Source organism: Gorilla gorilla, chromosome 12 (genome assembly GCF_029281585.2).
Source record: "Gorilla gorilla gorilla isolate KB3781 chromosome 12, NHGRI_mGorGor1-v2.1_pri, whole genome shotgun sequence".
Taxonomy (NCBI): domain Eukaryota; kingdom Metazoa; phylum Chordata; class Mammalia; order Primates; family Hominidae; genus Gorilla; species Gorilla gorilla.
Window position 1 is genome coordinate 22,545,132 of NC_073236.2, and position 288,358 is coordinate 22,833,489.

The window sequence follows — 288,358 nt, forward strand, 5'->3', positions numbered from 1 at the left end:
AAGCAGCCAGTGCTGGCACGGGTGAGCATCTGTGACTCTGGGAATACCCGTGCCAGGCAGGCCACGTTATCCCGAACCAACTTAACTGCCTATCAACAGGAAGCTCGTACATCACCGCGGCCCGTCTCTCCCTGTGATGTGCAGCCTCAGCCTCCTGCGTTCAAGTGATCCTTCCCCCGCAGTTTCCTAAAGTGTTGGGATTACATGCGTAAGCCACCATGCCCGGCCAAAGTAAGTACACTTAGCAACTTAAAAATACACATGGATCAAAGAAGACATCATACTTGAAATGAGAAAATATTTTGAACTGAATGGCAGTGAAAATACTACACATCAAAACTTCGGGAAATGTGGTTAGTGTGGTACGTTGAGGGAAACTTATAACCTCACACGCTTGTTTCACAAAACAACAGCAGACAACAAAGATTTCCAATTCCAGCAACGACAGGCTAGGGTACCTGGACGAACCATCACACTGAAAACACATGCTGCAGTAAATACTGAATTTCTCCTTAAGAGCTGTGGGAATCTGACAAGCCAGGAAGGTAGAAACAAGGGAGAAGTGAGGGACGCAGGGGCCCAGGAAGGTCATGAGCGCCAAGCACCCAGTGCTGCTGCCCCAGGGCGTGGCCAGTCCAGGCTTACGGGGCTCAGGTCCTGGGGGGCTGACCAGCAGGGTGGGGCAGACACCAGGCTCCAGCCCAGCCTCAGGTGAGAGTGAAGGGAGCACCTATCTGCAGCAAGCTGAAGCCCCCAAATCTAGGCCCTCAGGGTGAATCAGTACCAACCCCCTCGCCCTATCCTGAATGTGAGCAGGGAAAGTGCTCACCTGGCAAGATCTGGCCTGCGGCCCTTCAGGGGTCAGCATGACTTGTGTGGGTCAGAAAGCCTCAGCCCCAAACCCGGTCTCAGAGGCTAAGAACCCTCTCCAGGAGGATGATCCATATAACAGCTCTCAAATAGGCCCCCAAATAATTCTTCACAAACACTTAACAGTTCAGGCCGGGCACGGAAGCTCACGCCTGTAATCCCAGCACTTTGGGCAGCCGAGGTGGGCACATCACTTGAGGTCAGGAATTTGAGACCAGCCTGGCCAACATGGTGAAGTCCTGTCTCTACTAAAAATAGAAAAATTAGGCCAAGCATGGTGGCTCATGCCTACAATCCCAGCACTTTGGGAGGCCGAGGTGGGCGGATTGCCTGAGGTCAGGAGTTCGAGACCAGCCTGGCCAACATGGTGAAACCCTGTCTCTACTAAAAATACAAAAATTAGCCCACTGTGGTGGTACGGGCCTGTAATCCCAGCTACTTGCGAGGCTGAGGCAGGAGAATTTCTTGAACCCAGGAGGTGGAGGTTGCAGTGAGCCAAGATTGCGCCATTGCACTGCAGTCTGGGCAATTGAGTGAGATTCCATCTCAAAAAAAAAACAAAAAACAAAACACACACCCACACACACACACACACACACACACACACACACACACAGAAAAATTAGCTGGGTATGGTGGCAGGTGCCCATAGTCCCAGCTACTTGGGAGGCTGAGGCAGGGGAATCGCTTGAACCTGGGAGGCAGAGGTTGCAGTGAGCCGAGATCGCACCAACGCACTCCAGCCTGGGCGACAGAGCAAGACTCCGTCTCAAGAAAAAAAATAAGAAATAACAAAGAACAGAAGACAACATGACCCCACAAGTGAACCAGAGGGAAAGACAGGAACAGACCATTGGAGACTTTAGGGATGGCTAGTGATACCAGAGGCTAAAATAATCATGTGCCCTACCACGCACGCAGCCATGGTGGCCCGGGCCCTGCCACGCGCGCAGCCATAGTGGGCTGGCTAAGCTGCAGGTTGTGCCTGAGCTTACGGACACGAGGAAGAAGGGTGACCGCATCCTGGACAGCCCGGCTCGAGGCTGCTCTTCAGCCCTAGCCCCTGGGGTCCCGCGGCGGCAGCGGGGGCAGTGGTGGGGGAGCAGGCATGGCACCCGGAGCACTGGAGCCCAATGCAGGGTGACCCCTTCCCCCCAGCTCCAAATCCAGCATCCCTCCCCGGTGCCTAGCCCTCGCCAGGCTGCTGGCCCCATCGCTGGGAAGGAGTGGTTTGACCCCTCACCACTGAGAGGAGTAAGGTGTACTTCCTTGTCAAGCACGACTCCGAGCGGCACTTCTTCCACACCGCGCAGCTGCCTATGCCTGGCAGGGGCCTCCTGCGGCCGGAAGGTCCCCTGCATCCCCAACCACACCTGGCACAACACCATGGCTGAGGTGCGCTTCCAGCTGCAGCACCAGCCCACACACCTCCTCGGCACCACTACCAGCCACCCCAAGACCGTCTATACCAGCTACCCCAAGACCGTCTATACCAGCTACCCCAAGCCCGTCTATACCAGCTACCCCAAGCCCGTCTATACCAGCTACCCCAAGCCCGTCTATACCAGCTACCCCAAGACCGTCTATACCAGCTACCCCAAGCCCATCTATACCAGCTACCCCAAGCCCGTCTATACCAGCTACCCCAAGACCGTCTATACCAGCTACCCCAAGACTGTCTATACCAGCTACCCCAAGACCGTCTATACCACCACCCTGGATTACAACTCGGCAAGATGCTGGGGAGGTTTCTGTTAGGGTGGAGCTGGAAGCCACCAAGTTCCTGGGTAGAGATGACCTTTCAGATGGATGCTGACCCAGCAGGCTGGGCTGAGCTGGGACCAGCTCTTCCACTGCCCTGCTCCGAGCCTGCTCTGGTCAAGGTGGGCAATGCTGCCCTTCATGTACTTCCAGCCCCGGAGAAGCTGAACCTAGAGATACCTGGAAACCCAGCTTAGGGAAGTAAAAAAAAAATCACTGCATCTCATAATTATTGAGATATTTTTTAATTTTCAAGCTTTTTTTTTTTGAGACAGAGTCTTGCTCTGTCATCCATGCTGGAGAGCAGTGGCACGATTTTGGCTCACTGCAAACTCTGTCTCCCAGCTTCAAGTGATTCTCGTGCCTTAGGCTCCCGAGTAGCTGGGATTATAGGCAGATGCTGCCACCACTCCTGGTTAATTTTTGTATTTTTAGTAGAGATGGGATTTTGTGATGTTGGCCAGGCTGGTCTCAAACTCCTGGCCTCAAGTGATCTGCCCACCTCAGCCTCCCAAAGTGCTGGGATTCCAGGCGGGAGCCACCCACACTTGGCTCAAGCTGGGGTTTTTTTTTTTTTTTTTTTTGAGGCGAAGTCTTGCTCTTGTCCCCCAGGCTGGAGTGCAATGGCGCAATCTCGGCTCACTGCAACCTCTGCCTCCCAGGTTCAAGCCATTCTCCTGCCTCAGCCTCCCAAGTAGCTGGGATTACAGGTGCCTGCCACCATGCCTGGCTAATTTTTTATTTTTAGTAAAGATGGGGTTTCACCATGTTGGCCAGGCTGGTCTCAAACTCCTGACCTCACGTGATCTGCCCACCTCCACCTCCCAAAGTGCTGGGATTACAGGCGTGAGCCACTGCGCCCGGCCAGCTCGAGCTGTTTTTAAGAGGATATATCCTGGTTTGCTGCTCTGTAGTTTCCCCAAAGTCTCAATTTGATGAGAAAATAGAAAGACCACTAGAACGGAAAAATAAAAAATAAAAATTAGATTTCATCAAACTGGAAACCTTTGCTTTCCAAAAGATAACCATTAAGAAAGTAAAATAGCAAGCCAGAGGATCGGAAATTATTCACAACACATATCTGAGGAAGGACTCACACCTAGACCTGGGAATAACGCTAAGACCAGGCTGGGTGTGGCGGCTCCCGCCACCTGTAATCCTGGCACTCCGCGAGGTGGAGGCAGGTGAATCACTTGAGACCAGGACTCCGAGACCAGCCTGGGCAACACAGCAAGACCCAGTCTCTACAAAAAAAACCTTTTCTTTAAATTAGCAGAGCATAGTGATGCATGCCTGTAGTCCCAGCTACTCAGGAGACCCAGGTGGGAGGCTCGCTTGAGCCCAGGAGTTTGAGGTTGCAGTGAGCTATGATCGCACCACTGCACTCCAAGCCTGTGCAAGAAAGATCCTAACTCAAAAAAAAAGACAAGATTTCCAAGACCCAGTTTTTTAAATAGGCAAAATAATTAAGTAGGCCCTTCCCAAAGACGCCACCCAAATGGCCAAGAGCAGACAAAAAGGTGTCGTGCCTCTGGCACCAGGGAAGTGCAAGTTACTACAAAACAAAAACAAAAAAATCAAATGGATTTAATTGTCTTTTTGTTACTGATTTCCTCCTCAATTGCACTCTGGCCAAAGAATGTGATTTGTATTATTTACCTACATATCATATATTTATACATTACATTATCATCTGCGAATTACTGACATTTGCTTTGGGTCCTAGGACCTCGTCCATTTTTAAAAGATTCCATGCGTGCTTAAGAATGTTTTCTCTAATGGGCATAAGTAGACCAAGTTTTTAACTGTATTATCCCATTCTTTCATATTCTTCATCAATGATCTAAGCCTCTATCAAAAGAACCTAAAACAAGGACAGCAAATTGAACACAAAATAGGTAGAAGAAAGGAAATTCATAAGAAAAGAGCAAAAGTCAATGAAAAAGAAAACAACAGAAAAAAAAAATCAATGGACCCAAAAGTAGGTTTCTTTGGGGAAAATATCTGTAAAAATGATAAACTCTTAGCTAGTCTGATCAGGGGGAAAAGAAAACACAAATGGCCCAGAGCAGGAATGAGAATGGACATCACTGCACAGAGGATACTGTGAATGATTTATGTAAATTGTTTTGATAACTTAGATGAAATTCTGTGACAAACCTATCTTTAAAAAAATGACAAAGGAAGAAACAGAAAATCCAAAAGCCTCATGTCTTTTTTTTTTTGAGACAGAACCTCGCTCTGTTGCCCAGGCTAGAGTGCAGTGGTGTGATCTCAGCTCACTGCAACCTCCACCTCCTGAGTTCAAGTGATTCTCCTGCCTCAGCCTCCAGAGTAGCTGGGATTACAGGCATGCACCACCACACCCTGCTAATTTTTATATTTTTAATGGAGACGGGGTTTCACCATGTTGACTAGGTTGGTCTCAAACTCCTGACCTCAGGTGATCCATCCACCTTGGCCTTCCAAAGTGCTGGGATTACAAGCGTGAGCCACCATGCCAGGCCTCATGTCTATTTTTAAAAATCAAGTTCTTAATGAAAAACCTAAGCAAAAAGAAAATGGCAGGCATAGATGGCTTCACCCATCACATCTCTATGAAACAAATAATGCCAATCCTATACAAACTATGGCAGAACTTGTTTCAGGAGGCCCACTTAATGCAATATCAAACCATGACAGACACATCACATGACAAGACAATGAACATCCGAGCCCAGTGTCCCTCATGAGCATTCCTACACAGGAGGTCCTTAGCCCGGTATGAGCAAATCTCATCTGGCCATGCAGAGAAAAGGCCAATGCACCACGGCCACAGGGACTTACCTGGAAATGCCAGGTCATCTTGGCATATGAAAGTCAGCGTAATTCACTACAGTAATGCGGTAAGGAAGTGACCTCATGAGCATCTCACTAGATGCAGGAAAGGCAGCTGACCACATCCAACACGGATTCAGGAAAAGCCCTCAGCAAATGAGGAAGCTCTTCCGCCTGTAAGTGCACCAGTGCAAACCCAACACTGAGCCGGGAGAGACCGAGCCCATGTTCACCGAGACTGGGAATAAGATAAGCAAGCGCCGGCTCACCTCGCCAGTGCAGTGAGAAGCCGAGGCACAGACTGACAAGGGGAAGCAAAGCCACTGTCAGACAGAGGACACGCGTGTGCACACGGAAACCCCGCGAGTCCACAGAAACACTGCCATGGCCAAGGCGGGAGTTTAGGGCACAGGATTAAAGCACCACGCACAGGTGACAAATGAAATAACAATACACAGTCCTCAATAGCATATCGAACACCTACGACTAGATCTAAAGGAAAACATGCCAGACACATGCACAGAAAACTCCAGGCCATTGTTGGGAGAAGTTGAAGATGAATTCAATACCTGGAGTCACACACGGCAGTCAACGCGTGGACACTGGAGACTGTTGAGACGCCGACTGGAGTCACACACGGCAGTCAACGCGTGGACACTGGAGACTGTTGAGACGCCGACTGGAGTCACACACGGCAGTCAACGCGTGGACACTGGAGACTGTTAAGACGCCGATTCTTCCCAACATGTATTCAAGACATTCAGAAAAGGTATTCAAAAATGCGTTCAAGGGAATTGCTATTGAAATTCCAGAAGGCATGTTTTTTTGGTAGAAATTGAGACACTGATTGTAAAACATATATGGAAACACCAAGGACATAAACAGCCACAAGAATCTTTAAAAAGAAGAGTTGGAAAATGCACATCACCTCGATTCAGGGTTTATTATAAACCCAACTGTAGCCAAGACAGTGTGGCAGCCGGGCACCATGGCTCACACCTACAACCTGTAATCCCAGTAGTTTGGGAGGCTGAGACAGGAGCATCACTTGAGCCCAGATCAAGACCCACCTGGGCAACATAGTAAAACCCCGTCTCTACAAAAAAAAAAAAATAAAAAAAATAAAATCAGCCGGGTGTGGTGACACACGCCTGTGGTCCCAGCTACTACTCAGGAGACTGAGGCGAGAGGATTGCTGGAGTATGGGAGGTCGAGGGTGCAGTGAGCTGAGATCACGCTACTGCACTCCAGCCTGAGGGACAGAGCAAGACCTTGTCTAAAGTGTGGCAACGGCAAGAGCATAAGGACAAACAGAAACAGACCCACACAGGTAGGTCAGTTGATTTCTGACAAAGGCGCCAAATTAGGAGAAAAAAGCCTATGCAGCAAATAATCAGAAAGTTAAGGGAGAAATGGATCCTGACTGCAACCCACACTGGAAACGTACACTCCTGAGTAGGGACTGGATACACACGCGGAACACACCCACACAACAGGCCGCCACGCGGCAATCAGGAGTCTGCCACTGATCCACGCAAAAGCCTGGGTGAATCTCAGATGCTGAGCGAATGTAAGCAGATACACGCAGACATACACAGACGCACGCAAAGACACAGACTGCCCAGAGCCATGCACGTGGAACCCATGGCAGGCGGGAGGTAGGGAGCTGCGGTGGTAGGAGTCAGAATGGGTACCCCTGTGGGACTGGCTCTGCGGAGTGGAGGGCATCACCTACGTCCTTCGTGAGTGCGCACCATGACCAGCCACACCCATGGAACTAACACTGGGTATCTGGGCTTTTTGTGTAACTGCCTCCCCTCAACACCATGGTCTCCCACATACAAAAGAGACCATTATACAGTAAGACACACTACTCCGCAATTAGACACCACAAAACGCCAGCCAGGCTGTCCATAATTAAAAATACCGAGCACCAAGTCTCAGCAATCCACTAGTGTTCTCCTTCCACCTGGCTGGGAGAAAGAAACATAGTCCAACCACTTTGGAATCATCTCTATACTTGGACAACACAGTTCGTAAGATCCATTAGGTGCTCCTAGAGTCGGCCCCCACCCCCACCCCCACCCCCACACGAGTGTTCACCACAGCTATTTCCAAGTGAGTGTTATTACCCCAGAAAGGAAGCAACTCAAATATCCACCCACAATAAAGTGCATTAAAATCAGAGCACAGGACAGTCATGCAATGGAATACTATACAGCAATGAAAAGGAACATGCTTCTGCTAGATGACAGGGCTGAGTCTCACCAACACACTGAGTACCTTAAGGCTCTCAGGATAATGGGAAAAAAAAGAACCAGAATCCACCCCCCGCCCCACCAGCCACACACACACAAGTCCACATAGGAACAGGCAGCCACATGCTGTACCCTGGGGCCCTTCCAACCCTGATGCACCAACTCCCGACATGCTGCCTCTAGCCTTGACCTTTCTCAGAAATGATAGCTTAGCAGATGTTTGGCAGATCTCAACAGTCAAGCCAAGATCCAGCTGCAGTCAAAACACAATACGCCTGGTGGAGCCTCTTCCAGGTTCAAACACGGGAACCACGCTCGGAACCGGACCCGGATCCAAGCCTCTTCCAGGCTCAGACACGGGAAGGGAACCATGCCTGGAGCCGGACCCGAGCCTCTTCCAGGCTCAGACACGGGAAGGGAACCACGCTCGGAGCCGGACCCGAGCCTCTTCCAGGCTCAGACACGGGAACATGCTCGGAGCCGGACCTGAGCAACCGCCAGTCCATCAGCTATGGTCAGAGGAAGGCCTCCATGGCTGTCTCTCCCCCGTGAGATGGGGCATTTACACAGCACACTTAGGGACACGGAGGCCCTGCAGGTTTGGTGAGGTCTCCCGAGGTCCCTGAGCTGCAGAGGTGAGAGTTGAAAGACGCTGCCCCCAGGCCACAGTCTCTGACTGTCCACAGAACCACACGCTCCACATCTTCCCCTCAAACTCAACTCAAGCGCTCTTGGCTTTAAATCAGGCTGGGCCGTCTCACGGGAAAAGGAGGTTGGCTGCAAAGACCCACGGGGCCCAGAGGGGAAGCTGGCTATGACGCGATCCCTTCACGAGCACTGGCTCCGGCCCCAGCCACCAGGACACTTAGTGACCAGCCAACAAGCGGGTGGTTTAAATACTGCACTCTATTTTTTAAGGACTCTGTGCATAGTATTTCCGGTGGCAGATGTGTAAGATTTTTTATGTAAATCGTGTTGTTTTAGCAGAGGACTATCAGACCTGACAGCCGCTGGACATCGAGGTCCTCACTGGCGTGGTGACTGCCACGCTGATGCTGAGTGGAAGCCAAGCCCCTTCAGTCAGAGCTGGGCCGATCTCAGACCCAAATGCTACCACCACCAAGCCCTGTGTCACGACAGCAGCGGCTGCAGTCACCAGAAACAATCCTTCCTGCCTCGACACCCGTGCCAGCCCCAGGCACCCTGACGGCGGGCTGTCCACGGAAATGCCACGGCCAAGAGCCCAGGTCCTTCACGCTGGCCTCTTCCCTGCCGGGCTGGGCTCCCCAATGCCTTCAGAGTTCATTGTGCGGAGCTCTGGAGATCCTGCTGGACAGGTCCTGCAGATGCTTCTTCACCTGTGGACAGAAACGTCTCATCAGCTGGGGACAGCGCGCCTCGAGGCCAGCTCTGTGAGCTCAGCCTCACGTCAGGAGACGCGCGATCCAAAAGGAAAAGGCGCAAGCCCTGCACATCTGACTTTCCAATTCCACACCCATCCAGAAATGCTCAAATCACAAAAGCAGCTCAGTGCTAACTAGAAAATCCCACCAAAGAACGCTAAGAGCCACCAGCCAGGAGCAGTTCATGCTGAAGTGGAAAGCTCAGGGTCTCTGTGATAGGCCCATGGTGTTATTTATTTACTTACTGAAAGGGTCTCGCTCTGTCACCCAGGCTGGAGTGCAGTGGCATGATCTCAGCTCACTGCAACCTCTGCCTCCCAGGCTCAAGTGATCCTCCCACCTCAGCCTCCCATGTACTTAGGACTACAGGTGCCCACCGCCACGCCCGGCTAATTTTTTCTATTTTTGGTAGAGATGGGGTTCTACCACGTTGCCCAGGCTGGTCTCGAACTCCTGAGCTCAGATGATCCACCCACCTCAGCCTCCCAAAGTGCTGGGATTACAGGTGTGAGCCACTGTGCCCAGCCCCACAGTGTTATTTTTAAAAGTAGTGACCAGAGAGACTGGGACAGAGCTCTGGGAAAGGCGCCTTCCTCCTCAGGGCCTGGGAGGGAAGGAGAGGGACCTCCAGCTCCCCACATCACAACAGCCCAGAGCATCCCCACAGATACCACCCCAGTGGCAGCAGGTGCTGCGTCAGCCCAGCCTGGGCCAGGGTCACTGTAGCTCTCCCCGGATTCTCACAAAACCCTGCTCGTGGGCACCACCTCCCTCTCCACATAGGAGCCCGTGGCTCAGGGTGAATAACTCACCGAAGGTCCCTTCTCTCAGCGGCCCTGACCTCTGCCCCAACGGTGCGGGTGCCTCAGGTAGTGCCACACGGCTTTCTTAACCAACACCGAGCTTTGCCGTGGTCAGGTGAAGCTAGGTGCACGCTAGCATTCCATCCCCGCGTCTCGCGGGAGCGCCCTGCAAACCCCACATGGTGGTGCTCACCCTGGACCTGAGCTCCTGCCCACGGGCAAGGGCCGCAGGCTGCTCTCCTGCACATTCTGCCAGGCAGACCCGCACCACCCTCTCCTATCAGAACTTCTACCTTCATTTATTTTTTAGGCCTTTCCTATTTTTGAATCGGTAACACATGCCTGCAGTTCAAAGTTTAAAGGGCACAGATGGGGCTCCTGAGCCCCAGCTCCCTCCAGAAAGAACTTGGCATGAGCTTCCAAGGTTTTCTGTGCCTCTGTGGCAAGGCCGTGTGCTGGCTTCGGCTTCTCCTGGGCTCTGCCCCTCCTCCCCTCACATCCCAGGGGCTGTGGGGAAGGGGGCTCGCCTGTCTCAAGGGCTGGAGAGTGCCCTGACTCATGGGCTGGCTGTGGGTATCCAGGTCACGCCCCATCCTGGTCACAGGAGGACGAGGCAGTGGCCTGCCGGGGCCTGTGCTCACACCTGAGGGTCGGGGGACTGCACTACAAGCCCGGGGGGCTCCCCTAGCATGGCTGCTGTGGCCTTCAGTGCCCCACACACTTGTGGCCCTGGGGTTCAATTCGGACAGGGAAGACAACAGCGTGGGGCCCACACCCCATCTACAGGAAGCCCTGAGCTGCATGTGGGCGGCCTCATCTTTCCTGCAGGGGAACTGTGGCCTCCCCGGTCCTGGAACCCGTGCGCACCGTGTAGCCCAGCTCCTTGGTCCGCCCCTCCAGCAGGGCGTGCTTCTCGCGGCTGCGGCTCACACGCTCGCCGTCGCCCACGCTCTCTGCGTGCCTCAGCTTCTCGTGCGCAATCTCCAGCTGCTTCTGGTAGTGGTTATGCTTCTCGATTTTGGCTTCGAAGTGCTTGAGCTCCTCCTGGAACAGGGTTTCCATAGGTGAGTGTTCCCTCCCCGTGCTCGCCACGCCATCTTGTGGTCCCGGGTGAACTGCAAGGACGCCAAGGGACGGCGCCATACCCGGGGCAGGACAGGCCTTGCGGTGACATGGGCAATGAGGGGGCGGCAGCTGGGAGGCCATCACACTAGCAACGGGTCCCAGCCCGCGCCTCCTCGGCAGCCCTAAGCCGACCCCTTCCCTGTCTCTGCAAATGGCACCCCCGCCCCCCGAATCTGGGGGGCCTCCAGCTCGTTCCCAGCCAGACCCCATGTCCAGGGGCTGTGCTTCTGTGGTGGCTGCCTCTGCACCCTGCCCCCAGCCTGCCTGGGTTCCACTGCTGCTGGACTGCAGCTCTGTCCCTGCTCCTGTAGGCGCCCTGCCCTGCCTTGACCCCACGCTCCAGACCCAGGGCCCTCCACGTGGCCCCACCTGCCAAGCCCGATGCACATGCCTGCGGCCAGCTAAGGTGCCCCAGCCCCAGAGGGAAGCTCCTGACCCCTTTCTGGGGGAGGTGCTAAGGGCCCTTCCTGGGGCCAGGAAAGTCCCAAGTCCTATGAGGGCAGGACCACACCCACCTCCCTCCCAACAGACACCAGCTATAGGGACCCTGGGTGAACTCACGGCCAGATACCATACCCAAGGCTGCCCACCCAGGACCCCCGCTGGACTCCCCACTCCTCACAGCCCTGCTGGGTGCTCACCGAGCTGATGAATTCTCCACCCTCAGAATGATCTGGCACTCCACACGCCCCAGGAGCCCCTGCCACCTGAGGTGGTCTCCTTCCCTCCCTGGGCCTCCATCTCAGGAAGCGGTGACACCCCTAAACGATCCCGGTAGTGTCCTTGGTCCCCTCCCCCCAGGCTGTGGCTGGGTCCCGACCAACTGTTGACCATCCACAGTACCCGCACCAAGGCCACGCTCAGACGTGGACACGGACAAAAGAACCAAAGCCCCTCCCTCCAGAGCCTGGCCCCGCCCCTGAAACACGAGTTCCCACGCAGATGAGAAGGAAAACGCAAGCAGGTTCACCGAGTGGTTAAGGAAGAAACTGCGAGAATCTTGAGAGAGAGAGCTCGGAGGAGAGGGCTGCATTTCCTTACCCGGAAACTGCAAGAGAATCTTCACCACAGGAGAGAGCTAGAAGGAGAGGGCCGTGTTGCCTTACCCGGAATGCCTCCAGCTCCTTGTCCGTGAGGTTGGCGGACTGCGCCAGGTCCCACAGGTCAATCACCCTGGGCTCCTCGAACTCTGCAGGGGAGGAGCAAGAGTGGCCTCAGCAGCACCCGGGGTGCACACCACAGCCAGCCCCGCGGCAACCACGCTGAGTGTGCGTGGAGCCTATGAGGGTTTGCAGGCTCGACCTGCATGTGTGTGAAACACGGGTGCGTGCACTCAAAGTCTCGTGGGGCACAGAGGGCATCTGCTCAGTGGCTCACATGACCTCGCTGAAATGTGGCTTCTCTGTCCCCTTGGCCAAACAACTGCTTCTCCTTTGTGTCCAGAAACACCTGCCTCCATCAGAGCCTGGGAAGCGCCACAGCCCGCCCTGGCTGCCTCTGAAGCAGGAGGCAGAGGATGGACGTGGCCTGTGTGCAGAGGCTGCTCAGGACCTCGGGTGGGGGCGCCTGCAAGTTCAGCCAGGTCCAGACGCAGGCACAGGCTGTTTCCCTTCGGTCCTGCTCAGGGTCTCCAGCAGGATGTGGTGCTCGTGAAAGTCAAACATTCGGGCTCCTGGGAGGAGCCAAACAAACCAAGACGGCTCCTGGACCCTGGTGCTCACGAAGGGACGCAGTGAGAGACTCCAGGGCCATCACCACTCTCCATCCAGGAGCGAGTAGTCCAGAGCCGCCTGCCCATGGAGCCCCGCAACAGTGGCCTCTGCTGACCACTTCCTGCTCAGGACCCTGAGGACCCTGGGCTGGAGGGGTTTGCTGGAAGGCCCAGGCAGACCCGCAAGAGAACTGCAGGAGCCGCTGGACACAACTGCCTTGGGGACAGCCCGAGGTGGGAAGAGGAGTGTGTGGGGCTGAGTCGCCCTTTCCTGCATGGACTATAGCCAGGCTCATCCGGGTCTCTCCAGCACAGGCACTCAGCAAACTGCATCGCAGGCCTACAAGGTGGTCCAGCCCCCAACACTACGGCCAAAAGCCTACAGCTGACACAGTCACCAGCACCAGGTCAGGCTAAGGGAGCCTGGGTTTGGGGGTGGGTGGTGAGGGGTCTTGCCCAAGGGCACTCAGGTGACAGCAGCACAGCCAACCAAGGGGACCTGGACCCGCGTGGACACATTTGACTGCTGTGCTGGAGGCTGCCTCTGGCCAGACCATCCTGGAGACGAGGCGGTGGCTCTGCCTGGCACCGGGGACAGAGACCAGCCCTGCTGTCTTATCACCATGAGGGCACAGATGCCATCTCCTGGCGGCTGCTGCCTCCTTGAGCCTAGAGCAGTGCCTGGTGTGCAGCTGGCGCTCAGTGTGCACGTGGAGGATGAGGTACAGAATCGGAAGCTGTGTGAGTGAGGCCAGCAGGCTTCTGGTAAACCCTGCACAAGGCTCTGGCCCGGGTCCGGGGCAAGAAGCAGTGGTGCAGAGCCTGGCCACTGAGGGCCTGCAGTGGAGGGAGATGAGCTGCTGAGATGGAGCCACAAGCTCTGTGGCCTCAGCGGGCGTCCTGCCCCTGCTGGGCTGAGGGGGACTGATGGACGGTGTGGGTGGCATGAGATGGAGACAGAGCTGTGTTTGACAAGTGGTCTCTGTTCTTGGCCAACAGCAGCATGGGAGGGGCCGTGCTGCTGAGGCTGGGGAGACGCTGGGAAGGGCTGCTCCCAGGCCCGCTACCGCCACTGCCCTCTGCTAGTCTCCAGGTACAAGGCTGGGGACGGCGAGTGACCTTCATGGAACAGCTCCTGGGAGCGAGGCCTGTGACCACCCCTGGGTAGACTGAGCGCGCCGAGGGTCTCCGCTGCGTCCACAGGCCCAGGTTCCCGTCGCTACAAGCACCTGCCTGCTTGTCCCCAAAACACAACCAGAGACGGCCCCACCCTCGGGAACCAACAGTCCCCGGCGGGCACTCACCGGCCTCAGTGCTGTAGCCCTGGTGGCTGACCCTGCGCAGGCGGTCCAGGCCCTGGTTGATGCTGCGCAGCTTCTCCTTCAGCTCCGTGTGCCTGCTGTGCAGGACGTTGCCCTTGATGTCGCTCAGGTCCGAGGGGCTAATGACGTTCTCGTGGATTTCTGTAAAACCGAAGGCAGGACGCCATGAGGCTGGGAGTCCTCGCCCTGCCTGCCCAGACCACTGTCTATAACGCCCACTGCTGGGGAGCTCAAACTCGCTCTCATTTCTGGGCTGAAAATGTCCCCCTTCCGTGGTCCTGCAGTGCCGCAGAAACGACCGTTGGCACAGCTTCCTTTCCAGGCGAGACAGGCGAGACGCCGGGACACGCGCACCAAGTGGTGCCTGGAGGTGACAGCTGGGGCACCAGGTCCCCTGGGGGCTGACTCTGGACCCCTGCCCTGCCCCCTCTCTGCTGGGTCACCCTCCATTTTACTCCAGCTTTGTGGGGTGGGAAAGTCACACATTTGGGGAGGGTCACGAGTGCAGAATGAAGGACCCATCAGTGAAGTTCAGGTCTGACAAAGGCAGCAGCTGTGCCCATGGTGGGGGCAGGCGCCAGTGGGACTTGGTTCATCCAATGCAGGCGGGCGACTCCCAGAGCCAGCCCTGCCTGCACAGCAACCTCCCCACTCACAAGTCCGGTGGAACCCTGGGAGAGGGCGTCTGGTGCCGCCCCCCTGCCCCTGCCGTGTTCCCGAGGGGAGCCGAGGCTGCCCACTGAGCACAACGAGCCTCAGGTGCAGGAGGGGTGGGGGGCAGGAGGGGGTGGGGGCGGGGGGCACCTTCGGTCCTGCTCAGGGTCTCCAGCAGGACGTTGTACTCGTGAACTTTCTCTTTGTGATGCAGGAACTCCCGCCAGAGCTTGTCCAGTTCTTCGCTGGAGAATTTCCCAGAGGTCTTCGCCTAAGAGGGAAACAAGGCCTGGAGTGAACCCGCCGCGGGCTCGTGTGGCCAGGGCCGCTCTTCAGCCGACCACTCCTCATGGCCAGGCAGGCCCTTGCCTACGTGAGTGCCGGGCCAGGTTCTTGGCCTCACGAAGGGCAGGAAAACAAAAAACAAACCGGAGAAGAGCTGCCGGCAGGCAACCACCCTTCTCCTGGACGTGTCCAGGCTCAACGGGGGACGGCTACCGAGCTGGCTGGGGTGGGGAGCAGAAGATCCCAAGGAGGGGGACAGGGCAGCAGCCCAGTGACCCTGGGCTTGCCTGGCTCTCCCAGCTGCAGGTGGTGAGGACAGCAAGGCCACCTTCCTAGGGGGACCTCTGCCAGCCCCTCATTGTCATCCCACCTGCCTCCCGGTTGTGGGGTGACGTGGCTCACACACATCCAGGGAGGCCACACAGGGCCCTCTCTCCCTCTCAGCCCCCTTCTACCAACTCCATCTCTCCTGGCCAAGGACAATGAGCTGTGACTGGGCTAGTACAAGAAGTCTAACTGTTGACCCCAAATCAATGTGATCCAGAGAAACTGTTCTGGAGCAGGAGCCGCTGGAAATGGGGGAGCTGCGGCAGGTAAACACCCTGCCACGGCCCACCAGGCCCTGCTGGGTCCCAGCGCCTGGCCCCGCACCAGGCCCCCGCACCCTTCCCAGGCACAGGGTGAAAGGCCAGCCCCACACACGAGGGCACCCTTCTAATCACAGAGGCACGTCCACGGCACCACTCACTACACTAAAAATCCGACACGGAGCAAAGAACGCAGCCCATGCTACGTCACCGTCCCTAACCACACGTGACCTGAGCTGAAGGTCTGACAGCTGCAGGCCAAACAGAGCTCCTTTACTCAAAGAGCAAGGAATCTTCTAAACAGGAAAGCTGAAAAGATTCACAGAACGACAGTGGAATGGCTTCCTTAGGAAGCCACCGTCTTCCTGAGACTTTCCCAAACCCCGGCTCCCATGCAGAGCAGAGACTGCCCCTCACAGCCCCCGCCTCAACACTCAGCGTAACGGCACCAATTCTGCAAGGTATGCAAACAATCGAAGAGTACCTTGTGCCACAGCTTTTCCAGCCTGGGGTCATCCAGCCCATCTTCCTGGGTGCCACTGAGGGAGTTGCTGGTCACCTGCCGAGCGTCCTTCTTCCCGTCCAGACCATACTTGGCCAAGATGACTAGGAGAGAGGGGAGGTTCTATTTGATATGGTTTCCTGTGAAAAACAGTCAACAGCCAACACATCTGGGTTGCCACGGTGGGTGAGACAGGTTTGCCTCTCATTTTCCAGTAGTTTCCTTTCACCCGTTTCCTGGATGACCACTGGAGATCTGGGGAGAACAAGAATATAAACAAGTGTGGGGTCTGTGGTCTCCCAGCGCTTAGGAAAGGGTCTGGCAACTCACGGGACACCCCCAGGACCTCCCTCTTTCCTACCAGGGACACACCGGCTGGAGTCCTCCATCAAGCTGTGTCCCCATGAGAGGCAGCTGTCGGAAGCAGCTGGTGGGCTGGGCTGTAAGAGTGGTTACCGATTGGCCCGTCTTTAGCGACCAGCTGCACAGATTTTCAAGAACAAAATTTGCAGCCTCACCTGCTACCATAGGGCAAAAACTCTTAAGGACCACAGGACAGAGGCCACCTGCAGACTGTGCAGGGTGGCAGGGCTTTCTGACAGCACACATCTTATATTTATTGGGAGGAAAAACAGTTTCTAAAGGAAAAACGTCAGTGTCAGCAGCTTCTAACAAAAAGTTACTGGTAGCAGCCAGGAGGAATAATTAGTCTGCAGTGTGCTGTGGCCCAGCCACTCGGGGAGCCCTCTAGAATCTGCCCACGTGGTGCTCCCCTAGCCCCGCTTCCCTAGGGGGGACTTGGCATCTGTGGGCTGTGTCTGTCACCACACGCTTCCACCAACATGATATGAAAGCAGGCGCTCGACGCGGGCCCTGGTGCCGACAGGACTCAGCTGCAGACAAGTCCTGCACTTGGGATGTGAGAGCAGAGCCTGGGGGCTGGCCTCGCCCTCCGGCAGTAGCTCTCCCCAGGCCCCAGTTCCCACTTCCAAGTCCTGTGCTGTGGCTCTGTGTGACAGGCCCTCTACTAAGTCCCCTGGAATCCGGGGCCCATGCAACCCCACCCGCCTCCTTAGCTGGCGGTGGGCTTGCCTGCCGGCCCTTTCCTGGGGGCTGGGGGAATTCTCCCAGGGCCCCGCCTCCCACAGAATGGGGTCCTGCCTTCCCCTCCGGGCCGAGAGGGCCCCGAGTAGGCCTCTCCCAAGATGCTGGGCTCGGAGCCTCCCTTCGCCTCACACTTCCCCTCACCCCGGGACCTCTTCACCCAGATGGTGACTCCTGGACCCCAGCGCCTCCTCTGGGCCTTCACCTTCACCCGTGACCCTACTGGACAGAACTACTCCCAGCGGGGCCTCCACATGCTCTGGGCTCAGCAGGCCCCCCCCCCACACCTCTCCCAAAGGTCCATCCTCTGTCACTGCCAGCCCTGGGGACTGTCCCTGCTCCAGGGACACCCCGAAAGCCTCAGGCCTCCTTTCTCATCGACACCACCCTGGCCTCTGATCCCTCCTGTCTTATTCTGTCTGGAAGCCTGGGCCATGGAGGTTTCAAGGCCACACGCAGCATGTGCTTCTCGTGTTCCAGCCTGGAAGCGCTTGTGATCTTCCTAAGCGTGAGAAAACAGCCTGTGGTCTTGTCCCTGAGGAAAGCCGTCTCTCCTGACAGCAGTCAAGAGCTGCTGGCGCTGGGCACGGGTCCCGTAGATGCACGCTTCAAAGCTCAACCACATGCTGGGCCTGTCTTCCATGGCAGGGAATTTATACCTGAAATAACTATTTTAGGCCGGGCGCGGTGGCTCATGCCTGTGATCCCAGCACTTTGGGAGGCCAAGGCAGGAGGGCCGTCTGAACCCAGGTGTTCAAGACCAGCCAGGGCAGCAAAGTGAGACCCCATCTTTTAAAATAAATAAATAATTAAATAAATAATACCGGCTGTGGGGGATGAGAAAATAAATGAAATAAATACATACAAAAATACACAAACTTTTTAAAAAAGTGGCCTGGATGCCTCCTGGCCTTAGAAAGCCAGTGCCAGGCCTGCCTGTGAAGGCCGTCCTGCCCAGACCCCCAAGTCCAGCCACTGCTCAGCAGCACTGAGGTCACAACCCCAGGCTGTGCACCCCTGAGCCCGAGAGGAGGAGAGGGGGAGACAGGGAGGCTGGGCCATGTCCTGGGGCTCTGAGGCTAGCCTGGCTCGAGCCTTCCTAGTTGGAGCCAAAAGCTCTGAGCCAGAGCCCAAAGTGGCTGGTCAGACCCCATCAAAAGGCAGAGTGCCCAAGGCTGCGATCAGCAGCAGGGACTATGGAAGGTTCTGGATTCTGGAGGTGCTGGGTTCTGCATGGAATGGAGTCACAGAGCACTGAAGCTGGAGGCGGCCTCAGGAGCACCGAGCCCTTAGAGCTCCTGGGGAGGATGAACACGGCCCCACACTCCCTGCCTGGGGAGGACGGACGCCATCCCACACCCCCTGCCTGGGGAGGACGGAGGTGGCCCCACACCCCCTGCCTGGGGAGGACAGACGCCGCCCCACACCCCCTGCCTGGGGAGGACAGATGCCACCCCACACCCCCAGCCTGGGGAGGACGGAGGTGGCCCCACACCCCCTGCCTGGGGAGGACGGATGCCACCCCACACCCCCTGCCTGGGGAGGACGGACGCCGCCCCACACTCCCTGCCTGGGGAGGATGGACGCCGCCCCACACTCCCTGCCTGGGGAGTGAAGTGGCCCTGGGGGCGCAGTGAGGGTGAGGACAGGAGCGAACCCCAGAGCAGAGCAGGGCAGGGCAGAGTGGAGCATGGCCCGTCTGTCTCAGGGTGGACCTCAGCATGGAGGGTGCCAAGGGCAGGCACACTTGGCTATGGCTGGTCCCCCAGGTATGGTATCAGACTTGATAATGGCACGGGGGACCTTGGGGGTCCAGGGGCCACACCCAGAAGATGGCGGGCAACCGGCCAGGACGAGCCTCTCTCCTGAGTGTGGGCACGGTCTGCTTCTGGGACGCCAGCTCCTAGAGTCCCACTAAGTTTTCTGCCAGGTCACTAGGCAATGGCAGAAAACAAGACAGCTCCACTTGGGCCACAGACCTGGACACTCTGCAAGGACACTGCCTGGCGTGCAGGAGGGAGCTGGTTCTTAGCCCACTTCTGTGCCCCCTGCAAGCTGCTCTGTCTCCTCCAGGCCCCAAATGCTGCCCTGCTGCATAGCCAGTCCCTTCTTCCTGGGGGCACCTCCAGGACAGGCTCTTTCTTGGCCCTTGGGAATGGCCCACTAGACATGCTGGTGGGGATGCAACCATCCAGAATTGTTTCAGCCATGTCTCTGTTCCCCAGGCAGTCCCTACCGCCATGTCTTGGCTTATGTCCCCACCCAGACTCTTGAACATGGTGGCATAAACCAGCAAAAATGAAGCCAGCCCTCTGTCTTTAACCCGGGCGCAGCCACATGACATGTCTGCTGATGCCTGCCAATGGGAGAAGAGGGGTGGCTGGGAACAGACCACCTGCTCAGGAGTCAGAAAACCCTGGCTCCAAATCTTTGCTGCACTACTCAGCTCTGCAACGCCAGACAAATCACCCTCTCTGAGCCTGTCAAATGGGACGACAACGAGTTTTGAGGAGTAGGTGTTAGAGCATCAGGCCTAACGAAGGAACTCCGTAGACACCTCCTCTCCTTACCAGAGACAACCCAGGCGCTGCAATGCCTGAGGCCATCAGCACATGTGAAAAGCAGGGCTACAGCAGACTCCAGACATGGCCAGGGCTCTGGGGCCACCCTCACGACAGCAACAAGTGCGATGGCAGCCACCCCCACCCCCACCCCAGTGGGGAGTATCCCACTTGGTTCACACCACTGTCCTGTGAGACAGGAGGAGGAAATGGAGGTGGGGGGCAGGGGACTATGCCGGGGGCCCAGGTCACACAGGGAGCAGCGGGGGAGGGGATTGGGGAAGGGGTGCCTGGGGTCAGGCCCAGGGGCAGCAGTTGGGTGGAGGCGCAGCAGCTTCTAGGGCTGCTACACATAGCTGACAGCAGGCAGCTGAGCACTCGACTCTCCGGAGCAGCCCCAACCCCAGTCCCACGGGCCCACCTGGTGTGCGTCCTCTGCCCGCCAGTGCCCTGCTGACGGGCCCGTGGTGAGGGAGGATGGTGGAGGAGAAGGGTCCAAAAGGAACAGTCACAACTCTGTCATTTAAAACCCTCCTGGCTCTGAGGACACACCTGTCTTCCGTATGCTGGTACCAAGCAGGCGACTGTCCTGCCTCTTCTTGAATACCCACAGGGACGAGGGCTCACTAAGTGCATCACAACCAAGTGTCCATTCTGACAACATCTGGAGTATGTCCCCAAAACTTCAAGATGCTAGGGGAGACTGCTTCCTCCTCTGGGTGACAGAGCCTCCTGCTGTCCTCCGGCCCCTTCCTGCACCCAGTGCCCCTGCCTTGGCCCTCCCTCTGGCGTGCCAATGGCACCTGTGACAGCAAACCGAGACCACGGCCAAGGGCGCATCTGTGCTCAGAGGAGAGCCCCCCGCAGGCTGTGCCCAATGGGCCCCTTGGCCAAGAGCCAAGGAGTCAGAGGCGTAGCCCACAGCACTGAGGCGAGCAGCCACCATCCCTCATGAGGGTTAGCCTCGCCAACCTCTGAAGCCAGTGGCCACCTCCCTCATGAGGGTGAGCCCCCAACCCAAATCCTAAGCTTTCTGGGCACTCAGGATGCTCAGGGGAAAGGCTCATTTTGGATATCCAGATTAAGCATAATGCAAATATTCCCAAATCCAAAAACAAAATCCGACATCCAAAACACTGCCGCTCTCAAGCATTTAAGAAGAGGGATACTCGACCTGCATTAGGAAAGAAACAAATGTACCATTGAGGTTGCGTATGAGTCTCGCTTCCTTCTCCCCATCTTCGTCCAAGCCATCAAGCTTTAGTTTCTTCCAGGCGAGTTCGTCCCTCTCCTGTATCTTCAGATCAGCGTGGAGCTCGGCCAGCCTCACGGGAGGAAGATGCAGCTGCGAACGAAGGGGAGGAGCCTGTGAGCCACGAGCAGGACGGACCAGGACACAGCGGGAAACTGACCTCGGAAGAGGCTGGCCACCGGGAGGTTCTGGGAGACCAGGAAGAGGTGGAGTCAGGGTCACTGTCCGCAGGATTCAAACCCCACAGGTTTAGACAAGAACTCAACATGGACACCATTCTCTAGGCCTGTCTGTATACACGATCTGGAAACCCCAAGTCCATCGGGGGCTCCCCACCAGCAGCGGCTGCTCATTCCTGTCCGGCTGTAACAGGACACCCCACCCTAGCACCTGAGGACAGTCATCGGGCACTCGGATAAACAGAGCAGGAAGAAGATACCCACTGCATTACCATTGCAGATACACATTGCAAGGACACAGACACCTAGAAGCTCTTTTTTAAAAAAAATCACTGTAATCTCAGATCTGCCCCATCTTCATTTCCCAAAGACCCTCAGTCACCACCTCTCAAGTGTACCATGATCCGAACTGTCTTGCTGAGACGGTTCTTACACAGCCCCAGATCCTTCTGGAGCAGGAAACTGTCACCCTCTCACTTACCTGCTGGCGTAGACCACACAGGCAGCGCCCCGGAATGAGCTGCCGCACTGGGGCTGAGGAACTTCCCCGCCCCACCCTCATCCCTCTCCGCAGGGCAGGCCACGCTTCCTTCATCCCACCCCTGCCCTCCCAGCTCTGGGACCCTGGGTGAGAGAAGGGAGAAAGTGAGGTGACCGCTGGGCACACTGCTTTTTGGTTGCAAAGACAGGATTTAGGCCAAGAGTGTCCCCACGTCAGAATGACTGGGCCAGAATGCCAGGCGGCCGAGGCAAGCAGCAGAAGGAAACCCACCGGCCAGCTCTCATCAACTCTGGCCTCGGGGCTGGCCCGGCCGCTAAGAGGCGTGTGCTGGGGCAGGCGAGCCCTTCAGGGAAGCGAAGGCTCTTCCGTGCAGAGCAGAGTGGCCCAGCTGTGTGAACCAGAACGTGTCATGAGGTGGGACCAGGGTTCACGGAGACAGGGTGCTGTCCCTGGCTAACTGGGGAGGCTGCACCGCATGCCTGTCGTGACGCCAGCGCATTAAAGGCTCTGTGGAGTCCTGCAGCAAAGGAAGTGCTCGGCACTGTGCAGTGCAGATCCCCAAACCTCTCAGCTCTCAGGAGGGTCCCCCTCCCTGAGCACCTGCATTCTCACATTCCCCCGGGGCTGGTCCTCACGAGCTGCCCATGGCTCTAGGAGGGAACCCCAGCTCCTGCCTCTGAGCTCCAGGTGCCCATCACCTAACGCCTGCCTCTGATCATGTGTGTTTCAATATGGAGTCTGTTTCCCCTTAGAGATTTGAAATATTAATCTTTTATCTATATTTCATTAGCTATTTTCTAACATAAATACAACACAAGCTAGTATCCAAAGTATGTGTGTTATATTTCAATAAAGTTTATGTAAAACAGTGAACATCCCCAGGAAGCGTCAAGAGCCGGCTGCCTTCCCAGTGTCCCGCAGCCCGCGCCGCCTTGTGGCCCACACTGCCTTGCAGCCCGAGACCTCAGGAGGCCCAGCCCTCAGGTCCGCGCCGCGCAGGGGCACACATTTCTTTCAAGACTCGCGCGAAGCCAATTCTGTGTGTTTGGCACACCCCACACTCCGGAACCTCCTCGCCTCACTCTGCCTGTATCTAGACTGAGCCCATCCTGCTCCCTGCAGCTCAGTCTGTGTTGGGCCTGGGAGGAAGGAGACCCCTGACCACAGGCCCTGTCTCCAGCTGGGTGCTGGGGCTGTCAGCTCCACCCTCTCTCCTCTCAGAAGCCCAGCCTGACTATCCGCGGCTGCCCTAGCCACACAGGCCCCACCCTCCAGGAGTTTAAAATTTAGTTAGGGACGAATTCAGATTACTGAGCCAAGATCCCCAATGGTAAACAGATAGCAAACGGTAGGCACAAAATGAATGGCAGGGCCTAGGGCAGAGGAAAGCTTCTAATTCTCTAGAAGGTTCTCTAACCCTTGGTGGGTGGTCCCAGGGCAGTCTTTTGTCTGGGCCCTCCTGGTAGATGCTCTGTGCCCCCATCTCTGCAGGGGCTGCTTTCCAGGATTGTCCCGACCTGAAAACCCTTTCCCTGGCAGCCTTCGACACACCCCTACCTGCGTGCCTCTTCCCCAGCCAGCCCCATCCACCCAGCCCCTTCTCCCCAGAGCTCCACCCCGTGCCCCTCTGTGCCCTGGACACTCGCCTGCGGCGTCCACTGGAAGGCCCTAGGAGACCTGAGGTCTGATCTGAGCATTCCCAGCAGGAGGACCCAGGACAATGAGGCACCTGAGTGACGCTGAACTCTCAGGAGGGGCAGTCTGTGCCTCAGGAGGAGGGGGAGCCCACACCTGCCTATCTTGTTTGTGACCCAAACTCCTGGAGGAACAGGTCTGCTTCCATCTCTACTTCCCCGTGGCTGCTGCTACCCTGTAGGCGCCTTACTTACCGCGCTGCACTGCCTGGGAGGGTCTGAGATGGGAGGCCCACAGTGATGGTCCGAGCCAGAAGCAGCACCCTGGGGCAGGCAATCCAGGCCCATGCTCTCAACTGTGTGCTGGCCTTGAGGGGCCCCAGGTCTGCCCTCTTTGGCTGCAGGGGAGAGGACGCAGGTGTCCCATGACTGCCCATGGGCTGCCCGCTGGAAAGCGGAGCTGAAGACCCAGGGCTGCTGAAGTCCTGGGCCCGTCTTGGCAGGCTCACAGCCAGGCACCAACCCCTGTAACTTGCAGTCCTCACTGGCTTCCTGTCTGCCTCCCTAGGGTGCTGGGAGAATCAAGGGCAGGTGCTCCGTGGGCTGTAAAATCTGCAACCCACAGGGGAAAGTCATTTTCTCCCTCTGATTCCCCAACTCTCAGGCAACAGGGGGTCTAAATTTCACACCGCATGTCTCACAAAAGCCAGCTCCCTTTCCCCTGATGTGTGGCTGCCAGTGCTCAGCGCGGAAGGGGCCAGCCTGGCAGCACCACCACAGAAAGCAGCCCCAGCTCTGCACAGAGGAAGACCAGCAGGTCACGTGCAGACCCCAGACCCCACGTCTGGATTCTTTCACCTCTCTCAAGTTAAATGTTAACGCATCAAGTTAGAAGTACCCTGTGGAGACCAACTGCAGAAAAGAACCTGTCAAACATGAAGCAGCGAGGCAAATCATCAACAGCCAGGGTATACATGCAGGCAAGAAAGCCGGTTCAGCTGATCAAACGACGCCGGTCCTGTGTCCTCAGACACAAGCAGAGCCGACCGTGTCCTCCTGACCAGACCCAAGGGCCCAGCACTGCTCGGGACCTCAGCAGTGGCCCTTCCCCACACAGCACCACCCGCGTGCCAGCAGAGCTTTCTGGAACTTTCCAATAACCTGCTGCTGCTTCTCAACGCCCCAGGAAACCCAGGCCAGGGTCCACAGCTACACCACTGGTGTCAACCTGCACACACAGCACAGTTCAGGCTGGGCAGGTTCCAATGCCACCAGGACCGCCAATGGACCACCTCTTCAGAGGGCACGTGCCATCCTCCCAGCGCTCACCTGAGTGCCCGCGCCAGACTGCAAGGCACCCACCATGAGGAGCAGGCTGTGGTGGTGACCAAGGCTTCCTGGCACGCTGTACCTGTCTCACCACGGCAGGTGGCATGCACTGTCCCAGCCCAGCCACTGTGCCCCAGCTCCTTCCACCTGAGCTCCATGGACAAGGGCACAGCCATACCCACCTTGAGCTGCTGTGAGGTCATGCATTGGCCTGGCGAGTCCTAGGTGCCCATGGAGGCCACTGGCTGGCCCATCCTCAGAGGCCCTTCTCAAGCCAGGGGGGATGCTTGAGAGCTGGGGTGGGGCTCTGAGGGCTCCTCTCTGCAGATCTCAGTTTCCACTCGTCAGACCTCTGAGAACAAGATGCTTCACACACTCTCATTGCAGTCACCATTCATGTCAGAACTAAGGACCGTCTGCGTGTGGTGCCTCCTGGGATTACACCTGTAATCCCAACACTTTAGGAGGCAGAGGCGGGAGGATCACTTGAGCCCAGGAGTTCGAGACCAGCCTGGCCAACATGGTGAAACCCCGTCTCTACTAAAAATATAAAAATTAGCCGGGCATGGTGGTGCATGCCTGTAATCCCAGCTACTCAGGAGGCTGACGCACGAGAATCACTCGAACCTGGGAGGCGGAGGTTGCAATGAGCCGAGATCACGCCACTGCACCCCAGCCTGGGCGACAGAGTGAGACTCTGTCTCAAAAAAAACAAAAAAACAAAAAAACAAAAAAACTAAGGACCTATGGCCAAGGACTCCGAGCTCATGGCACCGTGCAGCCCAGGCCAAGAGGTACACGAGTGTGTCCCTGAGCGCCGCAGCTGGACCATGCAGACCCTGGAGCTTACCCCTCAGCATCAACACAACACACAGAGCTCTGAAGAGGCAGAGTCCTCAGAAGGCGTCTGTGAGCACAAGGGCTCTGCATGGCCTCCGACCTCCAAAGCTCCAGGGACAGCCTCTGCTCAGGAGTCTTGCAACACAGTGGAGCCCGCCTGTGAAAGAGGAACTGGGAGAGTCACAGAAAGTCAAGATTCAAGTTGCTGGAGAGGATGAAGCAGCACCCCCCGGCCAGGTCTTGCCTGATGAAAGCGGGTCTCAGCATCTTCTTGGCGGCAACCTCAACGCAGGTCTCACAGCCCATCAAAGGCAAAGGTTTCCTGAAACGCTCCCTTCACCCTATGCCTACTGACACACTACGCAATCCTATATGCCAGGATGTGGCTTTACATGCAGAAAACAGGGACACGATGTTTTCATGAAGCAAACCAAAGAAAGGACAAGACCATCCTGGCTGCTGAGCGCAGGTCGCAGGAGGCTGAGAGCAGTGGCTGCAGAGCCGGGCAGGACGTGCTTCTCTGAAAAAGCAGCCCTCACCTCAGTTATCTTCCAGGGGGCGATCCAAGACCCCGTCTCCGTCTGATACCTACCTAGAGCGGCGAGTCAGGTGGGGTAAGAAGCCGACTGGAGTGACTGTTTGCACGAACAATTCTCTGCCCCTACGTTCGAACTGACTGTGGCTCCTCCTGCCTCCTGACCACCCTGGGCCCTGGCACGCTCGGCAGCAAGAGCCACAGCACAAAGACCACCCGGGATGCGCTACTGCCACTGAGAACCTCAAAAAGACCCGGACGGGTCTGACGCCTGCACACTTGGCTCCAGGATAGAACACCCTCACAGCACCGCCACCCTCCAAGCTTCTGTTATCTGGAAGGAAAATCAAGACGAATGGGCTCTGCAGGCCTGCCTGCCATAGTACCAGGCTCTCTGGAAGGGGGGAAGACACACAAAATCCCCCAAAACACTCACCCTCGAAGAATTTCACGTTCTGTTCAGCAAAAAAGACTTGCCCACACAACTAGAACTTCAGGACTTAAAGGGACCAGAAAGATCATCTAGTCCAAGGCTCAGTCCAAAGTGGAGGTGAGCAGCTCGCCCTACCATGGTGCCCAGTGAACCTCAGGGAGGTTCAGGAGACATGACCCGACCCAAGACTGAAACTGGTCAGGCGAGCACCCAGCACCGGGGGACAGTGCAGGGGCAGCCCGAGGGTAGCCGGACCAGTGCAGGGGCAGCCTGAGGGCAGGCGTATTGCTGCAGGGGGCCTGGGCTGACAAAGACAGAGGACCAGCTGGAGGTGGCTGGAGGTAAGGTGGAGCGCACCAGGGCGGCCCTGCAGAGCAGGTGGAAGACTTGGGCCAGCACCCAAAAGTAAAGGGAGCCGCTGGGGTTCCTGGGCCCGAGTGCACTTCCTCAGCGCCACCTCCAATTGGTCAGGGAGTCTATTTCGGGCTCCCCATTCCTCATGGGGAGGGGGGACTCCACCCACTCAACAGATGCCCAGTGCAGTGGGCACGGGGAGGCAGCACTGCATCCCGGCTGCTCCTGGTCACACCTGTTCCCTGCTGCTGGGAGGCCATCAACACATCCAAACCCAGCCGTGTCCCCAGCCCCTCCAGAATCCCTTCCTCCAAGAAGCCGCCCTGCCGCTCCAGCCCAGAGCGTTCTCCCACCTCCGCAGGCTGAACATTACGCATGGGGCTTGACTGCTGGTCCCAGGAGCAGTTCAGGAAGGGCCTGTGGAGCTGATGCCCAGGCGTCAATCCCCATCCCCACGCAGTCTTATAACCGTCTATCTGTCCCCCACCTGTTTCTCCTCTCCCTTTTCGTTCCAAAAGTTCCTTCTTATTCTGCAAATCATTTACTTTCCCTCTCAAAGACTCAGGAATGCTTAAAACTGGACTATTGAGACAGAGATCTAATCTGACTCCTGCATTTGAGATGAGATAATGAGGCCCAGATGGTCGGCATAGTTCGAAAACACCCATTTCAGGTGTTTTCAGGAACACCTAACAAATGAAGCAACCGTATCTTAATGAAGAGAGCAGCTGGCCCAGGGTCACGCACCAATTAGGAAGCTGTTGTCCCGGGGGGCCCCACCGGCCGAGCCACCTTGGGGGTGCCCTTTCCCCTCGGGGCCTCCGTACCCTCATCTCTCAAATGAAGGAGAGGTCAGGTGAGCGCCCTGTTAAGACTGACTTTCAGCATTCCCAAGGTCGCGTTTTATGTGCTCTAAACCGATCCCATCTCCTCACCTCCTCATTTCTCGCTCAAATGAACAAGCACGGGCTTGCTACTGGGATTCCTTCTGTCCCTGGACACGTCTTTCTACCCAACATTTTGTTTTTCTTGTTCCCCCACATAGGGAGATAAGGCTGAGGGAACAGGCAAAGGCTCGGGAGGCAGGAGACCTGTGATCTAGCCTGGTTCTGTCCCTACGCTCGGGTCAGTAGGCCGCCCAGGCTGGGGAGGGCGACACTGACCCTCGGGGTGCCGGCCGCCACCTGCTTCACACGGCGTCGTCGCCGGCACGGGTACCTTTCCTGCTGCAGAAGGGGTCGGGGCGCCCCACCTGACACTTGGGGGAGGCTGTGCCAAGCACAGGGCGCGTGGGGCACAGGTGCCCCGGCTGCGCCCCCCTCCGCCTCCGACCCCTGGGCCCCGCTCCAACGACCCCAACCACGGCCCCCGCCCCCAGGCCCCGCTCCACCGCCCGCGGGCCGCGCTCACCCGCTGGGCCTTCTCCCACAGCTGGTTCAACTTCTCCATGCGGAACTCCTCTCCGGACTCGCGTTTCGGGGACGGCTTGGGCTGGTTCTTCTCCCGCGAGTACTTGCCGCCGTGGCTCGCCGCGGGCCAGGGCCCGAGGAAGAGCAGCAGCAGTAGCAGCGCCGGGAGCCCGCGCAGAAACCACCTGACCCTCCGCGGCGCCATCTTCCTCTGCGACTGGCGCTGCGCGGAGAGAACCTAGCCTGCCGATGCCCCGCCCACTACCCCGCCCCCACCCACCGCGCGGTCTCCTGGGAATTGTAGTTCCTCCGTGAGCGGCCGGCAGCGGCGAGGCCGCCGGCGGACTCCAGCGCCTAGGAAGCCCTGCGCAGGCGCAAGCGTTTCCCAGGCAACCACGCCGCGGCCCGAGGCTGCAGACTCTGGCAGGGGATACAACTGGAGAATGAGGGTGGCCGGGCGGGAGCAGGGATCAGGCCTCACCCAGAGCCCGGAGCCTGGAGCCCGCACGACTCGAGGCCTCTCTCCCTCTCTGCCCCACAGAAAGAGCGGAAGGCCCAAGAACCGGGCCATGTTTGGCTGAGCCTGATAATGCTCCGGCTTCACGCGCACTGACGCCGACTCTTGCATGTCCAGTGCTGTTGCGGGGTTGGCACTGCGGCCCGGGCCTGGCGCTGAGGAGCCTGGCCCAGCCCGCTTCTGCCCTCCGCGGAGCGCCTGGCCGTGGGTGAGCCCAGGCCAGGTTGTCCCGGGGACGCAGGACCGCGCAGACGTCCCCCTACGTCCCGGGGCCCCTGCCCCAACCCGCGTCCCAAGCGCTTGCTCTCGCGCCTGCTGCAAGGCAGGAAGGACTTCGTGCGCTTTTCCCCAACCCATGACACTCTAGGAAATTCACAGAGCCAAAGTTAGCATAGACCGCTCGTTGGGGGCTTGGCCAGTGAGTTGGGAAGTGCCCTGGAGGTAGCGCGGGAAACAAGGGGAAGGAGGGAGACAGATGGCAGCTGGGCCCCTTTGGGCTCAGAGAAGGGACAAGGGGAGCTCATCTGGCAAGAATGATCTGAAAAGGCCTCCAAGGGTGGGCGGGATTTTGCCGGGGGAGGGAGGAATTTCCAACTGGAGAGACAATGACAAAGGGGGTGAATAGAGCCTGGGCATCTTGAGAGGAATTAATGTTAATTCATTTCCTTTTTTTGCGTGGCGGGATAGGGTCTCTGTCATCTAGGCTGGAGTGCAGTGGCATGATCATGGCTCACTGCAGCCTCGACCTCCTGGGTAAAGCGATCCTCCTGCCTCAGCCTCCCAAGTAGCTGGGACTATAGGTATGTGTCACCACGCCCAGCTAATTTTTGAATTTTTTTTGTAGAAATTAGGTCTCCCTATGTTGTCCAGGCTGTTCTCCCACTCCTGGGCTCAAGCAACCCTCCTGTCTTGGTCCCCCAGAGTGCTGGGATTACAGGCGTGGGCCACTGGGCCTACCCTAATTTACATTTAAATTGTATCTTGTGTTGTTCCAGAGAAGATTTCAGGTCCCTGGAATCAAGGTGATCTGCTGCTGTCCTGTGCTGCTTTTCTAGTATTTTCAGAGCCATCGTTTCATTTCTTTTTTTCCAGCTGTTGAGTTGTTTCAGGCAAGAGGGTAAATTCAGTCTGTTACTGCATCTTAGCTGTAAGCACAAGTTCCCAATATGGGATGTATGGGGGAGAGGAGGTAAAGGAATCCCCCAGGAGGGTGGTGGAGGGAGAATGACTTCATGCGAAGTGACTCCAGAGACAGATCAAATGCTGTCATTGCCATCATTGCATGTTTTTAAGCCTCAGGACAGAATGGCCAGGTGAGCCTGGCCTAGATTCTCACCTGTGCCTGCCTTCCCCTTCTGTTCCCTCATTCCTGCTCTTCTCTCCATCTCCTGGTGCCTAGAATCAGAGGTCACCTGTTTTACCCCACATACATGTTTTGCCCTGACCCCACTCCTGAGAGCTACAGGTAGGTCTTGGTGGGCTTAGAAGGGGACAGTCCAAATTGGCCTGTCCCCCCCAAGCATGTCCCTGTTGGTCATCTGGAATGTGGTCCTCACTGCAAATGTTCCAGCTCTGTGAATCCTGCCCCCAGTGTCTCTAGAAAGGCCTGTTATAACCCCACAGGAATTGGAAGCTGGACTGGGAGCAGAGTCTTCTGGGATCCTGCATCTGACAGTGGTGTGGGGTTCTAAGAGCCCTTTTCCTATACAGCCCAGTTTCCCAGATAACTAAGCAATATTTTATTCGTGGCTGCATGCACAGGCAATGAAACTAAAGAAAGTCAGGGGATGGCTAAAGGATGGAGGATACCTGGGCTGGGGGAGGAGGGAGAATGCAATGGGTGAACACAGACAGGCTTCCAAAGTGGTGTCCAGGTTGTATTTCTTCACTAGGTGGTGGGCACACAGGCATGCATTTTTCCTTATCTTTAAATTGTACATATTTCATACACTTCTCCGTATGTATTATACATTTCCAAGTAGTACATCTTCTAAAAAATCACAGTGGTTAATGCAATCAGTACAGGTGCCAGGCACATACCAGAGACTCCAGGTGACAGCATGCTCTCCTCTTGGGCTCCTCACCTAGGGCTGAAAGTTTATTTCTCACCCCTGCCGCCAGCACCCCCTATGCCAGCCCATGTCTGTAAGTGCTGAGGGGAAAGTGTATGAACACAGACAGATACGGCCGTGGAGGAACCCGGAGAGAGGGCCCTCCACTTGGTGAGGACGGATTGTGAGGCTGGTCAGTGCTGAAGCTGAGTATCTTGCTTACTAGAGCAAAGGGGAACTGTGCTTATAGGACCATCTCTCAGAGCAAAACAAATTGAGTCTCTTGGGAAGCCTGGCATTGAGGATTGTCCAGCTTTCAGAAGCGAGAGTGTTCAGCCTGACTTTAGGGGCACAAGGTTCTTGCTGCCTGGTCCTGTTCTGTAGTGTGGGGCTATCCCTGACTGGCCAGCTTTCAGAAGCATGCAGCATTGTCATTGACTTATTGGGGTTTCATGCCACCACAGCCAAAAAGCAGTTTGTTTTTGTCCTTGAGTTTGGACTATAGATTGTTATTCTCTCCAGGCAAAGGCAGGAAGCACACGGGAACAGGTAGCGCCAGGTGGCTGCAGGCAGGTGGTCTGGCTGGAGCTCAGTGCAGAAGCACAAGACGGTGGTGAGGAGTGAGGCAGACCCAGGGGACTGAAACGCCGCTGGAAAGAAGATTCCACCCAGAGCAGTGGGGGCCACAGAGTGATCCTGAGGGGAGATTTACACAGAGATGTGTTTGAGGAAAAGCAGAGACCAGTGGGAATGCTGGTGCTCTCCGCCAGAGGAGAGGCGACGGTGATCGGGATGAGATAGAGACACCGAGGAGGTGAAGATGGAGAGTCCATGTGAAGGTGGAAAGGACAGAATTTGGTGACAAGCGTCCAGACTGACGCCCAGGTTTCCACTTGGGGAGACCAGAAGGTGGTAGGGCGAATTCCAATGCCAGGTCTCCGGGGAGAGCACGCTCAGGAGGAAGATGAGAGTCCAGGTCCCTGTGGGATGGACGTGGAGCCCTCCAGGGGCATTGAACTCTATAGATCTGCCGGTCAGGGGCAGAGGGGTCCAGGGCAGAGGAGACAGAGATCTGGGCACCACCCACGGAGGCACAGTGGGCAGGGGATGGAGCCCTCTGGAGGAAGCCAGCGCAAGGGTGCAAGAAGGAGCTTGCAAAGGAAGCAGAGCGGCAGCCAAGACAAGGGAAGGCACCCGCGAGGAATTTGCCTGCAGACCGCAGGGTTGAGTAGGCTTTAAGGAGGAGTGCATGGGGAGCATTGGGCCGCTCACAGACTGAACGCACAGAGGCTGGTGTGGATGCCTGTGGCTTCTGCCCTTGCAACAACCTCTGTCTTGGATCAGGTTTCCTGGAAGCAAAGCTGAGATGGAATTCCTGTGGAGGTGTTTATGGAGGGGGTGCTCCTAGGAAAGGAGAGTGGGGGTAGAGAGCTGGTGCAGAGAGCTAAGCAAGGCTGTGACTGCTTCAGCCTCGTTGGATGAAGGGGAGCTCGGGAGCACTGCACCTCACGGCTGTCCCTGCCTTGAGGCCAGGACCATTTTGTGTCTCCTCTCCCTCCCCTCATCAATCAGGCACTGGGTTGTTGGGGAGGGTGTGACCTTCTGGGTGAGGCAGTTTTCCCACTTGGCCTAGGGCAATGAGCCTCCGCTATCCTCAGGCAGCCACCATTGCCTGAAGACAAGTGAGACCCCATGTGCTTGGGCAAAACAAACCCCTTCCCAGCTCCCAGCATTCAGGGAGGGTCTTTGAGTAAGACCACCCTCAGCTGCCTCCTCTGCTGGCAAACTCCCTGTCACTGCTTTCCCCACTGTCTGCCACTGTGGACCCCAGGATGAAGCTCATTATGCTGCTTCTCCCTCTGTATGGAAAGTTCGAGTCCCCCCAGGCCACCCCTTGCCCCAGACAGCTCTGTATATCCCCTTCTCAGACCCCTTCCCCCATCCCCAGTTCCCTCAAACCCTTCCACTCTTGAGCTCCTGACCAGCCATGAGCAACATCCCCCATATCCTAAACTTTTTGTAAACCAAAAATAAAATTCTGAGGGCCCCCCAGCCATCTGAATGGACTTCCTCCTCTGCCAGGGCACTCTTAAAATGTAACCTGAAAGACTGGTTCAGGCTGTCATGGGAAGTGGGGATCGGACTTGCATGATTATCGCTCCAGCATTAACATCAACACACTTTAGTCTGATAAGAAATATTTCACAGTCTATTCTCTCTGAAGCCTGCCACCTGAAGGCTTCCTCTGCAAATAAGAACTTTGGTTTCTACAATCCTTTATCTTAACCCAAACATTTTCTTTCTATTGATCCCAGGTCTTTAAATCAACTCAACCAATTGTCACCCAGAAAATTTTTAAATCTGCCTATAGCCTGGAAGTCCCCCCTCACCCACCCCCCGCCTTCTAGTTCTCTTGCTTTTCTGAACCAATTTATTTCTTAAATGTATTAGATTGAGGTCTCATGTCTCCCTAAAATGTGTAAAATGAAGTTGCACCCTGACCACCTTGGACATATGTTCTCAGGACCTCCTGGGGGCTGCATCATGGGCCATGATCACTCAGGTTTGGTTCAGAATAACTCTCTTCAAATATTTTACAGAGTTTGACTCTTTTTTGTCGACACTTTGAGCATCCCCTTGACTGTGCTGTAACTGGAGATGGACACCCGCTCGCCCCTCAAGGACCACATCACTCTCCAGCACTCCTCCTCTTCTTATAACTTTTGGTGATTTCCGTTTCCAGGGGGTGATCCCTGCAAAACCCTGGCCTGCTCTCCTTTCATGGTCTTGACCTCAAAACTACCCTAGCCCTCCTCTCCCATGGCCACACCCTAGATATTGTGGCCCATAACCATAAAGTCTTCTCTCTCCATGAAGACAATTCCGAGTGGCCAATCAGCAGCTGTGACCTCCTTGACAGAGCAGGAGTATTGCCATCTTGGACAAGCACTGCCATTTTAAGTTCACCCTGATCAAAAACTGCCTAAATCCAAAGGGCATCAGCCTAATGGCTAAGGTCAGCATGACCAAAAACCACAAATAACATGTCAGACCAGAAACATTCCAAACCCCTCCCTCACCAGAGGCATGCCATCCCAGAGATAACCTCCCCTCCAGCCAGAGATATGTCAGCCCCAAGGCTGCGTTTTGTGTTTCTTTCCTCTTTCTTTAACACTTACACTCCTGATTGTGTCCATGTGTCCAGCTGACTTCTGCAGTGCCTCACCTAAACATTCCTTCAATGGCTGGGCTTACACTCCACTGATCCCTCCACATTTTCACTGTGGTCACCCCTCTGTCCTCCCTCCCCCCTCCCAGGTATTATGGTGGACACCAAACATTCTCAGCAGCATATGCCAGTTCCTCCAAGTCTTCTCTTCATTAGACCAATGTCCCCAGGCCCCCAGTTTTCCCCAACAGAATATGGACCACAGATCAGCCATGTCCTAGCATCTTCACCTGGTGCTTCTGTCCATGTCTTCTTGTCCCTGGAAAGCATGTTCTCTGAGAGTAGAGATTGTGTTTCCTGCATCTCTGTCTCCTGTTGCCCAGCACAGAATTGGTGCTCAATGAAGATTTGTCCATCCAGATGAAGAATTGATGGGTGGCTGGATGGGTAGGCAGATGGATGATGAGTGGGTAGATGGGTAGGTGGATGGGTGGGGACAGATGGATGGATGGAGATAGATGGATGATGAATGGATGGATGGATGAGTGGGGGGATAGATGGATGGGGATGGATGGATAATGAATGAATTGGTAGGTGGATGGATGGGTGGATGGATGGGTGGGTAGATGGGTGGATGAGTGAGTGGATGGATGGATGGGAATAGATGGATGCTGAATGGGTGGGTGGGTTGATGGATGGATGGGGATAGATGGATGCTGAATGGATGGGTGGGTGGGTGGATAGATGGATAATGAATGAATTGGTAGGTGGATGGGTGGGTGGATGGATGGATGGGAATAGATGGATGCTGAATGGGTGGGTGGGTTGATGGATGGATGGGGATAGATGGATGATGAATGGATGGGTGGGTGGGTGGATAGATGGATAATGAATGAATTGGTAGGTGGATGGGTGGGTGGATGGATGGATGGGTGGATGGATGGATGAGTGGATGGATGGATGGGAATAGATGGATGCTGAATGGATGGGTGGGTTGATGGATGGATGGGGATAGATGGATGCTGAATGGATGGGTGGGTGGGTGGATAGATGGATAATGAATGCATTGGTAGGTGGATGGGTGGATGGATGGATGGGTAGATGGGGTGGATAGATGGATGGGTAGATGGGGTGGACGGCTGGATGGGTAAGTGGATGGATGGATGGGAATAGATGATGAATGGATGGGTGGATGGGTAGATGGATGGGGATGGATTGATAATGAATGAATTGATAGGTGGGTGGGTGGGTGGATGGATGGGTGGATGGATGGATGGGTAGGTGGATGGGTAGATGGGGATAGATGGATGATGAATGGATGGGTGGGTGGGTGGATAGATGGATAATGAATGCATTGGTAGCTGGATGGGTGGATGGATGGATGGGTAGATGGGGTGGATGGATGGATGGGTAGATGGGGTGGATGGATGGATGGGTAAGTGGATGGATGGATAAGAATAGATGATGAATGGATGAGTGGGTGGGTGGATGGATGGGGAGGGATTGATAATGAATGAATTGATAGGTGGATGGATGGGTGGATGGATGGATGGGTAGGTGGATGGGTAGATGGATGGGGATGGATTGATAATGAATGAATTGATAGGTGGGTGAGTGGGTGGATGGATGGATGGGTAGGTGGATGGGTAGATGGGGATAGATGGATGATGAATGGGTGGGTGGATGGATGGGGATGGATTGATAATGAATGAATTGATAGGTGGATGAGTGGGTGGATGGATGGATGGATGGGGATGGATGGATAATGTAAGAATTGGTAGGTGAATGGATGGATGGGGTAGATGGATAATGAATGGATTGGTAGGTGGATGGATAATGAATGGATTGATAGGTAGATACATGGATGGATGGACAGGGATGAATGGATAATGAATGGATTGGTAGGTAGATAGATGGATGAGTGGATAGATGGATCGATAATGATTGACGGATGGATGGATGGGGATGGATGGATAGATAAATGGATTGGTAGGTGAATGGACAAATGGATGGATGGATGAGTGGGTAGCTGGATGGGGAATGAGTGGGTAGGTGGGAGAATGGATGATGGATGGATGGATGGATGGATGGATGGATGGATGGATGGATAAATGGAGGGATGCATGATGAATTTCTCCCTTGTTCCAAGCCTAGTCCTAGAATATGTTGCCTCTTCTCAAAAATAAGGTACCACAAAGCCTCTGGTGATGGTGGAGCAAAGGAGTAGATGGTGAATGTCTCATACCCACTTTGGATCCAGAACAGGCCTAGGAGAGACTCAGGTGGGATCTGCTGCTGAGGAAGGGGGTTGGGGCTGATGTTGGAGGAGGAGGGCAGCTCTAAACCACCTCTTCCTGGCTCTAGGCCTCTCAGGCCAGACAGCCCCCACCCGTTTCTGCAGATGCCCGCGTCATGGTCCTGAGGGGATGGGGGCTGGCCTGGAGCCTTTCCCCCGTGGTGTGTGGCTATAGCGGGGACATGAAGGGGGTGTGTTAGGGACGTAGTGACCACTCCCTTCTACCATCAGAGATCCTGCTTTCCCCTGCCCCCTGCCCCTCCTCAGCTGCCCTTCATAACCCCCCACCCACTCCCCACCTGCCATATCCTGTGCTTGTGCGGATCCAGGAAGCACCTACCTAGGTACAGAGATCATCACTCGGTGCCTTGCCCCTACACAAGGGCGATTAACTTGTCTGTTATGAACTCTTACTTAGTAATTCCGACATGAAACTCCCACTAGGATAAAACTTGGTGCAGAACAGCAATTACTGAAAACACATTTTTAAAAAGGTTGACGTTTTGTAAGAGTTCATCCTCCTCCACTCCTCAGCCTCCCTCAAGGAGACACATATTTAGATCTTCTCTTTGTGAGTCTAACTTGGAGACTGTGAGTTGCAGTTTAAAAGGGGCTCTGGGGCCAGGTGCGGTGGCACACACTTGTGGTCTCAGCTACTCAAGAGGCTGAGATGTGAAGAACGCTTGAGCCCAGGAGTTCAAGACCAGCCTGAGCAACATAGGGAGATGGGATCTACCCAAAACATTTAACAATAAGGCTGGCATGGTGGCATATGCCTGTGGTCCCAGCTACTTGGAGGCTGAGGCAGGAGAATCATTTAAGCCTGGGAGATCGAGGCTGCAGTGAGGTATGGTTTCAACTGCTGTGCTCCAGCCTGGGAGACAGGGCAATACTCTGTCTCTAAAAAATACAAAATAAAAATAAAAAAATAAAGGGCTCTGAGCCCAGCCCTCTGGCCAGGGCCTGGTGCAGTGGCAGAGGCTTGGGTCCCTGCCAGGTCTCCTGAAACGTCTCCAGGGTCTGCTGGGGCAGCCACCTGGGTGCTCAGTTGCTCTGTTAAACAGCAAAATTCCCAAGTCCTCATCTCAATGAGCCACTGAGGCCGATGAAGAGGGCCTGTCTCATTTAGGACATGAGTGGCCAGGTGGGTGCCACAGGCCCTTTTCCTGGTGACAACAGTGCAATTGCATGGCTCCAGGAAGGCCACATCATTTCCCGGGCTTCGTAGGCACCTGTGGGGCGGAAACAGTTCAGCAGGGCCCTCCTGATCACAAGGACGAGGTCATACCGGCTGCTGCACGGCAGGGCTGCACTCTGCCAGGGAGCATCCTGTGAGGGAGGGGCTGCACTGCCACTTTACTGATGAGGAAATTAAGGTTCAGAGAGATGAGGTCATTTGTTAGAGGCCAGACAGCCCATTTCTCAGGTTGTTTCTGTGGTATTTGTCATAAAGCCATAGGTTCATTGATTTGTTCTTAAGTAGTTCTGAGCCCTTCCTGCATATCAGGCAGGGACAAACAGGAAAGTCCCTGCCTTTGGCAAGTGCGGGGGAAATGAAATGATTCTGCTCAGCCTCATCCATTGGTCTGAACAATCACGTCTCATGACCGCAGGGACGCGGCTTCCCCTGAACACGGATCCTAGAGGCCAGGCAGAAGCAGCATGGGTTTCCACTCACACGGTAGGCAGCTGTGCAATTTCGTCTGGAGTCCCCGGACCCCTCCTCATCCTTCCCAGGGTTGCTCTGAGGCCATTCCTCATCATCTAGGAGGGGTCTACATAAAAGCATTTATAAACAGCTCCAAATGGGAGCCTGGCGTGCCCACCTTTGGAGCACTTTTCTCTACTGCAGATTTATCTACTGCTCGTGAAATCTCTGGATTTAACTCTGATGAAAGACTGGAGGCTGAAGGAGAACTTCAATATCATATATTTTAAAGGTTGACTCACAGTTTGGAGCAAGAATTAAAGAACCACGAACTTCCAGGTAAAACGGGCAACGGCGTTGGGGCAAGCCTCTCTGCATCTGCATGTCCAGCCTCTCCTGCGTGCCAGAAGTCCCCAGGCAGGAGTGTGGTGGGACATCCAGCTGGGGTAAGGACAGGCACCCTCCCATTGTGTCAGGGCCCAGAGAGTGGGTGGAGAAGCTCTGCAAGAGACCTGTGCAAGGGCACCTTGTAGGAGCCTGCAGTCCCCACAGGGGTGTTTGTGGATAACACTTGGGGAGCCCTGGCCTTTTGGGGTCATGGAGGGCTTGGCCTCTCACCTCAGAGCTGCAGAAGAGCCGCTTCTACATCAGGACATCAGAAGCTGGAACGGGATGGCCGGCGAGGGGCCTCTTGTTGGGGTCACAGAGATGGGTCGCAGAGATGGCCCGTGTGGAAGGTTGGATTCTCACCCCACCTCTGCCCCTAGATGTCCTGGTGACCCTCCCCTCTGTAGTCTTGGTTTTTTGCAAAACAGTTATGACCTCCTGCCATACTGGGTACTTTGCTTATGTATTGTGTTTACTCTTTACTGTGTGTCTCTCCTGCTAAGGTCTACGAAGAAGGGTCTTTGTGGGTGGGGTTCTTAGAGGCATCCCAAGTACCAGAAGCAGTCCCTGGACTAAGGGGCTCAATAAATATGTTTTATTTATTATTTTTTCTTTTTGAGATGGAGTCTCGCTCTCTTGACCAGGCTGGAGTACAGTGGCACAATCTTGGCTCACTGCAGCCTTCGCCTCCTGGGTTCAAGTGATTTCTGGCTAATTTTTGTATTTTTAGTAGAGATGGGGTTTCACCATGTTGGCCAGGCTGGTCACGAACTCCTGACCTCAAGTGATCCACCCGCCTCAGCCTCCCAACGTGCTGGGATTATAGACATGAGCCACCGTGCCTGGCCAAATATTTGTCAAATTGAATTTGTATTTCCATACAAATTTCAGTCTGGATGAAGTGCTTTATGCCTGTAATCCAAGCACTTTGAGAGGCTGAGGCGGGCAGATGGCTTGAGCCCAGGAGTTTGAGACCAGCCTGGAAAACATACAGAAACCCCATCTCAATATAAGAAGAAGAAGAAAAAGAAAAAAAAAATCAAAAACGAAAACACCACAAATTTTAGAGTAAGTATTTTAAGTTCCACAAAAACCTGGTTAGGATTTGGATAGCAATTTCTTTAGTTCTACAAATCAATTTGGAAAAAATTAATTAATTTGGGAAGAATTCATTTTGAGTCTTCTAATCCATGAACATGGTATCTCCATTTGTTTAGAGCATCTTTTTTTTTTTTTTATACTTTAAGTTTTAGGGTACATGTGCACATTGTGCAGGTTAGTTACATATGTATACATGTGCCATGCTGGTGTGCTGCACCCACTAACTCGTCATCTAGCATTAGGTATATCTCCCAATGCTATCCCTCCCCCCTCCCCCCACCCCACCACAGTCCCCAGAGTGTGATATTCCCCTTCCTGTGTCCATGTGATCTCATTGTTCAATTCCCACCTATGAGTGAGAATATGCGGTGTTTGGTTTTTTGTTCTTGCGATAGTTTACTGAGAATGATGGTTTCCAATTTCATCCATGTCCCTACAAAGGACATGAACTCATCATTTTTTATGGCTGCATAGTATTCCATGGTGTATATGTGCCACATTTTCTTAATCCAGTCTATCATTGTTGGACATTTGGATTGGTTCCAAGTCTTTGCTATTGTGAATAGTGCCGCAATAAACATACGTGTGCATGTGTCTTTATAGCAGCATGATTTATAGTCCTTTGGGTATATACCCAGTAATGGGATGGCTGGGTCAAATGGTATTTCTAGTTCTAAATCCCTGAGGAATCGCCACACTGACTTCCACAATGGTTGAACTAGTTTACAGTCCCGCCAACAGTGTAAAAGTGTTCCTATTTCTCCACATCCTCTCCAGCACCTGTTGTTTCCTGACTTTTTAATGATTGCCATTCTAACTGGTGTGAGATGATATCTCATAGTGGTGTTTAGACCATCTTTAATGCCTACTAATAACATTTCTGTACAGTGACCTTGTACGTTATTCTTAGATTCTTGATATTTTGTGCTATTATGTCTTTTTATAAATTTTACTTTTCCAACATTGTTGCTAATATATAGTAAGAAAATGGAATCTTGCCTATGGATTTTGAACCCAACAACTTTGCTAAACTCCTCTGAATCCTCAGAATTTCCCTGTGGATTATGTAGACTCTTCTGCATACACAACCATATCATCTGTGAATAAAGACAGTTTTGTTTTCTTCTTCACAAACTTTACCCGACTCACTGTGCAGTCTGCCACATCCAGGCTGATATTGAATAGCAGTGGCACTAATAGGATTCTTTGTCCCCTTGCCAATCTTGTAAAGAAAGCTTTCAACATTTTCCTGTTAGCTCTGTTGGCAGCTCTGACTTTTTCCATAGATGGCCTTCATCAGCTTAACAACGGGTCTTTTCTTCCCAGAGGGCTGAGCTTTTCCTTAAGAACAGACAGTGAGTGTCATCAAACATTCGGCTGCATCTGCTGAGATGGTCATACGACTTGTGTCTTTTCCTGTGTTTGTGTGTGAACTCTCTCTGGGTGTCTGAGAGTTCTTGTGACTTTCACAGAAGAACACAATTTACCCTCCAGTGTGGGAAGGGGAAGGAGGCAGAGGAAGAAAGACCCCAAGTCCCCCTCATCCTCACTGACCTTCCTGCTGGCTTCGTCCTTGATCTGTGCCTCCTTAGATCCTGCGTTTGAGTACTTGCGGTCATGATGACAGGGCCAACCTCCTGACCAGGGCTGTTGGCACCTCCCCTGCTGCCCAGAGCCCCTGCTCCAAACCACTTCCTTCATCTTCTGTACCCCCAGCCAATATTTCCCTGCCCAGTGTCAACCCAGGCCCAGAACCAGACCACAAGGGACAGCCCCGCAACCCAGAATCAGACAAATCAGCCCGTCCCAAGCTCTCTCCCCTGCTCTGCCCGGCTTTCCCAGGGAAGCCAACACAGGCTGTGGCTTGGCCTTTCCCTCGCTCCTTTCTGCCTCCTGGTCTGCCTGCGGCTTCCCCCTGCCTCCCTGCGGGGCCTGCCACATCTCTCATTTCTAGCGAATGTTTCAAGAGCGATGTTAGACTTTCCTTTCAATAGCGTTGACCTCTGTTAGGCACCTTTATGGATTAAGACCTGGGCATAGATGGTTTCTTCGGCATCACGACCTGAAGGTGCTTGGGAGAGACGGTGAGGAGGAGAATGCACCCTGCCATGCTCTGCACTGCACATGGATGCGGATTTCACCATGTTGGCCAGGCTGGTCTGAAACACACGGAGCCCAAGCGCCCGGTGGACCCTCTGACGGTCCTCGGGCATGTACCATTGTAAGCAGAGTATTCAGCTCTCATCAGGGCCTCGCCAGAGCAGAAATGGTCTGTTGATAAATGCATCGTATACAATTATAAATGTGCACCCAGCATTGCTGCTTCCTCTTTTTTTTTTGATATAGGGACTTGCTCTGTCACCCAGGCTGCAGTGCAGTAGGGCAGTCACAGCTCACTGCAGCCTCAACCTCCCAGGCTCAAGCAATCCTTCCGCCTTAGCCTCCTGAGTAGCTGGAACTACACATCCAGCTATTTTTTTTTTTTTTTTTTTTTTTTTTTTTTTTGTAGACACAAGATCTCACCATGTTGGCCAGGCTGGTCTTAAACTCCTGGGCTCAAGTGATCTGCCCACCTTGGGCTCCCAAAGTACTGGCATTACAGGTGGGAGCCACTATGCCTGGCCTGCTTCCTTTTGCAAACAGGAATCTTGTAAATAGAATTAATCAGAACTTGTTGTTTAACGTACACAGACCTCTAGCTGTACTGCAAAGCTGTGTGCACGTGTTAAGTCATCTGTTCTATGTGTTCTAATTATGAATAAGAAAAAACAATTTTCAATCAGCCATGCTGGAGGAAGAGCAATTATGTTTCTATTCCTTCTATCGTAGGTGATGTAAAATTCTCAAACAATGAGATAGATAAAAAGTACGCAGCCAAAAAGTGCAGGAAGAAGTGTTATGGAGATGGAGCAGGCCCTTTGTAAAAACACGATGTTGGTTTTCTGGATTTTGTATGTTTGCTTTTTTTTTTTCCTCATCCTAAAGAAATATTCACTATCATACCTAATTTTGTTTTTGTAAGTTTGTATTCTTTTCTTTATAGGGAGGCCTCACAAAACCTGGATCAGACTCGCCACTGCCCTGTGTCTGCCCTCCTGACCACCTCTCCTGCCCAGCAGGGATGTGGGTGGCAGTGGTGCTGTGTGGAGGGTGGCGGGAGGACCGGGAAGACTGCGACCAGTGAGCCGGGAGGCCTTGGGACAGCCTCTCTCTGAATCATCCTGTGCACTGCTGGGTGTGACAGACGCTCCTAGAGTCCTGCCTCAAGTGGCCGCCTTCACAGAGGGAGCCACTGACGTCCCTGCTCAGCGCAGCCCTGGCATGTGGGGGTCCCTCTACTCATGAGAAACCCCCATCCAATCACCATGAGGTGTGTGACCCATGCTCACATCCAGAGGCCACTCATTCATTCAGGAAACATTGGCCGAGCCCTCAGCAGGGGGCGGTGCTGGATGCCAGGATGTAGAGAGTGGGGTGGGACAAGGACTTGGTTGTGAGACGTCCCAGTCTGGGGAAGAACTAAGAGAAGGTGACATGGACAGTCTAGACTACCCGTCATTGGTTCTCCACTGGGGGCAGTATTGGCAATGTTTGGGTATAAATTGGTTGTCACAACGAATGCTACCAACGTCTAGTGGGTGGAGGCCGGGGGTGCCGCTCAGCATCCTACCAGGCGTGGGACGGCCCCCACCACCGAGAGTGCCAGCCCCGAGGGCAGCCCAGGGTGCCCCAGTGGTGAGGAGCTCTGGTGTGGAGTGCAGGGTTCATTTGGACCACGGCTGTGGAGGCCTAGGGGAGCTCCCGCCATCAGGACAGCCCGGCATCAGGGCTCTGTGAGGGGGAAGGAGGCATCAGTGCAGCAGCGGGCAGGGGTTCGACAGGCTGAGTCCTGCAAGTTGTTGCATCCTCACCAGTGTCTGGGGCCAGCACCACCACTCAGTCTCTGAACCCACTTATTTCGCCCAATATTGGGTGAGTGGGAAGTTCCACCTTCCCCAGTCGGCTGCTTATCTCATCTTTCCAATGCAGTTAGGAAGGGAAAATATTTTCTCCCCATTTTACAGATGAAGAAATGGGGCCTGGGGAGGAGCAAAGCCCAGAACTGCTGCCCACCACCCTCCCTGCCTGGTGCTTTCCTGGGAACATGTGGGAGCCCCCACCTGGACCTTGGGACCGCCCATCTGTAATTGCAGGCCCCGGTCTGCCTGTGTGGCACTCGGGATCCTGGAGTCCTCCTGAGCTTGTCCAGCAGGGCTGCATTCACTGATGTGCTGACAGAGGCCTAGGCTCGGACCTCTAGGAATATCCAAGGCATCTTATTATGCAGAAAACCACCCTCATGAGGTCCTGGGGGCCTCTCTCCATTTTCCTGGGGGTGATGCAATAGAGTGTAACTTCCAGGCTGCCGAGGCAGGCCATGAGGGGTTGCCCCCGTTGGAGGGGCAGAGTGGTATTTGTGGGGTGGTAGGAATCATTCAATGCCCACCTGCAACCCCCCGGGCTCACAGCACACTCTTAAGGACAGTGCTACCAGCTCCCTTGGGTGGATAGAGGAGCTACGGCTCAGAAGCATGCCCACAGCTCCCCCAGGACCCTGAGGCCAGCCTGTGGCAGGGCCTGTGATTTGAACCCCTCTACAAGGCTTCAAATCAGTGCTGTTTGTCCTGGCCTCATAAAACCTGGCTGCCCAGTTGGGATTGGTGTCACCTGCCTTGCTGAACTGGGCACTCCTTGGGAAGAGGGTGGGTGCTGTGAGAAGGTGGTGGATCCTGGCTGTGCAACCTTTGCAGGTGGCTGAACCTCTCTGTCTCAGTTTGCTCATCTGCAAAGGGGGCTGGGATTCCTGCCTACATGCATGTGCTCAAGAGGGAAAGCCGGCCAGGCATGGTGGCTCATGCCTGTAATCCCAGCACTTTGGGAGGCTGAGGTGGGCAGATCACTTGAGGTCAGGAGTTCAAGACCAGCCTGGCCTAAATGGCAAAACCCCATCTCTACTAAAAAAAAAAAAATACAAAAATTAGCTGGACGTGGTGGTGGGTGCCTGTAATCCCAGCTACTGGGGAGGCTGAGGCAGGAGAATCACTTGAATCCGGGAGGCGCAGGTTGCAGTGAGCTGAGATCCCACCATTGCACTCCAGCCTGGGTGACAAGAGTGAAACTCCACCTCAAAATAAATAAATAAATAAATAAATAAATAAATAAATAAATAAATAAATAAAATAAAGTAAAAGAGGGAATGCTGAGAGCCGGGCATGGCCTGTGGCTCTGTAGCTACTCAGGAGGCTGAGTCAGGAGGATTGCTTTAGGCCAGAGATTCCAGGCTGTAGTGAGCTATGATCATGCCTGTGAACAGCCGCTATATTCTAGCCTGGGAAACACAGTGAGACCCTGTCTCTGAAAAAATAAAATATTTAAAAAAGAGTGAATGGTAGGTCAGGGTCTTCTGTGGTGGGGTTGGTCTGGGCAGGGGTGGAGGCCCAGCCAGAGTCACTGGGGTCAGGGAGGGACTGGTGACAAGAATGCACAGCCCTGACCAGGGAAGCACCCAGGGAGCCTTCCCCATGAGGGGGGACCTGGCCTCGCCCTGACCTCACCCCGGCTGTGAGTTGGAACCAGCATGGAGGGAAGCCAGGCCCGGTGCACTCTGCCCAGGGGGATGTAGTTTGGCCAGTGGGGGCTGCCATCAGAGGCTGTCCTTACTGTGGGGTCGCTGTGGACGCTTTCCCCTCCGAAGCCTGGAACCTTGGGTCCCCATGCCCTCCAGCTCTGTGTCTCCTTCGTGGGCACCAGGAAGACACATTCCCTGGCCTCCTTTGCAGTGGCTGGCTGTGGAAGGAGGCGCCTGGGGTCAGGTGGGTGTAGGTGGGTACGTGGCATCATGAGGACATATTTTTGTAGAGGGAATTACATTCTTTCTTCCAATTTTTTATTATAAAAGTTTTCCAATTGAAACCACCCACACCCCAAGCCTGGGGCCGGCCTCCCATCACTGCCTTCTCAGCCCCAGGGGAGGCCTCCTTCTTTCTGCATGGCCTCTGGGCCCATCTGAGCATTCCTCTTCCCTGATGGGAGAAACGCCTGGTGGGGGAGAAGTGGATGTGGGTGTCCAGGAGAGTCTCAAATCCCAATGGCTGACCCGGAATCCCCCCTGCACACCTCTCCTCCTGGTGCCCAGAGGGGGTGCCCACTCTGCTGCCAGGGATTTCCTGAGGAGCTGCTCTGACCACAGCCAGGGAAGAGTCCTTGCAGGAACTCTGCGGGCTGGGCCTGCCCTCCCCAGCCTTGGCATCTTCTTGTTGGTGTCTGAGTTTGAGTCTGTTCTGTGGGCTCTGTGGGAGGTGGGCCCAGCTTCTCACCATGCAGGACCCCGCACCCAGAGCCTGAAACCCTCTTTGACTAACATGCCTCTGGGTTCCTTCACTGGCCCTGCCCAGTCGCATCCCATGGGAAGAAGGACTGGCTGCTCGGGGTTCTCAGACCCTACCCTGGGAAAACCAGTCTGAGGTCAGGGATAACCCTTGGCCCTGCCTCTGATTGGGCCCTGAGTTAGGTGGGGTTCTTCCCTGCTGGGGGTCCTGGAGGCATGGGAGGGTTTTGGGGTTCTGTGTGAGAGAGGCCCCAGTCCCTTCAGTTCTCACAGATCCCCCAAGGCTGTGTGTCTGATCCATTGCTTTACATAAGAGAGGAATTGGAGCCAGGCAAAGCCCAGGATTAAAATGGGTGGTGGAGGGGGGAAGCTGTGATTTGAATGTGTCCCTCTAGAAACACGTGTTGGAAACTCAGTCCTCAATGCAACAGTGCTGGGAGGTAGGGCCTAATGGGAGGTGTTTAGGATGATCCATGGATGATCCATGCAGGTAACAAAAGGCCTCGAGGCTGGGCATGTGTTCTCTCACTCTCTCACACTCTCTTGCCATGTGATGCCTTCTGCCATGTGATGACACAGCAGGAAGGCCCTCGTCAGATGCAGCCCCTCAAACTTGGACTTCCCAGCCTCCAGAATCATGAGCCAAATCATCTTCTATTTTTTATTTTTTATTTTTTTTGAGACAGAGTCTTGCCCCGTAGCCCAGGCTGGAGTGCAGTGGCATGATCTCTGCTCACTGCAAGCTCCGCCTCCTGGGTTCACGCCATTCTCCTGCCTCAGCCTCCCAAAGAGCTGGGATTACAAGTGTCCGCCACCACGACTGGCTAATTTTTGTGTTTTTAGTAGAGATGGGATTTCACCATGTTGGCCAGGCTGGTCTCGAACTCCTGACCTCAAGTGCTCCACCCACCTTGGCCTCCCAAAGTGCTGGGATTACAGGCATGAGCCACCACACCCGGCCTTTTTTGTTTTCTTATAAGGAGGTGAGTTGTATTGAATCAGGGCCCACTCCAATCAGGTGTGACTGCGTCTTCACTTGATTATATCTGCAAAGGCCCTATTTCCAAAAAGGTTGCATTCATAGGTACCAGAGGTTGAGGCTTTAACATATCTTTTAAAATTTTTATTATTTTTTTGAGACAGAGTCTTGCTCTGTCGTGCAGGCTGGAGTGCAGTGGCGGGATCTTGGCTCACTGCAACCTCCACCTCCTGGGTTCAAGAAATTCTCTTGCCTCAGCCTCCTGAGTAGCTAGAATTACAGGTGCCTCCACCCACCCCACCATGCCCGGCTAATTTTTGTATTTTTATTAGAGCTAGGGTTTCACCATGTTGGCCAGGCTGGTCTCAAACTCCTGATCTCAAGTGATCCACTTGCCTCAATTTCCCAAAGTGTAACATACCTTTTTGGGGGACAGAATTCTACCCACAAATTCTAGATAAGGAGGCATTGCTTCTTTTTTGTTCTGGTATTGAATGTCACTTTGGAGAAGTCTGATGTCAAGTTGGTTTTCTTTGCTTTATAAGATACTTGGTCTTTCTGTCTGGCTGCCTAAAGGATTATTTCTTTATCTTTAAAGTCCAGTGATTTTACAAAGGCATGTTTTGTGTTGACTGTTCTGGGCCAACACACACAAGTATACAGCATGCACTTTTACAGGCAGGCGCAAGTCTGCCTGCATTTCAATAAAGAGGTCTTGAATGATAGTTTCAATCCTTGTTCAGCAGGTGCTGTGGTGCACACCTGTGGTCCCAGCTACTCAGGAGGCCAGAAGTTCAAGGCCAGCCTGGGCAACGCTAGCTTATATGAGATCACATCTCACATAAATCAAGCAGTCAATACTTGTTCTGATCTGTTAGAGTTTTTTCTATCGTATATGTACGCTGGAGCACCTTTACTGTTTTTTTTGTTTTTGTTTTTTGTTTTTGAGACAGAGTCTCGCTCTGTTGCCAGGCTGGAGTGTAATGGCACAATCTCAGCTCACTGCAACCTCTGCCTCCTGGGTTCAAGCGATAGTCCTGCCTCAGCCTACCGAGTAGCTGGGATTACAGGCACACATCACCATGCCCGGGTAAATTTTGTATTTTTAGTAGAGATGGGGTTTCACCATCTTGGCAAGGCTGGTCTTGAACTCCTGACCTTGTGATCCAACTGTCTTGCCTCCCAAAGAGCTGGGATTACAGGCAGGAGCCACCGTGCCCGGCCCTTTACTGGTCTTTTATAGTCACTTTCTCTCTAATCCTTTTTAATCTCTTTCCTCTTTCTTTCTATTTGCTCACTTTTTCCTTTTTTACGTGATTTTCGTGGTGTCTGTGCTCTCGTATTACCTGTAACTTCATTTCTTCGTTTCTGAAATGGTTTTGTCTTTTTCTTCAGTTTCCTTCCTGAATTCTGTCATTTCCCACCACAGACTCCGCTGCCGTTTGGCCACCTCTTCCCTGTGTTCTTATTCTGTGCTTATTCTCCTCTGTTCTTATTCTGTGCTGTAGTATCCCTTCGGAGCTGAAGTTTTTGTTGGAATATTAGATCATGATTTTCATCTGGTTTGTGGCAGTATTTGTCTGATGAGATTTCTTCATTTGTAGGAAAATAGCACTGCTTTTATTTTTTATTTTTATTTTTTAAGACTGCAGCTTGCTCTGTGACCCAGGCTGGAGTGCGGTGGCACAATCGTAACTCACTAGAGCCTTGACCTACAGCCTGCACTCGAGCAATTCTGCTGCCTCTGCCTCCGGAGCAGCTGGGGACTACAGGTGCGTGCCACCATGCCTGCCTGGGTTTCTTTTTTTATTTTTTTTTTGAGAGAGGGTCTCCCTCTGTCACCCAGGCTGGAGTGCAGTGGCGCAATCTCAGCTGACTGCAATTTCTACCTCCTGGGCTCAAGCGATTCTCCCATCTCAGCCTTCTGAATAGCTGGGACTACAGGTGCACAGTATTCTGCCCGGGAATTTCTTTGTTTTTTTTGTTTTTTTTTTTTTTTTGTAGAGACAAGTTTTCACGATGTTGTCCAGGCTGGTCTCGAACTGCTGGGCTCAAGTGATCTGCCCACCTCGGTCTTCCAAAGTATTGGGACTATAGGCGTAAGCCACCATGCCTGGCCTTTTTTTTTTTTAAGTTAGGCACTTAGGTCTCCTTATGTTGGCCAGGCTGATCTTGAACTCCTGGCCTCACTCAATCCTCCCGCCTCTGTCTTTCCCACAAAGTGCTGGTGTTACTGGAAAAGCGGGGGCTCTGATCCAGACTCCAAGAGAGGTCTCTTTGATCTCATGCGAGAAAGAATTTGGAGTGAGTTCACAGAGTAAAGCGAGAGCAAGTTTATCAGGAAAGTAAAGGGATGAAGAGGAACTGAGGTCTCCTCCCCTCCCTTTTGAGACCTTACAAGGTAACCTCCAGACGTTGCCATGGCATCTGTAAACTGTCATGGTGCTGGTGGGGGTGTCTTTTAGCAGCTAATGCATTCTAATTGGCATATAATGAGCCATGAGGACAATCAGAGGTCACTCTCATGGCCGCCTTGGTTTTGGTGGGCTTTGGCCGGCTTCTTTACTGCAACCTGCTTTATCAGCAAGGTCTTCATGACCCGTATCTTGTGCCGACCTCCTATCTCATCCTGTGACTTAGAATGCCTAACCTCCTGGGAGTGCAGCCCGGCAGGTCTCAGCCTCATTTTACCCAGCTCCTGTTCAAGATGGAGTTGCTCTGGTTCCAACGCCTCTGGCATTGGGATTTCAGGCGTGAGCCACTGCGCCTGGCCAGCATTGCTTTTGGAAGTGGAGAGCGTGCCCATTTTTGTTACTCATTTATTTGAATAGGATGGCCATTCCGGCCAGGAGGTGCTGGGCCACGGCTCCTGGGAGGACCATGTGTTGCCCTGCTGGATACCTCAGCACCACTCGCTCCTGATGGCAGCTGAGCCGGCCCACCTTGAGGTCCTGTGCCTGGGTTACAGCTGGTGGTGTGTGGGTGCACAGTGATGGCGGGCCTCTGAGAGCTGGGCCGGGCCAGTGTGGCCTGACTCTGCCTGTAGGAAGCTCTAGAACAGGTCACGCTGATCTGCAATGAAAAGTCGCCACTGGAGGGGGTGCAGTGGGGACTGATGAGCACATATCTCGGGGGTGGTCAGGTTCTTATCTTGGTGGAGTCTGCCTTTGTCAACTCCCTGAGTGACACCCTTGAGATCTGTATAGCATGCTGGGTTGAATTGTGACTCCCAAATTCATATGTTAAAGTCTTGACCCCTGTATCTCAGAATATGCCAGGGCAGAGTCAGCAAAAAGAGGAAAGTCTCCAGCCGGTTCCCCAGCTCTGAGCCTGTACCTGCCTTGGGTCCAGGAGAGGCTGAGGTGTGGGAGAAATGCGTATTTGGGTTCCTCTGCCAGAGCATGGTCCTCCGTGGAGTCGGCCTCCTGCAGAGGGGAGCAGCAGGTGCTGTTGCATGCTACCGTCTCCCCTAAGCCTCTCAGGGTCTCCTTAGGAAGAGGGTGCATGTTCCCTCCCAGGTGCAGCTCACCCCTACCTCTGCCCCCCACATCTCCCTCCCCCTGCCCCAGGCAGCCCCCAAGACTTTCCTTGCCCTGAACTCCCATCTGCCTCCCGGATCTGTCCTCTGTCCCTGGCTGCTCAGGTCAGCCTGGCCTCCGGTTCTCTCCCTTTCTGTCCCTTTTGCACCCTGGCTCCCTCTCTAGGCTGCGGTGCAGTGAGGATGCTGCCCAGGGCTGGAGGCTGGCAGGAGGTTGGGTGTGATGCGAGGCTGTGTTGCCGGCTGTTCTGGGGATGCTGACAACATTAGCGTGGCTCATGTTTATCATGGGTCTAGCTCCTCTTGTACAGACATGGTCCTCTTCCCTTCCTCCACGGAAGCAGAACCCTGATGTGTGGTGGGGCATGTAGCTGGCCGGAATGAAAACCTGCATCTCCCGGCTTCCTCCGTGACGCTAAGTGGAGCCAAGCTGCTAAGTAGTGGCCAGTGGGTTAAAGGCAGAAGTGCTGTAGGAGACTTCCAGGAAGATGGCTAAAAAACAAGCTGACTCAGCTGGGACTTCTGGGAGGGGCCCTTTTCTGCCCTGTACTTTTCCAGCTTTCTTCCACCTGTCTTGTGGTCTTGATGGCTGGAGCACCAGCAGCCACCTTGGACCATGGAGTGGCTTTGAGGCTAGACACCATGTGTGGAGGACGAGGAGCAGGACAGCCAGGATCTGGGTCCCTGAGGACATCAAGGAGCTGCCACCTCACCCTCAATCAGTCATCCCCAGATTCTCCCTTCAGAAAGAAATCAGCTTCTTTCTTGTTTATGCTTCTTTTGCTGGGATTGTCATATGCAGCGAAACCAAACTGTGGAGTCCCGATCAGCTGACAGAAATGAGGAAGGGGTTCCCTCCTCTGCACAACTCCATGGCACCACAGGCCCTAGCTAGCAAGAACATGAACTAGGGTGGGGGAGAGCCATTGTTCTAAGAAATGGCTAACCACAAGCAGCCCGCTTGCACAACCTCCTGTTACCAAATACCTCACTCTGCACGTTAGCTCCAGCAGCGTGACCCTGTCTGTATGGGGCCTCTCCAGCGTGACCCTGTCTGCATGGGGCCTCTCCAGTGTGACCCTGTTTGCATGTGGCCTCTCCAGCATGACCCTGTTTGCATGTCGCCTCTCCAGTGTGACCGTTTCCACATGTAGCCTCTCCAGCATGACCCTGTCTGCATGTGGCCTCTCCAGAGTGACCCTGTCTGCATGTGGCCTTTCCAGAGTGACCCTGTCTGCATGTCGCCTCTCCAGCATGACCGTATCCACATGTGGCCTCTCCAGCGTGACTCTGTTTGCATGTGGCCTCTCCAGCATGACCCTGTCTGCATGTCGCCTCTCCAGTGTGACCCTATCAAACTTCCCCCTGGCCTCTGCCCCTGGGGAGGTGGCCTTCTCTCTGCCATGCTGCCTGCTGTTCTCTTGCAAGGTGTCTTCAGACTTTCTTTACCCACGACTGTCTCGGTAAATTCTTTTACCACCCGTGACACCAGCCCCAGCCAGTTGCACCTGCAACACTGGCTGCAGTGGATTCCTTGTTGCTGATACTCCACACAACCTTGCTAGGTGTCATATATGATCATTCTTTAACAGAAGGGCAAGCTGAGTCTCAGAGAGGTTAAGGCACTTGCTCAAGGTCACACAGCAGAGAGGTTGTGGGTAAGCCGGGCTGCTGGCTTAGAACACTGCCATGGCATTTCTCAGATCACCTCGCTCAGGGACTCCTGGCAGTTCCCCCTGCGTCATAGCAGTGAGTCTGTCCAGGACGAGCCACTCCAGGCTACCGAGGGCCAGCTGGAGGGCCTGCAGACTCCTGCTGTGGAGTCAAGGTCCACACCATCAGCCGGAAGAGAGGTCTCAGGAGGGACATTAGTGTTTGTCCTCGCTGTGATTGCACCGACTGACAAATCAGCTGTGGGACAATGGAAAACACAGCAGCAGCTTGTTACTGAGAAGGGAGGACTCAGGGTGGACCTGACCCCTCTGCAGATGGCTTGGTGAGAACGTGGCCTGCCCTGTTGGCTCCTCCCTCTGGGTATGGGAATTGCTGGGCAGCCAGAGGCTTACCTGGGCTTACTGGCACCCAGGGAGGAGAAGCCCTGAGCTGTGTGGCTGCTGAGGAAGGCTGTCTGCAGGAGAGAGCCCGAGCGCTGAAGGAGGCCAGTGGGCTCAGCCCGATGTCTCCATTCTCCTTCCTACAGCAACCAGGGTGCTTTGGAAAGGGTCAATTGCCCCCCCTTACCAGGTAGGGATGGTAGGAGGGAGAGCGAGCCATTCCTCTAACGTCAGTGACCATGTCTTGGTTCCAAAACCCCTTAAGCCTTGGGTTATCTATCAGCAAAAAGAGAAGGGAGGTGCTCAGGGGGTCTTCGTGGAGATCCTCTGCTCCCCTCGCCTTGAATGTGGAGAGGGCCCAAGACTCCCTAGCGAAGGCAGGTGATATAGACTCCAGGTGTGCCCTGCTCTCTCCTCGGCACCACTCTACAGCACCACAGGCAGTCTGGGGTGCAGATAACATCTCCCTGGGCACAGCTTCGCACCAGGGCATGCTGGGGGTAGAGCCACACTTGCACGGCCTGTGGATCCCTGAAGCCTGGGGATTGGGCTGCTATTCCCACTGCAGGGAGGGAGGTGGTCAGAGGTAGGGGCTGCTCCTACCTAGGTACTTCTGGCCTCACCAGAAGAAGGGGGAGGGTTTGCACATTGAGTGGCACCTGCTCCATCTTTGTCCCTGTATTTACATCATTATTCTGAAGGCCAAGAGATTGAACCTGCCGGAGCTCCATGCACAGACCCTGGGCAGGTGCATGTGGGCTTCTGGCTTCCTGGTGTGCACAGCCCCTTCTCTCCCTTCTGGACTGTGGCAGTGTACTAGGGACATTGTAGCCACTGTGTAAAGTCTCCCGCTTTCTGGGACAATTTTATTCACTCATGTGTGTTGAGAGCTCGTTTTGTGCTGGGGCCCCTGGGGAGAATGCTGGGTTCACTCATAGTTCCACAACAAGGGACCTGTGGCCTTTGTTGTGGACGGGGCCAAGAGCACGTAGAGAAGGCACTGAACGCTCCTTGGCTTCCAGGGGAAAGATCAGGACTGGAAGGATGTGGGAACTGCCCAAAGCTACAGAATCTGCTGTCTCAATGGCTGAGCAGGATGCAGAGTGCATGCGGCTGTTTGTTCTGTGGCACTGGTAACCTTGGCACTTCTCCAGGTGTGAAGGACAGCATGGGAGTGAGCCTGTGAAGTTACAGGCAGAGTCCAGGCAGCCCCAAGCCTGGGTGGGTTGTAGCTGTCAGAGTGGTAGCAGGTGGACAGAGGCAATGGGCTCAGGGGGAGGCGGGGGGACCCGCTTGAGTGGGAGTCACCCTGGGTGCATCTCAATCCCTCTGATGCCTGGTTTGGGTCCCCAGCACTACTTAGCCCACCCCACTGAGCCTGTCTGTGCCTGGCCTGGCACTGGTGATGCAGGGACTGAGTCAGGCAGGGCCTGACCCAGAGAGCCCATGGGCAGACAGTGTTGGTGCTGCATGCCCGGGCTTAAACCAGCAAGCCTGATTCTGAATGTCCACAAGCTCTTGGCTGGTGGGGCCACAGGACTGGGACCCAAGCCTCCTAGCGACATGGGTGAGGCCATCTGTCATCGGTCCTTCTCTCAGGCCACCTGGTTCCCTGTGACTCACTTGGTGTTGACCAGGTGCATGGATGCAGAACTGAGCAGACAGTCCCTGTGTCCCCAGTCTGGTTGGGGGTGCAGGGGTCTGGAGCCCATGTGAGCCTGGTGAGAGCCTGGGAAGGAACCACTATTTCCATGGCAGAGCTGAGTGCAAAGCATGCTGTTGCACTGCTCTGGTGGTGGCATTTTACTCTGTAACCTATTCATCCACACACTCATGTATTTCTCCACCTACCCATTCATCTACTTATCCACCCATTCACCCATCCATCCACTTATCCATCCACCCGTCTACACATCCATCCATCCACCCACCCACCCATCCACCCATCCATCCATACACCCACCCATCCATCACTTATTTGTTCATCTATCCATCCATTCCCCATCTCTCCATCCACCTACTCACCCATCCATCCACCATCCATCCATCCATTCATGCATCCATCTACTCATCCATCCATCCATCCATCCATCCATCCATCCATCCATCCAACCACCCATTCACCCACCCACCCATCCACCTATTGAGCCATCCAACCACCCATCCATCTACCCATACTTCCATCTATCCACATACCTGCCCATGCACCCACTCATCCATCCACCCACCCACTCACCTATCCACCCATCCACCCATCCATGCATCCATCCATCCATCCACCCACCCACCCACCCACCTCGTCCTTCCATCTGAAGGTCATTACAGAACAGCTGTGAAACTGAGATGCTGGGGACCCAGTGGTTACTCAGGACAGTCATGGACACTGCCCTCTAGGCTGTGCTTCCTGGCAGGCAGGAGCAGCGAATAGGACCCTTTGCAGATAGTGGTGTCTGCTGTAAAGGAGAGAAAACAGTGAGAGTAAAAGAGTTGAAGAGTTACTGGGGTCTCCTGGGACTCTTTTCCATTCTGAGTCCTGAGCCCACCGAGAAGTAAGGCATGAAGACAGGTGCTGGAAACCCAAAACCCTTCTATCAGTGCCAACCCCTCCATCAGGTTGTAAACCAAAAGGTATCTGAGACAGGTCTCAATAAATTTAAAACACTTATTTTGCCAAGGTGAAGTAAGGGCCTGTGACACAGCCTCAGGAGGTCTTGACGACATGTGCCCAAGGTGGTCAGGGTACAGTTTGCTTTTATTTTTATTTTATTTTATTTTACTGAGATAGAGTCTCACTGTGTTGCTCAGGCTAGAGTGCAGTGGTGCGATCTCGGCTCAGTTTTTGTATTTTTAGTAGAGATGGGGTTTCACCATCTTGGCCAGGCTGGTCTTGAGCTCCTGACCTCGTCATCCACCCACCTCGGTCTCCCAAAGTGCTGGGATTACAGGCGTGAGCCACCATGCTTTCTTTTATACATTTTAGGGGGACAGGAGACATCAATCAATATGTGTAAGATGTACGTTTGTTTGGTCAGGTAAGGCGGGGCAGCTTGACAACTTGTGGGGGTGGGGGACTTCCAGGTCATAAGTAGGTAAGAGACAAACTATTGCATTCTTTTGAGACATTGATCGGCCTCCCACTGAAACACAATTTAGTCTGGCTCAGGGAATCTGTATTTTTATATCAACAATAGGGCAGAGGAAGCCATCAGATATGGATTTGTCTCAGGGGAGCAGAGGGATGGCGTTGGGTCCTGTCTGTCATTTGTCTATGAGGAATTTCCTTGTGGGCAAATTTTGAGGGAGGTAGTGGCTTTTTAGTCTCTGTAGCCATCTTATTCAGGAGTGGACTGGGAGGCAGTTTTGCCTGAGCAGTACCCAGCTTGACTCTTCCCTTGGCTTGGTAATTTTGGGGCCTGAGATTGATTTTCCTTTCACAGGGTGTAGCAGGCTTAGTGCCAGGGCCCAGGAGAGTTTTAGGGGTCAGGAAAGTGGTTTAATGCCTTCTAAAATCAGAAAAAACACAGTGCAGCCTGGGCTACAGTCATCTTTCTACCAACACAGTTATGAAACATCATTCGTAATACTTTAGCCCAGAGGAGGGGCCCACAGAGGCTGTGATGCCAGGCTGCCTGTTATTCCCAATGGAGGCTGGTCGGAGGACGTGGCTCAGAGTGAAGGCCAAGGGGGCCTTCCCTGAACCCCAGAGTGGAGGGCCCACCTGCCCAAAGGCACAGCCCAGGCCAGCCTCCAGGGAGCCCCCACCTGTTCAGCAGAGCAGGCCACCCCTGCAGGTGGCAGCGGAGAGTGAGCTCAGCCTGCCCTGCAGACCCCGCCTGGATTTGCCAACCCCTCCCTGCGTGGGGGTGGGTGACAAATGGTGGGAGAGAGGCAGGGGTCGGAGAAGTCAGTTTTCTCCACGTGGAAGGAGGCTCGGGAGTTGGGGAGGACACCCCCACCTTCCCCGGCCTTTTGTTGCCCTACCCAAGGGCCTCGTGGTCACACTTGTGGTCAGCTGGGGGGCCGCCCCTAGGGAGAGGAGAACTGTCGGGGTCCCCTTCATGAAGCCACTCCCAGGACTGCAGGGGGCCATTTGGGTTTACCTCCCATGAAACTGCCTTTGCAAAAATTATAACTGAGGAAATGATGACAGTGAAAGAAATCAGACCTAACCGACTCCATATTCCTTCTAACCTTTAAGCTGTCCTTATTCATCCCTGGGCGTAGGCCGAACTAACTTTGGGAAGGAATTCAGTTCATGGTTTGACTCTGAAAGAAAATTGATAACAGCCCTTTCCCGAATAGACCCCCTTCTTGCCTGAGGACCAGTCTGCCTTTGTAGGACTAACAAATTAGCTGCAAGATTAGAAATTATGGTTTAGGGGTCTTGCGGCCTCCGGCTGTGAGAGTCTGAACCTCCCCAAATTGCTTCTGGGGATCACCTCACTATTGTAAAACCTGAGATCAGTGCTGGGGATATTCTGCAGACCCCGCACTCATGGATCAGCTGACACCACCTAGACCAGTCATCTGGCTCAACCAGTTCCGCCATCCCACCCAGGAACAGAAGACAGCAAGAAAAACTCACTTTGACCCCCTGTGAGTCCATCTCCAAACGGACCAACCGGCATTCCCCACTTCCTGAGCCCCCACCTGCCAAATTATCTTTAAAAACTCTGATCCCCAAATGCTCGGGGAGACCCTTTTGAGTAATAATAAAACTCTGGTCTCCCGCACAGCTGGCTCTGCGTGAGTTACTCTTTCTCCTTTGCAATTCCCCTGTCTTGATAAATCGGCTGTGTCTAGGCAGCCAGCGAGGTGAACACACTGGGCGGTTACACCAGGATTAATGAAACTGACGCAAAGCTCCTTTGTGCCAAAGCTGGAACTCATGCCTCCCACCCGCCGTCCACGTGGTATCCAGCTGCACGGTCACGTGGTATCCAGCTGCATGGTCACGCGGTGTCCAGCTGCATGGTCACATGACATTGCAGCTGTGCCGTGGCGTTGGCAAGACTGTGACACACGGCGGCCCCACGCAGTGTCCACTGCACAGTCACACGACATTGCAGCTGTGCCGTGGTGACGGCAAGACTGTGACACACGGCGGCCCCACGCGGTGTCCACTGCACAGTCACGTGACATTGCAGCACTGCTGTGGCGATGGCAAGACTGTGACACACGGCGGCCCCAAGCGGTGTCCACTGCACAGTCACGCGACATTGCAGCACTGCCGTGGCGACGGCAAGACTGTGACACAGTGGCCCAAACGTGGGGGGCTCTTCCATTCCTGTATTACTTGATCGAAGAAGTCTGTAGGTCAAACGCCCTTGCCAATTACAGTTGCTAGACTTTAAAGTGAAAATGCATTTCCTTGCCCTCACCATTTAAAAGCCAAAGCTCAGAACTTTGAGTTTTAAGTGAAAGTTCCAAATGATGGGATTCAATTTCTTTCCCCCAGGTCACAGCCAAAGGGGCTGTCATGCAGGGAGATGAGGGGCCACACAGGCACTCTGGGGACCTGGGGCTTTCTTTCCTCAGGAGGCCCAGGGGCGCAGGTGAGGTGTCGGCTGCTTTGCACCCAGGCCACGCTGCTTCCAGGGGCCTTGTGGCTGGCAGAGTGGACCTGACGTTTGCCAGACGCCGTTGCGGGGGGCTCCTGTCCTGGGGAGGGCAGATTTTCTCCTGCCTGTGGGTAACTTGTAAGGTGGCAAGGCTGCGTTCCCCAGATCCCCGTCTGCGAGGATTCTCTGAGGTCCAGGTTTCCAACACCTTTCTCTGGAAAGGTTTCGCCTTTGCTTCTCCCAGAAGCTTGGGTTGCCAGGACTCCCTCAAACTAAATTTTTGGCCTGGGGTTTTTCCAGTCATCCAGTGAGTATGAGTTCGGGCCACACTGCCCCTGAGGTGGGCTTGTGACTGGAATTTCCTGGGGTGACCTTTTTCTGCTTTTCCCACTGCTTCCAGAGCCAAGGCGACGCGCCCACTGTCTCCCAGCTGGGTGGGCTTCCCCAGGCCGTCTGTGGGGCAGTCGCCTCTTTGATCCTCCCATGGGCAGGTCTCACGTCCCCTTTGCCTCCGGCTCCCTGTGTGCGTGGCTCACTCAAGCCAATGGGAAAAACCCAGAAACTCTACATAGAAGTAGGTAAAATCCATGGACAGAGTGTGTAGAACAAGATAACAAATGGCTCTGAAATATAGGGAAAGAGGCTTGTAGTAAAGAAATGCAAATACAAGCTATGCGGGGATACAGTTTCTCACATATCAGACTGGCAGCGATTCAAAAGCGCGACTGCGGTGGAGGAGGCCGTGGGAAACTGGCTCCCTCAGACACTAGGAGGGAAACTGTCCTTCACCCGAGGGAGCGGAAGGTGGCAGTAGCTAACAAAATTACACTGGCTTTGCCCCTTGACCCAGCGATTCCATTTCTAAGAATTTCCCCCGAGGGGACACCTCTGTAAATAGGGAACAGTGCATGCTTGAGGGATGCAGCACAGCCTCATTTGTCACAGCGAGACACTGGGAACGACCTGAGTGCTCATTCACCAGGCAGGGCTGTGCAAACGGGAACAGCCACAGCGCGGGGCATCATGTGGCCGTGGGGAGCCTGGGGAGCCTAGGGGGCCTGGGGGGACTGGGGAGAACTCAGGGAGTCAGAGCACGGGAGTACAGACAGGCTGCTCAGTGTGGCAGGTGCAGCGCCGAGGGCGTCTGCAGGTGGGTGGGAAGGGGGTGTAAGGGGACACACACACACACCACACATGCACATGCAAACCACACACACAAATCACACACACACGTAAGCCACACACACAAATCACACACATCAGACACACCACACACGCACATGTAAACCACACACACAATCACACACCACGCACACGTAAACCACACACACAAATCACACACATCAGATACACCACACATGCACATGTAAACCACACACAATCACACACCACATGCACCATACACGCACATGTAAACCACATACAAATCACACACACTACACACACACTTAAACCGCACACACAAACCACACACATCAGGCACACCACACATGCACATGGAGACCACACACACAAATCACACACACCACATACACACATAAACCACACACACACAAATCACACACATCATACACACACAATCCACACACACCCAAATCACGGCACACACCATACATGCACATGTAAACTACACACACACAAATCATATACACGCACACACACCACACACGTCAACTATACACAAAAAAATCACACATTCCTTCACTACACACGCATATATAAACTACACACAGAAATCACACAGGCAGACACACTACACATGCATATGTAAATTACACACACATAAACTACTCACACAACCTATACACACAAATCATACATGCACTATACACGCACATATAAACTACACACTATACACACTCAAATCACCCACATGCACACACACGGCACATACTACACCTACACCTGTGAACTACACACATACATAAACTACACACACAAACTACACACAGATATAAACCACACACACAAAGTACGCACACATAAACCACACACACAAACTATACATACACATATAAACCACACACACAAAGTACACACACATAAACTTCACACACAAACTACACATACATATAAATGATACACAAACTATTCACACACAAACTACACACACACAAACCACACACACACATATAAACCACACAAACCACACACACATAAACTACACACACAAACTGTTCACACATATAAAACACACACAAAGTACACACAAACTATACACACAAACCACACACACATACAAACCACACACACAAAGTACACACACAAACCATACACATACATATAAACCACACACACAAAGTACACACACAAACTATACACAAACTACACACACATATAAACCACATACACAAACTATACACAAACACATAAACTACACACACAAACTACATACACATATAAACCACACAAAGTACACACATGTAAACTGCACACACAAACTATACACACACAAAGTGCACACACATAAACTACACACAAACCACACACACATACAAACCACATACACAAACTATACACAAACACATAAACTACACACACAAACTACATGCACATATAAACCACACACTCAAAGTACACATTCATAAACTACACACACAAACTATACACACATATAAACCACACACACAAAGTACACACATGTAAACTGCACACACAAACTATACACACACAAATAAACCACACACACAAAGTACACACACATAAAGTACACACGAACCACACACACGTATAAACCACATACACAAACTATACACAAACACATAAACTACACAAACTACACGCACATGTAAACCACACACACAAAGTACACTTTCATAAACTACACACAAACTATACACACATATAAACCACACACGCAAAGTACACACATGTAAACTGCACACACAAACTATACACACACATATAAATCACACACACAAAGTACACACACATAAACTACACATGCAAACTATACACACACATATAAACCCCACACACAAAGTACACACACGTAAACTACACACAGAAATGATACACATGTAAACCACACACACAAACTACACATACATAAACTACACACAGAAACTATACACACATAAAGTACACACAGAAATGATACACATATAAACCACACACACAAACTACACACACATAAACTACACACACAAACTCTACACACACATATAAACCACACAAACTACACACACATAAACTTCACAAACTACACATTCATATAAACGATACACACACAAACTACACACACATAAACCACACACACAAACTACACACACATAAACTGCACACAGAAACTATACACACACATACAAACTATGCAAACTATACACACCTATATAAACCACACACACAAACTATACACACATAAACTTCACACACAAACTACCCATTCATATAAATCATACACACAAACTACACACACACATATAAGCCACACACACAATGTATACACACATAAACTACACACATATAAACTACACATGCAAACTATACACACATAAACTACACACACAGACTACACACATATAAACTACATATGCAAAGTATACACACGCACATAAACCACACACACAAACTGTACACACGATATAAACCATACACACGAGCTACACACACATGTAAACTACATACAGAAACCACACACACACATAAATAACCACCAGGTGGGAGGACTGGGTGGAGTGAGAAGTCAGAGAATCCTTTACATATGTGTTGACTTTTGAAACACATAAATGTTTACACGTTCAGAAATAGAATTAAATTGACAAGCACAAAAACATTGAACATTGAATTCAAACAGAAATCAATGAACCTAAAACAATTGACAGCAACACCAGATGGAAACAAGAATGGAAGCGGCTTTCGAAGGGGCCTCTGGCTGTGGGGACCTGCAGCTCCGCGTCGCAGGCCGGCTTTGTCGCAGCAGCAGCGCTGCTGTGGTCGTCTGAAACCACTGTCTGTGGATTAAGGGCTGGTCACCCCCAGCAGCTTGGTGGTCCTCCTCGGAACCAGGACTCTTTCTCTCGCTGGGAGGCAGGAGATAGGGATGTGGAACGGGAGACAAAGAGGGTTCCTGGGGGCTTGTGCTTCTACCGGAAGTGGCAGCAATAACTCATAATTCAAAAAAAAAAAACAATTTTCTGTCTCTAACCACTGAAGGGAGCTAACATCGGTGCTACCCAAGCACACAGGCACACGGGTGGTTTCTGAAGCTGTGCGGCACGATGGGCCCTAAGTCCAGATCTGGGTGGACGTGGGCACAGGATGAGCCGGAGTATGGATCGCGTTGCGCCAGGAGGGCGGATGCACTTGAGGACAGACGGGGATGCCTCAACAGGCCAAAAAGGCCAGGTGGAAGGGGCTCTGGTGGCCAAATTTGAGACATAGGATGAAAAGCATTGGATGAACAGTATAGTCCATGGTGGCCCTAGAAGGAGGGAGCACTTCCTCCTAGAACAATCCAGCCAACGTGGGAGAGGCGATGGGTTTGAAAGTCCCCATTTGTGCACTCCCCCTGGAATGAACACATTCAGGTCAACATCAGCAGCTGATGTTGAAGTCGGCTGAATAGCCTCCCCAAGGCAGGTGCCTGTCCAAAGCCCCAGAACCTGTAATCACAGGTCCCCTTGTATGGCAAGAGGGGCTTTGCAAATGTGGCTAAGTGAAGGACCTGGAGATGGGGAGGCCACCCTGGATTATCCAGGTGGGCCCTGGTGATCTTCAGGGTCCTTTTAAGAGGGAGGCAGGAGGGTCACAGCCTGAGGAGGGGATGCAGTGATGGACGCGGAGCTTGGAGGGATGCGGTTTGGAAATGGAAGAAAAGGCCACACATGTACCCAGGAACACAGGCAGAAGGAATGCAGCCCTGCCGACACCGATCTCGGCCCGGTGTGACCCATTTTAGACTTCCGGTCTACAGAGCTGGGAGAGAACACACCTGTGTTGTTTGTGGTACTCTGTTACAGCAGCCACAGGCAACTAACTCGGGTGCCAAAGCCATTGCATTAACAGGATATTCATGCTCCTAGGACCACCAGTTACAAAGGGGAGGGGGACTTACGCAGGAGCAGCTGGCGACAGTCCTTCCCCCATGACTGGAGGTAGCATCACCTGGGAAGGACAGCTGACATGTCCCCTGCTGTGACGGGCGGAGGACAGCGTCTCCTGTGAGTGTTGCTGCACAAAACACCACACCCGAATTTCATGCTGGGCCAGTCTGGGTTATGCTGCATCCTGCCGGACAGCTGGCCAGACCCTGGAAGCCAGTGGTGTCACTAAAGGAAAAGAGCTCCTCTGGTGTAAGAGGCACCGGAGAGCCCTGTCAACGCCTGCAACGTGTGTTTCTCTGGGACTTTTGGATCCTGTATACGTATATGTGGCTGAAAAGGACAGTTTTGGAGAATTGGGACATTTTGAGTATTTGCTGCACACTAGGCATCATTATCGTGTCCGTGTTTACAATGAGTTATGTTTTAGCAATGCTGGAGATGTGTGTGTCTCTGTGTCTGTGTCTGCCCACAGCCGTGGGGGTGAGGGAGGAAGCTGGAGTGCAGGGCACCCTGGTGCTGTTCTCGCAACTGTGTTCTGATTGCCTCTCTTGTGTGCGTGCTCTGTGAGCCCCTCTGCAAGTCCCCCGCTAGCATGGCCTGGGGATCCTCTCTGCCTGCTGTTCCCATGACTAGGATGATTCTTCTTCTTTGCTTCTGGGTCTCGCTCTGTTGCCCAGGCTGGAATGCAGTGGCATCATCTCAGCTCACTGCAGCTTCGACCACCTGAGCTCCAGTGATCCGCCCCCTCGGCCTCCCAAGTAGCTGAGATTACAGGTGCACGCCACCACGCCTGGCTAATTTTTGATTTTTATAGAGATGGGGTTTCACCATGTTGCCCAGGCTGTTCTCAAACTCCTGTCCTCAAGTGATCCTTCTGCCTCTGCCTTCAAAGTGCTGGAATTACAGGCGTGAGCCACCTTGCTCGGCCTTCTCCTTCACTTTTTTTGGGAAGTAGGGAAATAAAAACGCACAGCACCATCTTTTTCCAGTTTGGGGAACTAGCTTGGTGATGAATGGAAGCATATCCGTGTTGTCCTGTGGAATTCCTCATGTGTGTACTTGACGGAGGCAGACAGCAGCAGAACCTGGAGCCCGCACCCTGTCCTGGAGGTGTGGGGGATGCTGCGTCTGCATCTCTGGGGGGACTGGGCTCTTGCATTCAGCCTCGGCCTGCAGTGCCCATAGGGACTTGAGGAAGAGCAGTCTGGGCTCCCTAGCTTTGGCTGTATAAAACTCCTTGCACCTGGGTGGCTTAAAACACCAGCCATCTTATTTAGCTGATGCTTGTTGGATCAGGTGATGGCTTCCCTAGTCTCAGCTGGTGGCAGTCTCTCTGGTCAGCCGGTGGCTTGGAAGTTCTAGATGGTCTCCCTCCCTTGTTTGGTGCTGGGCTTGATGTCAGCTGGAGAGATGGGGATGACCGGGCTGGTGTCACCTTCCAGAGCCCCAGCACCTTCATGTGGAGGAGTCACAGGCTTCCTGCAAGCAAGGGGGAGCCAGCCCCAGGACGTGGTCAGAGGTGGTGCCCTAAGAAGCACAGCAGTGCCCAAAGCTTTGTGCAAAGCAGGTCCCTGCCAGGGGCCTCCCAGGCCCATGCGTGGCCTTGTCCCTGCTGCCCCTTGTCTGCCGCCCGCCTCCGACTGGATGCTCCAACTGGAGCTCCAGGAATCATCCTGGTCATGGGAACAGCAGGCAGAGAGGATCGTGCCCCAGCAGGCCATGCTGGCAGAGGCATTTGCAGAGGGGCTCACGGAGCGAGAATAGAAGAGAGGAAATTAGAACGTAGTTGCAAGAACAGTGCCAGGATGCCCTGCACTTCTGCTTCATGTGAGTGTATGAGGAAGAGAAGCCTCTCTCCTGTGCCTGCGCACTAGAAGGAATAGTACCAGTTCCTCCTTGTACCTCTGGTAGAATTCGGCTGTGAATCCATCTGGTCCTGGACTCTTTTTGGTTGGTAAGCTATTGATTATTGCCACAATTTCAGAGCCTGTTATTGGTCTTTCCAGAGATTCAACTTCTGTCTTTAGTCTTGGGAGAGTGTATGTGTCGAGGAATTTATCCATTTCTTCTAGATTTTCTAGTTTATTTGCATAGAGGTATTTGTAGTATTCTCCGATGGTAGTTTGTATTTCTGTGGGATCGGTGGTGATATCCCCTTTATCATTTTTTATTGCATCTATTTGATTCTTCTCTCTTTTCTTCTTTATTAGTCCTGCTAGCGGTCTATCAATTTTGTTGATCTTTTCAAAAAAAGCCAGCTCCTGGATTCATTAATTTTTTGAAGGGTTTTTTGTGTCTCTATTTCCTTCAGTTCTGCTCTCATTTTAGTTATTTCTTGCCTTCTACTAGCTTTTAAATGTGTTTGCTCTTGCTTTTCTAGTTCTTTTAATTGTGATGTTAGGGTGTCAATTTTGGATCTTTCCTGCTTTGTCTTGTGAGCATTTAGTGCTATAAATTTCCCTCTACACACTGCTTTGAATGTGTCCCAGAGATTCTGGTATGTTGTGTCTTTGTTCTCATTGGTTTCAAAGAACATCTTTATTTCCACCTTCATTTCGTCATGTACCCAGTAGTTGTTCAGGAGCAGGTTGTTCTGTTTCCATGTAGTTGAGTGGTTTTGAGTGAGTTTGTTAATCCTGAGTTCTAGTTTGATTGCACTGTGGTCTGAGAGACAGTTTGTTGTAATTTCTGTTCTTTTACATTTGCTGAGGAGAGCTTTACTTCCAACTATGTGGTCAATTTTGGAATGGGGTGGTGCTGGAAAAAAATGTATATTCTGTTGATTTGGGGTGGAGAGTTCTGTAGATGTCTATTAGGTCTGCTTGGTGCAGAGCTGAGTTCAGTTCCTGGGTATCCTTGTTAACTTTCTATCTTGTTGTTCTGTCTAATATTGACAGTGAGGTGTTAAAGTCTCCCATTATTATTGTGTGGGAGTCGAAATCTCTTTGTAGGTCACTCAGGACTTGCTTTATGAATCTGGGTGCTCCTGTATTGGGTGCATATATATTTAGGATAGTTAGCTCTTCTTGTCGAATTGATCCCTTTACCATTATGTAATGGCCTTCTTTGTCTCTTTTGATCTTTGTTGGTTTAAAGTCTGTTTTATCAGAGACTAGGATTGCAACTCCTGCCTTTTTTGTTTTCTATTTGCTTGGTAGATCTTCCTGCATCCCTTTATTTTGAGCCTATGTGTGTCTCTGCACATGAGATGGGTTTCCTGAATAGAGCACACTGATGGGTCTTGACTCTTAATCCAATTTGCCAGTCTGTGTCTTTTAATTGGAGCATTTAGTCCATTTACATTTAAAGTTAATATTGTTATGTGTGAATTTGATCCTGTCATTATGATGTTAACTGGTTATTTTGCTCGTTAGTTGATGCAGTTTCTTCCTAGCCTCGATGGTCTTTACAATTTGGCATGATTTTGCAGTGGCTGGTACTGGTTGTTCCTTTCCACGGTTAGTGCTTCCTTCAAGAGCTCTTTTAGGGCAGGCCTGGTGGTGACAAAATCTCTCAGCATTTGCTTGTCTGTAAAGTATGTTATTTCTCCTTCACTTATGAAGCTTAGTTTGGCTGGATATGAAATTCTGGGTTGAAAATTCTTTTCTTTAAGAATGTTCAATATTGGCCCCCACTCTCTTCTGGCTTGTAGAGTTTCTGCTGAGAGATCCGCTGTTAGTCTGATGGGCTTCCCTTTGTGGGTAACCCGACCTTTCTCTCTGGCTGCCCTTAACATTTTTTCTTTCATTTCAACTTTGGTGAATCTGATAATTATGTGTCTTGGAGTTGCTCTTCTCGAGGAGTATCTTTGTGGCGTTCTCTGTATTTCCTGAATCTGAATGTTGGCCTGCCTTGCTAGATTGGGGAAGTTCTCCTGGATAATATCCTGCAGAGTGTTTTCCAACTTGGTTCCATTCTCCCCGTCACTTTCAGGTACACCAATTAGATGTAGGTTTGGTCTTTTCACATAGTCCCTTATTTCTTGGAGGCTTTGTTTGTTTCTTTTTATTCTTTTTTCTCTAGACTTCTCTTCTCGCTTCATTTCATTCATTTCATCTTCCATCGCTGATACCCTTTCTTCCAGTTGATTGCATCGGCTCCTGAGGCTTCTGCATTCTTCATGTAGTTCTCGAGCCTTGGCTTTCAGCTCCATCAGCTCCTTTAAGCACTTCTCTGTATTGGTTATTTTAGTTATACATTCATCTAATTCTTTTTCAAAGTTTTTAACTTCTTTGCCTTTGGCTTGAATTTCCTCCTGTAGCTCGGAGTAGTTTGATCATCTGAAGCCTTCTTCTCTCAACTCATCAAAGTCATTCTCCATCCAGCTTTGTTCCATTGCTGGTGAGGAACTGCGTTCCTTTGGAGGAGGAGAGGTGCTCTGCTTTTTAGAGTTTCCAGTTTTTCTGCTCTGTTTTTTCCCCATCTTTCTGGTTTTATCTACTTTTGGTCTTTGATGATGGTGATGTACAGATGGGTTTTTGGTGTGGATGTCCTTTCCGTTTGTTAGTTTTCCTTCTAACAGACAGGACCCTCAGCTGCAGGTCTGTTGGAGTTTGCTAGAGGTCCACTCCAGATGCTGTTTTCCTGGGTGTCAGCAGCGGTGGCTGCAGAACAGCGGTTTTACTTGAACCACGAATGCTGCTGCCTGATCGTTCCTCTGGAAGTTTTGTCTCAGAGGAGTACCTGGCCATGTGAGGTGTCAGCCTGACCCTACTGGGGGGTGCCTCCCAGTTAGGCTGCTCGGGGGTCAGGGACCCACTTGAGGAGGCAGTCTGCCTGTTCTCAGATCTCCAGCTGCGTGCTGGGAGAACCACTACTCTCACACTTCCATAATCTTTTCAAAAATTACTGAAGGTGAAAGTTAAATCTGCCATTTTGTCTACTTTTTATATAATAACTATTCCAGAACATGACTGAAGAAATAAACTTTGTATCTAAAGATCTAAATTCAGATAGTAGTGTCCCAATCTATGAATGGGAGGATACTTAGAAGTTATCTAAACTCTCTATCAGTTTTCTTATCCATAAAATAATAATAATGTGGTTTAATAAACCTTTTGCAAAAATTAACATACATGTTGATATATAAAAAGACTTTTTTTTTTTTTTTTGAGACAAGGTCTTGCTTTATGTCCTAGGCTGGAGTGCAGTGGTGTAATCTGGCTCACTGCAGCCTCAAACTTCTGGACCCAACAATCCTGCCACCTCAGCCTAGTTGTCTTCTTCAGTAACAGAGAAAGTTTAGTGGGCATTGCCTCTTCACTCATCTCTGACTAAAATGGAAACAACCAATTAAGAATAAAGTAATCCTTTTATGGAACATTTTCATTTTACTATGCAAACATCTGAATTTGAACCCATGAAAATCAGTGATAGCCAAAACAGCTATAAAGGATGAAATTTAATGGGGGGAAGAAGCAACATGGTCCTTTTCTTTGCAGCTCATTAAACTCACTGGTTGTGTAGTAGAATTCCACATCTATTATTAGGTTAGTTTGGATTGTGTGTTGGGCACACAATGAAGCAGTCAGATGTATAGACTAGGGCAGTTGAGAATATGACCTATTTTTCTCTGGGATTTCAAAATCTAATTGAGCAGAAAGACATGAAAAAGGCAGCTGATGTATATTTTCATATAAGAAGTAGTCAACTTAAACACAGGGTGTAATGAGAGAAGGCACTATCTAACACAAACTGGGAGTGAGGGGGGCAGTTGACTGAGTAAGTGGCGAGCATTCAGCAGAAAGTGGCTGCTTGCATAGTATGAGGAGACTTTATACCAAAACAAAGATGAAGGTCATCTAAAGAAAAGAATACAGTGGTAGAAGTGGAAAAGCTTATTGGTACAAAAAATCCTAGATAAGAGTCCAATATGGCCCAAGAGGAGGTAAAATAACTAGTCTCCTCTACTCAGCTCTGCAGTGCTGTAGACTCTGATGACTTCCAACTTCAGGTTTATTACTGTCAAAAAGAGAAGCAGAGGCTACCTAAGTGGGCCAGAACACCTACCACATAATGAGTTAGGCTGTAAAAATGGTATTATCACTAAAAATTTGACATCTACGAAGTTTTTATGTGTTCTCTATTCATAACATTTTTAGGGCATAAGGATAGACAAATGTCTTTCTAGAGATTACCTGGGATAAACACTAGTGTGGCAGGATTAGCAAATGCTCATATTCCAGGGCATCATGCTTCCACCCCATTTAAATCATCTGATTGTTTCATTACTCTTGAATCAGCTAGCTCTTGTAATTGCTAAGACTGATTGTAAAGGAGTTCAATCAACATGTCTTTTTCAAAAATAAAAGTAAAATTTTCATGTTTGGCCTGGCGTGGTGGTTCATGCCTGTAATCCCAGCACTTTGGGAGGCTGAGGTGGGTGGATCACCTGAGGTCAGGAGTTCGTGACCAGCCTGGCCATCATGGAGAAACCCCATCTCCACTAAAAATACAAAAATTAGCTGGGCATGGTGGCACGTGCCTGTAATCCCAGGCTGAGGCAGGAAAATCGCTTGAACCTGGGAGGCGCAGGTTGCAGTGAGCCAATATGGCACCATCGCACTCCAGCCTGAGGGACAAGAGCAAGACTTGTCTCAAAAAAGAAAAGAAAAACAAAAACCTGTCACGTTTGTTGTTACAACATTAGGGCAAGCTTTCTATAGAAGATTAATAAAAGGCCACTAAAACAATTACCAAAATCCTACTACTCAGAAATGAAACCAAAATACAAACATTGTTATTATTTAGTGAACAGCATTCTTTATATTTCTCTGTGGAGACAGACATATGAATAGACATGTAAATAAACAGAATAATAGATCAATTCATACAATCCCACAAATCAGATTCTGTACCACACTACGTTATTTTTACCTTTATAATATTTAATTTAATGAATATAATAAAGCAGAAAATTATAGCAAAAATAAACTATTCTGGCACAAAAAAATTTAATTCTAAAATGTAGTTCTAAATTAAAAACAGCAAAAGCAACAAAAACAGAAGATAAAAATAAGAGTATTGTGTCATTTTTTCTACAATTCAACTTGAAATAGTGACTTCATATTCATATTTAATAGAAGAGGATATAATATTTGTACCTCTATTCTCCATATGGATCGATTTATTTTGTTATATTGTTAAGTTTACATTGCCAATGCTTTAAACAGTTATTCTCCTTTAACCATGATTGACAAAGATTTTGTTTCATTTGAATTTAATTTCAATATTTAAATAGAGGATAATTTTCAGCATCATTCATTTCACTGAATCTTCACATTCTTGAGTCTGTTATTTTAATTTCTTTCTGGCTTGACGTGTTTTCAAGTCAAGAGTGAGAAGTAAAGCTCCTGGGTGTTTTCTTCTGTTACACTTGCAAGAACACGTGACTGGCTTCAGAATTCTAGGGTCACGTTCCTTTCTGTCAGAATTTTGCAGTCACTGCCTCACTGCCTTCCATCCAGCATGGAGCATTTCTGTGGAAAGTCTTCCACCCTAGAGGCCTCCATTTTGATCAGTTTTGGCTATTTATTCCAAAAATATACTGGACTTCAATTCTTCTTACTGACTTGTTTTCCTTTAGCAATTGTGTTTCTTAATTTTCAAAAGCTTTTATGTATTTTATTTTTTTGAATTTTTTACTTGTTACAGCTTCCTCTACCTTTGAGATGTATAGGTGTTATAGATTTTCTCTGTCTGAACATAACTGCGTATCATTTTTAAAAGTTTTTTCCCGGGCCTGTATTGTATATTTTATTATAGATTTACTTGTAATTATTATATTATTTTTACCTTGATCCCTGCCTTTCATGTTTGAGGTTACTGTCAAATCTTGGTTATCTATTCATTTTTAAGATAGAGGAACTGTAAAACTTATTGGAGATGGTATTTGGGTGATGTTACATGTCTGCTTGTGAATTTCTCTATAGTTATTACTATCAGTGTATGGATCTGAACAGAAGAAGTTATGAGAGTGATTTACAATTAATGTAAGTACAGTGAGATTTTACCCTTCTGTTTGGTAGACCTTATTCTCTTGTTTTGTGAATTGTGTCCCTACACCTGGCCCTTCTCTTGACATATTTCTCCAGAGAATAAATATCTAGTCTTATGCCTCATTCTAGAAAGAACAGGTACTGGACTCCGTGGGATGTAATTGGGAAATGGAAGCTCTTTGTCTTCTGTGAACTTTCACACCAGCCACCACCAACTACAGTAGTACTAGTGCTCATTCCTAAATTCATTTGTTCTGCAAAGTTGAATTGCTTGTTTCTTACTAGTTTCTGCAATTGTTTGAGGCTTTTTCACTCACAAGTTAGAGAATGAGACTTCAGCTAATTCTTTACTGTGCCTCCTTCTTGTTCTGTGTGTTTTTTGAAGGAGAAAGAAGTCAAAAGTTCTCTATCATCTTAAAGTCAAAAATTCATATTTTATTTGTTTTGCTCTTTTCTTCAGAAACATCAAATTTATAGTACATATTGCTTTTCTTGTAATTTCTCTCCATTTTGTAATTTGTGTATGCAGAATTCTAAGATGACCTCTAAGAGTTTCACCCCCTGGTGTGTATGTCCCATGTAATTCCAACATCAAGGATGAGCAGACCTGTGACTATGAGGGACAGTTACTCTCATGAGTATATAAAGCTACATAAGACTTCTTCCTAGCCCACTGGAGAGAGATGCTTCTGCTGGTTTTGAGTAAGCAGCCATGTTGTCAGAGGGCGTGGCCAACAGCCTGCAACAACACAGAGACCTCAGTCTTACACCTGTAATGAACTGAACTTTGCCAGCAACTGGATGAGAACTACAGGAAGCCAGTGTCTTAATGGCAGAATGATGGGCTCCTTAGCAGAAGACCTACATAACTCAGGGCTGGGCTCTGGACCCACAGAAATAGTAATTTCCGTGTTGTTTTGTGTTGTGTTGTTTTAAGCAACTACATATGTGGTGATGGGTTATGTAGCAATGGAAAACTACTACCACACATGATCATATAATTTTATTCCCCTGCTTTAACTTGATGCTATATGTTATGGCAGGACCATCTTTCCAATGAAATGTACTATATGCTCTGAGGCAGCCTACTTATGTGACTTTAATTTCTGTAATGGTTATAATATTTTACTTTTGTTGTAAGCTTCTCAAATTTACTTTTTATTTTTTCAAATTGCATGGCTTTTTAGACCCTATATCTTTTTCTCCAACTTAAATTGTTGTAATAATATCATTCGTTTTCAATCATAAGGGAGTATTTGTATGAAATCTTCCTTCGTTTCTTGAGTGATTTCCTTTAGAAAGTGTGCTCTTCATTAACCTATTGATTATCATCCTCTCCTCAACACCACCATCAATCATGCTTCTCTCTCCACCCCTTTCCCCAACTTTCACTCTCAGGATTTCAGAATGTGTCTTCTCACTTCCTTCAGTCATTTGCCTATTTTTTTAAATTACCTTTTATTTTAGATACAGGAGACACATGTGTAGGATTGTTACATGGGTATATTGGTCCCAAGTAGTGAGCATAGTACTCAGTAGGTAGTTTTTTAACCTGTGCCACTTTCCTCCCTTTTCTGTCTAGTTGTGTGCAGTATCTATTGTTCCCATGTTTATGTTCATGTGTGCTTAATGTTTAGCTCCAACATATACATGGGAATATGTGGAGTTTTGCTTTTTGTTCTTGTATTAATTTGCTTAGGACTATGGCCTCCAGGTCCATCTATGTTGCTGCATGGGACATGATTTCATTACACTTTATGCTGCATGGTATTCCATGATGTATATGTATCACATTTTCTTTATGCAATTCATTGTTGATGGGCACCTAGGTTGAATCCATGTCTTTGCTATTGTGAATAGTGCTGTGATGCACATCTATATGCATGTGTCTTTTGGTAGAATGATCTATGTTCCTTTGAGTACATACCAAGAAATAGGATTACTGGGTTCAATGGTAGCCTTGTTTTAAGTTCTTTGAGAAATCTCCAGACTGCCTTTTACAGTGGCTGAACTAATTTACATTCCTACAAACTACAAATGAGCATTCCCTCTACCATCTGTTGCTTTTTGACTCTTTAATAACAGTCATTCTGACTGGTGTAAGATGGCACCTCATTGTGGTTTTGATTTGCATTTCTCTGATGATTAGCGATGATGAGCGTTTTTTTCATGCTTGCTGACCATTTATATGACTTCTATTGAGGAGTGCCTGTCCATGTCCTTTGTCCATTTTTTAATGGAGTTATTTGCTTTTAACCTGTTGATTTGTTTAAGTAGATTATGAATATTAGACCTTTGTCGGATGCTGATATGGTTTTGCTTTGTGACACTCGCAAATCTCATCTCAAAATGTAATCCCCACATGTCCCGGGAGGGACCTGGTGGAAGGTGATTGGATTATGGGGGCAGTTTCCTCCATGATGTTCTCATGACAGTGGGTGAGTTCTTACAACAGCTGATGGTTTTAAAGTGTGGCACTTCCTTGTTTTCTTGCTCTCTGTCTCCTACCACCAGGTAAGAAGGGCCTTCTTCCCCTTGACCTTTTGCCATAACTGTAAGTTTCCTGAGTCCTATCCAGCCACGGGGAACTGGGAGTCAATTAAACCTCATCTTTTTTTTTTTTTTAAATAAATTACTCAGTCTCAAGTAATGCTTTATAGCAGTGTAAAACCAGACTAATACAGATACATAGTAAATGAATATTTCCTCCCATTCCATAGGTTGTCTGCTTATTCTGTTGCTGTGAAGAAGCTGTTTAGTTTAATTAGGTATCACTTGTCAATTTTTGTTTTTGTTGCAATTGCTTGGGGACTTCAAAAATTATTTGCCAAGGCCAGTGTTGACATGAGTATTTCCTAGGTTTTATTCTAGTGTTTTTATAGTTTGAGATCTTACATTTAAATATTTAATCCATCTTGAGTAAATATTTGTATTAGTGAAAGATAAGAATTTGGTTTCATTTTTCTGCTTATGGCAAGCCAGTTAACCTGAAACATTTGTCAAATGGCAAATCCTTTCCCTATTGCTTGTTTTCATTGACCTTGTCGAAAATCAGATGGTTGTAAGTGAGCAGCTTTATATTTTAGCTTCTATTCTGTTCCATTAGTCTATGTGTCTGTTTTTGTATCAGTACTATGCTGTTTTTTCACTGTAGCCTTATTGTTTGAAGTTGATAGTGTAAGGCCTCCAGCTTTGTTCTTTTTGCTTAGGTTTGCACTGGCTATTTGGGCTCTTTTTTGGTTCCACATAAATTTTAGAATAGTTTTTCTAATTCTATGATAGTTTGATAGGAATAGCATTGCATCTGTAAATTGCTTTGGGCAGTATGGCCATTTCAATGATATTGATTTTTCATTACCATGAAACATTAAAACATTCCATGAGTATGGAATGTTTTCCCACTTATTTATGTCACCTGATTTCTTTCAGCATTGTTTTCTAGTTCCCCTTGTAGAGATTTTTCACCTTCTTGGTTACCTGTATTCTCAGCTGTTTCATTTTCTTTGTGGTTACTGTAAATGTGATTGTGTTCTTAATATGACTCTCAGCCTGGATGTTATTGGCACATATAAATGGTACTGATGTTTTCTACATTGATTTTGTACCATGGAACTTTGCTAAAATCATTTATTAGTTCCAGCAGCCTTTCTCCTGCTTGATTGCTCTGGCTGTGACTTCCACTACTACGTTGAATATGAAATGGTCAGAGTGCTTGCCTTTTTTTCAGTTCTCCAGGGGAATGGTTCCAGCTTTTGCCCATTCAGTATAATGTTGGCTCTGGGTTTGCTATAGACGACTCTTATTATTTTGGGTCATATTATTTTGATGTCTAGTTTGTTGAGGGTTTTTATCATGAAGTGATGTTGAATTTTATTGAAGTTTTTCTGCATTTTTTGAGATGATCAGATAGTTTTTGTGTTTAAATCTGCTTATGTGGTGAATCATATTTATTGATTTGCGTATGTTGATCCAACCTTGCATCCCAGGAATAAAGCCTACTTTATCGTGGTGAATTAACTGTTTTATATGCTGCTGGATTCAGTTTATCAATATTTTGTTGAGAATTTTTTGTCTATGTTCATCATGGACATTGGCCTCAAGTTTTCTTTCTTCATTGTGTTTCTGCCAGAGATTGAGTTTGAAAGGATTCCCTCCTTTTTTTGGAATAGCTTCAGTAGAATTGGTACCAGTTTTTCTTTGTATATCTGGTAGAATTTGACTGTGAATCCATCTGGTCTAGGACTTTTTTGGTTGGTGGTAGTTTTTTTTATTACATATGATTCAATTTCAGAGTGAGATATTTCTCTATTCAAAGCTTCAATCTTTTCCTGATTCAATTAGAGACTGTGTGTTTCTAAGAATTTATCAGTTTCATCTACAGATTTTCTAATTTGTATGCATAGAGTTGTTCATGGTATTCTATGGGAAACTTTTGTAATTCTGTGGGATCAGTTATATTATCTTTGTTATTTCTGACTATACTTATCTTCTCTTTTTTTCATTGTAAATCTAGCTGTTAAATAGCAGTCTATCCATCTTGTTCATCTTTTCAAAGAACAAACTCTTGCTTTTTTATTATTTTTTTCTATGGATTTTTGTATCTCAATTTCAGTAAGTTCTCTAATTTTAGTTATTTTTTTCTTCTGCTAGCTTTTTCTTTTCTAGTTCCTTTAGGTGCAAAGTTAGATTGCTAAATTGAGATCTTTCTAACTTCTCGATTAGTGCATGTAGGGAAATAAACTTTCCTCTTAAGACTGCTTTGGCTGCATCTCAAAGATTTTGGTAAGTCATATTCCTATTTTCAATATTTCAAAGAATTTTTCTTAAATCTACCTTTATTTTGATGTTCACCTAAGAGTTATTCAGGAGTAAGTTGTTTAATTTCCCTATATTTGTGTAGTTTTGAGAGGTCTTCTTGATTTTGACTTCTATTTTTATTTCACTGTGGTCCAAGAGTTTGCTTGGTATAATTTCAATTTTTTGAATTTGAGACTTGCTTTATGATTAAGCATGTGGTTGATCTTAGAATATGTTCCATGCGCAGATGGGAAGAATATATATTCTGTGGATATTACCTGGGGTATTCTGTAGATGTCTATTAGGTCCAATTGTTAAAGTGTTGAGTTTATGTCCAGAGTTTCTTTGTTAGTTTTCTTCCTTAAAGATCTGTTTAGTGCTGTCAGTGGGGTGGTGAAGTCTCCTGCTGTTATTGTTTGGTTGTCTAAGTGTTTTCATGGGCAATGAAGAACTTGTTTTATGAATCTGGGTGCTCCAATATTGAGTGTATATATATTTAGTACAGTTAAGGTTTCTTGTTTGATTGTACCCTTTATCATTATGTAATGCCCTTCATTGTTCTTAATTTTTATTGGTTTAAAGTCTATTTTATATAAGAATAGCAACTTCTGCTCTTTTTTGCTTTCTGTTCACATGGTAGATCTTTCTCCATTCTTTTTCTGTGAGCCTGTGGTTGTTCTTAATGTGAAATAGGTCTCTTGAAGATAACAGATGGTTGGGTCTTTTTATCCAGCCTGCCACTCTGTGTCTCTTAAGTGGAGCATTTAGCCCATTTACATTCAAGGTTAGTATTGATATCTGTGATTTTAATTCTGTCATCATCATGTTGCTAGCTGATTGTTATGTAGACTTGATTATGTGGTTGTTTTATAGCGCCTGTGTGCTATGTGGTTAAATGAGCTTTTGTGGTATGACTGTCATTCTTTCTTTTCCATGTTTAGCACTCCCTTAAGGACCTCTTGTATGGCTAGTCTAGTTGAAACATATTCCCTTAGCATTTGCTTCACTTCACTTTTAAGCTTAGTTTGGTGGGATATGAAATTATTGGTTAAAATTTATTTTCTTTAAGGATGCTGAAAATAAGCTACCAATCTCTTCTGACTTGTAAGATACCTGCTGAGAGGTCTGCTGCTAGCCTGATGAAGTTCCTTGTATGTGACTTTACCCTGCCCTTTAGCTGCCTTTAAGACTTTTTTCTTTAGTGTTGACCTTGATGAATATTGTACTATGTGCCTTGGAGGTAGTCATTTCATGTCATATCTATCTGGGGTTCTGCGTGTTTCTTGGATTTGTATGTAAATCTCCCTAAAGAGATAAGAGGAATTTTCATGAACTGTATCTTCAAATATATTTTCCAAGTTGCGTATTCTCTCTCCTCTCTCAGGAATGACAATGAGTCATAGATTTTTTCGCTTTACAAAATCCCATATTCTTGGAGGTTTCACTTTTTTTCCTATTTTTTTCCTTATTTTTGTCTGAGTTGATTTAAAGAACAAGTCTTCAAGTTTTGAGATTATTTCCTCAGCTTGGTTTATTCTGCTGCTACTACTACTGATTATTTGATAAAATTCTGATAGTGAGTTTTTCAGCTCTAGAATTTAAGTTTGGTTATTTCTGAAAATGGCTATTTTATCATTCAGCTCTTGGACTGCTTTACTAAATTATTTGAATTCCTTGCACTGAATTTCACTTTCTCCTGAATCTCAATGGGTTTCCTGGCCACAGATTCTGCATTCTGTGTCTGTCAGTCATTTCAGACTGGTTAGAAACCATTGCTGGGGAGCTAGTGGACTCATTTGGAGGTGAGGGTACACTCTGACTTTTTGGATTGTCAGAGTTCTTGTGCTAATTCTTTCTCATCTGGGAGGGTTGGCATTTCTTTAACTGTGGTGTAAGTTGAGAATAGTCATTTGGCTTAATTTCTGAATGCTTTTAGAGGCCCAGGGCTCTGTACAGAATCTTTATGTGTGGGTAAATTTTTGACTTGGTTTCACAGCTGTATATATTAGCAGAATAAAATTTAGGTGTTGTAGTTTGGGCGGCAATCCAGTGAATGAGGTTTAACAGTAATGACTGGTAGCTAGGTTAATACCTGGTCACAGGGCTTTTTTGTACTTCTCGAGTTCACAGATATGCTCTGCAGTGGGGAGGGAGTGATATGGTTCCCTCAACAGATCTGCTTGTAAAACCTGAGAGAGCTCCCTCTGATAGCTGGTGCTGTGCCCACATTTCTTTTGTTAGTTTTTCTGAGCCACATGGTCTTCTTGGGCAGAAGCTGTGGCAGGGAGATATGCCACATGCTTTTTGGACTGGACCTGAGAAGGGAGGCATGTTCCACTCTTACCCCAGCTCAGGAATCCGTGCATCTCACCCCTCTCATGGCTCTGAGATTGGGGGCTCTTTCTCTGTTTGAGTGTCAGCCACAAATCTTGGTTCCATACTCCCAAGCTGCACACTACAGCCCTGGGGACACTGGGATATCCCATGGCTTGGGTTTGGGTTCTTGCTGCACTGGGGGATACAGTGTGCTCCACGGTCATGAAGAAAATATGTGGGTGCAATTACACACTCAGGCTGACCTTCCAGGGCTGCACTATGCACCTGCTCCTACAGGGCAGCTAGGCATGGACCCTGGGAGGGGCTGGTAGGCAGAAGGGCTTGCAGAGTAGATGCACCCCAGTCGTGCAGGAAAGCTGGCCCAACTCTCTCCTGGCTTGGAGGTCAGCAGGGGTCCATGCCTCCCAGAGGAGAATGGAAATCCCTGGGGAATGGGCATCTATGGCTGCTCTTGCCTGCAGCAGTCCAGCACACAAAAGCTCCTGGGCTCTGTGCTGTCCAAAGTCTGTCTCTGCCTGCTCCCCAGGGAGATCCCCCTGCCAGCTCACACATCCATGGTCGTGTAAGGTCCCTTGCAGCTAGAAAATCAAATGCTCATGGCAAGAGTGAACCATCCCTCAGGTCCTTCATTCAGTCCTTTACTGGAATTGTTTGGGGCCAGGAATTAGCCCTGGCATTTGGGTAGCTAACTCAGGGTTTCCAGCTTCCTCCCTCTTCAGTCTTGGCTTCGGCTTCGACCTTGCCTCTCCATCCACTTTCAGCATTTTCTCCTTGAATACCTGTTCAAATTATGGTGGTTTACCTAATAATGTGGCCTCTCTTGAGAGGAGTGGCACTTCCTGGCTGTGTCTAGTCGGCCATCTTGTTCGTCTCCTCTATCTTAAAATGGAGTCAACCAATCCACTACAAATAATGTGATTTGAGGAAGTCCAAAGCTCTAATTCAGGTTTTTATTTGTTTGTTTTGTATGCTTTCCGGGTTTTTTTTGTTGTTGTTAAAAACTATCTCAACAATTTTATTCTCTCCAATAAATGTACATCTCATCTAAATTTTGGTATTGAGCTTTTTTATACATCCTATTTCCAACCAAAAAGACTTGTTTTTAAATAAATGCAACTCAATCATCCTATTTCTATTATTTAGATACTATCATTCCTTCTATCTGGAGGTCTCTGTAATGGCTGTATTAACAGTACTCAAAAGTAGTGTGGATAATAATAATTGTGGATTTTGTTCTTGTTTTTAAATCTGTCTTTAATCATTTCATGTAAAGTTGTAAGCTTTTGAAGCATTTGAGAATTTCATACAAAACATTTCTGAAAGATAAATTTTCTCATATTTTCTTGGACACATTGATTGATCATTTTAGTTAGTCTCTGAAGAAATCCATGAAAAAGTACTTGTTACTATTTTTACCCACAGCAGCATAATTTAAATTTGAGTTAAATAGGCTTATAAACAAATTTGCATAACCATGATGAAAAATCATCTTCCCAATAGTATAGCTAAACTAATAAAGTAACTGTGGTAGGGATGAGCAATTACAGTCCAAGCAATGTAAACTCAATTCATACGTGGAAAACCACAGGGGCAAGGGGAATATAGTATATAGACAGTGTCAGAACAAGAGACTGCTAGGAGTTCTGGGTTTTATCCTCCTCTACAGATACACATTGTCTACCCAGCTTCCCAAGAGACCACCATGTAAATGTCTTCTTTCAACTCATCATGATTAAAGGTTAATAATATTTTATATAAAAATAATGTGTTCTTTTAAAAGGTAGTAAAATTTTCTGGGACAGAGATTGAGGATGTTCTTCAGCAATCTTACAAATGATTTATTGGTTTATTTACATAAAATCAAATCAGTGTATATTCTATCTTACATTAGCTGAACTACAGTAGCTTCCACAATAAGTCAAGCACAAATTTTAATCCATTTAACAATCTTTAGCAAACATTTAAGGACTCTAATGTTTCAGGGATAGTAATGGTTACTAGGTATACAAAGCAAATCAATCTCAGTTCGTGCCTAGAAAGCACATAATCTTTCAGTTTCAAGATAATAGAGCCATATAATCTAATAAAATGAATAAATTCATCTGTTTTATTGAGCAATTATTTGGTACCGACTATGTGCAAGCTATTGTGTATATTTTGGTATGTGCTAAAAGTCTATGATTCTGTGTATGTTTTTCATGTACCTATTTTTAATAAATTTGTATTTTTTCTTAATACTATGACACAATTTGCATTTTTAATCTTTAAAGTCTTTCACTATTATTCAGTTTTTGCCAATATTCTCTCACGAAGTTCTTGTGGTATGTCTTAGCTTTTTTCTGAATGCACTTTTATCATATTCATATGTATTATGAATCTTTCAAGACACAGTTCAGTAGTCACCTCCTCCACCCCACCATGACACTTATAGACATATACACCACCCAAATGAGAATAATATTTTCCTCTTGTAAATGCTCATTTTTCTCTGTGTCCCGAGGAATTTGCCTTTTGTTACAGTGCATTGTGTATATGCCTCCTCACTTCAGGACATTGTGTTTCTCTAGAATAGAGTTCATATCTGTTCATTTTTATTTTCTTGGAATTTAGGGACAGTTTCTGGTGTATAATGGATCCTATTACATGCTTTTTATGTAAATTTTATGTATATTTAATTTGAAATTTATAATACCTTTCAAAATTCTTGACCATTCTATATATATTTAATAACAAAATTAAAATAAATGAATTAAAAATGTATCACTCTGATTATCCTTCCGGAAAATTGTATCTCAGTTTCTTTCAGAGCGAAAATATTTGACAATCAACAAGGAGACTTCTCTAATATGACATATCTGAACCAGAACAACAAGCATTAAATGGGTGACTAGTCATTACATAATATTATAAAAATTTATAGAAATCTCTTAGAACATTTATGAGAAATGTCATAAATTTAAAGTTAATGTGAATTGCTTTTATATTAGTGTATTGTTTGTAAGCCGTCTACCCATAATATTAATTAGCATGGATATAGTACATTCAAACAGAGCTACAATCTGTACTAATATTTATTCTTTGTATAATTCTACTTAAATTATTGGTTGGAAAAAGTTATTTCCAATACAAACATTGAAACATACCCTAGAAAGGCGTCTATGTAGTTCATTCTTGCTCTGGTTTTGAAAAAAAGTGTATCAGGTTGTTTACTAATGGAATAAAATGACAGATGAAGTAATGAACATCCTAGACGAACCCAGGCATCTCTACATGCATAGTTAAATGTTATTTTAATATCCGGCCAGATGGCAAGTAAAACTGTAGAATTTAATGTCTATCTAACCATACCAAACTTTCCAAATATTGTTGCAATGTTTCTTCTTAAAAATAAAAATATAAATTTTACTTAGAAGTCAAATTGAAAAATAAATATTGGCAAGAAATACATGTAATGAAATTTTACAAAGAACATGTTCATATATATATATTTATGATTGATCACATTTTATTAATTGGAGAGTTAAACATAAATACTTTTATCATGTTTTCTACCCTAGAGAATATGGAAGATAAAGCTCTGTTGTCCTCTTCATTTTCCTAACTAAGCAAGTATTTTATAAAGCACTGAGGTGTAATTCTCTTTACAAAGTGATAAACCCTTTACACAAAATTGTTCCTATTGAAGATAATAATTCTCCAATTACAAAAGCATCATCCTTTTATAGTCAGTTTTGCCCTTCTAATTCCAGCCATTTACTTGAAAACAACTGGGACACAATTTCCAAGTTGGCATGCAGTAGCCACCCGATTATGATAAAATAATATTTTTAATATAGTGTATTTTATGTAAATAAACAATTTCTTTTAGGTATAGTTTTATTACAAACATATTTTTAAAGTTTTTCAAACATGAAATTTAATATATTCATTTAGATCATAAACTTTATAATTTACACTGAAATTGGGAAAATTAATTTTACTGAAAGTCTCATTTTCTTTTCCAAGGAATTTTGGTAACACAAAAAATACAAAATTTACCAGTTTCCTAATTGATGTAAGGTTACTTATTATTTAGGACTCTATCACAGCCTTTGAAATAATTTTATTTATGTAATCTCCTTTGCTATAGAAATTTTACCTAGCATAAAATCTCCACTTTTATTTTTAATAACATTTGCTTGATAATTAACACAAATGTCTTTCAAGCTGAGAAGGTCACATGATGTCACTGCTTGACATATGTGGAGATTCATCACTCTAAATAATTTGTGTGTGTAATATTGACTAATTATTTCATGATAAAATATACGTGATTGATCGTAAAATCAGCTTTTACTTTGCATGGTCATACTGAACTTCTCAAAAAAATAAAAATAAACTAGCTGCAAGAACAAAACTAACAAAGAAATATTCAGAAATTCCATTTTTGAAAGATATTTTAGTAACAATAAAGTTCATATATTTCAGTGTGTAAGTAATATCTAGCTTGTGACATGCAATTATAAGAAGATCTATAATTCGTTTTTTAGCTATTTTCTCTGTATGGACAACAAAATATATATGACATGGCTGTAGTAAACATGCCATCTTTATAAATTTTTCTCTCAGTTCTATCTGTTTTCTAAATGTATTTGTTTAGTCCCTACCTCCTACTACGTATTACTTAGTTTTATTTTCTGTAGTTTACATTTTAATGAAGGTAAGATTTTGCTTATCAATTATTTAAGAAAATCTATTTTGAGACAGCCTAAACAAATATTTATGATGCATATTTTTAGCTTGCAAGAAATAAATGGATTCTCCAGACAGCTGAAGATAATTATAAGCAGAAACTAGAGTGAGAAGTAAGGATATATGAAATTAGGGAATTAGACTGAAAACAATTGCCTATATCAGCATAATGATCTGGGAATTCAGCCTTTAGATGTCCATAAGCTAGGGTAGCTAATTTACTGAAAATCCAGGTTCAATTAATCTAGGTACACTAAAAAAGAGTAAAATTTGGGACTTCTTCTTATGAGTTATAGCCAATTTAGGCTTCAAGGATTTTGACACATCAAGAAAGGGAGACCTTATATTTAAATTTATATTAAATATTATTTAAAGTAGGCAAACTATTTTCAAAAAATAAGATAAAAGCAAACAAAATAAATTAAAATAACCAATAGTTTTAGATAACCAAAAGCCACCAGAGTTTTGAATTAGAAACTGATTAACACCATTATTAAAATATTTAAAGAAATAAAATATAAATATATGAGAAAGCAAAAAGTTTATTGAAAATTTAAAAATTGATTCAAAAAATGCCACATATAAATTTAAAACTGAGAAAATAAATAAATCATATGCCCATATATTTTGTAATATAAATGAAATAGGTCAATTCTTTGAAAGATCCAAGCTACCAAAACTCACACACAAAAAATAGATAATTTGGATATATTATCTATTTGGATATACATATATAATTGAATAATTAAGAATATTCCAAAAAGAAAGCCTGAGACCCACATAATTTCACTGGTGAATTCTACCTAATATTTAAGAAATAAATAATATCAATTTTCCACAATTTATTCCAGCATATGGAAACAGGGAAGATTTTTCCTAATTCACTCTCTGAGTCAATCATTATCCAATACTAAAACTCATATAAAGCCCTTGCAATACATAAAATGTACAAACCTTTTTTGCCTGTGCTTTGGGGATTGTATCCAAATACCTTTTTCAAGAATAATGTCAAGAAGCTTTTCATATGTTCTCTTCTAGTAATTTTATCTTTTTATTAATGTTTATTTTACCCATTTTGAGTTGATTTTTGTATATGGGGTGAAATTAAGGATTCATGTGGATAGCCAGTTTTTCTAACATCATTTATGGAAGAGACTGCCGTTTCCCCATTGCAGGTTATTGGCACCTTTGTCAAAGATCAATTGGCTGAAGACACATTACCTTATTTCTTGGATCTCTGTTTTGTGCCATTGATCTATATGCCTGTTTTGTGCCAATTCCACACTCTTCTGAATTGGAAATATTCGTAGTAAATTTTGAGATCAGGTTGTGTGATGTCTCCAACTTTGTTCCTTTTGCTTGGAATTGCTTTGGATATTTGAGTCTTTTGTGGCTCCATGCAAATCCTAGAATTACTTTTTTTCTTTCCATTTTTGTGAGAAATGTCTTGAGAATTTTAATAGAGATTGCACTGAATCTGCAGATATCTTTAGGTATTATGGGCATTTTAATAATACTAATTCTTCCAACCCATAAACACATGATATCTTTCCATTTATTTGTATCTTCTTTAATTTTTGTCATTAATATTTTCAATAGTTTTTCAATGTACAGATCTTGCCACTCCTTGTTTTTCTATTTTTGATGCGATCATAAATGTTTTTTTCTTTCTCTTTCAGATATTTCACTGTTAGTAAATAGAAACACTACTGATTATTGAATGCTTATTTTGTATCCTGCAACCTTATTAAATTCATTTATTAATTTTAACAGTTTTTTTGGTGGAGTCTTTAGAGTTTTTATATATAAGATCATATCATATGCAGAGACAATTTAACTTCTTCCTTTCTGATTTGGATGCATGTAATTTCTTGCTTATGCCTAATGCCTGTCACTAGGGCCTCCTGTAGACACTTCTCAAAACAGAAGGCATACAAATAGGCAACAGGAATGTTTAAAAATGCCCAATCATCAGGGAAATGCAAATTATAACCACAATGAGATATCACCTCGCAGCTGCTCAAGTAGCTTTTATCAAAAAGGCAAAAGCTGACAAGTGTTGGTGAGGGTGTGGATAAAAGGGAACCATTGTACATTGTTGGTAGGAAGGTAAATTAGTACAGGCATTTTGGAAAATATTATGGAGTTTTCTCTAAAATCTAAAAATGTAGAACTCCCATATAATTCAGTAATTCAATTTCTGGGTATATATCAAATAAAATGAAATCAGCATGTTGAAGAGATATCTGCATTCCCATGTTCATTGCAGTGTTGTTCACAATGGCCGAGATATGGAATCAACCTAAGTGTCCATCAACAGAAGAATGAGTAAAAATAATGTGGTATATATACACAATGAAATACTATTCAGCCTTGAAAAATAAGTAAACCTATAGATGAATCTGGAGGACATTATGACAAATAAAATAAGCCAGGCACAGAAGGATAAATACAGCATGTTCCCACATATATGTGGAATCTAAAATAGTCAAACTTACAGAAATAAAAGCAGAATTGTAGTTAAAAGGGATTGGGGGAGATGGGAAGATACTGGTTAAAGGGTATAAAGTTTCAGATAGACAGGAAGAATAAATTCTGGAGACATATTGTACAGCATAGTGACTGTAGTTAACAATAACGTATGGTATGTTTGAAAACTGCTAAGAGAGCAGATTTTAAATGTTCTCACCACAAAAAAATAAGTATGTGAGGTGATAGATATTGATTTAATAATTTCACAATGTATACATATAGGAAAACATCACTTTGTACCCACATATGTATACAATTATTATTTGTCGATTAAAAATAAACTCAAAAGGAAAAAATAATATATCTGAAGAACACAAATGCAAAATTCCTCAACAAAATCTTAGCAAACAGAATTCAATAGTATATGAAGACAATTATAACCATAACAAAACAGAATTTATTCAAATATTCAAAAATGACTGAACACACAAACCAATCAATGTAATTTACCATTTCAACAGGCTAAAAAAAAAAAAGAAAAAATATGTGATTGTATCAATAGATGCAGCAAAACCTTTTGGCAGAAATTCATCAATTCATTGACCACACAAACAAAAATATCTCATAAACTAGGAATAAATGGGAGCTTTCTCAACTTGATAAAGTACACTCATAAAACCTAAAGCTAACATCATACATAATGGTCAGAGGCTGAATGTTATATCTTTAAAGTAGGGAAAGGCAATTATAACTCCTGTTGCCACACTTTTGAACATCTCACTGGAAATTCTACCTAATTCAATAAGAAAAAAAATAAAAGGTACTCTTATTGGAAAGAAAAATACCTGTCTTTATTTGCCAATTATATGATAGTCTATATGTAAAATCCTCAAAAACCTACAAGGAAAAATCTTCTGGAGTGTATAAGCAAGCACAGCTAGTCTTCAGGGCACAAAGTTCATGTACAAAACTCAATTCTTTTTCTACATACCAACAATGAAATTTTGGTTTTGGAAATTTAGAAAGCAATATTATTTTCAATAGTAGCAGAAAATAAAACATATATGTATAAATTTAACAAAATATGTGCAGATCTGTATGCAAAGTTAAGACACAGATGGAACATGTTAAAGATCTAATTATATGGAAAACATTCTATGCCATTGACTGAAAATCCCAACATTATTGACACCCTTTTCTCCCAAATTGATCTACAGATTTCATTCAATCTCAATTAAAATTCCATCAAACTACTTTGTAGATATAGACAAACTTATTCTAAAGTTTAAATAGAAAGGCAAAAGATAGCCAAAAAAAAAAAAAAAGTACAATGTGGAGACACAAACTACCCAACTTCAGAACTTACAGTATAGCTATAATAATAAAGATTACATGATACAGTTAAAAGATACACATAAATCAAGGAAAGAGAACACAGACATAGAACAAAACAAATATGATTAACTGATTTTTAACAAGGACCAGCCTGGCCAACATGGTGAAACCCTGTCTCTACTAAAAATACAAAAATTAGCCAGGCATGGTTGTGGACACCTGTAATCCCAGCTACTCCAGAGGCTGAGGCAGGAGAATTGCTTGAACCCGGGAGGCAGAGGTGCAATGAGCCGAGACCGTGCCACTTCACTCCAGTCTGGGCGACAGAGCAAGACTCCATCTCAAATAAATAAATATATAAAGAATGACCAGAATTTGTATAATTCGAGTCTTATGGGATAATAGACAATGCTTAATGTATGCTTGCTATATGCTAAGTATGGTGCTAAGAAATTTAATGAATTATTTTATTTAATTTTTGCAACAAGTCTTTGTCATAGATAGTAGTAGTATTATACCCATACTACAAGTGAGAAAACTAAGAGTTAGAAAGGTTAATTAACATATCCTATGTTACCAAGAAACATGTCAAAAGAAAAAAAGTTCCCTAAAGGAAAATGCACAACAAAAATAATGATTAAAAAAAAAATACACCGGGTGTGGTGGCTCACACCCGTAATCCCAAAACTTTGAGAGGCCTAGGTGGGTGGATCATGAGGTCAGGAGGTCAAGATCATACTGGCTAACACAGTGAAACCCCATGTCTACTAAAAATACAAAAAAAATTAGCCGGGTGTGGTGGAATGCACCTGTAGTCCCAGCTACTTGGGAAGCTGAGGCAGGAGAATTGCTAGAACCCGGGAGGCACAGGTTGCAGTGAGCTGAGATCATGCCACTGCACTCCAGCCTGGGTGACAGAGCAAGACTCTGTCTCAAAAAACAACAACAACAAAACATACACAGCCAGGTACAGTGGCTCACATCCTGTAATCCCAACACTTTGGGAAGCCAAGTTGAGAGGATCACTTGAGGTCAGGAGTTCAAGACCAGCCTGGCCAATAAGACAAAACACTCTCTCTACTAAAAATACAAAAACTAGCCAGGTGTGGTAGCCCACACCTGTAATCCCAGCTACTCAGGAGGCTGCGGCAGGAGAATCGCTTAAACCCAAGAGATGGAGGTTGCAGTGAGCCGAGATCATCCCACTGCACTCCAGCCTGCACAACACAGTGAGACTCTGTCTCAAAACAAAAACAACAACAAAAAAAAACACTACTCAAATAAAACAGTTCAAACCACCCCTACAATACTGTCCCATTATGTGTGTTAACCACTCAAAAGAGGTCAAACACACAAAAAGATATGGCTAAAAGAATTAAAATGCTAACTAACTAATATCCTCTTTAGTCCTTGATCTTCTAGTGAGGAAGAGGATAGGTGCAGCCAACATGAGTCCTCTCCTGCAGAGCCACACCCTTGACAATGGAGATAAATGTGCATGTATGTCCCCTTGAAAGGTTGCACCTTTCCCGCTTTGGCTAGAGCCTCTGCCATGGTGCCACCTGGTTTCTATGTAAATCAGCTGACGGGTAGAATCATTTCTGACCAGTTTAGGGAGGTTCTGGGCAATGTTATCTTTGCCTTCCTACCTCCCTCACTACTCCCTCCCCACCACTGAACACAGTAACTTTTACTAGAAAACATCCAAGCTAACGGATTCTCAGTACAAGTAAAAATGTTGCCTCTCCAGCAGATAGAAAAATGAACGGATAAGTTAAAACTTACAAAATTAAATCTGATGAGTTTATTCCATCATTAGTGTAGAAACACAGATCACATATACCTGAATATGCAAAGAAAGTTAAATTATGATGCAATCAATGCTATCCTATAAAAACCAAATTAACAAAAATAGTCTATTAGGGAAGACACCTGGTGTATCATGGTAAGAAATGCTAATGATATTGTCTGCAACCCTGTAATTAATTTTTTCTCCCAGCAGCTCTCTCATTACTCTGTATTAGATCTGTGTGCCTGCAGGATTTATGAGAGCTCCACATATGGCGAAGCTTTGCCAACTGGATCTGATTCAGATCCAGCTCAAATGACTTTGGCAGCACAAAGCATCATTAAAGAACAATCAACACAGTTAGCTTTATGTACCATCATCTTGACTGAAAGAAGATTTATCCTCTCACTACAGAATCTCTCACACCTACATATAATGTACCCAAGTGCTCCACCAGTCATGAACTTATTTAAATCATCAGTAGACACAAATATTTTTATTGCTAAAAAATAAATACTAGTCATCATTAATTGTAATATAAAAAGTTTACAAAAAAATTAATGTTATTATGGGGAAGACTTAAAATCCATTCAGCAAATCCTGTTGAGTATTACAGTAAATAAAAGTATTAATAATAGCATCCACATTGATTAAGAAAATATCAGCCTGAAAGTAAAACCCACTTTTTAGATATATGTGGAAATAAGACATATCGGTAAATAAGACATATTGGTCATTGGTAAAGGCTGAAGCTTTAAAAGTAGGTAGTCACATTGGGAATCTACTAATTTGTCCCATAAGACATCAGTCTTTCTCTGGGAATTAAAATTAGACTTTTATCTACACTACATTGGGTTCTGTCTTCCACCGTAAGACAGAGAATTCCAAGGTTTCCATAATGTGAAATCCCCACCCCTTTTTATGGTATGACCCTTGAGTAATTACATCAGGAAATATGTAAACATGTTATGCTGTTCCAACAATTACTGCTGACTTGGTTACAATTATCAATATATTATCTCTACTGTCTTGGTCCTCTTCATCTTACCCATGAATGGCGGCCCTAGCCTCCTACTTGGAACTTTCACCATCTTTCCCGTTCCACACTGCAAACTGCTACAGTCAATCTTCTTAAGCAGTGGTCTGCAAGGTGGATCGTCTCAAATAAAAAAGCTTACACAAGCTCTCTACTGCCTATTACACAAAATCTTAACTTTGCTAACTTTGAAGATTCTCTATAATCTAGCCCCATTTTATATCTCCACATCTGCCTCCCAAAATCCACTAACCTGTGCTCTTCAGTGACGTCCTGCAGGTCATCTTCTCACGACTCCCAGACTCGTCAGCCTCACTGCGTGTGTTGCTTATAAGGACAGGCTGCCATGTACACCTGCAAGGCTCCTATACTCTGCCTATCCACTTGTTATTGATGTGTGAAAAACATACCCAGCTCCTCAAAACCTACCCACCTTCACAGAACTTCCCCAAGTGTCACATCGCATCTGGAGCACTTTCTTTTCTTCACCCCAAGATATTAATACTCTACACTGCAACTGAACAACTCACTGTATATTGACAGTATCCTGCATTGTGTGTGTCTAAGTGTGAGAGAGCTTGCTATCCTCTTGTATTATTTGCTAATTCAGTATGAACTGGGGTGCCACAGTCACTTCTTCACACTGACGTCAATGCTTTACTGAAACCACACTTCTTTCATATTAACCCAGTAGTCACTCAGAATAATAAATACTCGACTTTCAGAAAACATTACCATTAAATCCTCCATTAAGTCCTACCATTACAGGGAAAAAAAGGAAGACAAGTGTGAACGTTCCTAAAAAGGGAGATGCACTACACAATAATAACCCCTATGATCACCCACACGGGTCCCTGTGCTTTAAGGGATAAAGCACTACAGGTACTTCATCCTGCTGCCTCTTACACATCCCTCAGGACCACCACTAGTAACAGAGGAGTAACCAAGGGATAGCTATTAAGAAGTATAGCTACAGCCCGACCCAAGCCTCATGAAGGGCTTATTCTGCATCTAGCACTGGAGAAAAGCCTCGCTATTTCTGAGCAATACCCTACAAAATGTCACCCAAGAGGACAACACCCAAAATAGTTATATTGGTGGGTCATGAGTCCCAATGAGCCTGGGGAAACTCACATTCCACACTTGAACTCAAACTTACCCCCTTTTTTCCCCATTTCAGTTGCCAACAGCCATATAAATTGGCCTTTATATTTGGCCACTATATTGGCCACCAGATGAGTTTTCTGCATTGAAAACAATTTCACATATAGTTAACAATTTTAGTAAATAACATTTTCAGAAATATAGTTTATGAAAATACATATAATTAAACAAAACTTTTTCAATAGTTTCTTAGAGTCCCTTGACCCAAGTAAATTAGAAGAAAATGAATTACCCAACCTCACAATAGTAGTTAAACACTAAAACTTAAAATCCCAAGTGCCCTACCCTGACTGGCAGCCATGAGTGAAGGCAAATTGCTGGGAAGCTCAGAAAATGGGGCCAATAAAATGCTGGGATTATTTATTCCCAAGGCCTCATTTTGATTTCCACTTATGTTAATATCACCCTGTCCATTTAGAGGTTGACATCAATATCATGCAAAAAGGATGTGGTCGTTCAAAAAACTTTCAACACCATTACTCTATAATTTTGGTGGGAGGGGAGTATAGATATACAACCTCCTCTGACTGAGTCCACCAAACTCAGGGCTAAAGAATGCCATCTTGCTTGATGCAGTGGCTCATGCCTGTAATCCTGACACTTTGGGAGGTCGAGGCGGGTGGATCACGAGGTCAGGAGTTCAAGACCAGCCTGGCCAACATAATGAAACCCTGTCTCTACTAAGAATACAAAAACATAGCTGGGGGTGGTGGCAGGTGCCCATAATTCCAGCTACTTGGGAGGCTGAGGCAGGAGAATCGCTTGAACCCAGAGGCGGAGGTTGGAAAGAGCTGAGATCATGCCACTGAACTCCAGCCTGGGTGACAAGAGGGAAACTCCGTCTCCAAAAAAGAATTCCATCCTGCCTCTTGCCTTGTTAAAGAATTAAACAAAATTAGAAATCACAAATTTATATGTGAAAAGGCCACTTGGTCCTAGGATATAATAGCTGAAAATACTTGATAATGAACTTTAATGTAAAGTTTTTACTTCATTATCCAACACTACACAACAAGTCACAAAGGCGTAACTGGGTGATACCGACCTTTTTGTATGGTACAAGCCAAGAAAGTAAAGAGAAGAAGGAGCTATAGAAAGAAATACTCAATTTTGCAGGCCTACCTTGAAGGACTGTCAAAAAGAAAAACAGAAACAACTGATGTGTCACACAGAAACAAATCATCATAGCGTGAGGCATTTTTCATAACAGTTGGCCTTTTCTGGGAGGTTCTCACGTATACTAGGCCCTCATTTATCTTTGCTGAAAGTCAGCCATATGGAAAACCCAAAACAATATAATGATGCCTAAAAAATGTTATGACTTAGGCTACATTCATTCAAATTCGTGAAGAAAAGAAGAAACTGAATTTTCTTCAAGTATTTTAAAAGAAATAAAGTTTTATTATTTATATACATTATGCACTGCAGGCTAACCAAAAGTAAGTGAGTAGACTTCTTTGGCTTGTTTAAGAGAATGTTAATTTGTGTTGATGTATGCACTGTATCAAACAACTACTACTAAAGTTTTTTAAAAATACTTATCCAGTGAATTTATTCCACTTAAATGTTACTTCATTCAGTATTCAATAAATACTTACTGTGGACAATACAGCCAGCCAATGTGATAAGCACACAATATATATATCAGTGAATAAAAACCATAAACCTAAGGTACCAACTAAACAACAACATCACAATCAGTGTCACTCTATGGGGCACTGGACACTTTGCAAGTTTGACCTTTTAATCTAAAAACAATCTACTTGGCAAGGTAGGTACTTTATATCCCAACTTCACAGGTAACTAAAGAAAGTTAAGAGGGTTAAGTGTATTTCCCAAGGTCAGGAAAGATGGCAACTGATGGACGGAGTACGTGAACTCAGACAACCTGATGTCAAAGTCCGAGCTCTGAACCTGGGCAATCTACCGTCCCTCATCTCAATCCCAGAATAACAGATCCTAAATTCTGAATTAGCCATGTTCAAATTATGTGGACCTTCCTGCCCACCCCCCCATCCAAAAAAGGGCTCTAATGCAAGATTTATCTCCCTTTAAACGAATGCCCATTCCATGAATGTCCATACACTACACCTTCTGTGCTAAGTGGTAATAGCCAAGCTGGGATTAAAGAAATGTGGTAGATAATGTGTAAGTCTGATAATTAAGTCACTGTGTATACACTTGAATGTGTGCACAAAAAGTATGGGTAATTAAGTCGCTATCTGATATCTCCCAGCATCATCTATGGTTCTAATAAGAAAAGAAGACATAATTACTCATCCTCAGTAAGTTTTTATTACAAAGGAGGAGAAATAGCTTCTTGTTACTTTTAATCCATTTTTAAGAAAACAAATTTGGTGGAGGGTGGGCAATCTCAATGGCAAGTGGAACCTAAGATGAAGTTAATTTCTCTGCAGCCCTTTTGCTGCTGTACTGTCGGGGAAGGCATGAATAAAGGGTAGTGAGTAGCAAACAACTTTTGAGTACAGACCAGGGATCAGAGAGAAATTCCAAGTGTTTTTCCTCCAGCTGCTCACATTTGACAATGAAACATTTGACAATGAAACAACGAGAGGGATATGGTATTAAACGATAAATAACTTGGCCCCCACATTCACAGCAATAATGGAAATGTGCATTCTCCAAGGTAACTAGTAGTATGCATCCTTAGCTATTCCACATTCAGAACTAGCACTTAGAAAGTAGGCTGTTGGGGACACAAATGATACAGTGGCATTATCATCTATGCAGAGCCGTAACAATATGTCGAGCCCAGCTAACCATCACCTGAAACACTTTAACATCCCTAACTATCACCCCCAATTCTAAGGAATCTCTGTATCTGGCTTAACTTTAAGGACAATTTTCCAAGTTTTAATAAACAGTTAAGGAACCAAAATGAATCAATGTTATTAACCCAAAATAGTACTTATAGCTACATATACTACCTAGAAACTCATTTGGTATAAATAACAGCTGAAACACCTATGTAACTTTAGGAAACCAAAAGCATGTTTTCCTCTACTGTATGAATGACGGCAATGCAAGAATCCACACTGAATTTCCATGGAGAATATTACAGGAGTGAGTTTGCTTACATATCTGTGAATAAAGAAAGGTAATAACTGCTACAAGGAACTACTTACTATACAAGGAACTCCTCAGTGTTATACTGAATGAAAATTACTGTCTCCATGACCTTGTTAGCATTCTCAGACTCCATGATTATTTCCAGATGGCAAATTATTTGCATTATACTTCTTAATGCCTGGGTTTCCATAAAAATATGATTTGTTTTTCATAAATGCACAAAAGAAATCATTTCTTTTAGATCTAAAAGTGAATGCCCTTCTTGTCAATCCTATTCAGAATGTTCTCCAAAGAAGACTGACATCCAATAATGCCACAAGTTGTCTGTCACTTAGAATCTAAGATCACTGAGGGAATGAACAATATTTTATACTTCTTCAGTCTCCCTTTAAGTGCTGAGTTCCATAAAGAACACAAAGCAGGTATTCAGTAAATGCCTGTGGAAGGCCCTGATTATAGCCCAAAACATTCCTATTTGCACTCTGTGATATAATGCTCCTCAATGATATTGACTCATTCAGAACAAAACCCTCAAAGTAACTAAGTCACATGGTGACCTCTAAAAGCTATGGGAGGGCAGCAGAAGGGTTGGAGATGTTAACCTAGGCTCTTTCCATTGCAATTCATGAAGATCCACTCAAGCTAGCCCAGATGAGAGCTCTCTACTCAGAGGGAACAGGATAATCTAAGAATCCTGTGGGAAGAACATCAGTGCAGTGGGACCCAGGAGAGTCAAGGAAGAGACGGCTGTGCACACACTTCCCTTGGTAGTCTGCTGCTCTTCCCACAGCTTCCCTGTCCTCTGCTTTTCCCAGTTTACTACCCTAGCAAGCGAGATTGCCTATGTCAGCCCTAACCTTGCTCTTGTCATTCAGGTAATTCTTTTTTTATTTTTAATTTTTACAGATATATTAGGGGTAATTCTTGAATTATCCATTCACCTTTCCCCTCTACTAACTGCCTCAGTCTCTCAGTTTCTCAACTCTAAATTCTAAAAATGAAATTTGGCTCAATTAATCTTTTCATGCCAGGCCACAAGGATCACAGACTGTCATTCCGAATTACTAGTCCTTCAAAAAGCTAAATAAAGACTTTGCCAGCTATTTTACTAATTAGTTCAGAAATCTATGGTGCGAAGTGACCTTTTTAATCAACAATACTTCTTTCTACTGCTTCTAAGTATGCACTGTCCATAATTCTACCCTGCCTCTTATGCTCACCTGAGCTCCTGCTTTTGACTACTTGTTCCATAAATACTTTGGTCAGCACATTCAAACAAAATCAGACATCTCCCTTTGTAAATAAGCCCAATCAAATGAATACTTCCTAAGAGAAAGAAAGCTTCCTAACAGAATACATAATTCCTACCTTTAAAACCTCAGCTCAGTTAGGAACTTAATAGCTTGATACTATCATAGCCTCCACCTACCCTGTGGAAGCATGGGCTCGAAATACACCTACTAGTGTAGGATGGTGGTGTCCCTATGTGTTTTGATGGTTGAATATTAATAAAGCAGAAGCCATGGATCCTATCCCCCATAGGCAAGATAACCACACAACCTATCATCCACACTCAGACATTTTTGAGAGTGAAAGGGGAGGCTGTTTAATAGTCTGGCAGGACAACAGACAGGGATCAGGACATAGAGGCAGCTGTGTTCTATACCACAGACTTGATTCTAAGGGAATGCAGCAGCAGAATTGAGAAGACGACCCAGGTCCCCACATAAAATACAAAGACCCTTCTCCTTATCTCATATAGAGCTATTTCATGAAATGTGACCTAAGGCCCTCGGTTCAATAAACTGCCATTATTCTAGTCTCAGTGACTGGCGGTACATGTCTCCTCCTCCCCACGCCTCACCTCATTAGCTTTTGTTGTCTTTAACATCGTAATCATACCTACTAATGTGTATCATAACGGGCATTCACCCAGTTATTTTTACAGTGCCCAAACATACTTTATACACAAAATTTCACCATGGCAAAGGGATTCTCATTTATAGTATAAACAGTGAAACACGTCTCTCAGTTATAACCCCAAACCAACTTTTTATTTTGTGATTATTAAAAAGATAAAATACCTAATTACTCAACATTTCAAAGCTATCGGGTTTTTGTTTCTTTCATTGCTCCACTAGTCATGTTATTTGCTGTGAGCAAAATCAAATTCAATTTCTTCTTCTTTTTAAAATCTCACAGAGAAACAAAGCTTATTTCCTTCTGCTCATCTTTTTCCCTTATAGCTTCAGTAAACTGAAGGAGAAAAAAATCTTGATCATTCTCATCTATTTGATTATCTTTTAATAAGTACAGAGAAGTAAGAAAATAAGACAGTGGAAATAACTATATTTATTCCCAGAGCAAATATTTCATCATCTGTTGTTCTTACACAACAACTATGAGGATGTGCTGAATACAGAACCTCAAACAAAAACATGAGACACAGCAGTGTGTGATTTAGAAAAAGGTATTTAAACATACTGCACCCTACTTCTCACATATTTTTGTAGATAGCTTTAGTGTGTTGTATTAGACCAATACTGACAACAGAAGCTTTAGCTTTTATTGCTGTTAACACCCTGAGCAATTACCATAACTCAGCAGGAACCTCTGCCCAGAACAGCAACTATCACATTGTAATCAGCATTTCATAGGAGATGCCTGTTCAAACATGAAGGCACCTGCTAATGTGCAAAAACTGTACAAAGGGGGCTCAAGATCTAATAGGTAAAATAAAAATATTTACAATTTTATTTCACAGCTATATATTTTTCATGGTGCACTGATGTTTGGTTTAGTAAAAATCACACACAACGACAATGGGCAGGAAAAGGGCAGTAGCAGCAGCCACTACCAAAACAAAACTCTTCAGGAATAAGGCTATACCCGTATTTCAGGTGTCAGTGCTGTATCTGTTAAAAAAAAAAAACAAGAAAAAAAACAAAACAAAAAAACTTTGGAAGGAAAGATACAATAAGTAGCAAAGACCTCTAAAAATGGTTTTTAAAAATTCATATAGACATAAAAATTGGATAGAAAGCATTTGATTTACAAGATTAAACCGCAAGGCCACCTTGCAATGCAACCAGGAAAGGTAAAAGCCGCTTATCAAGAATAGACCCATCTCAGAAGTAAATAGCACATCTGACTTCATCTTAAAAAAGTAAGCATGCAATAACTTAAGCAATAACTTTTTAACAAAGAAAAATAATGTGACTTTTTTTTTACTGAATATACTAATTTGGTACTTGGGCCATTAAAAATGATAAAAAACAAAGGAGATGCAGAGAAAGATCTTTTCAAACTACATTTCTTTAGACTGAAATATCACATACAACATATGTCAGAACACAAATATTGTTGAATTACAAAGGGTGTTGGAAATAACAGCATTCACAGATAGTGATACACATCTCTACAAAGCTAAGGAATTAGGAATTCTCTACCCTTAAGAGTACAGACAGTGTTTCACAATCTTCAAAGTACTAGGGTCCCTTGTAAGATCAAAATGTTTCAAAAGATTCCCAAATGATACTACTTCAGTAGTATTTCAAATATCAATTGTTTGAGGAAAATAACAAACAAACGGTGGTTCCTGCCAGGCATGGCAGCTCACATTTGTAATCCCAGCACATTGGGAGGCCAAAGCAGGCAAATCACTTGAGGTCAGAAGTTGGAGACGAGCCTGGCCAACATGGTGAAACCCTGTTCTCTGCTAGAAATACAAACCCTGTTCTCTGCTGAAAATACAAATATAAAAATAACAGCTGGTTGTACTGGCATGCACCTGTAATCCCAGCTACTCGGGAGGCTGAGGCAGGAGAATCATTTGTTTCTGGGAGGCAGAGGCTGCGGTGAGCCAAGACTGCACCACTGCATTCCAGCCTGGGTGACAGAGCAAGACTCTGTCTCAAACAGCAACAACAACAACAAATAGTGGTTCTTAACTGTGTATTGCTTTTAAATAAGTGAAATTTTTAAAAATCATAAAAGCATACCGAAAACAGGCTGAAAAATCGTTGTCCAGACATGTGAGATCAATTTATTTATATAAAGCTTAGCATGTTTATTTGCAGACCTCTGCCAAATCTCTGCAGACATCCAGCGATCCAAAGCCTAAAGTATGAGAACCACTGGCCCTAAAAAAGCGATTTCATAATGAGGAACATCAACACTTATATATTCAGGAAGAATCTTTAACAAGAAAGTACAGCAGCTATGTCCTCACTTCTGCAACACATGCACTAAAACTGGAAGGAAAGTATAACAGCTTTACCATGCCCAAGCCAGGCTTCTTTCAACCGCTACCCTGGGAAACACCCACAAAAATTTCAACATATACTCTACACCTGCCGAAATATTGAAGGAAGTGACAGATTTCCACTGGAAACTATTCTCTTTATATTATTTCCCCTACTCATCAATTTACTGAATTTACTTTACTTTAGGCTCTTAACAATGGCTGAGAAGAAACAACCTACTTCAGAAATTCAAGGGACTATCTGAAATTGTCAAAACAGTTACTAAAGGGATAAAAACTTCAGAAATATTGTTTACAATATAAGCATTATGAGAGTAAGTGTTACAAAGCTGAAAAGATGGAACTAGTAACCCTCATTTCAGTGCTACTGCCACGAGGCAGTTAGCACTCAAAAGGTGAACTGGTAACCACGTCAACAGCGATGGAGTAACAATAAGAGATAGCCAATGGAACTGGAAAAAGAGAGAATACAGAGCAGAGCGAACAGCACGTTAAAAATGCTTACCAGTCTGAAGTCTTGAATGCTACAGATGAAATACGGTGTGTCTGGCCTCCAACTCTCGATATACACACAGTCTTTAAAAGAAAAAGAAATTTTAAAACAATGGCATTTACCTTTAAGGAACAAAGACAGGGCCCATAAAGCCACTGCATAAGTATGCGACAAAGCATATATCTTTTATTGTAAATTTTTTTCCAAAAGATGATATTAAATTGCAAATATCTTTAGGCTAAAGGAAAACAGCCCTTTGGTTCTTTCTGATTATTTTTCTAATAATTTAAAGAATCTGATGAAGCCTAAATTATTTTCTTCAGAGTCCCTGAAGAAGAAGGAGAGGATTCCAGGGGATTATCTATATTCAGATGAAGACATTTAGATAAAAGAAACCGCTTGCTCAAGATCACACATCAAGATGAAATCTTGAATATCTTATTCAGATAGATGCTCACATGTCTTCAAAAAAGAGAAATTGCTACTATATTTGTAATAAATATTTTGTGAGGAAATAAATACGCAAAGATGACTAGCTTGAACATGCTACTACCATGACCTTTTCAGCTAATCAAAAAGAGAAAGAAAACTAATCTCTTATAGACAATTTGCCATTAAATTGTACTCTAAACACATTTTATTTTCTAATTGTAAACAAAACCAATGCCACTAATCAGAGATGGAATAAAGTAAACCAAATTGCATTTTCTTCAGGGAAGAAGGGTGCTTTCTTAAATTACATTTGACATGGCAGTGGTTGGAAAATAATTTTTGATGCTCTCAATGACTGGAGTGTAAAGCATTGCTTTTTTTTTTTTTTTTTTTGGCTGGTCTCCAACTCCTGGGCTCAAGCAATCCTCCCACCTCAGCCACCCAAAGTGTCAGGATTACAGGCATGAGCCACCATGCTTGGCCAAGGTTGCTTTTTAAAATGCCATGTTAAGACACTTAAATAAAAAGCAATGATTTTAAGGAAAGCAGTGGCTATAGAGAGAGTTAACCTCCTCCTACCCCCATATCACAACCTGAGATCATCATAAAGCTTAGGTCAGGAAAGTCTATGTATTATTTACTGAAAAGTAAAGGCACAGTCAATCAAATCTAGTAACGGTGACCATAATGCCTCATTCATTCATTCATTTTGCATAGACAGGGCCTCACTATGTTGCCCAGGCTAGTCTCAAACTCTTGGGCTCAAGCTATCCCCCTGCCTCGGCCTCCCAAAGTGCTGATCTACCTAATGCTAAATGACGAGTTAATGGGTGCAGCATACCAACATGGCACATTGATACATATGTAACAAACCTGCACATTGTGCACATGTACCCTAAAACTTAAAGTATAATAATAATAAAAAAAGAGTTAACATATTTTGTTCCTTTCCCATGATTTAGATGTGCATACGCCCTAAACAAGCAATCTGTGGTAACTCTGAGAGATTCTTCAGTCACTAAGAAATTCGTACTGCCCAATAGCTGAGTCTAAATCAAAGATAAATATAGACAGTACTGTAACCTACACACATCATTTAATCCTCACAGCAGATTTCTAACTGCTCTAAAACCTCCACTCTGATCAATTTATATCACATGAATACCTTCTCAGTTAATCTTCAACCAAGAAATTGTACTTGTGAATGCAAATTTGTCTGTATTAAGTTCTAGCACTGACTTTTTTGTGTGGGGGTGGGGAGAGGGGTGGAGATAGGGTTTTGCTCTGCTGGACAGGCTGGAGTGCTATGATGTGAATGGGGCTTACTGCAGCCTTGCCCTCCTGAGCTCAAGAGAGTCTTCTACCTCAGCCTCCTGAGTAGCCGGGACTACAGTCTCATCACACTCCCAGCTAATTTTTTACTGTTTTGTAGAGATACGGTCTCACTATGTTGCCCAGGCAGGTCTCCACATTGCTCAAGCAATCCTCCCGCTGCCTCAGCCTCTCAAAATGCCGGGATTACAGTCATGAGCCAATGTGCTCAGCCCCACTGACATCTTTTGAAATTTAAAAAACTCCTATGTGGGAGAATGAAAATCTGGAACTTGATATGAAGTTCAGAACAGTAACAACATTCCTCAGTAAAATGATTGTTCCAGATTATGGACATAACACAGTAAAGTATTTTAATCTCTTTCTCAGAAAAACATAAAAATGGGCAGCTTTAATCTGCTAATTACATCTCATACGAAATTCATTTCACTCTTCAACAGTAAAAGTAACTCAAACAAAATGATTTCACCTAGGTTTTACTGGCTTCTGTAAGAAAATATCTTGGTTTTTTTTGTTTTTTTTTTTTTTTTTTTTGAGACAGGGTCTTGCTCTGTCGCCCAGGCTAGAATGCAGTGGTGCAATCATGGCTCACTACCGCCTCGACCTCCCAGACTCAAGTGATGCTCCTGCCTCAGCCTCCTGAGTAGTTGGGACTACAGGAGTATGCCACCAGGCCCAGCTAATTTGTAAAAATTTTTTGTAGAGATGAGGTCTCACTATGTTACCCAGGCTGGTCTTGAACTCCTGGGCTCAAGCAATCCTTCTGTCTCCGCCTCCCAAAGTGCTGGGATTACACTGTGCCCAGCCTAAAAAAGGTGTCTTAATACACACAATACATCAAATGAAAAGGAAAGGCTTTGCTAGTGTTCAACAGGTTTTGACTCACTTGTTTCCCTGATCTCATCTAAAAGTTGAGTCTGTCTTTTTTTGAGCAATGCTGTAAGCCACAATATACTGGCATGACCATAATACATTTTCCGGAAAACCAAGCAGGTTAGATGACTTCTTCTATTATCGTTGATTAGAGAGCCTGAAGCTCAAATTTTTGGAAAAGGAAGTTAGCAGGAGCAATAAATCTCTGATCTTCAGGCCTTTTTTTTCTTTTTTGAGACAGAGACTCGCTCTGTCACCCAGGCTGGAGTGCAGTGGCATGATCTCGGCTCACTGCAACCTCCACCTCCTGGGTTCAAGCAATTCTCCTGTCTCAGCCTCCCAAGTAGCTGGGATTAGAGGTGCACACCACCGAGCCCAGCTAATTTTTGTATTTTTAGTAGAGACAGGGTTTCATCATGTTGGTCAGGCTGGTCTCGAACTCCTGACCTCAGGTCATCCACCCGCCTCAGCCTCCCAAAGTGCTAGAATTGCAGGCGTGAGCCACCATGCCTGGCCTAAAGGCCATTTTTAAAAAGTACCTCTCTAGAGTCTGGTCGATCCTGTTCCAAGGTAAAATTTCCTGTTTCCAAGAATCTTAAGGTTTACTTGTCTCCACCAAGCAGTCAATTCTGCAGGGTCACCACAGTCTCATTTATGATTGAAGATTAAAAACCAAGCATGAATTCAAAAGACAAAAAAATACTAAGCAGATGGTCAAGTTAGAGCACAAGCAGCATAGGAAAATAAGAAAAGAACTCGTGAATGTATAAACCAGGACACAAGACCAAATTAAGGCAGACACAAGCAAGAAGTGGGTAAACCTAACTGACCAAAAGTGGGTCACATGTTTACCAAATTAAGTTTCCTACTCTTCTAGATTCCAAGCCTTCCTTAAAGTGTACAAAGCGTATTTATTTCACCATAATGCTAAGATCATTCCCCCACTGTAAACACAGGCAAGACCCAAACGTAATAAGCCTCCTTACCTCCTGGTCTGTAGGCAACATCATCTTCAGTGATGTAGGATGTTATCTCACCGGTATCTGTCCTTTCATAACAAGACTTTTTTTTCAGTGGTTTCTTCTTGTTCTTCTTCGTGGACTCCTCTGTGGTGGCACTATTGTTGTCATTGTCCTCGTCTTCACTGTGATCACTCTCAGCATAATTTTTGGCTCCTCCTTCCAAGGTACAGCTCCGGCGTGGCCTTGAATTCTCACTCTCTCTTGCTTTGTCTCTTTTCTCTCTCTCTCAGTCCCAGTCTCGGTCCTGGTCCTTCTCTTTGTCTTTGTCTGCTGTCATGATTCACCACGTGCCTTCTTCTGTCCTCTCACGGCTAAGCCTCCGTGAAAGGTAGACAGTAAGCCTGGGCTTCAGTCTTCTGAATTTCTCACTCAATTCCAGGGAAAATCCAACCACTCCAACCACCCCAATGTTTCAAAAATGCTAGGAGAGAAAAAAGAATGGTTTTAACGCTTTTTCATATTTGTTTCCTAAAATAATGGTTTGTTAAATGAATCTCTTACTTATGCATGCTTTACACCTAAAAACTTCGCAGAAGCCACAGGAGAAAAATTAAGTGTTAAAATTTTAAAAATACAGTTTTTGGTTTCAGCAAATGGTTTGGGGTTTTCTAAGACACCAATAATAAAAACTGTCTGAATGCCTAAGAGTAAACTACACTTCCTCTACCTTACATGTTTTCTCCTTTTTAAAGAAAAAGCAAAGCAATACCCTGGTTGACAACATACATTGGATATTATTATACAAAAGGAGCTTCATAACCCATAATATTAATTTAAAGAGGAAAGAATCTGTAGTAAAAATTATTTCCAGGCCAGGCACTGTGGTTCACGCCTTGTAATCCCAGCATTTTGAGAAGCCAAGCCAGAAGGACCACTTGAAGCCAGGAGTTCAAGACCAACCTTGGCAACAAAGCGAGAGCCCATCTCCAACATAAAATAAAATATTTCTACCTGAAAAAATAGTAATAGTTTGCAGCACTGTCAAAAATGTCTCAGGATAGGCCAGGCACAGTGGCTCACGCCTGTAATCCCAGCACTTTGGGAGGCCAAGGCAGGTGAATCACGAGGTCAGGAGATCGAGATCACCCTGGCTAACATGGTGAAATCCTGTCTCTACTAAAAAATACAACAAAAATTAGCTGGGTGTGGTGGTGTGCGCCTGTAGTCCCAGCTACTCAGGAGGCTGAGGCAGGAGAATGGTGTGAACCCAGGAGACGGAGCTTGTAGTGAGCTGAGATTGCACCATTGCACTTCAGCCTGGGCGACAGAGCGAGAGACTCCGTCTCAAAAAAAAAAAAAAAAGAAAAAAAGAAAAAAAAGTCTCAGGATATCGCATAGAGCACTATATTCTAAAGATATTTTCTGGCTACTTCTACAAACTCCCAGAACTTCCTTCAAGAATAAAAATAATATTTAACTCAAACGAAAGTGAGAGATTCAGAACAAGATTTTTCCACCTTCAGTTACATTTTACACATCTTTTCATCCTACCATTTTCAGTTATGTTCCAAGGAAAATGATCTCTCTAAAGATGTATTACTGGCCAGGCATGGTGGCTCACACCTGTAATCACAGCACTTTGGGAGGCCAAGGCGGGGGGATCACGTGAGGTCAGAGGTTCGAGACCAGCCTGGCCAACGTGGTGAAACCCTGTCTCCACTAAACACAAAAAGTAGCTGGGCACGGTGGCACACACCTATAGTCCTGGCTACTTGGGGAGGCTGAGGCAGGAGAATCGCTTGAACCTAGGAGGCAGAGGTTGCAGTGAGCCAAGATCACACCACTGCACTCCAGTTTGGGCGAAAGACTCCGTCTCAAAAAAGAAAAGAAAATGTATTATCTCTGCCTTAACAAATCCTAACAGCTTCCAGAAACAACCTTCCATCTTTCGGGAATATTAAGTGGTTTTTACAGTCTTCCAAATTTCTACTATAAATGGTATCCCTAATAAAGTCCTCCCCAAAAAGAAACCCAACAAGAAAAGTCTGAGGTTTTAAGCATCTGTAATGGGAAAAGTGAATCCCAAACTCCAACCCAACACAGTTCTTACAAATATTTTATAGCAGGAAAAAATTTTGTCTTTCTAAGTCAGTTTTGGAATAGACCTAACAATAAATTTATAAATAAATAATTCATCTTTTGTTTTTCTTATGATCTTCCCCAATACCCTATCTCACTTATTCCACAAATCTTTACTAAATACTATGTGCCAGATGTTAAAACTAAAACCACAATGGAGGAGAAAACTCATGGTCCTTGTTCTCAATGCTCAAATGCAACAAAAGGAGGCAACTGATCAATCTAAGAAGCTTCTGTTTCTCATGCAACTAGGGTGAGAAAGGAAACAGTGCATATAAACAAACAAAAGACTGGTCCTCTTTACTTAACAACCACAAACAAATCGGTTTGCAGTTATATGCTTCAGATGCAGAGAAAATTCTCTTTAGTCAGCCAGGCATGGTGGCTCATACCTGTAATCCCAGCACTTTGGGAGGCCGAGGTGGGCGGATCAAGAGGTCAGGAGATCGAGACCATCCTGGCTAACACGGTGAAACCCCATCTTTACCAAAAATACAAAAAATTATCCGGGCGTGGTGGTGGGCGCCTGTAGTCCCAGCTACTCGGGAGGCTGAGTTAGGAGAACCACTTGAACCCAGGCGGCAGAGGTTGCAGTGAGCTGAGATCATGCCACTGCACTCCAGCCTGGGCAATGAGACTCCATCTCAAAAAAAAAAAAAAAAAGAAAGAAAGAAAAAAGAAAATTCTCTTTGATCATGCTAAAACTGTAACAATTACCATATATTCTCTGCAGAGCTCTTAGGTCAAACCTCATACCAGAAAAGACCTCCTCATAAGCATCTCAAATATCCTTAGACATTCAGCAAAATAGAAAGTGTTTAGTCTTTGGGAGATAGGTGATGAAGGAGCAATCATACATCATAAGCTCCATTAGAAGAAGGAACGCATGTAGCACAAAACTAGATTACTTCCTTCTATGTAAGAAACATGCTTTCAAATAGGATTTCCATTTTCTAAACATATTTCAAGAAAAGGAAAAATTATCACTGCCTACAAAAGTTTTGCCCAGATGAGCTGTCTGCTAAACAGATATTCATGAACTCCCAAGTCCTGGTAGGCTACTAGTGCTAGCAACTGAAAATACAGAGACATACTACTTCCTCGACGAGTCTTAAGTTTAGAGCATGAACAAGCCAATCTTGAAAGAAAGAAAATTATCAGGCCAGGGGCAGTGGCTCATGCCTGTCATCCCAGCACTTTGGGAGGCTGAAGCGGGCAGATCACCTGAGGTCAGGAGTTCGAAGCCATCCTGGCCACCATGGTGAAATCCTGTCTCTACTAAAAATACAAAAATCAGCTGGGTGCAGTGGTGGGCACCTGTAATCCCAGCTACTCGGGAGGCTGAGGCAGGAGAATCGTTTGAACCCAGGAAGCGGAGGTTGCAATGAGCCGAGATTGTGCCATTGCACTCCAGCCTGGGAGACAGAGCGAGACTCTGTCTCAAAATAAAAAACAAACAAACAAAAAATGATCAGCTAATATCATTATTAAAATGTTCCTCTTTGACCCTGAAAACTCATCAGTGTCTACTGGGAGTCCAAAAAGAATGAAAAGCTTGGGCTGAAAACCTCTCCACTGCAACTGCAGTTTCGGACAGAAACACTTCTGATAACTTTAAGATGGAGCACCCAACACAAGAATGGATGGATGGATGGATGGATGTGTGGATAAAACGATGGAAGCAGGGATGGATGATGGATGAGTGGGTGCATGAATGGAAGGATGGATAAATGGATGGATGGGTGGTGAGTGGGTGGTTAGGTAGAATGGATGGGTAGATGGATAGAACTGGTGGGTGGGTGGATTGGGTGGGTGGCTGGGTGGATAGTGTGGGTGGGGGGATGAATAGTGTGGGTGGGGGGTGGGTGAACAGGATGGGTGGGTGGGTGGGTGGATGGATAGTGTGGATGGGTATGCGGATGGGTGGATAGATAGGGTGGGTGGGTGGATAGATAGGGTGGGCAGGTGGGTGGATAGATTGGGTGGGTGGGTGGGTGGATGAATAGGATAGGTGAGTGGGTGGATGGGTGAGTGGGTGGATGGGTGGGTGGGTGGGTGGATGGATAGTGTGGGTGGATGGGTGGATAGATAGGGTGGGTGGGTGGATGGATGAATAGGATAGGTGGATGGGTGGATAGATAGGGTGGGTGGGTGGGTGGATAAATTGGGTGGGTAGGTGGGTGGATGGATGAATAGGATAGGTGGGTGGGTGGATAGATAGGGTGGGTGGGTGGATGGATGAATAGGATAGGTGGGTGGGTGGATAGATAGGGTGGGTGGGTGGATAGATTGGGTGGGTAGATAGGGTGGGTGTGTGGGTGGGTGGATAGTGTGGGTGTGTGGGTGGGTAGGTAGGGTGGGTGGGTGGATGGATGAATAGGATAGGTGGGTGGGTGGGTGGATGGATGACAGGATAGGATAGGTGGGTGGGTGGATGGACAGTGTGGGTGGGTGGGTGGATAGGGTGGGTGAGTGGATGGATGAATAGGATAGGTGCGTGGGTGGGTGGATGGATGATAGGATAGGTGGGTGGGTGGATGGGTGGGTGGGTGGATGGACAGTGTGGGTGGGTGGGTGGATAGACAGGGTGGGTGAGTGGATGGATGAATAGGATAGGTGCGTGGGTGGGTGGATGGATGATAGGATAAGTGGGTGGGTAGATGGATGGATGATAGGATAGGTGGGTGGGTGGATGGGTGGATGGGTGGATGGACAGTGTGGGTGGGTGGGTGGATAGACAGGGTGGGTGGGTGTGTGGATAGAGAGGGTGGGTGGATGGATGATAGGATAGGTGGGTGGGTGGATGGATGGATGATAGGATAGGTGTGTGGGTGGATGGGTGGATGGGTGGATGGACAGTGTGGGTGGGTGGGTGGATAGACAGGGTGGGTGGGTGTGTGGATAGAGAGGGTGGGTGGGTGGATGGATAGGATAGGTGGGTGGGTGGATGGGTAGGTGGGTGGTAAGAGGGGTGTGGGAGTGGTGGATGGATGGTGGATAGACAGGTGGGTGGATAGGATGGGGGTGGATAGGATAGTGGATGATGGGTGGGTGGATAGGATGGGGGATGGTGGGTGGGTGGATAGGATGGGTATGGGGGTGTGTGGATAGGATGGGTGTGGGGGTGGTGGATGGATGGATACATGGATGATTCAGAGACCAAATTAAATTGTCCTCAGCAACAACATTAAAAAACAAAAAATAGAAGAACAAGAAACTGTTCCCTTCTCTGAGGAGGCAGCCGTAGCAGAACTAACTGATTAAAAACCGCCTCCTGAATTTCATGAGCATCAGAAAAGTCCAACTACAAATTGGGCCATTCTGAGACAATTAAGTCAAAATATGTGAATTCATTTACACAAATATGGGAAGGAAAGACGCTCCTGGTGAAATGAGAGGAGAGGTTTGCAGGGCCCTGAGGAAGAGGCAGGGGATGCCACCCAAGGGTCAGGGACCTGGAGACGCTGCAGGCCTTGTGGAGGGAGGGGCGGCTGGAGTCAACCAGAGAGGACACCAAGGGGGCAGTAGGCACAAGGAGTGAGAGAAGAGGGAGGTGAGGCAAGAGTCCCCCCACTCTTAGGGGTTGGGGAAAAAAAGGTAAATATGTGAGTATATATAAAAGACAATATTTTCCTCGTAATTTTTTAAAGGTACATTCATACTGAAGCAAACAACAATACTATATATATTGTGATGTCTATAGCATAGATGTAATATGTACACTTGCCACAGCAAGGACCGGGAAGGCACCTGGTTGCATGACAGTGACCAGCTTCTTACACTGCACAAGGCGGGGTACAGTATTAACTCTAAGCAGACTGTGGAAAATTCAGTATCTACAGTGTCATCTCTAGACCAGCCACTAAAATCAAGCAACAAAGGAAGCCAACAGATAAAAAACGGAATTCCATGAATCTGCTTAAATGAAGTTTTAGAAATGGCAAAACTAATCAATGGAGGAAAAGAAACAGAACAGAGGGAGAAAGAGTTTTTAAGGCCTAGGGGTGGGGAGTGGGAGAAGGTGGGAACTGACTGGAAAATGGCGGGAGGGAATTCTCTGGGCAACGGTCATACTGCACAAAGCCCCATCAAGGCTTATTGCTTCTGTCAAAACTGAAGTGGTGGCTGGGCGTAGTGGCTCACCCCTGTAATCCCAGCACTTTGCAAGGCTGAGGAGGGCAGATCACAAGGTCAGGAGTTTGAGACCAAACTGACCAACACAGTGAAACCTTGTCTCTAATAAAAATACAAAAATTAGCAGGGCATGGTGGTGCGTGCCTCTAATCCCAGCTACTCAGGAGGCTGAGGCAGGAGAATTGCTTGAACCTGGGAGGCAGAGGTTGCAGTGAGCCAAGATCGCTGCATTGCACTCTAGCCTGACAGAGCGAGACTCCGTCTCAAAAAAAAAAAACAAAACAAAAAAAACTAAACCAAAAAAAACTGAAGTGGTGAAAACACTCAGATGACACACTTAAAATATGTGCATTTCACTAAATGTAGGTTTTACCTTTAAATGAAAAGAAAAAAAGGAACCCCAACAAAATATTAGACTGTGGTACTGAGGACTATCAGTTACACACTCTGTGCTGAATGAATAAAAATGAGCCGCTGGGGCGAAGGCAGGGAGAGGAGCTTTGTCCCCAAGAGCATGGATCCCTCCCAGGGCCGGCGGCGCACTTGGGGCAGCCCCGGGCATCAGCAGAGCTGGCAGAAGCTGGGGATGAGGTCACACTCCCTACTTCTACCAGCCGCAGAGTCTGGGGCTCTCTTCCTCGTCTCATTTCATATTCCTCAGGTTCTTCCTCTCACTTTAAATGATGAAGTCAACACATAAACAATTTTAACTTCATATAATAAAAATAGCCACTCACTAATGTCATCTTTGCCAAATTATTTATACTTAACCTCTCTGTGTCTGTTTTCTTATTGCTAAAATAGGGACAAAAATAGAACCTGACTCATGGAGCTGTTATGAGGATTAAATGAAATACATGCGACACCCTCAGAGCAGCCTCCTGCACCTGGGGAACACCGACACGCCCCCACCGCATCCCCCTGCAGCCTGCTGCCCCTCACCGCACACACCTGGGGAACACTCACATGCCTCCACCACATGGCTCCCCTGAGTCTGCTGCCCCTCACCGCACACACCTGAAGAACACTGACACGCCCCACCGCATCCCCCTGAGCCTGCTGCCCCTCACCGCATCACATCTGGGTAACACCGACATGCCCCCACCGCATCCCCCTGAGCCTGCTGCCCCTCATCGCATCACACCTGGGGAACAATGACACGCCTCCACCGCATCGCTCCCAAGTCTGCTGCCCATCACTGCACGTGCCTAAAACACTGACACGCCCCCAGGCATCGCTCCTCTCTGTAGCCTGCTGCTCCTCACCTCATATCTTTATTAGCAATTGTAAAAGGAAAAATAACAATGATAAATTAACTTCCTCAATACAATATTAATGGTATGCTGGTTTAAAAGCCTTCCACCTATTTAAAAAACAACCCACACATATAAGTGTTTTGAGAAATGACACACTGCACGACGTGTGGCACAACGCAGCGTGGAAAGTTCAGAATCTACACTGTCATCCCCAGACCAGCCACTAAAATCACGCAACGAAGGAAGCCAACAGGAATTCCATGATTCTGCTTAAATGAAGTTTTAGAATAGGCGAAACTGATCAGTGGTGGAAAAGAAACAGAATCGAGGAAAAGAATAGAAAAAAGGCCTGGGAGTCGGGGTGCAGTGAAGGCGGGAACCGACTGGAAAATGGCCTGAGTTCTCACATATGAAAGATACTCTACCAGGAACCTGGAGTCAGGAGAATCTCCCAGAGGTGGCGTGCAAGTTCTGTGAGTATCTATTTGTGTCTGGGTAGAGTTTACACACCACACAGTGCTTCCCGCACAACCTAAATACTCCGTGCTTTCAAAGTATCTCATTAATTTTACTTTTTTTTTTTTTTTTTTTTTGAGACGGAGTCTTGCTGTTGCCCAGGTTGGAGTGCAGTGGCGCCATCTTGGCTCACTGCAACCTCTGCCTCCCGGGTTCAAACGATTCTCCTGCCTCAGCCTCCCGAGTAGCTGGGATTACAGGCGCCCGCCACCACACCCGGCTAATTTTTATATTTTTAGTAGAGATGGGGTTTCACCATATTGGTCAGGCTGGACTCAAATTCCTGACCTTGTGATCCACCCGCCTCGGCCTCCCAAAGTGCTGGGATTACAGGTGTGAGCCATAGCGCCTGGCCAATTTTACTAATTTTACTATAACTAGGTTGTTAGCATTATTCGCAAGCTTCTAAATTTTATTAAAATGCCCAAAACAGAGTAGGGGTGAGGGTTGTTCCTCTTCCCCATACACTAAATCTCTTCCTATTTCAAACAGTTTAATCTTTTTTCAAGTCTAGACTATAATCCTTCTAGCACTAGTTCCTACATATACATGTTTTAATTAGAGTCAGTAAGAAACCTAAGGATAGGCTGGGCATGGTGCCTCACACCTGGAATCCCAGCACTGTGGGAGGCCGAGGTGGGCAGATCACCTGAGGTCAGGAGTTCAAGACCACCCTGACCAACATGGTGAAACCCTGTCTCTACTAAAAATACAAAAATTAGCCGGGTGTGGTGGCAGGTGCCTGTAATCCCCGCTACTCAGGAGGCTGAGGCAGGAGAGTCGCTTGAACCCGGGAGACAGAGGTTGCAGTGAGCTGAGATCGCACCATTGCACTCCAGCCTGGGCGACAATGCGAGACTCTGTCTCAAAAAAAAAAAAAAAAAGAAACCTAAGGATATAATTTCTTTCTGGTGATTCTATTGATGCTTTTATGCAAATGTCCCAAATAATTAAACAAATGATTCCATAATGCTCCCTTCTTAAGAGTTAATCTAATGTCACTGTTCAAAGTATAAAAGAAATACAAATGAAACCTTAATTAGAATGAGTAACACTTTTTCAATTTATTGACATTATGTAGCAAACTAAAACAGACATTACTTAGCAAACTAAAACATCGAGGCTTACCATGATTTAAAGTTTTAAAAGCATTAAATAAATATAATCCAGACAAACTTACATGCAGAACTAAAAATGTTACTCCATGGAAATCAACTCATCCACACACATGCCTCCACAGGCTCCACAGGAGACGAGGCCACCAAAGCATCATGATGCCACGCAGCTTCTTCCTAGCTCTCAGCTAACGCATTCACAACCTTGTATGCATGCAACCCAGGTAACCTAAAGCCCAACTCTCATGTCAGAGAGTTTTTCCCAATGAAAGCTTTTGTAGGCCAGTTTTTTCTTCTTCTTTTTTTTTTTTTAAAAAAGAGATGGGGTTTCGCCCTGTTGCCAGGCTGGTCTTGAACTCCTGGCCTCAAGTGATCCACCTGCCTTGGCATCCCAAAGTGCTGGGGTTACAGGTGTGAGCCAGTGCACACCTGGCCTTGCATGCCAGCTTTTGAAAAATATAAAGTTAAAAATAAGAAAGTAGGGCCAGGCACGGTGGCTCACGCCTGTAATCCCAGTGCTTTGGGAGGCTGAGGCAGGCGGATCACAAGGTCAGGAGATCGAGACCATCCTGGCTAATAACAGTGAAACCTTGTCTCTACTAAAAATACAAAAAATTAGCCTGGCGTGGTGGCAGGCACATGTAGTCCCAGCTACTCGGGAGGCTGAGGCAGGACAATGGCGTGAACCCGGGAGGCAGAGCTTGCAGTGAGCCGAGATCGCGCCACTGCACTCCAGCCTGGGCGACAGAGCGAGACAGTGTCTCAAAAAAATAAATAAAAATAAGAAAGTAGAATACAGATGTTAAAATTCAAGTTAAACTTCACTAGAATCTACAGCTACATAATATATGAGAGGTAGTCATTGGATAAAGGAAAAAATTAAAAAGATAAAAAGTATGAGTTGGTAACAGGAGTTACTACTGTGGCCATTGAAAAGAAAAACCAAAAGGGAAAAAAGCACTTGTACTATGGCGGCTTTTCATCCACCCAACACCTCCTGCCCCTAGGTTTAACAGATGCTCTACAGGTGAGCCCCTAGTAGGTGGCAGGAACTGCTAGGCTCTAGTGATTTAAAAAGTCAGTCTCTGCCAAAGTCAAAGTCTTGGGCAGAAATAGAACACAGCACATAAGGTCTAGGATAAGGATGCAACAACAAAATGACTGGTATCTATGAAACAATAATGGGGATGGGGGTATCACAGGTAACCAGTGTCCAGTCTGAGAGAACAGCCTCTCCAAGGACACAAGAGAGAGAAAACACAGTGAGTAGAAGGAACTGCGCCCACAGACAGAGGTGTGTACGGACAGGCAGGGGGCAGATCACAAAGGCCATGGCACATCATGCTAAGACCCGTAAGCCAGAAATGAGGCTCCTGCATGCATTTGACCAGGACCATTCCAGTGACACAAGGGAACTGATGTTAGAGACTAAGAGGGGGCCAGTGAGACCAGAGGGGGTTATGGAAGCAGACCCAGGCCAGGGAGACCAAAAAGGGTTACAGTGGGCAGACCCAGGCCAGGAGACTAGAATGTTAATGAGGCTAGACCTAGGTCACGATCAGAGTTGGGCACATTAGTGTTATTTCTAAAAAGAATTAAGGTACCAATGCTTCTAAACTATTTAATTAGAAAATAAAATGGAGCAGCTACGAAGATGTTTCTTGTAGACTTTAAACAATGACATCAACTGACTTGCATTCTAACATGGATTTCTGATCAAAAGCAAAGTGGAGTTAGGCTAGGCTGGGGCCATGCTGGTTTCCTGAAGACTATTCTAATCTACGTCCTGCTTCCCTGGCATACTGCCTCAAATCTAAGCCTGCGTCCAGAGAAGTGTGCCATGTATGTGACCACCATGGCAAGTGTGGTAGGGAGAGAAACAGGGGAGAAAGGGGAAGTGGGAGGGGAAAGGAAGGAGAGGAAGAAAGGAAAGCACAGGGGGAAAGAAAGGGAAACCCTGAGGGAACACTGAACCGGGGCTGTAACGGTGTCACTGAAGACAAATCTAAAGATATTTAGGACTTGGTCATAAACCAGCTGGAGGGGATAAAAAAGGGCATCTCTATGACAGGCCTCGGCCTCTGGCTGGAGGGGACTAGAAGGGAAGGACAGAGCAGGTCAGGGTTGATGTCTTGGTCTGTTTTGTGTTCCTGTAACAGAATACCACAGAGCAGGTAATTTATAAAGAAAAGAAATGTATTTCTTACAGTTCTGGAGGCTGCAAAGCCCAACAGTAAGAGCCTGCATCTGCTGAGGGCCTTCCTGCTGGGACATCCCATGGTGGAAGGCAGAAGGGGAAAGGGCGAGAGAGCCAGAGAGCAAGCCAGCAAGAGGAGCCCCACACCGGCCTTCACAAAAACCACTCTCAGGTGACAAGGATATTACCTCATTGTAATGGCAGTGGCAGAGCCCTCGTGACCTACCCACATCCCAACACTGCTGCACTGGGGATTAAGTTTCTAAGATGCAAACTTTGGGGGAAACATGGGAACCATGGCAGGTTGGAAGACAAAAACCTGCCTTTGCCACACTGAGCTGCTGGGAACCTTCACTGGCAGCTGGAGATCTGGTTGAGCCTTTAGGTTTTTTGGACTCATCAGTGAGACTGGCAAAACCACAGCTGAAAAGGTCACGAATTATAAAGCAAAAAGAAAGAAGAAAAAGGAGAGAAGTCTGAGGAATAACAACATCAAAAGTGCAGGAAAGCAGAGGAGAAACTGAAAACAAATGTCCAGAGAAGAGGAAAACCAGCAGTGCCAGAACTGGCGGAGGCAGCGAGATCCCAGCCAGCCCGGCACACCCAGGCTGCAGAAGCCACCATCTGGGGCAGGCGCCTCGCAGCCATATTTATTCCAAACAAAACCCCCCCAAAAAAACCCTTCCTGGGGATTCCTCTGTGTAGGAAACCCACAAGAACAAACGAGAGGTAAGAAACAAAACCAAGAGTATCCAATGAACCTGGCCAACATGAGGTCATCTGGATGGAGACATCCATGAAGCAGAACGCAGGGTCCAGAAGTGAACCCAAATAGATGTGGGAGTAAACGAGAGACAGCTCAGATCTGGGAGGGAGAGCAGAGACTATTTAACAGATGGCACTGGGACAAATGGGCTGTCATCTGGAAAATATAAAACTAACTTTGTACCTTATACCAAATCAATTCCAGATGGATCCGTCTGATATAAAAAGAGAATGACACAAGTTCCACACCAGGCGACACTGCAGGGGGCTGTCTTTAGAATGTACAGGGTGTCATGTGTATTATGTATGCACAATACATGCATATGTACAATACGTATGATGAAAAATGCATTATACATTATGAATTATGACATGAAACCCAGAAGCCACACCAAAAAGGACTAATATAGCATTTAAAAAAAAAGAAAAGAAAACAATTGCATGGCAAAGTCAAAAGACAAGATTAAAAACCCAGAAAACAAATACATGCAATTCCTACTAAAGACGATTCCTTGAAACTTATGGAGTTTCTAAAAACTAAGAACCCAGCCAGGCGCAGTGGCTCACGCCTGGAATCCCAGCACTTTGGGAGGCCGAGGTGGGTGGATCCCTTGAAGTCAGGAGCTTGAGACCAGCCTGGTCAACATGGTGAAACCCCATCTCTACTAAAAATACAAAAAAAAAAAAAAAAATTAGCCAGGCTTGGTGGCACGTGCCTGTAATCCCAGCTACTTGGGTGGCTAAGGCAGGAGAATTGCTTGAACCCGGGAGGCAAAGGTTGCAGTGAACCAAGATCACACCAGTGCACTCCAGCCTGGGTGACAGAGTGAGACTCCGTCTCAAATAAAGTAAAAATTAAAAAAAAGAAAAGACCAACAACTCAACAGAGATGAGCAAAGGAGACAAACAGTTCACCAAATATCAATGAAATCATTTACTTGAAACAATATTCAACCTCACTCCTAAGATAAAACTACACCACACCAGGGTAAGTCTCCACCTAACTGAATGGCCGCAACCAGCAAGTGGCTAACTCACTGGGCTTGTTAAAGGTTAGGGAAACAGGCCTTGTACATGGCTGTGGGAATTCTAAAAGCAGATCTTGGCAACAGGTAAAATAATTACAAAAGCACAGACCGTTTGACCCAACTCCACTTCCAGATTTCTACTTCACAGGTAGACTTACCTGAATGTGAAAGGTCCCATCTGTTGTCCGTAACATGTAGGTGATATGTATATAATATGTAAATGACACTGCACTGGTTTGTAATAATACGATGGAACAAAATGTTATCAACAGGGCCTGATTAAATAACACATTTGTGCCACTGAACAAGCTCTTTATGGACTGACAGAGAAGCCTCATCTGGAAAGACTGCCAAGAGAAGTCCAGGAGGCACCTGTCTGTGCAGTGGGACATCAGGTACCTACTTGAAAATACATATGGTTTATCTAGAAGGTTCTACGAGGAAGTGTGCTGTCTGCAAAGAGGGGAACTGGATGGCTGGGAAGAGGGTAAGAAACATGTTTTTTACACGTGAAATAAAAGTTATCAACACCCAGGGAAAGGAGAACCTTGCCTTACCCTTAAAACATCCTGGGTGCCCTTCCCTGCCATCTGTGGGAGAAGGGACTTTCCACGCAGCGGCCTCTGGCACTTTTCCATTTCCTACCCCTGGTTACATTACCGATTTAAAATCTTTCTTCACTGAAGAGATTGCTGAATACTCTTCTGTAAAAATTGTTTTTGTCAAAGAGGTTCAAGGCAAAAGGCAGGTCACAGGAGGCTGAGGAATAACTGAAGGTGAGGAACTAGAGACAGCAGGAGTGACTTCACGAAGCGTGGCCATGTTACAGCATGAAGAACAGCGTGTATGTAAGATCTTACGTGTATCTAAGCATGTGTATGGTTTCTTGAAAGAACGTGTGAACATATATGTGCACAAACACGTCTGGAAAGACACACAGCAACCTATTCGCAGGGACCAGCACCACCCAGCGGGATGGAAGGCCTTTTCTGCTAGCTGCTCAGGGAGGCCTCGGTGGTGAAGCGACCAAGAGAAGAGGGGCTGGTAGAGGTGAGTGGTGTTAAAGGCGGGGTTTTGTTGGCTGGTAGAGGTGAGTGGTGTTAAAGGTGGGGTTTTGTTGAAAATACAAATCAGAGAACCATTATGGTTTATGGGTCAGGTGAGGCTAGAGGTCAAAGATTGGACTGAAGGAGGGAGACGGAAATCACAAAGTTCAAACGCTGACCTACCAGTGACCCTGAGGAAACAGAGGGCTGTGACCAAACCAGCGGTGAGGGACCAGCCTTACACAGAAAGGAAACACAAGAGAAACTAAGGAGGTGTCCAGGCCCAGATAAGACATTTCAAGTGCGAGTGATTTTTCTGTGAGCCTGCAAAGCACCCGCCCCACTGGCAAGCTGGGTAGTGAATGGCGGGCGGGGTCCACAGTGCCCCTCTCAGGGTGAGCGGCCAGGTCCAGGGCTTTGTGGCCGGCATGTGAAATCCTGTCCTGCTTAATCATGCCCTGATCAGACATGACACACGGCTGCTAGAAGAGCAACTCTGTCTTGCTTCTGTCTTCTCACTTTAAGTAGCTTCAGGTCTTTTAACCCAGAACAAAACAGAAACTGCTAAGAATTAACCTATTTTGTTAGTTCTGGATGATCTCTTTTTACCTTTGACAGGAAATGTTTCTACAATGTGTCAGGTCTCTCTACAATAAAAACATCTACAGAGACTGGAGAAAAAAATTACCTTGCTAAAACTAATTTCTAAACTGAGTATGTTAAGACTGAAGTCCAAAACCAAAAGCCCTTCAATAATGTACCCTAATTAGGTAACTTGCAGCTACACTTCTTACTTAAACTAACAAGATAACTACTGTTCCAACTGGCAGTTTTTCAAAAAAAAAAAGAAGGATCTTTTTCTAAAATCTAATCCCTCTAAGGTAGGGAGCAGGGGAGAATACTAAAGTAGAAATTTTTCCTAGCATAACAAAAATTTCTTCGTCATCAATTCAACAAAAAAAGATGCCCCAGCGCAAGTACCTCTTACTATTCTATTCTACTAGTTGGACTCTGAAGTTTTAAGACTCATGTAGATTTGCTGGAAAAGCATGTTAATCCAAAAGGTAGATGAAGTTTACAGGACTAAAGAGAAAATGGGTAAACTAAAGCCTAAGTAAACGGTAAGCTTCACCCACAGTGACAAGACTAATGCAGATGCTTATCTCCAATTATCTTCGCACTTGAACAAATGATACCATCATATTACTCATCATACCCAAATATGACACAGAATTTCCAGTTTCTACAACTGTGCTCCAGAACACAGTAGAAAACAGCAAAACTCAAATGTGTGTTCAACTAAATGAGGCAAGTGTGAACTAGCTCATATCAAAGTAAATGGCCTTCATTTAATGTGAGGGCAAAGGACAGTAATTAAAGTACCACATAATCCAAGCCATTACACAGTAGATGGCAGTGCTACTGCAGCTCCATCATGGCATCAACAAAAATACTACCACCAAGAAAGCAATCAGAACTGCATCCCAGCACGGCCACGCACTGCATAAGGATGCTTCCACCACTGACAGACCACACGGACCAGGGATCCTCTAAGATTCTAATAATGCATTTTTACTGTACCTATTCTGTGTTTAGATACACAAATACCACTGGGTTACAACTGCCTACGGTATTCAGTACAGTAACACGCTGTACAGGTTTATAGCCGAGGAGCAACAGGCTCTACAATGTGGCCCAGGGGTGTAGCGGGTTCTGCCACCCAGGTGTGTGCACTCTGTGGTGTTCACACAACAAGATCAGCTGAGGACGCTTTTCTCAGAACGTATCTGTGTCCTTAAGCAGCACATGACTCAATTCTCGTATCATGTACTGTACTGTACTATGAAAGAGCACAGTGTTTTAGACCTGTAACAGCTGGCCAAAAAATAAAAATAAAAAAAGATCCACTATGTGCTAGAATATTATCTCCTGTATCTCCTGTAATGCAATAATAAAAAAAAAGCAACGTATACAAAGACAGCCAGAAGACTTAGTTCACAGACAAGTTCATAGACCAGGCGGTTCCCAGCTGCCCAGGAGAACGAGTGTTAAAGATGGAGACAAAACAGTGCTTTTAGGTCACAGCAATTCCTTTAACCATCAGTGACAACAGCTGCTCCAGGGACAGCCCGTTCTTATGGAATGCTAGATGACTCTTGGCTGCTAGGCCCAGAGTTTAGGGCTAAGGGAGAAACCACTTTGCCTGATAACCAGACGATGAACTATCCCATGTTTCACCTCTGAACTGCAATGATTTTCAACAGCTTACAAAAAGCAACAAAGCAAAAGCTGTTGCTGATCTTTAGACAGACATTTTCAGCAGGTTTATTCAGAGTATTTGTGTCTATCTGAAGTTTCTACAGTGCTTACCCTCAGGTACTCACAATGCAAGCCACAGAGAGTTCCAGAACTGTTCCACAGAACATATCCCTAAAGAAAGACCACCACCCCCACCACACCCCTGCACCAAAAACTTTAAAAACATCATTTTTTTAGTGCCCCCTTAAAAAAATCAGCCCCATGAAGCAGTTCATTATCCATACCCTGAGGATGCTGAAACACAAACAGCAGGGCCCTCACAGCTGGAGCTCAGGCCTCTGCCCACCAGGCTCTGCTCCCCCATACCTGTCACTGACCAAATGCACCAGCCCAGAGGCTCTGTACTGACAGCACAGAGTTCCCTGCCACCTCCAACTGCAGCTCCCCAGGCTGGCTGAGGCCACACCTACACAGCTCTGCACACCACACCTAGCAATCTACCAGGTGGAACAGGAACCCTCAGGACAGCCCTGCACCAACACGTACGCCAGCGGTCCACAGAGGATGCTCTAAGTGTTAGGCACAGTGCACAGGGATGAAGATAAAGAGCCTATTAACCACGAAGACAAAAGTCTACAAGCAAGCATGTGAAGCAACCCCAAGGTCCACCCGCTGAAGAACGCGTGAGCACAGCTTGGCCTCTTCACATGGGAATGCCACTCGGTCTCGAAAGAGGAGGAAGTGCTGACACACCCACAGCATGGAGGGGCCCTGACATCACCACACAGAGTGAAGGAAGCCAGTCACAAAGGGCCACACGGTGTGTGGTCCCTTACATGCTACGTCCAAAAAAGACACCCACAGAGACAAAAAGGGGTGGTCAAGGGTTGGGGGGAGGGGGAACGGGGAGCGACTGCTAATAGGCACTGGGTTTCTTTTTGGGGTGATGGAAACATTCAGTGGCAGTGGTCGTGCTTGCACAGCTATGTGACTATACTAAAAACCACTGACTTCACTTTAAAAGGGTGAAGTACGTATAGTATATGAATTCTCTTTCAATAAAGCTGTTATTTTTAAAATAAGAATAAGCATGTGCACATACCATAGCATATTTATTACCACTGACAAAAAGAAAAAACTGCAAAGGATTTAACTATTTCCAAAACTATGGTCTTTTATTTATGTAAAATAGGCATTGGAAAGTCTAAGCCAACTATCCCCCACAGTTGGCACCCTGGAACAGGCGACTGCAGGAGCAGCAAGCAGCAGCATTACCGGCCACTAGGCAGAGTACAACTAATTCAGCCTATCATCAGTGTGGCTACTGGAAGCATTTTTCTTTCTGAAAGTAAAACACAGGTATGTCTACTTTATACTCCCCACTTTTACACCTCTAGAAGTCCTCAGAATAATAAGAATTTTTAAATAAAAACACAGGGTTTGGATAAGGAATTGCAAATAATGACTATTTCGGAAAATACAGTTAAAATAAATTTAAAAAAATTTTTTGAGACAGGGTCTCATTCTGTTACCCAGGCTGGAGTGCAGTGGCATGATCATACCTCACCTACAGCTTCTACCTCCTGGGATCAGGTAATCATCCCACCTCAGCCTCCCAAGTAGCAGGGACTACAAGTGTGTGCCACCACTCCTGGCTAATTTTTGTATTTTTTGTAGAGACAGGGTTTTGCTGTGTTGCCCAGGCTGGTGTTGAACTCCTGGGCTCAAGCGATCTGCCCATCTTGGCCTCCCAAACTTCTGGGACTACAGGCGTAAGCCACCTTGCCAGGCTAAGAAATAAAAATTCAAATTGGATAAAGAATTTAAAAAGCAATTAACATTTGTATCGCTAAAAGAAAAACACAAAATCTCTAAGCTCAAAGAGTTCAAAACAAAATACAACAGGCTTACAAAAGAATGCAGACAGCTTTAATGGGGCTGCTTTTTCAGGAATATTTAGAAACTAAGGAAGCAAAATACTTAAATGTTAGATTTCATCTGAGTTGCCTGCTCCAAGCAATAAAGGGTTCATCAACGTCAGCCTTAGCTTTGAAGCAGCAACAGAAACGAAAGTTAAATGAATGGGGCTGAAATTAGCTTAGCAGTGACACCAGGGATGTAGGGAAAACTAGAAACCACGGTTGTTTTGAAATACAGAAATGACAGCCCAAGGTTACTCCTTATAATAATCCTCTCATTAAGGGTCACAGAATCTCCAGTTTTCCAAAGATGAAACAAAAAAATTGTCAGCTCCAAGTAACTATTCAAAAACCAATTTAGAACACATAAACGCTCATAGCCAAGATGTAAATAATTCAATCTATAAAACATGCCTTGCTTTAAGTTAGCATACCTCTATAAAAATAAATGTTAAAAGCCGGAGAGGCCATAAAGGAGAAAGCAGCATTTACTGCACCTCTGCTGGAAGCTCACGTATGTTACCTATGTAATCCTCAACACAAGCCTGTGAGGTAGGTTACATCCCCTCCACTGCAATAGGGACAACACTGAGAGGTAGAAGGATCCTGGCCAAAGTTGCACAGCTGGTAAATTCAGTGCCCATGGCCTTGGGGCTGGGGGGGGGGGGCAGTGCAGGGGTGAGCTGAGATGAATAGATTAGCTCCTTCATCTCGTCAAAGGGATTTCTGCTTGACAGAAAGGCTCTCCTATAAAAGACATTTTTGTTCCAGATTTAGCTCACTGCCCAACCAAAATAATAATCACCACTGTCTGCATAAAGTGATGCACCCATGCTCACACATTAAGAATCCCCTTAAAGAGATGACTTTACTGTAGCAACAGCCATAGAAATTATTAGTGGGTGGAATCTACACAAAGGAGTAACAAACAGCACATGAAACTGACCATAAATGACTGAGATTCCATGAATAGGCGACAATTTGCTGGCATGTTAAGGCTTACATAGATTACTAGAAACGACTACATTTCCTAGGACCCTCTGCGCAGCACACAGCCTGAAATGTAGGGTGGGAGCTGAACTTAAAAAGAAAACTATAGTCTTGGAGATAAATGTCACACACAAAAAAACCAATGTACCACAACCACTTCTTAGAGGAAGACATTAAAAAGGAAAAGCCACAACCCAGGATTGAAAGACAGCTTTAAAAACACACACACACAAAACCTAGCAAACCAGACGGTGTTCTCAGCCACTCATAAAAGCAAAGTCTTATCAAAGTTTTAACTTTAAAGAGCTTAAAGACACTGCAAAGAGGCACTCAGCAAGACTGGTCCCGACTGCAACCTATTCCCTTCCAAAAAAATAATCAGTTTGTAATCTAAATACACATCACACCAAGTCAAAGTAATCTCTTCTGGCAGCAAAATTTTGGCACTGGATTGCAGGGGCCTGTTCAAAATAGCTGGAGCCCCAAACACTTTGCGTTTTCCGTTCTGAAACACTTAGACAAAAGTTCATATGGCTAAGTGGATGGCCAGGATGCCCTTCCGGTTCAATTTGGAGACGGGAAATCTTTAACCTAACCTATCATTCTTTAAGGCACCAGTGCCCTCCTACTCAAACGTCAGCCTGGGTTTTGTTTCTAAGGGTCGCCAATAAATAGGTTTCACGGGCATTTAAGGCTCTGGGAGTCTTTTTCTGTCTGTTACAGGTAGCCCGGTTCTTAAAAACGATCACACACAATGCTCACAGGCATGTGCACATTCATACACACGTGTGCACACATACATGCCCACATGCGACACACGCGTACATCATACAGCATGCACGTGTCCATAAATGAGCTCACACGGACAGCCACGTCCCGCGCGCAGGCCCCCAGCGACACAGGCCCCAAGCAGGGCCTCCACCTGTATGGAGTGAGCGGCTCAGAAGGCGAAGCCCAGCGCCTTGCAATGTTCACCTCACCGGCGGCTTCCGGCATGGCCATGGCTCCTTCCTTTTCTAGTAATAAATACCAGATTTGGGGAAACCAAGGCGCCGCAATGTGTGTTATCTGTCACCCAAGGGTCTCATTAAGGGGACAAAGGCCTTATCGCGTTTGCAGCCGGCTAAGTGAAAGGAGGGCACTTGGGACTGTGAGCTCTGACCGCGGACGTCTCCCGCACCGCTCCCGCGGATCCTCGGACCCAGGGCCCCTGCAGCCGCTCCTGCCCAAGGGGCGCGAGGCGGAGATCTGGAGGCTTTGGGGCACGCAGAGGAGACTGAGGGTGTGGGCTCAGGGCCGCGGTGCGGTCTTGGGGCTTGAAGTGCAGACTTAGGGTGACCAGTGCGGGCTTAGGATGGGGGCTTGGGACACGGGGTGGGGACGTGGGATGTACGGTGGAGGCTTGGAGAGGTGGGGCACACATTTGGGGTGCGACACAGAGGCTTAGGATGGGGCTTGGGACACGGGCTGGGGGCTCGTGGTGCAGGCTGGAGGCGTGGGTGGGGGGGTCGCGGTGCAGGCTTGGAGGCCTGGGTGGCGGCTCGCAGCGCAGGCTGGAGGCTTGGCGTACAGAGTTGGGGATGCAGGGTTGGGGTACAGAGCAGAACTCGGGGCGGGCACGCACCTTGTGGCAGGCTGGGCAGGTGGCCCCCGCTGCCGTTCAGGCTGCTCTGGATCTGCGTGAGCTCCTGGCGCAGCAACTGCTTCTGGTGGAAGCTGAAGGCCCGGTGGTTGGAGGACATGGTGAACGGCAGCAGGAACTCATCGCCCGTGCGGCCCTCGTTGAGCTGCAGCCCGTAGATGCGGATGATAGAGTCATGTGCGTGAGCTTGCGGTAGAGCACGCCCGCCGCCTCGCGCTGCTCCGAGTCCAGCAGCGCCAGCGACACCAGCAGCTTGCTGCGCACCACCTCGTCCGTCAGGTTGGTGAAGCTGCCCAGGTCGGCCGGGTTGTTGGCCTTGATCTCCGAGTCGCGCAGCGAGTGGTAGTCCTTGCGGGCCAGTTCCTCCAGGCAGGAGCCGAAGAAGCGGAGCTCGAGCGGCGTGCACAGGTCCAGCAGGCCGCATAGGAACTCCACGCGCTGCGGCGACGGCAGCTCCGAGAACCAGCGGTACACGCCGTCCCTCTGCAGCGGGCAGAGCTTCTCCACCATGCTGCCGCCCGCGCCGCGCCGCGACCCGGGGCCCGCGCGGGGGAGGCCGGGGGGCGCCGGGGGCCGGGGCCGGGGCGCGCCAGGACCGGGGGCGCGCGGGCCGGGGTCGGGTCCGGGCGAAGGCGCGCGGGCGCCGCGGGCCGGGCGGGCGCCGGGGCGGGAACCGGGGCCGGGCAAGGCTCCCGTCAGGGGCCGGCGGGCGGGCGCGCGCGGGGCGCCGGGGGGGGGACCCGCGGCGGCCGGGGATGACGAGCGGCCTTGGGCCCGCCGCTCACGGGGAGGCGCCTTACCCGCGCCCGTGCCCGTGCCCAGCAGCGGCCGGTGAGCGGCAGCAGCGGCGGCTGCTCCTCGTCGTTGTCGTCGTCGTCGCCTGGAAGGCGGCCGCCCCCATCTCCCCCCGCGCCGCAGTCTGTCACTGCGGGCCCCAGGCCGACCGTTACCCCGGGCCGCGGGCGCGGCGTCGCAGCCTGGGGAGCGCTGGGGGCCAACGGCCGCTGGAGGGGGAGGGAAACGTGGCGGCAGTCGCGGAGGGATCATTATAGAAATATAATGAGAACCACATATGCAATTTAAAACTTCCTAGTAGCCACATTAAAAAGTTACAGTGAGCTGGGTGCAGTGGATCATTTGAGGTCAGGAGTTAAGAGACCAGCCTGACCAATATGGTGAAACCCCGTCTCTACTAAAAATACAGAAATTAGCTGGGCATGGTGGTGGACAACTGTAATCCCAGCTACTTGGGAGGCTGAGGCAGGGAGAACAGCTTGAACCAGGAGGCAGAGGTTGCAACGAGCCGAGATCGCGCCATTACACTCCAGCCTGGGCAACAAGAGTGAAACTCATCTCGAAACAAAATAAAGGTTATAGTGAACAGGCGAAATTAATTTTAATGCCTTCCATTTTGACCGATATATCTAAAATATTACCATTTCAACATGTAATATGTAATTACGTGCTGTATTTTATGTTTGCAGGACATCTCAGTTCAGACTAACTACATTGCAGATCCCAAGTGTGTGTCATTAAAATAGTGATAGATTTGTGTGTGTACATACCTATAATATTATCATTTATAGTTTCTTGATTAGAATTCTGCATAATCAAGTCTTACTAAGACAGGTTTATTATATTTTCTCATTACTTCTTGGTCTAAAGGAATTCTACCTCTAAAGAGAGAATGAGTTGAATAATAAAATGTCATGACTCCATTTTACTGTAGTATCTTAGCATTAATATTTGGAATTGTTATTCTAGACCTTAGCAAAAATATATGTTTTGATTATGAATTTTCTGAAGCTTTCCAGTTAAGTGTAAAACAAGTGAAAAATATAACTTTGTATTTTGTGTATTTTGCTTTTTATAGGTGTCTACTGCAGATATTTCATCAAATAAGGATGATGAAGAAAACTCTATGCACACTACGGTTGTGTTGTTTTCCAGCAGTGACAAATTCACTTTGAATCAGGTTTGAACTTGACAATTTACTGTCTTCCTCATTGAATTCCTCCTTGTACATTTCTGCTTTATCTCATATACACAGAAGTGATCCAATATTTAGCTATAGAGCTGTATTAGTTAAGAAGGTATTTTTAAAGTAAAATTTGTAGGTTTTTAGCTTAGTCTCCATTTAAAATATGTTCTGTTTTCTTAACTTCAGGATATGTGTGTAGTTTGTGGCAGTTTTGGCCAAGGAGCAGAAGGAAGATTACTTGCCTGTTCTCAGTGTGGTCAGTGTTACCATCCATACTGTGTCAGTATTAAGGTAAACATCCTTAAATTGAGTTAACAAATATGTATTGAATTTTTATTTGGTTTTAGTAGTAACATGAGCTCCCAGTTCTCACAATTAAGTATTATGATTATTAAACATATGTGACAGTATTTAAGTACTTTAAATACTGCTTTTAAGGGTTTCCTATCTCAAGAAATTTGCTTCTCTGTAAATCTTATATTGTACTAATATCCTGCTTTTGTCTTGAAAAAGTAAAACATAAAAATATATGCATTTAATTTAAAAGACAATTTATACTATTCACAAAGATTTTAGGTTTAGCTGATTCATTTTGTCTGTTGATTTATAAAGCTGAGAACTGGAGTATTTAGTAAAAAATTATTAGCCCATTCTGTTATTTCCCACATTCTCTCTCCTCTGTGCTCACTCATACACAAAATGACATTTTCTCCTTACAGCGAAAAGAAACAAAACAAGTGTCATATTTAATGCAATTGGTAATAATGGAGAGTCAGCACTGCTCACTTTCAAGCATTTCAGGATAGAGGCTTTCTGGGGAACCTTTTAAGTGGTATCGTGTGCTTGGTTTTAAATATGGACAGGTCTCAATACTTCACTAGTTGTATCTAAGGTTCTTGGTTTTTTCTTTTTAAGAACTCAGTCTTCATAAAACTTACATATTTGAATAAAGTGTCATGGCCACTGGAAGCAAGCATGGAGGTATAGCTGTACAGCAGAGGTCTTAAACTGTATACTCCACAAGGAAATCTTTTCTAGTATTGCCATACCTTGTAATATAAATACTAACCTCAGTTTCAATAATAGGTTGTGAATCATGAGTGATTTTTATACCATTCTCCCTGCCCTTCAGACATCACTGTGTTATATCATTGTCAGTAAAATGTCAGTATAGTAAGCAAATCAACATTATCTCCTTCAGAATTCTTTGTTGATAACTACACTAGTATTTATTTTATAGGGTAATACAGGTTTTTGTGAATTTAGGAATCAAAATGAAAGATTGTAATTAATACTATCCAAAATAGAAGACTAGTATGGTTAATTTATGTAGTTTTTAAAAATTAGTTGCTCATGGTATGTGACTGAAAAACACAGAGTATATAAAGCCAATTAAAAATGGAGTTATATATGCATAAAACATGTTTCTTTTCTTCTTTGTGCTTTATATTCTGTATAAAAGTAGCTGCTATCATTAGATTTTGTTTTTTAGAATACTTAACGTTTTGGACCTAAGGAAATTGAATAAGATCCCTTTCAAGATAGTAATATATTTCTTTTAACCCATCCAACAATTACCGAATTCCCATTTTACAGATGAGTACGACTTACATAAGTTAAGATTGGACAATTAGTGCACTATCAGACACCTAGTTATTCCTGTTTTTAAAAATTATGTGTGGTTCCTTTTAGACAACACTGTTTTGGACAGTATAGAATACTGCAGTCTCATTGAGAAATACAGCAGTATCTAGAAATATACTAGGGATATGTGAATTGGCTCAGCTTGCATTTTTATTGCAGGAGGCAATTGTTTGTGGATAAGTTTGATACCTTTGAAGCTTCTTTTTAAGCTTGCTGGGGCAAGTCTAGAAAGCCTTCACTCTAAGGTGGATATTTTCAAACTTTATGGTTTTAGAACCTTAACACTCTTTAAAATTAGTGGGGATGCCATAGTTTTTGTTCATGAGGATTTTAACTATGGACTAATCAGCATTTTAGAAATTAAAACTAGGAACATTTTGTAACACAAGACTACAGAAGCACAACCTGTACAATGTCAGTGTAATATTATGATACAACATGTAGCTTCTATAAACACCACTGTATAATTGTGAATAAAGTGAAAAAAGGCAAATTAAATCTTAGTATTATTTAAACTTGTTTTAACTTTACAGACCCACTGGGGTTCCCTAGTCCACATTTTGGTAGCTGCAGTCCTAGCATTAGTTTAACCCTATACTTAAGACTTGGCCTTTCTGGGATCACTACTGAATTCTACCCCCTGTTCACCAGTGTCTTTGTACTCTGGCTGGTTGTGCTTCACTTGTCTTTGAGCCTTTTGCAAGCTCTGGTAATTGTGCAGCTTACAAATTCCCAGTAGATGTACTTTCCCCTGGTTGTGGGTCTTTGGGCTTCTAGAAGTACGGCTTGGTGTTCCACCAAAGACTTCAGGGGATCCTTTGTAGATTTCTGGAGCTCTTAGTCCTTATTGCTTCTTCATTTTGAGTACTGTGTCCTGCAAATTCCACTGCCTCACCTTCCCTAACCTCAGCGAGGCCATTGATTGTACTCTGCTGAGGTTCTCCCTCCCTGGGCAGCGTTCTGGAAAATGTTTCTAGGCAGAATATCATAGGACTCCCTGAGTGTTTCCTTCCTCTCAGAGACCACTGTCTCCTTTACTATGTGTTGTCCAATATCTGAAAACAGTTGTTTCATACACTTTGTCCAATTTTCTACTATCTTATGGGAGAACAGGCTGGTCCCATCTACTCCATTATCGTTGAAGCATGTATCCGTATTAGATTATAAAACATATCTGTAACAACTTTGGACATGGTACCATGGATGGAATCCTGGATGACATCTTATTTGAAAAAACTTTTAAAACTAAGGCTAAACTGGTTCAACAGAAGAAAAAAATGATAGTACAACCCCAGTACCTAAGTTAAAAGGAAATTTCAAAGAGGGAGAAATTGTTGAAGTGTTGAAGTACTAGAAGTCAAGAAACACAAACACTAATGTTTCCATTAGATTTGAGAATAAGAAAGTCTTGACAAGCCTGGCTTAAGCAGTTATGAGTGGATGTGGGTGTAGAGACCAGACTGCAGTGTTTTGAAGAGTGAATATAAGCGGAGAAACTTGAGAGTTTGGTTGTAAAAGGGACCACAGGTATCTGTGAAGAAAACTTAATAGGAATGAAGATAAATATTTTAAAAATTCTGCCACTAAACACCTCAGATCTGTCTGCCACTTTGTCTTCAGGTCATTGTTTAAGCCAGGGTCAGGCAGACTGGCCCATAGACTAAATCTGGCCCATTTCCTGTGTTTGCAAATAAACTTTTATTGAAATATGGCCATGTTCTTTTGTTTACATGTATTTGTAGCGGTTTTTGCATTACACTGGCAGAGTTTTTATAAAGTTGCAACAGATCATATGGCCCTCAAAACTTTGTGTTTACTCTCTGGCCCTTTATTGGAAATGTTTGCTGGCTACTGCTCTAAGCCACCCTGATCTTACCCCAGGCCATTTCCTTCATTTGGGCAAATAATATACTAACTTGGTAATCTAAGACAAATTCTTAAAAATCAATAAGCTAATCAAAATAATAAATATACATGTTTAAAAATCAAATGACATTAAAAGCCTTGTAACGGGCCGGGTGTGGTGCCTCACACCTGTCATCCCAGCACTTTGGGAGGCCGAGGTGGGTGGATCACTTGAGGGCAGGAGTTCAAGCCATCCTGGCCAACACAGTAAAACCCCATCTCTACTAAAAATACAAAAATTAGCCGAGTGTGGTGGCTCATTCCTCTAGTCCTAGCTACTCAGGAGGCTGAGCCAGGAGAATTATTTGAACATGGGAGCCGGAGGTTGCAGTGAGCTGAGATCACACCACTGCACTCCAGCCCAGGCAACAGAGCAAGACTCCATCTCAAAAAAAAAAAAAAAAAGGCCTTGTAATGAACAACCAACTCTTGTCTACTCTACCTCCAAATCTGAGGCAATCACTTTTAATCTTTTCAGGTCTTTTTTCTTGTGGTTAATGTTACAGCTCTAAATAATCAACTGGTTTACTGCTTTATCAATGCTAGATTTTGTTGACTTTCTGCTATGAATAAATAAATTCTGATTTAGGTCTTAAAATACACCTCCTTCCTTCTCCCAATATCGTTGTATTACTATGTTTAGTTCAATTAATAAGGTGTTGGTTATGACTCAGTAAATGTTCACTGCAGATCTAAACAGTATACTATGAGTTTCTTTTGTCTTTCATGGAGTTTTTAATAACAAGAAAGTAATAGTGACTTTCCATTCGTTCTTTGTTTTTGCCTACTATAGAACTATCATATAAGATTATTTTTTAAAGTACTGTTTTTTTCTGGGAGAAGTCCTACCCTCCTTCTAGACATTCCCTTCTCCTGTTCTGATATGTGCCAGTGGCTTCTGGGTGTGTTGTTCTCATCCTTAAACTTCCCTGGCCTGATGTTCTTTGTTGGATCTGTTGATTTATAGATCCCAATTCTTCCTTTTCTTTGTAATACATCCTCATTCTGTTCCGCATATCTCTAAGTAACTTTATTAGAAGGAGAATGAAGGAGCTGAATTTTGAGTCTTCCTGTGTCTACAACATATTCTGTCTTCACACATAGTTGCTTGTGTAGCTAGGTTGAGAATTGTACTTTGAAAAGTATTTTCCTGTAGAATTGGAAACTTATACTCTTCTAGCATCTGGAGTTGGGAAGTTTTGTGCCATTCTGATGGATGTTCCTTTGAATTTAACTCTTTTATTTTCTTCTCTGGTAGCTTTTAGGCTTTCATGTACCTCATGATCTGAATTTTTATTCTGTACCCTCATTACTTGCTGTTTCATTATAATGTGGGCACTTGATTGGTTCTGTCTGAGGATCCTAGTCTTTTGAGATGTTAAAGAAGTTCCACAATCTTAATATTACATGGTGTGGTTTCCTTCAGGAGTTTGTTAGGGATTTGGAGATTCCCAAATGTTCTGCTAACTTATACCCTTGAGAGAGGGGAGAATAAACAGAGGAGTGAATGTGAACTTCAGAATTCCTAGCTTCATAGTCTAAATAGAAATCCTCTAAGATCATAAAATGTCCCTAAGAACTCATGCTTTACATTAATTTTTTTGGTATTTTTTCTATTGATTCTAAGCATGGAAATGTAGATGGAGATTTTGTTGATGTATTTTCAAATTATGTATCAATAATAGTGAAGCTTACTTGATTTCTTTAAAATCTGGTCACTATATCTATAAATATAGTGGACATTAAATGTACAGCATAAGGTAATTATGTGGACTTTAAAAAGGCATTAAAATATGTGCCATTTTCTATTATTCTGCTCAGTAGGCTCCTAAAAGCGTGTATGAACATGCCCAACCCAGTATTAGGCCTCCGTAGGTGCTCAATAAATGTTAGTTGATTGCCCCTTTCTGCTTCTAGGTACATAAGCACCATATTAATTTATATAGTATATTTGATTATGTTAGGTTAATGCATAAATCACATGGATTGGTTGTTTCTTTTACAGATCACTAAAGTGGTTCTTAGCAAAGGTTGGAGGTGTCTTGAGTGCACTGTGTGTGAGGCCTGTGGGAAGGCAACTGACCCAGGAAGACTCCTGCTGTGAGATGATTGTGACATAAGTTATCACACCTAGTGCCTAGACCCTCCATTGCAGACAGTTCCCAAAGGAGGCTGGAAGTGCAAATGGTTCTCTAGGGTTTGTTTGCCTTGTTAGTCTTTCAAGTTCAGAGCTTTTTCATACCACTTTAGTTTTTAAAAATTAGCCATACCTATTTAATTGAATAATACACATATTCTATGATAGATACCACTAATCAGAAAAATTTTCACATACACATTAAATCATTAGCCCCATTATGTTCGTATGTAGCTTCCTGAATTACAGTAACTGAATAACTAAGAAAATAAAATTGAGACTTTTCGGGGGGATTTGGATTTCAGGTATGTTTGGTGCAGACACTGTGGAGCAACATCTGCAGGTCTAAGATGTGAATGGCAGAACAATTACACACAGTGCGCTCCTTGTGCAAGCTTATCTTCCTGTCCAGTCTGCTATCGAAACTATAGAGAAGAAGATCTTATTCTGCAATGTAGACAATGTGATAGGTATTGTGCTATTTTTTCATCTTTTTAAAGCTTTTCTCTTTGAAATGTAGCAAAAAAAAAAAAAAATGGAAAATAGCTTTTCCTTAATCACAAGTTTTAGGTACAGAACTTTTTGCCTTGTAGATTTTTAGTCACCTAGAAACTTACAGAATTGATTTCCTGTTTTGAATTCTCAACTCCAGACTAAAGTTTTGTTTTGTTTTGTTTTTAAATTTAGAGACAGAGTCTTGCTCTGTCACCAGGCTGGAGTGCAGGGGCGCTATCTTGGCTCACTGCAAACTCCACCTCCGCCTCCTGGGTTCAAGCGATTCTCCTGCCTCAGCCTCCGGAGTAGCTGGGACTACAGGTGCATGCCACCACGCCCAGCTAGTTTTTGTATTTTTAGTAGAGACGGTTTCACCATGTTGGCCAGGATGGTCTCCATCTTTTGACCTTGTGATCTGCCCACCTCAGCCTCCCAAAGTTTTATGATTATAGGCGTGAGCCACTGTGTCCACCCAAGACTAAAGATTTTTAATTTAGGCGTTTTTGAGGGTTTAGGAATCCCTTGAAATTAGATGGAGAATTATTGCCTTCATCTATGCTGTTTCTTATGAAGGGTTTCTGAATCTTTTAATAGATTATAAAAAATATCTAACACTTTCTGTTCTCCTTAAACCACTTTCTCTTAAAGCTCTAGATACTAGATATCTAGGTAGTAGATAGCACCTTCTGCCCTCCCTACATAATTATGTGGAATTTCAAAATCAAGAATGTTTCCTTGCTTTCATTGGTATATTGTTGTACTCTTCAGAAGTTAAGCAGTGAACATATATTGATAGTATTATTTTATCAGTAGTACAGTATTCTTGGGACTCTGGCTACTAATTATCTGTTCCATTGCAAGACAACTTTTTACTTTATTTCCCAATTACCATTCAACATCGCTTTCCATGAGATATGTCTACTTCAATTTAGATGCATTGCCTGGAGCCCATATACGCTAGCACTGCCATTTGCAGTTTTCTGAATACCTTTGTGTTTGCCCTAACTAGCTTCCTTGCTGTCTTTGAAATATTTAATATATGATTATAAAATAATTAGCTTCCTTATGTAATGTGCTTTGCTTCCTCTCTAATAGTTTTTCTCATTCCTTTTTATTTCCTCCTTAGCTCTATGAAAGTTTTTCTGTTAATAGGGATAGTTAGGAGAAAAGGGCAAGGTAGGAGGAGCATGTGAGGCTTAGGGCTTTTAAGTTTGAAGACTCAGTGTTACAGGTTTAAAAGGTAGCAGTTCTCAGTATATTCCATTTTTTTAAAAAATATACAAATATGGTCTTTTTAGATGGATGCATGCAGTTCGTCAGAACTTAAATACTGAGGAAGAAGTGGAAAATGTAGCAGACATTGGTTTTGATTGTAACATGTGCAGACCCTATATGCCTGCATCTAATGGTAAGAGAATAATTTAAACTGTGAGTCTGCACTCTTGTACCACTCATTTGCACCTTACTGTCCATAACCAATGAATTAGCTTAGCTCTACTCTATTTTATCTTTGTGAAACTTACTTTGCCAAGTATTTTATGAAAAATATTATTGTTGGTTATACATGACTTATCACAACTTGTTATAAAACAATTTACATGAAACAATAAAAAGCACATACTTTAGATGTAAACTATAATTTTGCTTCCAAGGAACATGATCTTGTAGTTATTGACAATATGTCAAAATCCAATGTGTTGATTCTTTCTTAGCCAGGTTTTCCTCCATGACTTGAGTATTTCCTTCATCACTTCTTGTTTTGTTGTTGCTTTAAAAAGTGCTTTTAACTTTAGTGTTCAAACATTTATTTTAACAAAATGAGTATAGAAACAGAAAATTTAATCATATATAAGTATGTAAATACACTTTACCTTTTCTGAAAAGAATTACCTGGATTTTTTTTTTTCATTTCAGTGCCTTCCTCAGACTGCTGTGGATCTTCACTTGTAGCACAAATTGTCACAAAAGTAAAAGAGCTAGGTAAAATTTGAAATGCTTTACTTAATTTAATTAATTTACTTTGCTTAATTTTTACATAATTGGCTTACCACTTGTAAAATCTGCTTCAATCATATGGGTGTTCTATCCAAATTCCATAATGTTGGTAATCATTTCCACAATGATATATAAAATGTCATCCAGCTTTACTGGGGCAGTATTCCTATAAATTTCAGCAAGTTGGCAACAAAAATAACAGCTCTTAGAATAACCATTAATGCCATACTTACTTTGGTTTCATTGATATATTACTGTGCTTAATTATCAGTTAGCAGAAAATACGGCCTAGTTAGCAAGCAGATTTCTTTTAGAATTAATTCAATCTCTTAATTTTTTAAAATAATTAATAAGCCTAGTATGGTGATTAATATGATATTCTTATTAAACAGTCATTCTTTTGAATACTTGTATTTAATAGCACCTGATACAAAAACATTTGGATAGTACAGGAATTGTTCTAAGGAACAACAGTTTTGTACATTTAAAATTAAATCTGCAGGATTTGTACTTATTTATTACTTCTCCCTATTAGTAATTATGTTGATACTCTGATTTTTCCAGATGAGCTTCTGGAGTATTCTCTCTTTTCTTGTGTAAATAGATCCCTGCCTTTTGATCTTTTCCAGGAAAAAGCTCATAGTGGATTAGCTGAGCATTGTATTTCTTTGCAGTGCTTCTAACTCTTTTTATTGGGACATGAAAACAGAAATGCCAGGAAGACTTTTTTGAGACAGAGTCTCGCCCTGCCACCCAGGCTGGAGTGCAGTGGCACCATCTCGGCTCACTGCAACCTCCGCCTCCCGGGTTGAAGCGATTCTCCTGCCTCAGCCTCCCGCATAGCTGGGATTACAGGTGCCCGCCACCACGCCCGGCTAATTTTTTGTATTTTTAGAAGAGACAGGGTTTCACTGTGTTAGCCAGGATGGTCTCGATCTCCTGACCTCGTGATCTGCCTGCCGCCTCGGCCTCCCAGAGTGCTGGGATTACAGGCATGAGCCCCCGCACCCGGCCCAGGAAGACCATTTTTTAAAATCATGTAACATTTCTGCCTATAATCCAAGGAAGTTTGACCTATTTTTCCTAGTTTTTATTGGGTTTCATGAAGTTAATTATTCATGCATTTCATAGATACGTAATTGCTTTCTAGAACTACAGTCACATTCCCTTGACATGGGTATCAGTAATCAGTAATCAGTAATCAGTCAAATTTAAAATGAAAGTTTAGATTTGTATTCTTGGGATTTTGTAATTTTAGACCCACCCAAGACTTATACCCAGGATGGTGTGTGTTTGACTGAATCAGGGATGACTCAGTTACAGAGCCTCACAGTTGCAGTTCCAAGAAGAAAACTGTCAAAACCAAAACTGAAATTGAAGATTATAAATCAGAATAGCGTGGCCATCCTTCAGACCCCTCCAGACATCCAATCAGAACATTCAAGGGATGGTGATATGGATGATAGTCGAGGTAATACTAATTTATTTTCCATGAAATATGTGTGCAAGAATTACAGCATATAAAGTAACTTTTGAAATATGTGTATGATTTACCAAAGGGTAAATCACACTGACTTAGATAACCCCGATGTGACCCTTGCCATCTCCAAATGAGTGATCTTCTTAGACCTTGCCTTTTCAGGTTCTCTTCCTTTCACACGTTTTAGAACAGACCTACCTTACAGAAATCTCAAGGAGCACCATATCTTTGAAGATCACAGGTGGGGAAATACAGAGGGCTTGACTTTAGTTTGCTAGATAACGACACAAACCTTCTCAGATACTGTGAGCTTGGATAATACCATGTTTAAATGAAGGTAGTTGATGCATACATTCTAGAAATGGAAAAGCTGTCATTTAATATTACTTCAGGCATAACTTCATATTCACCAGTGTGCATCATAAAGTATTGGTTTATAAACATTTTCTTAATCAAAGTAAATATAAGGTTTTTCTAGCTGAATTCTTTTTTTTTTTTTGGTTGGGAGACAGGGTCTTGCTCTGTTGCCCAGGTTAGAGTGCAGTGGCATGATCTTGGCTTACTACAACCTCTGCCTACTGGGTTCATGCGACCCTCCTACCTCAGCCTCCTGAGTAGCTGGGACCATGGATGCGGGCCACCACGCCTGGCTAATTTTTGTATTTTTTTGTAGAGATGGGGTTTTGCCATTTTGCCAAGACTGGTCTTGAACTCCTGGGCTCAAGCCATCTGCTCTGCTCAGCCTGCTGAATTCTTGAGATAGCAAAATATTTTAATAGTAACCTAAAATCCAATATGAATTAAAGATGATTAGTGTAGGTTTCCTCATTTTTGGGGTGGTTATTTATTTTCAACTGATTCAGAATTGAAGCGATAATTATTTCTGTTCCATTACATTTTATTTCATAGTTTTTTTTTTTTTTTTTTTTTTTTTTTTTTTTTTTTTTTTTTTTTTTTTTTTTTAAGGGGCAGTGTCTTGTTACATTGCCCAGGCTGGTTTCCAACTCCTGGGCTCAAGTGATCCTCCTGCCTCAGCCTCTCAAATAGCAGGTACTATAGGCATGTGCCACTGCAGCCGGCTTTGAGACAATAGAATTTATTGAATACCTACTGTATGTCAGATGTTGGAAATCATATCAGTGTACAAAACAGGTAGAATTCTCTGCATAGAGTTTATATTTTAATGTTAGGTAACTCAACTCTTAAAAAAATCAGTTAATTATAATGTGTTTGGCAAGTCCCATGGTAAAAATTAAGTTTGATAAAGAGGAATTGCCTGGCCAGGCACAGTGGCTTATGCCTGTAATCTCAGCACTTTGGGAGGCCAAGGTAGGTAGATCACTTGAGGTCAGGAGTTCGAGACCAGACTGGCCAACATGGTGAAACCCGTTCTCTGCTAAAAATACAAAAATTAGCCAGGCTCAGTGGCATGCACCTGTAATCACAGCTACTTGGGAGGCCAAGGCAGGAGAATTGCTTGAACCTGGGAGGCGGAGGTTACAGTGAGCCGAGATTGCACCACTGCACTCCAGCGTGGGTAACAGAGCAAGACTCCGTCTCCAAAAAAAAAAAAAAAAAAAAAAAAGGAATTGGAAGTACAGACAGGTGTTTAGGGTCCATATGAACAGAAAGCAGTATTTGAGCACAGATTTTAAAGAGGTGAGTGAGTGAGCCACTTGATTACCTGAGAGAAGAGCATCCCAGACAGTGAGGAAGCCAGTGTAAAGTCTCTGGGTGAGAGTGTGCTGAGCATGTTTGAAGAGTGTTGTGGAGACCAACAGAGTGAGCAGAGGGGACAGTCAGAAGGTGAGAAGATTAGAGATGTGAGGACAAGAAGGGCGGCTCAGTATATCTCACACAACCATAAGGTGATGTGTCAGTAGTTTGTGCTTAATAGCAATGGAATAGGAGGCCACTGAATGTTCCTGAAAAGAAGAACACCATGATCTTATTTATATTTTAAGAGGAACACTCTCCTATGATATAAGTAGATGATTAGGTGCAAGAGTTATGACAGGTAGATCAGTGAGAAACAATGGTCCAGGTGAGAGGTAATTGTGGCTTTGAAAAGGTATGTCTTTTGTGGCCGGGCTCGGTGGCTCATGCCTGTAATCCCAGCACTTTGGGAGGCCAAGACGGGTGGATCACCTGAGGTCAGGAGATCAAGACCATCCTGGCCAACATGGTGAAACCTTGTCTTTACTAAAAATACAAAAATTAGCTGGGCGTGGTGGCAGGCACCTGTAATCCCAGCTATTTGGGAGGCAGAGGCAGAGGATTGCTTGAACCCAGGAGGCAGAAGTTGCAGTGAGCCAAGATCGAGCCACTGCACTCCAGCCTGGTGACAGAGTGAGACTCCATCTCAATAAATAAATAAATACATGAAAAGATATGTCTTTTGTATGTTCTTGATAATTTTTGTTTTTTAGTGTGTTTTGGGTCTATGTTGCTGGGAGAAACACTTTCTGATGCTTGTATGTAACTGATTTTCAGGTACAGTTGAACAGGTAATTTGATTTGGGGGCTTGGAGTTTGCAAAGAAGTAGTCCATATACTTGGAGGAATTGATCAGATTAGCATTAACAAGAATTTCCATTTCTGAGGATGTTAAAAAATGTCTGAAAAAGGTTTCCATAGTCTCTTAAATTTGGGAAGTGCTGCATTTCACAAAATATGAAAGGTTTCTTGATAATAGTACACATTGTTTCCCAAATTATGTGATTATAATACCTTTTTAAAACAACACAGAAGACCTTGGAAGGTTTTCCTTGTGACTTACCACTTGTAAACACTGAGAAATGGTGATATGTTTCAATTTCATATTTTCTCATTGACTCGTATCAGGGTAAAAGAAAATCAGTTGAAAAATTGCCCTTGCTTTTTTAAAATTTACGTGATAAAATAGCCCATCTGAGTTTACTGAATTTGTCCTTATTTTTATTGAATATGAAAAAAGATTGTTTAGTGTGTTGGATGTGAAATGCTAAGACAATTTTAGAATGTAAGGAATTGAATATACAGTATTTTCATGACTAGTCCCTCATGTTCATTTACATGCCAGGATCTCACATCCTTTGCAGAAGGAAAGGTACATTCCTAGGGATAAAATAAATGCATGTTACTTGGACAACATTTTTGCTTTCTGTTTGCTAAATAAAAATCCTTTTTAAAAATTTAGTATTGCCACACTTTGCCATATTAAAAATGTTTTAGATTACTATATTATCCTGAAACTACATGTACACACACACCCCTAAAATAAGTTTTATGGTATTTCATATGCCTGTACAGGAGAAAAAATAGGGAAAGAATACAATCATCGTAAGTGCTTATTATTACATTATGCTGAGATTTCTAATAACGCTGCCCTTTTCTGGGTATTTTTTATTAACCTAAAATTTGTGATGTTTTAGACTGTTTCACTAACATGTTTTGATAATGTCTCAGTACCCTTGGGAAAGCATTATAAAGTAGTGGGCAACGATGAAACCTACTCTGGATGTTTTTAGGCAAATTTTTTAACTTCTCTGATGCTAGTGTTCTCATTTATAAAATAGGTTAACCAGGATGAGCCCATAGGATAGTTGTGCTGATGAGGTGCAAGGATGCATGCCAGGCACCCAGCACTGGCTCTTCCCAAACATGGAGTGCTCAGTAACCATGAGCTATTAGAATACAAGTGCCCAACCAGTGCTTGAGCAATTGTGTTCTCTGTCCAACAGAACTCAACAGAATCCCACGTTTGTCTTTATATGTGAATTCAGTTCCTTTTGAGTTAGTAAGAAATTATGCCTGTGTTGGGGTAATTGAACTTTCAGGAGGAGGGAATTGTCTGCCACAATTATTCTCTGAACTTAATGTTTCCATGTCTTTTTCTTCATTTTGGAAGTTGTGGAAAAATTATAATGAAAGAGTATATAAACGTTTTCCTCTGTATTATAGCGTATCTGACAGTTTCCTTTATTAAAAAGTATGATATATTAGGGAGAGACTTGATGAATTTAAAATTAAAGTTTGAAAAGTGTTACTGACTATAAGTGATCTTCAGCTGTGCAGTTTTCAACTTGAGGTTGTCAGAATGTAATATTACACATTATATTACAGACATCTACAGAATCCAAATTGTGATGTTCCTGGAGTATTGGAACAATACCTATGACTTTTTGTTTCTATTGATTTTTAACTCTTCTAATAACCACTTCTTTAAGAAAAGTCATACATCATCACTTTGGTGTATCAGAAACAAATTCCTTATGCAATAAAAGCATACTTCATTCTCATTCACCTACTGGGATCTAGAAACCCTGTTAATGCAAGAAAAAAATCCCAAACCTCAATAAAATAACACTCTGTTTGTCTGAAGAGTGGAAACACAACACATTTCCTCTCAACTGGTGGTCCCAGATCGACCATCACAGTGTATGGATGTGTTTGGAGGTGTGGGAATAGGACTGCACTGAGGTTCTAGAAGGCCAGCAGGTGGGGCAGACTGAATGGAGGGAGGGGAGTGGCATTCAGTAACTACTGGAGCGTGGGAAGAGTGAGGTAGACTGTCCATCTGGTGAAGGTGGCTGCTTCCTTGAGGTTTGTTACTTTCTGTAATGTTAATTCCCTCAACTTTTAAAATTTGATTTTTAGACAAGTTATACATTCAAATGATTTAAAATTGGAAAATAATAAAAAGGTAAACAGTGAAGTCTCTCCCTTTCCCATGCCTTCATGCCCCCAGTTTACATCTCCAGAAACCTCAGAGGTTTCTCGTGTAACCTTCCAGATGTGTTTTATGCATGTACAAGGAAATGTGTGTGTATATATATATATATTTGTGTGTGTGTGTGTGTATATATATTTTATTCCTTTTGTCTTACTACTTTTTACTGTCCTTCATTTTTTTATGGCTGCAAATATTCCTTTGTATGGAAATATAAGCAATTTAATTTACATGTTCTTTCCCCTGTTGATAGACCTTTGGGTGTCTTTCAATCTTTTTTTTTTGTTTGTTTGAGACAGAGTCTTGCTCTGTCACCCAGGCTGGAGTGCAGTGGCACGATCTTCGCTCACTGCAAGCTCCGCCTCCTGGGTTCACGCCATTCTCCTGCCTCAGCCTCCTGAGTAGCTGGGACTACAGGCGCCTGCCACCATGCCCGCCTAATTTTTTTGTATTTTTAGTAGAGACGGGGTTTCACCATGTTAGTCAGGATGGTCTCGATCTCCTGACCTCGTGATCTGCCTGCTTCGGCCTCCCAAAGTGCTGGGATTACAGGCGTGAGCCACCGTGCCCGGCTTTCTTTCAATCTTTTACTGTGAATAGTACAATGAATCACCTGGTATATTTATAATGTTGTATGTAAGTGGGCCTGCAAAGGTGAATTCCTTGCTAAATCCAAAGACATAATGCATTTGAAACTGTTTTTGGAAGGTAGGATACAGTTTTTTGTTTTTTTTTCATTTTTTTATTATACATATCTGAGGCATACAACATGCTTTGTATACATAGTGAAATGATTACTATGGTCAAACAAATGTCTGTATCCTTCACCTTCCATAGTTTCTGTGTGTGTACACCTAAAATCTCTTTCAGCAAATTTTCTGTACACAATATTATTAACTATGGTTCTCATGCTGTGTATTAATTTGATCTCTAGAATTATTCATCTTACCTAACTGCAGATTTGTACCCTCCAACCTACTTCTGCCCATCCCACCCATCCCCTACCTCCAGACCCTTGATAACCACCATTCTACTCTCTATACGTTCAGCTTCTCACACCGCTGCCTCCCATTCTGCTTCTTCAGTGAGATCATACAGTATTTTTCTGTGTCTGGCTTACTTTATTTAGTACACTTTCCTCCCGGTTCATCCATGTTGTCACAAATGGCAGTATCTCCTTTCTTAAAGCTAACTATTCTATTGTATAAAGTCCTCGTTGTCATCAGTAAGTTCTTAGAAACTGTGGTTAAGAGGGGAAAAAAGTATGACAAAACTGATTTTTTTTTCATTTTGCATTATGCCAAAATTAGATTGAAGGAAACAGTGTTACTTGAGGACCTGCTGTATGTTCATTTAGCTTAACGTCTCAGTTCCCAAGAACCTATTGATGACATTAAGGGAGGACTTAATATATGTATATACAAACGTCACAATTTCTTTATCCATTCATCTGTCCTTGAATGGGTAAGTAAATTGTCCATCAGGACACTTAGTTTGTTTCCATATCTTGGCTATTGGAAGTAATGCCACCATAAACGTGGGAGTGCAGATGTCTCTCTCAGATGCTGATTTTATTACCTTTGAATATATGCCCAACAGAGGCATTGTTGGATCTTATGGTAGTTGTATTTTTTTTTAAGGAAACTCTATACTGTTTTCAATAATGGCTATACTAATTTACATTCCTATCAACCATGTACAAAGGTTTCGTTTTCTACACATCCTCACCAACACTTATGTCTTTGACTTTTTGATAATAGTCATTCTAAGAGACATGAGATGATATCTATTGTGGTTTTAATTTTCATTTTCCTCATGATTATGATGTTGAGCATCTTTTCATATACCATTTGACCATTAGTGTGACTTTGGAAAAATGGCTATTCAGGTCCTTGCCTATTTTAAAATCCAGTTATTTAGGTTTTTTTTTTTTTTGCTACTGAGTTGTGTGAGTTCCTTATATGTTTTGGATTTTAACCCCGTATCAGATGTGTGGTTTGCCAATATTTTCCCCTAATCCCTGTGCTACCTTTTTACCCCTGTTTTGTTTTATTTTTTTACTGCTATGCAGAAGCTTATTTGCTTGATGTAGTCCCACTTGCTTATTTTTGCTTTTGCTACCTGAGCTTTTGATGGGATATCCAAAAAATCATTGTCAAGGAGGATATTAAGAAATTTTTCTCCTAAATTTCCTTCAAGGAGGTTTATGGTTTCAGGTGTTAGGTATTTAATCTATTTTGAGTTGCTTTTTATGTATGATGTGTAAGATAGGCATCAGGTCCAGTTTCATTCTTTTGCATATAGATATCTAGTTTTCTTACCACTACTTATTGAAGACACCATCTTTTCCCCATTGTATCTTGTTGGACTTGTCAAAAATTAGCTCATAATATATGCTTGGGTTTATTTTTGGGCTCTGTATTCAGTTCCATTGATCCATGTGTCTGTTTTTATGCCAGTACCATACTGTTTTGATAACTATCACTTTGTAATATAAGTTGAAATCAGGTAGTGTGATACCTCCTACTTTGTTTTTCTTTCTCAAGATTCTTTTGGCTATTCAGCGTCTTTTATGATTTAATACAAATTTTAGAATTGTGTTTTCTATTTTTGTGAAAAATGCCTTTGGAAATTTGATAGGGATTGCATTGAATCTGTAGATCACTTTGGATAGTATGGACATTTTAACAATATTCTTCCAATCCACAAACTTGGGGATATCGTTATATTTATTTGTGTCTTTAGTTTTTTTCTGTTTTTTGAGACAGAGTCACACTCTGTTGCCCAGGCAGAAGTGCAGTGGTGTGATCTCAGCTCACTGCAACCTCCACCTCCTCCTGGGTTCAAGCAATTCTGCTGCCTCAGCCCCCCAAGTAGCTGGGATTACAGGTGCCTGCCACCACGCCCGCCTGGCCAATTTTTGTATTTTTAGTAGAGACAGGGTTTCGCCATGTTGGCCAGGCTGGTCTTGAACTCCTGACTTCAGGTGATCTACCCGCCTTGGCCTCCCAAAGTGCTGGGATTACAGGCGTGAGCCACCATGCCTGTCTGTGTGTCTTCAGTTTACTTTGTCTGTATTTTATAGTGTTTAGTGTATAAAGCTTTCACTTCCTTCATTAAATTTGTTCCTCAGTGTTTTATTTTTTTGATGTTATTTTAAGTGGAAATGTTTTCTTGATTTTTTTTCAGATCATTATTTGTATAAAGAAATACATCTGATTTTTGTATATTGATTTTGTATCCTGCTACTTGACCGAATTCATTTATTCTAGTAACTGTGGAATTTTTAGGGGTTTCTACATACAAGATCGTGTCATCTGCACACAGGGATAATTTTACCCCCTTTTTTCTGCTGATGCCTTTTATTTCCTTTTCTTATGTGATTGCTCTGGCTAGGACTATGTTGAATATAAGTGTTAAGAGTAGGCATCCTTGCCTTGTAGCAGATATTGAAGAAAAGCTTTCAGTCTTTCCCTGTTGTAGGTTTGTTTTTGAATAGGCAATACCTGTGCATGATACAAGAAATACAAAGGTCTTAAAAAGAGTGAACAATGTTAAGTTAGCCTACCTTTTGGCCATCCCTTCCTTGGAAAGAACCAGTGTTTTCTTATAACTTTCCAGAGATTAGTCATCTAGATACAAGTATGTATATATGGGAGAATTTCTCATATTTGGGTGATAACGGTCTTTTTCTCTTTCTTTTCTTTTCTTTCTGTCTTTCTTTCTGTCCTCGTCTCGTCTCTTCTCTTCTCTTTTCTTCGTTTCTTTTGACGGAGTCTTGCTTTGTCGCCCAGGCTGGAGTGTAGTGGCGCAATCTCGGCTCACTGCAGGCTCTGCCTCCCAAGTTCATGCCATTCTCTTGCCTCAGCCTCTGGAGTAGCTGGGACTACAGGCACCCGCCACCACGCCCGGCTAATTTTTTGTATTTTTAGTAGAGACGGGTTTTCACCGTGTTAGCCAGGATGGTCTCTATCTCCTGACCTCGTGATCCACCCACCTCAGCCTCCCAAAGTGCTGGGATTATAGGCATGAGCCTCCGTGCCTGGCCGATAACGGTCTTTTTCTTTATTTCAGCCTGTGGGAATCAGAAGGCCCTTGTGAAGATGTTGGTTAGAAGAGACTTTAGCTACAGTGATACCACTTGTGTTAGGGAACTGTATGTGCTACTTTATGCCATTTGTCTCAACATGTATGCTTACTGGTGTCACTATGAACCTCATCAATAAAAGTGTTCTCTTGGTTTTTACTGTCCTTGTGTGCATTGTTTCAGGTGAAAGGTGGTCTTTGTACTAGATCCAGTGCTATCCTTGGCCACAAACCATTACATATGATTAATTTGGGGATTTCCTCTTTATTATCCTGGAGGTCATCTTCTGTTTTCTCTTGTGTTACATGTGTTTTCTGCAATTTCATGAATTTCCCTTTATTTCTTCCCTCAATTTGGGTGGAACGTATCTTCCGTAGCTCCCTGACAGAGAATGTGTGGAAGGTAAGTTTTGAGCATTATATACTTCTGAAAATGTCTTTATTTTACCTTCCTACCTGACTCATCTTTTCCAGGTTGGAAATACATTTTCATTTATCATTTTTAGTCAATTGATCCACCGTCTTTTAGTTTCTAGTATATGAAGAACTCGGTTTTTTCTATGTGACCTGTGTTTTCTTGGAAGCTCTTAAGATTTTAGGAAATTCTTTGTCCTCAGTGTTCTAAAATTTCATGAGGATAACGTCTGTTTTTGTCTATTTTTGACATTTAAAATCTGTTTTGTTAGGCACTGAGTGGTCTCTTTCAGTCTGCTGTCTTATATCCTTCAGTGGTAGGAAATGTTCTTGAACTATATTATTGATAACAATTCCCTCTCTTTTTCCAGAATTCTGCTTTTCAGATGTGAAACATACTCAGTTTTTCTCTGCTTCTTTCCAATTCATGTCCTTATTTTATCTTCCTCTACTGAGTTTTGTTTTTATTTCAGTTATTTCAAGAGCTTTCTTTCCTCCCTTTGAATGTTTCTTTTGTAGCATCCTATTCTTGCCTCAAGGGTATCTTATATTATCCCTCAGAGGATTTTAATCTTTTTGAAGATTTTCTTTACTTCCTACTTAGTCTGTTAATTCCAAATTGTCTTTTATGTTCTCAGGTCTCTGTCTTTTATGTTACAGATCAAGGGTGTTGCAGATCTTCTGGCTTCCATGGCCCACATTGGAAGAAGCATTGTCTTGGGCCACACGTAAAATACACTAATGATAGCTGATGAGCTTTTTTTTAAAAAAAAAAAACCTCATAAAAAGTCTCATAATGTTTTATGAAAGTTTATGAATTTGTGTTGGGCTGCATTTAAAGCATCTTGGCTGCAGGTTGGACAAGCTTGTTATAGACCATTGTCAGATAATCTTTATGGTACATGCATGATTAAAAGTGAAGAACTAAAGATGGAGACTGGATAGATAGTATTTTTATTTTTAAAAAAGGAATTAAGTAGTTGATTAGAAAGCTTTGAGTATGTGGTGGTGCTTGTCGATTTGTAAGTTTAGTGGGGTGATTTGTGCTGACCATTTGGTGAACCCTCTGGTTTCAGTATCTTTAGATGTTCTTCTTGAACTGATCAGGTTCCCCACAACAGTCTTTTCAAACCTCATACTTGGAGGCTAGAGATCTGGCTGCTAGCTTTCTGAGAATTCAGTGGGGAAATGTGGGGTCCGGCAGCGGGAGCAGAATGGGGTTGTCCACACTTAGTATGCCCATATTTTCTTGGTCCTATTTTCGATCTTCATCCCATTGTTCCATTTAAGGTCACCCAGGAATCCTGCATCCCACAAATGAGAGTAGCAGCTTCTCAGTGTGTAAACCTAGGAAGCAGGTGTAGGGAGTATAACTTCTGCAGATAATTAAATCTCTTGTTGCTTCAGTTTTCTCCCACTTATTTCCAAAGGTGGCCAGTTTTCCTAGTTTCTCAGCCTTCTGAGGATTGTTATAAACTGGATTCTTTTTTTCAGTTCTTTCTGCTCTCAACTGAGAATTTGCCTTTGTTAAGTTGTTATTCTCCTTTCCTATTGTCTTTTTTTTTTTTAAGGAGATTGGGTCTTTCTCTGTTGTCCAGGCTGGAATGCAGTAGTGTGATCATAACTCACTGTAGCCTCAACCTTCTGGGCTCAAGCAATTCTCTTCTCCCACCTCAGCCTCCCAAATAGCTGGGATTACAGGCATGCCACCATGCCACAGCTTGATTTTATCTTTTAAAAATAGATTATTTCAGTGTGTTTTTAGTAGGGTTTCAGGAGAATGTAATTTTAATGTATGAATTTAGTCTGCCACCTTAACCCAAAATTCCCTGTCATTAACTTTTAGGTGGGTTTATTTGAAGGTAAACAATTGGTATTGTCATCTTTGGTGTTTGTTTTTTTCAGTAATTTTCTTTTTTCTTTTCTTTTCTTTTCTTTTCTTTCTTTCTTTCTTTCTTTTTTTTTTTTTTTTGAGACAGAGTCTCGCTGTCATCCAGGCTGGAGTGCAATGGTGCCAACTCGGCTCACTGTAAGCTCTGCCTCCCGGGTTCACACCATGCTCCTGCCTCAGCCTCCCACGTGGCTGGGACTACAGGCACCAGCCACCTCACCTGGCTAATTTTTTGTATTTTTGGTAGAGACGGGGTTTCACCGCGTTAGCCAGGATGGTCTCGATCTGACCTCGTGATCCGCCCACCTTGGCCTCCCAAAGTGCTGGGATTACAGGCATGAGCCACCGCGCCCGGCTTTTTTTTTTTTTTTTTTTTTTTTTGAGAGATGAAATTTCACTCTTGTTGCTCAGGCTGGAGTGCAATGGCACGATCTCGGTTCACTGAAACCTCCGCCTCCCGGGTTCAAGCAATTCTCCTGCCTCAGCCTCCTGAATAGCTGGGATTTTAGGCGTGTACCACCACGCCCAGATAATTTTGTATTTTTAGTAGAGACTCACTATGTTGGTCAAGCTGGTACGGAACTTCTGACCTCAAGTGATCCACCTGCTTTGACCTCCCAAAGTGCTGGGATTATGGGCATGAGCCACCGTGCCTGGTCTATAAACTTTTCTTTTCATGGTTTAGTCATAAGTCCATAGCCATTATCAGATTGTTATGGAATTAGCCTCAAATATAGACCAAATATAATAAAAAAGAAAAGACAAATACCCTGTTCATGCCATTACAGAAATACGTTATCTCTAATACTGAGAATATTGAAGGAGTTAACAACTTGATTTTAAAATGTATTTGATAAACATGTCTTTTTCCTGTAATACAATGTAAAGCATATATAACTTGGAAAAGTTTGATTACCACAGTGTTAAAATAGCATTCTCTAAAATAGCATTCTCTAAGCATTCCATTTACCTCATTCAGTGAAGTATTTATTGAACATGTATTAGGTATCCTACTAACAATACATCTGTTACTAAGAAAATCTGTGTACCTGTTCTCATGGAGAATATAATCTAGCAGGGACACAGATTTTAAAGAACCAATAAAAATGAAGCATGACGTTCATACATACGAGCATAAAACTGTTTGACATAATTTTATCTAAATATCAGGAATTCTTTAATACAGTGAAGTTTAGAATAAATCCTGAAAGATAAGTTAGGTAGAAGGCAGAAATTGGGGAAGATAGTGGAAGAAAGAGCTTGATACATTCAAAGAACTGAGTGTAGTTCACTGGTGGGAGTGAGATGAAGCTGGAAAGTTTACAAGAGACTGTTGTAATGGGCCTTGCAATTTGAAGTTTATTTTGAGGGCATTGGGAAGACATGAAAGGATTTTAAGCAGAAAATTGATACATATTTATAGAAAGATCATTTATGCAGTAATTTAAGGAATTGATTGGAGAGAGGTAAGCTTTGAGGTGGGGAACTAGATAGGAGCATATTGTATTAATAGTGAGTCATCTGAGGTTGGACTAAGATGGTAGTAGAGAGTGATAAAATGCATTTCAGAGGTATTGAGGAGTCTTGGTTGTTGGAGGAAAGAGATTAGGAATGATTAAGGTGGTCTTCCAGGCCTCTGTCTTCTCCAGGTTACATTTCCATGCCTTTTAATGATGATAGGTAACATGGGAAAAAGGAGAAAGTTTATTTTAAATTAATAGTTCATTTTGGATATACAGTTTTCAGTAACTAGGTAATATTCAATTATAGCTGTGGTTGAAGCTCAGAAGAGAGTTCTAGTCTAGAGACCTGGACCTGAAGACATAATTAAAAGCAAGTGAATTTGTCAAGTGCAAATGGATTGCACTTAACAGAACTCTGAGTTCTGTGTTCCCCTTCTCTGATTATGTTTTATTTCATGGGAACACTGCACTAAGCAGCACAATTTCTACAGCCATTTGGGGCTGCTTCTATCTCCTTTCATACTTTCCCTACCAACAGGGATGTACAATTAAAATGGCTCAGCAACAACCCTACTTTTTATTCCCCATTATGTAGGGATTATATATTTGATAGGTTTTTCCAGTTTTGTGTATATATTTACTTTTTTCCAGAAGGAGAACTTATGAATTGTGATGGAAAATCAGAATCTAGTCCTGAGCGGGAAGCTGTGGATGATGAAACTAAGGGAGTGGAAGGAACAGATGGTGTCAAAAAGAGAAAAAGGAAACCATACAGACCAGGTATAGTGCCTGAGGTAGACATTTCAATATCATCAACACTTGGTTAATTAAAGAAAAATACAATACTGAAGACTTCAATTAAAATTAAATATTCAGGATTAAGAACTGTCTAAACAAAAATATGTGCACATAAATTAAAGAACTAAACTATTTGAATACGACTTTTTAGCTCCAGAGTTCTTTATTTTGAATATGTGAATACTTCACAATGAACCATTATTGAATGCCTTATCCCAAATGTTAACCATTTTATTAAATGCTTTACTAGATTGGCTTTTGTTCATACTTGGAGTTTGAAGGCCATTTATATAGTTTCTCTGGATGTGTACTTCTGTAACGCTTTTAATTTTCAGTATTCACTTTCTAATATCTTTTTTTGAAAAAACTTATTTCAGTGTTTATGCAGGAGTGCCAGTAAGTATACAGTGTGAAGGGGAACAAGACAGAGTTATTACGGCTCCTAGAATTTATAGTCCAGTTAAAAACCATGACTGATTAAACACTCATTTCTTATGTGCCTCAGGAGTGGAGAGAAAAGCGGTCTTGCTTGTCAGTTTTATTTGCCTTATTGGAAAAAATTATTAAAATTGTCACAATACAGAAGTTGTAGGCTTTTATGTATTTATTTAAGAAAAATTTTTTCCCGCTTTTCACACGTGTTGAGTAGGCTTTCCTTAGCCAGTTTATTAATGTCTGTTTACCAATGAGGTTTTAAATTGGATTCGTACAATCTTTATGCTTCTTATTGCTTATATTTTATTGGTAAGAGTGATCTAAATCCCTTTTGATATGTAAGGAAGAACTTTCTTACTTCGTTCGTATTCCATGAGACCTTAAAAGATAACCTGTCTTTTAAATAGGTCATATCTATAATAAGGACCTAAGATGAGTTGCTTCTAAATCGTTTTATGAAAATGATTTCATTTCTTCCTGATCATGAGGCTTATAAGTGTACTTTTTTAGACATTGCAGATTTCTTCCAGGAACTTGTATTTACTGTTTTCTTTTCCTCTGCCTCACATGGAAGTCAACCCTCTAATTGAGGGACCCATTAGGTCACAGAGTATATTGCTAGACAGCGATATCATTTCACAAAAGCTTATAGTGTTGACTGTGTACCAGACCTCTATTCTAAGCACTTCACTTATGTTATTTGTCCTTTTAACATATGTATGAGAAGCTGCTTTGCCTTACCCCCATTTTTAACCAGTGAAAGAATTGAGGCATTGAGAAGTATTTAGTGAGTAAGCAGAATTACATAGTCTGACTCCAGATTCCATGCTCTTAACCACAGGGCTCTATGTGTCCCATGTATAAATGCCCTCATACGTTGGAGTACCAGACACCGTCCCCCTGAAATCATATCAGTCAAAGAATATTTGTGTCATCTAGGTAGTTTGTGTCTTCTGTCCTCCAGCTAATGTACCAGTTAGCCGGTTAATATACAGACACAGTCATCCATCACTTAAGTTCAGAGAAATACATTATTAGGCATTTTCATCCTTGTGTGAACATCATAGAGTGCACTTCCACAAACCTAGATGGTATAGCTTACTACACACTTAGGCTGTATGGTACGCTAAATTCATTTTAAAAAATAAAGTAATTGTGCTACGGTGTTATAACTATGGTGATGTCTGTATGTGGTGGGAATTTTTCAGCTCCATTATAATCTTATGGGACCACTGCCTTAACATGCAGCCCTTTGTTTACCAACATCATTATGCAGTGCATGACTGTTATGTGATGTATGAGACACTAATATTTGTCAAATAGATAAGCCAGCATAATTTAGTGTTTGATATTTACACTGATACTGTTTAGAAGAGGAAGTGCACACAGGTCTTTTTGTATTATGTTTGATAAGTGATAACAGTGGCTTTGCCTTTTTTTTTTTTTTTGGTTGTTTTTAACTTCTATTTTACCTAAAACTCAGGTTATTTATTTAGACTAGCACGGATTTAATTTTGGAAAATGACTTACTATTCAAGATAAAGCATTTTTATCCTGTGTACTGTGGAAACGTAGGGAGAAATTATTTATCAGTTTACCCAACTTCTTTTTTGGATAGGTATTGGTGGATTTATGGTGCGGCAAAGAAGTCGAACTGGGCAAGGGAAAACCAAAAGATCTGTGATCAGAAAAGATTCCTCAGGCTCTGTTTCTGAGCAGTTACCTTGCAGAGATGATGGTATAGTACTGACTTAAAAAAATTTTTTTTTCTTTTATGTAACCCCTTGATCCTGATATTTCTATTGGAAAGAACTATCCTAAATAATGTTACAGTCAATAAGAACCTTATTGCCTCTTATTCTTACTCAATAAGAGTCTTATTGCCTTTTATTGATGAAAGGATTTGAGTGCATATAGAGTTCATATCTGTAATACAGCAATCAGGTTTTATAAGGAAATGGTTTAAATCCAATAGACTTTATTCTTTTGAGATTTTTTGACAAGCTCTTTTTTCCTGTATCAAGTTATTAAATATATTTTCTATATTTAAATATAAATGGTTTAGGGACTTAATAACTTAGTTACATAAGGTACTTTCTGGTCATCTCCAAAGCCTTTCTTTGACTGCCTTAGATACTTATCACATAATTTGAAATTCTCAAGTGACAGTGCACCTCAATTTTTATCTATGTATGTATGTATGTATGTATGTATGTATGTATCTATCTATCTATCTGTCTATCTTAGGGTCTCACTATGTCACCCAGGTTGGCATGCAGTGGCACAATCATGGGTCACTACAGCCTTGCACTCCTGAGCTCAGGCAATTCTCCTGTCCTCAGCCTCTGATGTAGCTGGAGACCACAGGCACACAACCACCATGCCTAGCTAATTTTTAGGCTTTTTGCAAAGACAGGGTCTCACTTTGTTGTCCAGGCTGGCCTAGAACTCCTGTGCTCAAGCGATCCTCCTGCCTCAGCCTCCCAAAGTGCTGGGATTACAAACGGGAGCCACTGCGCCCGGCCGTTAGGGAGTTCTGTTATCCCCATCTGTAAAATGGGGAAAATGGAGTCAAAGAGAGTTCAAAGGAAGCCCCAAGGTGGCACAGCTGGGGAATCGAGTTTTGATTTGAACCCAGAGAGCCATTTTCAAGAGCTCAGCCCTGACCTGCTGCGGGGGTCACCACTCCTAGGTGCCACTTTGTATTCTGGGAGACTTGGATTCCAACTCTGCCGGGGGATCTCAAAATGGAGGATGGCGTGCTTGCCCCAGAGTCAATGCCCAATCAGTGATTGTTATTATTCTGTTTTCCTAAGGCCAAGGTCAACCACTTAAGACAGAAAAGAATGGTATGAGTCAGCATGGCTTTTGGCATTGGATCTGGGCTAGAATCCCACTTTCTTCTAGTTGTAGATCTTCAAGTAAGAGAATTAAGTCAGAAAGTTAACATCAGGCCCCAGTTTCCTCATCTGCAAATGGATTTAAGCATGAAGGTTATCAGGAGAACTAAGTAACACCATAATATAAATCAGCTTTGGAGCTGAGAGTGGTACATAGTGGGGGTGCAGTAAATCATTTTGTTTTTCCCCTTTTATTATTATTATTTTGAGGCAGAGTCTCTGTTGCCCAGGCTGGAGTGCAGTGGCTCCATCTCTGCTTACTGCAACTTCTGCCTCCGGGGTTCAAGCGATTCTCCTGCCTCAGTCTCCCAAGTAGCTGGGATTACAGACACGTACCACCATGCCCGGCTAATTTTTGTACTTTTAGTAGAGACAGGGTTTCACCATGTTGGCCAGGCTAGTCTGGAATTCCTGACCTCATGTGATCCTCCTGCCTCTGCCTCCCAAAGTGCTGGCTTCCCACCGAGCCTGGCCTGTTTTTCCCCTTCTTATCCCTCCTCGTCTCCTCCCTGTTCTTCTTATTTTATTTATTTTATTTTTTGAGACTGTCGGCCAGGCTGGAATGCAGTGGCATGAACACTGCTCACTGCAGCCTCGACCCCTTGGGCTCAAATTATCTTCCCATCTCAGCCTCCTGAGTAGCTGGGATTAAAGGCGCGTGCCACCAAGCCCGCCAAATTTTTATTTTATTTTATTTCATTTCATTTCATTTCATTTCATTTCATTTCATTTCAGTTTATTTAAGAAAGTTTCACTCTTTTTGCCCAGGCTGGAGTGCAATGGCATGATCTTGGCTCACTGTAACCTCCGCCTCCTGGGTTCAAGTGATCTCCTGCCTCAGACTCTTGAGTAGCTGGGATTACAGGTGCCTGCCACCACTCCTGGCTAATTTTGTAATAATTTTTGTATTTTGTAGAGACAGGGTTTCGCCATGTTGTCCAGGCTGGTCTCGAACTCTTGGACTCAAGCAATCTGCCGGCCTTGGCCTCCCAAGGTGCTTGGATTACAAGCATGAGCCAGCCACGGCACTCAGCCCTCTTCTTACTATTATTATTATTACTGTTATGGTTGTAGAAGTAACCTGAAATAGAGATACATTTAAATATCTGAGTGATTTCAGCAAAGGAGAGAGACCCTGTGTTACTATTTTAGGAGTGCTCTTGATTGTGTGAACCCGTTGAATACACCACTTACTAACCGAGCCCGGCCATTTTGCTCAGATTATTCGGAGCTCTCAGGACCATTCAGAATGAAATTCAAAATCTTTACCATGGCCAGAAAGATCCGTGCAATCAAGATGCACCATCCCTATCCTAATTTCCTGGCTTGTCTCCATGGCAGCCACAATGCCATGCTGGCCTCCTTGCTGTTCTTTGAAACACTGGGTGCACTTTGCTTCAAGGACTTCGCTTGCCTGTCCCTGAACCTGGAATGCTCTTCCCCTAGAACTCCTTGTGGCTGCCACTGTCACCCCCTTCAGGTCTTTATTTAGATGTGTCTATGATGAAGCCTTTCAGGGCCAATCTATTTAACATTTCCCTCACCATCCCTCCACTCTGTAGCCCCTTTGCCCCTTGTATTTCTCTCCATAGTACTTATTATAATATCTAACACACTATAATATCAAATGTTAACTCCATGAGGATAGGCATTTTGATCTATTTGGTTCCCTGCGGCATCTCCAGCACATAGAACAATGCCTGGTGTACATAGTGGGTGCTTATTAGGTACATGTCACATGAAAGAGGAAAAAAACGAGTGTATTAAAGAATCCAGGAGCTGGGTGAGGTGTGTCATGCCAGTAATCCTAGCACTTTGGGAGGCTGAGGCGGGTGCATCACCTGAGTTTGAGCCCAGCCTGGCCAACATAGTGAAACCCCATCTCTACTAAAAATACAAAAATTCAGCTGGGTGTGGTGGCAGGTGCCTGTAATCCTAGCTACTAGGGAGGCTGAGGCAGGAGAATCGCTTGAACCGGGGAGGCAGACGTCGCAGTGAGCCAAGATTGCGCCATTGCACTCCAGCCTGGGCAACAAGAGTGAAACACTGTCTCAAAAAAAAAAAAAAAAAAAAAAAAAAGAATCCAGGGAGGCCAGAAGCAGTGGCTCACACCTGTAATCAATCTCAGCACTTTGGGAGGCGGGCAGATCACTTGAGGTCAGGAGTTGGAGACCAAAATGGTGAAACCCCATCTCTACTAAAAATTCAAATATCAGCCAGGTGTGCTGGTGCACGCCTGTAATCCCAGCTACTCAGGAGGCTCAGGCAGGAGAATCACTTGAACCCCAGAGGTTGCAGTGAGCTGAGATCACGCCACTGCACTCCAGCCTGGGTGACAGAGTGAGACATTGTCTCAAACAAACAAACAAACAAAAACCCAAGGAGCACGGAACAGCTACATATTGGAACAGCTAAATATTGGAGCACCTACTGTGTGTTGACCGTTCCACAGCATGGAGGAAACTGGTCTTCCCTTGGAAGAGCCTCCCCACTATTCAGGTGGTAAGAGAAATAACATACCCAGGGCTAGGCATAATGCAGACAGTGTTATAAAGGAGGCATTGAACAAAGGAGAGAGTAACTGAAGGAGGTGGCATTTTGAGTGACCTTGGGGCCGATTAGGGTGGTTACAGGTTGATGTTTATATATATGGCATATACGTTGGGGGATTGGGTGGTGGGGAGGGGTGCAGGCATTCAGAATAGAGCAAAGAGAGGAGTAAGTATAGAATGGTGTATCAAATGTTTATCCAAAAGCAGGATATGGAACTAGTAAACATTTTATTCACAGTGTGTATTTTTTTTTGAGAGGGAGTCTCGCTCTGTTGCCCAGTGGCATGATCTCAGCTCACTGCAACCTCTGCCTGCTGGGTTCAAGTGATTCTCCTGCCTCAGCCTCCCAAGTAGCTGGGATTACAGGCGCACGCCACTACGCACGGCTAATTTTTGTATTTTTAGTAGAGACGGGATTTCGCCATGTTGGCCAGGCTGGTCTCAAACGCCTGACCTCAGGTGATCAGACCACCTCTGCCTCCCAAAGTACTGAGATTACAGGCATGAGCCACTGCACCTGGCCTGTTGTCTATATTCTATTTTTTTTTTTTTCTGAGATGGAATCTTGCTCTGTCACCCAGGCTAGAATGCAGTGGCACGATCTTGGCTTACTGCAACCTCTGCCTCCAGGGTTCAAGTGATTCTCCTGCCTCAGTCTCCTCAGTAGCTGGGATTACAGGCGCCTGCCACAGCGCCCAGCTGATTTTTTTGTATTTTTAGAGGAGACGGGGTTTCACCATGTTGGCCAGGCTGGTCTTGAACTCCTGACCTCGTGATCCACCTGCCTCGGCTTCCCAAAGTGCTGGGATTACAGGTGTGAGCCACCGCGCCCAACCTGTTGTCTATATTCTAAAATTTGGATAATTTGGATATGGTATAGTTTATGTGGCAGTTTTCTTTTGGAGAACATGTAGGTTGTTTCTAGCTTTTCGCTATTGGAAACAGTGCTACATCCTTGTGTATGCTTTCTGCATGAGTGGTATTTCTCTAGGATACATACTGTAATTATATGCTTGTCTTTTTTTGTGTGTTTTAATTTATTTAATGTCTGTGATTCCTGTTAAAATACAAGCTCCATGAGGGGAGGAATCCAATTTGTTTTGCGCCGCACTCTTTAATTACTATCTAGCCAAGTGCTTGGGAGAAAGGAGAGGTCAATAAATATATACTGAGTGAATCAGGCTGAAAGATTGGCTGGGACCATGGTGTGGTTTTGTATCCTAAGAGAGGGAGCCTGACTTATTTTGGAAAAGTAAAATATTTTTTTGGAGAATTTCACACAAAGCAGTAGCAGGATGGTTATTGGTGGAATTTAGGAAAACGTATTCTGGACTAGAAAGAAGGCAGGTACAGGAGGTGCGATTATGAGATTATTACACAGGCCAGAAGGAAACAAAGAAACATGGGTGGTGAGAATAGAAAGGAAAGGGTACATACATTTCAGAGAGATTAGAAGGATAGGATTTGTGAGATTTACTAAGTAGCTATAAGGGGTGAAGTAAAGAAAGCATAGAAGGAAAGTTGATTTCTAGCGTAGAACATTTTAATTTTACAAACATTCTCTCTCCCAGCTCCATGGAAAAAGTACTCACTAATTGCTGTTGGTATATTAATTTGTATTACATTTTCTTCCCCACTTTCTCTTTTTTTTTTGAGACAAGGTCTGTGGCCCAGGCTGGAGTGCGGTGATGCCATCTGGGCTCACTGCAGCCTTGACCTCCTCGGGATCAAGAGATCCTTCCACCTCAGCCTCCTGAGTAGCTGGGACCATGGGTGCCAGCCACCATGCCCAGCTAATTTTTTTTTCTTTTTTGAGACGGAGTCTCACTCTCCCCCAAGCTGGAGTGCAGTGGCGCAATCTCGGCTCACTGCAGCCTCCGCTCCCTGATTCATGCCATTCTCCTGCCTCAACCTCCCAAGTAGCTAGGACTACAGGCACCTGCCACCACGCCCGGCTAATTTTTTTTTGTATTTTTAGTAGAGACAAGGTTTCACTGTGTTAGCCAGGATGGTCTGGAACTCCTGACCTCGTGATCCGCCCGCCTCGGCCTCCAAAGTGCTGGGATTACAGGCGTGAGCCACCGTGCCCAGCCCTATGCCTAGCTAATTTTTATATTTTTCTTAGAGACAGGGTTTCGCCGTATTGCCCAGGCTGGTCTTGAACTCTCGGGTTTAGGTGAGCGCCTTGGCCCCCGAAAGTGCTGGGATAATAAGCATGAGCCACTGTGCCTGGTTTCCCTTTCAAAAGAGATTTTGGGTGTTTCGTGTCACTGTATCCACGCAGCGTGCGGTCTCTTGTGCGTGGCTTCTTTTCCTGAGCACGCACAGCTGCCTTCTAACCCGCGAGCAATGGCTTTAAGGTTTTTGTTTGTAATTCGGGGGTGACCCAGGGGTTCGGGCCGCGGGCCCCTCCCCTCGCCCAGGCACACCTTGCAGAGGAGCGGGCGGCGGGGACAGGACCCGGGTCTGTGCTTGCGCACACCCTCGCGGGCCAACCCCACCCCCCCGCCGGGTACCTGTCACGGCTACTGCCGCGGCGCGCGCCCGCCAGGTTAAGCCGGATGGCGGGAGGAGGGGTGCGGGGCACGGGGGTGCCGGGAGGGTGGCACGGCGCGCGCGTGCGCAGGAGTCGCCGAGCAAGAACTGGTAGTGCGCGCACTCGCCGCTCGCTCGCGTCCCGGAGGCGGAGTCTGCGGCGGCGGGCGGAGCGGGGGCGCGCCTATGCTAGTCACGTGGGCGCTGGGGCGGGGCCGGGCGGCCGTTCAAAGCAGGGGGCGGGGCCGGCGCGGCCGTTCAAGGCAGGGGGCGGGGCGTCTCCGAGCGGCGGGGCCAAGGGAGGGCGCAACAGCTGCTACCTCAACACTTTCTGACCCAACGGTCACCCAGCGCCGGATTCGCTGCGCCCCGGCGGCTCTAGGGACCCCTGGCGCCTACACTTAGCTCCGCGCCCGAGGTGAGCGCAGGCCCTAAATCCTCCGGGCGGGGGTAGGGGTGAGGGACGCTCCTTTTTTGTTGGGGCGGGGGTCTTGGAGGCGCGAAGGCACTAGGCGCCTCGGCGGATGGCTGCACCCCTCGCCCGCGGCTCCCCGTGTCTTTTGGGGGGCCGGGTGCGGGCGCAGAATCCGGGAGGTGTCCGCACAAAAGGCCGAGAAAAACTCCGCGACGCCTCCCTCCCTCCCTCCGCCCTCTCCGCGCCCGCTCCTCCTCATTCAAACCCGGCCCGCCTGAGTGGTGTCCACTCAGTCCTGGCCGCCGCCGCATGAGGAAATGGCCGAGGAGCCGGAGCCGCAGGTAAAGGGGGCGCGCCCCCCGCCCGCGCCAGCCGGGGCGCCCGCCCGGTCCTGCGGAGGCTCCCGCGCCGCCCCCGAGGCGCCCGGCTCTCGTTGTCTTGTCCCCTCCCCAGGCTGACCTCAGTTCCCCGTGTCAGCTTTCTAGCGGCTCCTCTAGGGCGCGGCCTCCCCAGCCGGCTCCTGCGCTTCCGCCCACGGGAAGGTGCGGGCGATCCCGGGCTGCATCCGCTCTTGGCCGTCACACTCACACTGCACGATTTAGAAGGGCTTGGGGTGCGGGGTTCCCTGAATCTCCGCCGGGAGCGGGGATCCGGGGGTCTGCGGGGGTGGGCGGTGGGGGTCTGTTCCGAAAAGTTGGGTCGCCCCGCGGGGCGGGTCTCCCAATTTGCCCAGTCGGCCCTTGGGGCGCGGGCGGAGGGGGGACGTCGGCGTAGGGTCCCCAGCGAAACCCCGGGAAGGGCCGGGGCAAGTTGGAAATGGTCAAAACAATGCATCTGGACGGGCAGCATTGCTTCTTATTGTAGTTTTAATCTGCATTTCTCTAATAGCTAGTGATGATGACCAGTTTTTCATTTGCTTATTTGCCAGTTGCAAATCTCTATTAGTGAAGTATCTGTTCACATATTTTGCCCATTTTTTAAAAGTTGGGTTGTTTTCTTATAATTGAAGTTTATTTTTTCTTATACTCAAAATTTTAATTCACACATAAATTGTACATATTTATGAGGTACAATGTGATGTTTCAGTACATTTTACGTTGCATAAGATCAAATCATGGTAATTAGCATATCCATTGCCTTAAACATTTACCATGTCTTTGATGTAAGAATATTCAAAATCCTCTCTTCTAGCGAGAATATGAGTGTATTTTAAATGTACATCTATTTGTTTTCTCACAATCCTATAAAATGATAGCTTGAGTCAATGAGTTATCCCCCCAAGTCCTATCAACCTTGTCTATTTTAGTGAAATTTAATATTGTCTAGAAAACACTAAGCAAACATAGTTATTCAGAGAGCATAACTGAGCCCTCTGGTTATTCTCTGTAACCCACAAAGGAAGCTGAACACTTGATGTAAACTTCTTCATCAGAGTAAATAATAAGAATCCTCTCCATTACATACAAAAGAAAAGATAACTGGAGAGATAGTCTCTGCTCTGAGGTTATTATCCTGTGGTCTTTGGTTTTGGTACATTCTCCCCCACCCCATGCCCTTCTCCCTCATCTTTAATGAGTATCTGTATGTATGGCAGAACAGTATTTTTTTTTTATTATACTTTAAGTTTTAGGGTACATGTGCACAATGTGCAGGTTAGTTACATATGTATACATGTGACATGCTGGTGCGCTGCACCCACTAACTCCTCATCTAGCATTAGGTATATCTCCCAATGCTATCCCTCCCCCCTCCCCCCACCCCACAACAGTCCCCAGAGTGTGATGTTCCCCTTCCTGGGTCCATGTGTTCTCATTGTTCAGTTCCCACCTATGAGTGAGAATATGCAGTGTTTGGTTTTTTGTTCTTGCGATAGTTTACTGAGAATGATTTCCAATTTCATCCATGTCCCTACAAAGGACATGAACTCATCATTTTTTATGGCTGCATAGTATTCCATGGTGTATATGTGCCACATTTTCTTAATCCAGTCTATCATTGTTGGACATTTGGGTTGGTTCCAAGTCTTTGCTATTGTGAATAGTGCCGCAGTAAACATACGTGTGCATGTGTCTGTATAGCAGCATGATTTATAGTCCTTTGGGTATATACCCAGTAATGGGATGGCTGGGTCAAATGGTATTTCTAGTTCTAGATCTCTGAGGAATCGCCACACTGACTTCCACCGTGGTTGAACTAGTTTACAGTCCCACCAACAGTGTAAAAGTGTTCCAATTTCTCCACATCCTCTCCAGCACCTGTTGTTTCCTGACTTTTTAATGATTGCCATTCTCAAAGAACAGTATGTTTTTAAGTGTCTGCAGTCTTGGGCCAAGCTCGTTCTATTCCCCACTCTACAAGAATCACAAGAGCGCTAGGATTCTGTTTGGGGTTGCTGTGGACACAGAGTTCTTATTACAGAACTGACTTATTCTCAATAGGAGGTAAAGACCTAGAAGTGAGGTCTCTGAGCAAGGGAGTCCCATCCCATCCTCTGCCCTCTCTGTTGGCTGTTGTCCTCTCATCTTCATCAGGAGAATTAAAATCATGTAAAGTTTTGGCGGGGGGACTAGATGGTGGTCTCTGCGGCCCATAGACAGGAAAGTTTGCTTATACCCAGCTGGGGGGACCACTAATTGACATTCCTTTCCCCTCCCAGGGACCTTACAGAGTCCCCTTACCCTCACGGTACTGGGGGACAACCCGTGGGTGTAAGGCCAAATAGCAATAACCTTGTTACTTGCCAGGAATTGGGTCAAGATTTGATTTAACAAGCTTGGTTTTGGGAACTAAAAAATGAAAAAAGGAAAAGCCATAATCTTGAAAGGCAACAAGAGAGAAAACTGCTAACAGGATCTTGATTAAATTTCTCCCTCTTAGAGAATGTTGGACCGACGACACAAGACCTCAGACTTGTGTTATTCTAGCAGCTGAACACACCCCAGGCTCTTCTGACCGGCAGTGGCTCTGGAAGCAGTCTGGTCTATAGGTAAGCATGTCCAGGGCTTACAGGGAGAAACTCCCAGAAATCCAGCTCTGCCTTGGGTTGCCCTGGTTCACGTCCAAAGATGTGCTTGGGCCACATCTCTGGAGCACAAGGTGGTAGACTGAGAGCTTTGATATTTCTACTCCTATGGCAGATGAGCTGGTATAACTCCAAAGGTATGGAATTTGCTGTTGTCTGTGACCCAGCAAATAAAAATAGAAAAATAATTCGATAGAAAAATAATAGAAATAGAAAAAATTTAAAAAACAAGCCAAGCCTCATTCTATGACATTTTAGGCAGTGTGATAATATGCATATACTGGTCACTTTAATCTTTCCTACAGGGGCAGCTGGTTGCCCTAATGTTGGATGCTCTGTTCAAGGATGGTGAGCTAGTGTTCAGCTCAGGAAGCCACTCCACAGAGATGGCCACCAAAAGGGCTTCAGTGGTCCCATCTCAATTAACACCTGAAACACTGTTAATAATTACAGTAAAGGTCACAAATGGGTTTTTATTAGTGAAATTGATGGCTTACAAAGCAGCATGATGGATGTTACAATTATATGACATTTTAAGATCTGTTAATCAACTAACGTGTTTTGGAGACAGCCCACCCTTGCATAAACAGGATAAAGGTGTATGAGGGTGGCCTGTAGTGTATATTTAGAGACGACACCCAAGGCTTGATCCTCATATGGTCCTATCTCCAGGAAGGTTTAGGAAGATTTTGGCCTCTGAAACATTAGGAATCTGTTGAGAATGAAGCTTTCATGCTTGGAGCACCTAAAGTGCGGAAAGCTTACAGAAGCTTGTGTACTGTGTCTGCTTGCTACTGAATGTTTTGTTAAATGAATATCTGTATGTGTGGCAGATTTGGTCGGAGACCTACTTTTCATTATAACCTGGTAGCATGATTATAAAGGTGTAGCTAACCTTCAGCTAACTCAAACTTCTGTGGTTGCTCCTATCTACCAAAAAGCATTTAAGAATTCTGCATGACCACTTCAGTTTAGGACAGTTTGCAATTCTCACCTTCCTTAGAGGGCAATTTAGCTAGTTACTTATTCATGTCCCATGAGGGAAGTCATTCTGTGCCCCAAAGCAGCTTATCAAAGTATTATTTCAGACTTCATGCAGTACTCTCCCTGAAAGGAGTTCAGGTAACATCTATGGATGTCTCGTGCCCTTTTTGGAGATTAGTTTCCCAAGGAACTTGCTTAGCAATCCTGGCTTGTCACCTGAATCTGGAGTAATTTGAGTGTCTTCCAGTTCTCTTCCTCAGTAGAGGATGTCTGAAAAATCCAGTAATCATTTAATAAGGCTGCTTATGTCAGAAACTCAAATTCTTACCTTTTTGGTGTTTTGAACATTTTCCCCTGTTATGATTAGTGTATTCTGCATAGACAATCCAATTATTCATCCTGCTGAAAAGTAGCGGATGCCTATAGATGCCTTTCTTTTTGTAAAAGGTATTGTTTTTCCTGAGACCTGGATGAATTTCCAGGAGCCATTCAAGGACATGAGAACACCCACTTAGAACTTGAAAGGTTCCCCTCATGGCCCTCAGACCAGGCTAATGAGATGCGATAATTTGAACTCCGGCACTCCTTTCCTCACAGGCTGAAAGACTAGCACAATATTAGTGTCTGTCTGTGCTTAAAGGTTGGAGCTATTGATCAGAGTCCAAAATTAGTTTGTGTAGGGGAACTTTTCTTAAAGACATAAAAAGATACCATTTAATATATTGTTTCCAAAATGTGTTTCTCACACATTTCCACTGTGAGAAAGAGGTTCTGTGGTCAAATAGGTTAAGAAACCTCAGCACACTCTTAGAGGATCCCAATTGTTATCAGCAGCAAAAAAATGTATGTGATCAGTTTCTTAAACTTATTTAAATGTTTGAAAAGTTAGAAAATTGTGGCAAAGAGCATTAATTCTTGAGTCTTGGGAGTGTATTACCTTGATGAGAATGTTTGTGTATTTGAAACTAAAAATGTGTATCAGTTTATATTACCGCATACTGATTTTTATGGCATAATATATGGTGTAGAGAGCAGGTTGTCTAAAAACCAATATTGGCAAAATGCTGAATATTCAGCATGGTTTTATGAAGTTGACAGATGTGGAGTGTATTTTGCATGTGTCTTAACTTACAGATGAGGAAATGAAGTAGCAGAGAGATTAAATTAGCCAAGCCAGGGGTTTCGGTGCTAGGAAGTCTTGATATTGTAAAACATAGCCATATAACTTTAAGAAAATGAATCCAGACAAAAAGAAAACAAAATCATTGTAAACACATAATCCACTTTAAGTTCACAAAATGTTTTAAACATAATTAAGGCTATGCTTGACTTATCTACTTGTTTATTTCCTACCAAGGATGACCGGGAACTAGCCATTGATATAGAAACATTCATTATTCTTACATTTTCTTTCTTTTTCTGTGTCCTCTCTCTCTCTCTCACATACACACACACACAGACACACACACACACACACAGTCTCAGAACTACTAGTGCTGTATCCTGAAATTGTTTCTTTAGTTCTTGTCAAAATTCCTCCGATTTTATTTTTTGTGTCCTGAAATACTGTTGACATTAACATCCTCATTGCCTTCCAAAATATCTGACTTTATTTTTTGTATGTGCTTTTTACTCTTTGGTAGAGTTATGGATTCACTACCAGATTCTACTGTATGCTCTGACAACTATGACCACAATGGGTGAGTTGACTGATCTAAGTGGTGAAAAACACTGGGAGCATCAATGGCAATAACAGCTTTCTATCAGAGACTTTAAGCATCTTTGGTAACATTGTTTTTGAAGCAGAGTGGAAAAAATAAGATCAGGTCAGAAGAGGGATGCTTGGTACTCAAAGATTGTTTGTGACTCTAAGTAATTAGCAAACAAAACCTTAGGAAACTATCAGAATGCCTGTGTATGAGACTCTCTCAAGAGTGATCCAAGAGAGTAGAGAATCCTACTTGGAGAAAGAAGGTGGTAGCATTGGACAGGCAGCAGAGGAGCCCTCAGCATAAAGAAAGGAGCTAAGAGACCCTGTATCTGTCCCTCACCCTTCAGAGCTAGTGCCCCAAACTCAAAGCCATCATCCCATTGGATGGAGCCCCTGCCTCAGGTTTAGTCACTTGATCCTATTTGAGGAGAAGCAAAGATATCTGTGACTCATGAAGAGCATGAAGGTGGTGGAGGGACTTGATAATTAGGAAATCAAAATGGGCAAGAATAATGTCTGACTACAAATGGGACATGAATTTGAAGGAAATTTAAGTTAAATTTGCTGCCACACATGATGATCAGGTTCAGTGATAAAGAATTGTATTTAAATCTTGATTCATTAAACTTTTTTGAGAGTCCTAAACAATTTTTATTACCAACACATAGAGACTTGTTTCTAGAGAAAAATCAAGTACCAGGTGCCAAATAACAGATTTACATGAGAATTTTTAGGGACAACACATTGTAATTTGTAGCGCAATCATAGCCAATTTGAACCAAAAAAAAAAAAGTCATGTATGCATTTATATTGTTTCTTACTATTTACCTTTCAATCCTTTGCACTGACTCCAATGAATTGACATCAGAAATCTGTGCTGGAGTCAACAATGAAAGGTGATGTCATAATATATATTGGAGATGGGAGGAATTCAGGTTTGTGAAATTCAGTCTCAGAATTATTCATGGGAAAATAGTTTTCTGGACACTGATTCTAAAATTCTTTCTAAAAAGTTGGGTCTTAAGTAAGCTAAGTCATATTTATCATATCTTTTAGATTCAAGGAATTTTGTTGTTCAAATAAATTGGTCATATCACCGCTCCATGTGGCAAATCTCTAATATATTTTTGCATTTGATGTTTGAAGTAAAATGCAGCAACCTTACATAGAGCTTTATAATAAGCTTCATGTGTTCAAATATAATTGGCACTTTTATAACCGATGCTGTTTGTTATACTCAGAAAGTTATTTCTTGTCGTAAGATTACCAATATAGTCACCAAAATATTTTTTTATATTTTGAATTAATTTTCCACATTTAAATAAAGCAAGTGCTGCTGCTGTTGTTACTATTCCCTTTTAACGTCTCCCCAAATTAGTGTTTTATTCTGTACACTTTATGAGATGGCAGCTTAACAATACCCTGAATATGGCCCAAGGATTCTACAAAAGGAAATGCTGGTGTGTTTGTCAAAAGTGTTTTCTGGCTGGGCATGGTGGCTCAAGCCTGTAATCCCAGCACTTTGGGAGGCTGAGGCAGGTGGACCACGAGGTCAGGAGTTCAAGACCAGCCTGGCCAATATGGTAGAACCGCGTCTCTACTAAAAATACAAAAATTAGCTGGGCATGGTGGTGCATGCCTGTAGTCCCAGCTACTCGGGAGGCTGAGGCAGAAGGATCACTTGAATCCGGGAAGCAGAGGTTGCAGTGAGCTGAGACAGCACCGCTGAACTGCAGCCTCGATGACAGAGCAAAACTCTGTCTCAAAAAAAAAAAAGTGTTTCCTGTGCAGATTATCTATTCACCACTTGCAGATTTGAAGTTTACTAAGCATGTGTGATATCTAAAAGTTCATTTGAAGAATAAGTTTCAATGCCAAAAATGTTTAAAAGTGGGATATAGGAAGATGATGCAAAGATCGAATATCCAAACATTTCCATTTTCACCAGGAGGACTTAATAGAATGTCTAACAGCTACTTTTAGATATTTCTGAAATGTGAGAGGGGTGAGTTAACACAAAGTAGACTATGAGATTAAAATGTCTGTTCACTCTAAAATCTCAGCATTCACTTTCTTATTGTCAAGTTATTCATCAGACTCTTTCCAGAGACAACCTAAATGCAAGCTCTTAGAATATTACAACATCTTTTATATGAGATGACAGGAAATAATTTCATGGCCTTTTAAAGGATAGATGAGGGATTTGAATACCACTTTCAGATTAAGTAACTCCTCTATTGAATATTACACTGTTTTATGGTTCATATCTCTATTGTGGTTGAGAGGTATTGCCAGATTTATTCGCTGACAAGTAAATATTATTCAGTTTATAATTAATATCCATGTTGGGGGGAGATACTTTCAGTCTGTGTTAAAACTATCTTCAATGTTCAGTATCCTGTTCCACATAAAACTTTCATGCCCTAGTTTTAGCATTCATTGATTTTTATGTGAATCAGTTGTAACTGTGATCATTACAAAATGGTGATTTTTTTTAAAAAAAGTAGTTTTTCTGTGTTTAATAAGTATCATTCTATTATAAGGAGAGCTATTCCTACCCCTATTTGTTCACTATTACTATGAACTTATAAATTCTTACATTATTTCAATGAATTACAATCCTTTCTGTCATTATTTATTTTGATCTTTAAATGGTCCCATATTTGGCCAGTGGGACTCCCTAAAAGCTAGCCCCTGTGTCCTTTTGACTTGACATGTTCCCATCACTTTTTGAGCATTTCCCCAGCCCTGGAATCAGCCATTTACCCAAAGAACCTCATGCCCTTTAGAAACCAATCAATATTTTGCATTTGGTATGCTGATTGCCATTGGCTCATTGCTACTTGTAGGCCTTTTTAATATATAGATGAGAGTACAGTTATACATATTGACATATACAGATACATGCACATATGCAACAATTTTAATATGTTTACACAGTATATACATTTATATGTGTTCTGTAAACTACGGATTATTGTTTTGCCTATATGTTTTTAAATTTACTTAAATGGTATTAAGTTGTATCTCATTTTGTTAGTTTTTTGCTTAGTAACATAAGATTATTCTTCTTGTGCATACCTTTTGTTGTTGCTTTTAACTGGTATGAAAAATTGCACAGCATGCATGCATCCCCTAGTGAGGAACACATATATTGCTTCCTACCATTTGCCTTCACAAAGAGTGCCACTAAATGATTATCCTTATGCCAGACCCCTATAGACCTGTTTGAGTATTTCTGTAGGAATATGAAACAGGACTTGATGGGCCATGGGATTGCATATTTTGAATTTTACTGAATACTGCCTATTGCTCTCACAATGGTTATACCAGTCTGCATCTCATGAACAGTGCATGATGGTTCCTACACATACACGTTCACAACAACACTTGACATTATCAAACTTTCTAATTTATATAATCAATCTAATAGGTCATAACATATTGCATTATGTTTTACTTTGAATTTATGTGATAACTTATGAATTTGAGCATCATTTTATGTTCTTATAGCATTTGGGATTTCTTCTGTAATGGTCCATTCATGAACTTAGCCCGTTTTTCCACTAGTGTTCCTATCTTTGTCTTGTTAATTTACGTGTGCTGTTTTTGAATATTTTATATTTTAGAATAAGTTAATCAAATTTCTTTTAAAATTATGTTTAATTTTCAAAGTGATTATGTTACATTTGTAAACAATATAGCAATGATTCACTCTTTTTAGTAACATTAAAAACATGATGCTATTGTTTGGAGGTTTGTACCCCCAAACTGCATGTTGAAATTTGATCCCCAATGTCGGAGGTGGGGCCTAATGGAAGGTGTTTGGAAGATGAATAGATTAATTCCCTCCCTTGGAGTGAGGGTGAGTGAGTACTCACTCTATTAGTTCTTGCAAGAGCTGGTGGTTTAAAAAGAGACCAGCGGCTTCCTGCACCTTGATTCCCATCTTGCCATTTGATCTCTGGACGTGTCAGTTCCCCTTCATCTTCCACCATAAATGGGAGCAGCCTCAGAAGCAGATGTTGGCATCAGGCTTCTTGTGCAGCACACAACTGTGAGCCAAATAAACCTCTTTTCTTTATAAATTACCCAGCCTCAGGTATCCCTTATTAAACAGACTCAGATGTATGGAATCCCATTCAAAAGTTTGGACTATCGCTTTATGTATTCAAATCATCCTTCATGTCAGTTTGAGACATTGAAGTTATGTTCTCTAATCCGTCATCTGCCTGTTAGCTTTGGCATTGTTGTTCTTCATTCTCTTCATGACAGAACTTTTTGCCTTATTATTTTACTTTTGAAGTTTGAAATTTTCCCACTTTCAGTCTACAAAGGTAATTTCTAATCCTCATAGTTTTAATTTACACATTTAATGCTTTAATCTACTTAGAGTCTACCCTTCAATATGGTGTTAGGTAGGGATTTGGTTTCATTTTTCTCCCAATGGTAGGCTGATTTTCCAAATACCATCTATGAAACAATTCATCCTTTTTCCTTGTTTATGTAATCATCGTCAGTGACATATATCTACATAGGTTTATCTCTGAGCTCAATATTTTGCTCCATTGATACTTATGGCATCCCTACACCTTTTTTTATTAGCATGATTAGTTAAGTTATTAATGGAGCCTTTATATGTTGACGTAGATTTTGTAGTAAGTATGTCAATATTCTAAAAAAATTTGAAAAATACCTATGTGGGCCCTGTGGTGTTTGGGAGAGGGAAGGGCTTTAAATACTAGGTTGATTTCTTTGTTACTTGAGTATTCTATTTCTATATAAATATATTTTCTTGCACTAATGTTAGTGTTTTATATTCGTCTAGGAATTTTTCCATTCCATCTAAGTTTTCACATTTATTAGCATATAATTGAATAATCTTATTTTAAAAAATTTTAGTTGTGTTCTAGTTATGCTCCCTTCTTGTACATTTTATTTGGATATTCACTCTGTTTGTTCTTGATTATTATTGCCACAGGTCTATTGTAGTAATCTTTTCAAAGAGACACACTTTTGTTTTGTTAATCTTCTCCACGGTTTTTTCTTCTCCAGTTCAGTGACTTATGCTTACCTCCTTATGTTTTGCTTCCTTATTACTCCATAGACTTTGCCTTGTGCTCCTTTTCCAACCTCTCTACTTAAATGTGTACTCTTTGCTTTTAACCATCTTGACTTCTTATTAATGCTTATATATTGGTAAATTTTCTTCTAAATATTGCTTCATTGTATCCTACAAACTTTGTCATGTTATTATCAATCAGTTCTTAGTATTTAAAATATTTCATGATTTCCCTTTTAACATAAGAGGCATTCAGTAATGTGTAATTTAGTTTCAAATGTGGGTTTTTTTAAAAAAGCTAATCATATTACAATATATTAAGAGAACAGCAATATGATATTGATCCTGTGGACTTTATCCTGTGGAAGCTTTCTTTATGGTACAGAGAGCTATGATGTTGGTCTGTCCTTGTGCCCTCATAGGTCTTTTGCTGTTTCTAGAAGGTGTTAGAATTTTCTCTTTGTCTCCATTAGATACTTAAAGCTGATATATTTCTTCTTTCTTGAATTTTGGGAAATTTATCATCATAAATTTTCACATTTTATTTTGCATTTTTAGTTTTCTTCTTAGATTTTCATATTCTAGATGTTAGATAGCTGTTTTTATCCTCCATAACATTCTTCTTTAGTATGTTCTCTTTATTCTTTTCTACTATTTTCTGGGTAAGTTTCTCAATCTAATCTTCTAACTCTAAATTAATTAGCTTTTCACATGTATCCAAACTACTATTTATCCCTCAACAAGTTATATTTTTTTGACAGTCATACTTTTACAGTTAAGGCTTTCTCTTTTATTTTTTCTTACGACTCCCATTCTCATTTCATGTTTCAACATCTTCCTTTGTGTCCTCTTATCCTTAAGAATATTTGTCATGCTTACTTTAAAATCTTGGTCAGTGTGTTCCAGTAGTTTTGCTACAGTCGGTATGCTGTTGTTCAGCTTGTTGTATTTCTTTTTCAGTAGTTGTATTCCTTAGATATCTAATCATGTTGGTTTGTGAACTCAGATTTTTTGTGGCTGTTGGCTACTCTGGTCATTTGTATTGGGGAAGGACTGAAGGACAATCTCAGTCTGCTGCTGTTCTTGCAACATAATTATTAATAGCACCCACTTTTTCCTTTCAAAAGTGTCCTGGTTTGGGCAGGAATTATATAGTCAGTCTCACTGAAATCTAGGACGTAAGCTGTGTCATTGTCAGTAAGTTTAAAATGAAGAGGAGTGATGTGCCCCAGGGTAGAGAGTCTCAGGAACCATGAAACACTGACCAGGCAACTCCTCTGGGTTGTGAAAAGGAAAAACTTTAGACAAGGTAAATTTAAGAGTTTAATAGTGCAAGAATGATTCGTGAGTTGGGAAGCTTTTAGAACGAGAACAAGTTCTGAGAACTGCAAGCTGGCAACGTGGCCAGACAGCATTATGGACAGAAAATGGAAGTGAGGTCCAGAAACAGCTTTGTTGTTTACAACTGGTTACAGCTGGATGTTTTGTCTTATTTGAATCAGTCAGCCACCCGCAATTGACTGAAGCTCAGCTGCTGCAATTGACTGAGACACAGCTATCTGTTACAAGTGTATATTCTATTCATAATTATGCTGTTAGTTTACACACTAGGTTAGCTTGCAGTTTGTTGCATAAGGACTCAAGTACAGAGGCAACCACAGGGAAAATTTTGTTTAATTAAACAACTATATCACCTTGAAGCTCCTGAACAAAGCAGCATTGGAGGAGACAATCTCTCTGGTTTGTAACCTGGGCTTTGGAGATGGAGGCAGGTGGAGGAGTGAAGGCCCAAGGATGGCTCTTCAGCCCTTCCCTGTTTTCATCAGCCAGCCTAATGCTCTCCTAATTTTACTGTAACTACTCCTGGGTAGTTGCTGTTGTTGTCTATGGAGACAGGCAGGGATGGTCACTATTGTTTCCAAATGGCTAAATTGCATGTGTTTTGTTTTGTTTTGTTTTTTCAGAACAGCTAGTTTATTAGTTGTAGGGTTATTGTAGCTAATTTGAATAAAAATTAAGCCTACAAATTCACATGGTATTTGATTATGTACAATTTAGTTTAATTCTTTAGCTCTGACCCAAATGAAGTGATATCACTAACCCATGATGGAGTCCTCAGTGAAAGTGAAACGATATCACTAGCCTATAATGGAGCCATCAGTGAAAGGTGTTATGTGTGTGTATGTTCATAAAGATACACACAAATGTTAACTATAGAGTTTCTTGGACACTGTTTCTAAAGTACTGGTAGTTTCAGCTTCTGTATGTAACATCCTTTTCTTTTTGGGTCTAGTTGGATACAAGATAAGTAGATCACAAGAAGTCTACTTCTTCTTCCTAGCTGAATTGACTAGTAGCTAAAACTTTTAGAAAACTGTTGGATTGCCTGTGTATGAGATTCTACCAGGTTAGGCTATATTAGTTTCTAGGGCTGCTTTAACAAAGTATCACAAACCAAGTGGCTTAAACAAAAATTAATGATCTCATAGTCCTAGGGACTAGAAATCTGAAATTGAGGTTGTCAGTAGGGTTGGCTTTTTATGAAGGCTATAAGGAAGAATCTGTTTGATACCTCTTTGCTAGCTTTTTCTGGTTGCTGGCAATCTTTGGCATTCCTTGGCAGGTAGACTTTTGTCTAGAGTAACTGCAGCTATTTGACCAAAAGTGTAAGTCCAAATTGTGTTTGTATCTGAGTAATATGCTTTTATAATTCCCCAGCCCACAGCCAATTGAGTTGATGGTAGTAACCTATGATAGAGCCACCCATGAAATGTGAATGAGAAACAAAGATTTATATACAAGTAAGTGTATATATACATATATACACATAACATACACGCATGCATACACATACACACACAGAAACATAAAACAATGAAAGAGAAAGAGAAGTTGATATTTGTAAAATTCACTGTCAGGCATATCCTTGGAAATACAGGGTATCTTTGACACTATGTCTAAATCTTCTCACTGTAGGATCTATAGATAACCTTCTATTTTTTTTTCAGACCAAATTGGATAAAAGAGGATGAAGTCATGAAAGGGATGCTTCTTCCTCTTAGTATATTTGTCACTCTAAGTTAGTAGTATCCAATCCCTTAGGAACCTCTGAGGTTTTCCATTTATGAGACTCTCCTACTACTAGAGTGGGCCAAAGGGAGAGAGAATCCTATATGGAGCAATGGGGAGGTAACAGGTGACAGGGAGGAGTGAAGCACTCAGCAAAAAGAACAGAGTTCATGAAACCTTAATAGGTTCCTCACCCTCTAGAGTTCTACCACCATGTGAGGCTGGTGCTCCAAACCCAAACCCACAATCATTTTGTAGGGAGTTCGTGACTCAGGCCTACAGCTACATGGTCATATCTTCTGGGGAGGAAAGACAGCCATGATGGGTGAAAGTAAAGAAGTGACAGAAGGACTTAGGAATCAAGAATTTAGATGGGGTAAGAGGCATGTTTCCTTACAGACTGCAGTTACATTAGAAATAAATGCCACTGGCCAGGCATGGTGGCTCATATCTGTAATCCCAGCACTTTGGGAGGCCAAGACAGCTAGATCACTGGAGGCCAGGAATTTGAGACAAGCCTGACCAACATGGCAAAACCCTGTCTCTACTAAAAATACAAAAATTAGCCAGGTGTGGTGGTGCATGCCTGTAATCCCATCTACTCAGGAGGCTGAGGAAGGAGAATTGCTTGAACCTGGGAGGTGGAGGTTGCAGTGAGCCAAGATGGCACCACTGCACTCCAGCCTCAGTGAGAGTGAGACTCCACCTAAAAAAAAGGATACACCTAGTTCGAATTAGTGATATACACATGAATATTTAAATGTCAACCAGATAGTACATCGTAGAGTAACTGTAGCTGTTTGATTCAAAAAGTAAGTTTAGAATTACATGTGTGTCCAACTATCTACTTTTATATTCCTTTAGCCTGCATACAGAATTGACATCAATGACCTATGATAGAACCACCAATGAAATGTGAATTATAAAATATATATACACAAATATTTAAAGAAATATATATGCAGATATACATACTTCTGTCTGTATGTATATCTGCATATACATACAGGGAGAGAGAGAAAGGGAGAGAAAGAGAAAAGAGAGAATCGACAGAGAGAGAGATGAAGATTATGTGCTTACACTCAGGATCATCTATGGCCATACAGAATGTCTTTTACACTGTTTATAAACCTCCTCACTATAGGCCCTGCAGGCCCCTTATCCAACTTTTTGATTAAATTGGATAAAAAAGGAACAGGGCAAAAAAGGGAAACTTCTTGTTATTGTCTTGTCACCCTTAGTAGCAGGCACATACTTAGGAAAGTCAGATTTTCTGTGTATGAGACATACTAGAGTGGACCAAGGGAAGAAAATCCTATGCAGAGCAACAAGCGAGTAACAGTGGACAGGGAGCAGTGGAGCCCTTAGGGAAAAAAAACAGAGCTAATGGCCCTGGCAGGGTTCCTCACACCCAGAGCTCTACCACCATGTGAGGCTAACACTGCAAGCCCACACCCATCATCACATTGTATGGGGCAGTTTCTTGACCCTGTGTGAGAGCAGAGAAGACACCTATAATGGCAAAAACAAGGCACTCATGAAGGGATTTTAGTGTCAGGAAATGAGATGGGGTCAAGGGGATTTGTATATAGAAACTGCAGCTGAATTTGAAATAAAGTAAACCACCAAATTCTTAGTTTGTGCTGTATTCAATTGTAAAGAACTAAACATCGCTTGTGAGTAATTCAAACCAGAAAGTGAAGTCCAGAATGTCATATTGGTGTTGGACGATACATATATATATTTAAATTCTGTAGCACTGCCAAGTCTAAATTCAAATCAGTACCCTGGAGTGGCGCTGTCAGTGAACTGTGAGACAGAAATAATATAGAGGCTGTGTGCGGTGGCTCACGCCTGTAATCCCAGCACTTTGGGAGGCCGAGGTGGGTGGATCACGAGGTCAGGAGATCGAGACCATCCTGGCTAACACAGTGAAACCCCATCTCTACTAAAAATACAAAAAATTAGCTGGGTGTGGTGGCGGGTGCCTGTAGTCCCAGCTACTCAGGAGGCTGAGGCAGGAGAATGGCATGAACCCCGGGAGGCGGAGCTTGCAGTGAGCCGAGATCCTGCCACTGCACTCCAGCCTGGGCAACAGAGGGAGACTCCCCCTCAAAAAAAGAAAAAAAAGAAAAAGAAATAAATCAATATAGATATAAGGATGTATGAACAAGGGAGGAAACGATTATATACCATTTATATATACCTATATGCATTCATATTAAATCAAGGCATGCACCCACAGGTACTGCAGAGAAATATAAAGGTTGAGATTAGGGAAGTTCCCATTCAAGGGCATTAATGGAAAAACAAAAAACTTTTGACACATGTGTCTGCGTGATCTCACTATAGGATATGAAGGTGACTTTATGTCTTGAATGAATTTAGATAAAAGATGGCCACATAAAAAGAAGAATGATTTTTCTTACTAGTCTGTTTGATACTCGAGTAAAAATAAAAAATAATTTTCAGACTGCCTGTATGTGAGACCTTACTATAATGGCTGAGGACAGCAGAGAATCCTCTTTGGAAACAGGAAAGCACAGCAGGGACGGAGAGTAGTGAAGACCTCAGGAGAAGAGAAAAAAGCTAACAACCCTAGAAATGTTTTCGACCCTGCAGAACTCTGCCACAATACAGGGTGGTACTCAAAACCCCAAATACCATCATATTGGATTGTGTCCTTGACTCAGACCTGCAGTTACTTTACCGTACTTGTGGACCAAGAGAGACAATCAAGTGAAGAAGTAATGGAGGGCTTTCGAGGCAGCACATTTAGTGGAATAAGAGGGCTGACTACCTCCACGCAAAAGTTTAGTTTGAAATAACTGCCACCACAAAGGCTGTCACGCATTGGGACTGAGGTCATAATAAAGAGGTTTATTTAAATCTGAAAGCATTACTATTTTCCCCAGCCTAAGATGTTGGTTGCCATCATATAAATCCTCCTTTTTAATAAAAAAATGACATTTTAGAACCAAATAGTGCTATACACATGAATAGTCAGAACTTAACTGGTTTATGTGCAGAGTAATGAAAGCTAGTTTTACCAGAAAAGTAAATTTTGAATTGTGTCTCCTGTCTGACTGTATTCTTTTGTCATCCTCTAGTCCACCCACAAATGAATTATCAGGAGTGAACCCAGAGGCACGTATAAATGAAAGGTGAGTTATGCATATGTGTGTCTTTATTTATCGAATTATAACTGAGCATAGAAGTATTCACACACACAAGCACATAAACAAATATATCCATCCATCCATCCATGCATCCATCCGTACACACTTCTCTCAAACGCATCCACTAACAAATCCATGCATACAGTGGAAACATACAACAAGGAGACAGACGGCCGGACATTTGTGGAGTTTATTCTGGGAAGCCTGCGTGGCCATAGAGAGTGGTTTTTAACAGGATTTCCAATTCTTCTCCTCGTAGCCTTTGTAGGTAACATTGCTTCCTTTTCTAACGGAGTGTTATAAAAAGGAGCAGGTCATAGGAGAGCTGCTGCTTCCTATGTTAGTGTATTTGTCACTGTTAGTTCCTAGTAAGCAGCTTCTTAAAGGACTCAGATTTCCAGAGTTTGAGAGCCCACCAGATTGCCAGAAAGGAGGAGAAAATCCTGTTTGCAACATGGAGGAGATAGCAGCTGACAAGGAGCAGTGAAGCCCTGGGCAGAAAAGAACAGAGCTAATGGAACATGGACTTGTCCCTCACACTCCAGAGCTCTGTCAACATATGAGGTTGGTGCTAAAACATAAACACAAGCACACCATCTCATTGGATGCAGCCCTTCCTTAGGCCCACAGCTACTTGCCTGTGTCCCATGGACAGGAAAGACCAAAAGTACGTTATATACTGTACATAAAATATCAAAGTACACAATATATATTATATACTGGACATAAAATATCAAAGTACACCGAACGTATATTATATACTGTCCATAAAATATCAAAGCACACCAAATATATATTATATACTGTACATAAACTATAAACTTACACCAAACATATATACTGTAAATAAAATATAAAAGTACACCAAGTATGTACTATATACTGTACACCAATTATAAAACTTCACCAAATAGTTATTATATACTATACATAAAATATCACAGTACACCGAATATATATTATACACTGTACATAATATATGAATATACACCACTTATATATTATATACTTAACATAAAATATCAAAGTACACCAAATATGTTATATGCTGCACATAAAATATCAAAGTACACCAAATATATATTATATACTGCCTATAAAATATCAAAGTACACCAAATAAAATATACTGTACATAAAATATCAAAGTACACTAAATATATATTATGTAGTGTACATAAAATACCAAAGTACACCAAATGTAAATTATATACTGTGCATAAAATATCAAAGTACACCAAATATATGTTATATACTGTACATAAAATATCAAAGTACACCAAATATATATTATATACTGTACATAAAATATTACATTACACCAAATATATATTATGTATGGCACATAAAATGTCAAACTACAACAAATATATATTATATACTGTATGTAAAACATCAAAGTACACCAAATGTATATTTTCTACTGTACATAAAATATTAAATTACACCAAATATATATTATAAACTGTACATAAAATATTAAAGTACACCAAATATATATTTATATGGCAGATAAAATATCAAACTACAACAAATATAATATACTGTATGTAAAACATCAAAGTACACCAAATGTATATTTTATACTGTACATAAAATATCAAAATACACCATATATATTATATACTGTACATGAAATTTCACAGTACACCACATATATATTACATACTGTACAAAAAATACAGTACACCAAATATATATTATATACTGTACATAAAATGTCAAATTACACCGAATATATATTATATACTGTACATAAAATATCAAAGTACACCAAATGAATATTATGTAGTGTACAAATAATATCAAAATACACCAAATATATATTATATACTGTACATAAAATATCAACGTACACAAAGTATATATTATATACTGTACATAAAATATCATAATACACCAAATGCATATTGTATACTGTACATAAAATATCAAAGTACACCAAATACATATTATATACTGGACATAAAATATCACAGTACACCAAATATATTTTATACACTGCCCATAGAATATCAAAGTACACCAAATATATACTGTATACGTTATATAAAATATGAAAATACACCAACTGTATATTATATACTGTACATAAAATATCACAGTACACCAAATGTATATTATATACTGCACATAAAATATCAAAGTACACCAAATATATATTGCATTCTGTAGATAAAATATAAAAGTACACAAATTATATATTATATACTGTACATAAAATATAAAAGTTATATATTGTATACTGTACATGAAATATCAAAGTACACCAAATTTATTATATACTGTACATAAAATATCAAAGTACACTAAATATATATTATAAACTGTACATAAAATATCAAACTACACCAAATATATATAGTATACTGTACATAAAATATCAAAGTACACCAAAGATATATACTGTACATGAAATATCACAGTACACCAAATATATATTATATACTGCACATAAAATATCAAAGTACAACAAATATATATTATATACTGTAGATAAAATATCAAAGTTCAGCAAATGTATATTATATGCATACATAAAATATCAAAATACTCCAAATATATATTAAAGAATGTAGATAAAATATCAAAATACACCAAAAGAATACTATATACTGTTCATAAAATATGAAAGCACACCTAATATATATTCTATACTGTACATAAAATATGAAAGTATACCAAATATATATTTACTGTACATAATATAACACAGTACACCAAATATATATAGTATACTGTACATAAAATATAAAAGTTCACCAAGTGTATATTATATACTGTACATAAAACATCAAAGTACAATAAATATATACGGTACATAAAATATCAAAGTACACCAAATATATAGTGTATGCTGTACTTAAAATATCACAGCACACCAAATATATATTATATACTGTACATAAAATATCAAAGTATACCAAATACATATTATATACTGTACATAAAATATCAAAGTACACCAAATATATTTTGTACTGTACATAAAATATCAAAGAATACCAAATATATATTATATACTCTATATAAAATATCAGTGTACATCAAATATATATATACTGTACATAAAATATCAAATTAGACAAAATGTATATTATATGCTGCACATAATATATCAAAGTACACCAAAGAAACATTATATACTGTACACAAAATATCACAGTACACCAAATATATATTATATACTGCACGTAAAATATCAAAGTACACCAAATATATATTATATACTGTACATAAAATATCAAAGTACACCAAATATATATTATATACTCTACATAAAATATCAAATTACACCAAATATATATTATATACTGCACAAAAAATATCAAAGTACACCAAATATATGTTATATACTGTAGATAAAATATCAAAGTACAACAAATGTATATTATATACTTACATAAAATATGAAAGTACTACAAATATATATTAAAGACTGTACATAAAATATCAAAGTACACCAAATGAATACTATATACTGTTCATAAAATATCACAGTACACCAAATATATATAATACACTGTACATAAAATACCAAGGTACACCAAATATAAATTATGTAATGTACATAAAATATCAAAGTACACCAAATATATATTATATAATGTAAATAAAACATCAATGTACGTGAAATATTTATTATATACTGTACATAAAATATAAAACTACAGCAATTATATATTATATACATTATATAAAAAATAAAAGCACACCAAACATATATAATATACTGTACATAAAATATCAAATTACACCAAATATATTATATACTGTACATAAAATATCAAAGTACAATAAATATATATCATATACTCTACATAAAATATCAAAGTACACCAAATATATATTATATACTGTACATAAAATATCAAAGTACACCAAACGTATATTATAAACTATACATAAAATATCAAAATATACCAAATATATATTTTATACTGTACATAAAATATCAAAGTACACCAAATATATATTATATACTCTATATAAAATTTCAAAGTACACGAAATGTATATTATATACTGTACATAAAATATCACTGTACACAAAATATATATTATATACTGTACATAAAATATCAACATAAACCAAATATATATTATAAGGTACGTCAAATATCAAAGTACACCAAATATATATAGTATACTGTACATAAAATATCAAAGTTCATCAAATATATATTACATACTTTACAAGAAATATCAATGTACACCAAATATAACATACTGTACATAAAATATGACTGTACATCAAACGTATTATATACTGTACATAAAATACCAAATTACACCAAATATATTATAAACTGTACATAAAATATCAAAGTACACTAAATATATATTATATACTGTAAATAAAATATCAAAGTACACCAAATGTATATTATATACTGTACATAAAATATGAAAATATACCAAATATATATTTTATACTGCACATAAAATATCAAAGTACACCAAATATATATTATATAATTTACATAAAATATCAAATTACACCAAGTGAATATTATATACTCTTCATAAAATATCAAAGTACACCAAATACATATTATATACTGTACATAAAATATCACAGTACACAAAGTATATATTGAATACTGCACATAAAATATCAAAGTACACCAAATATATATTATACTATACACAAAATATCAAAATACACCAAATATATATTATGTACTTTACATAAAATATCAAAGTACACCAAATATATATTATATACTGTATATAAAATATCATTTTACACCAAATGTATATTATATGCTGCACATAAAATATCAAAGTACACCAAAGTTATATACTGCAGAAAAAATATCACAGTACACCAAATATATATTATATACTGCACATAAAATATCAAAGTACACCAAATATATATTATATGCTGTAGATAAAATATCAAAGTACACCAAATATATACTATATACTGACATAAAATATCAAAGTACTCCAAATATATATTAAAGACTGTACATAAAATACCAAAGTACACCAAATGAATACTATATACTGTTCAAAAAATATCAAATTACACCTAATATATATTGTATACTGTACATAAAATATCAAATTACTCCAAATATGTATTATGTACTGAGTATAAAATATCAAAATACACCAAATGTATATTGAATACTGTACATAAAATATCAAAGTATACCAAATATATATTATATACTGTATTTAAAATATCAAAGTACACCAAATATATGTTATATACTCTATGTAAAATACTGATGTACACCAAATATATACTATATACTGTACATAAAATATTAAGGTACACCAAATATATATTACACACTGTGCATAAAATATCAAATACAATGTATATTATATACTGTACATAAAATACGAAAGTACACCAAATATATATTATGTAGTGTACATAAAATATCTCACTACACCAAATATGTATTATGTACTGCACATAAAATATCAAATTACACCAAATATATATTATATACTGTACATAAAATACCAAAGCACACCAAATGTATATTATATACTGTACATAAAATTTCAAAGTACACCGAATATATATTATATACTGTACATAAAATATCAAAGTACACCAAGTATATATTATATACTGTTCATACACCAAATATATATTATATACTGTACATAAAATATCAACGTACACCAAATATATACTGTACATAAAATATCAAAGTACACCAAATATATTATGCACTGTAAATAAAACATCAAAGTACACCAAATATATATTATATTCTGTACATAAAATATGAAGTTACACCAAATATATATCATATGCGGTACATAAAAAATCACAGTACACCTAATATATATTATATACTGTACATAAAATATCAAAGAACACAATATATATTATATACTGTACATAAAATATCAAAGTACACCAAATATATATTATATACTGTACATAATATATCAAGGTACATCAAATGAATATTATATACGGTACATAAAATATCAAAGTCCACCAAATATACATAATATGCTCTACATAAAATATCACAGTACACGAAATATTCATTATATACTGCACATAAAATATCACTGTACACCAAATACATATTATATACGCTACATATAATATCAAGCTACATCAAATATATATTACATACTTACATAAATTGTCAAAATACACCAAATATATATTATATACTGTACATAAAATATCAAATTTCACCAAATACATATTATATACTGCACAAAAAATATCAAAGTACACAAAATATATATTATATACTGTACATAGAATATCAAATACATCAAATGTATATTACATACTGTACATAAAATATCAAACTACACCAAATATATATTATATGCTGTACGTAATATATCAAAGTACACCAAATATATATTTTGTAATGTATATAAAATATCAAAGTACACCAAATGTATATTATATGCTGCACATAAAATATCAATGTAAGCCACATATTTCTTATATACTGTATATAAAATATCAAAATACACCCAACATATATACTGTACATAAAATATCAGAGTACACCAAATACGTATTACATACTGCACATAAAATATCAAATTACACCAAAGATATATACTGTACCTAAAATATCAAAGTACACAAAATATATACTGTACATAAAAAACCAAAGTACACCAAATATATATTATATACTGTATATAAAATATGAAAGTACACAACGTGTATATTATATACTGTACTTAAAATATCAAGGTGCAGCAAATATATACTATATCGTGTACATTATATATAAAAGTACACCAAATACATATTATATACTGCACATAATATATGAAACTACATCAAATATATATCACATACTGTACATAAAATATCGAAGTACACCAAATATATATTATATACTGTACATAAAAAATCACAGTTCATCAAATATATATTGTATACTTCACATAAAATATCAAGGTACACCAAATACAAATTATATACTGTACATAAAATATCAAAGTACATAAAATATCTATTATATACTGTGCATAAAATTTCAAATTGCACCAAATATGTATTATATGGTGTACATAAAAAAACAGTACACAAAATATATATTATATACTGTACATAAAATATCAAAGTACACAAAATATATACTGTACATACAATATCAAAGTAAACAAAATATATATTATACTGTATATAAAATTTCAAAGTACAACAAATGCATATTATATACTGTATATAAAATATCAAATTACACCAAATATATACTGTATACTGAACATAATATATAAAAGTACACCAAATGAATATTATATACTGTACATAAAATATCAAAGTACAGCAAATGTATATTATATACAGTACATAAAATGTCAAATACACCAAATATATGTTATATATGGTACATAAAAAATCACGGTACACCAAATATATATTATATAATGTACATAAAGTATCAGAGAACACAAAATTTATATTATATACTGTACATAATATATCAAAGTACACCAAATATATATTATAAACTGTACATAAAATATCAAAGTACACCAAATGAATATTATATATTGTACATAAAATATCATAGTACACCAAATATACATTATATACTGTACGTAAAATATCACAGTACACCAAACATTCATTATATACTGCACATAAAACTTCAGAGTACACCAAATACATACTATAAACTCTACATAAAATATCAAAGTACACCAAATATATATTATATAGATATATAATTTATCAAAATATACCAAATATATATTATATACTGTACATAAAATATCAAAGTACACCGAATGAATATTATACACTGTTCACAAAATATCAAAGTACACGTAATATATATTATATACTGTACATAAAATATAAAATTACACCAAATATATATTATATACTGCACATAAAATATCAAAGTAGAGCAAATATATATCATATATGGTACATAAAATATCAATGTACACCAAATTTATATTATATACCGTATATAAAATATCAAAGTACACCAAATGTTTATTATATACTGTACATAAAATATCAAAGTAAACAAATATATACTATATACTGTACATAATATATAAAAGTACACCAAATATATATTATATACTGTACATAAAATCTCAAAGTACACAAAATGTATATCATATACTGTACATAAATTGTGAAACTACACCAGATATATATTATATACTGTACATAAAATATCAAAGTACACCATATAGATTATATACTGTACATAAAATATCAAACTACAGCAAATATATATAATATACTGTACATAAATTTTCAAACTACATTAAGTATATATAATATACTGTACAGAAAATACCAAAGTACACCAAATATATATTTACTGTACATAAGATATCAAAGTACCCCAAATATATATTATATACTGTATATAAAATATCAAAGTACACCAAATGTATATTATGTACTGTACAAAATATATCAAAGTACACCAAATATATATTATATACTGTACATAAAATATCAAAATACACCATATATATATTATAAACTGTACATAAAATGTCAAAGTACACAAAATATATGCTGTACAATATGATCTATTCTTTGAATAAAATATCAAAGTATCCAAAATATATATTCAATACCGTACATAAAATATCAAAGTACCCAAAATGTATATTCAATACTATACAAACAATATCAAAGAACCCAAATTATATATTCTATACTGTACATAAAATATCAGAGTACCCAACATATATATTCTATACTGTACGTAAAATATCAAAGTACACCAAATGTATATTCTATACTGTATGTATAATATCATATTACACATAATATATATTCTATAATGTACAAAAAATATCAAAGTACACCAAATATATATTATATACTGTACATAAAATATCAAAATACACCAAATATATATTATATACTTTACATAAAATATCAAAGTATACAAAATATATATTCTATACTGTACGATAAATATAAAATTACATCAAATATATATTCTATACTGCACATGAAATATCAAACTACACCAAATATATTGTCTTTACTGTACATAAAATATCAAATTTCACCAAATATATATTCTATACTGTACATAAAATATCAAAGTATCCAAAATATATATTCTATATTGTACTTAAAATATCAACATACCCAAAATATATATTCAATACTGTACATAATATATCAAAGTGCCCAAATTATATAATCTATACTGTGCACAAAATATCAAAGTATGCAAAATATATATTCTATACTGTATGTAAAACATGAAAGTGCCCCAAATATATATTCCATAGTGTACATAAAATATCAAAGTGCTCCATACATATATTCTATAGTGCACCTAAAATATCAAAGTACTCCAAACATATATTCTATACTGTACATAAAATATCAAAGTACACCAAATATATATTCTATACTCTACATAAAATATAAAAGTACCCAAAATATATGTTCTATACTGTACATAAAATATGAAAGTCCCGGAAATATATATTCTATACGGGGCATAAAATATCAGAGTAACCAAAATATACTATTCTGTGCATAAAATATCAAAGCATCCAAAATATATATTCTATACTGTACATAAAATATCAAACTACCCCAAGTATATATTCTACACTATACAAAAAATCTCAAAGAACCCAAAGTATATATTTTATACTGTGCATAAAATATCAAAATTCACTAAATGTATATTATGTATTGTACATAATATATCAAAATACTCAAAGTATATATTATGTATTGATCATAAAATACGAAAGTACAGAAAATATATATTATATACTCTGCATAAAATATCAAAGTACCTAAACTATATATTCTATACTGTACATAAAATATCACAGTTCTGAAACTATATATTCAATACTGTACATAAAATATCAATGTACAGCAAATATTCTATACTGTAAATAAAATATCAAAGTACAGCAAATATATATTCTATACTGTACATAAAATGTCAGATTAGCCAAAATATATATTCTATACTGTGCATAAAATAACAAAGTACCCAAAATATATATCCTATACTGTGCATAAAATATCAAAGTACCCAAAATATATATTCTATACAGTACATAAAATATCACACTACCTCGAATATATATTCTATACTGTACATAAAATATAAAAGTACCCCTAATATATATTCTATACTGCACGTAAAATATCAAATTACCCAAAATATATATTCTATAATGTACATAAATTATCAAAGTACCCAAAATATATATACTATACGGTACATAAATTATAAAAGTACACAAAATTTATATACTGTACATATCAAATTACCCTAATTATATATTATGTACTTTACGTAAAATATCACATTCTGCAAACTATATATTATGTACTGTACATAAAATATCAAAGTGCACAAACTATATATTCAATACTGTACATCAAATATCAAATTATACCAAGTGTATATTCTATACTGTACACAAAATATTAACCTACACCAAATATATATTTTATACAGTACATAAAATATCAAAGTACACCAAATATATATTGTATACTGTACATAAAATATCAAATTACACCAAATATATATTCTATAATGTACATAAAATATCAAAGTACACTGAATATATATTCCATACTGCACATAAAATATCAAAGTACAACAAATATTTATTCAATACTGTACATAAAATATCAAAGTACACCAAATATATATTGTATACTGTACATAAAATATCAAATTACACCAAATATATATTCTATAATGTACATAAAATATCAAAGTACACTGAATATATATTCCATGCTGCACATAAAATATCAAAGTACAACAAATATTTATTCAATACTGTACATAAAATATCAAAGTACACCAAATATCTATTATATACTGTACATAAAATATCAAAGTATAATAAATATATGTTCCATAGTGTACATAAAATATGAAACTACACAAAATATATATTGTACACTGTACATAAAATATCAATGTACACCATATGTATATTCTATACTGTACATAACATATCAAAGTACACCAAACATATATTCTATACTGTACATAAAATATCAAAGTACACCAAACATACATTGTATACTCTACATAAAATATCAAAGTACACCACATATATATACTATGCTGTACATAAAATATCAAAGTATACCAAATATATATTCCATACTGTACATATTTCAAAGTACACAAAATATTCTACACTGTACATAAAATATGAAAGTACACCAAATATATATTTTATATGGTACATAAAATTTAAAAGGACACAAAATATATATTCTATTCTGTACATAAAGTATCACAGTACCCCTAATATATATTTTATACTGTACATTAAATATCAAAGTACTCCAAATATATATTCTATACTGTTCTTAAAATATCAAGGTACACCAAATATATATTCTATACTGTACATAAAATACGAAAGTACACCGAATATGTATTGTATACTGTACATAAAATATCAAAGTACACTAAATACGTATTATATAACGTACATAAAATATCAAAGTACTCCCAATATTTGTTATATACCATACACAAAATATCAAAGTACACTGAATTTGTATTATATACCGTACATGTAATATCAAAGTACACCGAATACGTATTATATACCATACATAAAATATTAAAATACATCGAATAAGTATTAAATACCATACACAAAATAACAAAGTACACCGAATACGTATTATATACCGTACATAAAATATCGAAGCACACCGAATACATGTTACATACTCTACATAAAATATCAAAGTACCACAAATATGTATTATATACTGTACGTAAAATATCAAAGTACCCAAAGTATGCATTATATACTGTACATAAAATATCAAATTACCCCATATATGTATTATGTACTGTACATAGAATATGAAAGTACACCAAAAACCTATTATATACTGTAAAAAATATCAAAGTACATCGAATATGTATTATATACTGTACATAAAATATCAAAGTACACTAAATAGGTATTATATATCGTACATAAAATATCAAAGTGCATCGAACATGTACTGTACTGTACCTAAAATGTCAAAGTACGTCAAATATATATTATATGCTGTACATAAAATATGAAACTACATGGAATACGTTTTTTATACCCTACATAATATGTCAAATTATGCTGAATACGTATTATATACCGTACATAAAGTATCAAAGTACACCGAATACAAATAATATACCGTATAAATTATCAAAGTTCACCAAATAAATGATATATACCATACGTTAAGTATCAAAGTACACTGAATACGTATTATATACCGTACATAAAATACAAAAGTGCACCGTAGACATATTATATACCATACATAAAATATCAAATTACACCAAATACATATTATACAGCAAACATAAAATGTCAAAGTACACTGAATATGTATTTTATACCATACATAAAATATCAAATTACACCAAATACGTATTATATACAGTACATAATATAACAAAGTACACCGAATACGTATTATATACCATACATAAAATATCAAAGTACACCAAATATATATTCTGTACTGTACATAAAATATCAAAGTACACCAAATACATATTCTATACTGTACATAAAATATCAAAGTACCCAAAAATATATTCTATACTGTACATAAAGTATCAAATTACACCAAATGTATATTGTATAATGTAGATAAAATAAAGTACACAAACAATATTATGTACTGTACATAAAATAACATGCACAAACTTTACATTCCACACTGTACATAAAATATCAATGCACCCACATGATATATCCTACACTGTACATAAAATATCGAAGTACCCAAACAATATATTCTATACTGTACATAAAATATCAAATTACACCAAATATATATTCTATAAGGTACATAAAATATCAAAGTACACCTAATATATATTCTATACTGTACATAAAATATCACACTACACCAAATATATATTCTTTACTGTACATTAAATGTCAAATTACACCAAATATATATTCTACACTGTACATAAAATATCTAACCACACCAAATATGTATCCTATACTGTACATAAAATATCAAAGTACACCACATATATATTCTCTACTCTACATAAAATATCAAAGTACACCAAATATATATTCCATACTCTACATAAAATATCAAAGTACACCAAATATATATTCTATACTGTACATAAAATATCAAAGCACACAAAATGTATATTCTATACTGTACATAAAATATCAAAGTACACCAAATATATATTCTATACAGCACATAAAATATCAAGGTACCCAAAATATATATTCTATATTGTACATAAAATATCAAAGTACCCAAAATATATATTCTATACTGTGCATAAATTATCAGAGTAACCCAAGTGTATGTTCTATTCTGTGCATAAAATATTAAAGTATCCAAAATATATATTCAATACCGTACATAAAATATCAAAATACCTAAAATATATATTCAATACTATACAAAAAAATCAAAGAACCCAAAATATATATTCAATACTGTTCATAAAATATCAAGGTACCCAACATATATATTCTATAATGTGGGTAAAATATCAAAGTACACCAAATATATATTCTATACTCTATGTATATAATCAAAGTACCCCTAATATATATTCTATAATGTACATAAAATATCAATGTACAATAAATATATATTCTGTACTGTACATAAAATATGATACTGCACTATATATTCTATACTGTACATAAAATATCAAAGTACACCATTTATATATTCTATACTGTACATAAAATAGCAAAGTACATGAAATATATATTCTATACTGTACATAAAATATCAAAGTACACCAAATATATATTGTATACTGTACAGAAAATATCAAACTACACCACATATATATTCTACACTGTACATAAAATATCAAAGTATAACAAATATATATCCCATACTGTACATAATATATCAAAATACACCAAATATACATTCTATACTGTACAGAAAATATGAAAGTACACAAAATATATATTTTATACTGTACATAAAATATAAAAGGATACAAAATATATATTCTATCCTGTTCCTAAAATATCAGAGTCCCCAAAATATATATTATATACTGTACATTAAATATCAAAGTACCCCAAATATATATTCTATATGGTACTTAAAATATCAAGGTACACCAAATATAAATTCTAAACTGTACATAAAATATCAAAGTACATCAAATATATATTCTTTACTATACAGAAAATATCAAAGTACACCAAATATATATTCTATACTGCAGATAAAATATCAAAGAAAACCAAATATTTGTTCTATACTGTACATAAAATATCAAAGTACATGAAATATATATTCTATACTGTACATAAAATATCAATGTACAGAACATATATATTCTATACTGTACATATATCTATTATGTATGATATATGGTATATATTACATGTTATATATTATATATAATTATATAATATTCTATTATATATGATTATATTGTATATTATATATATCTTAATATGTAATATACGTTATATCAATATATAAAATATATCATAATATATCTTATATTTTATTATATTATTACTGTACATAATGTAATATATTATATAATGTTTAATCTAGTATATGTCTTGTATATAATATATATTATATAATTTATGTTGTTATATAATATATAATATAGTTTATAATATGTAATATCTAATATATATTATGTATAATATATTACATATAAGTAATATACAATACATTACATATCATATTATATATTAAGTATTATATATTATATTATATGTTATTCATATGATATTCTATATTATATAATGTGAGATTATGTTATATATTATATATATTATGTATAATTATACCATATATAATATATGCAAATATATATAACTATACATATAATTATATTATACATAATTTTATATATATTTATATAACATATATAATTATACATATAATTATATTATACATAATTATATGTATAATTATATAACATATATATTATGTTACATATAATAATTACATATTTTTATGTGTATTATATTGAGTATAATAAAAATGTATCATTATATATTTTATTATACGTAATGTATTATATAAAATATAAGGACGCAGGATGTAAAAGGAAATTATGTATATGTTATACATATTGTATATGTTATATATATTACATTATATACAATTATATATACATACACACATATATATATATTTGGGGGTGCCCTATTTCCCATCTCATAACTTATTTTAAGAAGTACAGCATAGTAATATGTGGGCTTAGGATTCAGATTTTGAAACAAAACACTGTGCCTTCAATGACCTTCCTGTATATGGAAAAGCACTCGTGACTGCCTGGCAGCAGGTGGACCTCACAATGTGGATTGTGCCTTCACCCTGGAATGTTTATGCCCTATCACCGTGGTGATGGGATTAGGGATCGCCTGCCCTTGGTCCTAAGTGCCACTGTCTGTGCTAAGTTTTTCAAAGCTCAGAGCTGATTGAATCTTTGTGGTTTCATTTTCCCTGAGTTTGATTTTTCTCATGTGGAACCTGTGTTGCTGCATTCAAGGTATGTTCATACTGGCCTGTCAAATGCAAACTCTTCAAATTATTAGTTAGTGCTTTCCAAATATGTTATTTAAAACATTATCCACTGTATTTTCATATGCAATTATCAATATGTTTCATGGTTTTGTTTTATTCCTCAATTTACATATTTGATTATTGTACCAAGCAGAGTAGCTTTGAAATTTTTCCTCATTTAAAAAATACGTATCTTGACTCAGGCTTCTAATCCCAGCACTTTGGGAGGCCAAGGCAAGAGGATCACAACTTGAGGAGATCAAGACCATCCTGGCCAATACAGTGAAATCCTGTCTGTACTAAAACAAAAAAAAATTAGCCAGGCATGGTGGCAGTAGGAGTAGTCCCAATATGGTGTAGTCCCAGCTACCTGGGAGGCTGAGGCAGGATAATCGCTTGAACCCGTGAGTCAGAGGTTGCAGTGAGCCAAGATGGAGACATTGCACCCCAGTATGTGCAACAGAACAAGTCTCTGTCTAAAAACAATTATATACATAATATATATTATATATATGCATTATATATTATACATCTGTAATATACAATATATATAATATATATCATAATATATATAAAAAATATTGTCATAATATATATAATATATATTATATGACATTATATATTGCATATAATATATATAATATATAATATGTATAATATATATTATATATTTTATCAAATATATAATATGTGTATTATATAATGATCTATATTATATATTGATTTATGACAAGTATAAAATTTATTTTATATATTATATATAATATACTATATATTATATATAATATATATCATATATAATATATATTATATATACATTATATGTTTTATATGTTAATATATATACTATATTATAAAATATTTAAATTGTATTTTATATGATATGTAAATAATATATTACAGGTAATATATACCATCAATAATAAATGTAATATATGACATATATTAAGTAACATATGTATATAATAAAATTTATGATGTATATTATATGTTATACGGTATATAATGTGACATATGATATATATTATGTAATATATTCTGTATATTATATGATATATTTTATAACATATGCTATATAGTATGTAATGCATGATATATGTTACATTGAACGTATGATATATTTTATTAATATATGATATATAACATATAATGTATGATATATATTACATATAATGCATGATGTATGTAATGTATGATACATATATAAAATATATGATATATAATACATGATATATGTTATATATGATATATATTATATATGTTATATGTTATATATAATATAATATTCTATTATATATGATCATATTATACATTATGTATAAAATATCTTAATATATAATATATTTTATATCTTAATATATTAAGTATTATACATAATGTAATATATCATATAATATTTAATCTAATATATGTCATATATATAATATATATTATTTTATGATATAATATATAATATGTTATATAATATATAATATCTAATATATCATTTATTATATATTTATAATGTATAATATATTATATATTATGTATAATATATTGCATACCATATGTAATGTATAACACATTGTATATTATATCATATATATTACATATTATATAATAAGTTATACATATGATATTCTATATTACATAATATATTACATCTTAGATATTATATATTATATCACATTATATTATATATAATTATATATCTGTATAATTATATATATAATTTTATATTATGTTATATGTAATAATTATATATTATTACATGTATTATATTGTATATAATAACATATCATTATATAATATATTATACATAATATATTACATATAAGGATGCAGGATGGAAATGAAAATTATATATATGTTATAAATATTATATAATTTATATTTATTACATTATATAAATTATATATATATTTACACACATATATATATACATTTGCTGGTGCCGTATTTCCCATCTCATAACTTATTTTAAGAAGTACAGCATAGTAATGTGTGGGCTTGGGATTCAGTTTTTGAAACAAAACACTGAGCCTTCAATGACCTTCCTGTACATGTAAAAGCACTCCTGACTGCCTGGCAGCAGTTGGACCTCACAATGTGGATTCTGCCTTCACCCTGGAATGTTTATGCCCTATCGCTGTGGTGATGGGATTAGGGATCTCCTGCCCTTGGTCCTAAGAGCCACTGTCTGTGCTGAGTTTTTCAGAGCTCAGAGCAGATTGAACCTTTGTGGTTTCATTTTCCCTGATTTTGATTTTTCTCATGTGGAACCTGTGTTGCTGCATTCAAGGTATGTTCATAGTGGCCTGTGAAATGCAAATTCTTCAAATTATTAGTTAGTGATTTCCAATATGTTATTTAAAGCATTATCCTCTGTATTTTCCATATGCAGTTATCAATATGTTTCATGGTTATGTTTTATCCCTCAATTTATATATTTGATTATTGTACCAAGCAGAGTAGCTTTGAAATTTTTCTTCATTGAAAAAATATGTATTTTGGCTCAGGCCTCTAATCCAAGCACTTTGGGAGGCCAACGGAAGAGGATCACAACGTGAGGAGATCAAGACCATCCTGGCCAATACAGTGAAATCCTGTCTCTACTAAAGCTAAAAAAAATTAGCCAGGCATGGTGGCAGCTGGAGTAGTCCCAATATGGTGTAGTCCCAGCTACCTGGGAGGCTGAAGCAGGACAATCGCTTGAACCCATGAGGCAGAGGTTGCAGTGAGCCAAGATGGTGCCATGGCACCCCAGTCTGTGCAACAGAACAAGACTCTGTCTAGAAACAATTATATATATAATATATATTATATATATGCATTATATATTATATAATATATTATATCTGTAATATAAAATAGATATAATATAAAATATCTCATAATATACATAAGAAATATTATGTCACATTATTTATAATACATATTATATGCATTATATATTACATATAATATGCAATATATATTATAAGACATATATTGCATAAAATATATATTTATATTATATATAATATATATAATATGTATATTATATATTTTATCTAATATATATTATGTGTATTCTATAATGATCTATAATATGTATTATATTTTATGACATGTATATAAAATATATATCATATATTATTTATATTATATGTAATATATAATATATATAATTTATCTAATACATAATGTGTGTAATATATAATGATATATAATATGTATTGCATTTTATGACTTGTATATGTTATACATTATATCTTATATATATGTTGTATAATATATATTAAATATATCATATATAAAGTATAAAATATATACATTATATATTATATGTTTAACAAAATATACATATTATATAATATTTAAATTCTATATTATATGATATGTAAATAATATATGACAGGTAATATATACCGTCCATAATAAATGTAATAAATGACATATATTAAGTAACATATGATATATATAATAAAATTTATGATGTATAGTATATGTTTTATGGTACATAATGTGACATATGATATATACCATATAATATATTCTCTATAGTATATGATATATATATTTTATAACATATGCTATATAGTATGTAATGTATGATACATATTACATTGAACGTATGATTTATATTATTGACAATATGATATATAACACGTAATATATGATATATAACATTTAATATATGATATATATTACATATAATGTATGATATATGTAATATGATACATATTATATATGATATATGATATATAATACATGATATATAGTATATGATATATGATATATATTATATATGTTATCTGTTATATATATTATATAACATTCTATTATGTATGATCATATTATATATTATGGTAAAAAATATTTTAATATGTAATATATTTTATATCATAATATATAAGATATTATATTATTATACATAATGTAATATATTATATAATATTTAATCTAATAATTGTCATATGTAATATTATATTATATTATGATATAATATATAATATGTTATATAATATATAATATCTAATATATAATATATTATATATTGTATATATTTTATATTAGATATATATTATATAGATAGATATCATCTATATATAATATATAGTAATATATTAGATAATATGATAATATATTGCATCATATAGTATATATTACATATTATATAATATGTTATACATATGATATTCTATATTATATAATGTATTATATCTTAGATATTATATATTATATATATCACATATAATTATATATAATTATATATATCTGTATAATTATATATAATTATATATTATGTTATATGTAGTTATATATCATTACATGTATTATATTGTATATAATAACATATCCTTATATATTATATTATACATAATATATTATATATAATATAAGGATGCAGGATGTAAAAGGAAATTATGTATATGTTATACATATTATAAAAGTTATATATATTTCATTTTATAAATTATATATATACACACATATATATATATATAATTGGGGCGCACTATTTCCCATCTCATAACTTATTTTAAGAAGTACAACACAGTAATGTGTGGGCTTGGGATTCAGATTTTGAAACAAAACACTGAGACTTCAATGACCTTCCTGTATATGTCAAAGCACTCCTGACTTCCCGGCAGCAGTTGGACCTCACAATGTGGATTATGCCTTCACCCTGGAATGTTTATGCCCTATCGCCGTGGTGATGGGATTAGGGATCTCCTGCCCTTGGTCCTCAGTGCCAATGTCTGTTCTGAGATTTTCAAAGCTCAGAGCAGATTGAATCTTTGTGGTTTCATTTTCCCTGATTTTGATTTTTTTCATGTGGAACCTGTGTTGCTGCATTCAAGGTATGTTCATAGTGGCCTGAAAAATGCAAACTCTTCAAATTATTAGTTAGTGCTTTCCAAATATGTTATTTAAAACATTATCCTCTGTAATTTCCATATGCAGTTATCAATGTGTTTCAAGTTTATGTTTTATTCCTCTATTTATATATTTGATAATTGTACCAGAGTAGCTTTGAAATGTATATTATGTACTGTACATAAAATATCAAAGTACACCAAATATATATTATATACTGTAAATAAAATATCACAGTACACCAAATATATATAATTTATTGTACCCAAAATATCAAAGTACACCAAATATATATTATATACTGTACATAAAATATCAAAGTACAATAAATATATAATATACTGTACATAAAATATCAAAGTACACCAACTATTTATTATATACTGTACAAAAAATATCAGAGTACACTAAATATACATTACATACTGTACATAAAATATCAAAATACACCAAATATATCTTATATAATGTACATAAAATATCACAGTTCATCAAATATATATTATATACTGTTCAGAAAATATCAAAGTACTCCAAGTATATATTATATAGTGTACATAAAATATCAAAGTACACCAAATATATATTATACACTTCATAAAATATCAAAGTTCTCCAAATATATATTAAAGACTGTTAATAAAATATCAAAGTACACAAAATGAATACTATATAGTGTACATAAAATATCAAAGTACACCTAATATATATTTTATAATGTACATAAAATATCAAAGTAAACCAAATATATATAATATAGTGTTTACAAAATATCAAAGTACACCCAATGTCCATTATATACTGTACATAATATATGAAAGTACACCTTATATATTATTTAAGGTAAACAAAATATCAAAGTACAACAAATATATATCATATACTGTACATAAAAAGTCAAATTACACCAAATGAATATTATATACTGTACAGTAAATATCAAAGTACACCAAATATATATTATATACTGTAAATAAAATATCACAGTACACCAAATATATATAATTTATTGTACCCAAAATATCAAAGTACACCAAATATATATTATATACTGTACATAAAATATCAAAGTACAATAAATATATAATATACTGTACATAAAATATCAAAGTACACCAACTATTTATTATATACTGTACAAAAAATATCAGAGTACACTAAATATACATTACATACTGTACATAAAATATCAAAATACACCAAATATATCTTATATAATGTACATAAAATATCACAGTTCATCAAATATATATTATATACTGTTCAGAAAATATCAAAGTACTCCAAGTATATATTATATAGTGTACATAAAATATCAAAGTACACCAAATATATATTATACACTTACATAAAATATCAAAGTTCTCCAAATATATATTAAAGACTGTTAATAAAATATCAAAGTACACAAAATGAATACTATATAGTGTACATAAAATATCAAAGTACACCTAATATATATTTTATAATGTACATAAAATATCAAAGTACACCAAATATATATAATATAGTGTTTACAAAATATCAAAGTACACCCAATGTCCATTATATACTGTACATAATATATGAAAGTACACCTTATATATTATTTAAGGTAAACAAAATATCAAAGTACAACAAATATATATCATATACTGTACATAAAAAATCAAATTACACCAAATGAATATTATATACTGTACAGTAAATATCAAAGTACACCATATATATATTGTATACTGTACATAAAATATCAGAGTACACCAAATATATATTATATACTGCACATAAAATACCAAAGTACACCAAATATATATTATACACTTACATAAAATATCAAAGTTCTCCAAATATATATTAAAGACTGTTAATAAAATATCAAAGTACACAAAATGAATACTATATAGTGTACATAAAATATCAAAGTACACCTAATATATATTTTATAATGTACATAAAATATCAAAGTACACCAAATATATATAATATAGTGTTTACAAAATATCAAAGTACACCCAATGTCCATTATATACTGTACATAATATATGAAAGTACACCTTATATATTATTTAAGGTAAACAAAATATCAAAGTACAACAAATATATATCATATACTGTACATAAAAAATCAAATTACACCAAATGAATATTATATACTGTACAGTAAATATCAAAGTACACCATATATATAGTATACTGTACATAAAATATCAGAGTACACCAAATATATATTATATACTGCACATAAAATACCAAAGTACACCAAATATATATTATATACTGTAGATAAAATATCAAAGTACACCCAGTACATATTATATACTCTATATAAAATATCAAAGTACACAAAATATATATTATATACTGTACATAAAATATCACTCTATACCAAATATATATTATATACTGCACATAAAATATGAAACTACATCAGATATATACTGTACATAAAATATCAAAGTTCATCAAATATATATTATATACTGTCCATAAAATAACAAACTACACCAAATATATATTTTATACTGTACATAAAATATCAAAGTATACCAAATATATATTACATACTCTACATAAAATAATCAGACTACACCAAATATGTATTATGTAATTTATATAAAATATCAAAGCACACAATATATATTATATACTGTACATGATATATCAAAGTACACTAAACATATATTACATACTGTACATAAAATATCAAATTACACCAAATATATATTATATACTGTACATAAAATATCAACGTACAACAAATATATCTTTTATACTCTACATAAAATATCAAAATATACCAAATATATATTATATACTGTACATAAAATATCAACGTACACCAAATATATATTATATAGTGTACATAAAATATCAAATTACACCAAATGAATATTATATACTGTACTTAAAATATCAAAGTACACCAAATATATATTACATACTGTACATAAAATATCACGGTACACAATATATATATTATTTACTGCACATAAAATATCAAAGTACAACAAATATATATTATACACTGTACATAAAATATAGTACACCAAATACATATTTTATACTTACATAAAATATCAAAGTACTCCAAATATATATTAAAGACTGTACATAAAATATCAAAGTACACAAAATGAATATTAAATTCTCTTCATAAAATATCAAAGTGCACCTAATTTATATTATATACTCTACATAAAATAACAAAGTACAGAAAATGAATATTATATACTGTATATAAAATATCAAAGTACAGCAAATGTATAATATATACTGTACATAATATATGAAAGTACACCATATATATATTACATACGGTACATAAGATATCAAAGGACAACAAATATATGTTATATACTGTACATGAAATATCAAAGTACACCAAATATATATTACATATTGTAAATAAAATACCAAAGTACACCAAATATATAATATAAACTGTACATAAAATATCAAAGTACATCAAATATATTATATACTGTACATGAAATATCACAGTACACCAAATATATATTATATAGTGTACATAAAATATCACAGTTCACCAAATACATATTATATGCTGAACATAAAATATCAAAGGGCGCAAAATGTATATTATATACTGTACATAAAATGTGAAAGTTGACCAAATTTGTTATATACTGTACATGAAATATGAAATTACACTAAATATATATTATATACTCTACATAAAATATAAATACACAAAATATGTATTGTATACTGTACATAAAATGTGAAAATACACAAAATACATATTACTGTACATAAAGTATCAAAATACCCCAAATATATATTATATACCGTACATAAAATATCAAAGCACACCAAATATATATTATATTCTGTACATAAAATAGCAAATTACACTAAATAATATTGTATACCGTACATAAAATATAAAAGAACACCAAATATATATTACATACTATACATAAAATGTGAAAATATACAAAATATATAATATATACTGTACATAAAATATCAAAGTACACCAAATATGTTATACACTGTACATAAAATATCAAAGCACACAAAATATATATTACATACTGTACATGAAATATCATGGTACACCAAGTACACATTTTATACTGTACATAAAATAACACAGTACACCAAATATATAATATATACTGTACATAAAATATCACAATACACCATATATATATTATATACTGACGTAAAATATAAAAATACCCAAAATATATTTTATATACTGTAAATAAAATATCAAAGTACAAAAAATATAAATTACATACTATACATAAAATATCAAAGTACACCAAATATATATTATATACTGTACATAAAATATAAAATCCCACCAAATACATATTATATAGTGTACATAAAATATCAAATTACACTAAATACATATTATATACTGTACATAAAATATAAAGTTACACCAAATATATATAATATGCTATACATAATATATGAGAATACACAAAATATCACATACTGTACATAAAATATCAAAGCAAACCAAATACATATTATACACTGTACATAAAATATCAAATTAAACTAAATAGATATTATATACTGTGCATAAAATACAAAAGTACACCAAATATATATTATATACTGTACATAAAATGTGAAAATACACAAAATAGGTATTATATACTGTACATAAAATATCAAAGTACACCAAATATATATTATATACTGTAGATAAAATATCAAAGCACACCAATTATATATTATATACTGTCCATAAAATATCAAAGTACACCAAATATACACTATATACTGTACAGAAAATATCACAGTACACCAAATATATACAATAGAGAGTACATAAAATATCAAAGTACACCAAATATATATTATATACTGTACATAAAATGTGAAAATACACAAAATATATATTATACACTGTACATAAAATATAAAAGTACACCAAATATACATTATATACTGCGTGGAAAATGTCACAGTACACCAAATATATACAATATACAGTACATAAAATATCAAAGTACACCCAATATATATTATATACTGTACATAAAATAAATTACACCAAATATATATTATATTCTGTACATAAAATATAAAAGTACACCAAATGTACATTATATACACTACATAAAATACGAAAGCACACCAAATATATATTATATACTGTACATAAAATAAATTACACCAAATATATATTATATACTGTACATAAAATATAAAAGTACACCAAATATACATTATGTACACTACATAAAATACGAAAGCACACCAAATATATATTATATACTGTACATAAAATATCAAAGTGCACCAAATATACATTATGTACTGTACATTCAATATCACAGTACACCAAGTATATATTATATACTGTACATAAAATATAAAAGTACACCAAATATATATAATGTACTGTACATAAAATATCAAAGTACACTAAATGTATTTCATACTGTACATAAAATATCATAGAATAATATATATTATATACTCTATATAAAATATCAAAGTACACGAAATGTATATTATATACTGTAAATAAAATACAGTTCACAAAATACATATTATATACTGTTCATAAAATATCAAAGTACAAATATATATTGTATACTGTATATACTATATCAAAGTACACAAAGTATATATTATATACTGTGCATAAAATATCAGAGCTCACCTAATATATACTGTACATAAAATATGAAAGTACACCAAATATATATTACATACTGTAGATAATATCTCACAGTACACCAAATATATATTATATACTATGTATGAAATATCAAAGGATACCAAATGTATATTATATACTGTGCATAAAACGTCAAAATTCACCAAATATATATTATATACTGTACATAAAATATCAAATTTCACCAAATATATCCTACATACTGTACATAAAATATGAAAGTACACCAAATATATATTATATACTGTACATAAAATATCAAATTTCACCAAATATACATTATATACTGTACACAAAATATCAAATTTCACCAAATATACACTATATACTGTACATAAAATATCAAACTACACCAAATATATATTATATACTCTACATAAAATATCAAACTACACCAAATATATATTATATACTGTACATAAAACATCAAATTTCACCAAATATATATTATATACTGTACAAAAAATATCAAATTTCACCAAATATATATTATATACTGTACATAAAATATCAAATTTCACCAAATATGTATTATATACTGTACACAAAATATCAAATTTCACCAAATATACACTATATATTGTACTTTAAATATCAAACTACACCAAATATATATTATATACTGTACATAAAATGTGAAAATACACAAAACACGTATTATATATAGTACATAAAATATCAAAGTACACCAAATATATACTGTACATAAAATATCAAAGCACACTAAATATATATTACATTCTGTACATAAAATATCAAATTACACTAAATAAGTATTATATAGTATACCTAAAATATAAAAGTATATCAAATATATCTTATATACTGTACATAGAATATGAAAATATACAACACATATATACTGTACATAAAATATAAAATCACACCACATATATATATACTGTACATAAAATATCATATTACACTAAATACATATTATATACTGTATATAAAATATAAAAGTGCACCAAATATATATTATATACTGGGCATAAAATATGAGGATACACAAAATATATATCACATACTGTACATAAAATATCAAGGTACATGAAATATAGATTACTGTACATAAAATATCAAATTATACTAAATATATATTATACACTGTACATGAAATATAAAAGTACACCGAATATATATTATACACTGTACATAAAATGTGAAAACACACAAAACACATATATACAATACATAAAATATCAAGGTACACCAAATATATATTATATACTGTACATAAAATATCAAAGCACACTAAAGATATATAACATACTGTACATAAAGTATCAAATTACAGTAAATATATACTATACATAAAATATAAAAGTACACCAAATATATCTTACATACTGTACATAAAATATAAACATATGCAAAATATATATGCTGTAGATAATATACCAAAGTACACCAAATATATATTATGTACTGTACATAAAATATCAAAGTACACCAAATATACATTATATAGTGTACAAAAAATATCACAGTACACCAAATATATATTATATACTGTACATAAAATATCAAATCACGCTAAATATATATTACATACTGTACATAAAATATCAAATTACACTAAATATATACTATACATGAAATATAAAAGTACACCAATTATATCTTATATACTGTACGTAAAATATGAAAATATACAAAATATATATTATATACTGTAGATAATATATCAAAGTACACCAAATATAGATTATATACTGTACATAAAATATCACAGTACACCAAATATATACTGTACATAAGATATCATAATACACCATATATATATTATGTACTGTACATATGATATAAAATTACCCCAAATATATATTATATGCTGTACATAAAATATCAAAATACACCAAATATATATTATATACTGTACATAAAATATCAAACTACACCAAATACATATTATATACTGTACATAAAATATAAATTCACACCAAATATATATTATATACTGTACATAAAATATGAAATTGCACTACATATATACTGTACGTAAAATATAAAAGTAGAACAAATATATATTATATACTGTACATAATATAACAAACCACACCAAAGATATATTATATACTGCACATTAAATATCAAAGTACTACAAATGTATATTATATACTGTACATAAAATGTGAAAATACACAAAATATATATTATATACTCTACATAAAGTATCAAAGTACCACAAATATATATTATACACTGTACATAAAATATAAAAGCACACCAAATATATATACTCTACATAAAATATCAAATTATTCTAAATACATATTATAAACTGTAAATAAAATATAAAATTACACCAAATATATATTATATACTGTACATAAAGTATGAAATTATACAAAATATATACTATATACTGTACATAAAATATCAAAGTGCACCATATATATTATATACTGTACATAAAATATCAATGTACACGAAATATACATTATATACTGTACATACAATATCACAGTATACCAAATATGTATTATATACTGTACATAAAATATCACAATACACCATATATAATATATACTGTACATAATATATAAAAATACCACAATTATATATTATATACTGTACATAAAATATCAAAGTTCACCAAATATACTGTACAAAAAAATCAAAGTACACCAAATATATATTATATACTGTACATAAAATATCAAATTAAACTGAATATATATTATATACTGCACATAAAATACAAAAGTACACCAAATATATATTATATACTGTACATAAAACGTGAAAATACACAAAATACGTATTATATACAGTGCATAAAATATCAAAGTACACCAAATATATATTATATACTGTAGATAAAATATCAAAGCACACCAAATATATATTATATACTGTATATAATATATCAAATTACACTAAATGTATACCATACATAAAATATAAAAGTACACAAAATATATACTATACATAAAATATGAAAATATACAAAATGTATATTATACACTGTACATAAAATATCAAAGTACGCCAAATATATATTATATACTGTACATAAAGTATGAAAGCACACAAAATATGTATTATATACTGTACATAAAATATCAAAGTACACCAAATATGCATGATATAAAGTACATAAAATATCACAGTACACCAAATATATGTTATATACTGTACGTAAAATATCAAAGTACACCAAATATATATTATATACTCTACATAAAATATAAAATTACACCAAATGAATATTATATACTCTAAATTGTGTCTAAGTACACCAAATATATATGATGTACTGTAATTGAAATATCAAAGTACACAAAATAATTATATACTGTAAATAAAATATCAAAGTACACCAAATACATATTATAAACTGTACATAAAACATCAAAGTACACCAAATATATACTGTACATAAAACATCACTGTACACCAAATATATATTATATACTGTACATAAAATACCACAGTACAACAAATGTATGCTATATATTGTATATAAAATAACAAAGTACACCAAATATATACTATATACTGTACATAAAATATAAAAGTACACCAAATATATTTTATATACTGTACATAAAATGTGAAAATACAGAAAATATATATTATATACTGTACATAAAATATAAAAGCCCACAAATATATATTATATACTGTACGTAAAATATCAAATTACACTAAATACATATTATATACAGTACATAAAATATAAAAGTACACCAAACGTATATTATATACTGTACATAAAATATGAAAATACACAAAATATATACTATATACTCTACATAAAATATCACAGTACACCAAATATATATTATATACTGTACATAAATTATAAAAGCACACAAAATATATATTATATACTGTACATAAAATATCAAATTACACTAAATATATATTATATACTCTACGTAAAATATAAAAGTACACCAAATATATATTATATACTGTTCATAAAATGTGAAAATACACCAAATATATGTTTTATACTGTACATAAAATATCAAAGTACACCAAATATGTATTATATACTGTACATGAAATATAAAATCACACCAAATATATATTATATACTACACATAAAATAAAAAAGCACACCAATATATATTGTATACTGTACAAAAAATATCAATCTACACCAAATATACATTATATGCGGTACATAAAATATCACAGTACAAAAAATATATATTATATACTGTATATAAAGTGTGAGAATACACAAAATATATATTATATACTGTACATAAGGTATCAAAGTACACTAAGTATGTATTATATACTGTACATAAGATATAAAAGCACACTAAATATATATTATGTACTGAACATGAAATATCAAATTACAGTAAATACATGTTATATACTGTGCATAAAATATCAAAGTACACCAAATATATATTATATTCTGTACATAAAATATGAAAATACACAAAATATATATTATATACTGTACATAAAATATCACAGTACACCAAATATATATTATATACTGTACTTTAAATGTGAAAGGACACCAAATGTATATGATATACTGTATATAAAATGTGAAAGTACACAAAATGTATATTATATACTCTACATAAAATATCAAAGTACACCAAATATATATTATACACTGTACATAAAATATCACAATACACCTTATATGTTATATACTGTACAGAAAATATAAAAATACCCAAATATAATATACTGTACATAAAATATCAAAGTACACCAAATATATATTATATACTGTAAAAAATATATCAAATACACCATATATATTATATACTGTACATAAAATATAAAATCTCACCAAATACATATTTTATAGTGTGCATAAAATATCAAATTACACAAAATACACATTATATACTGTACATGCCATATCAAAGTACACCAAATATATATTATATACTGTACATAAATTATGAAAATACAAAAAATACATACCACATACTGTACATAAAATATCTAAGTACACCAAATATATAATACACTGTACATAAAATACCAAATTAAACTAAATATATATTATACACTGTATATAAAATATAAAAGTACACCAAATATATATTATATATTGTACATAAAATGTGAAAATATACAAAACATATATTATATACTGTACATAAAATATCAAAGTACATGAAACATATATACTGTACATAAAATGTCAAAGCACACCAAATGTATTTTATATACTGTACATAAAAAATCAAAGTAAACCAAATATACATTATATACTGTAGTTAAAATATCACAGTACACCAAATATATTTTATATACTGTATATAAAAAATCACAGTACACCATATGTATATTATATACTGTACATAAAATATAAAATTACACTAAATATCTATAGTACACTGTACATAAAATATAAAAGTACGACAAATATATATTATATACTGTACCTAAAATGTGAAAATACACAAAATATATGTTATATACTGTACATATAATATCAAAGAACACCAAATATACATGATATACTGTACATAAAATATAAAATTACACCAAATATATATTATATACTGTATATAAAATGTGAAAATACACAAAATACATATTATATACTGTAGATAAAATATCAAAATACCCCAAATAAACATCATATACTGTACATAAAATATCAAAGGGCACCAAATGTATATTATATACTGTACATTAAATGTCAAAGTTCACCGAATATATATTATATACTGTATGTAAAATATGAAATTATACCAAATATATATTATACACTGTACATAAAATATCAAATTACACCAAATGAATATTATACACTGTAAATTAAATGTCTAAGTACGCCAAATATATATTATGTACAGTACTTAAAATATCAAAGTACACCAAATATATATTACATATTGTAAATAAAATACCAAAGTACACCAAATACATAATATAACCTGTACATAAAATATCAAAGTACATCAAATATATTATATACTGTACATGAAATATCACAGTACACCAAATATATATTATATAGTGTACATAAAATATCACAGTTCACCAAATATATATTATATGCTGTACATAAAATATCAAAGGGCACAAAATGTATATTATATACTGTACATAAAATGTGAAAGCTGACCAAATATATGTTATATACTGTATATGAAATATGAAATTACACTAAATATATATTATATACTCTACGTAAAATATAAAATTACACAAAATATGTATTGTATACTGTACATAAAATGTGAAAATACACAAAATACATATTATATACTGTACATAAAGTATCAAAATACCCCAAATATATATTATATACCATACATAAAATATCAAAGCACACCAAATATATATTATATTCTGTACATAAAATAGCAAATTACACTAAATAATATTGTATACTGTACATAAAATATAAAAGAACACCAAATATATATTACATACTGTACATGAAATATGAAAATATACAAAATATATAATATATACTGTACATAAAATATCAAAGTAAACCAAATATATGTTATACACTGTACATAAAATATCAAAGAAAACAAAATATATATTACATACTATACATAAAATATCAAGGTACACGAAATATATATTATATACTGTACATAAAATATCAAAGCACACTAAAGATATATTACATACTGTTCATAAAATATCAAATTACACTAAATATATACTCTACATAAAATATAAAAGTACACCAAATATATCTTATATACTGTACATAAAATATAAACATATGCAAAATATATATTGTATGCTGTAGATAATATACCAAAGTACACCAAATATATATTATGTACTGTACATAAAATATCAAAGTACACCAAATATACATTATATACTGTACAAAAAATATCACAGTACACCAAATATATATTATATACTGTACATAAAATATCACAATACACCATATATATATTATGTACTGTACAGAAAATATAAAATTACACCAAATGTATATTATATGCTGTACATAAAATATCAAATTACACCAAATATATATAATATACTGTACATAAAATATTGAACTACACCAAATATATATTATATACTGTAGACAAAAATCACACCAAATATATATGATATACTGTACATAAAATATGAAATTACACTAAATACATATATACTGTACATAAAATATAAAAGTACACCAAATATATATTATATACTGTAAATTAAATATGAAAATACACAAAATACATATCACATACTGTACATAAAATATCAAAGTACACCAAATATATATTATATACTTTACATAAAATATCAAATTACACCTATTATACATTATATACTGCACATAAAATATCACAGTACACCAAATGTATATTATATATTGTACATAGAATACGATACACCATATATATATTATATACTGTACATAAAATATCAAAATACCCCAAATAAGTATTATATGCTGTATATAAAATATCAAAGTACACCAAATATATACTATATACTGTACATAAAATATCAAAGTACACCAAATATATACTGTACATAAAATATAAAATCACACCAAATGTATATTATATACTGTACCTAAAATATCAAATTACACTAAATACATGTTATATACTGTACATAAAATAAAAAAGTACACCAAATATATATTATATACTGTGCATAAAATACGAAAATACAAAATATATATCACATACTGTACATAAAATATCAAAGTAAACAAAATGTATATTTTATACTGTACATAAAATATCAAATTAAACTAAATATATATTATATACTGTATATAAAATATCAAACTACACCAAATATATATTATATACTGTGGATAAAATTTCAAAGCACACTAAATATATATTACATACTGTACATAAAATGTCTAATTACACTAAATAAATATATAATATACATAAAATATAAAAGTACACCAAATATATCTTATATACTGTACATAAAATATGAAAATATACAAAATATATATTATATACTGTACATAAAATATCACAGTACACCAAATATATATTATATACTGTACATAAAATATCACAATACACCATATATATTATATACTGTACATAAAATAGCAAAGTACACCCAATATACATTATATACTGCACATAAAATATCACACTACACCGAATATATATTACATACTATACATAAAATTTCAAAATACACCATATATATTAAATACTGTACATAAAATATCAAAATACCCAAATATATATTATATACTGTACATAAAATATCAAAGTACACCAAATATATATTATATACTGTACATAAAATAACAAAGTACACCATATATATTATATACTGTACATAAAATATAAAATGACACCAAATATATATTATATACAGTACATAAAATATCATATTACCGTAAATACATATTATATAGTATATATAAAATATAAAAGTACACCAAATATATATTATATACTGTACATAAAATGTCAAAATACAGAAAATATATACTGTACATAAAATATGAAAATATACAAAATATATAATATATACTGTACATAAAATATCAAAGTACACCAAATATATGTTATACACTGTACATAAAATATCAAAGCACACCACATATATATTACATACTGTACCTAAAATATCATGGTACACCAAGTATACATTTTATACTATACATAAAGTATCACACTACACCAAATATATATTATATACTGTACATAAAATATCACAATACACCATATATATATTATATACTGTTCATAAAATATAAAAATACCCCAAATGTATTTTATATACTGTAAATAAAATATCAAAGTACACCAAATATAAATTGTATACTGTACATAAAATATCAAAGTACACCAAATATATATTATATACTGTACATAAAATATAAAATCCCACCAAATACATATTATATAGTGTACATAAAATATCAAATTACACTAAATACATATTATATACTGTACATAAAATATAAAGTTACACCAAATATATATAATATGCTATACATAATATATGAGAATACACAAAATACATATCACATACTGTACATAAAATATCAAAGCAAACCAAATACATATTATATACTGTACATAAAATATCAAATTAAACTAAATAAATATTATATACTGTACATAAAATACAAAAGTACACCAAATATATATTATATACTGTACATAAAATGTGAAAATACACAAAATACGTATTATATACAGTAAATAAAATATCAAAGTACACCAAATATATATTATATACTGTAGATAAAATATCAAAGCACACCAAATATATATTATATACTGTATATAAAATATCAAATTACACTAAATAATTATATACCACACATAAAATATAAAAGTACACCAAATATATATTATACACTGCACATAAAATATCAAAGTACACCAAATATATATTATATACTGTACATAAAGTATCAAAGCACACCAAATATGTATTATATACTGTACATAAAATGTCAAAGTACACCAAATATACATGATATAAAGTACATAAAGTTTCAAAGCACAGCAAATATGTATTATATACTGTACATAAAATGTCAAAGTACACCAAATATACATGATATAAAGTACATAAAATATCACAGTACACCAAATATATATTATATAATGTTCATAAAATATCAAAGTACACCAAATATATATATCTACTCTACATAAAATATAAAATTACACCAAATGAATATTATATACTGTAAATTAAGTGTCTAAGTACACCAAATATATATTATGTACTGTACTTAAAATATCAAAGTACACAAAATATATATTATATACTGTAAATAAAATATCAAAGTACAACAAATATATATTATAAAGTGTACATAAAACATCAAAGAACACCAAATATATAATATGCTGTACATAAAATATCACAGTACACCAAATATATATTATATACTGCACATAAAATATCACAGTACAAGAAATGTATATTATATGTTGTATATAAAATAACAAAGTACACCAAATATATACTATATACTGTGCATAAAATATAAAAGTACACCAAATATGTTTTATATACTGTACATAAAATGTGGAAATACACAAATTATATATTCTGTACATAAAATATGAAAGGACACCAAATGTACATTATATAATGAAGAAAAAATATCAAATTTCACCCAATATATATTATATACTGTACATAAAGTATCAAATTAAACTAAATATATAGTATATACTGTACATAACATTGCAAAGTACACCAAATATATATTATATACTGTACATAAAATATCAAAGCACACCAATTATATGTTATGTACTGTAAATAAAATTTCAAAGTACACCAAATATACATTATATAGTGTACATACAATTTCACAATACACCAAATATATATTATATACTGTACATAAAATATCACAATACACCATAGATATATACTGTACATAAAATATAAATATACCCCAAATATATATTATATACTGTGCATAAAATATCAAAATACACCATATATATTATATACTATACATAAAATATGAAAGTACACCAAATATATATTATATACTGTACACAAAATAAAAAATCACACCATATATATATTGTACATATCAAATTACACTACATATTATGTACTGTACATAAAATATAAAAGTACACCAAATGTATATTATATACTGTGCATAAAATATGAAAATATGCAAAATATATATCTCATACTGTACATAAAATATCACAGTACACCAAATATATATTATATACTGTACATAAAATATCAAATTAAACTAAATGTATTTTATATACTGTACATAAAATATTAAAGTACACCAAATATGTTATATACTGTACATGAAATATCAAAGTACACCAATTATACATTGTATACTGTAAATAAAATATGACAGTACACCATATAGATTATATACTGTACATAAAATATCAAAATACCCCATATATATATTATATACTGTCCATAAAATATCAAAGTACACAAAATATATATAATATACTGTACATAAAATATCAAAGTACACCAAATATATATTATATACTGTACATAAAATATAAAATCCCACCAAATATGTATTATATACTGTACATAAATTATCAAATTACACTAAGTACATATTATATACTGTACATAAAATATAAAAGTACACCATATATACTATATTACTGTACATAAAATATGAAAATACACAAAATACTTATCACATACTGTATATAAAATATCAAAGTACACCAAATATATATTATATACTGTAGATAAAATATCAAATTGAACTAAGTATATATTACATATTGTACATAAAATATAAAAGTACACCAAATATATATTATATACTGTACATAAAATGTGAAAATACACAAAATACGTATTATATACAGTACATAAAATATCAAAGTACACCAAATATATATTATATACTGTACATAAAATATGAAAGTACACCAAATATACATTATATACTGTACATAAAATATAAAACACACCAAATATATAGTATACACTGTACATAAAATATCAAATTACACTAAATACATATTATATACTGTACATTAAATATAAAAGTACACCAAACATATATACTGTACATAAAATGTGAAAATGCACAAAATATATATTATATACTGTACATAAAATATCACAGTAAACCAAATATATATTATATACTGTACATAAATTAACAAAGCACACCAAATATATATTATGTGCTGTGCATAAAATATCAAAGTACACCAAATATACATTATATACTGTACATAAAATATCAAATTAAATATATATTATACACTGTACATAAAATATAAAAGTACACCAAATATATATTATGCACTGTACATAAAATGTGAAAATACACAAAATACGTATTATACACTGTACACAAAATATCAAAGTACACCAAATATATATTATATACTGTACATGAAATATCTAATTACACTAAGTATATATTATATACTGTACATAAAATATGAGTACACCAAATATATATTATATATTGTACATAAAATATGAAAATACACCAAATATATATTATATACTGTAAGTAAAATATCGAAGTTTTCCAAATATGTATTATATACTGTACATAAAATATGAAAGTACACCAAATATAGATTATATTCTGTACATAAAGTATCACAGTCCACCAAATATATATTACATACTGTACAAAAAATATCACAGTGCACCATATATATTATGTACCATACATAAAATATAAAAACACCCCAAATATATATTATATACCATACATAAAATATCAAAGGACAGCAAATATATATTATAAACTGTACATAAAATGTCAAAGTACAGCAAATATATATTGTATACTGTACATAAAATATCAAATTACACTAAATATATATTTTAAACTGTACATAAAATACAAAAGTACACCAAATATATATTATATACTGTACATAAAATGTGAAAATACACAAAATATATATTCTGTACATAAAATATGAAAATACACAAAATATGTTATATACTGTATATAAAATATCAAAGTACACCAAATATATACTGTACATAAAATATCACAGTACACCAAATATTTATTATATACTATACATAAAATATCACACTACACCTAAGGTATATTATATACTGTATATGAAATATCAAAGTACTCCAAATATATATTATATACTGTGCATAAAATATCACAGTATGCCAAATATATATTGTATACTGTACATAAAATATCACAGTACTGCAAATATATATTATATTCTGTACATAAAATATCAAAATACCCCAAATATATATTATATATTGTACATAAAATATAAAAGTACACCAAATATATGTTATATACTGTATATAAAGTGTGAAAATACACAAAATATATATTATATACTGTACATAAAGTATCAAAGTACACCAAATATATATTATATACTGTACAAAAAATATAAAATCACCCCAAATATATATTATATACTATATATAAAATATCAAATTACACTAAATACATATATACTGTACTTAAAATATAAAAGTACACCAAATATAATATACTGAACATAATCTGTGAAAATACACAAAATATAAATTATATACTGTACATAAAATATCAAAGCACACCAAATATATATTATATACTATACTTAACACATCAAAGTACACCAAATATACATTATATACTGTGCGTAAAATATGACAGTACTCCAAGTATATATTATATACTGTATATAAAATATAATACACCAAATATATATTATATACTTTACATGAAATATCAAAATACCCCAAATTTATATTATTAACTGTACATAAAATATCAAAGTACACCAAATATATATTATATACTGTACATGAAATATAAAAGTACACTAAGTATATATTATATACTGTACTTAAAATATCAAATTTCAGAAAATATATAGTGCACATAAAATATCAAATTTCACCAAATATATATTGTATACTGTACATAACATATCAAATTTCACACAATGTATATTATATACTGTACATAAAATATCAAATTTCACCGCCTATATATTATATACTGTATACAAAATATCAAATTTCACCAAATATATATTGTATACTGTGTATAAAGTATCAAATTTCACCAAATATGTATTATATGGAATGGAATGGAATGGAATGCAATGGAATGGAATGGAATGCAATGGAATGGAATGGAATGGAATGGAATGGAATGGAATGGAATAGAATGGAATTGAATCAACCCAAGTAGAATGGAATGGAATGGAATGGAATGGAATGGAATGGAATAGAATGGAATTGAATCAACCCGAGTAGATCGACGCGGAACATAGCGGAACGGAACGGAATGGAATGGAATGGAATAGAATGGAATTGAATCAAACCGAGTAGAACTGAACGGAACGGAATGGAACGGAATCAACCTGAGTAGAACGGGACGGGACTGTATGGTACGGGATGGGACGGGACGGAACGGAACAGAATGGAATCAACCGGAGTGGAGTGGAGTGGAGTGGAGTGGAATGGAATGGAATGGAATGGAATGGAAATCAACCCGAGTAGAATGGAATGGAATGGAATGGAATGGAAATCAACCCGAGTAGAATGGAATGGAATGGAATGGAATGGAATGGAATGGAATGGAATGGAATGGAATGGAATGGAATGGAATGGAATGGAATGGAATGGAATGGAATGGAATGGAATGGAATGGAATGGAATGGAATGGAATGGAATGGAATGGAATGGAATGGAATGGAATGGAATGGAATGGAATGGAATGGCATGGCATGGCATGGCATGGAATGGCATGGCATGGCATGGCATGGCATGGAATGGCATGGAATGGCATGGCATGGCATGGCATGGAATGGCATGGCATGGAATGGCATGGCATGGCATGGAATCAACCCGAGTAGAATGGAATGGAATGGAATGAATGGAATGGAATGGCATGGCATGGCATGGCATGGCATGGCATGGAATCAACCCGAGTAAAACGGAATGGAATGGAATGGAATGGAATGGAATGGAATGGAATTCAATGGAATAGAATGGAATTGAATCAACCCAAGTAGAATGACGCAGAACGTAACGGAACGGAACGGAATGTAATGGAATGTAATAGAATGGAATTGAATCAACCCGAGTGGAACGGAACGGAACGGAAAGGAACGGAATGGAATCGACCCGAGTAGAATGGAACGGGACGGGATGGGACGGGACGGGACGGGTCGGGATGGGACGGAACGGAACGGAACGGAACAGAATGGAATCAACCCGAGTAGAACGGAATGGAATGGAATGGAATAGAATGGAATTGAATCAACCCAAGTAGATCGACGCGGAACATAGCGGAACGGAACGGAATGGAATGGAATGGAATAGAATGGAATTGAATCAACCCGAGTAGAACGGAACGGAACGGAACGGAATCATCATCGAATGGACTCAAATGGAATTATCATCGAATGGAATCATCATCAAATGGAATCGAATGGAGGCATCATCGAATGGAATTGAAAGGAATCATCATCGAATGGACTTGAATGGAATCATCATTGAATGGAATTGAATGGAATCATCATTGAATGGAATTGAATGGAATCATCATCGAATGGAATCGAATGGAATCCTCGAATGGAATCAAATGGAATCATCAAATGGAATTGAATGGAATCTTCATTGAATGGAATCGAATGGAATCATCATCGAATGGAATCCAATGGAATCATCGTCGAATGCACTCGAATGGAATCATCATCAAATGTACTCAAATGAAACCATCATCGAATGGAATCGAATGGAATCATCATCGAATGGAATCATCATCGAATGGAATTGAACAGAATCATCATTGAATGGAATCGAATGGAATCATCAAACAGAATTGAATGGAATCATCGAATGAAATCGAATGGAATCATCATCCAACGGAATAGAATGGAATCATTGAATGGAATCGAATGGAATCATCATTGAATGGAATTGAATGGAATCATCCAATGGAATCAAATGGAATAAGCATCGAATGGAATCATCGAATGGAATCAAATGGAATTATCAAATGGTATCAAATGGTGTCATCATTGAATGGAATCATCCAATGGAATCGAATCGAATAATTGAATGGAATTGAATGGAATCATCATCCAATGGAATTGAATGGAATCATCATCGAATGGAACCGAATGGAATAATTGAATGGAATCAAATGGAATCATCATTACATGGAATCGAATGGAATCATCATCACAAGGAATCGAATGGAATCATCATTAAATGATATTGAAAGGAAACATCGAACAGAATTGAATGGAATAAATCAAATGGAATCGAATGGAATCATCATTGAATGAAATCAATAAGAATCATCGAATGGAATCGAATGCAATAATCATCGAATGGAATCGAACGGAATAATCAAAACGAATTGAATGGAATAATCATCGAATGGAATCGAATGAAATCCTAGAATGGAATCGAATGGAATCATCGAACAGAATCAAATGGAAACATCAACGAATGGAATCGAATGGAATCGAATGGAATCATGGAATGGAATCGAATGGAATCATCATCACATGGAATCAAATGGAATGATCGAATGGAATCGAATGGAATAATCATCAAATGGAATCGAATGGAGTCATCATCGAATGGAATCAAATGGAATCATCGAATGGAATTGAATGGAATCATCATCGAATGGAATCAAATGGAATCATCATCGAATGGAATAGAATGGAATCATCAAAAGGAATCGAATGGAATAATCATCAAATGGAATCCAATGAAATCCTCTAATGGAAGGGAATGCAATCATTGAATGGAATTGAATGGAATCATCATCGAATTGAATCAAATGGAATCATAGAATGGAATCGAATGGAATCATCATCAAATGGAATCAAATGGAATCATTGAATGGAATCGAATGGAATCATCAAATGGAACTGAATGGAATCATCATGGAATGGAATCAAATGCAATCGTCCAATGGAATCGAATGGAATAATCATTGAATGGAAACATCTAATGGAATCGAGTGGAATCATCAAATGGAATCGAATGGTGTCATCATCGAATGGAATCATACAATGGAAACGAATGGAATCAAAGAATGGAATCGAATGGAATCACTGAATGGATTTGAATGGAATCATCATCAGATGGATTCGAATGGAGTCATCTGATAGAATGGAATGGAATCATCATAGAATGGAATCCAAGGCAATCACAGAATGGAATCGAATGGAATCATTATCTCATGGAATCGAGTGGTATCATCATCACATGGAATCGAATGAAATCATCATCAAATGGTATCGAAAGGAAACATTGAATGGAATTGAACGGAATAAATCAAATGGAATCATCATCGAATGGAATTGAATGGAATCATTGAATGGAATCATCAACGAATGAAATAGAAAAGAATCATCGAATGGAAACAAATGCAATCATCATCGAATTTAATCAAAAAGAATCATCATCAAATGAAATTGAACGGAATCATCGAAAGGAATCAAATGGAATAACCAATGAATGGAATCAAATGGAATCCTCAAATGGAATCGAAGGGAACCATCAAATGGAATCGAATGAAATCATCATTGAATGGAATCGAATGGAATCATGGAATGGAATTGAATGGAAACATCATCGCATGGAAGCAAATGGAATCATCAAATGCAATCAAATGGAATAGACATCGAATGGAATTATTGAATGGAATCAAATGGAATCATCGAATGGAATCGAATGGTGTCATCATCGAATGGAATCATCCAATGGAATCGAATGGAATCATCCAATGGAATCGAATGGAATCATTGAATGGAATCAAATGGAATCATCATCACATGGAATCGAATGGAGTCATCCAATGGAATCGAATGGAATCATCATCGAATGGAATCGAATGGAATCATCCAATGGAATCGAATGGAATCATCATCACATGGAATCAAATGGATTCATCGAATGGAATCGAATGGAATCATCATCACATGGAATCAAATGGAATCATCATCGAATGGAATCATCATCAAATGGATTTGAATGGAATCATTGAATGGAATCAAACGGAATCATTAAAAGGAATCGAATGGAATCATCATCGAATGGAATCGAATGGAATCAACGAATGGAATTGAATGGAATCATCATCGAATGGATTCGAATGGAATCATCCAATGGAATCGAATGGAATAATCATCAAATGGCATCATCGAATGGAATCATATGGAAGCATCGAATGGAATAGAATGGAATGGTGTCGTCATCGAATGTAATCATCCAATGGAATCAAATGGAATCATTGAATGGAATCGAATGGAATCGAATGGAATCATCATCGTTTGGAATCGAATGGAGTCATTCAATGGAATCTAATGGAATCATCATTGAATGGAATCAAATGGAATCGAATGGAATCATCGAAAGGAATCGAATGCAATAATCATTCAATGGAATCAAAAGGAATCCTCAAATGCAATAGAATGGAATCATCAAATGGAATCAAATGGAGTCATCATCAAATGGAATCATGGAATGGAATCGAATGAAAACATCATCACATGGAAGCAAATGGAATCATCAAATGCAATTGAATGGAATAAACATCAAATGGAATCATTGAATGGAATCATCGAATGGAATCGAAAGGTGTCATCATCGAATGGCATCATCCAATGGAATCGAATGGAATCCTTGAATGGAATCGAATGGAATAATAGAATGGAATTGAATGGGATCATTGAATGGAATCAAATGGAATCATCAACGAATGGAATCGAATGGAGTCATCCAATGGAGTCGAATGAAATCATGATCGAATGGAATCAAATGGAATCATCAGATGGAAACGAATGAAATCATCATCAAATGGAATTGAATGGAATCATCAAATGGAATCGAATGGAATCATCATCAAATGGAATTGAATGGAATCATGAACGAATGGAATCATTATCAAATGGAATCGAATGGAATCATCATCGAATGGAATCGAATGGAGTCATTGAATAGAATCAAATGGAATCATCAAAAGCAATTGAATGGAATCATAATCGAATGGAATCAAATGTAATCAACGAATGGAATTGAATGGAATCATCATTGAATGGATATGAATGGTATCATCCAATGGAATCGAATTTAATAATCATCAAATGGAATCATTGAACGGAATCATATGGAATCATTGAACAGAATCGAATGGTGTCATCATCGAATGGAATCATCGAATGGAATCAAATGGAGTCATCCAATGGAATCGAATTGAGTCATCATCGCATGGAATCTAATGGAATCATCGAATGGAATCGAATGGAATCATCATTGCATAGAATCGAAAGGAATCATCATCACATGGAATCAAATGGAATCATCATCGAATGGTATCAAAAGGAATCATCGAATGGAATCGAATGGAATAAATCGAATGGAATCGAATGGAATCATATTCGAATGGAATCGAATGGAATCATCGAATGGAATCAAATGCAATCATCATCGAATGGAATCGAATGGAATCATTGAATAGAATCAAATGCAATCATCATCGAATGGAGTCGAATGGAATCATCGAAATGAATCAAATGGAATCATTGAATGGAATTGAATGGAATCATCTTTGAATGGAATCGAAAGGAATCATGGAATGGAATCGAATGGAAACATCATCACATGGAAGCAAATGTAATCATTGAATGGAATCGAATGGAATAATCATCAAATGGAATCATCGAATGGAATAGAATGGAATCACCAAATGGAATCAAATGGTGTCATCATCGAATGGAATCATCCCATGTAATCGAATGGAATCATCAAATGGAATCGAATGGAATCATAAAATGGAATCAAATGGAATCAACGAATGGAATCGAATGGAATCATCATCGAATGGAATCTAATGGAGACATCCAACGGTATCAAATGGAATCATCATCGAATGGAATCGAATGGAATCATCAAATGGAATCGAATGGAATAATCATCGAATGGAATCGAATGGAATCATCGAATGGAATCGAATGGAATCGTCATTGAATTGAATCAAATGGAATCATCATAGAATGGAATCATCATCCAATGGAATCAAATGGAATCATTGAATGGAATCGAATGGAATCATCAAATGGAATCGAATGTAATCATCGCATGAACTCGAATGGAATCATCATAGAATGGAATTGAATGGAATCATCGACTGGAATCGAATGGAATCATCCAATGGAATCGAAAGGAATAATCATCGAATGGAATCATCGAATGGAATCAAATGGAATCATCGAATGGAATCGAATGGTGTCATCATCGAGTGGAATAATCCAATGGAATCCAAAGGAATCATCGAATGGAATCGAATGGAATCACCATCCAATGGAATTGAATGGAATCATGGAACTGAATCGAATGGAATCATCATTGCATGGAATCCAATGGAATCATCATCACATGGAATCGCATGGAATCATCATCGAATGGTATCGAAAGGAAACATCGAATGGAATCAAATGGAACATCGAATGGAATCATCATCGAATGGAATCGAGCGGAATCATTGAAAGGAATTGAATGGAATAATCATTGAACGGAATTGAATGAAATCTTAGAATGAAATCGAATGGAATCATCGACTGGAATCAAATGGAATCATCATCGAATGGAATCGAATGGAATCATGGAATGGAATCGAATGGAATCATCATCACATGGCATCAAATGGAATCATCGAATGGAATCAAATGGAATAATCATTGAATGGAATCGAAATGAATCATCGAATGGAATCGAATGGAATCATCGAATGGAATCGAATGGAATCATCATCTAATGGAATCGAATGCAATCATCGAATGGAATCGAATGGAATCATCATCAAATGGAATCGAATGCAATCATCATCGAATGGAATGGAATGGAATCATCGAATGGGCTCGAATGGAATCATCATCAAATGGAATCGAGTGGAATAATCGAATGGACTCAAGTGTCTGTTCAAACAGGTCTGGGGGATATCTAAAGGACTCATGAAAGGCTGTTTTTTTCTGTGTTGCTAGAATAAAGAACAGATAAGGAATGCACATTTTTAAGAAACTCTGCAAGGAGACCTAACAAACCACGGATGCTTAGGGCAAAAATTAGAATTTACACATATAGTAGATCACCTTCAGCACAGGAAGAAAAGTTGGAGAAGAGTATTTGGAAAACTAAGACATTCAAAATCATTCACGTACATGGGAGAGTCTAGAAAGTCACATGTATGCATAGGTTAAGCCACATGCTGACAAATGTCATAAGAAGACCCTACACTTTTACCTTGGCTGATCCCTCCCCTCACTGCAAGCTCTGTGCAAGAGTGAACTTGAACTTCACTCAGTGCAAGAGTGAACACACACTTTGTCCCGGCTTTAAAGAACCCAGCACAAAACCAGTCTGCATGGCCTAGAGACATATTTTGCTGGATAATGATTACTTGTTTTTCTTTGTTTTTGTTGTATTTGCCTGTTTGCTTAGTTCCTGACATACAAGAAAATCACTGTCAAAACATTAGCTTAACATTTGTTAAGGAAACAAAAAGACTTCGGTGACCACACCCTATAAAGCAAACAATTTTGTAAATCACTTTGGAAAATTTCACTATAAAAAATCCTTAACGATATAATAAGTAAAGAAAATTTAAAACCACAAAACCTTACTGTGTTTGTAGGGGGGGTTCTGATTTACAGAGTAACCACATAGTAATTATAATTATTATAATGTCCAGTTTTCAAAAAAAGTTACAAGGCACACAAAGAATGGGAAAGTATGGCTCATTCAAAGGAACAAAACAAATTGACAGAGAATATCTCTAAGGAAACCCAGACATCAAACTTACTAGACAAAGACTTTAAAACAACTCTCTTCATTATACTCAAATGTCAAAAGGAAAACATAAACAAAGAAATCAAGGAATCAGAAAAAATATTAAAAAGCAGGAATATCAACAAAGAGATAACAGAAATTCTGGAGCGGAAAACTACAACGATAAAAATTTAAAAATCACCAGAGGGATTTAAGAGTATATTTGCACACACAGAAGAAGACATGAGCTTGAAGATAAGAAAATGGAAAATATTGACTCTGAGAAACAGATAAAAAATGAGCAAAGACTAATGAATCTGTGGGACATCATCAAATAGACCAACATTCATATTCTAAAAGGATAAATTATGTTGTTGAAAACTTTAGCATTCTTTCTTTTCACCTTTCTTTCTTTCTCCCTCCCCCTTCTCCTCCTTTTTACTTTTCTTCCTATTCCTTTCTCTTCTTCTGTCTCTACTTCATTATCCCTTTTGCTCTGTTTCTCTTTCTCGCTTTCTCTTTTCTTTCAATTATCTCAATTACTAAGAGATGTTTAAATACCCTTACCATGTGAGTTGATATGGTTATTTCTCCCTTTAGTTCTCTTTTGAGATTTATAGTCACTCTAAGTAAAGCGATAACCCAAAAATAAGCCTCACAAACAGGCTTCCATACCATTCTTAATTTGATCCTGTAATTCTTCATTGCTGTATTAACTTTCTGATGCTTTTAAGGATGTTTTATAACAAATTGTTTAGTTTTATCCAATGGAATGTTTATTCTGAATTATCTAATTCATATTGTAAGTATAGAGGGAGTTTAATATAAAATTATTAAACTGACATTTGTGAAAGAATGTATTTGTGCATTTAACAAATATGTTAATCTTCAGACAGTTATTGGGCAGCTGAGCATACAGCAATAAAAAAAACATAATTTTTTATGTGTACAATATTTATGGAATACATTACTGGAACAAATAAATAATTTAGTTAATAACATGACAAAGAACAGAAATTGTATACACTATAGAGCATAGTAATGGAATAATGAATGATTAAAGTTATTAATATTAGGTAGAAAATGAAGGGTATCTTTGAGAGCAGAACTCAAGGAAGCAAGCAATTCGCCTTATGAGGAAACAGTTACCTGTGGATAAAGGAGAAACTGAAAAATTTACAAGTCAAGACTTTTTGAGCAAAAACAAAAATATGACTATTAGTCACCAATTCAGTGCAGTGAAAAGAAAGTTGAAGAGATATCTTGGAAGTAAACCATGGTGTGGAAGAGCATGTACGGTTTTGATAATCATGGGATGATTCTGAATTAATTTTAAATGCGATAGGAATATGTGAGATAATTTCACCAAAGAATAACATGATTGTGTTTGCATTTCAAAAGGGTGTATCTGGTGCACTGTGTAGAATAAACAGGTTATGTGAGCAAATAAATTGGAAGGCTACTGTTATCCAGAGAAAAAAGGTAGTGACTTTGGTGAGAATGCTGTCAGGATGTGGTAGTAGTGGTGAGAAGTCATTAGGCCATGGATGTATTTCATAGGACTGGCCAAGAGAACTGCAGCTAAATTGGAGTGTAGGGAGTGAAATGGAGAACTCAAAGATGACTCTCAGCACTGGAAGGTGACAGCTGTCACTGAAGCATGCTGATGCCTCTTATTAAGAGAGTTACTTGGGAATGGTAAGCTCAAAACTTCTCACTTTCAAATGTATGAAAAATATTGTTTTCAGAATGAATGACTTTGGGATCAGAAAGCCACCGTTCTAATTGATGGTTCCACGACTACACGGGCTCACACTCCCAAGAGCAAAAGTAAATCATCACAAAGGTGCTTCCTGATAATTCTAGAGAAGGGAGAATTACTGTAACATCTTTCTGATTTTAGGAGAGGCAGCAGTTCCCTTTTTAGCCTAAACGTTATTTATTTTAAAGCTCAGCCAAGAGACTCCATTATAATTTTCAAATGTGTGTAACTTAAATTCTCATATGAAATACCACTATGTTTAAATTAGTCAAAACATTTTCCCCATCTACAACTCTATCTTGTCATTGCAATCATTTTCACAAAAGTGACTGCAGCTCACAGACCCTAAAAGGAGAAAATCCAGGGTAGGTTATCTGATCTAGTTAGTTTGGAAGACAGGATCTAGAGATTATTTAATATGAAATAGGTCACCTGAAATGAAGTGTTTACTGAAAACAGCTTGGATCAGCCCTGTTTTCTACCACTGAACCATGCATTTGCTTTAAAAAACACAACAACTCTGGGGAATATCGGCTGCTTCCAACTGTGTTGAAGGTGTTAAAGAAAAGAGCATAAAATTAAAAATGATCATCTGAGGCCTTTATAATCTCTGCTCAAGAGACTAGAGTCTTCCATTCTTAACGAAACACCCAAATATCTTAATAATTGGGCAAAATCTAAATATCAGAGTGATAATTTTATCTTGAAGATTGTTAAATTGTAATTGGTGATTCACTACCTTGCCACGTCTCTGAGTCAAAAATTAGATCTTTGTTTAGGAATCAGTGGTAGTCTGCAAATTGGAAATAGGAAGATTTTAGAAGACTCAAACACTGACTTTCTTGTGTGCAAAAAAAAGAAGGGAAGGGGCAAAAGGTATGTGCCTTCTATCTTTTAAGGAAGGTTCCAGAAGCTGCCATATTGAATACTTACAGTTATATCTCATTGGCCACAACTTAGTCTCATGCTCACACCTGACCACAAGGCCACCTGGGAAGCATAATATCTACTCTGGGTGGCCATATGCCCTGTTGCCACTTCTAGCCCTGGGCCGCTGGGGAAGGCAGCATGGGCGAGAAGACAGGAGGGGCCACTTCTGCCACAGCGCCCTGGCCTAATGGAGCAGCCGGCTCACCTGCTCGTTCAAGCAGCCCACTCGAGCCTTGCCAAAGTGCTGGCACGGGGCAGTGACAGGAGGCCCAACCCCTGTGGGTGACAAGCCCCCGGTCTGGGGAGAGCACTCAGGCTGCTCTGGAGCTCTGTGCCAAGGAACTGTATGGGTGTCCTGGGGCTGCCATAAACCGCAGGGGTGGATCATCTCCTGGATCCAGCAGTCCGAGATCCTGGTACCAGCAGGGTGGGTTCCTTCTGGGTGCCATGACAGAAGGATGTGTTCCAGGCCTCTGTCCTCGGCTCGCAGATGGTCCACTTCTCCTTGTATATCTTCACCTCGTGTTCCCCTGTGCACGTCCTCTGCTCGCACACCCCCTTTTTATGAGGACACAGTCATATTGAATTAGGGTCCGCTCTGATGACCTCATCTTAGTGTGATCACCTTTGCGAAGGCCGTGTCTCCAAATAAGGTCACACTGAAGTTTTGGGGCTTGGATTTCACCATATCTCTTGTGGGGGAAGGCACGATTCCAGTCCCCACTCCTCCATGATTAATGCCTGTCAGACAGACAAGGACGCAGAGGCACAGGGGTCCTGTCGTCACAGCTAGCTCATTCCCGCAGCTCCCCCAGCTCCCCCAGCTCCCCAGCTGGCCCCCGGGTCTGGGTGCTGGGGGAACTGAGCCAAGACCATTGCCCCCACCTAGGTTGGGAGGCTATGTGTGACTGGAAGGATGTCCTGCCGGGTGGCGAGAAGCAGAGAATCGGCATGGCCCGCATGTTCTACCACAGGTGAGCACTCCAGGCCAGCAGGCTCCCTGGGGTCCCCTGGAAGGAGAAGTAGCAGCTGTGGGGAGGCCTGGGCTCAGTGGAGCCTGAGCCGGGCTGGGGTGTTGGGCCCTGGAGGGTGCACAGACTCTCCTCTCGGCCCGGACCCCCAGGCCCAAGTACGCCCTCCTGGATGAATGCACCAGTGCTGTGAGCATCGACGTGGAAGGCAAGATCTTCCAGGCGGCCAAGGACACAGGCATTGCCCTGCTCTCCATCACCAACTGGCCCTCCCTGTGGTAGGTGCCCTGTGTCCCTGCCTGGGGTCAGTGGGAGTGGCTGCCTGAGGGGAGGAGGTGCCCTGTTGGGCCAGGCGGCAGCAGCAGGCGGCTGTCATTAGCAGCCCTTGTGCTGTGCCCCTGACCCTGTCCCTCTCCTGGCCAGGGAGTACCACACACACTTGCTACAGTTCGATGGGGAGGGCGGCTGGAAGTTCGAGAAGCTGGACTCGGCTGCCCGCCTGAGCTTGACAGAGGAGAAGCAGCGGCTGGAGCAGCAGCTGGCGGGCATTCCCAAGATGCAGCGGCACCTCCAGGAGCTCTGCCAAATCCTGGGCGAGGCCGTGGCCCCAGCGCACGTACCGGCACGTAGCCCGCAAGGCCCTGGTGGCCTCCAGGGTGCCTCCACCTGACGCCACCATCCCCAGCCCCTGCCCCGCCCCCAAGCTCGAATCACATGAAGGAGACAGCAGCACCCACCTGCGCACACACCCCTCCCCTGCATGCCTGGCCCCTCGTCCTAGAAGACCCTTCCCGACCTCGGGAAAGGATGTGGAGGGTGGCGCCCTGCGTAACCCTCGCCCTGTCCCTCTCACTCCCTGGGGGGGCTGTTCCACAGTGACTGGGCCCTGTCCAGGGCAGTGAGTCCTCTACTTTGCTCCATGGAGGAAGCTGGGGTACAAGGGGCCCAGTGCTGGCCACACAGCAGCGCAGCCGAGCCCCAGGAGCCCCTCAGGCCACAGCCCCTGGCGCTGCAGATGGCCTCCCTCCTCGTCAGTCTCTCAAAGACCCCACGGTCCATCCCCTAAGGGTGGCCAGCCAAGGCTCCCATCCCATGCGATGCCATAAAAGCCGCCCAGTTGTACCCACGGTCACACAGAGCGCCTCACCTGCATCCTCTCCCCCACAAGAGCCCCGAAGATCCCACGGGAGAGGGACGCACAGCACTGCCTGCGGAGCGAGAATGTAGTCCCCGCCCCCTCAGCCCCTCACCTTCTCTTTCTACAGCCTAATTTATTGGATTCCCTATTCGTAGCCATCTCTGTGGCCAATGTGACTACCCTGCCAGCAGCGGGGGCAGCCCAGCCTCTGAGTCCCCTGGGGCCCCTGCTCCCACCGGTGCCAAACCCAGCCCCTGTGGCTGTCACCCCGCCAGCCTACACTACCAGCTGCCACCTGGCCACACGGGCCTCTGCTTGCTAGCCGGGAGTGCGGACACCATGTTCCCAGCTCAGTGCCAAACAGGGGTCACCAGGGGGAGCTGTCTGCAGAGCCAGCGCCTGCCCGAGAGAGACCCCACCGCCACTGTGTGCCTTTCCCGGGCCCTCAGCCCTCAGGCCGGGCGCCATCCCGAGTCCCCCCAGTAAAAGCCTCCATTGGCAAATGCAGTCCTTCCTCCCTGCCTCAGAGTCTGGTGGTGTCTGCTGCGGGTCTTGGGGAGAGATGGAGGAGAGGGAGTGGGTTGCCTGTGGGGGAAAGAGTGAGTTTGGGAAACGAGTGGGCCTGACCCCCAAGCCCCTCTGTGGGGGAAAGTCATCAGAAGACATGGTCCAACATGCCCTCCACCGAGCCTCACGCCAATACTCTTAGGATTCCTGTGACGGTGGTGGGGCAGAACCTGCAACAACATTGCACAGAAATACTGGCTGAGCCCAAATAGGACTAGGGGAGGGGATCATGCTGGTCCCTGTGGGAGGAGCACGAAGGCAAGAGAAGGGATGTCTAAGCTGCCACACAGCGTGCTGCTGGCCCTTCTAGGGAGAGGAGGCCACTTGTGCAGGGGCCTGGGGGGAACTGGGAGCACAGTGCAGGGTGTTCGTGCTGCATGCAGGGGAAGGGAGGGCAGGGGAAGGGAGGGCTGTGGCTGGCGGGCCTTGGAGGCCACACTACAGAGACAGGACTTAGCCCAGAGGCCACCGAGGAGCTTTCAGCAACAGGGAAGCAGTGTCGAGTACTGCAGGCCACGTGGCTGCATGTGAGGGTGGCTGGTGGGAATAGGGTGCGGCAGCCCATCTTTGCAACATACATATTGCAATATACATATATACAACGTATACACATATGTATACATGTATGTATTGCAATATACACATATATTACTATATATAATATATTTATATTATATATAAAAATTATATATATAATATATATTATATATTATATATATATTTTAAAAACTATGTATATATGAATGTATTAGTCAGAGTTCTCCAGAGCGAAAGAATAGGATATATATTCTCAGGGAGTTTATTAAGTAGTATTAACTCAGACGATCACAGCGTCCCACAGTAGGCTGTCTACAAGCTGAGGAGCAAGGAAACCAGTCCGAATCCCAAAGCTGAAGAACTTGGAGTCCGATTTTCAGCATGGGAGACAGATGTAGAATGGGAGGCTAAGCCAGTCTAGCCTTTTCACGTTTTTCTGCCTGCTTTATATTCTGGCCACACTGGCAGCTGATTAGATTGTGCCCACCCACATTGAGGGTGGGTCTGCCTTTCCCAGCCCACTGACTCAAATGTTAATCTCTTTGGCAACACCCTTACAGACACACCCAGGATCAATACTTTGCATCCTTCAATCCAATCAGGTTGACACTCACTGTTAAACATCCCAATGAATATATATTGCAAGAAGAAATATATGTGTATTTTTTCTTACTATATTACCATATGCCAACTATAAGAAAATAGTGTGGAAGAAGAGAAGAAAAACCTTAATACACACATAAGTAAAGCCAGAAACATCCTTGTAGAATTAGGATATATATCTCTATGTTTTAATCTTGCTGTTTTTTGTTTTCCCACGGCCATGTTTCTAAATATGCCTTAACTAGGTATAGTACAGACTTGGCAAAAACTCTTTCCAGTCAAGGTGCATACATAGGTAGAATTTTCTGTTTCAAGAATGATTGATAAACAGATGGTGTATCCGTCAAGATTCTCCAGAGAAAAATAAACAATAAAAAATGTGTAGACAGATGGATGAATGGATGAATGGATGGAGAAAGAGACAGAGAGAGAGAGAAATAGATTTATTTTAAGAAATTGGCTTATGTGATTGTGGAGGCTAGTAAGTCCAAAATCTGCAGGATAGACCAGCAAGCTGGAGACCCAGGAAAGAATGAATGTTGCAGCTCAAGTCTAAGGCAGTCTGCTGCCAGATTCCCTCTTCCTCAGGAGAGAAAGATGTTAGGAGAGGTCAGTCTTTCCATCCCCCCACCATTAAGGGCTTCACCTGATGAAATGAGGCCCACCTAGATTATGGAGGTTAATCTGCTTCACTCAAAGTCTACTAATTTACATGCTAATATCATCTTAAAAATTCCTTCACAGCAGAATTCAAAATAGTGTTTGACCAAATATCTGGACCTTAACATGTAAAATTAATAATTACAGAGGGACAGATTATGGAAGACAAAGAACAAATTTTTTTTTTACCAGGTAAAGAATTAGATTCACTAATTTTAGGTAAACTGAAATTATCCTAAATTACTTTTAATTCAAACCAAAAGACAAGGAGAGATAATGTAGAATTGTCTTGCAAACAGTGTCAAAATCATGCAAAACTGAGGAGACTCAAGGAATTAAAAAAAATTTAAAAAAACATACTAGGCAAGAATTAGCAGTTTACTTTCTGGACTATGAGCCTAAACTTTCTTTCTTATCTATATAAATATTACCTAAATCTCCATTTTTCTCTGCCTTAGCATTCTTAGACATAGTGTCACTGTCACATAGAACAAAACACTTTAAGTTTTCCTGCAGATAACATGAATCTCAAATACCAGCAGAGTATCATCTTTATTGTGATGTGTTACAAAGAAAAATATAAACTTTGTATCCTCAGTGGGATTTTCTTTCTGAAAAACGCTGAAAGTCTATTATAAAGTGTGTCACAAAAATCTCTCCCTCAGCCCTAGATTAGTCCATAACTACCTAGTGATCCAATGTGAAGTATGGTGTTATTACAGAAAACTCACATCCTCTTGCAAAAGAAGAAATCTCAGTAAGACCTAAAGAAATAATAGGGGTCTTATTTCACATTTGTTCTTTTCTAGAAGAAGATGAGAGCCATCTTAGACTCATGCAGGTTCTCAAATATAAACCAATCTCTCAAAGAATTCCCAACACTTCTGAGTGCAATATAACTTACATGTGTCACACACACACTTCAATATTATATATTTTTAGGACCTCTCCATAAAAGAACTCATCCTGATGCCTTTTTACCATGTTAATATTCAATATTGTTACTCAGAAGTATTTGGTTTTATAGTAAAGTCTTGTCTGATTAATAAGGTAATTATTTATTTTATATACTTAAAAAATACTCTGACTTCTTTACTATTTTTAAAGGTCGGATAAAAATGCTGGAAATTTGAAAACGTGGGTGGATATAATAAAGCAGGTTTAGGTTTCTGCACTATCCAGACAGGAGTCCACATGTGTTGCTCTGGGTTCCCATGGTAACTTAAATGGAAACTTTCACAATGTCGGGAGTCCTTGATGCCCTGCAAATGAAGGAGGAGGATGCCCTCTAGTTCCTAGTAGCTGGAACCTGCTAGGTGGCACCAACCCTTCCAAATGGAACAGTACACCTATAAAAGGAAAACTGATGGCATCTACATCCTAAATCTGAAGAGGACCTGGGAGAAGCTTCTGCTGACAGCTTATGCCATTGTTGCCCTTGAAAACTCTGCTGATGTCAATGTCAGGTCATCCAGGAATCCTGGCCAGTGGGCTGTGCTGAAGTTCGCTGCTGCCACTGGAGCTACTCCTATTGCTGGTCACTTCACTACTGAAGTCCTCACTAACCAGATCCAGGCAGCCTTCTGGAAGTCACGGCTTCTGGTTACTGATCTCAGGGCTGACCATCAGCCTCTCATGGAAGCATCTTGTGTTAAGCTGACTATCATTACTCTATGAAGCACATATTCTTCTCTGTGCTGTGTGGACATTTTCATCCCACGCAGCAAAAATGTAGCTCACTTAGTGGGTTTGATGTGGTGGATGCTGATATGAGTTGGCTGTGTCCCCACCCAAATCTCATGTTGAATTGTACTTCCCATAATCCACACATGTCATGGGAGGAACCCAGTGGGAGATAATTGAATTGGGGGGAGGTTTCCCATGTCCTGTTCTCCTGATAGTGAATGGTGCTTTTTCCCCTTTTGCTCGGCACTTCTCCTTGCGCTGCCATGTGAATAAGGATGTGCTTCCTTCACCTTCTGCCATGATTGTAAGTTTCCTGAGGCCTCCCCAGTCATGCCAAACAGTTAGTTAATTAAACCTCTTTTTTTATGAATTACCCAGTCTTGTGCATGTCTTTATTAGCACTGTGAGGAGCAGAGTTGCTTGAACATCTATGATAACTTGCCACAGCTCTAGTTAAGGGCAAATTCAGAATTCAAAGCCAGGAGGAGTCCAAGGCCAAAGGCCACTTTCATGACCATTATAATTCTCCACTCCCAGGCAGTATGGACAGATATAGAAATTATCCATTGAAAGTTTATGGAGTCAGAGAAATTTCATGAATTTTACAGTTTTTTTTTTTATTTAGTAACTAGCAGGATTTTGTTAAGATTAATAATTTGGGCTCCAGAGCCAACTTTACTGGGTTCAAATACACTTATTAAAAATAAATGAGGTTATACATTACTGAGTGGTAATGTAAATTGACAAAACTTTCCTGAGTAAAATGTGGTAAAATGCATCAAAAGCTTTAAACATGTTAAAAACATTGTCCCAGGAATTTTACTTATAGTTTCATTTAAAGAAAATTTCTATAATGTACACAATAATTAATTACAAATGCATTTAATTTCATTGTTGTTTTGAAACAACCTAAGTGTACAACAATAGGGGATTGATTAAATGAGTAATAGGAACTTCATATATCACAGGGGAATGCCTCCTTCCTCACCTTTGTTTTGTGGCATCCTCCGCAGTCTGCCTGGCTTCCTTTTCCACCACTTCCTCATCCCCAGAGCAGAGGACCACCAGCTTTAGAGTGGTTGGTGGGTTACAGGTATTGGGTAGACATGATCAAAGTTTCTCTGCTTGGAGAAGTTGCTTCTTTTCTTCTTTCCTCTAGCCAGGGCCAGTGCAGGGCAGGGATTTCCTGCTCCCTGGCTTTAAGCTTTCCCTGAAGTGGGTTCTTCTCACAGCTCAACAAACTTCCAAGGGATGCAGTGAGCAAGCCAATTTTTTCTCTCATTGTAAGCTGTGCCTGCCAATTGTGCCTTAATTAGGAATAGGGTGATATTCTGGTTCTCCACTTGCTGTCTATTTTCCAATTGAATTGGGTAGAAAAGACAGGTGCTACTTACTGAGTGCTCTCAAAGACCCTCAAAAACACTGAGGAGAATATTATAGCCATTAAAACTGACATATGAAAAATAACATACTTATGGTTGGAAAAGGTCATGACATTTTAAAGCAGAAAAGCAGGTTACACAAAAATGTGTAATACACAGTTAAGAAAACTGGGGGGATACATTGTATTTATTTTTCTCTTGCTTATTCTGCATTCTCTAAATTTTTCTACAAATATTTGTGTTGTTAAAAATAAGAATAAAAACCTATATTTAACAAAACAATACAATAAAGGAGGAGAGTTTATTTAACTTTATGAGTCTCAGTTTTCTCCTCCCCTAAAATCCAAAATAACCCTCTTTGGGTTTTTGCAAAGACTTCATTGACTGATCTATGAAAAAGGGCTTGCAATTGTGTGTGTCATAGATAGTGATCTGTTTTAAACTTTCAGTCTCATAACTATAATTTTGATACCTTCCCAACTTGGCCTAGTTATAGTGTAAAAACTATAGATTCCTTTTCATTAATTTTAGTAGTCACTACCACTTTAGTATCAATTATACAAGTGCAAAACAAAAACAAAAAATTGTTATTCAATTGCCTGCTGCCAATATTGGTGAGATATTTGACCTCTAGGCTCAAGTATGATTTTGTTTCATCACAACAGTATTCAAAAATGTTCAAGATGTAGCTGGCATTATAAAATTTTAGATGATTTTGTTCCATAAGCCAAAGGTAAATTAAGATTTCTTTCCTCTTCATAAAGGAAAAAACCTATTTTCAGAGTTAATATGACAGTGGCTATGGCTATAGCTTTCTTTTACTTCAAGAAAAAAAGTAGAGAATGGTATGGTGTATTTGGTATAAATAAAGGAAACATGAGGATGAGACAGAAAACATGTTCAAGAAGAAGTAATCTTCTCCCCTTTGACAGCCAAAACACAGGTACATTTTTAGCCTCATTTGGTTTCTAAGACAGTTCTTTTTAAACAAAGAAAAAAAAATCATGTTTTGCACCCTCAGTTTCTTCAATGCATGGTAAATTACTAGCAAAGTAATGATGAATGTGGAAATTAATCAAAAGCAAAACTGTAGTTTTTACACATTTCTTAGTGAATTAATGATTTCCCTTTATTACAGTAAATGTGTCAAGACCATAAAATGTGAACAAAAATTTAAAGTGTAAGATTAAATGCTGTTGAAAGTTCGACTGACCCTTATTAATGCAACACTGTGCTTAAGCAGAAACCTGGAATAGAAATAGAAATTATAAGAAAGTGTTACAGCCAGAAATTTTCCAGTAAAGGCCTAAAAAAAAAAATGAAGTAAATGATAATAGCTTTAAAAGATAAGTCAGGGGAAGAGCCATCACAATTCAATTTTAAACAAGGCCAGGGGCAGAAAATGGTACCTATAAAGAATCAAGTGTAACTGAGAAAAATAATCTTGTAATAAGTCAAAGAGTGGTTTTGAAGGAGAAGATTCAATAATCCAGTTGTTAGCTCTTAGCAGGAATCCATTAAAGGAGACATGCACTAAATGCTCTGCTTGAGCAAAAGTATGTTTCTTAAGGGAGAAAAGTTAGAAACAGTGCAAATGCTTTGACTAAATGAACTAATCGCATTGGTCAAACAAGAATGTTTTGGAAAACTATACATCCTTCTTCAAAATAGAGAAGGGGAGTAGGGCTATTCAGGGAACCAATGACTCAAAAATTCCTATGGAAAATAAGTGTGCTTAATTTTATTTTTTAAATGTATTTTTAGTCCCAGTATGAGCAAGGCTCTACAATAGATTCTGCAGAATAAAAAAGTAGAAAACAAGTGGGCCCTCTTGTTGAAGAGTTCATTGCCTAGTACAAGGGGTGAAGATGCCTGGAAGAGGGAGGAACCAGCTCTACCTAGAAGTTAGAAAACTTTTCCTAGCTAAGGGTGTGAGATAAGAAGACAAGTTTTAAGTAGAAGGGTTTCCAGGCTGAGAGTCTAACATAGGCAAGACGTGGAGTCATGTTCTAGGCAGGCTGATTATATATTCCTGATTAACCTGCAATATAAGAAGTCACTGAGAAAGTGATTGAAAATATAACAGGCCAGAAATGCAGGTGAGAGTCGGGTAATTAAAAACTTTGATTTCCTGGTAAGAAATTTGTACTTAAACCTACACTAGTTGCAATCAACTTATGCAGGGAAATGGAATATGTTCAGCATCATGGTTTAAAAAAGGTTACTCTGATATCAGTGAAAAGTGAGACAGCCTATTGTAATGTTGAAAAGCTCATGCTTTAGAGAGAGGCAGATCTGGATACAAATCATAGCCTTAATTTAAACCTTTAAGCCCTAAGCAGCCTTCAGTTTTTTCATACTTAAAAGTTGGATAATAGTATCTATGCTTGGAGTGGGGGGGTAAGGGAGACGGTATGAGTGTTAAGAGACTAATGAGACAGAAAGTTAACAAGGATATCCAGGAATTGAACTCAGCTCTGAACCAAGCAGACCTAATAGACATCTACAGACCTCTCCACCCAAATCAACAGAATATACATTCTTCTCAGCACCACATCGCACTTATTCCAAAATTGACCACATAGTTGGAAGTAAAACATTCCTCAGCAAATGTAAAAGAATAGAAATTATAACAAACAGTCTCTCAGACCACAGTGCAATCAAACTAAAACTCAGGATTAAGAAACTCACTCAAAACTGCTCAACTACATGGAAACTGAACAACCTGCTCCTGAATGACTACTGGGTACATAACAAAATGAAGGCAGAAATAAAGATGTTCTTTGAAACCAATGAGAACAAAGACACAACATACTAGAATCTCTGGGACATACTTAAAGCAGTGTGTAGAGGGAAATGTATAGCACTAAATGCCCACAAGAGAAAGCAGGAAAGATCTAAAATTGACACCCTAACATCACAGTTAAAAGAACTAGAGAAGCAAGAGTAAACACATTCAAAAGCTAGCAGAAGGCAAGAAATAACTAAGAGCAGAATGGAAGGAGATAGAGACACAAAAAAACCCTTCAAAAAATCAATGAATCCAGGAGCTGGTTTTTTGAAAAGATCAACAAAATTGATAGACCACTAGCAAGACTAATAAAGAAGAAAAGAGAGAAGAATCAAATAGACGCAATAAAAAATGATAAAGGGGACATCACCACCAATCCCACAGAAATACAAACTACCATCAGAGAATACTATAAAAACCTCTACGCAAATAAACTAGAAAATCTAGAAGAAATGGATAAATTCCTGGAAATGTACACCCTCCCAAGACTAAACCAGGAAGAAGTTGAATCCCTGGATAGACCTATAACAGGCTCTGAAATTGGGGCAATAATTAATAGCCTACCAACCAAAAAAAGTCCAGGACCAGACGGATTCACAGCTGAATTCTACCAGAGGTACAAGGAGGAGCTGGTACCATTCCTTCTGAAACTATTCCAATCAATAGAAGGAGAGGGAATCCTCCCAGACTCATTTTATGAGGCCAGCATCATCCTGATACCAAAGCCTGGCAGAGACACAACAAAAAAAAAGAGAATTTTAGACCAATATCCCTGATGAACATCGATGCAAAAATCCTCAATAAAATACTGACAAACCAAATCCAGCAGCACATCAAAAAGCTTATCCACCATGATCAAGTGGGCTTCATTCCTGGGATGCAAGGCTGGTTCAACATATGCAAATCAATAAACATAATCCAGCATATAAATAGAACCAAAGACAAAAACCACATGATTATCTCAATAGATGCACAAAAGGCCTTTGACAAAATTCAACAACGCTTCATGCTAAAAACTCTCAATAAATTAGGTATTAATGGGACATAACTCAAAATAGTAAGAGCTATTTATGACAAACCCACAGCCAATATCATACTGAATGGGCAAAAACTGGAAGCAATCCCGGTGAAAACTGGCACAAGACAGGGATGCCATGCCCTCTCTCACCAGTCCTATTCTACATAGTGTTGGAAGTTCTGGCCAGGGCAATCAGGCAGGAGAAAGACATAAAGGGTATTCAATTAGGAAAAGAGGAAGTCAAATTGTCCCTGTTTGCAGATGACATGATTGTATATTTAGAAAACCGCATTGTCTCAGCCCAAAATCTCCTTAAGCTGTTGAGCAACTTCAGCAAAGTCTCAGGATACAAAATCAATGTGCAAAAATCACAAGTATTTTTATACACCAATAACAGAAAAACTGAGAGCCAAAGCATGAGTGAACACCCATTCACAATTACTTCAAAGAGAATAAAATGCCTAGGAATCCAACTTACAAGGGATGTGAAGGACCTCTTCAAGGAGAACTACAAACCACTGCTCAATGAAATAAAAGAAGCCACAAACAAATGGAAGAACATTCCATGCTCATGGATAGGAAGAATCAATATCATGAAAATGGCCATACTGCCCAAGGTAATTTGTAGGTTCAATGCCATCCCCTTCAAGCTACCAATGACTTTCTTCACAGAATTGGAAAAAACTACTTTAAAGTTCATATGGAACCAAAAAAGAGCCCACATTGCCAAGTCAATCCTAAGCCGAAAGAACAAAGCTGGAGGCATCACGCTACCTGACTTCAAACTATACTACAAGGCAATAGTAACCAAAACAGCATGGTGCTGGTACCAAAACAGAGATATAGACCAATGGAACAGAACAGAGCCCTCAGAAATAATACCACACATCTACAACCATCTGATCTTTGACAAACATGACAAAAACAAGAAATGGGGAAAGGATTCCCTATTTAATAAATGGTGCTGGGAAAACTGGCTAGCCATATGTAGAAAGCTGAAACTGGATCCCTTCCTAACACCTTATACAAAAATTAATTCAAGGTGGATTAAAGACTTACATGTTAGACCTAAAACCACAAAAACCCTAGAAGAAAACCTAGGCAATACCATTCAGGACATAGCAATGGACAAGGACTTCGTGCCTAAAACACCAAAAGCAATGGCAACAAAAGCCAAAATTGATAAATAGGATCTAATTAAACTAAAGAGCTTCTGCACAGCAAAAGAAACTACCATCAGAGCAAACAGGCAACCTACAGAATGGGAGAAAATTTTTGCAATCTACTCATCTGACAAAGGGCTAATATCCAGAATCTACAAAGAACTCAAACAAATTTACAAGAAAAAAACAAACAACCGCATCAAAAAGTGGGTGAAGGATGTGAATAGACACTTCTCAAAAGAAAACATTTATGCAGCCAACAGACATATGAAAAAATGCTCATCATCACTGGCCATCAGAGAAATGCAAATCAAAACCACAATAAGATACCATCTCACACCAGTTAGAATGGTGATCATTAAAAAGTCAGGAAACAAGAGGTGCTGGAGAGGATGTGGAGAAATAGGAACACTTTTACATTGTTGGTGGGACTGTAAACTAGTTCAACCATTGTGGAAGACAGTGTGGCGATTCCTCAAGGATCTGGAACTAGATTTGACCCAGCCATCCCATTACTGGGTATATACCCAAAGGATTATAAATCATACTGCTATAAAGGCACATGCACGTGTATGTTTATTCACAATAGCAAAGACTTGGAACCAACCCAAATGTCCATCAATGATAGACTGCATTAAGAAAATGTGGCACATATACACCATGGAATACTATGCAGCCATAAAAAAGGATGAGTTCATGTCCTTTGTAGGAACATGGATGAAGCTGGAAACCATCATTCTGAGCAAACTATCGCAAGAACAAAAAATGAAACACTGCATGTTCTCACTCATAGGTGGGAATTGAACAATAAGAACACTTGGACACAGGAAGGGGAACATCACACACTGGGGTCTGTAGTGGGGTCGGAGGAGGGGGGAGGGAGAGCATTAGGAGAAATATCTAACATAAATGACGAGTTAATGGGTGCAGCACACCAACAGGTACATTTATACATATGTAACAAACCTGCACATTGTGCACATGTACCCTAGAACTTAAAGTATAATAATAATAATAATAAAAAGAGACTAATGAAAGGACTCAGGAATCAGAAACGGAGAAAGGGTAAACCTATTCAAGAAACTCAAAAGAAAATAAAATCCAGGACTTTCTGAGTGGTATGAGGTGGAAAAGCTGGGGAAAATGGAAGATGAAACTGAGCTTTCTGTTGTTGGGGATGGAGAAAGATGGTGTATCATTCTCTTGGCCACAGAGACTGGTAGCATTTGGAATCAGAAAGGTTAATGGAAGAGAAATTAGAACTTTCAAACCAAAATTTAACTATAAAATGTGACTATGTCTCTGGGAGAGGAGACATGTATTTCAGAGACATCATGTCTGCATTCTATATTCCACGCTCTTCCCCAAACATAAATATAGAGAAAAAAATGAAAGATGTGAAAAATCACATACAGAGATAATAAATGTGCATTTTAAAACACAGTGAATTGATGCTTGAAGGATTATGATAACTAAAAATGATTTATAAAGAAATTCAAAAATCTTATTTACTTTTCAGTATACTATTAATAATGCAATATTTCTCCATGCTTGATTTCACTGATATTTTTGACTTCTTTAAGATTCTGGAAAACATAAAACACAGTTATGAGTAATTATGTTTTTCAATTTGCTTATCTATACACACAAATAATGGTTCTTTCAAGCATCTATAAACAATCCAGTCTCAAGTACAAATGGGTTTAAATGTAACATGTTAATTTGCTAAAATTCTACAACATTTCCCAAGAAAATAACAGTTTTAGCATTTTTACCAAGTGGCTTTTTTATTTTTTTCACTGCACTTTAGAAGTCAGCCCTGTGCAATTTAATCTTTCAAAGAATCCTTCTGCTGATAAATTACAGGGAGTACATGTGGCTGATTTGACCCAAACCTTTCAGTTAATAAATATGAGACAGAATCTTATAAAAGGAAATGCAATCAGGATTTTCACAGAAGGTTTTTCCTGAAGGATACAAATAATAATGGTGTTTGACTCACTTTTATACCTGGGAGCAGAAGATGTCCTTGCCAAATATCTTTTTGGAAGAGCTCTAGTTGGACAGACACTTCCAAAAGATAAGCAAAGCATGAAAGATATGAACATCGGACAAAACGAAAGGAAATGAAAGCATTTCCTAAAGCATTTAAAATGATGACATAAAAAAGTTTGTTTATATTTATCAAACATAAGTTGGGTGACTTTTTAAAAATGGAAAGATGAACTTCAGGATATTTATTACCAAGCTGGTCCAGACAGCTTGCATTCATTCATTTACTCATTCATTCATTCATTTATTGTTTTAGTTAATACTTACGAGGTGAGTCTAAAATAAGGACAAGTCACCATAATATTTTCAAGCAAATATTCTCTAGTTTACTGTATGCATTATTTGGCCTACTAAAATTAGCTTGCAATAACTCATCTAAACACAGCCTTACTAGCTCCATGATTGTTTAGTGGAATAAGGATGGAACATGGGAGTATGATGTAAAATGGGATATATCCTTCATATCTCATGAGCACCACTCTGGCACAGGCTTCTACCAGCAAGGGTATCCCAGTAGCAGCAGACAGGCATGAAGTTTTTCATGATGTGCATCTGACAGTGATACCATGTGATATTGATAAGCAATGGCATAGGCATCTTGAATCTGTCTCACTGGGTTTGGCAGAAGGACCTAGAGACAGTATTAGATTTTTTTCCCAAAAGAGAAAATGGGGTTTTCCAATGATTAATTGAAAATATATATATATATATATATATATATATATATATATATATATATATACAATAAAACAAAACAGGAGTGACCAGGTACACATCCTATGTTGGCAGAACAGGTGAAAGTGGTTTGGTGTATTTCAATTTTACCAAAATGGGAACAGGCTGACTATATTATATTATTTTCTATTTTTTTTCTACTTAATACATCATGAGCATCTTCCCATGTCTGTGTCTATTATGGTATGCTCATTTTTAAGGGCAAGGAACTTCTTTTTGGTCCGGGCTTCTTTTTCTTCTAAAGTTCAATATTATGCTGCCATTCCACAAAGGCTTCATGGAAGATAATTTCCATTAATTTGACAGGTCATTGTCTTGTCAGTTTCAGATAATTAAGGACTAGCTATTAGTTCCTGTACCTATTGTGTAATCTCTTTTGTCTCATCAGGTTTGTGAATTTTGCAGCGCTTGCCAATCTACAGTTAGCTTAATTAAAATCAATGGAGTTGAAAGTTGGTGTGTTCTCTTTCTCTTTCTCTAAAGGATTCCATTTTCCAAAACACCATAAGCAAATAAATTGGCATGTGGAACTTTCTGCAGCCATATAATAGTCAAACACACTTAACCGTGTATATTTAGCTCCCAGCAAAATTGTCTAATTTTGCATTTGCTAGCTAGCCAGTAAACTCCAGGTTTCTTGCATCAGAGGGGGATGCTAACCCACAGATTTTACAGTTCAGAAGTATTATTAGTAAATACCCTCAACAAAAGGCTCAGAAAGTGAAATCAGTTCCAATGCTATCATCTTTCCTCAAGCTGAGCTACAGTGTTCAATTCTCCAAATGTGAGGTAGCTGGCAAAGACGTTGCTGTTGTTTTCTGGATTTAAGCTGGGAAGATAGTAACTGGAGCCTAGGAGAAGAATTTTCAACTAATTAAGTGTTGTTAATATAAGACTTTCAAAAATACTAATCACAACATTTCTGTAATTTGCAACTAGCATCAATTGATATATCTTTGATTTTCTCTATAAAAACAAAGACTGAACTGGCCAGATTAGCAACTCAGAGTTATGCTGATCTTCCAGGCTGGAGGCCTCGCCCAAAATAACATCATGAACATTTTATACCTCCTACAGAATAACAGTATACTTGCAATCTGCCAGACTCTATGACTGAAATGCAGAAACAATAAAACAATAATTAGTAACTCTGATTTTGCCACACGCCTGGGCAGCTCAAATTTCTTGACGGTTATGACCCTAAACATCTGCTTGAACTAATATATACTTTGTTATGCATATCTATTTAAAACATATTTCAATAAACATGCATAGTGAAATATATTATTGTCTGTAGTAAAAGGGAAATCCCAATATATTAATGATGTAATGAACTGTAAAAATAATCAATATTGGTTTTTCTGCATGTTGACCAATGTATGAACCTATGTTTTATCTTCATTCTCATTCTTTCAGAATAAAAAGCAACATCTATTTAGTACATGCAAATAACTTGTGGGAGTTTTCAAGAATATACAAATCAAATTAATTTAGAAGCATATCAGACACCCTACCTATGAAAATGGTATTATTTTGTTAATCTAGTTCTAAACTATATGTTTAACATCATTATACTTCAGGATTATTTTGAATCCTTTTATTTATCAATAATAAAACTTTCTAAGATTTCAAACATAAAATACAAAGCTACCATCTTGAAGTTGTATTTCCTTTATTACATGATAATTAGTTGCATAATTAAAACATGTGGGGACAAAGGTCAGATATTACAATCCAAGGGATATCACAAAGGATATTGTATTTTTTGCCCCAAATACGTATATTAACAGCAATGGCTGTTACACAGAACATTAAGCTAAAAGAGTCAAATGGAAACTGGAATAACATTTGTTGCAAATAATAGGTATAGTGAAATTTCAAGATGATTCTGAAAATATTTTATTTATCTGAACTTATGATAACATATCTGAGTGAATAACAGAGAGTGCACTCAAGGAAGTAAATAGCTCTATTAAAACAGTAACCTGATGATGAAGACTCAACAAATGAAGACAGTGATATCCGTGGATGCCTTTCAGATACTGTGTTATTCTTTGGTGGTGACTCCATTATTCTTTATGAATAATACAATTAGTGCAATTTTGAGTATTTCCATCCCTGCCAATTATCCTAACACTGGAAAATTTTCTGTTCAACACAAAAATACTAAGAACTCATTTGAGAGTATCTTCACTGAGTGGTTTATCAAGCACTGGAATAGCTCCAGAATTAGGAGTTAAATACTTCCCAAGAGAATTCAGTCCACTCTAATATCACTTTGGTGTTAGAAAAAATACCCTTGCACTGACTTGAAAATTATATCCATAGATCTTTTATCCATGACACCTGGGGTCACAAAGAAAAAATATTTTTCTTATTCTTAATTGATTTACAAATAGAAGTGTGCTCAAAATAGTAGCAACAATGTATTTCATTACATATGCTTTTATATATAATATATATAAAAATTTCATATATATTACATATATACATTTTATTACACATGTGATTATGTAATAAAATATATTGATGCTACTATTATGTTATTTTATGAGTGCTTATATATAAGCACTTATATATGCTTATATATTAGTGAATGATAGCAATGATAAAAGTGACAAGGAGAGAAGAATTATGATTATTTTATTATTTTAAGGTACTCACACACTACCTGTGAAGTGGTATAATGTTGTTTGAACATGGATTTTAATTAGTTATAAATGTATCTTGGAAACTCTAGTGCAACCACTGAGAAATGTAAAAAAGAAGCATAACTGATATGCTAATAATAAGGGAGAGAAAATGGAATCATACAAGATGCTCAATTAAAGCCATGAAACGCAGTAAAATAGTGGAAGACAAACTAAGAACAAAGAAAAAGGGAAACAAATATAAAACTAACAAATATGATAGGTATTAATTCAACTAAATCATTAGTTGCTTTAAACATCAATGTTCTAAATATATCAGTTAAAAGGCAAAGATTGTAAAAATGGATTTAAAAAAACCTTCCCAATTGTATGTTGCCTACAAGAAACATGCATTAACTATAAGAGCACATACTGAAAGATATACTATGCTGATGCTAATTTTTAAAATGGGAACAGCTATATTAATTTTAAACAGACTAGACTTCAGAGCAAAGAAAGTTATCAGGGCTAAAGATGGGTATTACATAATGATAAAGGGGTCAGTTCCTTATAAAGACATGACAATCTTTAATGTATAGATGCCTGACAATGGAGCATCAAAAAACATGAGGCAACATCTAATAGAACTGCAAGGAGAAAAACATGAGTCCACTATCATAGTTGGTGACTTCAACACCCCTCTATCAAAAATGGACATATCAAGCAGACAGAAAAAACAGTAAACACAGCACCGTCAATTAACTGGATATAATTGACATCTACTGACTGTCTTATGATTAAAGAACACACTATTAAAGAACACGTGGATTAAAGAAGAAATCTCAACAACAACAAAATAAGTATTTTGAACTAAATGAAAATGAAAATACAACTTACAAAGTTTGTGAGATGTGTCGAAAGCAGTGCTTAGAGAGAAATTTATAGCATTGAATACATTAGAAAAGAAATATTTAAAATTAATCACCTTATCTATAACAAACTCACAGCCAACATTATACTTAATGGGGAAAAGTTGAAAGCATTCCCCGTGAGAACTGGAATAAGACAAAGACGCCCACTTTCACCACTTGTATTCAACATAGTACTTGAAGTCCTAGCCAGAGCAATCAGACAAAAGAAAAATAAAGGGCATCCAAATCAGTAAAAAAGAAGTCAAAGTGTTCTTGTTTGCTGATGATATGATCTCATACCTAGAAAACCTTAAAGACTCATCCAAAATGCTTCTAAAACTGGTAAATGAATTCAGTAAAGTTTCAGGATACAAAATTAATGTACGCAAATCAGTAGCGCTGATATACACCAACAGCAACCAAGCTGAGAATCAAATCAAGAACTCAACCCCTTTAACAATAGCTGCAAAGTGCCACAAAAATATAACAACAAAAAAATTTAGTAATATACTTAACCAAGAAGGTGATAGACCTCTATAAGGAAAACTGCAAAACACTGCTGACAGAAATCACAGACAACACAAATGGAAATACATACCACGCTCATGGATGGGTAGAATCAATATTGTGAAAATGACCATACTGCCAAAAGCAATCCACAAATTTAATGCAATTCCCATCAAAATACCACCATCATTCTTCACAGAATTAGAAAAAACAATCCTAAAATTCATATGGAACCAAAAAAAGCCCACAGGGCCAAAGCAAGACTAAGGAAAAAGAACAAATCTGGAGACATTACATTACCTAATTTCAAACTATACTATCAGGCCATAGTCACCAAAACGGCATGGTACTGGTATAAAAACAGGCATATAGACCAATGGAACAGAATAGAGAACCCAGAAATAAACCCAAATACTTACAGTCAACTGATCTTTGACAAAGCAAACAAAAACATAAAATAGGGAAAGGAACCCTATTCAACAAATGGTTGCCGGGATAATTGGCAAGCCACATGCAGAAGAATGAAACTGAATCCTCACCTCTCACCTTATAAAAAAATCAAATTAAGATGGATCAAAGATTTAAATCTAAGACTTGAAACCATAAAAATTCTAGAAGATAACATTGGAAAAACCCTTCTAGACACTGACTTAAGAAAACACTTTATGACCAAGAACCCAAAAGCAAACACAGGAAAAACAAAGATGAATAGATGGGAATTGATTAAACTAAAAAGCTTCTGCACAGCAGAAGAAATGATCAGCAGAGTAAACAGGCAACCCACAGAGTGGGAGAAAATATTCACAACCTGTGCAACAGTCAAAGGACTAATATTCAGAATCTACAAGGAACTCAAGCAAATCAGCAAGAAAAAAAAACAAACGATTGCATCAAAAAGTGGGCTAAGGACATGAATAGATACTTCTCAAAAGAAGATATACAAATGGTCAACAAACACATGAAAAATGCTCAACATCACCGATTATCAGGGAAATGCAAATCAGAATCACAATGCGATACCACCTCACTTCTGCAAGAATTGTCGTTATCCAAAAGTCAAAAAAATAGATATTGGCATGGATCTGATGAAAAGGGAACACTTTTACACTGTTAGTGGGGATGTAAACTAGTACAACCACTATGGGAATCTGTGTGGAGATTCCTTAAAGAATTGGAAGTAGATCTATCATTTGATTCAGCAATCCTACTCCTGGGTAACTACCCATAGGTAAATAAGTCATTATTCAAAAAAGATACTTGTACACACATGTTTATAGCAGCACAATTCACAATTGCAAACATATGGAACCAGCCCAAACGCCATCAATCAACAGTGGATAAAGAAAATGTGATATAGTATATGTGTGTATATATATAAATATATATATATATAAAATGAAATACTACTCAGCCCTACAAAGGAACAAAATAATGACATTTTAGCAACCTTGGAATTGGATACCATTATTCTAAGTGAAGCAACTCAGGAATGGAAAACCAAACATCATACGTTCTCACTCATAAGTGGGAGCTAAGCTATGATGATGCAAAGGCATAAGAATGATATAATAGACTTTGGGAATTTGGGGGGAAAGGGTGGGAGGAGGTTGAGGGATAAAACACTACATAGATATTGGGTACAGTGTACGCTGCTTGGGTGATCGGTTCACCAAAATCTCAGAAATCACCAATAAAGAATTTATTCATGTAGCCAAACACCACCTGTTTCCCAAAAACTTATTAAAAAAAAAAATTAATCACCTTAGAAAAGTAGAACAAAAGCAAATTAAATCCAAAGTAAGCATAGGAAAATAAATTAAAATTAGAGTAGAAATAAATGAAATAAAAATGGGAAATCAATAGAGAAATCAACAAAACCAGAAGATGATTTTTTGAAAAGTTCAAATAAAAAAAAGCCTCTGGCCAGGTTAACTATGAAATCAGATATTCAACATTATTCACACAAATGAAAATAACTTAAAATGGTATATTTAAAATATAACTGCAGTGTACAAAGGCATTGCAGTATACAAATATATTGCAGGTAAAAATCACAATATTTAAAATATTTGCCAAAGCCTACTTCACTGTGTAGACACTGCCTCACTTCAGCAAGTTTTTTAAAATAATGACTATACTACATTAACTGCCTGAATTCAAACCTATTCTTTTTCTTTAGGTGAAATTTTTAATTCAAATTTCTGAAATCTAATAATGTCACCTAGGCCAATAATAGATCAATCATGGTGCCTGTCAGGTTCTTTCTGAGTCCTGTTAGCAGCTCATTTAAGTGTCATTCATTAATACACATTGCCTTGACACCTCCAATGTATTTTTTGTTAGATTAGTTTTCCCATGCATTGGGTCCATTATCAATCCTTAATAATGAGAAAAACATGAAATTTAAAATTTATCTTTCAAACATTGGAAGAGGAAAGGATGGTTTTAATTCCCCAGGTCGTTAAATGAGTAATGAAGCAAGTTTTATATTCTAACCGTGAGACATATTAGCTGTTAATTTGAAAAGGAAACATTTAGTTTCCAGTCTTTGGGGACCTCACTGCAAACTTTTATTTACAAAGCTAGTTGCACGTGTCTATTATTGTGCATCGTTTTTGAGCTTTTGCATTATATTTTGCATCACCACAGTTAAGGGTAAAATAACAGGACTATGGCATCTGTGTTTAGATTTAGATAGACAAATGGGGAAATAGTGCAGAGAAAAGCCAACTAAAGAAATTTTAATTGTTCCTTGTATAAAGCTCCAGTTTACAGAAAGGTTGAACCAATTCATTTCTGCAGCTTACATATCTAAATCTGTGACCATGTAGCATATGAAACAAATAGGATATCCCTATTAATCACTGAGTTGTCAATATGAACATAAAGATTGGTGTGAATTCAGTGTCCTGCACAAAAGTCTTCAGTTAAAACAGAAGAGATATTATGGTGGTGGATTCCCCAGGATGTTCAACAAACAGAGAAGAGGCCAAAGCATGTTGTCTCAATCTTTCTTCTTGTTTTAGTCCATTCTCACACTGCTAAACGACACTACCCAAGACTGGATAATTTACAAAGAAAAGAGGTTTAATTGACTCACAGTTCCACATGGCTAGGGAGGCCTCAGGAAACTTACAATCATGGCAGAAGGAGAAAGCAAGCACATCTTACATGGTGGCAGGTGAGGAAACATGAGCAAAAGCAGGGAAAACTGCCTTATAAAGCCATCAGATCTCATGACAATTCACTCACTATCACGAGAACAGCACAGGGGAAACCACCTCTACGATCCAATCGTCTCCCATCAGATTCCTCCATCCACACGTGAGGATTACTGGTATTACAATTCAAGAGGAGGTTTGGGTGGGGACACAGTCAAAAAGTAACACTTTTTATTTATTACAATTTTATATCATCCCTAGCAAATTGTTCCAAATTCTTGCCCATCCTCCATCAATATCTAAAATTGCACTTGTAATTGAGAATACTTGCTAAGGTTTTACTTGTACTTGCATATAGAATGGACTCAAGATATGAACGCTGTTTGTCACGATTTCATAAATGAAAACAAAACAGATATTAAATATTCACCCTGTTTTCTGGATGCTCAGTTTCATAATAAATGCCTGCCTTGGTTCATGCATCAGTACTGTTTCCACTTGGCTTCCTTGGACATCACTTTCTCTTAACTTTTCTCCTACCTCTCTGGCCCTTTTCTCTTGAACACTCTTGATAATCCTACCTTATCTCCCTGCCCTCTTAAAATGTAAGTGCCTCAAGCTCTTGGTATTTCTCTTCCCCGTTTGTGCTTTAGTAACTCAGTATTTTCTAGAGGCTGGCAGCATCCACATATATCTCCAGATAAGACCTCTGCTAGAAAAGCTAGACTCATACATATTTACCCCTTTGCTTTCTCCATTTGGGTGTTGAATAACCATGTAGAAAATAACAAGTCCAAAACTCAGGTCCTGATTTTTCACCTTCGAATCAGCATCTCTCATATTTTTCCAACTCAGTAAATGACAGCTACATTCTGCCACATGCTAAAAACTCTTGGAGACATCTTCATTCAACCCTTTGTCTTGTATTCTACATCTAGTTTATTAGGTAAAGCAGTTACCTGTACCTTCAAAATACAGTTAAACAAAATCCTACCCTTTTTCTTGGTCCTCCCTGCTATGATTCTGGTCCAACCCACTAAACTCTTTTGTCTGGATTATTAAAATAGTCTCCCTGATTCCTTTTTGCCACCCACAAAGCCAGAGAAATCCTGTTAAAACACAAGATTAATGCTGCATAATTCCTTTTCTCAAAATACTTTAAAGAGTGCTGATTTCAGTTACCTGGATATGTGTAAGACACAATTCCAAAACAGACTGGCTTAGAAACATATGCATCACTCCGCTCAAGGTCCTGGGAACCAACTAGACTCAGCTGGGTTGTTTTGGTTTGGGATCTGTCATGTGATTGTAGTCAGATGGAGGTTGAGGCTGAGGTCATCTTTATGCCTTCCACAATCACAGGTTTTCATGACACAACTACGTGAAGGCTGGAACAGCTGGGATTTATCTGGCATCTCCTGTCCTACTTGTGAGATTTTTCAATGTGGTTTCTCCAATTCAGTGGCCTCAAGGTAGCCATATTACTTACATGGTAGTTGGTTTTCTCTAGAGGGAGGATACAAAGAAAACGGTGGAAGTTGTATGCTTTTTTATTAACTAGCCTTAGAGGTTGCATAGCATCATTTCTACCATAGTACATGTGTAGAAGAAGTCATAAGTCCAGCCAAAATGAAGTCAAGATGTAGAGACACCTCTCAATGGGAAGAAATCTAAAGAATATGCCAGTTTTTTAAAACTACCCTACACTTCATCTCAATTAAAGCAAAAGCCACAATTTTCTCAATGGTCTGCAATGGGAAGTTGTAGCAAATTTGACCACTGCTTGCTTTTTAAAATCAAGTTGGATTAGAACAGTCACGTGTATTGGTTTACATACAATGATGGCTTTTGTATTATAATGCCAAAGTTGAGTAGTTGTGACAGAGATAATGTGGCCTGCAAAGCTGAACCTGTTTATAATCTGGCCCCTTAGAAGGCAAGTTTACTAACCCCTGGTCTGCAGTTTTGAACACACACACCCTGCTCCCCTATTTGCTCTCTGAATTCATCTCTCTAGTACTCTGTTCCTCACTGTATAGTTTAGCATATGTGCCACCTTGCTGTTCCCTCTGCCTAGCATGCTTTTCCTTCAGATATCCAGCTAGCTCATTTCTGTATCTCTTTTATGCATTTGCTCAAATTTCATCTTTTCAGTGAGTCTTTCTCTGAATGCTCAATTTAAAATTCACCCCTATTTCCCAAAACTCCTTCTCTGCCTTCTCTGAGTGATTTCCCCCCACTAATAATATTCTCATATGCTATTGATTTAACTTATTTATTTTATTTATAGTCTATTTTCCTCATTAAAATGCAAGCTCCATTACATCAGGGATTGTTGTTTGTTTTGTTCTCTGATGCATCCCAGAGCCTACAACAGTGCTGACATGTAATAGGTCCTCAATAAACATTTGTTGAATGGACAGAGGCATGCATGCAGTGACTAATGAAATAACACAAAATAAATATGTAAAATGCATAGGCAATATTATAAAATGAAATGTATTGGCTGTTTGGGGTTATATAAGTGGAACATAGAAGTGAATTAAAGCTTTAAGTAAGAGGGAAGATCCTGATGTTAGTATTGATTCCCTTTTCCCCACGATGAATGATGTTTTGAAGATCTTGATGCTAACATTAGTTTAAGCTCATTCAATACTGTCATAGGAGAGAGAAAATCATTTGAGATCTTTGATATTAATATTCCAATACCTCACCTCTGTCTGTTTGAACTCATCAATCACTTTGGGAATAAAACTGGAATAGTGTACAAATTCATGTTGAGGTGAGGGGTTTTAATATAGAAGATATTTTCTTCTTTCCCTTGATGTATCAGAATAAAATGATGAAACCGGAAGGAGAGAGAAACTTTGATTTTTGTATTTCAAATTTCTATTATTTATTATTTAAGAGTATATGATTTGGAGTCAGGGTAAAATTGAGTCCTCACCTCAACTCTGTAATTTCACAGCTATTTGTTCTTAGAAAAATTCCTCAATGTTTCAGATCCTCAAGTTCTTTCTCATTGAGAAAATGAAGATGGTGATATCCATCTCATGCAATTTTAGGAAAATTAAATAAAGTTAGATATTTTGAAAAATGTACTAAATTTAGAATAGTACCTGGTACATATCTTCTCAGTAATGATAAACAGAATATTTTCCCACATCTATTTTCAATAGTAATGACCATAATAGACAGAAATTTTTCATTTACTTGCAATGACCTTAAAAAACTAAATTCAACATAATGCCACCTCTAGAAAGAAGTCCATTAATAGTGGACAAATGTCTACTAAATATAACTTACATAAAAAGAAGTAAGAGATAATAAAACAAATGGGGTGAAACACCAAGACAGTTAAAAGTATTTGTCTTTATGACTTGCCCATTTGAGCAGAAATTCTTTTCTGGATGTCAGAATGTAAGGAAAGTTTAGATGAAAAATTTCAGTGGTTCAATTAGTTATAGATTCACAGTTTTTGTTTATTTGTTTTGTGCTCAGTTGGTTCTTGTGTTTGTAGACACCTCTCACATTACAAAAATAATAACAGAGAGAAAAGACTATGTTCTTCAAAACAAAAAGCTACTCAGTAGTGAGTGGCACAGAAACCAAATCTCATGGATTATTTAAATTCAGTCAAATGTTGTTTATTGATATCACTTATGTGTCAGATATTATGGGAAGCATTGAAGATAAAATAGTACATAAAATACACTTCTGTCTTTCTTAAAGTTCAATGATTTGTTGCCTAACTTTGAGAAATACTACCCTTCACCACAGAATAACAATTCACATCAGCATAACTAGGTCTTGGAGAAGTACTGCAATAAAGAAACTGTGTAACTTCCTTATCACTGAGTGTCTCAAACTTATTTGAGGAGAGTGCTTCTTTGTGTAACATCCACAACTAATATGCTATCTAACACATTCATGTCCAATTTCATCATATCCTATCTCCACTGATTAGAGATCCTTCAAGTAACCCTGAGGTTATGTGCTTTACGTATTTGGCTTCTGACTAAGCATTGATTTAGAGATCAGTTTTCTCAGCAAAACTGACTTTGAAAACCACAAGCAAGAACTATAACCTTTGATCTTCACAGGCATATGTGAGGGAAACAAATGACTGGCATGAGGTTGTGCAGCTGGTGAATTTGAAACTCAACCATATGAGTAAAAATAATTTGAGTAAGACACAATGAATTTAGACTTCATTTATTCTCATTTTGAAATAATTTGCAAAAGTGTTAGGCTAAGGATTTATATTTTCATTACCTATGAGGAAATAAAGCAAGCAAATTTGGAACAAAACTACAAAAACTAAAGAATTCAAAGTATCATCAAGTGCTTTAAAAGTCATATTTTCAGTATTCTCATCATCACACAAACACTTAAATTGAAATGACAAATTATCTCATTCAGTATGGCTGGTCAGAAGAGAGATTTGACTCAGAGGCATTTGTTACTAGTTGTTATCTGTTATTATAGGAATTGCCATAATGAGACAAGCTCACTCATCATGGATTTCTATTGGTAAGAAGAAAAATAAGGGATTTTTGTGAGAAGACAATGCTGTCCTTTTAATGTTAGCATCAAAAGGTCCAGGATGAAACTGAATTATTTTTATCTTTTCATACAACCATTTAGAGAGTTATCATGAATGAGCTGCCTTTTGAGGAGGGATCCTATTTTATAATCTAGTTAGCTTCTTTTCCCAAGAAATTGATTGACCTAAGTGCCACACTATTTTGAGATGATCAATTTGGATTGGAAATTTTTAGAAACATGTTATTTCTAATTTCTTGTTCCTTTCTCAGGTAGAAGCAGAATAGTAGCTCACTTGCATAATGCTTGGCACATGATTTGTGCTCAATAATGGAGAGTTGCCATTACCATTATTAATAAAAATGCATATAGAACATATAATAATATATTGTTATTATACACAAAGAGCATACTAGATACCATGCCTCCGGATAGAAGTAGTATTTCTTTCTTAGCATCCAAACTTGTATATTGTACCTTTTTTTGCCTTATTACCTATAATACTTTTTAAATTTTGTGTGTTTACTTTTCTGTCTCACAGAATACAATAAGCATTCCTTGTGGAAAAAAATGTTATCTTTTATCTCTGTATCCTTAACTATATTCTACAAATGTTTGCTGTAAGAATTAACAAAAACAAATAAATAAATTGTTAAACTACATTTGTTTTTTTTAAAAGATAGCATCTGTGTGAAGAACCTACTGAATTCAATATGCATAGTGTTTAAATGATGTTGCAACATGGCCAGCTTGGAGTCCTCATAGCGTGTCGAGTTCTGAATATTCACACATCTTACAGGGCATCTAGTTTTCCCCAGAGCAAGCACTCCAAGCAATAGGAAATGGGAGCAGACTCTGCTTAAAATGTAAACTTTCAGCTGTCACCATGTCATTTCTACTACATTTTACTGATGAAGCAGTCACAGAGCTAACCCAGGTTCAAAGAGAGAAGCAATAAACCCCATCTTTTATGCAGAAAGTGAGAAAGACATTGCAGTCATCATTAATTACCCACAGACCATTTAATCTATATCCTCATTAATGACATTTTCTCAGCTTGACATACTCTTGACTTTGACAATTAACAAAAACAGAAGAAATAGAAGAAAAAACCAATATGGTATGTAGTGCTCATAATTACATTTTCATTTGTGTTGCTATCCTTGATTACTATACATATAAGAAATTATCTCTCAAGGAAATAAATCATCCTTGTATTGCTTCTGGAGATGAAAATCAATGAGTTTACCTTTTGCTACAAATATAGCCACTCTTTTTTTTTTCTTGTAGACATTAAACACCAATTTGTGGAGACAGTTTTGCATAAGCTTTTCCTCCTGATACAACTAAAAGATTACTTTGCTAAGCATTTATTTCAAGGATTGGCAAAGAATGTGTTATAACACAGGTCTGTAGGCATAATGGAAGAAATGCCTTGAGCGTCATTCAAAGGAAGGATAGAGAAAAAATATATATAGAGAATCAATGTATTTTAACAGTAACAGTCTTTTAATATTTATTAAAAATAAAATATTTTAATTTTAAAAAAACAATCTTTAAATTTTTTATTAAAATAGAAATTATAAGTCAAAAGTAGTGATGGACACATTATTTAGCAGAAAATTCTTCAGAGACCACAGGAAAATCCAGGTTGTTGGAGGGTTAATGTTGAGAAGTAAGAAAGGACGGAGCAGTGAATACATCAATTTAACCGTAGGGAAAAAAATGTTTACTGCTGATGAATTAACTTGGAGGCCCTCTATCTAGAAGAGGGGCATTTATTCCTTGCCTAATAAAAGGGAGTTTATAAAACTTATAGCATCATGTAATTGAGAAATGTATTCTGAAAAATGGAACAGAATAATAGGTTTTTCATAGATTAGAATAAACCACAGTGTTTAAATATTACATGTGTTTATGTAGTTTTAAAGACATGGAAAAAGTGCATAGCAAAATTAAAGTTGACATAGAAACTATACTTTACAGATCAAACTTAGACCAACTAGAATAGAAGGGCAAGGAGAGTCTGCAATGAGTTGATTAGCTCTGCTGCAGGAAATTGACCAACTGCAAGTGAACTACTGGGGGGATTGACGTTTTATGTGGATCTTTGTGAAGCACAAAACAAGATCAGCAAATCATAAAGAAACAAATAATGAAAGCTGACTTAGTTGGTTCAGGCTGCTATAACACATTACTGGGTGGCTTAAACAACAGAAATGTATTTCTTACAGTTCTGGAGGCTGAAATTCTGAAAGCAGGGTGTCAGCATGGTTAGGTTCTGATGATCACCTTCTTCCATGGCTTCCTCACATGGTGGAAAAAGATAAAGAGGAAGCACACTCTATCCTGTGTCTTCTTATAAGGGCAATAATACCACTAATGAGTGCTCCACTCTCATGACCTAATTACCTGTAAAGGATCTACCTCCAAATGACATCACATTGGGAATCAGGCTTTAACATATAAATGTTGGGGGCATACAAGCATTCAGTTCATAATGAAAGCAAAAGAAACATTGAAAGAAATCAGCATTTTCTTATTCTTCTATCGCTTAGCCTAAAAAGTAGGCTTGATTTTAAATACCAGAAAGCAACCAACTATTTATGCTTTAAAGTTATTTATAGTTTCAGGTACGTGTGTAGTCATGCATCACTTAATGACAGGGAAATGTTCTGAGAAATGAGTCCTTAGGTGATTTGTTGTGTGAACATCATAGAATGTACTTCTGCTCTATGTATACCTGCATGATATAGCCTACTACACACCTAGGCTATGTGGTATAGAGCCTATTGCTCTTCACTTTTAAGCCTGTATAGCTTGTGATTGTTCCAAATGCTGCAGGCAATTGTAACACAACGGTAAGTATTTATGTATATAAACATGTCAAAATAAAAAATGTACAGCAATAATATATTACATCCTTATGGAACCACCATGGTATATGCAGACCATTATTGAACTTAAATTATTATATAATGAATGACTGTATGCATATTTACATATTAACACACTAGCTATGCGTTTGTACAGATTGGCATTCAGTAAATTTTGTATGCTTTTTTCTGGGGTTTGGCAAACTATGGCCCTCAAATTAAATCAAACCCACCTCCATATTCACAGCTAAAGTTTTACTGGAACAAAACCACATTCATTCGTTGAAGTACTGTCTGGTTGCTTTTATGTTACAATGGCAGAGTTAAGTGGTTATGGCAGGGAACATAATGTCCTCAAAGCCCAAAACATAGACTATCTGGCCCTTTACAGAAACAGTTGATCAACTTTTGGTTTATTCCATAGAGCAAATATGGGACTCTCAACAAATCCCAATTAGCACCTATAACTACAATAATAGTAATAATTACAGTAGTAGTAATAATTGTTATCAGTTATTAAATGCATACTTTGTGCCAAAATTAGACTAAGCTGAAAGAGCAGGGTCCTATGATTTATAGGCTCATCAAAATCACATGAAATGAGGAAAGAATAGTTAGAAAATAGAATGCCTGTTGTTCAGAAGAAAAAAAGATCAATATCTACCATACTATTAATAAATACAAATGTTAGCCTGTCATGACTTGTTCTAATGAATGCCTAACCTCATTCAATATATGAAATTAAATTGGATAAAGTCTCATTAATACAAGAAGTGATTAGTATTTTTTCAGAGGCAAGCATTTGTTGATAATATGCTAAACTTAGTTTGATTCTAGGAGGGGAGCCTCTATGTTGTATTTCCTATTCTTTGTAACAATGAAATAAATAAACAAAACTCTATTTCAAATCAATAGTAATGCCAAATCAAACTGCGTAGTCTCCAGATTGGGATGCGTACAAAAATGATCTGCTGTGGTAGAAATAATTTATTAAAAATTCTGTTTACATTTATCTTATCAATTTTAGTAGGTATTTTTAAATTATATATTAGAAAAATTGTGTACATATAAATAAACAAATATAGTACTGAAGTTTACTTGCTCAAATATTATTACTTATAGAGATGTGCATCCAAAAATGTTTAGAAACTACTGACAAACTATAAGTAAATAACCTGTCAAAGAGTTCTCAGAATCCCTCTAAGATTGTAACTGAGTATGCCTGTAGCATAATCCTTATTAATTTTGCTAGAAAACTCAGTTATGTTCAAATATAAATAAATATACTTATGTTTAAATACAGATACATCAATAAATGCAATGACTGTCATTTCATTCCTTCGTAAAGCCTTTCATTCTCATCTCTTCCTTCTCTTTGCTGATCTTCAAATTCTGAAGCTTCTTTAATGGGATTCCTGTTAGCAAGTTCTCTCCTTTCTGTGTCCTCCATACACAAATGTCTGTGGTTTCTTGATAATTATATTCCATGAACATATTAATCATACCTTTGCTCCTAATTTTATATACAAGTTGGAATCCAGACTAAGTTTTTTTATTTAAAAAAATTACAATCTCAAATCAATAAATGCTTCTGCCATATTTTTCTCTTTCATTTAAGCATATTGCTATAATTACACTTACTGTTCTTTTCTCACTAATTTATCACTCTTCTTCTTCCTTTCTTTATTATCCATGTAAATTTTAACCTTTCTAAGATAGACTGATTTGTTTTTTTGCCGTGTAGTAAATGATCCTCCTACTTCTAGTCAAATTCTCCACAACATCTATCAGAGTCTAGTTGTTACTAAACAATGGTTGCAGTTTTGTGCTGTGGTGACTTACCAGAAAGAACGATGATTCCTAGTGAAGTTCATCACTCCCAGTGCATGAGATAAGAGTTACATTTCAGCAAATGTGGACCTAAAAACAAAAGGTGAACCACTTCATCAGATGCTTAATAATAAAATTCAATGCCATTTGCTCACAGATGTACTTTTTCAGCTAAACCGGGTCTCAGGATCCACATGTAGTTCCTCAGCGCTGTAGCGCAGCTCTGATTTGTGCACATATGTGCTCACGTTAACAACATCATACTTTGGAGGTACTTAACATAAAAGAGGAAATCGTTCTTTAGAAGATAAAACTCTCAGTGTAGGACATCTGATTTTTAATATTTTCTTTTCTTGTTAAGTCATAAAACCATCAAATGATTGCAGTTCTCAATTTGCTTATGGTGAGGCTAGAAGATGATATGAGGTCTAAGCAATATTCTTAAAGGAAATTTGGACCTCTGCTACATTACATCATGCTCACACATCACTTTAGGAAAAGTTAAAAGAGTTATAACAAAAATATTTTATACTTTGATAAACATAAATTTTCAGAACTGAATTATAACTATTGCATTCCAAATGAATTTTCTGTATACATTACTGATTTTAACACCAAGGTCATGGTCATTTTAATGAAAATAAGTAAATAAATAAACACTAGCAGAAAAATATGGTCAGAAAAAAGGAGAATAAAACCTGCATCTGAATTTCAGTTGATAATGGGCTATTTAATAACTACCAGTACACAGCTCTGCAGGGAAAAAGGCAATAATTCATGTTAGGTATATCCAGTACCTAATGATAATCAACATGCTTTAAGGAAAATGAAGATAATATTTCTTTATGGAAAAGAGGTAAACGAACTTCTTTACATAATATGTTTAAAATTCTCTTTTTAGTATTCAGATTTTAATGAACTGCAGATCACTGCAATTCTTCATGTTAAATCACATCTGGGATTGTTCCTTAATCAAGTAAATTGGGTTAAAATATTGCATTTTTATTGTTAGCTTAATAGCTTAAAGAGATATTAAACATTTAATTATTAACCTTGACATGAAAGAATTGGAGAGATTTCTTAGATGATTTAAGGATTTGAAAGTTCTCTCTTCTGAGTGAAGTTTATATGTTAGGATAAAGCAAATCTAACGAGCTATCTTGAAATGGGCATCTAACTAATTGAAAGAGACTAATAATATAGCATACATATATATCCAATGTTACTTAAGAAAATCATTCATAGAAGAATAGATGTTTTATTTTAAAAGTCAACTAATGGATGTTAAATATTAATAAACTCATCATAACTGAGTAACAGATAGGTTAGCCTAGTAATTTACTCATTCAAAAAATATTTAGTGTACATTCATGATGTGGAAAGCAGTATTCTAGGCACTAGCAAGACAGCAGGGAATTGGTTCTTATCAAACTTATATTCTACTAGAAATAGATGCATATGAATAGAGTTTTCAGAAGAGAAATTAAAGGTTGCAAGAAATATAAAGAATATAAAGAGTCACATATTAACAGGCAATATAGGCAATGGTATGCTGACCAATGTTTAATAACCAGCTCTCTAAAAGGAACAAAGCAAGGCGAGTTTTTGCCATTTTCTGTGATGAAAACATTCCCAACATGACTAATTTAAATATACTAATATGACATCACTCAATACATAGTTGGAAAGAGGTATACCGTAAGCCCTAGTGAGCTGTTATAAGACAGCATTGGCACACACACTATGACAAGATTACTTTAAGTTGGATACTCAGAAAAGGCCTCTCTGGGAAAGTGACACTTAAACTAAGATCTGAAAAACCAGAAAAAGTCGTGTGTGAAATCTTGAGGCATTACTCCCTGAAGAGGGATAACAGCTAAAGTTCCCAAACCAGCGCAAGCCTGGATTGTTGGAAGAACAAGAAGGCCAAGAAGTCTGGGGTGTACTACCTAAAAGGAGGATATACAATGGGATTAGAAAAACAGTCAAAGCTTTTCATGCAGAACTTCGTAATATAGGGTATGAAATTTGGCAAAGATGTCACTGGAAGGTTTGTGAATCATGTTAATTGTATTGATTAAAACTTTTGCATTTACTCTATGCTGTCCATAGTAAAGCAAAAAGCTATTACAGAAGGAGGAACAGACCTTGGCTTACTGATGATAAAAAGAATAGGAAAAAATCCTTAAAAACTAGGTTGAATAAGAGGTTAGAATTAGTAGGCATCTCAACATATTATTACAATTATGGCATCCAACTTAATACATAATTTGCTTTGCTTCATACAAATATATTTTTCTGCTTTTGTTTTCTATGGTCAATTACCACTGTCTGTCATGTACTATTATCACTTTTAGAAAGTGATTCTATCATACAAAACCAACATAATCTAAAATGACTTCCTGAGATCATGACCCAAGAGCTTATATATAAAACAAATGTTTTTAAAACTGTGCCTATAATAGCACACGACAGCAAGTATTAGATTCCACAAACATAATATTTGGGAAATAAAATGTTATGGACTCCAAGAGAACTGTATATATTTCTAACTCTATTCAAAGATGTCCTGTAACTCTAGATAGAATTTCCCTGGGCTATAGAAAAGCACAGATGGTATTAGTGTTTATTACATACATGAAGCTTGCTTTAAAAAATATTTTTGAAACACTGATGTTCTGCTAATATGGCAAGAATATGGAGGTCAGAAACAACAATGCAAAGTAGACATTCCTTGTGGGTGGAAGAAAATAAAAATATTTATATTAACCAAGTCTAAGTGCAACAGCTCAATTAATACAAAACATTAATTTATTTTGGGCTTGGTTGTAAAATTAGTTTTAGATTGAGCTTATAAAGTAATTAGGCTAATATTGTCTCCTCTGAGAGGAACCTGGAACAGTGCTATACCATCTGTCCAGTTCATTGTCTAAAGAAAGAAACTGACGCATAAACAGAAAAAAAAACAATGGATTGTGATAATTTCTCAAAAAATGTATGATGAAGTGTTATAGCAGCAGAGTAGGAGCAGCACTTGAGATTTGAGAAGATCCTCAAAGAAGAGTTTAGCCCGTATATTGAAAGATAAGTGGGAATTTGTCAATGAGAGGTGAAAGAAGGCATTCTGTGCATATCTGTGATTTCCCAATGTCTAAGATATGAACTACTTGCAAGAATGAAGAAGAGTGATGATTAGAGAGTTTAAAAACAACTTGGATTCATATTATGTGTCTTGGTAAAAAATTGATTTTTATCTCTCTTGGTCTGGGGAATCAGTAGAAGCCTTTATTTTTTTCCCTTGAATAAGATTTTATTTTGAAATAGTTTAAGATAAACAAGTTTTTAAAATAGTACAGAGGTTCCCAAATAAACTTGTAAGCAAAGAAGTTTATCTAAACCAAAAAATTGATATAGGTATGCTATTAACTAGACTACAGATCATACTGTGATTTCATCTACTTTTCAGTCATCTTTTCTTCCCTTAGTATATAGTTCTATAAACTCCATGACATGTATAGATTAGTGTATCACTACAATCAAGATAGAGTACTGTTCTATCAACATAAAGAAATTTATCTTTTAATAGTCACAACCCTGCACTTCCTCATACCATAACCCCTAATAACCACTGATCTGTTCTCCATCACTACATTTCATCATATTTAGGCTTTTAAATAAATAGAATCACACAGTAAGTAAGCTTTTGAGATAGGCTTTTTTCCCACTTAGCCCCAATATATATTCAAGTTATTGTGTCTATTAATAGCTTATTCTTTTTCATTTCTGAGTAGTATTCTGTTGTAATGATGTACCACAGTTTGTTTATTCATTCATTCATCGAACGACAATTGAGTTTCTCCAGATTAGGGCTATTACAAATAAAGTTCCTATGCATTTTAGTGTTCTGGTTTTTCGTGAATGTAAGTTTCCATTTCTCTGAGATAAACACTAAAGATTGTGATTTCTATGTCATGTGATAAAGATATGGTTAACTTTATAAAAGACTGCCAAACTGTTTTTCAGAATAAATGTATCGATTTACATTCCCACCACCAACGCAGGAGAGATCCAGTTGTTCCACATATTTACCAGCACTTGATATTGTCAGCATGGTTTTACTTTTCCCATTCTAGTAAGTGTATAGTGGGATGTTATTGTAGCTTTACTTTGCTTTTCTCTAATAGCTAATGATATTGCATCAAAAACCTTTTAAACCTTTAAAAATGATATTATGATATAATGGGTAGGTAACTTTGGGAACTAAGTAGAGAATTTAATGAGATGTCCAGGAATGAAAGACTAAGGAACAACTGAGAGTAGGGACACAAGTCAGGATGTTCAGCTATAGGCCAGAGAATAAAGTTTGCCTGAAGTAAAGTATTGACAAAAGGCAAGGAGACGAGAGGAGAGGTTGGATTTGAGAAGCATTTGGAAGTCGATTCAAAAGGATTTAATGAACAGTTTATTGTGGGAATGAAAAAAGGAAGTTGTCCATGTCAATTCTTAGGTTTTAAGCTTCAAAAAAGTATGTAGATAATGGCTATAGTAATCAAAATTAAGAATAATAGAGGGAAATAGTTTGAAGAGAGGAAATGATAGATATTTTTGGCCATATTAAAACTGAGGTATCTACAGGACATACCAAAATGTCTAACTCAGTAGGAAAAATATTATTCAGAAAGGACATTTGGTTTATGAAGAATAAAGACCTATTGGATTAAGTGGAATGTTTTACTTAAAAGTAGTTTCCTACTCTTTTCAGGAATATTATTGGCAGTTAATCTCTGACCTCTAAGCCAGTTCACATTAAAAATAAGACCACACCAAAAGACATTTTAGATTGAGAAACTAATGTGAACAATTCGTGGGGAGAAAATTGAAATATGGCAATAGTCTATTGTACAGCTGTCTTGAAGGGGAATTTGAAGGCCATAATTGTCGAAGGATTTTTCTAACTTACAGAAGCCTGTGTACACTACCAGAAGAATTGATGTTTGCAATTCCACCCACTGTGTACTTTCTCATGATCAGAGAAATCATTCAGGACAACGCAGTCAGCAAACCATAACTCAAAATCGATAGACCCCCACCCCCCGCATTTTCATTATTTCATGATAAGATAATGGCAATATATAAAATAAGCATAATACTAATAGTATATAAACCATAAAGTAAAATGTTTAACATATATCATTTTATTCAACCCTAAACATCCTCTATTATAACTTGGTGAGAAAAGTAGTAACATCTCCATGTTAAATGTTAAAGAACCTTAAAACTAGAATAAATGCAAAGAACATGACACGCGGTATGGATGACCTTTTTTTCTGAAAATAGTTTAAATTCCTTTCCCCTATACCAGTATTAGGCTGAGAAATGGAGTCTCTCCTGAGAACCATCTAAGTACTGGCATATCTGCTTGAATCACAAACACATGATTATAAGGCAAATGTAATCCATATTTATGTTGTTAAAAAAGATGAAAATCCATAAAGTACTGTGATCATATTTAGATAATTTTCAATCAAATGATTCTGTCAATTCCTAAATATGCTGATAGCAACATTCTTTGTTGCTTACAGATGTTTGGTTTCATTCCATTGCCAGTGATATAGGAAAAAAAGCTATTAATAAGCATAAATTCTACTAAAGTTGAAAGACATGGAATATTCATATAAATGGAGTACATTTTACCACTTTTATACTCAAGAAAATAACATGAAAAATAACTGTACAGGGTACTAGGCTTAATACCCGGATAGTGAAATAATCTGTACAACAAACTCCCATGACACAAGTTTACCTCTGCAACGAACCTGCACATGCACCCCAAACTTAAAATAAAAATTAAAAAAGAAAAAAATAGTTATATAGTAAAGAAAAAGTAGTGTCAGTGGGAGACTTCAAAATTATGAACAAAGTAAAAGAGGAATGAGGGTGGGGTGTCAGATCTAAATAAAAGAAATACAAAAAATAATAAAGAAACAACAAAATTTGCCAAAAATATCCATACTAGAGAAACTACTTTTTTAATAATCATGAAAAAAGCATGATTATATAAATAAAAGAAAAAAGCAATGACTACTAAAATAGAATATAAAACAATAGAAAACCTGTAGTAAACTAAGAAATTGTTGAGAAAAATATTACTGGTATTTTCAAAAGGCAAAATTGAAGTGGCAGTATTAAAAAAGGGTTGTTGCACATTGTGTATCTTTAAAAGGCAAATTAGAAAAATGGCTTAATTACCTATGTAGCTTATTCCTGCAGAAGAAACATACCTCAAAAATAGAATGAGTCAACTCATGGTTAATAAATACATCAGGAGAAACAGGACATTCCAGCAATGAAAGAACCATCATTAAGGAAACAATTGAGGACAAACATCCTGACTAATGAAAAGCCCAATTCTTTGATATCGCACACAGCTCAATTCAGGAATGATATTCCAAAAAATAATCAAAGTGCCTTTAGAACTATTACCCATGCTTTTACTTTCAGAAGGCATTTTGTAGTTACAAAAGAAAGAACAGAGATATTTGTAATTGTATCTATAAGGATGTAAACTGCCCTCTGCCCTAAAATCTTTAATGACAGTACCACTGCTGTAAATATATGTAAACATACTTTAGACACATGCAAGTTTTTTGAGGTTATATCAATAACAGGTTTCATATAACAAACTAAAAATAAGCAAAAAAAAAAAAATGGAAAAAGGGTATGTAACATGCATTTACTATAGTTGACATGCAAACTTAGAGTCCCTGCTTTAAAAAATCAACAATGAGGCTGGGCGCGATGGCTCACTCCTATAATCTCAGCACTTTGGGAGGCCGAGGTAGGCAGATCATCTGAGGTCAGCAGTTCGAGAACAGCCTGGCCAATATGTTGAAACTGTGTCTCCACTAAAAATACAAAAATTAGCCAGGAGTGGTGGCAGGGGCCTGTAGTCCCAGCTACTCGGGAGGCTGAGGCAGGAGAATCGCTTGAACCCAGGAGGCAGAGGTTGCAGTGAGCCGAGATCACACCACACGCCACTACACTCCAGCCTGGGCGACAGAGCGAGACTCCATCTCCAAAAAAAAAAAAAAAAAAAATCAACTATGAAGTTCAACAATTGCAAAATGTTTAATCAAAAGAGTTTATCAAGAGAATGAAAAAGAATGTAGCTATTAGAATTTATAAAGCTATAAACTATATCAGTATAGAAAAAGATATATTGGAAGAAATAAAACAGTCGGTACTTTTAATGTATTCATTTTTTTCTCTCAATGTATCAAATATTGAATAAAAACATATGCACGAAATATGGTGCTATAATCAAATGGATACTCAATAAATACTATATATTGCGGCTTGAAGTGATAAAAATATACAGACAGGTCAGTTTGGAACCATGCATAAAATTATTTATGAAAAATAGAAGCTCCATATTCATTTATTTAACAAAGAGGTATAGACTATGTGCTTAACAAAATAAACACTGAAAGAAGCCATCTTCATGGAAATACAGGATTATATTGGAAAAAAAAAGTCACAATGCTTTCTTTCCTGATTTATTAAGGAAAATTACAAAGATTTTGGAAAGACTCAATAAAATATATTTACTTCGTTAAAAAAACACAAACCTGTGCATCCTAATAAGTAGAGAACCTCGGTTGCTGCTTCTGTTGATTACGGAGACTACTGGGATAAGGTAATCAAAACTAAGAAATAATTTGCCAGTCTCTTGGAAGCCAGAGAAAAAGAAAAACACCAGAAACCTAGCCCTGGAATGTCATTGAATAGCTGTAGGATAGTGGCAAGGATGTCAGCATCTGTAACACTCGATTTTCTCTTCTGCAAAACTGAAACTATTAATATTCCACCATATTGCAATTAATATCACTTGAGCTAATGTATACAAGCAGTATGAAATCCCACAGGATTCACATGTAAAATACTGGATTTTTTATATTTTAATATGTAAAATGTAAGTTGTTTCTTTTCTCTCCGATACAAAATGCAGTTTTCATTCCACAGTTTCACTCTCATACACTTAATAACTTCTGTTAACGTAATAATACAGTGTCAGAGTTCCTGGGGCTATGCCTGACCCAAAGCAGACACTTAGTAAAATGTCTGTGGAACCTAAATTTATTTTAGGATACAATTGGAATCTAAACTAAAAGAGTTTGCAAATTCAGAATCAGGCATATTTGCTGCAAAGCTTTATGGGTCTCATTTCCATTTCCAAATCCACCAAGTCCATCCTTTCATGCATCATGTTACTCAGGGATAAAAGCACATCTAAGTGAAACAGAAGTTAAATCTGCTCTTTCATAACCCAGAGACATTAATTACAATGGAATAGCATGATAAACACCGTGAACGATATGGAGATTAATAGAAAAAATATGAAAAGAAAATGACAGCAGCTAGGAAGAAACAAAAAGGATGGGTGGAAATAAGGGAGGTTGGCCTCCAAAGGGCAAGTAAAGTAGAACTAAAATAAAACCTGGTGATTTTGATCTGCATGCGTAATTAATATAGTTTCTGGTGGGGGGAGATGGGAGAAATGGGGATAAAGAAAAGCCCTGAGTAGCAACCTTCTTGCCTGAATTGTGAAGGCAACACGAATACACAGATTAGGTCTTGGGAAAAATAAATGTGACCCCTTAAAATTTGCACCATATTATTGAAATCTCTTTGACACGAGTAACCATAGAAGACACAGATAACATATGGGTTGCTCTTTATGTAGGGCTTTAGCAGTCTATTCAGTCTTTTACCATGTAACTACTTTGTATGTGGAAAAATTGTTACATAAACAAGATAGAAGCATTTTCTCTTTTACCAAGAGTAGAGCTAAGACCAATAAATCAATATTAAGGGAAAATTTTACCTTAGATATAAGAAAATAATTTTCTAACAGCTCAAATTATACTCAGTTGTTGTTATTAACTAACAACCCTTATGATATCTGCATACTAATACTTGTAAAATCAAGATTAATTTGATATTCATTTCTGGTAGGGGATGGGGTTATGTCACTTTCCTACAGTCTTGGAGAGAAAATAATTTGTTAAATGCAATTTGCTAGCATCTATTAGAAACCTTGTAAAGGTTATATATTTTTAATTTCACTTAATATTTCTGCTTTTATTTTTCTACACATGACCATAAATATATATCTTCATGTATGCATGATGAAGCATGGTGAGTAACAGATTTTTTAATGGAATAAGCTATTATGGTACTTTCATTCTATGAAATATTACGTAGTTCTTAATCAAAATCAGAGGGATAGCTGTATAAAACCTAAGCTATTGTTAACAGAAAAAAAGCATGTAAACAAAATTATTAAATTATGGTTTTAATAAAATCCATATATATGAATTTGGACACGTGTATACACAAGTAAAGTCAGAGAAAATGACAGAATATAACGTATGTTGAAATGATAGCAATGACTACCACTAAAAAAAAAAATCAGAATAGAATGGTAATTTAAAATAAATATAAGACAGCAGTGGGCAGGATGAGGACACATTTAAATCTACATAATACTGCACTGTGTAAGCTAAATTTTTCAAGACCTGCTTGTGTAATTATTTTTAAAAAGAAAACAGGTTTGTTTCCTTGTTTTGAGAATTATTCAACATGGAAAGTGCTACAGAAGAGAGAGCTCATTGACTCCATTTGTTGTAAAAAAAACAAACAAGCAACAAAAAACCCTATATATTTTATACAAGTAGAAACCCTATATATTTTATATATAGGCGCCACCGCGCCTGGCCCTGTGTGCCCCACTTCTATCCGGAGTAGAGACATATTTTTTCAAAGCACACAGGCCTTGTGGAAAGGTGTGGAGAACAGTAAATGACAACAATAACAACAAATTGTGAATCATTAACAAGAGGAGTGGGAGTGGATGCTTGGGAGGCCACCTCTACCATCTTTTTTTTTTTCTTTTTTCCCTTTCCTACGGTGCTGAACCACCTCTATCTTCATTACACCCTCTGTAATGAGGATATGTGTATACCAAACCACATGTGTAGGTCAACCCCCTCGTCCAATTCCACACACTTCTATACAAAGTAAATATTTCCTCACATAGTAAATCAATATTTGAGAAAGGAGACTTTACAATTAAATAGCTGCTCTAGGCTAAATTAGTTTTTCAGTCTCCACACTGTTCCTAATGAAGAAGACATGTCAGCTGAACTAGTTTAGTCCATTAAGTGCACACCTGTTTGTGTGAGCGCAACATGGTTTTGAAATCACTTCAGTTTTAATGCTCCAGAAACATCACTTCTCGTTTAAAAGGATACTTGAAGCGCTCTCACAAACTGCTGGTAGGCATGAAAACATACGGTCTTTTTGGAAAGGAATTTGGCAATATCTTTTTTTTTTTCTTTTTTTAATTAATAGAGATGGGGTTTCGCCATGTTGCCTAGGCTGGTTTACAACTCCTGGGCTCAAGTGATCCTCCTGCCTCCTAAAGTGCTGGGATTACAGGCATGAGCCACTGCACCTGGCCAAATTTGGCACTATCTAACAAAATGACGCATTTATTAACTTTTTCACTCAGCAATCCTACTTCTAAGAATTTAGCTTGAAGTCATACTTCCAACATTGCAAAAACGTGTATGCAAAAAAAGCATATTGCAGCATGGTTTGTAATTGCAAAATCTTGGAAACGGCCTAAATGTTTATACATAGGAGAGTGGTTGAAAACAATACGGCACTGCCACAAAATGGAGCACTATGCAGCTGCAACAAAGAATGGCCAAGATCTCTGCATCTGTAAGGAATGATTTCCAGGGTATAGTGTTAAGTGAAAAAGGCAAAGAGGAAGGGGTGTCTACAGTTTGCTAGCTTTCTTGTAACAAGGGAGGGGGAAAGAAAAAGATACACATGTCTCTGCTCATTTGGGTAAAAAGAAACACAGGAAGAATACATGAGAAGCAAACAGGATTCTTTATCTACAGAGGGTAGATAAAAATAGGTTGGAAAAAATGGAGGATGAAAATAGGGTAAAAGAGATGGGGGGAGGGACACTTCCCTATGTGTAACTTTTTTTGATAGCTCCAATTTTTTTTTTCTTTTTTTTCTGAGACAGAGTCTTGCTCTGTCACCCAGGCTGGAGTGCAATGGCAGAATCCTGGCTCACTGCAACCTCTGTCTCTGGGTTCAAGTGATTCTCATGCCTCAGCCTCCTGAGTAGCTGGGATTACAGGCACCTGCCACCACGCCTGGCTAATTTTTGTATTTTTGGTAGAGATGGGGTTTCACCATGTTGGTCAGGGTGGTCTGGAACTCATGACCTCAGGTGATCCACCAACCTCGCCATCCCCAAAGTGCCAAGATTACAGGTATGAGCCACCATGACTGGCCAGCTCTAACTTTTAGAATCACATGATGTTTTACCTCCTAAAAAAGAAATCATCAGTGGCTTACGCCTGTAATCCCAGCACTTTGGGAGGCTGAGGCTGGTAGATCACCTGAGGTCAGGAGTTTGAGACTAGCCTGGCAAACATGACAAAATCCTGCCTCTACTAAAAATATAGAAATTAACCGGGTGTGGTGGTGCATGACTGTAATACCAGCTACTCGGGAGGCTGAGACAGGAGAATTGCTTGAACAGGGAGGTGGAGGTTGCAGTGAGCTGAGATCATGCCATTGCACTCCAGCCTGCGCAACAGAGTGAGACTCTGTCTTAAAAAAGAAAAAAACAAAACAAAAGTAAGATCATGTCCTTTGCAGGAACATGGACGGAGCTGGAGACCACTATCCTTAGCAAACAAACGCAAGAACAGAAAACCAAATACCACATGTTGTCACTTATAATTGGGAGCTAAATGATGAGAACTCATGCACGAAAAGAAAGGAACAACACACACTGAGGCCTACTTCAGACTGGAGGGTGGGAGGAGGGAGAGGAGCAGAAAAAATAACTACTGGGTACTAGGCTTAGTACCTGGGTGACGAAGTAATTCCTACAACAAACCCCCATGACATGAGTTTACCTGTATAACAAACCTGCACACGTACCCCTGAACCTAAAATTAAAATGTTTAAAAATTGCCACAGTAGGCCGGGCACAGTGGCTCATGCCTATGGCGCCACTACACTCCAGCCTGGTGACAGAGTGAGACTGTCTAAAAAAAAAAAAAAAAGAAAAAAAGAAAAACAAATTGCCACAGTAATAGTTTGGAAGAGGAGATTAAGAGTAATCAATTGATACTAAAATTACTGGATAAAAGTATAATTAAAGACAGACTATAGCCTAAAGTATCTCCCTACAAGATACTTGTTAATTACAAAGAAAAGAGTGACCCTGCCATGGAGAAACTTTTTTTTTCTTTTAAATTGAGACGGAGTTTCGCTCTGTTGCCCAGGCTGGAGTGCAGTGGCGCGATGCAACCTCCACCTCCCGGGTTCAAGAGGTTCTTTTACCTCAGCCTCCCGAGTAGCTGGGACAACAGGCGTGCAACACCACGCCTGGCTAATTTTTGTATTTTTAGTAGCAACCAAGTTTCACCATATTGTCCAGGCTGGTCTTGAATTCCTGACCTCATGATCTGCCCGCCTTGGCCTCCCAAAGTGCTGGAATTACAGGCGTGAGCCACCGTGCTCGGCCGCCCAGCTAATTTTTTTGTATTTTTAGTAGAGACGGGATTTCACCATGTTGGCCAGACTGGTCTCGAACTCCTGACTTCAGGTGATCCACCCACCTCAGCCTCCCAAAGTGCTGGGGTTACAGGTGTGAGGCACCATGCCCTGCACCATGGAGAAACCTATTAAACATCACCTTAACCAAGTGATCCAACTTAACATCACCTGTAATGAGAAAAATAGGTATCACGTGCCTCCTAATACAGTGCACTGGGAAGAACACAGCATCCCTTCTGTGGTATTCCCACCGAAAATGCATAACCCAAATCTAATCATGCACAAACATTACACAAACCCAAACTGAGGTACATTATATTCTAGAATATAACCAACCATTATTATTTTAAAAATCTAGATTAAAAAAATGAAAACAAAAACGTGGCTGGGCACAGTGGCTCCTGCCTGTAAGACCAGCACTTTGAGAGACTGAGATGGGTGGATCACCTGTTGTCAGGAGTTCAAGACCAGCCTGGCCAACATGGTGAAACCCCGTCTCTACTAAAAATACAAACATTAGCCAGGCATGGTGGCAGGTGCCTGTAATCCCAGCTACTCCAGAGGCTGAGACAGGAGAATCGCTTGAACCTGGGAGATGGAGGTTGCAGTGAGCACAGATTAAGACACTGCACTCCAACCTGTGCAACACAGTGAGATTCCATCTCAAACAAAAGACTGAGGAACTATTCCAGATTAAGGGTGACTAAAGAGGCATGACACCTATATATTAATATAATGTGTGATCCTGAACTGGATTCTGAACCAGAAAAATACATTAGTGAGACAGTTGGTAAAAGCTGAATATGTCTGTTATTTATTTATTTATTTATTTTCTGGAGACAGGGTCTTTGTTACCCAGGTTGGAGTGCAGTGGTACCATCTAGGCTCACTGCAACTTCTGCATCCTGGGCTTAAGTGATCCTCATGCCTCAGCCTCCTAAGTAGCTGGGATTACAGGCATGCACCACCACACCTGGCTAGTTTTTGTACTTTTGTAGAGATTGGGTCCTGCTATGTTGCTCAGGCTGGTCTTGAACTCCTGGGCTCAAGTGATCCTTCCATCTTGACCTCGCAAAGTGCTGAGATTATAGGTGTGAGCCACTGGACCTGGCCACATATGTAATTTAGATAATTTTTTATCAATATTAATTTCATAATTCTGAAATTATGCTCTAATGTTCTGAGAGAAAGCCCTTGTTTCAAGAAAATATACACTGATGTCTTTAGACATCTTTTTTTTTTTTTTTTTTTGAGACAGAGTCTCGCTCCGTCGCCAGGCTGGAGTACAGTGGCGCGATCTCGGCTCACTGCAACCTCCGCCTCCCAGGTTCAAGCAATTCTCCTCCCTCAGCCTCCCAAGTAGTTGGGACTACAGGTGCACAGCACCATGCCCAGCTAATTTTTGTATTTTTAGTAGAGACAGGGTTTCTTCATGCTGGTCAGGCTGCTGTCGAACTCCCGACCTCAGGTGATCCACCTACCTTAGCCTCCTAAAGTGCTGGGATTACAAGCATGAGCCACCACGGCCAGCCAAGATTTTTTCCTAAAGATATTTCTATTAGTATGAATGAATTTCAAATTCACTTATTTAAAATCATCAGAAACAAATAGAAAGTCAATCTACAAAGCTACGCCTGGTCAGGCATGGTGGCTAATCCATATAATCCTAGCACTTTGGGGGGCAAAGGTGGGACAATTGTTTGAGCTTAGGAGTTCAAGACCAGCCTGGGCAACATAGTGAGACCTTGTCTTAAAGAAAAAAAAAAGGCCGGGCATGGTGGCTCACGCCTGTAATCTTAGCACTTTGGGAGGCCGAGGTGGGTGGATCACCTGAGGTCAGGAGTTCCAGACCAGCCTGACCAACATGGCGAAACCCTGTCTCTACTAAAAATACAAAAATTAGCCAGGCATAGTGGTGGGCGCCTATAATCCCAACTACTTGGGAGGCTAAGGCAGGAGAATCGGTTGAACCTGGGAGGTGGAGATTGCAGTGAGCCGAGATCGTGCCATTGCACTCCAGTCTGGGTGACAGAGTGAGACTCCGTCTCAAAAAATCAAACCAAACCAAACAAATAAACCAGCAAAAAAAACCCTATGCCTAAAGAGTCATTCAATCGCTGGCTTTTCAATCAATACAGTTCAGGGTCAAGTAGACAAATAGAAGCAGGATAGCAGGATGGAATGGTTCTGGAATGAGGGTCAAGAGATTCAAAATCTGTAATCAGCTCTGCTCTCCCTACGTGATTCTGGGCCCAGCCTCTGAGACATGATGGCCTCCACTTCTTTCTTGGGGATTTGGATGAGATGACAGATCTTCCATCACTACTATAAGGCCTGTGGTCTTTCTAGCATGTTAAGTTGCTTCCAGATGATTCCAAGGATCTAAGGCCATTTACAAGGCTAGATTCTATGATTCTTTAGTATGAGGAAGCAAGAAGCTAGAGGAAATGGGCATGTTTATTAAGGTGCCAATAGGTTATAACCTAAATTTTCATTCCCTTTTCCCAGGGGAATAACAACAGCTAAATGAGTATCAGCTAAATGAATATTCCCTTATGCTGAAGTCTTTCTCACTGAACTTCTTTTCTTTTTTATGTACTTGGGGTTAGTTAATTGCACTTTTCAATTTGTGGTCAGTTCTCTGCTCCTGCAGGCCCTGCTCTTCTTCATGTATTTATTCCCTCTTAGTCCCATTTCTTACTCCCTATCTCATCCCTGCATAGGCAATTACTCTAATGTATTTTAAATATTTACTTGTGTTTATAACTTCCTTGCCAAAAAAAGTAGTTTTGTTTTGAATGCGTACTTATTTGTAATTTGTATGAAGAGTTGTGATCATTTGGTGTTCAGGCTGGTACCTTTTACTCTCAAATTCTCTTCTTCTTTCCCCACTCTGCTTTGTATCACACGAGAGGGCAGGGGACGGGAGAATGGGGTGGGAGGAGGGGAGGCGTGGGCTGACCTTTCCAACTGTGTTTCCAGGTTCCCAGGTGAGCTTCCTTCTGAGCTCACCGTGGGCGGCACGGCGGGGAGCCTAAAGGAGGGAGGAAGAGGAAGGCAGCAGATGCTCTGTCTCCGGGAGCAGCCTAAATTCTATTTTAAAAGTACTTAAAGTCTAAATGAGTTAATATTTATAATAAAAAATAATTAAAGGGGCCAGGCGCAGTGGCTCATGCCTGTAATCCTAGGACTTTGGGAGGCCAAGACGGGAGGATCACCTGAGGTCAGGAGTTTGAGACCAGCCTGGCCAACATGGCGAAACACCATCTCTACTAAAAATACAAAAAAATTAGCCGGGTGTGGTGGTGCACACCCATAATCCCAGCTACTAGGGAGGCTGAGGCAGGACAATCGCTTGAACCCGGGAGGCAAGAGGTTGCGTTGAGCCGAGAATGCGCCATTGCACTGCAGCCTGACAAGAGTGAAACTTCATCTAAAAAAAAAAACTTAAAGTAGTTTCTGTTTTCCTGATTAATCCCCTGCTGATACGTTTAGTTTTCCCCCTTTTTATGGACACCATATTTTAAGGCCTAACTGTGCTTTTCTGTGTGCACATATACCGCTCTCTAACTGCCATGGAGCATCCCGGCTGTGCATCCTCCACGTTTCACTTTCCCACATCCCCTAAAAAAAAAGTGCCTCCTACTCCAATAACCGTGCACAACTCTCTGAGGAACACTCTTGGATACATGAGCCCTATGGATCTTTTGTATAAATGTTTCTGCAATCTGTATTCTGGAATGGGATGACTAGGTCATAGAGCACACACATGCCCACCTTGACTAAGTCCTACCAGACTTCTGTATAGGATGGAGACGACATTTCCTCTTTGCCTCAGCCTCATCTCCTGGCATCAGCCTATTGTACAATTTCATTTACATAAAATGTCCAGAATAGATCAGTTTAGAGACAGAAAGGAGATTAGCAGCTCCCTATGACCAGAGAAGATAGGAAACTTGGGGGTGATGGCTAATGGGTTTGGTTTTTTTTAGGGTAACAAAAATGTTTGGTTTTTTTTGTTTGTTTTATTTTGTTTTGAGACAGGGTCTCACTCTCTTGCCCAGACTGGAATGCAGTGGCCCGATCTTGGCTCACCACAACCCCTGTGTCTCAGGCTCATGGGATTCTCCCACCTCAGTCTCCTGAGTAGCAGGGATTACAGGCACACATCACTACCACCCAGATAATTTTTTTTTTTTTGAGATGCAATCTGCAGTGGAATGGCTCGATCTCGGCTCACCACAACCTCTGCCTCCCGGGTTCGAGTGATTCTCCTGCCTCAGCCTCCCGAGTAGCTGGGATTACAGGTGCACACCATGCCTGGCTACTTTTTGTATTTTTAGTAGAGATAGGGTTTCACCCCCCGTCTCTACTAAAAAATACAAAAAATTAGCCGGGCGTGGTAGCAGGCACCTGTAGTCCCAGCTACTCAGGAGGCTGAGGCAGGAGAATGGCAGGAACCCGGGAGGCGGAGCTTGCAGTGAGCCAAGATTGCACCACTGCACTGCAGCCTGGGGGACAGAGTGAGACTCCGTCTCAAAAAAAAAAAAAAAAAAAAGAGGGACCGAGTTTCACCATGTTGGCCAGGCTGGTCTTGAACTGCTGACCTTGTGAACTGCCCGCCTCGGCCTCCCAAAGTGCTGGGATTGCAGGCGTGAGCCACCGCACCCGGCCTAATTTTTGTATTTTTAGTAGAGATGGGGTTTCACCATATTGGCCAGGCTGGTCTTGAACTCCTGACCTCAAATGATCCAACCACCTCGGCTTCCCAAAGTGCTGGGATTACAGGTGTGAGCCATCATGCCCGGCCCAAAAATGTTTTAAAACTGGTTGTGATTGTGGTGATTGATTCACTACTCTGTGAATGGACTAAAAGTCCAGACGAAAGTATAATTATACACTTTATTTATGTATTATTTTAAATGGGCAGCCTCCTGAGCTGGAGTGTGTTCAGAGATTCCTAATTATACTTTTTTTTTTTGAGAGGGAGTCTCACTATGCTGCCCAGGCTGGAGTCCAGTGGCACGATCTCAGCTCACTGCAACTTCCACCTCCCAGGTTCGAGTGATTCTCCTGCATCACCTTCCCAAGTAGCTGGGACTGCAGGTGTGCACCACCATGCCCAGCTAATTTTTGTATTTTTAGTAGAGATGGAGTTTCACCATGTTGGCCAGGCTGGTCTCAAACTGCTGACTTCAAATGATCCACCTGCCTTGGCCTCCCAAAGTGCTGGGATTGCAGGTGTGAGCCACCATGCCCAGCCTAATTATACATTTTAAGTAGGTCAGTTATATAGGATGTGAATCATATCTCAGTAAAGCTGCATAAAAAAAGGCTATGAGGCCAGGAACAGTTGCTCACACCTGTAATCCCAGCACTTTGGGAGGCTGAGGCGAGAGGAGAGCTTGAGCCCAGGAGTTTGAGACCAGCCTGAGCAACATAGCAAGACCCTGTCTGTACAAAAAAATAATAATAATAAGAGGAAGAAAATTTGCCAGGCAAGGTGGCTCATGCCTGTAGCCCCAGCTACTAGGGAGGCTGAGGCATGAGGATCACCTGAGCCCAGAAGTTGAAGGCTGCAATACACCATGCTCATGCCATGGGCAATAGAGTAAGACTCTGTCTCAAAAAAAAAAAATAATAAAATAAAATAAAGAAAGAAATAAAAGAAAAAAAAAGCTATGAGGTTTTGAAACGGGCTACAATGACATTCCCCTTTTTAAAAAATTGTTTTTAAACTTTGTTTTTTTTCTTCTTTTTTTTGAGATGGAGTTTCACTCGTTGCCCAGGCTGGAGTGCAATGGCCCGATCTCAGCTCACTGCAACCTCCACCTCCTGGGCTCAAGTGATTTTCCTGCCTTAGCCTCCCGAGTAGCTGGGATTACAGGCATGCACCAGCATGCCCGGCTAATTTTGTATTTTTAGTAGAGATAGGGTTTTGCCATGTTGGTCAGGCTGGTCTCAAACTCCTGACCTCAGGTGATCCACCCGCCTTGGCCTCCCAAAGTGCTGGGATTATAGGCATGAGCCACTACACCTGGCCAAAAAAAATTTTTTTTTTAATTATTATTTTTTTGAGACAGAGTCTCACTCTGTCGCCCAGGCTGGAGTTCAGTGGCACAATCTCGGCTTACTGTAAGCTCTGCCTCCCAGGTTCACGCCATTTTCCTGCCTCAGTCTCCCAAGTAGCTGGGACTACAGGCACCCAGCACCACGCCTGGCTAATTTTTTGTATTTTAGTAGAGACAGGGTTTCACCATGTTAGCCAGGACGGTCTCAATCTCCTGACCTTGTGATCCCCCCGCCTCAGCCTCCCAAAGTGCTGGGGTTACAGACGTGAGCCACTGTGCCTGGGCTTTTTAAATTTTTTTAAACACAACTATGCACACATCAGTCATATCAGAATAAAATTTTACTTCTTAGAGACAGCTTTTTTGGTCATATGTATGTGTCTTTTGGGTTCTGTGGTATAGGACTTCCTATTCTCTTTCTCTTTTTATTTATATTTACATATATGTGTATACATATATGTAAATATATATATTAACAGTCCTTAGCATAAAAACCTATTATATACGTAGGGATGGAATTAAGAGAATTTTCTTATCTTTGTGAGGTAAAAAACATTTCAGAGGAAGATCTAACAAAACTATCCAGACAGGCCGGGCGCAGTGGCTCATGCCTGTAATCCCAGCACTTTGGGAGGCCAAGGCAGGCAGATCACTTGAAGTCAGGAGCTCGAGACCAGCCTGGCCAACATGGTGAAACCCCGTCTCTAAAAATACACAAATTAGCCAGGCGTGATGGCGCGCACCTGTAGTCCCAACACTCGGGAGGCTGCGGCACAATAATCACTTGAAGCTGGCAGATGGAGGTTGCAGTGAGCTGAGATCGTGCCACTGCACTCCAGGCTGGGTGACAGAACAAGACTCCCTCTCAAAAACAAAACAACAACAATAAAAAACTATCCAGACTGGATTTGAATCACTATTTTAGTGTAGCAGTTCTCAAACTTTTGGGGCCAACAACTCTGTACTCTTAAAAATTATTGCCGGGGACCGGGCACGGTGGCTTACGCCTGTAATCCCAGCACTTTGGGAGGCCGAGGTCGGCAGATCACAAGGTCAGGAGTTCAAGACCAGCCTGACCAACATAGTGAAACCCCATCTCTACTAAAAATACAAAAAGTTAGCTGGGCGTAGAGATGGGCACCTGTAATCCCAGCTACTCTGGAGGCTGAGGAAGGAGAATCACTTGAACCCAGGAGGTGGAGGTTGCAGTGAGCCAAGATCGCGCCATTGCACTCCAGCCCGGGAGACAGTGCGAGACTCCGCCTCAAAAAAAAAAAAATATTGCAGCAGTGGCTCACGCCTGTAATCCTAGCACTTTGGGAGGCCGAAGCAGGTGGATCACTTGAGGTCAGGAGTTCGAGACCAGCCTGGCTAACATGGTGAAACCCCATCTCTACTAAAAATGCAAAAATTAGTTGGGTGTGGTGGCACATGTGTGTCGTCCCTGTTACTCGGGAGGCTGAGGCAGGAGAATCGCTTGAACCCAGGAAGCAGAGGTTGCAGTGAGCTGAGATCGCGCCAATGCACTTCCGCCTGGGCGACAGAGCAAGACTCCGTCTCAAAAAACAAAAAAAAAAACCCAACAAAAAAATCAAAATAACAACAACAAAAAACTATCCAGACTGGATTTGAATAACTATTTTAGTGTAGCAGTTCTCAAACTTTTTGGGCCAGTAACTCTGTACTCTTAAAAATTATTGTTGGCCAGGCGTGGTGGCTTGCACCTGTAATCCAGCACTTTGGGAGGCCAAGGTGGGCAGATCACCTGAGATCGGGAGTTCGAGACCAGTCTGACCAACATGGAGAAACCCCATCTCTACTAAAAATACAAAATTAGCCGGGCGTTGTGGCGCATGCCTGTAATCCCAGATACTTGGGAGGCTAAGGCAGGAAAATCGCTTGAACCCAGTGTTACCGGGGGTCCTTGCTCCCAGAGCTCCCATGATGGTGGCGGGCTGCTTCCAAGATGGTGGCGGGCCTCTTCCAAGATGGTGGCAGGCCGCTTCCAAGATGGTGGCAAGCCTCATGTTCTCTGACCTGGGGTTCTTGGCCTCACTGATTCCAAGGAATGGAACCTTGGCCCATGTGGTAAGTGTTATAGCTCTATTAGAAGCCGCGGGTCACGGAAGAGAACCGTGGAACCCAATGACTAGTGTTCAGCCCGATTAGGACAAAGCCAGGCACTTAGCCACGCAGGAATAATTGCGAGCCTCTAGCCCAATCAGGAGCAGCAATGGGCGCCTCGCTGGATCAGAAGCGCAGTGGACACCCTGCTGGATCCGGAGGGATGGAAGTCGGCGGCGGGTCTGCGACGGCGGCAAACAGCAGTGGTGGACGGCGAGTGAAAGCTCAGCTCCAGCCATAACAAACACGGACCAGAAGAGTGGGCAGCTGCAAGATTTAATAGAGTGAAAACAGAGCTCCCATACAAAGGGAGGGGACCCAAAGAGGGTAGCCATTGCCGGCTCGAATGCCTGGGTTTATTTCCCGATCATTGTCCCTCCCGCTGTGCTCTCAGGCAATAGATGATTGGCTATTTCTTTACCTCCTGCTTTTGCCTAATTAGCATTTTAGTGAGCTCTCTTTACTACCTGATTGGTCGGGTGTGAGCTAAGTTGCAAGCCCCGTGTTTAAAGGTGGATGCAGTCACCTTCCCAGCTAGGCTTAGGGATTCTTAGTTGGTGTAGGAAATCCAGCTAGTCCTCCTGTCTCTCACCGGGAGGCGGAGGTTGCCGTGAGCTGAGATCGCACCATTGCACTCCAGCCTGGGCAACAAGAGCAAAACTACGTCTTAAAAAAAAAAAGAAATAAAAAAATTATTGCCGGGCACAGTGGCTCACGCCTGTAATCCCAACACTTTGGGAGGCCGAGGCGGGTGGATCACCTGAGGTCAGAGTTCGAGACCAGCCTGACCAACATGGTGAAACCCTGTCTCTACTAAAAAATACAAAATTAGCCAGGCTCAGTGGAGCATGCCTATAATCCCAGCTACTCAGGAGGCTGAGGTAGGAGAATCCCTTGAACCCAGGAGGCTGAAGTTGCAGTGAGTTCATTGCACTCCAGCCTAGGCAACGGAGCAAGATTCCATCTCAAAAAATATATATATATTAAGGACCCCAACAAGGTTTTTGTTCATGAAGGTTATATCAACTGATATTTACCATACTACAAATAAAATGGAGAAATGACAATTTTCTTTATTTATTCAACCAATTACATGTGCACATACAAAACTTATTTTATTAAAAACTTTATTTTCTGGAATAAAATATTGGGAAGAGTAGCATTGCTTTTCATTTTTGCAAATCTCTTTAATGGCTGGCTTACTTGAATGGTTAGCTGCAAGCTCATGTCAGCTTCTGAACTCAGTCTGTCATGGTACCAACATAATGTGAATGCCGACGCAACAGAAAAAGAAAATGACCTCTCAGTATTTTTACGAACATAGGTTTGATCTTGTGAACCCCGTGAAAAGTCATCCTGAAAAGTCTCCAGGGGTCATTATTTTTTTTTACTATCTTTTTAAATGAAGTCTGGCTCTGTTGTCCAGGCTGGAGTGCAGTGGCACGATCTGGGCTCACTGCAACCTCCACCTCCCAGGTTCCAGGGGTCTTTAGATCATATTTTTACAACCACTGGTTAAGGCCAGGGACAGTGGCTCATATCTGTAATCCCAGCACTTTGTGAGGCTGAGGTGGGCAGATCACTTGAGGTCAGGAGTTCAAGACCAGCCTGGCCAACATTGTGAAACCCCGTTTCTTCTAAAAATAGAAAAATTAGCCGGGTGTGGTGGCCTATGCCTGTAATCCCAGCTACTCGAAAAGCTGAAGTGGGAGAATTGCTTGAACCCAGGAGGTGGAGGTTGCAGTGAGCCGAGATTGTGCCACTGCACTCCAGCCTGGGCAACAGAGTGAGATTCCCGTCTCAAAAAAAAAAAAAAAAGGCTATAAATTGGGTGGTTCAGTGTGTACTTGCTCAGATGATGTGTACACCAAAATCTCACAAATCACCACTAAAGAATTTACTCATGTAACCAAATACCACCTGTTCCCCCAAAACTTATGAAAATAAAATAAAAACAATTTAAAAAATAAAAAATAAACAACAACAAAAAAACCTGTGCACCTATTATGGGAACACACATCTTGGTGGAGAAGACGGTGGGAAGCTTAGGAAAGCAGAAATGGGGAAGGGAGATGATTATAGGGAGACCCGGCCAGAGACTGCCAGGCCCATGGGGAAAATGAGAGGCAAAGCCAGCACGGGAGCACACAAGGGGTTAAGCCGTCTGCTCATTGGTGGATATCTCATTCTGTTGGAAGCAGAGCATCCGATACAAACTTTACTTGGATGTAACAAAATTTAAAAACTGTTCAAAAGGATGTTAAATGAGAGGAATTGTTATATAAAACTTAATTCTCGGCCGGGCTGGGTGGCTTATGCCTGTAATCCCAGCACTTTGGGAGGCTGAGGCAGGGGGATCACTTGAGGCCAGGAGTTCGAGACCAGCCTGGCCAACATGCTGAAACCCCGTCTCTACTAAAAATACAAAAAATTAGCCAGGGGTGGTGGCATGTGACTGTAATCCCAGCTACTGGGGAGGCTGAGGCAGGAGAATCACTTGAACTCAGGAGGTGGAGGTTGCAGTGAACCAAGGTCATGCCAATGAACTCCAGCCTGGGCGACAGAGCAAGATTCCATCTTAAAAAAACAAAACAAAACAAAACAAAAACTTAAATTCTGCAACAACTTAATTCTGACAGAGTGGAAAGGGCAGTGGAAAGTAAGCTTGTAATCTTAGAGGAAGCATGGGGTCCAGTCGGGTATGTCCTAGACCTAAGAATAGTAGAATTTCAGAGAAGGAAAAAAATAGAGCTGAAACTGTGTGGATAGATAATTTAAAAGAGAATAGGGTCAAAGAAAGATAAGTTTCTAAAAATGAGTAAGTCCTTATATCATGCAATTGTCATAGACGTGATATATTTTTATTAAACCAAACATTTAATAATTTGTGAATAAGATGGACAAATAAGACTAACAAAACAGATTCACTATTTCAAAATCTTTATTTCTAGAAGGCTTAAAAGACTACAGCCAATATCCTTAGACTCCTCAATGACCCTCTAAGTATCCATCTATCAGAAATACTAGCCCACTGGCCAGGTGCAGTGGCTCATGCCTGTAATCCCAGCGCTTTGGAGGCTTGAGTGGGAGGATTGCTTGAGCCCAGGAGTTCAAGACCAGCCTGGGCAACATAATGAGACTCCATCTATACAAGAAAAAATCAAATAATAGCACACATGCATAAACAAATATTTGCAAAGATGTGTACTGTATCCTTGTACTAGAAAAAGTAAAATAACGCAAATGTCTGTAAATAAATGCTTAGCTTAATAAATTATGGTGATTCCATGGAACAAAATAGTACATAGCTCTCATAGCGGATGTAAATCTATATATAGGTATGAAAAAGGTATGGACGGAATATTGTTCGGTAAAGGCCAGGCCTGGTGGCTCATGCCTGTAATCTCAGCACTTTGGGAGGCCGAGGTGGGCAGATCACTTGAGGTCAGGAGTTCAAGACTAGCCTGGCCAACATGGTAAAAACCCATCTCTACTAAAAATATAAAAATTAGCCAGGGGTGGTGGCACACACCTGTAATCCCAGCTACTCGGGAGGCTGAGTCAGGAGAATTGCTTGAACCTGGGAGGTGGAGGTTGCAATGAGCCCAGTTCATGCCTCTGCACTCCAGCCTGGGCAACAGAGAGAGACTCCATCTCAAAAGATAAAAATAAATAGATAGATAGATAGATAGATAGATAGATAGAGAATGATGGGAGCAAGGTGTCTCACTGTTGGGGTGGGAATTTACAGGTAAGCAAGGGAAGTAGGCTAGAACAATCAATATGGTAATGGAATAGAGTTAGATGGATTAGTAAGAACTCATATTTTGCTTAATATAGATACACGTAGTAACATATATAAATATTTATAGATATGGGGAGGGTTACTATACTCACGCATATTTATGTGCTCTGTCATCTGAGAGGTCTTAGGAGAAATGATATCACGGTAGTAGTGAGCACATCCAGACCATGATTTCTGATACTGTTAGAATACAACAGCATCCAGACCATGGTTTCTGATACTGTTAGAATACAGCAGCATCCAGACCATGGTTTCTGATACTATTAGAATACCACAGCATCCAGACCATGGTTTCTGATACTATTAGAATTATTAGAATACAACGGCATCCAGACCATGATTTCTTTTCTTTTTTCTTTTCTTTTTTTTTTTTTTTTTTGAGACAGAGTTGCACTCTTGTTTCCCAGGCTGGAGTACAGTGGCACGATCTCGGCTCACCACAACCTCTGCCTCCTGGGTTCAAGCGATTCTTCTGTCTCAGCCTCCCGAGTAGCTGGGATTACAGGCGCATGCCACCACGCCTGGCTAATTTTTGTATTTCTGGTAGAGATGGGGTTTCATCATATTGGTCAGGCTGGTCTCAAACTCCTGACCTCAGGTGATCCACCCACCTTGGCCTCCCAAAGTGCTGAGATTCCAGGCCTGAGCCCCAGCGCCCGGGCTAAGACCATGATTTCTAATACCATTTTCCTACAAAAGGAATCAGGGCTCCTCAGAGAAATGGTTTATTCTAGAACTGGGGCAGAAATATACAAAATGAGTCTGAAGCTTTTTTTTTTTTTGGAGACAGGATCTTGCTCCGTCACCCAGGCCGAAATGCAGTGGTGCAATCTCTGCTCACTGCAGCCTCGAACTCCCGGGCTCAGTGAATCCTCCTGCCTCACCCCCTTGAGTAGTTGGGACTACAGGAGTGCACCACCATGACTGCTAATTTTTGTATTTTTTTAGTAGAGATGGGGCTTCACCATGTTGCCCAGGCTGTTCTCTAACTCCTGGACTCAAGCAATCCATCTGCTTTGGTCTTCCAAAACAATAGAATTATAGGCATGAGCCACCACGCCCAGCCTGGAGTATTTCTTTCTTTTTTTTTTTTTTCTGTGAGACGGAGTTTTGTTCTTGTTGCTCAGGCTGGAGTGCAATGGCAGGATCTCGGCTCACTGCAACCTCCGCCTCCCGGGTTCAAGCGATTCTCCTGCCTCAGCCTCCTGAGTAGCTGGGATTACAGGCATGCGCCACCATGCCCGGCTAATTTTGTATTTTTAGTAGAGACAGGGTTTCTCCATGTTGGTTGGACTGCTCTCGAACTCCCGACCTCAGGCGATCCGCCAGCCTCGGCCTCCCAAAGTGCTGAGATTACAGGTGTGAACCTCTGTGCCCAGCTTAATATTTTTAAATGTAACAAATATACCATACCAATGTAAGATGCCATTCATGGGTGAAACTGGATGCTGGGTATATGGCAACTCTGCACGATTGTCTCCACTTTTTTTTGTAAAAGTAAAATTATAGAATTATGCCGGGCATGGGTGGCTTATGCCTGCAATCCCAGCACTTTGGGAAGTCAAGGCGGGCGGATCACTTGAACTCAGGAGTTGGAGACCAGCCTGGCCAACATGGTGAAACCCCGTCTCTACCAAAAATACAAAATAAAATTAGCCGGGCGTGGTGGCGTGCGCTTGTAGTCCCAGCTACTTGAGAGCCTGAGGTATGAGAATCGCTTGAACCCAGGAGGCAGAGTGTGCAGTGAGCCAAGATCGCACCACTGCACTTCTGCCTGGGTGACAGAGCGAGACCCTGTCTCAAAAAAAAAAAAAAAAATGTGCACAAATGAAACGTTTAAGGATAAAAAGATTCTATTTAAAGTGGTAATTTAGTGCATTTTATCACCTTTTGTATTAAAGCAAAAATGAAGGGTACAGTGTGGCAGATATCACAATATATTTACCAGTTACAGTACAGAATCCCAATGATTCTCTCATTAAAGGATTAAAACATTTCATATAAATTATAAATTTCTCATAATTTATACATTTAATTTTAATTACTGGTGGCAAAAGAGTATTCTTTGCCTTGTTTAAAGTATAACTGAGTTGGGAAGCTCATTTTTACCCATTTTACTCACTTTAGACTTGAAAGTATTTTTTATTCTTGCTAGTCTCCCAAGACCTCCTGTCAAACTGAAATATATAACTTTTTTTCATTTTTGATCTTCGCATTTGTAAGGGATAAATAATTGATTAGCATAGGAGTTATGGGAATATATTTAGCTTATGCTCAGCACTAAACTATTTTTAAATGTCCTCAGGCATCAACCCAAAATGTACATCCAAAGGGTGTCAATTGGAAATTGGGAAGTGGAGTGACAGTATAGATTAGAACGATGAAATGGAAAATGCAACCGGAGGAATAGCAGTTGTCAGTTTCACTGCAACTTCAACAGTCAGTCTACCTTGCTGTATTTTTAAAAATTCCTTAAATGGGTCGGGCGCGGTGGCTCACGCCTGTAATCCCAGCACTTTGGGAGGCCGAGGCGGGCTGATCACCTGAGGTCAGGAGTTTGAGACCAGCCTGACTAACATGGTAAAAGCCCATCTCTACTAAAAATACAAAAATTAGCTGGGTGTAGTGGCAGGTGCCTGTATTCCCAGCTACTCGAGAGACTGAAGCAGGAGAATTGCTTGGACCCAGAAGGCAGAGGTTGCAGTGAGCCGAGATCGCACCTTGGCACTCCAGCCTGGGAGACACAGTGAGACTCTGTCTCAAAAAAAAAAAAATCCCTAAATGTCTCTCTGATAAGACTATAACCTCAGGTCAGGCGTGGTGGATCACACCTCTAATCCCAGCACTTTGGTAGGCTGTGGCAGACGGATCACGAGGTCAGAGGTTCGAGGCCAGCCTGGCCAACACGGTGAAACCCGTCTCTACTAAAGATACAAAAAATTAGCCGGGCGTGGTGGTGGGCGCCTGTAATCTCAGCTATTCAGGAGGCTGAGGCGGGAGAATCATTTGAACCCGGGAGGCAGAGGTTGCAGTGGGCAAAAAAAAAAGACTATAACCTCTTTGAGAGCAGAATCTTCCCTTCTAATTTCATAAAATTTTGTTGAAAGCAGAAACTTCAGACCAAGGTACAGTGGTTCATGCCTGTAATCTCAGCACTTTGGGAGGCTGAGGGGCGCGGATCACTTGAGGACAGGAGTTTGAGACCAGCCTGGCCAACATGGTGAAACCCCATCTCTACTAAAAGTACAAAAATTAGCCAGGGGTGGTGGCATGTGCCTGCAATCCCAGCTACTGGGGAGGCTGAGGAAGGAGAATTACTTGAACCCAGGAGGCAGAGGTTGCAGTGAACGCAGATCATGCCACTGCACTCCAGCCTGGGCCACAGGAGCAAGACCCCATTTCCAAAAAAAAAAAAAAAAAAGCAGAAACTTCAACATGAATTGAAGAAAAAGTAAAATTTTAAAAACTTTATTTTAATATAAGATCACTTAACATGAGAGCTACGCTCCTAATACATTCTAAGTGGATAGGGTACTGTTAACTATAGGGACAATGTTGCACAGCAGATCTCCAGAACTCACTCAGCCCCCATCATCGAAACTTTATGCCTGTTAATTAGCTGCTCCCCATTCCCCCTCCGCCAGCTCTTGGCAGCCATCATTCTACTCTCTGATTCTTTGAGTTTGACTGTTTTAGATGTCTCATATGCATGCAGTCATGCAGTATTTGTCCTTCTGTGACTAGCTTAATTCACTTAGCATAATGTTCTCCAGTTTTGTCCATGTCCTTGCATATTGCAGGATTTCCTTTTGTTTTAAGGCTCCACGATATTGCATTGTATGTATATACCATCCTTGCTTTATCCACTCATCCATCCATGGACATTTAGGTTGCTTCCATAGCATTGCTATTCTGAATAATGCTACAGTGAACACTGGATTAGGGTTGATTTCTAAATATATAAAGAACTCCTACAATTCAATAGCAAAGCAAAAACAGCAAATAACCTGGTTTTACAAAGTATATGGGACATGAACTCAAATATGAAGAAATTTTTTTTTTTTTTTTGATACGAAGTTTCGCTCTTGTCGCCCAGGCTGGAGTGCAATGGCACGATCTCGGCTCACTGCAACTCCAGCCTGGGCAACAAAGTGAAATTCTGTCTCAAAAAAAAAACAAAAAAACAAAACCCAGTCTCTACTAAAAATACAAAAATTAGCTGGGTATGGTGGTGTGTCCCTGTAGTTCCAGCTACTGGTGAGGCTGAGGCAGGAGAATCGCTTGAACCAGGGAGGCGGAAGTTGCAGTGAGCTGAGATCGTGCCATTGGACACTAGCCTAGGCAACAAGACTGAAACTCGGTCTCAAAAACAATAAAGAATGAATGTGTTGAATATTGAATGGAATAAGAATGAACTAGAGCCCATCTTCCAACCATCTCAAGGCCTATGTTAAATCAACACTGGAATTGCCAGTGTTCCCAGGCTCCTGCGAAAACCATATGTAGATCTTCTCTAGCAAAAGATAACATCACGGCCGGGTGCTGTGGCTCACGCCTGTAATCCCAGCACTTTGGGAGGCCAAGGTGGGCAGATCACGAGGTCGGGAGTTTGAGACCACGCTGGCCAACATAGTGAAACTCCGTCTCTACTAAAAATACAAAAAATTAGCCTGGTGTGGTGGTGTGCACCTGTAATCCAGCTACCTGGGAGGCTGAGGCAGGAGAATCACTTGAACCCAGGAGGCAGAGGTTGCAGTTAGCCAAGATGGCGCAATTGCACTCCAGTCCAGGCAATAGTGTGAGACTCCACCTCAAAAAAAAAAAAAAAAAAAAAGATAACATCATAGTGGAGCTGCCTGCCAGCCCCAGTGCAGGATCCACTGGGTGAAGCCAGCTGGGCTCCTGAGTCTGGTGGGGACGTGGAGAACCTTTATGTCTAGCTCAGGGATTGTAAATACACCAATCGGCACTCTGTATCTAGCTCAAGGTTTGTAAACACACCAATCAGCACCCTCTGTCTAGCTCAGGGTTTGTGGATGCACCAGTCGACACTCTGTATCTAGCTAATCTGGTGGGGAGGTGGAGAACATTTGGGTCTAGCTCAGGGATTGTAAACGCACCAATCAGTGCCCTGTCAAAACAGACCACTGGGCTCTACCAATCAGCAGGATGTGGGTGGGGCCAGATAAGAGAATAAAAGCAGGCTGCCCGAGCCAGCAGCGGCAACCCGCTCGGGTCCCCTTCCACACTGTGGAAGCTTTGTTCTTTCGCTCTTTGCAATAAATCTTGCTACTGCTCGCTCTTTGGGTCCACACTGCCTTAATGAGCTGTAACACTCACTGCGAAGGTCTGCAGCTTCACTCCTGAAGACAGCGAGACCACGAACCCACCAGGAGGAACGAACAACTCCAGACACACTGCCTTAAAAGCTGTAACACTCACCGCGAGGGTTCGCGGCTTCATTCTTGAAGTCAGTGAGACCAAGAACCCACCAATTCCGGACACAATAGTAGACTCAAGTTATTTCTTCAATAATTAAGACAATTATTATTTCTACTTACTTTACTCCTCATGAACCTATTTATTTATTTATTTTTGAGACAGAGTCTCACTCTGTTGCCTAGGCTGGAGTGCAATGGAGCGATCTTGGGTCACTGCAACCTCCGCCTCCCGGGTTCAAGTGATTCTCGTGCCTCAGTCCCCCGAGTAGCTGGGACTACAGGTGCCCACCACCATGCCCAGCTAATTTTTGTATTGTTAGCAGAGACGAGGTTTTGCCATGTTGCCCAGGCTGGTCTCAAACTCCTGACCTCAAGTGATCCACCGGTCTCAGCTTCCCAAAGTGCTGAGATTACAGGTGCCTGGCCTGCCTATTTACTTTTCACTGTGTGCAAGACATTCTGTAAAAATGTAAAAATAAAAAATAAATAGGCTCATGAGGAGTCAAATAAGTAGAAGTAATAATTGCCTTAATTATTGAAGAAATAATTTGAGTCTACTCTGATGTTACCTTTTGCTAGGGAAGATCTACATATGCTTTTGGCAGGAGCCTGGGGACACTGGTAATTCCAGTGTTAATCTAACATAGGCCTTGAGATGGTTGGAAGCTGGGCTTTAGTTCACCCTTATTCCTAGGGCGTAGCCCTTGAGTTTCCCAACCCAAAGCATGATTTTTTTTCCCCAAGATTTCCTCTCATTTGTAGGTCCTCCTCACCAGGCTGTTGAAACATCTGCTCAGCTTCTCAATCTTTCGAGACCTCATTAAATGCCCTGGGAGAACAGTAGCCCTAAAGCTGGACTCATCTTCTTGGATTTACTTCTTCTGTGGATCTCAGTCCTGTAACTGTTTAATTGTTTATTGTGTTGTGAGTTCCTCCAATGCCTTAAAGCAAATTATTCTTAGATTTTCTGCTGCTTTGCAGTTGTTTTCAGTGGAAGGGTGGTTCCTCATTATCTAGTCTGCCATTTTCAGAGATATCAAGCTCAATCCTTATGAAAATTTTATTCTTACCAAACAAGCTAATAGTAAATAAACAAAATACAGGGTTGCCTTTTTTTTTTTAATGTCACTTTCTGTTTCTTTAGTCATTGGTGAAGATGCTATTAAAGTACTTTCTAAATAACTGAGAAGCAAGGCAGATGGCCAAGCAAGATAAAAGAAAAGATCAGGTTAATTCACAAACTGTGTAGTCAGCCTGAACAATGGAGATAAAAGAGATATTCCCCAAATTAGACTGAGCAGACATCCTCCTCTTTAAAGGGCAATCCCATTTTCAGTATTTATGTCTTATTTGTTCCCTGAGGCAAATGTCTCTTTATGCAAAGCATAAAGTAATCAGGTATTTCATCAGGTAGGAAAGAACTTGTTTTTTACTCCCTCTGTGACCTGGAGTTGTGCACAGCATATGTCACATCAGGGGTGTCAGCAGCACCAAGTTGAAGATTCAAGCAAGACAGGTGACCTTATAAAAAGGACTGTGAAGAGTTAGGCATCAAAACAAACACAGCATTCTAAGCCTGGGCCACAGTAACTCAGCCAAAGTGGGCATGAGCTAAGGAGGCAAGATGGCATTGGCCATCACCAGAGGTCAGCAGACCTGGACAGGGCCACGGCAGCTGGAAGGAGCTTGGTGAGACACTGTAGCTGGGGCAGTCTGCTTTCATCTCCTTGTCCAGTGCCAGCCTCTTTCTCAATGGGACCAGCCCAAAGGAATGCAAGGGAAGGGGATTTCACACTGGCTTCTGTGGGCAAAGAGGGAAGTGGAGTTTTTTTTTTTTTCTTTTTTTTTGAGACAGAGTCTTGCTCTGTCGCCCAGGCTGGAGTGCAGTGGTGCAATCTCGGCTCACTGCAGCCTCGGGAAGTGGAATTTGATACCTCTCCTGACAGGCAATTGCAGCCTCCAGAAGCCAAAGCCAGGGTGGCATTTCCCCAGAGTGGATCCTATGTCTCTCCCTGGCTTGACAACTGCTTCAGGACAGGGATAATGTTTGTTGGTAAGATCTGCTATGGTGCTGATTTGAAACTGAAAAAGGGATTAAATGCACAAGCAGAAAAGCATAAGGAAAAAACCAACACAGGGTCGCAGCCTTCTCTCCTGCCTCGGTCCAACAAGCACTGCTCATCCAGCATTGCTGTGCGCCTGAGAGGAGAAGGCCCCTTTCTCCCCTCCTCTGGAAGGAAACGGGGCAGAAGAAGACAACCTCACCTCCCCTGCCTCTCTCGCCTCTTCTCCCTCTACCTAATAACCTACGAATAGCATCTCTAAATTAATGGGGAACTTAGTGATACCATCAGGACCCCATCCCTACTCAAAGTAGGAATTCCTTTTAAAAATTTGCATCTCCTGGGCCAGGCGCGGTGGCTCACACCTGTAATCCCAGCACTTTGGGAGTCCGAGGCGGGCGGATCACGAGGTCAGGAGATCGAGACCATCCTGGCTAACAGGGTGAAACCCCGTCTCTACTAAAAATACAAAAAAAAATTAGCCGGGCATGGTGGTGGGCGCCTGTAGTCCCAGCTACTCGGGAAGCTGAGGCAACAGAATGGCGTGAACCTGGGAGGCAGAGCTTGCAGTGAGCCGAGATCACGCCACTGCACTCCAGCCTGGGCGACAGGGCAAGACTCCCTCTCAA

The 288,358-nt window shown here is 40.3% G+C and overlaps 2 protein-coding genes, 3 long non-coding RNA genes and 1 pseudogene across 6 annotated transcripts; 3 read left to right on the forward strand and 3 right to left on the reverse strand.

Annotated features, from left to right (window-relative positions):
• Nucleotides 1-284: 284 nt before the first annotated feature.
• On the reverse strand, nucleotides 285-6,010 carry LOC134756754 (uncharacterized). Its single transcript, XR_010129842.1, has 2 exons — nucleotides 5,458-6,010; nucleotides 285-3,586 (listed from the first exon to the last, which is right to left on the reverse strand). It is a non-coding gene; the product is annotated as an uncharacterized lncRNA (long non-coding RNA).
• Nucleotides 6,011-8,594: 2,584 nt separating this feature from the next.
• LOC134756753 (alpha-2-macroglobulin receptor-associated protein-like) lies at nucleotides 8,595-28,762 on the reverse strand. The gene is made up of 8 exons (XM_063695489.1): nucleotides 28,232-28,762; nucleotides 20,964-21,108; nucleotides 16,081-16,202; nucleotides 14,875-14,995; nucleotides 14,053-14,211; nucleotides 12,144-12,226; nucleotides 10,780-10,956; nucleotides 8,595-9,064 (listed from the first exon to the last, which is right to left on the reverse strand). The coding sequence occupies exons 1-8, from the start codon at nucleotides 28,433-28,435 to the stop codon at nucleotides 9,002-9,004; spliced, it is 1,074 nt and encodes a 357-aa protein (XP_063551559.1). The 5' UTR covers nucleotides 28,436-28,762; the 3' UTR covers nucleotides 8,595-9,001.
• Nucleotides 28,763-98,459: 69,697 nt separating this feature from the next.
• Nucleotides 98,460-123,563, reverse strand: LOC101146025 (zinc finger CCHC domain-containing protein 2-like; annotated as a pseudogene).
• On the forward strand, nucleotides 113,424-120,098 carry LOC129526386 (uncharacterized). Its single transcript, XR_008671067.2, has 3 exons — nucleotides 113,424-113,576; nucleotides 119,695-119,861; nucleotides 120,039-120,098. It is a non-coding gene; the product is annotated as an uncharacterized lncRNA (long non-coding RNA).
• On the forward strand, nucleotides 123,210-130,931 carry LOC129526956 (uncharacterized). 2 transcript variants are annotated; one of them, XR_010129843.1, is made up of 4 exons: nucleotides 123,210-123,332; nucleotides 124,927-125,028; nucleotides 125,221-125,325; nucleotides 130,589-130,931. It is a non-coding gene; the product is annotated as an uncharacterized lncRNA (long non-coding RNA). The 2 variants fall into 2 exon arrangements; XR_008671775.1 differs by lacking the exon at nucleotides 123,210-123,332 and adding an exon at nucleotides 123,793-123,884.
• Nucleotides 130,932-130,940: 9 nt separating this feature from the next.
• Nucleotides 130,941-226,429, forward strand: LOC129526471 (histone-lysine N-methyltransferase 2C-like). The gene is made up of 13 exons (XM_063696142.1): nucleotides 130,941-130,946; nucleotides 131,000-131,190; nucleotides 132,514-132,623; nucleotides 133,130-133,195; nucleotides 134,469-134,681; nucleotides 147,907-148,035; nucleotides 150,107-150,226; nucleotides 159,768-159,876; nucleotides 162,540-162,596; nucleotides 173,849-173,902; nucleotides 224,695-224,779; nucleotides 224,929-225,054; nucleotides 225,200-226,429. Exons 1-8 carry the CDS (start codon nucleotides 130,941-130,943, stop codon nucleotides 159,812-159,814), a joined length of 882 nt encoding a protein of 293 aa, XP_063552212.1. The 3' UTR covers nucleotides 159,815-159,876; nucleotides 162,540-162,596; nucleotides 173,849-173,902; nucleotides 224,695-224,779; nucleotides 224,929-225,054; nucleotides 225,200-226,429.
• Nucleotides 226,430-288,358: the final 61,929 nt, after the last annotated feature.

Coding starts and splice junctions, on each gene's coding strand:
- LOC129526471 (XM_063696142.1), top strand. Junction 132,624..133,129: donor CTATATGCCTGCATCTAATG/GTAAGAGAATAA, acceptor TTTTCATTTCAG/TGCCTTCCTCAGACTGCTGT. Junction 150,227..159,767: donor GTTACCTTGCAGAGATGATG/GTATAGTACTGA, acceptor TCTCCCTCTTAG/AGAATGTTGGACCGACGACA.
- LOC134756753 (XM_063695489.1), bottom strand. CDS start 28,435: ATGGCGCCGCGGAGGGTCAGGTGGTTTCTGCGCGGGCTCCCGGCGCTG. Junction 14,212..14,874: donor GACCCTGAGCAGGACCGAAG/GTGCCCCCCGCC, acceptor TCGGTTTTACAG/AAATCCACGAGAACGTCATT. Junction 12,227..14,052: donor GGGCTACAGCACTGAGGCCG/GTGAGTGCCCGC, acceptor CCTCCCCTGCAG/AGTTCGAGGAGCCCAGGGTG.